Source organism: Bufo bufo, chromosome 6, assembly GCF_905171765.1.
Source record: "Bufo bufo chromosome 6, aBufBuf1.1, whole genome shotgun sequence".
NCBI lineage: Eukaryota > Metazoa > Chordata > Amphibia > Anura > Bufonidae > Bufo > Bufo bufo.
In genome coordinates, this window is record NC_053394.1 from 425133114 (window position 1) to 425353602 (window position 220489).

Below are 220489 nucleotides of genomic sequence, written 5' to 3' on the forward strand. Positions count from 1 at the left end.
CAGGTATTAAGGGCGGCAATCTGTCTGTCCTCGATCCTCACACACGTCTCCAGGTTGTCCGTACATGTGCGACATGACACCGTCTGGATCATTGAACGTGCTCAATATCCTCCATTACCTAAAAGGTTGTGAAAATATTTTCTTGTAAAGATTACTTTATAGGAAAACTAAGAAAAAAAGAAGAGCAGATTAATAATCCAGAAGGCTTCAGCTCGGGAAATGTCAGCCTCCCAAAATCTTAACCCTCTGGAAACCTTCTTCCAGGGGGTTAAGATTTTGGAAGGCTGACATTTCCCGAGCTGGGCAGCGGGTGCTAATATTGACATACATGATCTCAGCTGGCACGAGCGCCTCACGCAATGAAAACAAACATTTTTAAAAAGGCAGGTGTCCCGGTAGGATATCGGAAGTCTGGATTTAGGATCTAGGAGGGGTGGGAGAAGGAGCAGTTAGCTGGAAATGATGTTTGCTAAACGCCATTCACTTTATGAACAGAAGGACTGTAGACTGCAAGGCACGTGGATGGGTCATAGATGAAGCCAGAGGGGACAACTGTCCGAACTCACGTACCCATGTGTCCATTGTATGTGTTTGGAGCTGCTTTACAGAAAATATTGAGGAGCTGGCGCTGTTTTGGGGTGGGGGGAAAGGGCCAATATGCTTTACTGAACACTGTGGCCCCTTTGTCTAGCTGTGGCAAAACTACAACTCTCAAGATGCACACTTGCTTGGCTGTTCTCAGAACTCCATAGAAATGAATAGAGCATGCCGTAGTTTTACCACATGCCGGAGGTTAGCCATTACTGGTTTAGGCTTTGCAGGAGCTTCCAGCAGTGAGACCAGTGCTGGCCTATCTAATCAATACAATACAATCACATTATAGACAGCAGAAGAGCGCCACCCTGTGGTCACAGTATTGTGAAAATAAATAAGGAAAGGATCACACTGAAAAAAACACAGGTTTGGGGCCAATGGGCCGGATGTCAATGTAAGGACTTGTACTTGACTTTATGGTGACTTTTACTAGAACACAAAACCCCGGCTGAAGATTAATCAAGTGGTGAAATTCTGTTTTGAGAGAGAAAGTCTGCCCTAATCCTTTGTTACTTCAACAGCCTGGTTTATCAGGCGGAGTCTTGTGTTACAGGCTGATGTATAAGCGCTGAGAAATAACATTGGATTAAGGGAGATTTTCTCACTTGAGATAACATTACAGATCTTGCTAAATATAAGCTTGCACGTCACAACCGAGCGAATCAAGTCTCTGGAGTCAAATCTAATACATACAAGTATGATCTCAATACTGTACATCTTATTATCCCCCCAGCTAGGTAAGGACACGCAGTCGGCAGCAAAGCGGACTAGAAACGTCATATGGCGGTCACACGTGACGTGGGTTACATTGACATCCGTATGGTCTGGCTGAGTCTTCTAGAGCATAGATCTGGTGGCTTCCGGCAGTGGCAAAATGACAACACCCATCATACACTAACATCCGCAAGCCCGGTGGGAGTTGCTTTCATTCTACCCTTAGGGTACATTCAAATGACCTTATGTATTTTGCAAAACGCGGATATTGTAGCTAGGGACGAGCGAATCGACTTCGGATGAAACATCTAAAGTCGATTCGCATAAAAGTTTGTTTCAATACTGTACGGAGCGAGCGCTCTGTACAGTATTAGAATGTATTGGCTCCAATGAGCCAAAGTTATTACTTAGCAAGGTCTTGCGAGACTTCGGGTAATAACTTCAAAAAAAAAATTTCTACTGTTAAAAACCTTTTCCCGAACTCAGGTTCGGTTCCAAGGTACCACTAATTGTAACACTGCCTGTTCTTGTCCGCAAAACGGACAAGAATAGGACATGTTCTGTCTTTTTTGGGGGGCTACAGAACGGACGGCACACAGTGTGCTGTCCGTATTTTTCGCGGACCCATTGAAAGGAATGGATCCACATACTCTCCACAAAAAAATGCGGATCGGATGCGGGCCAAAGATATGGTTGTGTGAATGGGGCCTTATTGGTATAGCTGTTTGGTTTATGTTAGAAAGCCCCCCCCCCCCAAGAGAAAAATAGTTGTCCTGTAGCTGAGACCTTCAGTTGTAATGTGCAAGCAGAAGAAGTTTATGCAGCGCCTCCGCAGGGGAACTGAAGCATTAATTGGTGCAAATTAAAATCTGTGGGCTGTCCATGTAATGCATGGACTTGCTGGGTCCTCCAGATCAGGAAAATCCACCTTTAAGAGCAGCAATGTGGATGAGATTTTATGAAATTTCATCCATACCCTGTGAAAAACAAATCCACCAGTATCGGCACGTCAATTTATGTTGCAGACTTCAGCCTTTGCAATGCATAGAGTGAAATGTAAAGCAAATCCCTGTAAAACATGGATTCTGCTAAAAAATCTGCATGGGATATTTTCTGTGGCACCTTATGTCCCGTGTGTTGACGGGTCTTCGCTGTCATCGCTCCCAGTAGGTAAGTCTTCAGTGTTAGCATTAATGAGGACAAAACCAGGGTCAAGATGGGTGGAGGGAAAGACCACTCATGTTAATGGCTTCAGGAGCCGCATGAGAGTAGTGGGAACCAAGTGTTGAGTCCCCCTTCATTATGGGTGTGGGCGAGTTCCTAGACCAGGGAGCAGTAACCTCTGGCAACCCAGCTGTTGTGAAACTACAACTCCCAGCATGCTGCATTCACTTCTGTGAAAGTTCTAAGAAAAGCTGAGCAAGTGTCCATGCTGGGAGTTGTAGTTTCATAACACTTGGCGCTCTGAAGATTGCCAACCCCTGTCCTAGACCCTCGAACTTCTTCGTTAAAATGGACTGCCCAATGGACCAGGACCCCTATGGTGAGCCCCCCAATATACCCAGAAAATTCTTCATTATATTTCCTCTTTCCCACCAGACACCAATCCATCAATGATCTAAATGTCTGGCCTGTAATGTCACATTATACACAAATCTTTCTAGGGCCCGGAGGGGGGGGAATGTTCGGATTTGATGTTTTTTTGTGTTTTCATACTAATATATTGTGTTTATTATATATGAATATATTTAATGACACGTGAAAAAAGGTGTGGATTTTCCATGACGTATCGTGTAGCTGGAAACTTTGTAACTGAAACACCCACTTGTTAGGACTAAATCAGCAACTGGTTAATTAAACTTTTCTTTAAACTCATCAGCCGTGTCGGGTTATTTCCGGGGGAAGAGATATTAGGGGTGATCAGGTATCAATAATATGGCGGTTCCATCACTACCACTACACTCGTGGTAGAAGGACCCCTGTTCTCGTGACCTCTATGGGTCTGCCTGCTGTCTTCTGGATAAGTGTTCCATGAAAAAACATTTACCACCTATTCACAGGATAGGCGATCAATGTATGATCACTGGGAGTCTGGACCCCCACCAATCAATTGAAAGGGCCACAAGCCCCCATTCTTGAGTCTGAATGAAGCGATGTTCATACGTGTGCTCTTCTACTCCATTAAATGTCTATGGGAGTGATGGAGTACAGTGCTTGGCTATATCCATCAGTGCCATAGAATCTGAATGGAGCAGGGGTCACACATGACGTCAGGGGTCACACAGTTCTCATGCCAACTGCAGAGTGCCAAATAATGTGTAAGCTGGTGACTCCCACCATATGCCACAAGAAAATTTCTCTAATCCAATTTTCCCACAGAAAACTAAAAAAAAGTGGCAACACTGCGAAATATTGGTGAAAAAACCATATTAACCCAAATAATGATTCTTTTTTTCCCCCTAATATTACAGGAATGCTGCTTTTTTTTTTTGTTTCTATATTATTTGGGTCCTTCAGTTCCCTGTGGCATTTCACCCCATGGAGAACATTTACCAGACACCGGGGTATTTTACGCCAGTCTTCGAAATCTCCTTGGGCAGACTAGATGGGCCAAGTGGTTCTTATCCGCCGACACATTCTAGGTTTCCATGTTTCCTGGCCTGCCAGAGGATGCCACTAATTTATGATGAGGCGCAGGCCGTCTGTGTCCCAGAATAAAAACTATGGCAGCTTGGAGCATAAATGAAGATAAGTCATATAAAAAATCATCTAATCTATCCTATACGGTATGGACAACGTATTGGGACACCTCCACATCCCACCAACAGGAGCTGTTATCACATCCCATTATAAATCCATAGACATTAATATGGAGCTAGTCCTCCCTTTTCTCTTCTTGAAAGGCTTTCTATATGATTTTGGAGGTTGTCTGTGGGTATTTTTGCCCATTCGTCCAGAAGATCATTCGTGAGGTCAGACACTGATGTTGGAGAGGATCTGGCTCAAAATCTCCATTCGAGTTCATGGCAAAGGTGTTGGATGGGGTTGAGGCTGGGCAAGTTCTTCTACACCATACTTCCCCAATCATGCCGTTATGGCACAGTCATGCCACGACAGAAAAGGGTCTTCACCAAACTGTTCCCACAAAGTTGGAAGCATACAATTGTCCACAATGTCTTGCTATGCTGAAGCATTAAGATTTAAACTAAGGGGCCAATGGTGACTCCTGACAACACCTCATAGCATTATCCCAACTCTACAGGCAGGTAACGTTCTCCTGACATTCCCCAAACCCAGACTTGTCCATCAGACCGCCAGATAGAGAAGTGTGATTCATCACTGCTCCAGAGTCCAGTGGCGGCGTGCTTTACATGACCCCATCTGACGCTAGGCATTGTACTTTGTGATGCACGGCTTGCATGTAGATGCTCGGCCATGGAAACCCATGCCATGAAGCTTCCGGCACAGTACAGTTTTTGTGCCAATGAGATTTAGACTCTGTAGTTATGGAGTCAGCAGAGCATTGGTGACTTTTATGCACTATGCTCCTCAGCACTCAGGGACCTCGCTCTGTAACTTTACGTGGTATACACTTCGTGGCTGAGTTGCTGCGGTTCCTTCCACTTTACAACAATACCACTCACAGATGATGGTGGAATATCTAGGAAGGAAGACATTTCAGGAACTGACTTGTTACAATGCTGACATCCTATTACAGGACCACACTGGGATCCAGTGAGCTCTTTAGGCCCTTTTCACACGGGCGAGTATTCCACGCGGATGCGTTGCGTGAGTTGAACGCATTGCACCCGCACTGAATCCTGACCAATTTATTTCTATGGGGCTGTGCACATGAGCGGTGATTTTCATGCATCACTTGTGCGTTGCGTGAAAATCGCAGCATGCTCCTCTTTGTGCTTTTATTCACGTAACGCAGGCTCCATAGAAATGAATGGGGTTGCGTGAAAATCGCAAGCATCCGCAAGCAAGTGCGGATGCAGTGCGATTTTCACGCACGGTTGCTAGGAGACGATCGGGATAGAGACCCAATCATTATTATTTTCCCTTATAACATGGTTATAAGGGAAAATAATAGCATTCTGAATACAGAATGCATAGTACAATAGGGCTTGAGGGGTTAAAAAAAATATAAAAAAATTAAACTCACCTTAGTCCACTTGATCGCGCAGCCCGGCTTCTCTTCTGTCTCCTTCTTTGCTGATTGCAGGAAAAGGACCTGTGGTGACGTCACTCCGGTGCATCACATGATCTTTTACCATGGTGATGGATCATGTGATGGACCATGTGATGACCGGAGTGACTTCACCACAGGTCCTTTTCCTGCAATCAGCAAAGAAGGAGACAGAAGGAGATGCCGGCTGCACGATCAAGTGGACTAAGGTGAGTTAAATTTTTTATTTTATTTTTTTAACCCCTCCAGCCCTATTGTACTATGCATTCTGTATTCAGAATGCTATTATTTTCCCTTATAACCATGTTATAAGGGAAAATAATACAATCTACAGAACACCGATCCCAAGCCCGAACTTCTGTAAAGAAGTTCGGGTTTGGGTACCAAACATGCGCGATTTTTCTCACGCGAGTGCAAAACGCATTACAATGTTTTGCACTCGCGCGGAAAAATCGCGCATGTTCCCGAAACGCACCCGCACCTTTTCCCGCAATGCCCGTGTGAAAGAGGCCTTAGAATGAACCAGGCAGACTGCATGGTTAGTGGCTGGAATTTATACACCTGTGGCAATGGGACTGAGTGAAACACCTGAATTACAATGATTAAGAGGTGTGATCCAATACTAGAGATGAGCAATTCAGTTTGTAACGAACTGGGTTCATTACAAACGTCCCAAAAATTTGTCCACAAGACGAGCACAAAGATTGTCAGGTTTGCTTCGGATGATTACGGTAAAACAGTTCTGGCAAAAAACACAAGGGGGGGGGGGGGGAGAAGAATGCTCACATGACCTTGATAAAAAGGGGGGGGGGGGGGTTTGTCCTGATTGGCTCACAGGCTGACAGACAGCCTGGATAAGCCAATCAGTGCTGCAGCGGGAAGCGAGGTACCCTTGCAGAACCACTATAACATTATTCTGTGTTGGGCTGTGAATCAGGGGTGGATGGTTGTAGCAAACAATCTTAGGGACAGTCCAAACCAAGCTTCTATTCTAGTGTCAGGGACAGTGAAGGGAAAAGCTAGAAAGAAGAATTAGGCTCCATTCAGACATCCGTAGAATGGGTCCGCATCCGTTCTGCAATTATGCGGAACGGGTGCGGAACCATTCATTCTTTATAGGGCCGGAAGAGATGCGGACAGCACACAGTGTGCTGTCCGCATTCGCATTTCCGGAGCGCGGCCCCGATCTTCCGGTCCGCAGCTCCAGAAAAAAACAGAGCATGTCCTATTCTTTTCGGACAAGAATAGGCATTTATATGGAGGTGCCGGCCGGGTGTATTGCGGATCCGCAATGCACTACGGACATCTGAATGAAGCCTAATTGTGTAGAATACGGAAAGGCAGGGAAAGCTGTCAGATTGGGAGTGTTTTTGCCAGGGGCGGACACAGACAGCAGAGGGCCCCTGTGCAAAGAATGTGCCTGCCCCCCTTTTCCCCCAAGCCTAATTCGCAACCTAACCTATTCCATCCTAACATTACTTATAGCAATACAAAACATACAGGGTAAGGCCTCATGCACACGACCGTTGTGTGCATCCGTGGCCGTTGTGCCGTTTTCTTTCGCAGACCCATTGACTTTCAATGGGTCCGTGGAAAAATCGGAAAATGCACCGTTTTGCAGCCGCATCCGTGATCCGTGATTCCTGTCCATCAAAAAAATATGACCTGTCCTATTTTTTTGACGGACAACGGTTCACGGACGCATTCAAGTCAATGGGTCAGTGAAAAAAACACGGATGCACACAAGATTGGCATCCGCGTCCGTGGTCTGTGGCCGTAGGCTACTTTCACACAGACGGATCCGCAGATCCGTCTGCATAAAAGCTTTTTCAGAGCTGAGTTTTCACTTCGTGAAAACTCAGATCCGACAGTATATTCTAACACAGAGGCGTTCCCATGGGGATGAGGACGCTTCTAGTTAGAATATACTTTGAACTGTGTACATGACTGCCCCCTGCTGCCTGGCAGCACCCGATCTCTTACAGGAGGCTGTGATCCGCACAATTAACCCCTCAGGTGCTGAACCTGAGGGGTTAATTGTGCGTATCATAGCCCCCTGTAAGAGATCATGTGCTGCCAGGCAGGAGGGGGCACACCCCCCTCCCTCCCCAGTTTTAAATTCATTGGTGGCCAGTGGGCCCCCCTCCCTCCCTTGTATTTAACACATTGGTGGCCAGTGCGACCGGCCCCCCCTCCCCCCCCGTAGTTAGCACATTGGTGGCCAGTGAGGCCGGCCCCCCTTTCCTCCCTCCCCTGTAGTTAACACATTGGTGGCCAGTGCGGCCGGCCCCCCCTCCCTCCCCTGTAGTACTGTAGATTCATTGGTGGCCAGTGGGCCCCCCCTCCTAATTAAAATCTCCCCCCCATCATTTGTGGCAGCGGAAAGTACCGATCGGAGTCCCAGTTTAATCGCTGGGGCTCCGATCGGTAACCATGGCAACCAGGACGCTACTGCAGTCCTGGTTGCCATGGTTACTTAGCAATTTTTAGAAGCATTATACTTACCTGCGATGTCTGTGACCGGCCGGGCGCTCCTTGCGTCCTGGTTGCCATGGTTACCGATCGGAGCCCCAGCGATTAAACTGGGACTCCGATCGGTACTCTCCGCTGCCACCAATGATGGGGGGAAGATTTTAATTAGGAGGGGGAGGGAGGGGGGGCCCACTGGCCACCAATGAATCTACAGTGCTACGGAGGGGGGGGGGGGGCGGCCGCACTGGCCACCAATGTGTTAACTACAGGGGAGGGAGGGAGGGGGGGCCAGCCGCACTGGCCACCAATGTGTTAAATACAAGGGAGGGAGGGGGGGCCGCACTGGCCACCAATGAGTTAAATACAGGGGAGGGAGCCGCACTGGCCACCAATGAGTTAAATACAGGGGAGGGAGCCGCACTGGCCACCAATGAGTTAAATACAGGGGGGGGAGGGGGGTCTTCCCCCTGCTGCCTGGCAGCACCTGCCAGGCAGCAGGGGGCAGTCATGTACACAGTTACTTTAGTATATTCTAACCTGAAGCGTCCCCATCACCATGGGAACGCCTCTGTGTTAGAATATACTGTCGGATCTGAGTTTCACGATCTAACTCAAATCCGATGGTATATTCTAACATAGAGGCGTTCCCATGGTGATGGGGATGCTTCAAGTTAAAATATACCATCGGATTGGAGAAAACTCCGATCCGATGGTATAAAAGGGACTCCTGACTTTACATTGAAAGTCAATGGGGGACGGATCCGTTTGAAATTGCACCATATTGTGTCAACGTCAAACAGATCCGTCCCCATTGACTTGCATTGTAATTCAGGACGGATCCGTTTGGCTCCGCACGACCAGGCGGAGACCAAAACGACTTTTTTTTCATGTCCGTGGATCCTCCAAAAATCAAGGAAGACCCACGGACGAAAAAACTGTCACGGACACGGACCTACGGACCCCGTTTTTGCGGACCTTAAAAAAAGGCTACTTTCACACCTGCGGCACTACGCTCCAGGCACCCGATCTGGCAGAAAATGCAAGGAATCGGCCGGACAAAAACCGCAGCATGCAGCGTTTTGTGCCCCACTGATTCTCTGCATTTTCGCCGGATTGTGGCCAGATCTCTGCCGCACCCCATTATAGTCAATAGGGGCCAGCGGGCATTCTGTCTGCATCCAGCAGTGCTGGATCCAGTGAATTCCAGCAGGCTGTTCTTTGCTAGAAGAGCCTGCCAGAATCACTAACGCAGATGTGAAAGTAGCCTAATACAGGTCCACATACCTCGTACATCTAGTGACGTCTCCTTTGATGTAGATGTTCTCTGTCCTCATCTTCTCCTTTCAGACCAGACCGCAATGATGATTTCTTTCAGCCATCTCTTCTCTCTGCAGAGTTTGACAGACATCTTAGTTTCCTACTTTTCCATCATCCTGCCACCTTCTGAACATCCTATCCTGCCACCCCCAATACTGTGCCCACTGTGCTCCCTATATTAGTTACACACAGATAGTTCCCCTTCAATATTGGCACACAGTGTCCTAAAAAATAACTGTGCCCAGGAGACAGTGTCCCTGACACTAATAGTGTAAACATAATGTACCCCAAAAATAATTGCGCTAAGCTGATACCGTGCCAGGGTGCCCACCAAAGTAACAGTGCTACCCAAAGTCCCACCAATAGAAATAACTATCTACCAGACAACACGTAGTAGTAATAGTGCCCCTACAGTAATAATGACCCCACTGTGTCCCAGAAGTAATAATGCTCCCATAGTGCTCATACAAGTATTCTCTTTATAATGTGTTATAGTAAAAATAAAAATGCCCTGTTGTGTGGCAGTATAAAAAATACCTCCTCTTTGTGCCCCCTGTAGTGTCAATGTCCCCATGGTGCCCTCATAATGTGTGCCAATGCCCCCTACTGTGTGCCCAGAAAACCTCTTAGTGCCCCCAGCTGAGACAAGGTCCCCATAGTGCCCTATAATTTGCACCAGTATATAATACTCCTATATCGTGCCCCCCCTTATCCCCATGGTGCCTGACAATGTGCTAGTATAAAATTCCCCCATAATGTGTGCCAGTATAATTCCCCTATATAATGACCCCAATAGTGCTCCTCTCCCCCTTCTTCATAGTGCCCCCCATGTGTGCCAGTATATACAGTACAGACCAAAAGTTTGGACACACCTTCTCATTCAAAGATTTTTCTTTATTTTCATGACTATGAAAATTGTAGATTCACACTGAAGGCATCAAAACTATGAATTAACACATGTGGAATTATATACATAACAAACAAGTGTGAAACAACTGAAAATATGTCATATTCTAGGTTCTTCAAAGTAGCCACCTTTTGCTTTGATTACTGCTTTGCACACTCTTGGCATTCTCTTGATGAGCTTCAAGAGGTAGTCCCCTGAAATGGTTTTCACTTCACAGGTGTGCCCTGTCAGGTTTAATAAGTGCGATTTCTTGCCTTATAAATGGGGTTGGGACCATCAGTTGCGTTGAGGAGAAGTCAGGTGGATACACAGCTGATAGTCCTACTGAATAGACTGTTAGAATTGGTATTATGGCAAGAAAAAAGCAGCTAAGTAAAGAAAAACGAGTGGCCATCATTACTTTAAGAAATGAAGGTCAGTCAGTCAGCCGAAAAATTGGGAAAACTTTGAAAGTAAGGGCTATTTGACCATGAAGGAGAGTGATGGGGTGCTGCGCCAGATGACCTGGCCTCCACAGTCACCGGACCTGAACCCAATCGAGATGGTTTGGGGTGAGCTGGACCGCAGAGTGAAGGCAAAAGGGCCAACAAGTGCTAAGCATCTCTGGGAACTCCTTCAAGACTGTTGGAAGACCATTTCAGGGGACTACCTCTTGAAGCTCATCAAGAGAATGCCAAGAGTGTGCAAAGCAGTAATCAAAGCAAAAGGTGGCTACTTTGAAGAACCTAGAATATGACATATTTTTAGTTGTTTCACACTTGTTTGTTATGTATATAATTCCACATGTGTTAATTCATAGTTTTGATGCCTTCATAGTCATGAAAATAAAGAAAACTCTTTGAATGATAAGGTGTGTCCAAACTTTTGGTCTGTACTGTACGTTAGGGTCCCCAGTAGATGCCCCCATAGTGCCCCCCATGTGTGCTAGTATATAAGATAGGACCCTCAAAGTGCTCCCCCCATAGTGCACCCCATGTCTACCAGTATATAAGATAGGGCCCCAGAAGATTCCCCCATAGTGCTCCTTTCCCCCCTTCTCCATAGTGCCCCCCCATGTATGCCTAGATATATAAGATAGGGTCTCCATAGTGCTCCTCCCTCTCCATAGTGCCCCCCCATGTGTGCCAGTATATAAGATAGGGCCCCCATATTGCTCCCTCCCCTCCATAGTGCCCCCCATGTGTGCCAGTATACAAGATAGGGCCCCCATAGTGTTCCTCCCCCTCCATAGTGCCCCCATGTCGGCCAGTATATAAAATAGGCAGGCCCCCCATATGTCAATTGCTCAGGCCCCCCCATATGTCACTTGCTCAGATAGGCCCCCATATCTGTTGCTCAGGAGGACCCTCCTCCCATATCAGTTGCTTATTCAAGCCCCCCATACGTCAATTGCTCAGATAGGCCCCCATATCAGATGCCCATTCACGCCCCCATATCTGTTGCTCAGACCCCCCCCCATATCAGTTGCTCATTCAGGCCCCCCCATATGTCACTTGCTCAGGACCCCCACCCATATCAGTTGCTCAGGGGGACCCACCTCCCATATCAGTTGGTTATTTAGGCCCCCCCATATGTCAGTTGCCCAGGACCCCCCCCAATATCAGTTGTTTATTTATTCAGGCCCCCCCATATGTCAGTTGCTCAGGCCCCCCCCCCCGTATGCTCATTCAGGCCTCCGAAATGTGATGCACCCCCATATGCTCATTCAGGCCCCCCATATAGATGTGACAGACCCCCAGGGCCCCCATCAGACCTCAGAATAGACTAAAAATAAATAATTAAAACTCCTGCTCCACTGATCTCTGTGTCCTGATGTGAGTGCCTGCCCTGCTGGTCTCCAACAGCCCGCGACCTGACTGCGTACAGCGTCAGGTCATAGTGCGCGCTGTACGCAGTCAGGCTGGAGGAGACCAGGGAGGAAGCGGAGCCGGAGGGGTAAGTAAGCGCCGATCTCTTGCATACTAGTGAGCGCTTCTGGATGCGCTTACTAGTATGAATGGGCCCCCTCACACGCCGGGCCCCTGTGCAGCTGAACCGGCTTAGGTCCATCCCTGGTTTTTACAAAGAAGTGTGGGCAAATCTTGCCAAGTCAAAATGTGCCATGCTGATAGACTCATACCCAAAAAGACTGAGTGCTGTAATAAAATCAAAAGGTGCTTCAATAAAGTATTAGTTTGAGGGTGTGAACACTAATGCAACCACATTATTTTATTTTTATATTTTTTCTTCCTTCCACCTAAAAGATTTCAGTTTGTTTTTCAATTGAGTTGTACAGTTTATAGGTCACATTAAAGGTGGAAAAAGTTCTGAAATGATTTATCTTTGTCTCATTTTTTTTTTACATCACAGAAACCTGACATTTTAACAGGGGTGTGTAGACTTTTTGTATCCACTGTAGATAGATATGAGAGAGATAGCTATACGGATCTACGTGTATTTCATACAGAAGCAATCTGTGACTTGGCTTTCATTGTGCAGTAAAGATCCATTGCAGATGGGATGATGGGAGTCGCCCTATTAAATCTCCGGATCTCCCTCGTCCTGTGTGTTTACAGAACAGCGCACAAGTGGAGAACATCAGGTTTTCATGCGCTGTCTGAAGACGCTGCCAGGATTCTGTCTTACCTTTTACAAAACATCTCCAGAGCAGACAAAAGTGTCGGAGTTTAATTAACTTTTTACGGCGCCAAAATAATCATCTTTTGGCCGTTGTCCTCGTGTTGTGCTGGAGATATACAGCGAAACGATCAGACAAAGGGCGAGTTTTCTACGAGCACGGCGGTGAGACACTCCACCAGCCCCGGACACCACACTCCACTCTCATTAACATAGGCTGAGAACTCAATTAAGCGCCTTTTGTTTCTTATAATCTGTGCCGGGTTTAATTAGAACCTATGACTGTAGAAGGCTCTCGAGGCTGAGCCGCTGTGTGTGGGAAGATTCTGCTCCAGGGCGTCGCATGGGTGCTGGAATCACACCCCAGGTCCCCGTGTTCGGGGGCCCATAACCTTCCCTTACAGCATAAGATAACGGCCTGAGCCAAGACATGCGAGGCTGGCTATAAGACATCTACTTAATGATCCTACCTAATCAACAAAAAACACATCTCAGATATTATACTCCTGTCACATCCAGAGCTGCATTCACAAGTCTTCTTCTTGCCTTTAGAAACAGGCTGCAGTTTATAGTCAATGTCATGCAGGTCGCTCTTATGATGAGCTGCCTGCACTGCTTAGGAAACCAACAGAATTGTGAATGCAGCTCTGGGTGTAAGCAGTGCCGTCTTTAACGCGGGGCAAAAGGTGCAGCTGCCCTGGGCCCAGTTACTCCTGGGGAGCCCAAGGCAGCTGCCTCTTGAGCCCCGCTGCAGTGGCGTACCACCAATATAGGCAGACCACGCCGTTGCTATGGGCCCCGCGGGACAGGGGGGCCCGGAGCGCATGAAAGGCTATGGCTCCGAGTAACAAGTCAACCCGACTGCCTCCCCCCCCGGCCTGCCCACTTCTCCCTATGGCTCCGAGTAACAAGTCAACCCGACTTCCTAACCACCCACCCAGCCCCCCGCCCCGCTCCTTGGTTCACGCGTCCGCTCCCTGTCTGACCTCCAGCTGCGGGCGCACACCCGGCGTTGTACTTGTCCTCCGCTCTGCGCTTACGTGCTGCCCGCCATCTGACCATCAGCCAGTGAGTGCACCCCCCCGATACTGTCTTCTGAGAAAGGTATCTAAGCCTATCATGTGTGATACTTCTGAGAGGTGCATCCAGTACTATCATTTATGAAACAGTTTTCTAAGTCATCTAAGTTTTTTATGTGTGGTATTATCTGTGAAGCATCTGTATCTAAGCTTATCATCTGATACTGATTTCATATGTGATACTGTCTCTGGGCCGCCGTATCTAAGCCTATCATGTGTTATACCTTCTGCCCAGCTGCTGTATCTAAGTTTTTCATGTGTCTACCGAGATGTGTATCCAATTTTATCTTGTGTGATACTGTCATCTGAAAGGTGTATCCATGTCTATCACTGTCTGATAATTTCTTCCTTTCTTCTGTGAGGTGTATCTAAGCCTCTCATGTGCCCAGAATACTGTATAGCATTACATATGGCTATAATTGTATTTGATACTTTTGTGCTGATTCTTTTCTTCCCCTCTATATTAAGGGACACTATAGTCACCAGAACCACAACAGCTAAACGTCGTAGTTCTGGTGTCTGTAGCCGGTCTCTGCAAGCTTTGTAATGTAAAAAAGGCAGCATTTACATTACTGCCAAGGAACACCTCTAGTGGCCACTCATCATTATTAAAGTTTACTACTCTACCAGGTGTGTGGATTTAGTTTTTGTGTGTGTTGTGGTGGAGGGCGTGATGATTGCCTGCTAGGGTGTCGGGATCCAGGGGGCCCAAGTAAATTCTTGCCCAGGGTCCAATCAATATTAAAGATGCCCCTGGCTGTAAGGGAAGTATGAGACACGATGTAACACACGGCGAGGATGTGGAGCTTCCCTGTAAGATGGCACATCTCGGTGCGTCTCATTTTAGACTTCTCTAGCCTGATGGGGGCGTGGCCTAACAGGAAGGGGTACGGCTTAAGCTGCAGCACCAAAAATTTGGCACAAAATCCTTCATTGCAAATGAAGCCAATGAATAGGTGGTATAAAGTTACCCAATTCTGTCTGGCCGCGCAGCCACCGTGATAGATCTCATCCGTACAGGTAATGGAGCTGTGATTAGTAGTGAATTGTATGGTGCATTTAGATGCTGTGAGGAGCGTTCCTTCTGGAGAGTCGGCTGCTCGTTCAGTGGAGGTGACCGGGCATTTACATGAAGCGATCACCTCCATAGTATGAGGGCGAGCGATCGCTGCTGCTATCCCTCATCCCCCTACACAATCATTGCTCCTGCGCAGCAGATCGCCGTTTAGACACCGGGAACGATGAGTGAGGTGTCCGCACCAACGATCATTTCACCCGATGATCGAGTGTTTTGTTCCTTCATCAGGTGATCTGCGGCTTCTTTACATGGGCCAATTATAGATAGATATGTACAGTCAGGTCCATAAATATTGGGACATCGACACAATTCTAACATTTCTGGCTCTATACACCACCACAATGGATTTGAAATGAAACAAACAAGATGTGCTTTAACTGCAGACTGTCAGCTTTAATTTGAGGGTATTTACATCCAAATCAGGTGAACGGTGTAGGAATTACAACAGTTTGCATATGTGCCTCCCACTTGTTAAGGGACCAAAAGTAATGGGACAGAATAATAATTATAAATCAAACTTTCACTTTTTAATACTTGGTTGCAAATCCTTTGCAGTCAATTACAGCCTGAAGTCTGCAACGCATAGACATCACCAGACACTAGGTTTCATCCCTGGTGATGCTCTGCCAGGCCTCTACTGCAACTGTCTTCAGTTCCTGCTTGTTCTTGGGGCATTTTCCCTTCAGTTTTGTCTTCAGCAAGTGAAATGCATGCTCAATCGGATTCAGGTCAGGTGATTGACTTGGCCATTGCAGAACAATCCACTTCTTTCCCTTAAAAAACTCTTTGGTTGCTTTTGCAGTATGCTTTGGGTCATTGTCCATCTGCACTGTGAAGCGCCGTCCAATGAGTTCTGAAGCATTTGGCTGAATATGAGCAGATAATATTGCCCGAAACACTTCAGAATTCATCCTGCTGCTTTTGTCAGAAGTCACATCATCAATAAATACAAGAGAACCAGTTCCATTGACAGCAATACATGCCCACGCCATGAAACTACCACCACCATGCTTCACTGATGAGGTGGTATGCTTAGGATCATGAGCAGTTCCTTTCCTTCTCCATACTCTTCTCTTCCCATCACTCTGGTACAAGTTGATCTTGGTCTCATCTGTCCATAGGATGTTGTTCCAGAACTGTGAAGGCTTTTTTAGATGTCGTTTGGCAAACTCTAATCTTGCCTTCCTGTTTTTGAGGCTCACCAATGGTTTACATCCTGTGGTGAACCCTCTGTATTCACTCTGGTGAAGTCTTCTCTGGATTGTTGACTTTGACACACATGCACCTACCTCCTGGAGAGTGTTCTTGATCTGGCTAACTGTTGTGAAGGGTGTTTTCTTCACCAGGGAAAAAATTCTTCGGTCATCCACCACAGTTGTTTTCCGTGGTCTTCCGGGTCTTTTGGTGTTGCTGAGCTCACCGGTGCGTTCCTTCTTTTTAAGAATGTTCCAAACAGTTGTTTTGGCCAGGCCTAATGTTTTTGCTATCTCTCTGATGGGTTTGTTTTGTTTTTTCAGCCTAATGATGGCTTGCTTCACTGATAGTGACAGCTCTTTGGATCTCATCTTTAGAGTTGAAAGCAACAGATTCCAAATGCAAATAGCAGACTGGAAATGAACTCTGGACCTTTTATCTGCTCGTTGTAATTGGGATAATGAGGGAATAACACACACCGGGCCATGGAACAGCTGAGAAGCCAATTGTCACATTACTTTTGGTCCCTTAACAAGTGGGAGGCACATATGCAATCTGTTGTAATTCCTACACCGTTCACCTGATTTGGATGTAAATACCCTCAAATTAAAGCTGACAGTCGGCAGGTAAAGCACATCTTGTTCGTTTCATTCTAAATCCATTGTGGTGGTGTATAGAGGCAAAAATGTTACAATTGTGTCGATGTCCCAATATTTATGGACCTGACTGTAGATAATTGTATGGATGATAGACAGAAGGATACGGAGATAATTGTACAGATAGATAGATAGATAGATATAGAAATAAATAGATAGATAAGATGTAGTATAGATACATAATTAGATGGACAGAAAATAGATATAGATGGACGGATACATAGATAGATGTGTAGTTAAGGGTACATTCACACGACCGTGTGTAATCCTTTCTGATTTGCGGTCCGCAAATAACGTAACCGTGTGTCCACATTTTGCGGACAAATGACTTCCGTATGTCTTCAGTTTTTTACGGTCCGCAAAAAACGGAAGGAAAAAAAAAAAAGAAAAAAAATAAGAATTTTAAGGCCTTCAAAAATACGAAAACCATTCTGTATGTCACCTGCAATTTGCGGATCCATTGACTTGAATGGTGCTGCAGACCGATCTGTACGGACACTAGTAGGACATGCTTCATATTTTTACGGAATAGAAATGCGGACACACGGATGCGGACAACATACTGAATGTTGGTTACGAATAGTCGGGCGGCACTGCGTGAAGGTATGGGTGCGCGGTTAGTGGACGTCACTTCGAAAGGCACTTGCATGTGTCGAAACGTGCGTCACCTTTGCTATGAGTGGCGAATAAACCCGATATAATTGCAGTACCAAGGAGTGCCGGTCTCTTCCTTCATTTAAAAGTACTGAATGTTGTCCGCACATTTTATTCACCCATAGGAATGAATGGGTCCGCTTCTATTCCACAAAATGCGGAACGGATGCGGATCGGACACGGAAAAAATAATATGGTCGTGTGAATGTACCCTAATTGTATAGATATAGATATGAGATAGACAAATAGATATTAGATAGATAGATATACAGGGTGGGCCATTTATATGGATACACCTTAATAAAATGGGAATGGTTGGTGATATTAACTTCCTGTTTGTGGCACATTAGTATATGTGAGGGGGGAAACTTTTCAAGATGGGTGGTGACCATGGCGGCCATTTTGAAGTTGGCCATTTTGAATCCAACTTTTGTTTTTTCAATAGGAAGAGGGTCATGTGACACATCAAACGTATTGGGAATTTCACAAGAAAAACAATGGTGTGCTTGGTTTTAAGGTAACTTTATTCTTTCATGAGTTATTTACAAGTTTCTGACCACTTATAAAATGTGTTTAATGTGCTGCCCATTGTGTTGGATTGTCAATGCAACCCTCTTCTCCCACTCTTCACACACTGATAACAACACCGCAGGAGAAATGCTAGCACAGGCTTCCAGTATCCGTAATTTCAGGTGCTGCACATCTCGTATCTTCACAGCATAGACAATTGCCTTCAGATGACCCCAAAGATAAAAGTCTAAGGGGGTCAGATCGGGAGACCTTGGGGGCCATTCAACTGGCCCACGACGACCAATCCACTTTCCAGGAAACTGTTCATCTAGGAATGCTCGGACCTGACACCCATAATGTGGTGGTGCACCATCTTGCTGGAAAAACTCAGGGAACGTGCCAGCTTCAGTGCATAAAGAGGGAAACACATCATCATGTAGCAATTTCGCATATCCAGTGGCCTTGAGGTTTCCATTGATGAAGAATGGCCCCACTATCTTTGTACCCCATATACCACACCATACCATCAATTCTTTTCTTCCAACAGTCTTGGAGGGATCTATCCAATGTGGGTTAGTGTCAGACAATAGCGGTGGTTTTGTTTGTTAACTTCACCATTCACATAAAAGTTTGCCTCATCACTGAACAAAATCTTCTGCGTAAACTGAGGGTCCTGTTCCAATTTTTGTTTTGCCCATTCTGCAAATTCAGTGCGCCGATCTGGGTCATCCTCGTTGAGATGCTGCAGTAGCTGGAGATTGTAAGGGTGCCATTTGTGAGTAGCTAATATCCGCCGAAGGGATGTTCGACTAATGCCACTCTCCAGTGACATGCGGCGAGTGCTACGCTGTGGGCTCTTGCTGAATGAAGCTAGGACAACCACTGATGTTTCTTCATTAGAGACAGATTTCATGCGTCCACATTTTGGCAAATCCAACACTGAACCAGTTTCACGAAACTTAGCAAGCAGTTTGCTAACTGTAGCATGGGAGATGGGTGGTCTCGTAGGGTGTCTTGCATTGAAATCTGCTGCAATGACCCGGTTACTGCGTTCACCAGACATCAACACAATTTCTATCCGCTCCTCACGTGTTAACCTCGGCGACATGTCAATGGCTGTAAACAAAGAGAAACTTGTAGATAACTCATGAAAGAATAAAGTTATGTTAAAACCAAGCACACCATTGTTTTTTGTGTAAAATTCCCAATAAGTTTGATGTGTCACATGACCCTCTTCCTATTGAAAAAACAAAGTTGGATTCAAAATGGCTGACTTCAAAATGGCCGCCATGGTCACCACCCATCTTGAAAAGTTTCCCCCCTCACATATACTAATGTGCCACAAACAGGAAGTCAATATCACCAACCATTCCCATTTTATTAAGGTGTATCCATATAAATGGCCCACCCTCTAGATCTGGATACCATTACACTGCTCCGCTCGTTATATTAGGGTTGCACTGCTGCTTATAATTTTGTCTCCAGCCCCCTGTCTTCTGACCTCCCCTCCCCCGCCATCTTTCTTCTTCACCACAACAGGTTTTTCGTTTCACGGTGTTAGATTTGTCATCTGCAGATTGTTGAGAAATGTGTGTGGAGCTTATAAATTGCCTGCGATGTGCCGCCATATGGAAGCACTCACACAAGCGGAGCCTTTGGGAAAACCGCTATTCTACATCTTGTTTTCTCGGAGGTGAGGCTCTCGGAGCGGCCTTGTGTAACGCGCTGTGGACAATTCTAAGGGAAAATTATCAGTTCCTATTCGAAAGCCTCATCCACACGACCGTATGTATTTTGCGGAACGGAACAGCTGGCCCCTAATAGAACAGTCCTATCCTTGTCCGTAATGCGGACAATAATAGGACATGCTCTATTTTTTTGCGGAATGGAAATACGGACATTGGGAAACGGAATGCACATGGAGTACCTTACGTTTTTTTGGCGGACCCATTTAAATGAATGGTTCCGTATATGGTCCGCAAAAAAATGGAACGGACACGGAATTAAAATACGTTTATGTGTATGAGGCCTAAGGCTACGAGCACACGAACGTATTTTGTTTCCGTGTCCATTCCGTGTTTTTTTTGCATATAGGATGTGGACCCATTCATTTCAATGGGTCCGCAAAAAATGCGGACAGCACACAGTGTGCTGTCCGCACCAGTATGTCCGTTCCGTATCCCCGCAAAAAAAAATAGAACATGTCCTATTCTTGTCCGTTTTAGGCATTGTTACAATGGATCCGCAAAAAAACAAACGGATGGCATAATGGATGTCATGCCGGTTTTTTTGCGGATCCGCAATTTGCGGACCGCAAAACACATACGGTCATGTGCATGTAGCCTAAGAGAAATTAGGAAAACAGCAACAGGCGTATAAGTAAGAGCAGCAGCCATTGTTATTTCCCAGAATCCTCTCTGGGGTCTACTAAATGCTGGGATAAATATAGAAGACCACCAAACCAAGTCACAAACCTCCAGAGAATAATGAAAAGGTAAGTGCACAGGCCGCACACAGTTATACATCACCGATGCTACAGGGGGCGCAACCTGCTCACTCAACTGTCCACAACAGCCAATCAGGGTTTGCAAAAATATCGTAAGCCCAGGGGCGTAGATAGAACTATCCGCATACCACAGTAAATTTTGTACGGCCCCGCCCCCTCACTTAAAATAATACCTTTGAAAAAAAACTATTTGTCTTTGTATCGCCAGGTCAGAGAGGGCATTCTTTGTTATGAGGCAGGGGCCAGGGCACATACCCTCTCTGTGTCCCCTTCACAGTAGTAATGCCCTCTCTGTGTTCCCTTCACAGTAGTAATGCCCCGTATGTGCCCCTTCACAGTAGTAATCCCCCCTCTGTGCCCCCTTCACATTAGTAATACACCCTATGTACCCCTTCACAGTAGTAATTCCCCCCTCTGTGCCCCCTTCACAGTAGTAATGCCCTCTGTGTCCCCTTCACAGTATTAATGCCCTGTCTGTGCCCCCTTCACAGTAGTAACGCCCTCTCTGTGCCTCTTCACAGTAGTAATTTCCCCTATGTGCCCGTTCACAGTAGTAATGCCCTCTTTGTGCCCCCTTCACAGTAGTAATGTCCCCTATGTGCCCCTTCACAGAAGTAATGACCTCTCTGTGTCCCCTCAGTGTTAAGAAAATACAAATATAACAGTAACTACTCACCTTGTCCCATTCCTGATGATCTGATCCCCTCCAGTGCTGCGTGGGAGGACTGCACGGGCAGATTCCCAAGCTCCTCCTGCACAGTCCGGCAGCGCAATCTGTGCCTGCTGGGCTGAATGGTGAAGCAGCCAGCCAGGAGCAGTGACGCACTCATTGCGTCTGGCACCCGGGGCGGACTGCCCCCCCTTCCTTGTACCGGCAGGGCTGCACCTAGCCTTTCAGCTGCCTGAGGTGAAAAATGATCGGCGGGGGTGACAGGTAGAACTTATCTGATAGTGAAGACCTATCGTGAGGATCGGTCATCAATAGTAAAAAACGGACAACCCCGTTAAGTATGTTGCACAGGCGGCCGGAGGAGGCAAAAAAATTTATGAGAGGCCTGTCCTGTGCCTCAACATTAATGTGTTGCCTCGTCTGGCAGCACAGAGGGAATCAGGACCGGTGCGTAAAACGTCCATCGTGATAAATGTCCCCCATGTTGTTTATATATGAGCAGTACTACTCATATCTAGATATTTAGGACACTAATACCGAGATACAGTTACGGTACTTGTCATTTTATATATATATATATACGGTATATGTTATTTTAACAAGTATCTGTCTCAGTATCAGTGTCCTAAATATCTAGATAGGAGTAGTAGTGCTCTTATTCTTTATATACATACACGACTACTTCTATCCGATAATTAAGACACTGGTGCTATCGCCTATATACAGAATAAGCAGATATTGACACGCATACATACACACACACACACACACACATACAGACACACACACACACACTTGCTGCAGGTTCTCCGTTCTCCTCTGGTTTCTTTTGGAGGCTGAAGGACCTGCGATCATGTGACAAGATGAGATCATTAAAAGGTCCTTTAGCATACCATTACTAATTCTCAAAGGTTCTTCATACTCTAGTATGTACACCTATGACAGGCACAGACCCCCAATGTGACTGGGGGGGCCCGGCCTGGCCTGAATTGTACTAAAAAAAGACACTGCTCCCAGGCCCTGAAGCAGCGGCTTTCCCTGTAGTCATACCACTGTGTAAGCCCCTCCCCCACCGATAGCTCAGCTCCTAAAAAGTTGGGCACCGGGTCCCTCATAAAATTCCTGCACAGTTCCTGGTGTAACAACCACAAGCCCTAAAGCATACCTCCCAACCGTCCCGGATCCGGCGGGACAGTCCCGGAGTACAGTGTCTGTCCCACGGTCCTGGTATGGGGGAGCTATTTCCTGCTTTCTGGCAGCTGTCCCTATAGGAAGCAGAGACATTTGCCATAATGAAGCAGAGAGTCATCGCTGGCATCGGCTCCCTGCTTAATCATCCCCCGCCCCTGCTCTCCACACCTCTGGTCTGTGCGGGGGCGGGGCCAGCCAGCAGTTAGCCTCAGCTCCGTCTCCTTCACAGACCAGAGCAGCCGATGTCCTGCTGCTGCTTCTAGGAAGAAGGTAAGTATGTGGTGTTTATTGTTTTTACTTTCTGTGAGGGACACAATGTGGGCATATTACTGGGGGCACAATGTGGGCATATTACTGGGGGCTCAATGTGGGCATATTAAAGGGGGTTCACAGCTGGGCATATTATTGGGGGGCTCAATGTGGGCATATTACTGGGGGCCCAATGTGAACATATTACTGGGGCACATAACTAGGCATATTACTGGGGGCACAGCTGGGCATATTTCTGTGAAGCATAAATACTGTGCAGTGGCATGAAAGGGGAATAATTACTATGTGGGGGCATTAAGGGGACTGAGTGGGATTAGGTGTATAGTTATGTTTTGGGCGAAGTTAGAGGCGTGGTCTAGTGCAGAAAAAAATTTGCTTTGAACGCCGCACAATGTGTCCATCTTTGTTTGTTTACAAAGTTGGGAGTTGTGCCTAAAGTTAAAGAAGCACTCCGAGTAGTTTTTTCTTTTCTATGTAGTGCAGAATACGCCATTCTTAAAGAATAAGATGGAGGCCCTTGTGTTCACCTGTATTATTTTAGGTGTAATATGTGGGATGTCAGCCATCTTGATTCCTTCTCCCCTCAGGTATGGTTTTCCTAATGAATCCTACATTTCCCATCATGCCTGGCTTTGCAGAGACAGATGAGGGGGAGTCTCACCACACTGCACTGCGTCCATAAGGGCAGTGTGACGCTAGGTCTCATAGAACTACACTGAAGAGTCTGCACACACAGATAGTACAGGCAGTGCGAGTCAGGAGGTTTACTGCAGCTAATCACTGCTTACTCTCATCTACTATATATCTGCACTCCTGGCCCTTTAGATAGGGGAGAAATTATATCTTCCACAGAATACATAGATATACAGAGGAAGGGGAGGTGCCTGAGAGTTGTTGGGAGAGGGGGGGAAATTTGATTGGTGATGATGTCATCCTGTAGTTCACAGGAAGTCAGCCACAGGGGAGAGACCGAGCTCCTGTTTACACATTACAGCAAGTTCTGGGCTGCTGGTCAGACGTGAGATCACATGACCAGGTTCACCTAATAAAAAGGTTCAAAACGTATGGATGCAACTGAGTTAGGGTCCATTCACACGTCCGCAGTGTTCTGCGGATATAATGTAACGTGTGTACACAGTGACACCACCAGCAGAATAGTGAGTGCAGCTCTGCAGTATAATACAGAAGGTAACTCAGGATCAGTACAGGATAAATAATGTAATGTATGTACACAGTGACTGCACCAGCAGAATAGTGAGTGCAGCTCTGGAGTATAATACAGGATGTAACTCAGGATCAGTACAGGATAAGTAATGTCACGTATGTACAGTCGTGGCCAAAAGTTTTGAGAATGACACAAATATTAGTTTTCACAAAGTTTGCTGCTAAACTGCTTTTAGATCTTTGTTTCAGTTGTTTCTGTGATGTAGTGAAATATAATTACACGCACTTCATACGTTTCAAAGGCTTTTATCGACAATTACATGACATTTATGCAAAGAGTCAGTATTTGCAGTGTTGGCCCTTCTTTTTCAGGACCTCTGCAATCCGACTGGGCATGCTCTCAATCAACTTCTGGGCCAATTCCTGACTGATAGCAACCCATTCTTTCATAATCACTTCTTGGAGTTTGTCAGAATTAGTGGGTTTTTGTTTGTCCACCCGCCTCTTGAGGATTGACCACAAGTTCTCAATGGGATTAAGAGTTTCCAGGCCATGGACCCAAAATGTCAACGTTTTGGTCCCCGAGCCACTTAGTTATCACTTTTGCCTTATGGCACGGTGCTCCATCGTGCTGGAAAATGCATTGTTCTTCACCAAACTGTTGTTGGATTGTTGGAAGAAGTTGCTGTTGGAGGGTGTTTTGGTGCCATTCTTTATTCATGGCTGTGTTTTTGGGCAAAATTGTGAGTGAGCCCACTCCCTTGGATGAGAAGCAACCCCACACATGAATGGTCTCAGGATGCTTTACTGTTGGCATGGCACAGGACTGATGGTAGCGCTCACCTTTTCTTCTCTGGACAAGCCTTTTTCCAGATGCCCCAAACAATCGGAAAGAGGCTTCATCGGAGAATATGACTTTGCCCCAGTCCTCAGCAGTCCATTCACCATACTTTCTGCAGAAGATCAATCTGTCCCTGATGTTTTTTTGGAGAGAAGTGGCTTCTTTGCTGCACTTCTTGACACCAGGCCATCTTCCAAAAGTCTTCGCCTCACTGTGCGTGCAGATGCGCTCACACCGGCCTGCTGCCATTCCTGAGCAAGCTCTGCACTGGTGGCACTCCGATCCCGCAGCTGAATCCTCTTTAGGAGACGATCCTGGCGCTTGCTGGACTTTCTTGGAAGCCCTGAAGCCTTCTTAACAAGAATTGAACCTCTTTCCTTGAAGTTCTTGATGATCCTATAAATTGTTGATTGAGGTGCAATCTTAGTAGCCACAATATCCTTGCCTGTGAAGCCATTTTCATGCAACGCAATGATGGCTGCACGCGTTTCTTTGCAGGTCACCATGGTTAACAATGGAAGAACAATGATTTCAAGCATCACCCTCCTTTTAACATGTCAAGTCTGCCATTTTACCCCAATCAGCCTGACATAATGATCTCCAGCCTTGTGCTCGTCAACATTCTCACCTGAGTTAACAAGACGCGATTACTGAAATGATCTCAGCAGGTCCTTTAATGACAGCAATGAAATGCAGTGGAAAGTTTTTTTGGGATTAAGTTAATTTTCATGGCAAAGAAGGACTATGCAATTCATCTGTTCACTCTTCATAACATTCTGGAGTATATGCAAATTGTTATTATAAAAACTTAAGCAGCAACTTTTCCAATTTCCAATATTTATGTCATTCTCAAAACTTTTGGCCACGACTGTACACAGTGACTCCACCAGCAGAATAGTGAGTGCAGCTCTGGAGTTTAATACAGGATGTAACTCAGGATCAGTATAGGATAAGTAATGTAATGTATGTACACAGTGACTACACCAGCAGAATAGTGAGTGCAGCTCTGGAGTATAATGCAGGATGTAACTCAGGATCAGTATAGGATAAGTAATGTCACATATGTACACAGTGACTCCACCAGCAGAATAGTGATTGCAGCTCTGGAGTATAATACAGGATGTAACTCAGGATCAGTATAGGATAAGTAATGAAATGTATGTACACAGTGATTCCACCAGCAGAATAGTGAGTGCGGCTCTGGAGTATAATACAGGATGTAACTCAGGATCAGTATAGGATAAGTAATGTCACGTATGTACACAGTGACTCCAGCAGCAGAATAGTGATTTCAGCTCTGGAGTATATTACAGGCCGTCATTCAGAATAAGTACAACATATGTAATACGGAAGTGACTAACCTTCATCTGTAAATTATCTATAAATCTATATGTACCCTGGTGTTCATTGGCGGACATGCACTAAATATCCCCCTCTCCTCCAGAGTGCAGTGAGATCCGTTCGGTCTTTAGAGAACAGCTGTTTTCAGGTAACTTGGTGTCACGCAGGTCTGAATACGGCTGGGCGTCGGCTGCTGCGTCTGTGAATATTTATATGCACTTCGTATATATTACTCTGCAATGTACTATAGTTATTGCAGCACCGGGGAGACTTCGGACTGTAACCCAATCACTGCCAAATTCCTTCTGAACACAAACTAAGGCCGCACGATGCAAATATCAGAAAATCGGACACGGCCTCCTTTAACAGCTTGTGAAAAAAAACGTCTTTATTTTGCATTAATCATTGGAAGAGCGTAGAAAAGACTAATCGTGTGAGAGGGTTAGAATCATATATATTAGTCCGTCCGTTGCCGGAGTCGTCCGTTTCTGCAGCCTCTTACCGGACCGCCAGGACTCCAGACCAGGCGCCAATGTCTTCATTACCGGAGATGTCGGGTCCTGCCTTCCTGGTCATTTCGTTGGCCAAACTGCGACGACTACTATAGCGATGAGAAGTAGAACAATAACCACCATCATGGCTGTAAGAAGAGGAAAGAGAAGATCATTTTGTTTTGCATACCCCCATAAAACAGTCATCGCTTTGATGCAATTTTGGGAAAAATGGGCGCCAACTACTACAGCTGCCAACAGCGTGGTTGCCATCCAGCTTTCCAGACACTGTGAATGACATACATGCATGCATTATGTACCATTACAACCCTTTTATTTCCTCCTGCTGCTTGGTGTCAGTATTTACTGCAATTCTTGCATTCAATTCATCAACCCGAATAAACAGTGCTCAATATTATGATCTGGACCTTCACTGATAATTTATTACTTCCATTTGACATTCATGGTCATTTAAAAAGCACAGGGCCATAATGTGTAGACAACAGGTGGCAGAGGAGTATGGGGGGAGTAGTTTGGGATCAGTCCTATGAGCTATACATTCCTCCCGGCCTGGCCAGGTCCTGTTGTAATTACGCGCTCTATTACTACAATTCTACGGCTTCTGGGAAAGTCTGCAGGTCTTTATGGTCGGGGAGGGACGCAGTAACCTTCCAGTGCTGTCACAGGGCAGAGCTGGGGTCCGATGCCAGTCTGTGCCCACTATGGCCAAAAACCAGAGTCCTAAACTTTTATAAAATGGGCTCAACTTCAAATAATTCAAAATGCACCTCGTGGTCGCCTCTCAGCTCTGACCCTGGGGGGTAATCTCCGGTATGTACTCCCATATGTGACGGTGTGGATTCATTCATCTCGATTCTGCATATTAATTCTATGATGTTTTATCCTGTGTTCAGACAGAAAACTCCAAATTCTGCAGCATTCTTATTGCCACAAGTGCATAATGGGAGATCAGCTGAGATACAGATTCTGAGCTCGGCTTATAAAGCCGCACGATTGTCAGATCCCATACAAATTGCATAGAGATTTCAGCAAAGATTTTTAGGCATTCACTTTGGGCGTGAATGGAGAAGAAACAGTAAAGGAAAGGATATTTCAGTTATTTAAAGGGGTTAGTCGGGAAATAATATTGATGAACTATCCACAGGTCTAAACAGATGAGCGGCCTTGAGGTTGGCCCCATCTTTTACAATGGGCGGTGTGAGCCTACACTGGTCTCTGCTCTGATGGGAGGTCTGCCAGGGGTCCAACCACCCTTCTGTCCTATAAGAATCCAATTTGGTTTAATGGTGCTCAGGAGGACATGACCAGTCATAAGGTGGTGAACATCTCTTGCCTTGCCCATCATGTTCCATACTGTGCTGCTGCTACTATTACTACTACCCCTACACAGCGGCACATCTCCTGCCTCATACTGTGCTGCTGCTGTCACTACTACTACCCTTACACAGCTACATATCGCCTGCCTTGTCCATTCTGTTCGTGCTACTGCTGCAACTTCCCCTACACAGCGGCATATCTCCTTCCTTGTCCATCATGTTCCATACTGTGCTGCTGCTACTATTACCCCTACACAGCGGCACATCTCCTTCCTTGTCCATCATGTTCTATAATGTGCTGCTGCTGCTGCTACTATTACCCCTACACAGCGGCACATCTCCTTCCTTGTCCATCATGTTCTATAATGTGCTGCTGCTACTATTACCCCTACACAGCGGCATATCTCCTGCCTTCTAATTATGTTCCATACTGTGCTGCTGCTGCCACTACTACTACCCTTATACAGCCACATATCGCCTGCCTTGTCTATCCTGTTCGTGCTACTGCTGCTACTATCCCTACACAGCGGCACATCTCCTGCCTTCTCCATCATGTTCCATACTGTGCTGCTGCTACTATTACTACTACCCCTACACAGCCACACATTACACAGCCGCACATTACACAGCCGCACATATCCTGCCTTGGCTGTCATATTGTGCAGCTGCTGCTTCTACTACCCCCATCATGTTCTGTACTGTACTGCTGGTAACTCTACCCTCCACAGTCTAACAAACCTAAACCGGTCCCAAAAAAGGAATAATTTTTTGACAGCTTTTGTTATAAGCCATTGCTTCTTCACTTTCTAGCATGATAAACATTTTCTGTAAAATAACAACAAACCCGTTGCGACTCCCTAAAGAGGGATAATTTCGACCACTTCTTTAAAATAAGCCATTGCTTCTTCCACAGTGTGTGTATAAACACCGGCAGCCATCTGCCCCCAATAAGGGATAATTTTTAGACAGTTTTTTAAATTTTAAAAAGCATAACAAATCGGAGAGTGGATTGTCTTATTAAAGAGGCTACCACACATTTACCCATAGCCATATATGTCACCGTCACTTTGACTATGATATTGAAAGGGGTTAGGTACAGTCCTAGGAGACCACCGAGTCACATTCGGGTGAATTGGGGCACTTTGGACTAAAATTCATCTGCCGGTTGAACCAAAATAAATTTCAGGATATTAACTCATCTCTAATTAATATTTCTTTCATTACATAATTTCGCCCCTTTTCTCCTAGCTCAATCATCTCATCTGAACTTTTTTCCCATTTTAACATTTTTTCGCTTGTGTTCTCCACGTTCCATGGTAACATTAACCCTTGAGACGCCTGAGAGAACACCGGCAACAAAGGGCAATGGCCATAGATTATGGAATATATCAGGATAACGGCAGCACTAAATGTACAAGAGCTTTCTCATGTGCGCACAAAGGCGGCGATTGTGTCGTGTCACTGTGAGATTCAGGGCCCTGTCTCCCTGGCATGGTGGTATTTACACTGTCAGCTCCCCGGCTCGCTGTGCGGCTGAGAACCTGCTTGAGATCCTGGCACCCATTCAAGTAGTGTGTGAACAAAAAAGAGCATCATAAATATGTCTTGTTCTGACAGCCTCCCTTGTGTATTGGCCGCCTGGAAGCACAAGTCTGCAGCATTCAGCGCTGCGGCTCCGCTGATTTACCGTGAAGGAGCACTCCGAGGTGTCGCTCTCCCGAAGTGTGGAGAATATGGTATCAATTAAGGGGGACGCGGCTAATGGGTTTTTAATAAGAGGAAGGGGGTTTAATGGGGAAACAGGGATTCATCCCCCTTTTTACTCAATTCAAGTTATACAATGGTTTCTCGGTATGAGAAGAGTCAATGGACCATGCTGGAGGCCATTTATAAGAAGAGTTGAAGAAACATAGAAAAATATGGAAAAGGTCTTATTTTTGTCTTTCTAAAAGAACTCCTTCACCGCCCTGATATTCTGGGCAATGGGAAGTGGAAGCCCATCAGGGGAGCCAAATATGGAGCAGAGGTCAGCGGTCATCTAGGAAACCTGCCCTCATTTGCTAGGTGTGTGATCTTCCACATTAGCATGAATGGCTGCTTAAAGTACTAGATAAAGAACTCTCAAAAAGTCCAAGGGGTTAAAGGTCTTTTCCTGAGAGGAAGATTAAAGGGATTGTAGCGGGAAAGGGGTATAACTATTTTTTTTAAAAGGGCCAGAATGGGTTAAAAATAAAATAAAATAAGCTTTACTCACCTCACCAATCTCCTGATGCTCCTGTTCCGACACTGCTCCATTCCCTGCTGCTCGCTACTTCCTGGGAAAAGACTGATCAGCCAATCACTGGCAACAGAAGTGACCCACCTTACCCAGTGATTGGCCATTTTCAGCTATTTCCTGTGTCTCATACCGCAACCAAGAAATAGAGGCCCGCAGGGACCTGGGCAGAGTCTGAAAGGCAGTGACCAGGGGATCGGCGAGGTGACTAATGCCTATTATTTATTTTTAACCCATTCTGGGGTTTAAAAATAATAAAATTTAAAAATTATCTCCCCAAGACAACCGCTTTAAAGGGAACTTGTCACCTGGATTTTGTGTATAGAGCTGAGGACATGGGTTGCTAGATGGCCGCTAGCACATCTGCAATACCCAGTCCCCATAGCTCTGTGTGCTTTTGTGTAAAAAAACTGATTTGATACATATGCAAATTAACCTAAAAAGAGTCCTGTCCCTGACTCATCTCACATACAGGACTCATCTCAGGTTAATTTGCATATGTATCAAATTGTTTGTTTTACACAATAAGAGCACACAGAGCTATGGGGACTGGGTATTGCGGATGTGCTAGCGGCCATCTAGCAACCCATGTCCTCAGCTCTATACATCAAATCCTGGTGACAGGTTCCCTTTAAGGCAAAACCGACTACATAAGCAATAAAAGTCTGAAAAGTAGAGTTATGACCTTGGGACCTCTGCCGTTCCTAAAAGTGTGGGGTCCAGGCCATAATAGAGAAGTGATGGAAACTCTCCGTTAACAATCAGATAGGGGAAAGGTCACAGTGGCCACTTATTTGGGAACTGGGATGCAGAATCCCTTCATATAGGAAAAAAAATAACACTTCTAAAAAGGTAACGTGGTGCTGGTCAAAATACACTGTTCTTGCATTTGTTAGGTAAATGCAGCTCAATTGGCATTTTCTGCATATGTTCTACATCATTTCCACCTCTGTGCTTTGGCTTTTCATATAGACACTAGAATTTAGGCCTGGTTTTATTTAGGAAGCCCCTCCACTTGTTTTCACTGACCCAAAGACACTAGAATTTAGGCCTGGTTTTATTTAGGAAGCCCCTCCACTTGTTTTCACTGACCCAAAGACTATGCCGAGATGGAAGCACTTTTGGGGGGTGACCAGCATGGACCACCTGTAATTTCATCTCTCTATAAAAGGGGGTTTATATTGAATTTGTAGGCACTGTTTGCATTGGTCAGGAGAATGGGGTCCCATGGCCCGGTATAAGTGGGATGGCAGGTCGGCCATGCATGCTGCATCTCTATTTTCCATGAGGTCCTGTAAGCTGACGAGTGCTCTAGGTATTGGTGCTACAACTTGAAGCTCAGATAATGCAGCACAGAAGTAAGAGATACAGTACAGACCAAAAGTTTGGACACACCTTCTCATTCAAAGAGTTTTCTTTATTTTCATGACTATGAAGGCATCAAAACTATGAATTAACACATGTGGAATTATATACATAACAAACAAGTGTGAAACAACTGAAAATATGTCATATTCTAGGTTCTTCAAAGTAGCCACCTTTTGCTTTGATTACTGCTTTGCACACTCTTGGCATTCTCTTGATGAGCTTCAAGAGGTAGTCCCGTGAAATGGTCTTCCAACAGTCTTGAAGGAGTTCCCAGAGATGCTTAGCACTTGTTGGCCCTTTTGCCTTCACTCTGCGGTCCAGCTCACCCCAAACCATCTCGATTGGGTTCAGGTCCGGTGACTGTGGAGGCCAGGTCATCTGGCGCAGCACCCCATCACTCTCCCAATTTTTCGGCTGACTGACTGACCTTTATTTCTTGATGGCCACTCATTTTTCTTTACTTAGCTGCTTTTTTCTTGCCATAATACAAATTCTAACAGTCTATTCAGTAGGACTATCAGCTGTGTATCCACCTGACTTCTCCTCAACGCCACTGATGGTCGCAACCCCATTTATATGGCAAGAAATCCCACTTATTAAACCTGACAGGGCGCAACTGTGAAGTGAAAACAATTTCAGGGGACTACCTCTTGAAGCTCATCAAGAGAATGCCAAGAGTGTGCAAAGCACTAATGAAAGCAAAAGGTGGCTACTTTGAAGAACCTAGAATATAAAATATTTTCAGTTGTTTCACACTTGTTTGTTATGTATATAATTCCACATGTGTTAATTCATAGTTTTGATGCCTTTAGTGTGAATCTACAATTTTCATAGTCATGAAAATAAAGAAAACTCTTTGAATGAGAAGGTGTGTCCAAACTTTTGGTCTGTACTGTATATATATATATATATATATATATATATATATATGTACACACACACACACAGTCGAGTCCCATTATTCTGACCACTAGCTAATATCCAGAGTAACCGCCGTGTACAGCAGGTAAACGGGCTGGGGGGGGGGGGGGCTCAATAAGGTCCTGGTAGGTTGTCACAGGTATCTGGAGCCATGCTGCCTGCAGGGCATTACACAGCTGCTGGAGGGGCAAGGGGGAAGATCTATAGAAAAAAAACAACCATCGAGTTGGTCCCACAGATGCTCAATTAGGTTCAACTCTGGAGAATTAGGGACCAGGCTAGAACCTGGAAGTCTTGGTCAGGCTCTTCCAACCAATATCAGACATTTCTAGCCGTGTGAAATGTCGCATTGTGTTGTTGGAAGGTGTACGTGTATGGGTGTACGTGATCTGCAAGGATTGATTCATACCTAGATCGGCTGAGAGTGACTTCCCCATGGATACGTGGCCCAGAGAAGGCCACGAAAACCTTCCCCGGACCATAACGCTGCCCCCTACAGCTTGTGTTCTATCAGTAATGGTTGTAGGGTGTTTTTTCTCTGATGTTGCTCTAACAAGCCAACATCCATCTGTTCCATAATGCAGACGTGAAACATCGGAGAAGACAACCAATCAGTGGAGGTCCAATTCCGATACTGTTGCGAAAATTGAAGCCTTTTTTGCTGATGCAGCTTCGTTATTAGAGGTGCAGTGACCGTCCGTCTGCTTCGGAGCCCCATTCTCAGTAGGGTCATTGAACTGTTGTGTTAGACACACGTCTGGTAGTCCCCTGGTTTATTTTGGCAGTGAGCTGCTCGACTGTAGGGTGTCTGTCCTCCCTTGTGCACCTTCGTAGCCGACTTTCACCTTTCACATCAGTTGTACGTGGCGCTCCAGTTTCCAAGTTGCTTATTCACAATTATAGTTCAGTGAAATTGCCTTTTGGCAGGTTTGAGTTCAGGGTTAAAGTGAATTACGTAATGGATTTCATTCTCACAGAATCCATCACGTTATTCAATGCCGGCGTGCCGCACAATACAAGTGTATGGCTAGCTCCGTATAGTATTATGCGGCATGCCGGCATTGAATTAGGTTATGGATTCCGTAAGAACAGAATCCATTACGTAATTCACTTAAACCCCGAACTCGAGGAGCAGGTTCGTTCAACTCTATTCACACTGGTGCCATTTGTCTGCTCACCATACACCGCAGCAACAGAGAACAGTTTACACTGAGCAGTGTCAGAAATACCGCCACCTGGGGCCCGAAACCCAATAATCATCTCTTTTTGCATCTCTAATAAATCGCCTCTTTTACCCATGGCAGCGATGAGAGATATGTGTGCAGACAGCCTATGACACACCTTATATACCCACCGAGCCAGCTCAGCACACCTTATATACCCACCGATCCAGCTCAGCACATCTTATATACCCACAAGCCAGCTCAGCACACCTTATATACCCACCGAGCCAGCTCAGCACACCTTATATACCCACCGATCCAGCTCAGCACACCTTATATACCCACCGAGCCAGCTCAGCACACCTTATATACCCACAAGCCGGCTCAGCACATCTTATATACCCACAAGCCAGCTCAGCACACCTTATATACCCACCGAGCCAGCTCAGCACACCTTATATACCCACCGATCCAGCTCAGCACACCTTATATACTCACCGAGCCAGCTCAGCACACCTTATATACCCACCAATCCAGCTCAGCACACCTTATATACCCACCGAGCCAGCTCAGCACACCTTATATACCCACCGAGCCAGCTCAGCACACCTTATATACCCACCGATCCAGCTCAGCACATCTTATATACCCACAAGCCAGCTCAGCACACCTTATATACCCACTGAGCCAGCTCAGCACACCTTATATACCCACCGAGCCAGCTCAGCACACCTTATATACCCACCGATCCAGCTCAGCACACCTTATATACCCACCGATCCAGCTCAGCACACCTTATATACCCACCGATCCAGCTTAGCACACCTTATATACCCACCGAGCCAGCTCAGCACACCTTATATACCCACTGAGCCAGCTCAGCACACCTTATATACCCACCGATCCAGCTCAGCACACCTTATATACCCACAAGCCAGCTCAGCACATCTTATATACCCACAAGCCAGCTCAGCACACCTTATATACCCACCGAGCCAGCTCACCACACCTTATATACCCACCGATCCAGCTCAGCACACCTTATATACTCACCGAGCCAGCTCAGCACACCTTATATACCCACCGAGCCAGCTCAGCACACCTTATATACCCACTGAGCCAGCTCAGCACACCTTATATACCCACCGAGCCAGCTCAGCACACCTTATATACCCACTGATCCAGCTCAGCACACCTTATATACCCACCGAGCCAGGTCAGCAAACCTTATATACCCACTGAGCCAGCTCAGCACACCTTATATACCCACCGAGCCAGCTCAGCACACAAGACTTTCTACATTTTAGGTTACACTTTGATTCCAACAAACAGACACGGAGAAAGTCACTGCGTTCCCTGCTGCTCGTATAATGAACGCTCGGTGCACTTCCAAGAGGCCAAAAATGTAATCACAGAAGACTACTTTCCATACTTCTTTATTGTGGGGGGTGTCAAGTCAGTCAATCCCATCTGCCTGGTGAACAACCCAGGGACTGTGTGATACCCATTTCTACGTACGGATTGTCTCGTCACTCTGTTTATGAGCTAGTGACAAAATGACGACATTTTGTTGTGAATGGAAGGGTTAAAAGTGGCATCTGTTGGTGAAGAGGATGTGAGCTAAGTGTTACATCCAGCATTTTTCCCCAGTGCCCGTCCTGCTCCAGGCTCCGAGGTCACAAGCCTTCATTTAATAGCTACAAACCGCTCAGTTACTGGACTGCAGATCTGGCACCAGCTGCAACCAAGACAGGAATGAGCAAATGATCAGCATTATGTGCTGCTGGCATCACCATCAGGGGCCCGGGCCCTCGAAAAATAGTACTGCGACAACAACTGTTCCTCAACACAGATTATTTAGTTGTAACAGGCAGTATTATAGCAGTTATATTCTTAACCAAAACTCTTTTTATTGAGAGTGCAAAAGGTCTGTTCAAAAAATACGTATCAGTATATAGCCATGTGCAAATGGCAGCAGTAGAATGGATACAAATATTCTTACAGACCATATCATATCTACTAACATAGTGAGTATGAACAAATTTAGTTAACACAAAACAAAAGAAAAAGACACGGACAAGAGTGGGGAATTGGGAAGAGGGGTAGAGTGGGGTGGGTAGAGGAGGGGAGGAAGTTCTTCCAATTCACTCGGGGTTGCGATACTTCTCCCAAGGTCGCCACAGTTTGAGAAATTTGGAACGTGTGCGCGTTTCCCAGTGGGCTAACTCCTCAAATCTAAACAGTTGGTCTGTTTTCTCGGTCCACATCAACATTGAGGGTGGCGAATCATTCTTCCAGAGGAAGGGTATCAACATATGTGCTGCAGTAAGAAGCATGGTCGGGAGGTCAGCCTTAGCAGGAGTAAGGGAATCATTGGGACACCAGAGGAGAACTAGTTTTGCATCCAAACGCACCTCAGAGGCGCATATCTGGTTAATTTTGTTCTCTATTTGAGACCAGAAGGGGCGTATTTTACTGCAGGACCACCATATGTGTGACAAGGAGCCGACTTCTGTTCCACACCTCCAGCACTGCTCCGGAACATCCGGGTTGAGCCTATGTAGAAATTCTGGTGTTTTGTACCAGCGGGTCAATAGTTTGTAAGAATTCTCTTGTATTTTGATGCATCGGTTGAAGCCATGTGAATGAGCTAAGATAAAGGCCTTCTCCGGCTCAGTCAATTGGATTTTGAGTTCCTTTTCCCAGGCAGACACAAAGTGCAGTGCTGGAGGAGCAGAAGAGAGCAGCTCCCTGTAGAGTGTCGAGAAGGGCTTTTTCGGTAACTCGGGAACACAAAGCTTCTTCTCAAGCCAAGTAGGTGTATCATTAGTAAGGGGAGGTAGCTTAAGGGCTTTAATATCACGACCAAATGCCCCAATAGAAAGGAAGGAGAGGGCTTTAACCTTCGGCAGATCGTGGATCTTGTCCCATGCCAAGTCCCCAGATGTAGAAGCAATATCTTGTAAGGTGAGGTCAGAAAGTATGCTCCAGACTCCGGAGGGTCTGAGTATATCGGGGTGAATATAGTTCTGTAGTAGATGCAGGGGAAGGTGGATATTAGGGAACCTAAGGTCTTGGGATTTATATAGTTTGGCCCATTCCACCAACATGCCTTTCCAAATGGGAGAGGCATATGCGTTATTCGGGGTGCATGTGCGGATTCCCCATAGGATAAGTCCTTCTTTGTAGGTGATAAGAGCACGCTCAAGTTGTACGCAAAGATTCGGGGGTTGGCGGGAGAGGAGAGAAAAGCACCTGTTCAGGAGCGATGCTGTATAATAAGTTTGGATGTCGGGCATACCAAAGCCCCCAAATCTCTTTTTTCTTGTCAATATTGAGTAAGCTATCCTAGAGGATTTGCCCGCCCACATGAACAAAGAGAACATACGGCGTATCTCCACAAAAAAGGAGCGAGGGAGCCAAATTGGTAGTGTTTGTATTAAATATAGAAGCTTGGGTACAATGAAGGCTTTAAGGAAGTTCTTCCTGCCTATCCAAGAGATGAAGGGGAGTTTAAGGGACTGTAGATGTGTTCTAATATCTTTGAGTAGGGGGCCGTAGTTAAGATTAAATAGGTCATCTTGGTTAGCTGAGATTCGTATCCCTAAGAACGTAATATCACGGGGGGCCCAAGCAAAGGAGGTGGTGCGTTTGAGGTTCTTGACTATATAGGATTTGCATGAAACATTCAGGGCCATGGATTTGCTATAATTAATTTTGAAATTAGAGATCCATCCGAACTCTTCGAACAGAGAATGGAGCCGTGGGAAAGAAATCGTGGGGTTGGTGGTCATAATTAGCAGATCATCGGCAAATGCTGCGGTGGTATGTATACAAGAACCCATCTTGATACCCTCAATGTCAGGGTCTTGTCTGATCTTGCATAGCAGGGTTTCCATTACTATGACAAAAAGAGATGGGGAGAGGGGGCATCCCTGCCTAGTGCCATTGGATATGGCAAAGGCTGGTGAAAGAGTGCCGTTGACCTTGACTCTGGCAGAAGGGGACGAGTATAAAGAGAAAATAGCCGCGATAAACTGATCGGGGAAGCCGAATTTCGACAGTGCCGCAGACATATACTGCCAACTGACCCTGTCGAAGGCCTTTTCCGCGTCTGTGCTGAGCAAGGCTAGCGGAGTTGAAGTGCTCCGCGCCCAATTCATGAGGTGGAGGAGGCGGACGGTATTTTCGTTCCCCTGTCTGCCAGAGACAAACCCAACCTGCTCCCTATGGATGATATCGGGGAGAATCTGCTGGATCCGCTGAGCCAAGATCTTAGCCCACCATTTTACGTCCGTATTAAAGAGGGAGATTGGGCGATAACTACCACAATTTAGGGGATCTTTGTTCTCTTTATGAATAATCGTAATGTGGGCCGAAAGCGATTGGGGGGGAAGTTGACCTCCGTTCAGAAGGTGATTACACATGGAGCGGAAGTGGGGGACTAGGATATCTTGAAAATTTTTATAGTACGTAATGGAGAAGCTGTCAGGTCCAGGGCTCTTCCCTGAGGGAATAGAGGCCAGTACTTTCCGCGCTTCAGAATCTGTTATTGGGGCTACTAGCTGGGTTGCCTGGGACTGGGTGATATTAGGGAGATGTAGGGAGGAGAGGAATTTTTCCGTGGCGTCCGTGAGGGTATTAGACGACTGATTCGAGGGGGGTGGAAGATTATAGAGCTCCGTATAAAAGGTACTAAAGGCCTTCGCAATGTCAAGAGTGGACTTCAGGTGGGTTCCTTTAGCATCTTTGATAGCAGAGATAAAAGAGTCAGAGTGTTGTTTTTTAACTAGCGCTGCCATAAGTTTGTTCCCTTTATCGCCATGAGCGTACGATTTAAATCTGGAGCGTAGGAGCAGTTTGGCCGATGTTACATTTAGTAAGTTCTTAAGCTTAGTTCTTGCATCACTAAGTTCAGTGGCACAACTAAGTGCCTGTGATTGTTTGTGCGTAAGTTCGAGCGACTGAATTTGGGACATAAGGGATAGCAGTTATATTCTTGTACATAGGAGCAGTATTATAGTAGTTATATTCGTGTACATAGGAGCAGTATTATAGTAGTTATATTCTTGTACATAGGAGCAGTATTATAGTAGTTATATTCTTGTACATAGGAGCAGTATTATAGTAGTAATATTCTTGTACATAGGAGGCAGTATTATAGTAGTTATATTTTTGTACATAGGAGCAGTATTATAGTAGTTATATTCTTGTACATAGGAGGCAGTATTATAGCAGTTATATTCTTGTACATAGGAGCAGTATTATAGTAGGGATATTCTTGTACATAGGAGCAGTATTATAGTAGTTATATTCTTGTACATAGGAGGCAGTATTATAGTAGTTATATTCTTGTACATAGGAGCAGTATTATAGTAGTTATATTCTTGTACATAGGAGGCAGTATTATAGTAGTTATATTCTTGTACATAGGAGGCAGTATTATAGTAGTTATATTCTTGTACATAGGAGGTAGTATTATAGTAGTTATATTCTTGTACATAGGAGGTAGTATTATAGTAGTTAAATTCTTGTACATAGGAGGCAGTATTATAGTAGTTAAATTCTTGTACATAGGAGGCAGTATTATAGTAGTTATATTCTTGTATATAGGAGCAGTATTATAGTAGTTATATTCTTGTATATAGGAGCAGTATTATAGTAGTTATATTCTTGTACATAGGAGCAGTATTATAGTAGTTATATTCTTGTACATAGGAGCAGTATTATAGTAGTTATATTCTTGTACATAGGAGCAGTATTATAGTAGGGATATTCTTGTACATAGGAGCAGTATTATAGTAGTTATATTCTTGTACATAGGAGCAGTATTATAGTAGTTATATTCTTGTACATAGGAGCAGTATTATAGTAGTTATATTCTTGTACATAGGAGGCAGTATTATAGTAGTTATATTCTTGTACATAGGAGGCAGTATTATAGTAGTTATATTCTTGTACATAGGAGCAGTATTATAGTAGGGATATTCTTGTACATAGGAGCAGTATTATAGTAGTTATATTCTTGTACATAGGAGGCAGTATTATAGTAGTTATATTCTTGTACATAGGAGGCAGTATTATAGTAGTTATATTCTTGTACATAGGAGCAGTATTATAGTAGTTATATTCTTGTACATAGGAGCAGTATTATAGTAGTTATATTCTTGTACATAGGAGCAGTATTATAGTAGTTATATTCTTGTACATAGGAGCAGTATTATAGTAGTTATATTCTTGTACATAGGAGCAGTATTATAGTAGTTATATTCTTGTACATAGGAGCAGTATTATAGTAGTTATATTCTTGTACATAGGAGCAGTATTATAGTAGTTATATTCTTGTACATAGGAGCAGTATTATAGTAGTTATAATCTTGTACATAGGAGCAGTATTATAGCAGTTATAATCTTGTACATAGGAGCAGTATTATAGTAGTTATATTCCTGTACATAGGAGGCAGTATTATAGTAGTTATATTATTGTACATAGGAGGCAGTATTATAGTAGTTATATCCTTGTACATAGAAGCAGTATTATAGTAGTTATATTCTTGTACATAAAAGCAGTATTATAGTAGTTATATTCTTGTACATAGGAGCAGTATTATAGTAGTTATATTCTTGTACATAGGAGCAGTATTATAGTAGTTATATTCTTGTACATAGGAGCAGTATTATAGTAGTTATATTCCTGTACATAGGAGCAGTATTATAGTAATTATATTCTTGTACATAGGAGCAATATTATAGTAATTATATTTTTGCACATATTAGGCAGTAATATAATATTCTTGTACATCTTTGTTAGCCCGCTGCCGTCTCTCTGTGGTAGGGTAATAACACAAGATCACATGGTAGTCACTAGACTAAGCATCTGCCCACCTTGCAGAAATCAGGAACGAATGAACTTCCTCCCATGTGCACTATGCTATTCTCTGTCCTGTATGTGTCTGCATCATATCTCTGCCCTGAATGAAACAATATGCTATAGTTAATTCTGAGATGGGCCGTGTGCTCGGCGGTCTGCGCAGAGCCTGTGTTCCAACCGCAAGATGGACGGAAAAATGTCAACCTGATGCTCGGCGACTTGTTAGCACTGTGTTCAAATGTCAGCAAAACCACAAAGGTCTGGATTTCATTTCTTGCTTGGCCATAGAGATTTAAAGGAGGAACAGCGAGGACAAAGGGCAAGCTGGAGGGGTAGGGAGAGAATTACGGGCAGAAAAGAGTCGCTCTCGTGATTATACGCCGCCAATATTTCCACTGCTTTAACCTTAAGTGACCGAACCTCAGTTCTTTCTCCTGGCCGAGCCAGCGGCGTCTCTATATTTTTAATTAGAAAAAATATATAAAGTGTAAAATATTTCTAGCTCTGTGGCAAACAAATCAGACTAACTTTTCTTAAAGAACACCTGACAATTTCAACAGCAATTATTCCTTTCAACCAGAGCTGGGACTAATCAGAACAAGGATATGATTGGATGCCGTTTTTTCCCCCTAAATTTAGCGGCCATGTTGGAATTTTTTTCATGCAACATTTAGGTTGCGCAATGCAACTTCATCTATCCAGCAGGGGCAATTTCTGATTGATGGCGAAATTCCCTGTGTACGGGATTCTAGAGGACTCTCCGATTCATAGGGTACCCAGAGATAAATATAAATAATATCTGGGCGATCACGGTTAGAGATGACGGACTTGAAGTCTGTAGCCTACGTCTTCATGATAACACTTCTGCGCTGTGGCCTGTCAGCCTTGTCACAGGGACGTTATCTAGATTCAATTCAATATCTGCCGTCTTAATTGGCTGGAATAGTGGTCATGATGTGTAGACGTTAATATGGGTGGCAATTTGGATTTTATATCAAGACACGGAGGCTTCATATTGCTTAACTCTTTCTTTACTTGAAAATAGCAGCAAAGAAGATAATCTGAAAAAATCATTATTACAGAGGTAACATAAGCCCCTCCCCCTTAGTCCTCCATAAAGGGACCTCCTCCACATCTCCACTTCCTCTTTCTTTGCTGCTGCTATTCAGATAAGTACCTCACCATAGTCCTCTGGGCTATGGGGAAAAGATTTGTGTATATTTATTGATTTTGTTCATTGTACTGCCTGTATTTTCCTTAGGGATTGTATTAGCAATTGTTTATTCCTTAGGGTTCCTTTTAGGGGTCGCGTTTTCTCCCCTTTCTGATTCATTTGTATCTGGGCTGTTTTCCCCCCCCCCCCCCCCTTTTTTCATTGTTTCGCTCTGCGTTAGTTTTTTTTTTGCCATCTTTTTCTGTTCTGGAGGCTAATTCCCACCCTCCGGTGGTCTCCGGCCGCATCGCGGCCTTTGATTTTTTCTTACCGGCCTCTGAGGGGTCTCCTGTTTTCCTTCTGCGCCGCTTCGGCGCCATTTTCTCCTTCTTCTGACGCGCCTGCTGTATCGCGGGAGTTCGGCGGCCATTTTGGGTTGCGCCCGAGATCTCGCGATTGCGGGATTTCGGGCGCGCGCGCACTCTCCGGCCTCTTCTGGTCTCCCGGCTTCCGAGATCGCGCGAGATTTCGGAAGGAGTTCAGTGCAGCATCAACGGTCACCTCGGCTTACCGCTCCTGCCCGGTCGCTGTGTTAGTTACCTATTAGGTTTCTTTATTTAGGTTTGGTTTACCCATATCTGCCATCATGTCCCTGGTTCCAGTCCCCTCTCTGATCGCTAGCAGCCCTTTGCTAGATACTAATAATGTTGCTCCCCAGGCTGTGCCCACCTCTTCTGGAGCAGCTATTCCCTCCATGGCAGATGCCCAGGCTAGGGCCTTACAACAGTCCATTTCAGACGCTATTCTATCTGCTATTGGCTCTGTTTCCTCAGCCCTCACCAGCTCCCTGTCTCAGGTCCTCTGTGCCCAGACAGTTACCATGACACATGATACTACTGTGTCTTTGCCTAATACCTCCAGAAACTCATTGACCGATGGCTTAGTTCCATCATCTGACAGCGCGCTCCGGTCGCGCAAACGAGCCTATCCGCGCAAGGCAGAATGTGCACGGAACTGGAAAGCGGCTAGAGCCCAGCCGCAACCAGAGTCTGACTCTCAGGAGTCTGAGGAGGAGGTTGAGTTACTTTCCCCAGTTAACTCTGAGGGAGATGAGTTGGACTTGGATGAGGGGCAGCCTGATCCGGTCTCCCGGCCGTCTACGTCTAAGTCGGCTGCGACGACCGACGCACTGGCACCCCTTACGGATCCATCTGGTTCCCCATTGTTTGACCCGGACTCACTCCATCATCCCAGGTCATCCGAGTGGCTGCCGGCTCCTCATGTCGCTGCCTATATTGAGTCCATGGCCCGCAAGCCCCTTAGCAAGGAGGCTAGAAACAAACTGCGGGCGGAATGCCCCCGTCCAACTATACCAAACAGGGTATGTGAAACGCCCACAGTCGACCCTAAGGTCGTACAATTCTTGTCTAAGTCAGGGTTTAGTCCCCGTAGAGGCCTGGACTCAGCCCTTCGGGCATGCCAGGACAAGTTATTGGACATTATGGGGCCACTCGCCAAAATCTTTGACTTGGCGGAATCGGCTAAGTCTGAGGGCAGACTAGTAGACCTGGAGGAACTTAGAGGCTGGGTCCAACGGGCCATATGCCTGGCAGGCAACGCCAACACTTCTATTGCCATAGAACGCAGGAAGGCCATCTTAATCAAGATGGAACCTAAGTTGGCCAACATGGCTCTTACCGAGTCGGGCAAAGACGCCCAGGGACTCCTTTTTGGTGATCCCTTTATAAAGGAGCTGGGAAAGTTTGTGGGCACATTTACTGCCCTTGATAAGGCGCAAACCTCTATGCGCAAGGTTTTCAGTAACCGGGTTTCCTCCAGGGCCGGCAGTTCAAGGGGCCGTCTGGCCGGCCGTTCCTCCTTCCAGTCCCGTGGCTCGGGACGAGGTCCCTCTTCGTCATCCTTCCGGTACTCTGGTCAGGACCCCAGACAGCCTCCATCCTTCTTTCCAGCACGGGGTTCTTTTGGACGAGGCAGATCCTATCGGGGACAACCGAACCTTCGACGCCCTTTCGGTAAGTCAACAGTTTCTTCACCCTTTTTCGGATCTATGTATAGGGGGCAGACTCCGTTTCTTTTCCCATGTGTGGACCACTGTCACTTCAGATCCATGGATTCTATCCACAATACTAGGGTTCCACATAGAACTTGTGTCAAGCCCGTATCTTTTAAGGTCCCTTCCACACATTCAGGCGTCCTTGTCGGCCCAATCCCTCATAGACGAGGAGTTGAATCAGTTGCTCCTGAAAGGAGCCATAGAACCAGCCTCCCTGTCCCCTCAGGGAGTGATCAGCAATATCTTCCTCGTGGAGAAAAAAGGGGGTCAATTCCGACCAGTTCTAAACCTGAAGGCCCTAAATTCCTTTGTGAGATACCGGCATTTCAAGATGGAGGGCATCCACCTCCTTCGGGATATGCTACTTCCTCAGGACTGGCTAGTGAAACTAGACCTAAAGGACGCATACCTTACTGTACCAATTGCTCCATCCTCAAGGGATCTGTTGCAGTTCCGTTGGCGGAACGCCCTGTGGCGGTTCACGTGTCTTCCCTTCGGCCTGTCATCCGCCCCATGGTGCTTCACGAAGTTACTTCGCCCGGTCATGGCCTGGCTCCGCAGCCGAGGTGTGAGACTTATAGTATATCTGGACGATATCCTGATCATGGCCGGGGATTATTCCACCATCCTGAATCATCTACATCTGGCAATGTCCCTTCTCACCAGCTTAGGGTTCATTATCAACCGGGAGAAATCCTGTTTGGTCCCGTCCAGGACTTTGGAGTTCCTAGGTTTCCTGGTGGATTCAGAGGCTCTGTCTCTCAGTCTCCCCTCAGTAAAGGTCAGTTCCATACGCAAAGAATTGCGTCGCACGTTGGCTCTGCCTCAGGTATCTCTTCGCCAGTTGGCCAGAGTGATAGGTCTCCTATCGTCCTCTATCCAGGCGATCTTCCCAGCCCCACTGCATTATCGGGCCTTGCAACGCCTGAAGATTGCTCATCTGCAGGCGGGAGCCACCTATGCGGACCTCATCATTCTAGACTCAGACACTCGGGACGAGCTAGTTTGGATTGCCAATTTGTCCGCGTGGAACGGGAGGGCCATTTTTGGCCCTCGTCCGGACCTGGTTGTGGAGTCCGACGCCAGTCTCCTGGGCTGGGGTGCCCATTGCGAGGGAATGTCCACCGGAGGCCCTTGGGCATCCTCGGAGTCATCCCTGCACATCAATACCCTAGAGCTCCTTGCTGGATCCTTTGCGATCCGCAGTTTTGTCAACGGACGGGCCAGAGCGTGTGTACGCCTACGGATGGACAACGTCTCGGCGGTCCGGTATATCAACTCCATGGGTGGCACCCGTTCCAAGATGTTAACTCATCTGGCCAAGGAGTTTTGGGACTTTTGCCTCTCCAACAACGTCTCGGTGGTGGCGGAGTACTTACTGGGACTCCACAATACTCGGGCCGATTGGAACTCTCGTTTCATGTCCGACTCCAGCGATTGGAGATTGGACGAGGAAATCTTCGCTTCTGTGTTATCCCTCTGGGGTCCGTTTTCCATCGACCTCTTCGCATCTCGTTGGAACGCTCAGCTCCCCAGATACTTCAGTTGGAGGCCGGACCCATCTGCGGAGGCAGTAGATGCCTTCTTACAACGGTGGTCAGGGAGCCTGATGTATGCCTTTCCTCCTTTCTCCCTGATTCCACGGGTCCTGGCCATGGTGCGTTACCAAGAGGCGGAGTTGGTCTTAGTGATCCCGTTCTGGAACACTCAATCGTGGTTCCCTCAGCTCCTGGAGTTGTTGGTGGACTATCCTCTGTTGTTGCCCCACTCAGCAGCCCTATTGCGGGGGCCGTTGAATCAATCACACCCTCTTGTAGTTTCGGACTCCTTACGCCTGCTGGCTTGCAGGATTTCGGGAACTCCGATCCAACCACGGATGTTTCGGAGACGGCTAGGTTCCTATTGGAGAGCGCGTGGGCCCCCGGCACCAGACGGGCTTACAAGTCGGCATGGCAGTCTTGGTCTGGTTGGTGCCTGCTCAGGAATCTGGATCCCGTTACAACCTCGGTGAATAATATTATCTTGTTCCTGTCTTCTTTGTACAAGGATGGTAAGGCCTATCGTACCATTAATGTTTTTAGGTCGGCTATTTCATCTGGCCATAGGGGGTTCGAAGGCTACCCAGCTGGGCGTCATCCCCTGGTTTGTCGTTTGCTTAGGGGCTCTCGCCTTACACGTCCTCCCCGTCCTCGTTTTTCGAGTTCTTGGGACGTATCCATAGTTTTATCTTTTCTGTCGTCTTGGCCGGTCAATTCGGAACTCTCTTTGCGTCAGCTTTCGGCCAAGTTAGTTACTTTATTTTGTCTGGTCTCCTGTAAGAGGGTTTCGGACGTTCGGGCGTTGGACTACGATGCTCGTTCGTTTACCCCGGAAGGTGTGACTTTTAATATCTCACGTCGCACTAAGACCAGTATTAAGTCTGTGGATTATCCGGCTTTTCAGGAATCCTCTATCCTGTGTCCAGTTGCGTGTCTTAGGGAATACGAAGCGCGGACTTCGCATCTGCGGACTACTTCTCATTCGCAGCTGTTCATCTCTTTCCGTCGACCTCACCTTCCTGTCACTAGTGTCACTTTATCACGTTGGGTGAAATGGATTTTATCCCTATCTGGCATTGACACCTCCATCTTCACGGCGCATTCAGTTCGAGGTGCCGCGGCCACGTCCCTTACCCTATCGGGGGCAAAATTGGAGGATGTCATGAGGCTAGCAAGCTGGTCTCGAGTTTCTACCTTCAGGGATTTCTACTTCAGACCGGGCCCGCATGTGTTTTCATCCATTGTGAGTCGGCTTTAAACTAGCAATATGAAGCCTCCGTGTCTTGATATAAAATTGTAGGATTTTACTAATTTATGACGTAAAGTCATGATTTTATGAAAGACACGGAGGCGAGTATTGCCCCACCCTCTCTTTTCTCCCTCCCTGTATTAAATATTTTTGTACTATTTTTATATGCATAATTTGATGTTACTTTGCATTACCTGTGAGGTATCAGTACGACTATTTGGAGCTCCTCTTGGCTCCTCGCTATTTATTTTTATGTTTCTTTCCAGGTTGATTACAAGGTCCAGCAGTCTGTGGTTGGTGTTCCCCAGTGTTGTCACGTCCTACCAGGATTTCGTTTGGGGATCGTTCCGTTGTTAAGCATCGTTTGAAGTCACGCCGGTTGTTTGGATTCTCGGCGGTTTCCAGTTCGATTTGCAGATCCGTTACCAAAGAAAGAGGAAGTGGAGATGTGGAGGAGGTCCCTTTATGGAGGACTAAGGGGGAGGGGCTTATGTTACCTCTGTAATAATGATTTTTTCAGATTATCTTCTTTGCTGCTATTTTCAAGTAAAGAAAGAGTTAAGCAATACTCGCCTCCGTGTCTTTCATAAAATCATGACTTTACGTCATAAATTAGTAAAATCCTACAATTAATACAAGGTTCTGAGCACTGACCATGCTGGTCCTGCTCATGAGCGTATCCATTTTTGTGGTCTGCAAATCGCGGATATGTAAAACACGGATACCAGTCAAGAGCCTGCAGCCATTTTTTTTTTCACCCGCAGAAATGTCCTATCCTTGTCTGCAAAAAGAGGGGCCATGGAATGGACTTATGGATGCAGACAGCACATGGGTGTGTTGTCCGCAACTTTTGCGGCCCCATGGATATGAATGGGTTCGCATCTGATCCGCAAAAAATGCGGATCGGACACGGACTGAACACAAGGTCGTGTGCATGAGCCCTAAAGCAGTTGCAGATGGTGGACCTATAACTTCAAGCACAAGGATTTTACAGTAACGGGCGCAGTCCTGGGTGCTGTTATAATACATGATATTCGGGGCCCATCGCACTGGGGGTTAAGACAGACCTTGGGACCACACACAGCTCCCGGTTACTCGCCCGCCCCCTTATTGTCTGGAAAGGAGGGGAGGACAAGGGTATTCCCTTGTTAAACTTTCTCCTAGCACCAAAACACTAGACAATTCATTCACAACCCTGAAAAATGGAGGAGAAAGGAGGGGGCCGGGCAACCCCTGTCGTATAATACGGAGCAGAGCGCATGAAAACATGGGAAGGGGCTTGTGCACTTCTACAATGATTTGTCAGGACGTCAGGCATAACCCCCACCGTGCACACAGGGACAATTACCCTTTCAGGGATTTTAACCACAAATCAATGAGAAAGGAATGTAACGGCGGTTTATTTGAAGAGATATTAGTGTCATTAACTGTACATAGCTCCAGGTGGGACACAGCAGATGTACAGGCCCGCGGCCGCTGCGGGACAGGGGTGTCACATGAGGATGGAGATGAGAAGAGGACAATGTCGTGAGAACGGGGTGAAGGAGAATATGGACCAGAAGATTGAAATGAAAAAATACAGAACATATTCTGCCGTAATCACTGTAACTTCCTAATATTCTCTGTGCTTCAATTCCTCACCATTTACTAGATCTCTGCTTGGTGTCAGTGACTGAGAGCATTATTGCTTACATTCAATGCAGGACCAGTATTTTCCATTAGTTACAAATGTATCCAGTCTAGACAATGGTGTGAGGTGGAACAGCTGGGACTGCTGAACAATACAATTTAACTGCACTGGTACATTGTAACAAACTATTAGGGAAGAGGTCCTGCTGAGATGGGATCAGAGAAGATGGTCTAGAATAGATAATAATGAGAGAAATACAGGATGTATCAGTATCAAACCTAAACTGTATCTACACCTGCAGCTGATGAAAAATGCAGGAAAAACGGGATGAGATAGATAAAAAGATATAAGATAGATATTAGATAGATAGATAGGGATAACAGATAACCGATAGGGATAGATATGACATAAATAGATGACATAGATAGATAGATTTACAGCCAGGTGAGGTCAAATACTGGACTTTAAATGCCGGTCCGGGTTTTGGCAGCACCTGGCTGTCCTTAAATAGGCAGCTGGGCTCAGAAGCCAGGTCTCTGTATTGGGATCGGGAAGCCTTGTGTATGGATGAAGGCTTGCCGTGAAAACAGGTTGGTGCTGCTATCAGCAAGGACTCTTTGAGGCAGAATTGCCGCATGGTGTGAATTACCACCAACACCGCAAGGTGGCTTTTTGTTTGAATATGACTGCTTGTTTTGTCATTTGCCTAAAGTGTGAATAAAACACTGAACTGTTTCATCCAAAGAACTTGTTGTTGCCTTTATACTGCGTCTGTTAATCCTGTCTTCCAGAGCGAGTCCCCACAATTGGTGGAGGATGCGGGGAAGAGCAGTGAGGCTGGTGTGAACGCCGATATTTTTGGCTTCTGCATTTTTCAGGCACGGTCGTACATTAAACCAGCTGTATTACAAACAGTGCCCCACGACAAAATGGAGGCTGTTGTGAAGGCCCTCATGGAGGCTATTCTGCAGCAGCGAGAGACAAACCTGCAGCAATGCAGCAGGAGACCAATCAGTTGCTGCTACAACACGTGATGGCTTTGCAGACAGCAGGAGCAACCACGAGCGTCCACGATGCCCGGAAGATGACCCCCGCAGACGACATCAAAACCTACCTGGCGATGTACGAGAAGGGGATGATCTGTGTAATTTCCCAGACGGCTAGGAATAGCCTAATAAAATAAAATAAATCCCACCAGCAAAAACATTCGGGGCTCTGGAACGACACCCCTGATATGGAGGCAGCTCAGCGAGCCCAGAGTTGGGTATACAATCGACAGGCTCGGGTACGGATCTTTAACCCGGGTGATCGGGTTTTGCTTCTGGTGCCGACCGTGGACAGTAAGTTCCTGGCTAGGTGGCAGGGGCCCCACGAGGTACTCAAGAGATTGGAGATGTAAACTGAATTTACTCAAACCGTGGAAAGATAGGCAAACCTGTACAGAAGACAGCCCGCGGCCCGGTTTTCTAGGAGAAGAGGTACCGGCCCCTCTGTCTGATGCAAGAGAGGCGGCTGCCACAGTAAAAATTGCTGAAAGTCTCTCTCTAAACAGACTCAGGAGGCCAGGGAGTTCGTTAGTCAGAACACAGATGAGTTCTCGGACCTCCCTGGACGCACTTCCATAATCCAGCAGGATATTGTCACTGAGCCTCAGGCAAAAGTCCGATTAAAACCATACCGGGTGCCCGAGGCTCGGCGACCAGCCATATCGTAGGAGGTACAGCTAATGTTGCAGCTTGACGTCATTGAGGAGTCAAAAAGTGAGTGGGCCAGTCTTATAGTATTGATACCCAAGCCGGACGGGACGTTGCGGTTTTGTAACGACTTTCGAAAACTTAACGAGGTTTACAAATTCGATACGTATCCCCTGCCCCGGGTGGATGAGCTCATTGAGAGGTTAGGACAAGCCCGGTATTTTTCTGTTTTTGACCTCAGGAAAGGGTACTGGCAGGTGCCCTTAACGGAGGCTACCAAAGAGAAAACTGCCTTCATCACGCCTGAGGGGCTGTATCAATATAAGGTCTTACCCTTTGGTCTCCATGGCGTCCCCGCCACTTTTCAGCGGCTAATGGACATTGTGCTTCGTCCACATCGTCGGTACGCTTCGGCTTACCTGGACGATATTGTCATCCACAGTACCGACTGGGAAAGTCACCTACCCAAAGTGCAGACTGTAGTGGACTCCCTTCAGAAAGCTGGCCTAACCGCTAATCCCAAAAAATGTGCGATTGGGTTAGAAGAGACTAAGTGCCTGGGGTATGTCATTGAGCGCAGAGTCATCAAACCCCAAGTGAACAAAATGGAGGCAATAAGGAATTGGCCCCGACCTGTCACCACTAGGCAAATAAAGTCATTCCTGGGAATGGTGGGCTATTACATGAGGTTTGTTTCCCACTTTGCTACTCTAGCCGCGCCCTTGACAGGACTCTTGAAGGGACACAAGTCAATGATGGTTCACTGGGATGATCGGGCGGAAGAGGCTTTCTCCGCTTTGAAGTCGGCCCTGTGCCGGTCCCCGGTTTTCGGTGCTGCCCGACTTCAAAAGGGAGTTTGTAGTACAGACCGATGCCTCCGAAGTAGGCCTCGGTGCTGTACTGTCTCAGGAAGTCAACGGAGAGGAGCATCCCATTGTCTTCCTCAGCCGTAAGCTCACCCCAGCCGAGACCCGGTATAGTATAGTGGAGAGAGAGTGCCTGGCTATCAAGTGGGCATTAGAATCTCTCCGCTATTATTTATTGGGGAGAAAGTTCCACCTGGTGACTGACCACTGCCCTCTCAAGTGGATGAGCCAGGCCAAGGACAGGAATGCCCGGGTCACCCGATGGTTTCTATCCCTACAAAACTTTACATTTTTGGTGGAACACAGGGCAGGCCGGTTACAGGGAAACGCGGATGCCCTGTCCCGGGTACACTGTCTGGCGTGTGTTCACCCCCTCAGGGTTGAACAAAAGGGGGGGGGGGGGGTATGTGACACAGTGAGAGGTTTGGTCTGGGAAAACAGGTATTTTCCTCCCAGCATGTGCTGCTGGGCTGATTTACAGCCACGTGAGGTCAAATATCGGACCGGATTTTAAATGCTGGTCTGGGTTTTGGCAGCACCTGGCTGTCCTTAAATAGGCAGCTGGGCTCAGAAGCCAGGTCTCTGTGTTTGGATCTGGGAGCCTTGAGTCTGGATGAAGGCTTGCTACCTGTTTGGCGTGAAAACAGGTTGGTGCTGCTATCAGCAAGGACTCTCTGAGGCAGAATTGCTGCATTGTGGGAATTACCATCAACACCGCAAGGTGACATTTTGTTTGAATATGATTGCTTGTTTTGTTTTGTCATTTTCCTGTGAATAAAACACTGAACTGTTTGATCCAAAGAACTTGTTGTTGGCTCTATACTACGTCCACTAATCCTGTCTACCAGAGTCCACACAATAGATAGATAGGAGATAGATAGACTTGACTGCTCTCAGTCAGCCTAATGGACAGGGAATAGAGCAGCAGATAGATGGGTCACCACCACTTTATTCACATGAGGGCCTTGGGACCCCTCTGTAACTGACTGGTGAGGGTCCCAGTGATTACATATCTATCCTGTGGACAGGGGGTGCATGTACTTTGTGAGAAAACCGCTTTGAAATTAAAATACATGCAGAACAAAAGGATTCGTATCACATACACGCACACGCTCACATACATGGCCCACCACATACACACACACGCTCACATACATGGCCCGCCACATACACGCACACACATACACGGCCCGCACATAAACACAAACGCTCACATACATGGCCCGCCACATACACGCACACACATACACGGCCCGCCACATACACGCACACACATACATGGCCCGCCACATACACGCACACACATACATGGCCGCCACATACACGCACACACATACATGGTCCGCCACATACACGCACACACATACATGGCCCGCCACATAGACGCACACACATACATGGAACGCCATATACATGCACACACTCACATACATAGCCTGCCACATACACGCACACGCTCACATACATAGCCCGCCACATACACGCACACACATACATGGCCCACCACATACATGCACACGCTCACATACATGCACACGCTCACATACATAGCCTGCCACATACACGCACACATACATGGCCCGCAACACATACACGCACACACATACATGGCCCGCCACATACATGCACACACTCACATACATAGCCTGCCACATACACGCACACGCTCACATACATAGCCTGCCACATACATGCACACGCTCACATACATAGCCTGCCACATACACGCACACACTCACATACATAGCCTGCCACATACACGCACACACTCACATACATAGCCTGCCACATACACGCACACGCTCACATACATAGCCTGCCACATACATGCACACGCTCACATACATAGCCTGCCACATACACGCACACACTCACATACATAGCCTGCCACATACACGCACACACTCACATACATAGCCTGCCACATACACGCACACACTCACATACATGGCCCGCCACATACTTGCACACGCTCTCTCTTTCTCTCTGGTTCTTCCCTTAGGAAATTGCCTTCATTTTCCAAATCGCACACATCACTGTCACTCCTGCAGCAATTAACAAATTCCAGCCAAATATTACTGCAAAAAATTTTTTCAATTGGATTTCTAAACGGGGTCAGCACTACGGCGAATTCCGAGAGCCGCAAAGACTGGCAGGCGGCGAGCACGGACTTGTGGGGGCATCGGAATTGAAGTGCAATTATATACACATGCATATTTTATCCATTACATAGAAAGGCTAACGTGTGCGTGTGCTGGAACATAGGGAGCCACACGGGACCAGGGATGGGGTGAAGATTTATGGCACCAGTCATGGCGGAGGTTTTATCATTTCACAACTAGAAGCCGTGTGTCACCATTATCTGCACGGAAATGTTAATTAGCCAGGAAAAAAAGGATCGGCTGAAAGTACAAGCGTACGGCGCGGTCAGTTTCCACTTGGTGCGAGCCTTAAGGAGTCAGTTTTTTTGTTTTTTTACTAACTGCATCATGGGTAAGTTTAGTCTGATCAGCCGCATTGAGCCGATCAACCCCTTAAAGGGGCATTCCAGTCTGAGACACTGATGGCACATCACTAGAATATGCCATCAAAGTCAGGTAGGTGCAGGTCCCACCTTTGGGACCCGCTCCTATCTAGAGAATGTGGCCCTGAAGTGAAGGAGAGCACACAGCACACGCGCAGCATGCTCTCCATTGATTGCTATGGCAGTTCCAAAAACTGCAAAATGAGAGCGCATGGCTATTTTCAGAACTCCCATGGTGGCGGACGGAGGGCGCTGCTCTTGCTCTTCTGTGTTCACTTTAAGGGTTCCATTCTGGAGATAGGAGCAGGTCCCAGAGGCAGGACTCGAACCTTTGTGACATTGATAGCATATCCTAGCGATGTCCCAGAGGGGCCAACCACTGTAAAGGGCATCTGTCAGCAGTTTTGTACCTGTTACATGTGCTCTTGTCAGCTAAATGACATTTGGGTTGGTCCCATGTTCATATGTGTCCAGATTGCTGAGAAAAATAATGTTTTATTATATGCAAATGAGCCTCTAGGAGCAACGGGGGCGTTACCATTACACCTAGAGGCTCTGCTCTCTCTGCAACTGCCGCGCCCTCTGCCCTTTGATTAACAGGGTGAGACATGATGTTCTGTTTACTGCCTGGCCCTGTCATCGAAGGGAAGAAGGCGCAGCAGTTACAAAGAGAGCAGAGCCTTTAGGTGTAATGGTAACGCCCCCGTTGCTCCTAGAGGCTCATTTACATATAATAAAACATCATTTTTCTCAGCAATGCGGACACATAAGAACATGGGACCAACACAGATGTCATTTAGCTGACAAGAGCAACCCCTATAGCTACGCCACTGCTGCTGACAGATGCCCTTTAAGTGCCCAGCCAATACTTGTTTTTCTGATTTTGTTTGTTTTCTCCCCACCTTCAAAGAACCATAATTTATGAATTTTTTTTCACTTTTCTGGTTGCATAGCCAGTGAAAGGCTTGTTTTTTTCCAGAATAAGGGTCCATTCACACGTCCGTAGTGTATTGTGGATCCGCAATACACCCGGCCGGCACCCCCATAGAACTGCCTATTCTTGTCCGCAATTGCGGAGAAAAATAGGACATGTTCTATTTTTTTGCTGAGCCGCAGGCCGGAAGATCGGGGCCAAAGGCCGGAAGTTCGGGCCTGCTCCCGAAATGCGGATAGCACATAGTGGTCTCCGCATCTCTACGGGCCCCTAGAGAATTAATGAGTCTGTCAGCACCTGTTCCCAATATTGCGGAACGGATGCGGACCCGTGAATGGACCCTAAGCTGCCTTTTTTTTTAATTTATGTTATTTAGTTTATTATATTAGGTTTTGAAAAACAGGAAAAAAATATATTTGTAGGAAGAAACTGAAAAAAAAAAATTCACAAGTTCACCATGTTTTTCAGGTTTGTTTCTTCCACGTTCACAGAGCATTGAAATGACCTGAAAACCTTATTCTGTGGGTGGTACGATTACAGCGATAACAAATCTATACAGTTTTCTCATTTTTATTTTTGACATATTCTGACCGTCGTAACTTTTTCTGTCTACTAAACTGTGTGAGAGCTTCTTATTTTGCGGAGAGAACTGCAGTTTGTATAAGGACCATTATGGAGTACAGATGACATTTTTTATATCATATTTCATTCAGAAGACAAAGTGATAAAAAAAAACTGCTAATTTTTCCCCCCTCCATTACAGCGTTCAACAAGCATGATAGTTTATACAATATTCCATACATTTTTAGACACCAATAAATTAATTTTTTTTAAATGTATACTAGTTATATCCTTGCACATAGGAGCAGTAATATAGTAGTTATATTCTTGTTTATAGGAGCAGTATTATAGTAGTTATATTCTTGTACATAGGAGCAGTATTATAGTAGTTATATTCTTGTACATAGGAGGCAGTATTATAGTAGTTATATCCTTGTACATATGAGCAGTATTATAGTAGTTATATTCTTGTACATATGAGCAGTATTATAGTAGTTATAATCTTGTACATAGGAGCAGTATTATAGTAGTTATATTCTTGTACATAGGTGCAGTATTATAGTATTTATATTCTTGTACATAGGAGCAGTATTATAGTAGTTATATTCTTGTACATAGGAGCAGTATTATAGTAGTTATATTCTTGTACATAGGAGGCAGTATTATAGTATTTATATTCTTGTACATAGGAGCAGTAATATAGTAGTTATATTCTTGTACATAGGAGCAGTATTATAGTAGTTATATTCTTGTACATAGGAGGCAGTATTATAGTAGTTATATTCTTGTACATAGGAGCAGTATTATAGTAGTTATATTCTTGTACATAGGAGGCAGTATTATAGTAGTTATATTCTTGTACATAGGAGCAGTATTATAGTAGTTATATTCTTGTACATAGGAGGTAGTATTATAGTAGTTATATTCTTGTACATAGGAGCAGTATTATAGTAGTTATATTCTTGTACATAGGAGGCAGTATTATAGTATTTATATTCTTGTACATAGGAGCAGTAATATAGTAGTTATATTCTTGTACATAGGAGCAGTATTATAGTAGTTATATTCTTGTACATAGGAGGCAGTATTATAGTAGTTATATTCTTGTACATAGGAGCAGTATTATAGTAGTTATATTCTTGTACATAGGAGGCAGTATTATAGTAGTTATATTCTTGTACATAGGAGCAGTATTATAGTAGTTATATTCTTGTACATAGGAGCAGTAATATAGTAGTTATATTTTTGTACATAGGAGCAGTAATATAGTATTTATATTCTTGTACATAGGAGCAGTAATATAGTAGTTATATTCTTGTACATAGTAGGCAGTATTATAGTACAGGGAGTGCAGAATTATTAGGCAAGTTGTATTTTTGAGGATTAATTTTATTATTGAACAACAACCATGTACTCAATGAACCCAAAAAACTCATTAATATCAAAGCTGAATATTTTTGGAAGTAGTTTTTAGTTTGTTTTTAGTTTTAGCTATTTTAGGGGGATATCTGTGTGTGCAGGTGACTATTACTGTGCATAATTATTAGGCAACTTAACAAAAAACAAATATATACCCATTTCAATTATTTATTTTTACCAGTGAAACCAATATAACATCTCAACATTCACAAATATACATTTCTGACATTCAAAAACAAAACAAAAACAAATCAGTGACCAATATAGCCACCTTTCTTTGCAAGGACACTCAAAAGCCTGCATCCATGGATTCTGTCAGTGTTTTGATCTGTTCACCATCAACATTGCGTGTAGAAGCAGCAACCACAGCCTCCCAGACACTGTTCAGAGAGGTGTACTGTTTTCCCTCCTTGTAAATCTCACATTTGATGATGGACCACAGGTTCTCAATGGGGTCCAGATCAGGTGAACAAGGAGGCCATGTCATTAGATTTTCTTCTTTTATACCCTTTCTTGCCAGCCACGCTGTGGAGTACTTGAACGCGTGTGATGGAGCATTGTCCTGCATGAAAATCATGTTTTTCTTGAAGGATGCAGACTTCTTCCTGTACCACTGCTTGAAGAAGGTGTCTTCCAGAAACTGGCAGTAGGACTGGGAGTTGAGCTTGACTCCATCCTCAACCCGAAAAGGCCCCACAAGCTCATCTTTGATGATACCAGCCCAAACCAGTACTCCACCTCCACCTTGCTGGCTTCTGAGTCGGACTGGAGCTCTCTGCCCTTTACCAATCCAGCCACGGGCCCATCCATCTGGCCCATCAAGACTCACTCTCATTTCATCAGTCCATAAAACCTTAGAAAAATCAGTCTTGAGATATTTCTTGGCCCAGTCTTGACGTTTCAGCTTGTGTGTCTTGTTCAGTGGTGGTCGTCTTTCAGCCTTTCTTACCTTGGCCATGTCTCTGAGTATTGCACACCTTGTGCTTTTGGGCACTCCAGTGATGTTGCAGCTCTGAAATATGGCCAAACTGGTGGCAAGTGGCATCTTGGCAGCTGCACGCTTGACTTTTCTCAGTTCATGGGCAGTTATTTTGCGCCTTGGTTTTTCCACACGCTTCTTGCAACCCTGTTGACTATTTTGAATGAAACGCTTGATTGTTCGATGATCACGCTTCAGAAGCTTTGCAATTTTAAGAGTGCTGCATCCCTCTGCAAGATATCTCACTATTTTTGACTTTTCTGAGCCTGTCAAGTCCTTCTTTTGACCCATTTTGCCAAAGGAAAGGAAGTTGCCTAATAATTATGCACACCTGATATAGGGTGTTGATGTCATTAGACCACACCCCTTCTCATTACAGAGATGCACATCACCTAATATGCTTAATTGGTAGTAGGCTTTCGAGCCTATACAGCTTGGAGTAAGACAACATGCATAAAGAGGATGATGTGGTCAAAATACTCATTTGCCTAATAATTCTGCACGCAGTGTAGTTATATCCTTGTACATAGAAGCAGTATTATAGTAGTTATATCCTTGTACATAGGAGCAGTATTATAGTAGTTATATCCTTGTACATAGGAGCAGTAATATAGTAGTTATATTCTTGTACATAGGAGCAGTATTATAGTAGTTATATTCTTATACACAGAAGCAGTATTATAGTAGTTATATCCTTGTACACAGGAGCAGTATTATAGTAGTTATATTCTTGTACATAGGAGCAGTATTATAGTAGTTATATTCTTGTACATAGGAGCAGTGTTATAGTAGATATATTCTTGTACATAGGAGCAGTATTATAGTAGTTATATTCTTGTACATAGGAGGCAGTATTATAGTAGTTATATCCTTGTACATAGGAGCAGTATTATAGTAGTTATATTCTTGTACATAGGAGCAGTATTATAGTAGTTATATTCTTGTACATAGGAGCAGTATTATAGTAGTTATATTCTCGTACATAGGGGCAGTATTATAGTAGTTATATTCTCGTACATAGGGGCAGTATTATAGTAGTTATATTCTTGTATATAGGAGCAGTATTATAGTAGTTATATTCTTGTACATAGGGGCAGTATTATAGTAGTTATATCCTTGTACATAGGGGCAGTATTATAGTAGTTATATTCTTGTACGTAGGAGACAGTATTATAGTAGTTATATTCTTGTACAAAAGAGGTAGTTTTATAGTAGATATATTCTTGTACATAGGGGCAGTATTATAGTAGGTATATTCTTGTACATAGGAGCAGTATTATAGTAGTTATATTCTTGTACATAGGAGGCAGTATTATAGTAGTTATATTCTTGTACATAGGAGCAGTATTATAGTAGTTATATTCTTGTACATAGGAGCAGTATTATAGTAGTTATATTCTTGTACATAGGAGCAGTATTATAGTAGTTATATTCTTGTACATAGGAGGCAGTATTATAGTAGTTATATTCTTGTACATAGGAGGCAGTATTATAGTAGTTATATTCTTGTACATAGGATCAGTATTATAGTAGGTATATTCTTGTACATAGGAGGCAGTATTATAGTAGTTGTATTCTTGTACATAGGAGCAGTATTATAGTAGATATATTCTTGTACATAGGAGCTGTATTATAGTAGTTATATTCTTGTACATAGGAGGCAGTATTATAGTAGTTATATTCTTGTACGTAGGAACAGTAATATAGTAGTTATATTCTTGTACATAGGAGGAGTATTATAGTAGTTATATTCTTGTACATAGGAGCAGTATTATAGTAGTTATATTCTTGTACATAGGAGCAGTATTATAGTAGTTATATTCTTGTACATAGGAGCAGTATTATAGTAGTTATATTCTTGTACATAGGAGCAGTATTATAGTAGTTATATTCTTGTACATAGGAGCAGTATTATAGTAGATATATTCTTGTACATAGGAGCAGTATTATAGTAGTTATATTATTGTACATCGGAGTACTAATATAGTAGTTATATTATTGTACATAGGAGCAGTATTATAGTAGTTATATTCTTGTACATAGGAGCAGTATTATAGTAGTTATTTTCTTGTACATAGGAGCATTATTATAGTAGTTATATTCTTGTACATGGGAGGCAGTATTATAGTAGTTATTTTCTTGTACATAGGAGGCAGTATTATAGTAGTTATATTCTTGTACATCGGAGTACTATTATAGTAGTTATAATCTTGTACATAGGATTATAGTAGTTATATTCTTGTACATAGGAGCAGTATTATAGTAGTAATATTCTTGTACATAGGAAGCAGTATTATAGTATTTATTTTCTTGTACATAGGAGTAGTATTATAGTAGTTATAGTCTTGTACATAGGGGGAGTATTATAGTAGTTATATTCTTGTACATAGGAGTAGTATTATAGTAGTTATATTCTTGTACATAGGGGGAGTATTATAGTAGTTATATTCTTGTACATAGGAGTAGTATTATAGTAGTTATAGTCTTGTACATAGGGGGAGTATTATAGTAGTTATATCCTTTGTTTTGTCTAATTGAAGAACTTATTCTGCTAAGATGTAGGAATACATTTACTAGTTGCATTACTGTGGATTAGAATTCTTATAAGTCTATGTTTAAGGATGTATTTTTCTGGGGTTGAAGCATGAATGGATTCTAATGCAGACGTCACCTGATACATCTAATTACTTTCACAGTGAAAATTCATAGCAAGGTTTTCCACAATACCAATCACTAATAATTAACACCCATTCTATTTCTAGTTACAGCTGCCAAAAATACCAATAATAATGAAAAAAAAAATCTGTTCTTTCCATCTATTTTACAACAGACTATGAATTAAAAACAGAAGATGGAATGCAAAAATTGCTTTAAAATTCAGCTTGAAATCATATTTGATTGAGCGTATGGACCGGCCAGATGTGGAAGACTGTGAAGTGAGTCTGTGATTGTAGCAAGATATATGAAACTGACTGCGCTGTATCATACGCCAGCTGTGTGTAATAATATCATAGCCTCATGTATGAAGACTGGTGCCGATGAAGAAGAGGAGTTGGCTATAGACTTTCATCTGCATGGACTGCACTCACTCCAGATAAATCATATGTATTGGGTTTCGTACTATTGCTACAATCAGAGCAGATGCTATGGTTCCCATTTAGATGCAAGATGGGTACTTCTTGGGGTAAGCAGCCCATAATTAAATAGCATTTTGTAAAATTCTAACTACCTGCAACCACCACTAGGAGGAGCTTATTCCAAGTTATGGACAACATAGTGAACAAAATACAATAACTCCACATAACATGAGCTCCCCCTGGAGGTGGCTGCAAGCAACCTGAACTTTATCATTTAAAGTGCATCGGTCACAATTAATTAGCTGTGCTTATGGTACAACAGTTGAGGTTACTCGAAATAACTTGGGTAACCAATCCTAGCTTTGCAGTGGGACCACATGCATTTTGTAATAATACTACAGCCATTTTTTTTATTTTCATGTTGACGCATTGCTTTCCGAGAGCTATAATTTATTTATTTTTTTCATTTACATGAGGACTTGCTTTCTGAGGGACAGGTTTTACTCTCTGATGACACCGCTCAAAATTCCATATGAAAAATTATTTAATGGTTTGTTTTATTTTACTTTAATGACACATGACCCTTAGGGCTCATGCACACGACCGTTGTTTTGCGGTGCGTTTTTCACGTATCAGTTGTTTCGTATCTACGTTTTTTTTCCTCTGATTTAAGTCCTCTTCTGTTCCGTTATTCCACAAAACATATCAGTATGGTTTCCGTATGTGATCCGTTTTTTGCGGATCGGAAATGGAAACAGTAACTTATTAATCACCAAACACATGAGCAATATAGGCTGGGCATAGCATTTCTACAGTATGGATCCGCAAAATACGGGTGAAATACAGATGACATACGGATCGCAAACGGAAACGGAAGCATACAATAATGTAAACGGAATGGATATGAAAGACATAAGGATGCATTCCGTATGCATTCCGTTTTTTTTTTGCGGGAACCATTGATTTGAATGGAGCCATGGAATGTGATTTGCGGGCAATAATAGGACATGTCTAACTTTGAATGGAACAGAAATACGGAAACGGAATGCACACGCAGTACCTTCCGTTGTTTTTGCGGACCCATTGAAGTGAATGGTTCCGCATACGGACCGCAAACGGAATCGGAACGGAAAAAATAAACGTTCACGTGCAAGAGGCCTTAGTTCTCTTGCACACGACCGTATGGCTTTTTCAGTATTTTGCGGTCCACAAAAAATGGATCCGCAAAAAATACGTGTGCATTCCGTTTTTTGTGGAACGGAACAGCTGGCCCCTGATAGAACAGTACTATCTTTGTCCGTTATGCGGACAATAATAGGATATGTTCTATCTTTGAACGGAACGAAAAAACGGAAATACAGAAACGGAAGGCATATGGAGTACCTTCTGTTTTTTTTGCGGATCCATTGAAATTAATGGTTCCGTATACAGTGCGTATACAGAACGCAAAAAACGGAACGTAAACGAACGTGTGCTTCCCGTTGCCGTATTGTGGACCGCATTTGCGGATCCGCAATACACGGGCACCATTCCGTGTGCATTCTGCATCACGGATGCGGACCCATTCACTTCAATGGGTCCGCAAATCCAGAGATGCGAAATTGGTGCGGAACAGAAGCACGGAACGGAACCCTACAGGAGCACTACGGAGTGCTTCCGTGGGGTTTCGTCCCGTACTTCCGTTCTGCAAAAAGATAGAACATGTCCTATCTTTTTGCGGAACGGCCGGGTCGCTGACCCATTAAAGTGAATGGGTCTGCGATCCGCTGCGGCTGCCCCACGGACGGTATTCGTGCCTTGCGGCCCGCAGCACGACCACGGGGCGCACATGTTTGTGTGCAGGAGGCCTTATTCTGTAGTTCAGTATGATGACAGTGATAACATTTAGATAGTTTTTTTCAAGTATTAAAACATAACAAAAAGTATGAAAAAAAAAGATTGTTTTCTTGCATCGCCATATTCTGACACACACAACGTTTTATATTTCTATCTCTGGAGATGTGTAACGGCTCATTTTTGCGGGTCAATCTGTGGGTTTATTGATACCATTTTGAGGTATGTATGCCATTTTTGGCATTCGGGATAAACAGCATTTTCATATGTGCCAAAACCAATGATGCTTTTTTATTTCTAGTTTTTATTTGCATACATAATTTGGGAAAGGGGAGGACTTTAACGTTTCATTTTTTACTTTATTTTTCACTTCTACCATAGACTGCATTGGTTTACCATTGCAGTCTATGGGAGAATGGCTGTGATCCTATTACATCCATTTATTGCTATAATTACACTGCAGGATTCATTTCAAGCTGGCAGTTAAGGAGATGTGTACTTGCCGCAGCAACTCAAAAGGGCTTGTCCTTTGTGATGCAGCTTAAGGATTGTGTCCTATCTCAGGGAGTGTGTCCTTTCTGATTCAGCTCAAGGCGCATGCCCTTGCACTGGGGTGTCTCCTTTCTGCTGCAGCGCTTTTCCTGTAACTTCCACAACTTCTAACATTAGATACAGCTGGTGGCAGCCGAAGAGGGAGAGGAGCATGTGCGTCCACTTCACAGATGTAATTGAGGTAGACAGAGAAAGAACAGACAGCAGGTGGCGCTATGGAAATACATTTTATTGAATAACTCTATACTAAATGTTAATTATATGCAGTTACAAAAGTTTTCAGATCCAGTTGCGGGTTTAAAATAGAGAGAATATTTTTTATGGGACGCCCCATTTTAAATCTATGCACTGTTAAATAGGATTATTGCTAATTTGAAGATACTATTAAAGATCTTCTGCTGCTTTTTTACAAACTGAAAACAGCAAGTGAATGCCGCAGCAAATCCCGGTAAAGCGCTAAAGACAGTGAATGGCTGCAGTAGTTTATACTGCCATGGAGCCACTGCAGTATGGATACAAGCAGCGGCGAGAGAACGGCGCTGGAGAAAACATAGATTTTTATTTTATTTCAAACCATTCGGGAACTGGTACAAGATTTGTAATTATCTCGGACAACCACTTTAAGGGGTATATATCACTGGGATGCCCTGGATAGATGTCCTAATCCAGCTGTAGTAGTAGACACAACCAGTACCTTCTCTCTACCAGTAGGCTTACATGTCCTGCCCGGTTGGCAGAGGACAATGGTCCCCACAAGCTCTGTGTTAACAGAAGTCTTATTCTACTGGACCTGTCAGTGAGAACCCTACTAGTATTTCTGATACTGGTGTGCACAATGTACTCTTCCTTTCTCATAAACGGAGGCCACACAGGACCTACATTCCATCATTCAGGAAGGAACAGCGATTATATCCAGCACGGCTTCCTAATGCTGCCTAAAAAGAAACAAATGGCCCCAACAAGCTTCAGGCTTTCTCCGTAGAAGGAACAATAGGGACTGAGAGCCTTTATCGACAAGCACCCCGCTTTTTGTCACTGAGCATCCTCGAGGAGAAAGAGCTGAGCCCGAGTCTGAAAAATGATGGTTCCAGTACCCAAGTATTACGAAGAGAAAGGAGTCTGAAGGGCCCTCTCAATTTCTAGGCCAAGGTAGAGGGGAACAATGAGGTTCCTTGTCTGCTTTTTACCGTTCAATAGTCTGCATCCCCTCGTGAGGCCAAACCCTTGAGCAAAATCCTAGTCATTAGAAGGTGCCTGACCACGGTGAAAACATTACCCGCATGTTTAGTGAAAGGTCTCCGGAGCGAATCACTTCCGATCTAATGTACTTTATCGGGATAAATAGCATCTGGAGGGGCATTCTGATGCAGGATGCAGTAGGTCTGTTGTACCAAAATTACATCAGGAGCCAACTAAAAATTACTCCTAAATGGTTCCAAGATTGTCCTGTTGCCCTGACAACGGGCAATGATCCTTCTCTTCCATATCCATTCTTATATGTTCGGGAAGTGACAATATGTCTGCCCGTAGCAGTTGCCAACTTTCTGGGTCCGAGGCCTGGATGCTGAACGGAAGGAATTTAGTACCAGTTCCAAATGATCTGCAAGCTTCTCATGAGCGCATCCAAGATGAACATCTAACCACCTTCAGACAAGATTACGTTACATTCCTGTTGACATGGGAAGATATGTAGGGGGCAACCAATGATTTGTGTGCGATCAGATATTTTCTCGTTTTTTGGCGTCAAAAGTGCAATCATTCATCTGATCATCAGTCCATATGGATGGACCTTGCGGCACATTTAGCTGAAAGAAGGATGGCGGCACTCACCAAGCTTAATACTATAACATCTAGAGAAATGAAAGCCTTCAGTATTTGACTTGTAAGATTTTTTTGAAAGTGAAAAATTATTCCTATAAAATGGAAAACCTATGGGAAAAACTGGACATGAATCTTAATGATCAAAAAGACAGACAGATGGACCTGATTACAACGCAGAGATTTCCAATCTGTATATGTGATCTATATTACATAGAAATATGGTCGACTTTTGTATCAAGTGCCCAACTGGTTAGAAAAATAAGGTCATCAATGGTAAAGGCAAAGAGTATGCAGATAGTCTAACATCACATCCATAACGCACTTATTAAATATGGCCAGTGATTGACCTTCTGTCCCCCTTTAGTGCTATAGGAGTCTCTTCCCAGAACATTTTAGGACATTGATGCAGAAATTTGCATCCCTTCAGCCATGAGAGTATTAGTGAGGTCCGGTATTGATGTCGGGTAGTATGGCTGGGCCCAACGCTGGCATTCCAAACTGATCTCAATGGTGTTGACCAGGTTCCTTGGTTTGGACAATTCCTAATTGTTATAAGGGTCCCATAAAGATAAATTCATCACAAAACATCCCTCTGCTAGGACCTCGGGTAATCAGCTCTTAGGTGTAGGGAAACCTGGCAGTAAGTGTTTAATTTCCCTGCAGCGCCACCGCAGGGGAAATAAAGTATTAAACATTCACATCAATGTGTTGTTTATGTAAGGCAGGACAGGACAGGTCCTCCAGTGCGAAGGATGCTCTTTACATCTGTTCTTCAGGAATCTGACAAAGATTCAATCGAAAGATGAAAGCCACTGAGATCCATGTCAGTTGTGTCTATTTATTCCTCATGTCATACATCGGTAAGCAACGAGTCAGGCCAAAATGGCAAAACCCACAATAGGGGAGAGGGGTCCACGTACCTTTGACCACATAAACTAGATGCCATTGGTAATTATATTGCTTTGTATTGTGTCCACCCAATCACATCATGATATTTAGTAACTTGCCGCTCATCAGATCATTGGACATTTTACCAAATGACCTCAATGACCTTGTTTGGGCTGAAAATAGATTGCAAGCTCTTGTATCCAGGCCTGCAAGTCTGTAGGCTAGACACCAGAGCTCCCACGCTGCTGACCTCTTCCAGCACAGCAAGGGTCTACAAGGAACCTTTTGAGGCTTCTATACATGAAACCAATCGGGTATAAAGTCCTTGGAATGGATAGAGCTTGTTCCCGGTCGCCTGGGTGATTTATCTCTCTCGCCCTCACCAGCCCCCCCATCCCTTGTGCCCAGCATTCATTATACACTAACTCTCAGACACCCCCTCGTCCTCTCCTCTGCAAATAAAGTGGATGAAAAGGGAGAGAGGGGTGAGATGAACCAGGCTTGCAGGGGAAACAAATAGCTGATCTCTGGAATACATTAATTTCCTTTCGCTGGAAGCTCTCGGAGGGGATAACAATAGGGCAGTGACTCTAGGGTCTGGGATCTTCAAATAAAGACTCCCTGCTGTCATGGGTAGCAGGACGTGGAATGAAGGGTGATATCCCGTGGTCCTTCGTCTTGTTGTTCCTTTGGCGCAGGCTGGAGGCTATCTGTTTGGCCGTTACTAGGCGTCTTTGGCAGAAAAATTGAGGCATTTCCTAGGCTATTGAAAACTTGGTTTATTAGGCAAATAAAGCTGGTGTGAGACACTCTAGTTGGGGCTGCAGAGGGGGTGACGGGGAGAACTGGGACCCTTTATTTATGTTTTGTCTTTTTCCACCATCATGCAAGCACCAGCCTGGTTGGAAAACATGAGAATAGAAGGCTCACATCCTACGCTCTGCGATGGCCCCGAAACAAGAGTCTGACACAACGTAAAACTTTACACTTGCGCATTAACACCTCTTATCCCCATATAACAACGCGTTTCTTCCTCAATACCGTGCACATCCTATTTCCATCTGCTAAGCACAATGACACCTTGCCCCTTGCATAACTTCTTTAAGGGTGAGATCAGCCATCGGCTTCCTTCCCATTGTAAAATTTTGAGAAACCAAGGCGGATGACAGACTGAAAAAGCTTTCCGTTGCCCGTGTACATGTATGTACAGGAAAGCATGGACACTCCCTGGCTCTCCAGTATGAACATCACCTGGTCATCTAGGGGTTCTGCATTATGAGGGATCCATGTTGGTTGTCTATCACATGCATCTAAAAAGTCGACTGCACGAAAATAGAACATAAACCTGGAAATACGCCTACTGCCCTGCAGTAGAGATAGTATGCAATGGACTTGAAGAATACCAACCTACACTGCCCCTCCCAAACTCCTCACGGCAACTTGAAAGTGCAGATAGAGCATTCAGCTGACAGCTACTCTTTCCGACTCCATACACATGCATGCTCGTGTGTTTTCAATGGCAACAGAGGAGAAGGCCACTGGTAGACACAACAGGTGGTGTCTTATCTCTCTCCAGAACAAAAGGATGGGCTGTTGAAATTCAACTTGCTCGATATGTTTTCCCCTTCAGTATCATAGGTCAAGGGAGTGTTGGAAGGCTCCTATACACATTAGTTGGCTGGCCCCGCCACACTAAAATTGGTGGCTTTAACCAACGCTAACCTAATGTTACTCAGAGAAGCAGTGTCCAAAATGTTCTCGTTATTTCAGGGTAAGAAGTTATAGACCAGCCATAGTCAATGGGGTCCAACCACTGATCATTAGAACAGGGGCCTCACACCCCAAAAATAGTCGAGGCGGCTGATCGCACATGCACCATGCTGCTCTACTCATTCTCTATGGGACTGCTGGAAATAGCCGAGTGCTGCACTCACTTATCTTTGGCGGTTCCCTAGAGAATGGAGCAGCATGGCACACGGTTGACCAGCTGCCCCATTCTTTTCAGGGTACTCATTATGGTGATTGCGAGGGTTCAGTCGGTTGGTCCCCAAGGTCTAATAATTATCCCCTATCCTGTGGACAGTTCATAAGGTCTTATATCCGGAACACCCCTTGAAAACTAAATCCAGGAGCTAAGAACGTAACTAGGTCAAGACGATAAAACTATCATCATTTACAAATCAAATTATCTGTCACAGAAGCCTCGGCCTGCAGGAAAGCGGACCTCTTTCGCAGAAAGACTCCTAGGCATGAGTGAGAACATTGTGCAAGATGGCGATATCCAGTGAATGTAGATTTATTGCTCCCAGTGCAGTAAAAAGAGGATGCTGGAATTAGTTACGGATGCCAGAGATGAACCTTTGTACCGCCAGCGAGGCCTGTTCAGCATTTGTTGCTGGCCCCAAATGTTCCATACCTTACATGTTAGCAATCGGCATTAGCCAGAACACAATCACTACAAGGAGAACCTGTCATTTCCAATACAATTTACCCATCGAATCACTGAAAAGTTGTGTCTAAATGTGGCATCTCATTATCATTTGGAAAAGGATGCCAGGAACGCTGTCTGCAAAAGTCTGGCTTTTTTCGCACTGGAAACTTACAGGAGAATTTGTTTTAGTGTCTGCAATGGATGAACTGACTTTGGGCTAAAAATAATTTTTTCAATTGGTCTTTATTAAAATTATTTTCAGCAGTTTTTGTTATACAGGGTTAAGTTTCAGCCTATCTGCTTCTAGTTTCATACTGAATCATCAGGTTGCTGCTCTGATGGCTGGATGTATAGCCCTTATCTCTTAGCATGCTCTGCCTCTGATGCCTCCAGTATAAGGCCTCGAGACATGACTTGGATAATAAATAAGCCAGCATCTCATCTGCAGACAGATGTTTCGGGGTGATTGACCCTCACCAGTGCAGAACAGAGAGTACTGGCTTAACTGGGTGAGAGTCCAAGGTGAGAATTTGGGGGTTACTATATCTCCTTATGGATAGTGCTTTAATCGGCGTTAGGAGGCTTATAAGCCATACATGATCCTCTGGAATTCACACAGACTAAGACGCTCTCCAAAAAGAGATACAATAGCCCCCTAATCCTGACCTAGGCCTCTGGCATAGTTAAGCCAGTACACTCTGCTCTGCACTGATGAGGGGAAAGTTATGTTTGCATGTCACCCTGAAACAGCTGTCTGCAGATGAGATGCTGGCTTATTTATTATCCAAGTCATGTCTCAAGGCCTATTTAAAGGATTGAACAACTTACAGGATATTTGCCTTACATCGGGTGGCATCAAAAGCAGAGCTTGCTAACAGCTCATTTGCATACTTTCTTCCCATAATTCCAGAGTAGCATGTATGGCTTATAAGGCTACTTTCACACTTGCGGCAGAGGATTCCGGCAGGCAGTTCCGTCGCTGGCAATCTGGACGCAAACGGATACATTTGTGAGACGGATCCGGATCCGTCTAACAAATGCATTGCAATACCAGATCCATCTTTCCGGTTGTCATCCGGAAAAAAACGGATCTGGTATTTATTTTTTTCACAGATTTAATGGTCTGCGCATGCGCGGACGGAAAGAACAGATCCGTTTTGTCGGAACACTTGGGGCTGGATCCGGCATTAATACATTTCAATGGAAATTAATGCCGGATTCGGCATTCTGGCAAGTGTTCAGGATTTTGGGCCAAAGAGAAAACTGCAGCATGCTGCAGTATTTTCTCCGGCCAAAAAACTTAAGAGGGACTGAACTGATGCATCCTGAACGGATTGCTCTCCATTCAGAAGGCATTAGGATAAAACGATTTTTTTTTTTTTTTCCAGTATTGAGCCCCTAGGACGGAACTCAATACCGGAAAACAAAAACGCTAGTGTGAAAGTACCCTAAGCCTCCTCACGCCGATTAATGCACACTCCATAAGGAGATAAAATACCCCCAAGCTCTTATTTCTGAACTCCTGACAGCTCATACAAACTCATTTAAGCCATATTCTTATTAGATAAGAGGTTAGCTATAATAATTGTTTATGAACTGTCAGGAGTTCTGAGATAAGGGCTATACTTCCTGCTGTCAGAGCAGCAACAAAACAGAAAGTGACAATCTGCAGACAGACTGAAACTTAACCCTGTACAACAAAAACAGCTGAAAAGTTTTTATAAAGAACAACTGAAAAATATATATTTAGCCTAAAAGAAGTAAAATGTAATCATAAAAACTGCCTTTGAAGGTGTTCACAGCTGTTAATAAATCTATAGCTCCACAAACTCTGATGAAGACGGGAGACAAAGTCTGAATGCTGACCTCTTCAGATCAGCAGTCTGAAGGTGGAGTTCTCCAGGCAGGACATTTATGCTGCGGATTTTCCATTTTGAAAAATCTGCAGTGTATGTTCCCAAGTTTTGCAAGTTGTGTGGATTTTGCTGTATAAACGTTTACGGATTTGCTACAGATTTCAGGCTACATGCTGTGAAATCTGCAGTAGATATGCCATACTCGCCAACTCTCCTGAAATGTCCGGGAGGCTCCAGGATCATTGAAGAACCTAAAGATTTCCAAAACGGTTGTCACTTCCTAGAGATTGGCCTGGTTCTTCCTAGTTTTGTTTGGTGCTGGGGCTGCATCATCATAGACAGCCCTGGCAGACAAATACAGGGGGTGATGCCAAAGCACATAAAGGATCGTGACCCAAAGAAAAGGGTATTGTTTGAAAAAAATAAGGGTGTTGCTAGCCCCCCCAAAAAATGTTTTTGCCAATATGTGTAGTACACCTCACACCATAATCTCCAGGGAAAATCAGCAATAAGTTTAGCAAGTATGGGACAACCTGTGTACCTAGCCATTCTCCTTCCTGAAACAAAAGGTGAAATGATCTATTCCATTAATATGATATGTAATGGCGGACAACCTCTTTTAAATGTACCTGAGTTTTCAGACAAAAAAGTTTGTACACTGCTCAAAAAAATAAAGGGAACACAAAAATAACACATCCTAGATCTGAGTTAATTAAATATTCTTCTGAAATACTTTGTTCTTTACATAGTTGAATGTGCTGACAACAAAATCACACAAAAAAAAAAAAATGGAAATCAAATTTTTCAACCCATGGAGGTCTGGATTTGAAGTCACACTCAAAATTAAAGTAGAAAAACACACTACAGGCTGATCCAACTTTGATATAATGTCCTTAAAACAAGTCAAAATGAGGCTCAGTAGTGTGTGTGGCCTCCACGTGCCTGTATGACCTCCCTACAATGCCTGTGCATGCTACTGATGAGGTGGCGGACGGTCTCCTGAGGGATCTCCTCCCAGACCTGGACTAAAGCATCTGCCAACTCCTGGACAGTCTGTGGTGCAACGTGACGTTGGTGGATAGAGGGAGACATGATGTCCCAGATGTGCTCAATTGGATTCAGGTCTGGGGAATGGGCGGGCCAGTCCATAGCATCAATGCCTTCGTCTTGCAGGAACTGCTGACACACTCCAGCCACATGAGGTCTAGCATTGTCTTGCATTAGGAGGAACCCAGGGCCAACCGCACCAGCATATGGTCTCACAAGGGGTCTGAGGATCTCATCTCGGTACCTAATGGCAGTCAGGCTACCTCTGGCGAGCACATGGAGGGCTGTGCGGCCCTCCAAAGAAATGCCACCCCACACCATTACTGACCCAATGCCAAACCGGTCATGCTGGAGGATGTTGCAGGCAGCAGAACGTTCTCCACGGCGTCTCCAGACTCTGTCACATGTGCTCAGTGTGAACGTGCTTTCATCTGTGAAGAGCACAGGGCGCCAGTGGCGAATTTGCCAATCTTGGTGTTCTCTGGCAAATGCCAAACGTCCTGCACGGTGTTGGGCTGTAAGCACAACCCCCACCTGTGGACGTCGGGCCCTCATACTACGCTGACAGACACAGCAAACCTTCTTGCCACAGCTCGCATTGATGTGCCATCCTGGATAAGCTGCACTACCTGAGCCACTTGTGTGGGTTGTAGACTCCGTCTCATGCTACCACTAGAGTGAAAGCACCGCCAGCATTCAAAAGTGACCAAAACATCAGCCAGAAAGCATAGGAACTGAGAAGTGGTCTGTGGTCACCACCTGCAGAACCACTCCTTTATTGGGGGTGTCTTGCTAATTGCCTATAATTTCCACCTGTTGTCTATCCCATTTGCACAACAGCATGTGAAATTGATTGTCACTCAGTGTTGCTTCCTAAGTGGACAGTTTGATTTCACAGAAGTGTGATTGACTTGGAGTTACATTGTGTTGTTTAAGTGTTCCCTTTATTTTTTTGAGCAGTGTATAATGGCTGTGCTTCTTTGTAAAATCATAACTGTGAAAGAATAGTTACGTTTGTAATCTTCCCTAATGTTTTTTTAGCCATATTAACCTCTGTTTCAGCTGCACAGCTAGATGCATTTTGCTCAGAAGCAACAGAATAGATAAGGAGAGATAAATAAAACTGACAGAAAAGCAGGAGCAGTGTATTAGCATTTTTTTTTTAAATCAGGCTGACGATGTCAGGTAGCTCTGACCTCCCTGACTTCCTCTCAGCCATCTTCTGTGTCTCTGTTACCAGGGAGGGATCTTGCCTGACAGCAGGCAGTGGACTGCAACTTAGGTGCAAGTGAGACCCCTGATGGCCATGATTTTACAGCTTTTTTTTTTTTCCGGGTGGATGCAGGCAGATTTTTTAAATTAAGTGATTTAGAAATTTGCTATTTACATCATTCTCTATTAGAAGAAATGTAAGTGTGTGAAAGTACAAATTTTACAGCAAATTTTACTAATTGATATCAATACTCAACAGAGGTGGAGAACTTCTTTGCTGAAATTCCTAATAATATATTTGTAACATTTTTTTCAAATGCCAAGGTACCAATGACAGTAAACTTGAGGTAGGTTGCTATAAATTGCAACAGCAAACTTCAAAGTTCTACGTGTCATTAAAGGGGTGGTTTGATGGCAATTTTTTTTTATAATAGAATGGCATAAAAAAACAAAAGAAGTGGAACTCGCCTCACAGATCCCCCACTGCTCCCGTTCCAGTGTTTGAGGTCTCCACTGCCTCTACTTCCTGTCCCTCCTGACACACAGGAAATGACCATTCAGCCAATCACCATCATCATCTAACTGATATGCTCAGACAGAAAGTCATATCTTCTGACAAAATTTGAGAGGAACCCCTGTGAATGGACCACACTGTCCCTGCCCACCGCTGCTTGAAAATTATGGGGAAATATGGTCCACTCTGTATGACCGTCCTCAATAGCCTAAATTTATCCTTTACATGTTTTACATTTAAGTTACACAGGCTGGCGTCAATCTGGCAGCACAGCACTTACAGTATCCACTGGCAGCAAGCATTATCCTCAATGCAGCTTTGGATGTGACTAGAGTACACGTTGTGATTTAACTCCACGTCAACTCCAGTCTAGACTTAAACTGTAGGAGCTACACTTTAAACTACACAGTGTAACCCTACCCTTGCATAACACACTTTCTTACCCTGGTATTGTGCTAGTGACTTAACACTTCCCCGAGCAGGAAATATCCAGATTCAAGTGTTTTCTGCTACATCATCAGGGCATTTACATTTCTCGTCTCTTACTTTGAGTGGATTGGTCAAGATATCCTAAAATTAGGTGCTAATGCCTGCAAGCTTCTGGCTACGCACAGGACCGGATTATGTGATGTGTTCTGCACAAGCCTCCTACCCCAATGTACTAGCGCGATCCAAGCCAGAAAGGGCTTAATATCATGAAGTCACTTTTTAGGCAAAATATTGTATTATTAAATGAAAAGCAAAATCCATGTCACTGACAAACATCAGAGTCTTCACCAGACTTTCCACTGAAGGATATTACAGCAAAAGATCATTAGATACAGTATCTCACAAAAGTCAGTCCACCCCTCACATTTTTGTAAATATTTTTTTTATATCTTTTCATGGGACAACCCTGAAGATCTGACACTTTGATACAATGTAAAGTAGTCAGTGTACAGCTTGTATAACGGTGTACATTTGGTGTGCCCTCAAAGTAACTCACCACACAGCCATTATGTCCAAACCACTGGCAACAAAAGTGAGTACACCCCCCAAAAAAAGCAAAAATGGCCAAATTGTCCCCAATTAGCCATTTTCCCTCTCCGATGTCATGTGACTCGCTAGTGTTACAAGGTCTCGGGTGTGAATGGGGAGCAGGTTTGTTACATTTGGTGTTATCGCTCTCACACTCTCTCATACTGGTCACTGGAAGTTCAACATGGTTCCTCATGGCAAAGAACTCTCTGAGGATTTGAAAAAAAGAATTGTTGCTCTACATAAAGATGGCCGAGGCTATAAGAAGACCGCCAACACCCTGAAACTGAGCTGCAGCACGGTGGCCAAGACCATACAGTGGTTTAACATGACAGATTCCACTCAGAACAGGCCTGGACATGGTCGACCAAAGAAGTTGAGTGCACGTGCTCAAAGTCATATCCAGAAGTTGTCTTTTCAAAATAGTCATATGAGTGCTGCCAGCATTGCTGCAGAGGTTAAAGGAGTGAGGTGTCAGTGCTCAGACCATACGCAGCACAGTGCATCAAATTGGTCTGAATGGCTGTTGTCCCAGAAGGAAGCCTCTTCTAAAGATGATGCACAAGAAAGCCTTCAAACAGTTTGCTGAAGACAAGCCGACTGGGGACATAGATTACTGGAACCATGTCCTGTGGTCTGATGAGACCAAGATAAACTTATTTGGTTCAGATGGTGTCAAGTGTGTGTGGCGGCAATCAGGTGAGAAACAAAGACAAGTGTGTCTTGCCTACAGTCAAGCATGGTGGTGGGAGAGTCATGGTTTAGGGCTGCATGAGTGTTGCCGGTTGTGGGGGAGCTACAGTTCATTGAGAAAACCATGAATGCCAACATGTACTGTGACATACTGAAGCAGAGCATGATCCCCTCCCTTCAGAAACTGGGCCGCAGGGCAGTATCCAAACATGATAACGACCCCAAACACAACTCCAAGACGACCACTGCCTGGCTAAAGAAACTGAGGGTAAAGGTGCTGGACTGGCCAAGCATGTCTCCAGACCTAAACCATATTAAGCATCTGTGGGGCATCTTCAAACGGAAGGTGGAGGAGTGCAAGGTCTCTAAAATCCACCAGCTACGTGATGTCGTCATGGAGGAGGAGTGGAAGAGGAGTCTAGTGGCAACCTGTGAAGCTCTAGAGTCAACTCCATGCCCAAGAGAGTTAAGGCAGTGCTGGAAAAAAAAAAACGTTGCCACACAAAATATTGACACTTTGGGCACAATTTGGCCATTTTTGCTTATGGGGTGTACTCAGTTTTGTTGCCAGCGATTTAGACATTAATGGCTGTGTGTTATTTTGAGAGCACACCAAATTTACACTTTTATACAAACTGTACACTGGCTACTTTACATTGTATCAAAGTGTCAGATCTTCTGTGTTGTCCCATGAAATTATATAATAAAATATTTACAAAAATGTGAGGGGTGTAGTCACTTTTGTGAGATATTGTATATGGTTTAAAAACCATTCAAAATGAGAATTCTGTCCCTATTCCAGATACTTATTCTTGTACATAGGAGGCAGTATTATGGTAGTTATATTCTTGTACATAGGAGGCAGTATTATAGTAGTTATATTCTTGTACATAGGAGGCAGTATTATAGTAGTTATATTCTTGTACATAGGAGGCAGTATTATAGTAGTTATAATCTTGTACATAGGAGGCAGTATTATAGTAGTTATATTCTTCTACATAGGATCAGTATTATAGTAGTTATATTCTTGTACATAGGAGCAGTATTATAGTAGTTATATTCTTGTACATAGGAGGCAGTATTATAGTAGTTATATTCTTGTACATAGGAGGCAGTATTATGGTAGTTATATTCTTGTATATAGGAGCAGTATTATAGTAGTTATATTCTTGTACATAGGAGCAGTATTATAGTAGTTATATTCTTGTACATAGGAGCAGTATTATAGTAGTTATATTCCTGTATATAGGAGGCAGTATTATAGTAGTTATATTCTTGTACATAGGAGCAGTATTATAGTAGTTATATTCTTGTACATAGGGAGCAGTATTATAGTAGTTATATTCTTGTACATAGGAGGCAGTATTATGGTAGTTATATTCTTGTACACATGAGGCAATATTATAGTAGTTATATTCTTGTACATAGGAGCAGTATTATGGTAGTTATATTCTTGTACATAGGAGCAGTATTATAGTAGTTATATTCTTGTACATAGGAGGCAGTATTATAGTAGTTATATTCTTGTACATAGGAGCAGTATTATAGTAGTTATATTCTTGTACATAGGAGGCAGTATTATAGTAGTTATATTCTTGTACATAGGAGCAGTATTATGGTAGTTATATTCTTGTACATAGGAGCAGTATTATAGTAGTTATATTCTTGTACATAGGAGGCAGTATTATAGTAGTTATATTCTTTTACACATGAGGCAATATTATAGTAGTTATATTCTTGTACATAGGAGCAGTATTATAGTAGTTATATTCTTGTACATAGGAGCAGTATTATAGTAGTTATATTCTTGTACATAGGAGGCAATATTATAGTAGTTATATTCTTGTACATAGGAGCAGTATTATGGTAGTTATATTCTTGTACATAGGAGCAGTATTATAGTAGTTATATTCTTGTACATAGGAGGCAATATTATAGTAGTTATATTCTTGTACATAGGAGCAGTATTATGGTAGTTATATTCTTGTACATAGGAGCAGTATTATAGTAGTTATATTCTTGTACATAGGATCAGTATTATGGTAGTTATATTCTTGTACATAGGAGCAGTATTATAGTAGTTATATTCTTGTACATAGGAGCAGTATTATAGTAGTTATATTCTTGTACATAGGAGGCAGTATTATAGTAGTTATATTCTTGTACATAGGAGGCAGTATTATAGTAGTTATATTCTTGTACATAGGAGGCAGTATTATAGTAGATACATTCTTGTACATAGGATCAGTATTATGGTAGGTATATTCTTGTACATATGAGCAGTATTATAGTAGTTATATTCTTGTACATAGGATCAGTATTATGGTAGTTATATTCTTGTACATAGGAGCAGTATTATAGTAGTTATATTCTTGTACATAGGAGCAGTATTATAGTAGTTATATTCTTGTACATAGGAGGCAGTATTATAGTAGTTATATTCTTGTACATAGGAGGCAGTATTATAGTAGTTATATTCTTGTACATAGGAGGCAGTATTATGGTAGGTATATTCTTGTACATAGGAGGCAGTATTATAGTAGTTATATTCTTGTACATAGGAGGCACTATTATAGTAGTTATATCCTTGTACATAGGATCAGTATTATAGTAGTTATATCCTTGTACATAGGAGCCATATTATAGAAGCTATATTCTTGTACATAGGAGGCAGTATTATAGTAGTTATATTCTTGTACATAGGAGGCAGTATTATAGTAGTTATATTCTTGTACACAGGAGCAGTATTATAGTAGTTATATTCTTGTACACAGGAGCAGTATTATAGTAGTTATATTCCTGTACATAGGAGGCAGTATTATAGTAGTTATATTCTTGTACATAGGAGCCGTATTATAGTAGCTATATTCTTGTACATATCAGGCAGTATTATAGTAGCTATATTCTTGTACATAGGAGGCAGTAGTATAGTAGTTATATTCTTGTTCATATCAGGCAGTATTATAGTAGTTATATTCTTATACATAGGAGGCAGTATTATAGTAGTTATATTCTAGTACATAGGAGCAGTATTATAGTAGTTATATTCTTGAACATAAGAGCAGTATTATAGCAGTTATATTCTTGCACATAGGAGGCAGTATTATAGTTGTTATATTCTTGTACATAGAATGCAGTTTTATAGTAGTTATATTCTTGTACATACAGGCAGTATTATGGTTAGGGATGAGCGAATCGACTTCGGATGAAACATCTGAAGTCGATTCGCATAAAACTTATTTTTAATACTTGTGACACAGTGAGAGGTTTGGTCTAGGAAAACTGGTATTTTCCTCCCAGCATGTGCTGCTGGGCTGATTTACAACCAGGTAATACCGGACTGTATTTTAAGTGCCGGTCCGGGTTTTGTCAGCACCTGGCGGTCCTTAAATAGGCAGCTGGGCTCAGAAGCAATGTCTGTGTGCTGGGATCTGAGGCCTGTGCTGGGCTGGGGGGCTGAGACCTGTGTGTCAGGGGAACAGGCCGCCTAAAGCCTGTATTTGGACTTACTGAGGCAGAACTTCCACCAAGGTGACTTTCTGTTATTAACTTGCCATTGGGTGTGAAGTAACACCAACACTACAAAAGTGACATTTTGTTTTTGGCATCATGTGTGAGTAAACACTGAAGTTTGAACTACGAACTTGTATTTGCCTCTGTACTGCGCCCGCTTATCCTAACTACCAGAGCCAATCCCCACATACTGTACGGAGCAGAATGTATTGGCTCTGGTGAGCCAAAGTTATTGCTTCGCAAAGTCGTGGGAGCCTTCGCGCAATGACTTCATAAATTAATTTGTACTGTAAAAAAAACATTTCACAAACTCGGGTTCGGTTCCAAGGTACCACTTGGAACCGAACCCGAATTGGGAAACTTCGGCCAAATTAAATAGCTGATATTCTCCTTGCTGATCCTCTGCAGCCGCCATTCCGACGGTGCCCGGTTCCTTCCTGTACTTCACTCCCTGCTGCTTGTCCGGTATGGCAGGAAACGCCATTCAGCTTTGACCCGCCAATGACTGACTGAGCGGTTTACCCAGCCATTTCCTGGTGTGTCGTAATGTCAGCAAGATGTGATACATAGCGGGAATCTGGGCAGCACAGGGGATTAGAGAGGTGAGTATAAACTCATTTAATTTTTTTAAGCATTTGATGGACATGGCAAATATGTTTTTTGTATATACTGTATATACCTATTTAATAACCTTTTCACTTAAAGGAAGATAAGGTTGATCTTCAACAAATATTTCAGGGAAAAAGCTACTACAATATTTCATTTGTCATTAATATTATCAGGAAAAACAAGCACAGAAAAAAAGACACATCCATGGCTCATCACCATATCCTTGACAAGACGCAACAAACATCAATTGTCCTTCAAATTATTTGTCAAGTTCCTCCCTGTTGGAATTTACATAATGAATACTATGTCTTGCATATTTTAGGTTTCAGAAAATGAGTAGCTTTGAGTGACCTTCTCAAAACATTCTTGAGCAAGCAGATAATTCAACGGCTGAAGAAAGACTTCTTCATTGATTATCCAATGTTTGAGGGTAACAAAGACACAAGTGTTTGGCTAAGTCGTCCATGAAAACCGCTTAGGCGTCTTAACTGTGGAATTAAGGAAAAAAAATATAGAGGTTTGAAGTTCCCGTGATCAAACTAGTCTTAAGGAGAACTTCCTGACCTGTTTGGTTATGCTTCCTTGGTTGGCTTGTCTCCCGTTAGCCATCTATTTTGGTCTGGTTCCCAGTGGTTCCCTCAGAAACATATTGTTAGCCTTTTGAATCCTAATATCCTAATGTCTCCAAGTCCAGGGCCACCCAGGGAGGGCAATAACAATGCCATTGTGGGATGCTTGGTTTGTCTTGGCATTTGAAAGCCACCACCCTTGTTCCCTGACCTTGATCTCCAACTGGGATAAGTGACCTTGATCTCTCTTGAATCAAAAGGAACTTAACAAATTGGTGCCTTAATCCACTTAGCCCTCTGTCACCCTGTCCACTCTAGGGTTGTAAGGAGCTGGACTCTCTCTCTTGAAATGGAGGGTCTTCCGCGCTAATCCTTCAGTGACCAGCAGGAACACGTATTACTTGGCTTAAAGATTCCTCAACGCTTGCTCCTAGTGTGCTCGGCTTACAAAAGAACTCACCCATGTGAAGCTAAGTGTGTAAAATCAGGGTGAGAATGGTTAACGGAAAATAAAAAAGTTTGTTGGTTCGTGTGAAATCAACAAAATCACTTCAAACTAAAATAAACCCATCTGCCTTTGAGGAGGAAAAAAATTGCATGTCAGTTTCACAGGGAACTGATGTAATAGAGATGTCTACCGTGACTTTACAGGAAGATGGAGGAACAGTCCAAAACATGTTTGGGTGGTCTAAGTGTATCTTATCTCCCATGAAATTCCATTTACACATGCTTGTGGTGATAAATGGTGAGTCTATCTATGGGGCTCGGTGGTTCTGCCCGTAAGAATTTCTTGGAAATGGCTCAATGTTTTTACATTTAAGACTAGATGTCCTTGGAATGTGCAAGTCATGTCTGTAGGTAGGATTTTCAATGTAATCATTTCCAAAGGAGGATTTGTGTCGTCAAAGTTTTAAGGTGGACCATAAGTGTAAAGACTGTGTCAATCTGACCCTGGACTGGCAACAGAGAATTCACAATTATGAAGTGTTCAGAGCTAAAATATCCCGGCTTTCCCTTCAATGTCCAGAGCCAGTTTGCTGTTGATTCACATTCTATAAAAGGCAAAAACGTCAAAAATGGATTACAATAATCAAAATAACTATCCCACGTAAACTTAATAATTGATCAGCCATAACATTAGATCCACTGATCTAATAGTCTATTGGTTCCCCTTCTGCTGCCAAAACAGCTCTGATCCATTGAGGCATGAACTCAACACGACCTCTGAAGGTGTCCTATAGTATCTGGCACTAAAGGTGGATTTAGACGGGGCAAGTAGAACCAGATTGTCAGGAAGGAAGCATTCTTTCCCAACAGTTGGCTGCTCCTTAAATGGAGGTGAAGTGCGCCATTTACATGCAGCGATCACCTCCACAGTATGAGGATGAGAGATCACTATTGAAATCGCTCGTCCTGATACAGGTGCATTGTTTCTGGGCAGAAGATCGCTGTTTAGACAGCACAATCTGATGCCCAAAACGATAATTTACTTGCCTGCAAAAACAGAAGTTTCGCTCTTTCATTGGTTCATCGGCCGCACCTTTAGACGGGCAGATTGTCGGAAACAGGGAATTTCGTTCCTGATAATCTGCCCGAATATCACCCTGTCTAAATCTACCTTAAGACATTAGCAGCAGATCCTGTAAGTTGCTTAGATTGGACTTTTTTCTGCAGATCTGGGTAATTTGGAGGCCAAGTTGTCACCTTGATCACTTCATGTTCTTCAAAGTTTTGCAGTGTGTCCCGCGGCTTTATCCTGCAGAAACAGACCAATACCCACCAGCGGGCAGATCTACCATGAAGAGGGGTACTTATCCACACAATGTTTAGGTAGGTGGTACATGTCACATCCCCGTCAATGGCAGAACTCAAGATTTCCCTGCAGACCATTGCCCCGAACATCACACTGTCTCCTGCTAGCTTGTCTCCTTCCAGCAGTTCATCCTGGTGCCATCTCCTCCCCAGGGATCAGATGTACATGCACCTGACCATTCACATGATAAAATAGAAAAAGCGATTCATTAGGCCAGACCGCCTTCTTCCATGATGCTCACAAGCCTTTTGTAAGTGCCTTTGGCTGTGATGCCCTGCGTGATCTGACACCTTGGTATCGGCGTCAGCTTGAACTTTTCACCAATCGGGATTGGACCAGATGGGTAGGCTAGCCTTCACTCCCCAAGCAGATCAGTGAGCCCTGAGCACCCATGACCCACTAACTGGTTCACTGGTTGTCCGTCACTGGACCACGTTTGGTAGGTACTAACCACAGCGTATTGGAGGCACCCCACAAAGTCTTCTGTTTTGGAGATGCTCTGTCTCAGTTGTCTAGTCATCTCAATTTGGTCTTCACACACCCATTTTTCCTGCTTACAACACTGTTCATTTGCTGCCTATTATATCCCACCACTAACAGGAGCCGTCGTAATAAGAGATACACTACTGCTCATTTCCCCTATCATTGGTTTTAATGCATTGAAGTTATCCACAGGATAGGGAATAAATAACTGATCAATGGGGGTTTGACTGACGGGACCCCTACTGATCCCAAGAACAGGAGTCCCATTCCCCCGATCTGATGGAGCGGTATGTCAGACATGCTCCCTGACGCTCTATTCATTCTCTATGGAACTGCCGGAGATAGCCGAGTACAGCGATTGGCAATTTCCAGCGGTTCCACAGAGACCTGAGAGGTTCCTGTCGCTCCATCAGATCTGGCGAACGGACCACCTGTTCTCGGGATCGGTTGTGGTCCTAGAGGTCAGACCCCCCAATCAGTTAGTTAATCCCTATCCTGTGGATAGGAGGCAACTTCAAAACAACCCCTTTAAAGGAAGCTGAAGCTCCACGGATAAGGACCTACGCCCCAGAACCAGCCGGTTTTCCTTACAAATTGATGGTCTATGTGGTTTATTAATGGGCCGGGCCTGTTAAATGCTGCTATCAATCACGACAAGCAACTGAGAAAAACTCTGTAACACCTTCGATGAATTATCCGACAAATATCTCGCATGGGACAAGGTATCTCTCTAAAATCTGGAAGTCATCAGATTTTTCTTTGGAATGGGACCTGCTTGTGATTTTCCAAACCCTTTCATATAGACGCTCCCATGATGAATTTGCTATAATGAAATACAGTATGGCCAGGCTTCACGTATACGCAGGCGGCTAATATCTTTGCCTAGTTTTTCCCCACTTTCATGTTCATATATTGAGAAAGACGGTCATTATTTTTTCACCTGTATTTATGGCCGGTCTATTTTTAATGGTGAAAAAAATCAAGTCGACGTCCATAGGGATGAAAAGACCAAGGGCTTCTTAAAGGAAAAGTGTCAGCAGAAAAGGACCCAATAGGCCTAAAACGGTCTTAAAGGGCCACTGAGCTTTCACAAACCTTTTGATATATCATAGAGACCTATCAAAGAGAGAGAAATGCTCACATATCACGTTCTCTCTCCTCGTAGCTGGAGACGGACTGAGTAGAAGGTCTATGGGCCCATCCAGCTTCTATCTCCAGCAGCGAGAAAAGAGAGTGCAATATGCGAGCACTTCTCTCTCCTCGTTCTAGTGATCAGTGGAGGTCCCAGCACTCAAAACTCTGGATGTGTCCCTTTAACATGTCACATTTTTCTGAAAACTCAGTGACCCTTTAATAACCAGCATAACCAGTCAAAAATTCTGCAGAACCTCATAACCCATGCTCCAGCCAGCGCAAAATTCACCATCAACGACCCAGGAAGGGTTAACAAGAGCCAATATTGCACGATTGTGTTTTCATATTGAAACTATGAGAAAAATGGTTCTTAAAGAATTCAAAGCAGAATGGTGGGGGAGGGGTGGTGAACTATGGAGTGAGGTGGAGGAAGGAGGGGGGCGTCCCGCTGATTCCTGGCAGGTTTTCAAACACCTGGCAACCTGATTCTAAAAAAAAACTAAACAAAAAGACTAAGCCCAAATTCACACACCCCTTGTAAAATACACCATATACTGCTATGCGCAAACTCAACCTTATTGTACGCAGCCATGATTTCATGTGAATTTCAGGGTGTCAGACAAACGCTTGGTATCGGACATGTGGCTGAACTGGTAGACCTGCGGCTAGCATGGGTCACCACCGAGATGTCCTCTCACTTTATCTAATGGGAATGTGGTTGATTTGAGTAGCGGTAGAGCAGGATATTGCCACGTGGCTAGGATAACGCTGCAATGCCTTGCACCGCTGCTACTACATAGATGGTCCGACAGCTCCATGTAAACAATGTAGGGGCAGCTTCCCTCGAATGAGCACTACAGCTAACTGGGAGGGGTACCGAGAGTCAGAGCCCCATATTAATGGCCTATGCTGAGGATCATTGCTCCAGTCCCCTTTAAGTAATAATATTCAGCCTGCCTGCAGCCACCACTAGGGGGAGCTCATTGCAAAAATATGTATAAAGCTTACCTAATAAGTCCATCTTGCATTTTGAGCCTCGTACATGGGTGGAGTTAAATTTTACAGGTATGCCATAAATGGCCGATAGGTGTGGGTCTTACCTATGCAACCAGTACCTAGCTCAGATATAGGGGCCCCCAGACCACCCCCTCTCTTCATTCACTGCTAAAAGTGAATGGAGACATCTGTGCATGCACATCCACCTCTCCACTTGCAATCATGGCACAAGGTCTCATAGTAGCCCTATTCTTGAGATGGTGCGGGTCTCAGACAACCCCCGACACTGATGACTTACCACATGATCCAGATTTCTTGTCCACAAGCTTCACATGTCTCGTCTGATTGCGGACCTTGGAGTCAGTGTTTTCGACGAGGTTTGCCAGGTCATCAATTATCTCTGGAAAACATAAAAGTTGGAGAACCTTTACATGAAGTTGTTAGCAACCGTTTTTTTACAATGGTGCCGTTTTTACAATGGTTGTCACAGTCCAACTCCTGTCTCCATCACTGATGAGGAACAAGGGCATAAGTACCATAGAGGAAGGCACTATGGCTGCTACCGGGCTCTTGGAGAGAGGGGGCCAGCTCTGGCTGGTCCTATCTACTTTTGAAATTGGTGACAAGAGTTTGTGCAGGACTCCTTCTATAACAGCACTGCTAATAAACAACGGGTCGGGAATGGCCCAAAGGTCCTTTTGGGCAAAGGTGGGCATCATAATGAGGGAGCCTCTGCCATAATATACGCCACCGACAAAGAACCAACAGAAAAGAGGATCGAGATGGAGAAAGAATTTTTATCAGTTGGGGTCCATGGACTGTGACCCCCACCAATCACTAGAATTAGAGGGAAACATGGCCGCCGGTCACCAGTTTGTAAATCATTTGTGGTGCAACCTTCAGCCCCCCACCCCCCAGGTTCCCATAGGTTTTCTCTCGTCCCACCAATTTTCTCCTGCGCTCCTCATATGTGAATTGGAAATTCTCATCAGTATGAAGAGCGATTTCCAAATAATAAAACCCCACGGAAATTTTAGAGGCCAAATAAGGAGAGGTTAACATTCAGCTCTGAAATGTATTGCTTTCAATAATAAGAGGATTAGTTCAATGCAATCCAAATAAATCACGGCAAAAATTCTGTATATTCTGTAGAGAGAGCCGACTTGGGAAAGCGGAGGGGGCGGCCGTGTAGTGTGCTTAACCTTTGTGATGCCAGGCGGACCCACAATGCAACGCACAACAATAGCGCGTCCAAGCGGATTAAGTGGCCGCTGTTACGTTCCATTACACAAATGCAGGATTTCTTTCTTCGCTAATACAGTATTTAGACTTGTCAGGGCGAAAACAATTTGTTATTCGTTTCTGAATAATATCTTTATCCCGGAAAGCTGGGTGATGGCCAATAAGACTTCCACTACAGCTGCTGGAGAGGTGTAACCCAGCGTCTTCAGACTGCAGACAGCAGAGGCCATATTGGTCGCCTCACAACTTTCCAGAAGCAGAGGGAATGTTCTTGTCTCCCAATATCCAAGACTCCTTTTACAAGGGCAGATAAACTGTCCAAAACACGCGACAACCGACAATATAGCAAGTAGCTCGTTTAACGGGGTATACCAACCAAATTAAAAACGCTTGCAGTGGGGTCCTACCGTTGAATAAAAAGAGTAGGCTTCTACTTACCTCACCAATTTGGCGATGCCCAGTTCCCCGCTGCACTCCACTTTCTGCTGATGCCCCGATGTGGCAGGAATTGCCTGCGAATGGTGCCAATCACAGTCTGAGGCGGGTCATCACTGTGGCCAGCGATTGGCTGATCTGCCATGATTTCATGGCGTGTTGGAAATCAGGAAGTGGAGCACAGCAGGAACCCGGGCACCACTGGAACGGCAGAAAATTAGTAAATTATGCATAAGCTTGATTATTTTTTTCACAAAAATAGGTTCCCACTGCTGGCCTCAATTATCTGGCTGGAATACCCCATTTAGGATGTCTGCACACCATGCATCCCCACCATGGGTTCTGCAGGTGGATTACCACTATGTGCCATCACAGTGTGGCCAGGCCGCAGGTTTCTCATGAGGATTACTGCCAATTGCCGGGCTGCACTTGCACGTGCCATCACAATGTGTCCAGACATATGGGTTCTGCATGCAGATTACTACTAATTTCTGGGCCACACCTGTACGTACCATCATGGTGTGGCCAGTTTCCTCATGGGGATTACTGCCATCTGCTGGGCTCCACCTGTACATGCCATCATGGTTTGGCCAGGCTGCGAGTTCTCCTGGGGATTGCTGCTCTCTGCTGTGCTGCACCTATACGTACCATCATGGTTTGGCCAGGCCATGTGCAGATTACTGCTATATGCCGGACTGCACCTGTACTTGACACGGTTTCAAATGTCAAGCCCCGATGCAGGCCACCAGGCCATGATTTAAACATGCAGGGTACTGCTACATGCTGGGCTGCCCTGCATGTGCCATCATGGTGTGGCCAGGTTGCGAGTTTCTCCTGGTGATTGCTGCTCTTTGCTGGACTGCACCTGTACATACCACCATGGTGTGGCCAAGCCATGGGATGAACATGCAGATTACTGCTACATGCCGGGCTGCACGTGTACTTGCCACTATTTCAAGTTCAGATGCAGGCCACTAATTCGCAGAAATCCACACGCAGATCCGGCGGCTGGGCCATACCATGTTTCTTTCTAATCCGTTTCTTTGAATTGCAAGTGTCAGTACTACTGGTTTACACGAGGAATTGTGCTGATGACAAAGGATAATTTTGATGTCTTCATAAAATGGACTATCAAGGACAAACAATTAAATCATCATACGTCATTCGATTGCTTGACGTGTTTATACTGGCCAATTATCGAGATCGATTGTTCAGGTGAAGAGACCCTTAAGCGAAGAGCAGATAAAAGGATTTGCTATCATCGGACAAGTATGCGTGTAGCCATCCGGCCCGCCCAGGTCGCTTGTCTCGGTTTCTGCGTTGGGCTCTGAGTGTTTTCCAATTTATGTCTTTGGATGTGCAAAAGGCCCTTCAGGCTGAAAACTTCTCATCACCTAAGTATTCCACTGTTCACAGCGCTAACCATACCAGCGACCTGGGAGATTAATCCTCTGAGTAAACCCAAAGGCTGGATTTCATTTGTGAAAATTAACGAGTTTCGATTCCCTTTTTCTTAATGAAGAAACACATCTGTTCGAGAAGCAGCAAATTATAGTTTCAGAATATTGTTACCAGAAATCACGTGGAGATCTTCAGAGATCTAAATGTCAAATTGTTTTTTTAAGATTTTTATAAAAATTTTCGGTAATGTAATACAAACTGAAAATGAAATAATATGAAAACAATCAATTGGAAAAACTCCCCAACGCCTCCGACATTAGCAGCTTGGGTTAAAGCCACCAGTGCCCTAATATGAAGAATATGTAATTATTCTTATGGAGAGTCTTGCAAGCAAAGCTTCCTGGGAGAAGATATGTAAATTAACAAGGGGACTAATGTACATAATTTTCTCCCTAAGGACGAAAACTCTTGCGAGTGCCACTTATAGGTAGCTATCCTGTAAGCCAAAGTCCAGTCCATTAAAGAGCCTTGAAGCATAGCTAGGGATATCCTCACAACCATCTGTAGACAGTCCAGTTCTGCAGTTTCTGCTTCTCAACAGTATACAGTAGAGTTCTGGTTGGCTGGGTGAGATGCATTAGATGCAGTTTTTGGAAGGTACTGTTTATCCTAGTTTCTCCTCCAGATAAAGTCCTACAGGCAATGCTCTGGTTTCGCTGATTTCCCTAGTCATGTTTTAAGGATCTTTGATGGGTTGGACGCTGGCCTACAGGATAGCTACCTATCGGTGGCACTAGAAAGAGTTTTCTTCCTTAGGGAGAAAGCTATGTCTATTAGCCTCCTTCCTAATTTACATATCATTTCCCAGAAAGCATTGCCTGCAAAAATCACCATAAGAAGATCCAGTACCTTCCAAGATCTACAAATACTGGATTCTTTCTGCTTGAGGAGAACTTATTTGCAAATTTTCCCTACGAGCAAAGCCTGTAAGACTTCCTATACCAGTTGGATCTCCACAAGGAGAACCAGTACCATCTTCAACCTATTCATCACTGATGAGAAGCAAAAACCCCAAAACAGTGCTCTCTACAGATAAGAGTCTCTGGCTGGGCTGACATCTCTAGTTAGGTTTAAATGCTCTTTCATGGGTCTGACATTGACTCAAAGGATAGATAGCTATAGGTGGCACTAGGGACAGCTTTTTCCTTCCAATGTTCTAGACCTGGTTAAGCCTCCATCAGGGCACATGCCTCAATATACAGTTAGGTCCATATATATTTGGACACTGAACCAAATGTTGTTCTTTTTACCCGTTTACTAAAACATATTCAAGTTATAGTTATATAATGGACATGGACATAAAGTCCAGACTTTTAGCTTTCATTTGAGGGTAAGCACATTAAAATTGGATGATGGGTTTAGGCGTTTCAGCTCCTTTACATGTGGCACCCTGTTTTTAAAGGGTCCAAAATTAACTGGACAATAGACTCAAAGGCTGTTTCATGGGCAGGTGTGGGCAATTCCTTCATTATTTCATTCTCAATTAAGCACATAAAAGGCCTGGAGTTGATTTAAGGTGTGGTGCTTGCATTTTGAAGATTTTGCTGAGAAGTAAACATTTGGTCAAAGGAACTCTCCATGCAAGTGAAACAAGCCATCCTTCATCTGCAAAAACAGGAAAACCCATCCGAGAAATTGCTACACTATTAGGAGTGGCAAAATCTACAGTTTGGTACATCCTGAGAAAGAAAGAAAGCACTGGTGGTGACCTTGACCATGCAAAAAGACCTGGACGCCCAAGGAAGACAACAGTGGTGGATGATAACAGAATAATTACCATGGTGAAGAGAAACCCCTTCACAACAGCCACCCAAGTGAACAACACTCTCCAGGATATAGGCGTATCAATATCCAAATCTACCATAAAGAGAAGACTGCATGAAAGTAAATACAGAGGGTTCACTGCACGATGCAAGCCACTCATAAGCCTCAAGAATAAGAAGGCTAGATTGGACTTTGCTAAAACCGATGAAACCAAGATCAACCTCTACCAGAATGATGGAAATAAAAAAGTATGGCGAAGGCATGGTACAGCTCATGATCCAAAGCATACCACCTCCTCTGTAAAACATGGCGGAGGCAGTGTGATGGCTTGGGCATGCAGGGCTGCCAGTGGCCCCGGGGCCCTAGTGTTTATTGATGATGTGACACAGGACAGAAGCAGCCGGATCAATTCTGGGGTTTTCAGCCAAACTGATTGGTCGGCGTTTCATAATACAGATGGACAATGACCCAAAACATAAAAGCCAAAGCAACCCAGGAGTTTATTAAAGCAAAGAAGTGGAATATTCTTGAATGGCCGAGTCAGTCACCGGATCTGAACCTAATAGAGCATTTCCCTTGTTAAAGAGGACCTTTCACTGATTCTTACCCTATGAACTAAGTATACAAACATGTGGAGCGGCGCCCGGGGATCTCTCTGCACTTACTATTATCCCCGGGCGCCGCTCCGTTCTCCTGCTATGTCCTCCGGTATCTCCGTTCCCTAAGTTATGGTAGGCGGAGTCTGCCCTAGCGCTGGCCAATCGCAGCGCAGAGCTCACAGCCTGGGAGGTTATTTTCTCCCAGGCTGTGAGCTCTGCAATGCGATTGGCCAGCGCTAGGGCAGACTCCGCCTACCATAACTTAGTGACTGGAATCTCCGCCTACTATAACTTAGTGAGCGGAGATACCGGAGGGCATAGCAGGAGAACGGAGCGGCGCCTGGGGATAATAGTAAGTGCAGTGAGATCCCCGGGCGCCGCTCTACACGTCTGTATAGTTAGTTCATAGGGTAAGAATCGGTGAAAGGTCCTCTTTAAAGACTAAACTTCAGACAAAAAAGCCACAAACAACAACAGAAAACTGCTGCGGTAAAGGCCTGGCCGAGCATTAAAAGGAGGAAAGGCAGCGTCTGGTGATGTCCATGAGTTCAACACTTCAGGCAGTCATTGTCAACAAAGGGTTTTCAACCAAGTATTAGAATATAACATTTTATTTACAATTATTTAATTTGTACAATTACTTTTCCAATTACTAGTTCCTCACATTTTTATGCAACCATTTTTATCAACTCACTGAATTAAAGCTGAAAGTCTGAACTTCAACTGCATCTGAATTGTTTTGTTCAAAATCTATTGTGGTAATGTACAGAAGAAAGATTAGAAAAATGTTGTCTCTGTCCAAATATATACAAACCTAACTGTATGTTAAAAAGCACAAACGAGCCCCCTAAATGTCCAACCACAGCTGGTGATTAGTAAGACACGAGAGACGTACCAAGAAGAGAGAAGGTGGTCTGGTCGTCAGATATCTTAATGGGGGGGGGGGGCTATATTATTATTTTTATTAAAATTGACTCCCATGTAGGCTAATGGTTTTTTCTTAGCTACATAATGACATCTAAGTCACTATGAAACAAACATCTTAAAAGCATCTGTCAGCAGTTTTGTACCTATGACACTGGCTGACCTGTTACATGTGCACTCGGCAGCTGAAGGCATCTGTGTTGATCCCATGTTCATATGTGCCCGCATTGCTGAGAAAAATGATGTTTTAATATATGCAAATGGACGCTGGCTTACAGGATAGCTACCTATCGGTGGCACTAGAAAGAGTTTTCTTCCTTAGGGAGAAAGCTATGTCTATTAGCCTCCTTCCTAATTTGCATATCATTTCCCAGAAAGCATTAGCTGCAAGAATCACCGTAAGAAGATCCAGTACCTTCCAAGATTTACAAATACTGGATTATTTCTGCTTGAGGAGAATTGATTTGCAAATTTTCCCTACGAGCAATGCCTGTAAGACTTCCTATACCAGTTGGATCTCCATAAAGAGAACCAGTACCATCTGATAGCTTCTTCAACCTATTCATCACTGATAAGGAGCAAAAACTCCAAAAAAGTGCTCTCTACAGATAAGAGTCTCTGGCTGGGCTGACATCTCTAGTTATGTTTCATGGGTCTGACATTGACTCACAGGATATATAGCTATTGGTGGCACTAGGGACAGCTTTTTCCTTCCAATATTCTTGACCTGGTTAAGCCTCCATCAGAGCTTTGGACAACTTGAGTGACAACCGCGATACTGTAGCTATTAGTAGGAGAGAGTCCTGAAAACTTCTCTAGTGCCAAGGCAAATGATGCCACGTGCAGCAAGTAACAAAAGAAGAGACGTGGATCAGGATGTGATTGACATGGATCCGGATCATAGAAATAAAAAGAGGAGAAAGCAGGGTTTATGCTTTTCTGTGAAGTTTGAGTGACAAAACAATGGCTCCGTAACTGCTTAAAAATGGATGCGGTAAGTTGGCAATGTCCCACAGAGGAAGAAGAGGTCAGGAATTTAGTTGGCTTGCATAGGTAAAACACAGGACAAGAGGAGCTCTGAAAGAAGCTAAGTTTTCATTTTTGCGTCTTGATTTTGTTCTTGCTAAATCGTGCACCACAAAGCCAAACATTAAACAGTGACACTGTCTCTTTAAGTATCTTACTTTGTGGAAGTAGCAATCATAAAGATGCATTTTGTCTTACAAAATGTGGCCGCAGGACAAGCTTCAAATCGACAATCTCAGCTCTAAATGCTCTTGAAGAAAAGCTACAAGGTTTGCATAGTGTTCCTGTTATCATCTCTACAAAATCTTCTGCCTGTCCCCTAAGGGAATTATGGAAGCTTCCTTCTTGGCAGTCGGACCCTGCAGTGATTTACCCTGTCATACTTGAAGATTGTGATACAGAATAGAAAACAAAGATCTGCTGAAAAAATGCATGTTACAAAAGTAGTTACAGAAGTTAGAGGTAGATGTTAGGAGTTTACCCCACATAAAATACAAAATGAGAATTTATAGACCACATCAACTTTTCGATATTGAAAAAACAAAAAGGATCCATTGACCAAATCCCACAAGGAAACATTCATACAACAGAACTGCTGGTGGATCCACTGACAAGACTTCATGTCCCATCTAAAAACCAAAAGGATCCATTGATCCCATGAAGAACCATCCATAAAACAGAACTGCTGGAGGATCCATTGACAAAACCTCATGTTTACCGACCAAATCCCACCTAGAAACATCCACACAACAGAACGGCATGAGGATCCATCGCCCAGACCTCATATCCCAACTAAAAACCAAAAGGATCCATCGACCATATCCCATGAAGAACCATTTATAAAAAAGAACTGCTGGAGGATCCATTGACAAAAAACTTTATGTCCCATCTAAAAACCAAGAGGGTGCATCAACCAAATCCCACCTAGAAACATCCATACAACAGAATTGCTTGAGGATCCATCGAACTGACCTCATGTCCCATCTAAAAACAAAGATGATCCACAGACCAAATCCCACCTAGAAACATCCATACAACAGAATTGCTTGAGGATCCATTGACCAGACCTCATGTCCCATCTAAAAACCAAGAGGGTCCATAGACCAAATCCCACCTAGAAACATCCACACAACAGAACTGCTTGAGGATCCATCGAACTGAGCTCATGTCCCATCTAAAAACAAAGATGATCCACAGACCAAATCCCACCTAGAAACATCCATACAACAGAATTGCTTAAGGATCCATCTAAAAACCAAGAGGGTCCATAGACCAAATACCACCTAGAAACATCCACACAACAGAACTGCTTGAGAATCCATCGCCCAGACTTCATGTCCCAACTAAAAAACAAAAGGATCCTGCACCTCAAATCCTACAATGGCCATTAGATGTATCGTGGCCAAACCCTCCAATTTTAGCTGGACCAGTTGACCATCTAATGTACATGGGGGTGTCCCTACTGTTACCTGATGGCATGTTGGATTTCAGGAGGCATAGCTGTTGGCCAAATGAGCATCCAACCAACAACTATGTAAGGTGTATGGGCACTTTTAGTAAAAACTTTGGCTGCATGGCTCGGTAGCTCAGTGGTTAGCAATAGTACGCTGGGGTCCTCGGTTTAAAATCAACCAAGGACAACACCTGCATGGGGTTTGTATGTTCTGGTTTCTTCAGGTTCTTTGTTTTCCTTCTGCACACGATAAACATACCAATAATTTACCTCCAAGGAAATCTCTCCTAGTGTTCTATATTGTATTGTGAATGATGAGAACAATGACCGTCTCTATACAGCACTGTGGAATATGTTGGTGCTTTATGAGCAACAGGAAATAAAACTATAATTTGCTGCTGACAATAATATGCATTGGCCAATATGGACCTAGTTTCCATCAACTGTGGCCCCCCTCCACCACCATCCCTAATCTGGGTGCAGATGGATCAATTTCCATGTAGCAGTTAATTCCGGATGATTGGCAAATCCCAAGGATTGGAGAGCTCTGGATTTACTGATGGACGGGAGCATGTGAATGTGACGTGATTGACTGGCAGGTCTTGGGTAAATTGTATTCCATCTCTCACCGCCATGCCAAATATTCCCATTCCAATACATGGATGTTTTATGTTGTTCTCGGTGCTCGGATTACACAATTCCCTCTGTTCTGACTGCCACAATCCGCTGGAACGTGCTGCATATGTCTGTCACGGCAGCTGTGCTTTTCTTAGAAAAAATAATAAAATAAAAAATGATTTTGACGGCTTCAGCTTAAAACCCCAAGGCAGGCTGTTGTTTTTCAGACAGATATTTTAGAGGAGATCTGTGTGTCTGTGAGCCTAGATCACTTCATTACTGGACACCAATGGTACCGTAATCACTAGAGCCAAGATCCAATTTTAAAATAATATTTTGAACTATATTTTAAAAAATACATCTGTATACTAAGGTCACCACAATGCAAGCTGAGTGCCCGAACAACCTCGGTTTCTCCTTAAGAGAACTGGACACCATGTACCGGACTGGCGCTGGACAAACCAGGGTGCAAAGTCTAATGGACCCTCTGGTCTACACCCTGTAAAATGCCTAAGTTCTTACTGGAAATTCCCAGATCCCAGACCTCAGATTGGAAGCAGGAAATTGGAGCATGCTGAACTTGTAGTCAGGACGAAGCAAATGGTCCAGGAGAGCAATAAGGAACAGAACCAGAGGATCATATGGTTGTTGCAGCCCTTACACCAAGCCAAGATGTCAAATTGGGATTTAACGGTGCATACAAATTAGCCAAGAGCATAAACCAGAAACAGAGCCAAAGAAAGGACTGGAAGCAGTAACAGTAGGACAATAACAGGCAGAAACAAGCTGAGGGCAGTATATACAGGCTTTGATGAGGTCTTCTATAGGAGTCAAATTCGCATGGTGCCGAGAGATAAGAATTCAAAGGTGTGGCAAGAGACGAGGAGGTCGTCGCTGGAAAGGGGTGAGGTGCCGCTTCTTCGACCTACATCTATCCCCCCGGCTCCTCCGTATAAATGCACAGCTGAGCGTGCATGTGAACAGAATGTGGAGAAGGTGTATGCCACTGCTGGACACCTCTGGCTTATCTCCCCGAGAACAAAGGGATGGTGATCAAAACCAATGCCCGATCCTTATGTCCCATGACATTTGTAGTCAGACTATTCAGAAGGCCCCCGTACACAATATATGGTCAACTGGCCCCACCGAATATGGTGGGTTTTGCCGTGATAGATCTAATGTATATGGCCAGCTCAAGGCACATGCCTCAATATATGTTAGAGAGCACAAACGAGCCCCCTAAATGACCAACCACAGCTGGTAATTAGTATGACACATGAGAGACGTACCAGGAAGAGAGAAGGGGGGCTGGTTGTCAGATATCTTCATGGGGGGGGGGCTATATTATTATTTTTATTAACATTGACTCCCATGTAAGCTAATGGCTTTTTCTTAGCTACATAATGACATCTAAGTCACTATGAAACAAACATCTTAAAAGCATCTGTCAGCAGTTTTGTACCTATGACACTGGCTGACCTGTTACATGTGCACTCGGCAGCTGAAGGCATCTGTGTTGGTTCCAAGTTCACATGTGCCCGCATTGCTGAGAAAAATTATGTTTTACCATATGCAAATGAGCCTCTAGGAGCAACGGGGGCGTTACCATTACACCTAGAGGCTCCGCTCTCTCTGCAACTGCCGCATCATTTGAACTGTGATTGACAGGGCCAGGTGTGATGATGTTTACACTACCTGGCCCGGTCAATGAAAAGAGGGCACGGCAGTTGCAGAGAGAGCAGAGCCTCTATGGGTAACAGCAACGCCCCTGTTGCTCCTAGAGGCTCATTTGCATATAGTAAAACATAATTTTTCTCAGCAATGCAGGCACATATGAACATGGGACCAACACAGATGTCTTCAGCTGCCAAGTGCACATGTAACAGGTCAGCCAGTGTCATAGGTACAAAACTGCTGACAGATGCCCTTTAACTCAATAGTGGCTCTGGCTGCTGCACCATGCTTTAGACTGCAGCTCCTCTCCTCTCACCCAGACTTTATGTTACATGAAAGCACAGACGTTCAGAAGGAACTCTGTGCACGAAGAATAATTATAAACTACAAGAAACTAAACAACCAATGACTAACTAAGGCTACTTTCACACTGGCGTTTTGGCTTTCCGCTTGTGAGATCCGTCATGGTCTCTCACACGTGGTCCAAAACGGATCAGTTTTGCCCTAATGCATTCTGAATGGAAAAGGATCCGCTCAGAATGCATCAGTTTGCCTCCGATCAGTCTCCATTGCGCTCTGGAGACGGACACCAAAACGTTGCCTGCGGCGTTTTGCTGTCCGCTTGACGAAACTGAGCCAAACGTTTTCTCTAACACAATCGAAAACGGATGCGTCTCCCATTGACTTTTAATGGAGTTCATGACAGATCCGTCTTGGCTATGTTACAGATAATACAAATGGATCCGTTCATGACAGATCCGTTTTTGCAGATCCATGATGGATGCGCCCAAAACGCGAGTGTGAAAGTAGCCCAACATCATGGAGACCAGCTGGGAGGTGGGAAGAGCGGTAGGTTTGATCCACAATATGGTTGACCCCTGAAAGCTGAAACTCCACAAAATGATTCCTGAAAGACGGGTGACTTCTATAAGAAAATAAAAGCGGTAATGAGCCACATGCTCATATAATATGGCGGGAGAAGGCTATGCAGAGCATGGCTTCCAATACTAATATGCTGTATGCTAAGTGTATTGTATGGAGCTGGGCCAAGACCACCATATTAACACTCCCAGGGCACGGCACAGCACCACTCCACATACTGGCTCATTATCCCAGTGCCAACATATGCAATAAATTAGACACACAATGTTAGATACATATTATTTTAACTGTTTTCCTTTCAGGACTGGGAATTAATTATTATTCATCAGCAAGTTCAGGATACATCAAGTGAAAATATTTGGTTGTACGACTGCAGCTCGATAATTATTCATCCTCGTGAAAGTTTTCAGTGCTCGTCCCGGCTGCTTTGTGTCGCGTGCCAAAATGGTTTCAGCTCGGAGACTATGAAGTATATATATGCGGCGCTGATAACTCTATCATTTGTTAGAATGTTTTTACTAGACGTTTTATAGCTCCGGGCTGTAAGAGGAGAATTTATGAAAAATTGTAGAACGAAGCCAGAGGCACAAGAACCAAAACTGCCCACAGTCGTTCATCGGGACGTGGTTGACATCACACAATGGGCAGAAAAGACTTTTAGGTGGTAAAAGTTCTTATAAATCCACATTGATTTATGATGCTTTAGGTGTTCTTGTACATATTTTATTATTTTACATCTGCTTTTCGAATGCAAAATTACGCAGTCTCCATTACAAATTTCCTACCATTTTGCTATTGCATAGTGTGTATAAATCCTTCACCTAGCTGCCGAAGCTGCTAAATCAGATAGAAATCTGTCAGAACTCTGCTCTTGTTTCTGTCAACTCTATGTACTCTCTCCCTCCCTTCTCTTAGTGTTAGAGATAGCAGCAGGGAGGGGGAGGAGGTTGTACATGCAGATCGGAGTGTTGAGAGGGGGAAACAATATGAGAAGGACAGATCACACAGGCTGTAGACAGGGAAGAAATCACATGTCATTCAGATCGCGGGGGAAGATTGCAGCATGCCAGACACACAGATCAAGCATGTATTACTGGGAAGGATACGTCCACGTGTGAAAAGTCTGAAACTAGCAGGCATCAAACTGTATATCAGGAGTTCTGAAAATGAAAGGAGGAGTGATTACAGCTTATGTAGTGGAGCAGGGGTACTTTGACGTTTGGACATTTTCCCCCGTTTACCCTATGCAAAGTTATAAACTTCTTACTTTATTTGACTTGAAAGGGTTAACTTGCACTGTTTAATACTGTTTAACTGCATTTTACATGTATGTTGTGATATATATCCTGTTCATTTGCACTGTATTTGTGAGGCTTTGTGGAAAGGGTTAATGAATACTAGGAGACTTTTAGGACTTTGAATGAGAAGCTGGTAATTTTCCACAGCTGGGTTTAAAGTAGAGCATGTTTTGGAGGGGAAAAGCCAGACTTGTTTACCACCAACACCAGGCAGACGGACCTTGTGATTGTCTAGTTTAGCTCTGTTGTTATGTCTGGAAACTTGTCTGGAGAAACTGCTGTGTCATTGCCATTTGGTAAAATTGAAGCTCTATACAAGTCTATGACAGACGGAAAGTGTAACAATGTATCTGTTTGTGCAGAGATTCTCCAATCCACCACTCCCACTAGAAGGTTCTAGTTTAGCCAGAAACTGTATATAAGGAGAGCAGTCAGAGCCCCTAGTGTTCGGCAGTTAGGGACCAGTGCTTGGAGGTGAAGACTCTGCCCAACTATGTAGTGACCAGAAGAAGACACTGAGATGGGGATGCTGAGCCACAGACCATGGGTCACCAGCCCTGTGACTAAGGAGCCATCCAGACTACTGAGCTACAGACTGTGGGCCTCCAGCCTTTGACCGGGGTCCCTGCCTTCTGAGACAGAGAGAGCGCAACAGCTAGGCAAGTCCTTTCTTTAGCAATGAACCCTTCTTCTGCCAGGGAGGAGACTGGAGAAGCCAGATCTATGCCTCACCTGTATTGTTTTGTACCTGAATTCCTCCAGTAAAGATGCACACTGCAGACCCTGACTCTCTATCTAGACTGATTTCTCATTGGGGTGCACCACGCCTTACCATCCCTTCCAGAGAGTAGCAACACGTGGTGACACCTTGATGGTGTCCGGGGGACCCAGTGTAGCGTTGGTGCCAACCCAAACCTGGCCACTGCGCTTAGTGCAACTTTTTGTTTACCATTACCACAGAAGGTAATATAACCACAGGTCTGGAGAGGAGAAAAATACTCACAGGTTCCCTTTAACATTCCAAGTAGTAGCATATCTCACCAAACCATAAAATATTCCCAGATATCTCAAGTTTTTTCCGAGAAAACAATACTGAAATGAAATATTTTTTAAGCCAATACCAATGGATCTGAAAATGGGGCCGACCTGCTGAGTTACGATAACACAACACAATCTGATGCATCCCAGTGGCGGGGGAGTCTGTGATGCGCCTCAATGGTTGCAAGCAGTTGGCACGTGGTTTATTTACTCCGATTGTCTTCCTGCAAGTTTTTGTTGTCTTACTCACAAATAAATAAGCTACCATGGTAGGACGAGACCTCACACAACCTGGTGCTATAAAACAAAAGGGAGGAGGAGGGCAGCTGCTGAAGCAGAGACATTGGCATATTTATGGTTTTAGGATTTTAGTTTATTTGTGATGATGAGTCAATTTTAGATGATATATTAAAGGCTTCCTGTGCTGTGCCTGGATGGATTATCGTCTGCGAAACAGTAAATGAACATGTTCAGCGCAAGCGCAGAACAGCGTCTGTCCAGGGATGGCATAGAAGGCGGTGAAGAGGAGAAAAAAAAAAAAGGAGGGGGGGTTAATCTCTGTTCTTCCCAAAGGAAGTTTTGAGAGTTTCCAGCAGGGCGCCAGAGGAAGGTTTTGAAAAATGTATTTGTATTTGCCAAGGTAAAGAAGTGTTATATATTTCGGTATTTTTGGTATTGGAGGGATATTAGGCTGCCAGGGGTAAACAAACCATCAGGGGGGGTCCCCTAATGGAGGAGATATAGGCACAGAAAGTAGAGCAAACAAACGTTTTTCACCCCTTTTCACGGCGCCACCGTCCCTTAGATCAGCAATATATAAAGAAAATAAAAGTGATTTGCTTTTTTAGATAAATTATTAAAATTCAAATTTTTTCAAATTACTAGCATATATACTAGCATATATATTCTCACTGGTTCAGGTAGTGGCTATGATGTCATATTATAAAAAGTATATTATATATACTGTATATATTAAAAACAATTTACACTCACTTCACCCAGGAGGTACATTGGTATATATTGCTGATCTAAGGGACGGTGGCGCCGTGAAAAGGGGTGAAAAACGTTTGTTTGCTCTACTTTCTGTGCCTATAGAAGGCGGTGTCAGGAAGCAGGGGGTGTTACCCCTACTCGGGGACCGCGGGCACGGCGCAGGGCACAGGTTCCCCTTCAGCTTGGTAGAACACCTGGTGCCCGGGGTGCGCGGCGGGTGCGCATGCGCAGTACGCAGGCTGCGCGCGCATTCCCGGGTGCATAGCGTTCCTGCATTATCCGGCTGTCAGGTGTGAGCCTTGCTGGGGGAGGTTCCCAGAACACACCTTCCACCTTCCTCGCCTGCCATTGGTTCCCGGGGAGGGAGAACTCCTGGTTGCCTTGGGGACCAGGGGGTGGTTCCTACCTTCCCTGGCTATAAAGACCTGGCCTGAACTCTGGCTCATTGCTGAGTTATTCCACCTTATGGTGAACACCTAGCCTCCCTGCGGATCCTCCGATTTGCCTGTTGTTTCTTTGTATCCTTCCCAGTTACTGACCCCTGGACTGTCTTCCTCCTTGAACCTTCGCTGCCTGCCTCGACCCGGGTTGGACATTGACTACCCCTCTTGGATTATCCCTAAACTTGTACCACGTTTCTGGGCTGTCAGCTGCTTACTGCCAGTGGGTTCCTCACCCCACTACTGGCTCCCTGGGACGTCTGACAGGCGGTGACATGGATGAATCAAGTCACTACCGCCATCTTGCTCCCTAAGGACGCAGCAGCTGCTCTATGTACTGTTACAGCCTACTGATGGGCCCTGTTTGTCATCTGGCTGTATCTTTCATGCATGCCTAAAACTGCTCGCTGGACAGTGCCACATCTCCCCATCTAAACAGTAAAAGTGCTGACATTTGTGGGAGATGGTCGATTGTGGTTACGACTGTGCACCCTGATGCAGTATCTATCAGTCGTTGTGACGCCTCTTTGAATGAGTGCCGATAAATTTGCAGTATCGCCGATCAGCACTCGATTCTGTTCTTAACCCCTTAAAGAGGCTCTTTCACCAGGATCAACCCTACCCTACCAGGTATATAGCCTGGTAGGTTTAATCCAGCTGAGTAAAACACTACTCATATCCGTCAGTACTACGTTTCCAGGAAAAAAATAAAATCTTTATATTATGCAAATGAGCCATTCGAGCACCAGGAGGTGGGCTTATGCGGTTGAAGTACTGTTCCAGCGACATCCCTGGCGCTCAACTATGACTGATGCCCCTTTGCTTTTAATCACGCCCCTCTTTCCATTAGATTGACAGCGCTAGATCTCTGTGGCCTTGCGCTGAATCCCGCGCCTGTGCACTCCCTCTGTAGAGTACGTTGTCACGTCACTGCATCGAGAAGTGGCAGCACGGGCTACTTCAGACCGATCTGCGCCGCCACTTTCCGGGGGCAGTGCCGTGACGACGTGTTGGGATGAAGACAATGATGTGCGCACACGTTTCTACAAAGGGAGTGTGCAGGCGAGGGATACAGTGCTAAACCAGAGAGGTTTCGCACTGTCAATCTAATAGAGGGCGCGATTAAAAGCAGAGGGACATCATAGACGAGCACAAGGGGGGATCGTCGCTGTATATGCCCGCCACATGGTGCTCGAATGGCTCATTTGCGTTAAAAGTTTATATTTCTCTGGAACCGTAGTATTGACGGACATAAGAAAGGCATGGTTTTACTCTCAGCTGGATCAACCCTACCAGACTTTATGCTTGGTAGGGTGGGGTTGATCCGGATGACCAGGAAATTTTCCGTTCTTTAATTTTTTTGTTTTTTACTAAAGACTTGTCCCAAAACCATAACTTTTTTATTTTTCCATTGACATAGCTGTATGAGGATTTGTTTTTTGCAGGACAAGTTGTAGTTTCTAATGGCACCATATACAGTTGCATAGAATATAGTAGGAAGCGGGGGGAAAAAATTACAAATGGGGTGGAATTATTTTATTTATTTATTTTAAACACAATTCCTCCTCAGTTTTATATATTTTGTTTTCTTTGGCGTTTCCTATGTGGTAAAAAGGACCTGTTGAATTTTTATATTTTTTTATATTTCTAAGAGCTTTTTTCTTTTTTCACTTTTTATAGTTCCCCTAGAGAACTATAGCAAGTAATCATTAAATTGCTTTTCTGAAAGACTCGAATGCAGGCAGGCTCTCCTCAATGTCCGGCAGCCTCCTGTCACACAGGATGACAGGGACTGCTGCACACACACTCCGGCTCCGAGAACACACCCAGGAGAGCACACTTCCAGGTTTTTGTGGCTCCAGATGCCGGCATCTGAAGGGTTAAAAGTCTGCGATCGGCGTTACCGCCGGTCACAGACATAAGCCCCTGGTGCCTGCTGTTTGAAACAGCAGGCATCTGGTGGCTATTGCGCCACCTGCACGCGTGAGTGGGCGCCATATTTAAAGTCCCGACACACATATATATATAAGGCGGTCGGAAATAGGTTAAAGGGGTTTTTCCAGTGTGCGTCAACACCAGATGGTACGATCCCCTAACATTGGAATCAAGACAAAGTACAGATGGATCACCTGAGGAGGAGTGGAATCCATTATTCAAAGAAACATCAAGTCATTTAGCATTTGCCATATAGAGGAAATCCTCATCCATTGTGGGGCCACGTGTACAAGCAGCGTTGGCGCAGATTTCCTGACGACTGGTAGCCCTTGAGACCGGAACCTACAACTATAGGTATACCGTGTCGAGGGCGAAAAGAATCCACGCAAGTCCTCCCGGTAAGACTGTTACAGTTTGTCTAAATAAGCGATCGCATTATTTGGGAGATACAGCGGGACGCCGCTGTTGTAGACAAGTGAGCGGGACGCCGCGCTGTTCAGTGTCAGCGCTTGATTGCGCTTAAGATTGGAGACTGCCTGGTATAGGGATTCGGATTTTAGAGGACAATTGGCGATTATCTATCGAATTTGATACGATTTTTATTGTGAACATTTATATCACTGCAGGTTTGGTTGACCACCATCCCACCAGTTTTCTTTGGATTCTTTTGATGGACTATGTATGAGATTTACAATCACCAATATACATTATTATTGTTGTTGTCATAATACTGTATAAGCTACCCCTCGGATTTTACCTATTTCTTTTATGCATTATTATTAAATTCTACTGGTTGCATTACTACAGAGAGTGCCCCACTATATTTTATTTCTATGACCATGTCCATGCAGTTCTTTCCTACTTCCTGCTTTTGTCCATACATGGGCAGGGATAAGGGAGTGTCTATGTAATTAGTTGGGTGGGAGGAGCTATAAACTAGTTGGGTGTTGTTAGGGGCGGTGCTGGAGGTGTGGCAGAGGTAGGAGAAGTGCATCATGGGTTTGGTTGGATACAGTAACAGGAAGTGCTACATATAGGGAGTAGTTTACATGGCAAAAATGGGTCATTAGAGTCTAAATAGGAAAACAAAGCGTGGTGAAGATATGGTAAGCAACTACATGAGCTTATCTGCTAAAAACTATAGTATTCCAAGAAAACCCCTTTAAAGTGTCACTACAGGTGTCTCTACTGGGCTCATGTTCCTCTTCTGGTGGTGTAATACCATGTTATTACAAAGTATAGATTTATGATTTGGCCAGTGAGTGGCGCTGTTCTCTGTATTCTTCAGGAGAGTGCATAATCGCAGCTTCCATTCTGTGATATTACAACTATTAGTATTTCCCTGTGAACCCAACATAACAGAGCTCCGGTTTTGGAGGCACGACAGAGCTCCACATTCTATAGCCCCCTCCTATATTTTCCGGGTGGCATCCATTTCATCTCCCCCTGCTGAGTACAGTCTATGAAAACAGCACAATTGGGCTCCTTTGTGCACTACTGTTTTCGGGGGCACTAATGAGTTGTGGCTGGTAGAAGTCATCATGGTGGTCTGCGCCGGATAGAAAAGCGTTAACCACTCCAATCAGAGGAGAAATGGAGAGTTGCTTGGCCGTGTTTCCACTCAACTATGCATGAAAATATAGGAACTGGGGTGCAGAAAAATGGCAGGTGCTCTGGACTGATCTGGAGTCAAACTCTGCGATATTTGGCTGTAACAGAAGGCAGTTCGTGTCACAGAGTGTCTGCAGGCAAGAGTGAAGAGCGGTGGAGCTTCCTTGCAAGTCTGGGGCTGCATTTCAGCAAACGGAGTTGGGGATTTGGTCAGGATTAATGCTGTTCTCAATACTGAGAAATACAGGCAGATACTTATCCATCAGAGAGGCATCTGATTGGCACCAAATGTATTCTGCAGCAGGACAACTACCCCAAACATCCAGCCAATTATCTTCAGCCCTAAAGAAGAACGAGGAGCCCTGGAAGTGATGATATGGCCTCCACAGAGCCCTGATCTCAACATCATCCAGTCTGTCTGGGATTACATGACAAGACAAAGGATTTAAGCAAGCCTGCATCCAGAAAAGATCTGCGGTTAGTTCTCCAAGATGTTTGGAACAACCTCCCTGCCGAGTTCCTTCGAAAACTGTGCACAAGTGTACCTAGAAAAACGGATTCGCTTAGCATTTTATTAATTGATTAACACTTCTTCTTTTGCAGCATTTTTCACTGTTGCACAGCACTGTATGTACAGTATAATCATTTTTTTAAATATGAGGTCACTCCAGAAGCGGCGCTCTGTCGTGCCTCCAGAATGTCTCTAGAACCGGAGCTCTGTCCTGTCTCTAGAACCGGAGCTCTGTCCTGTCTCTAGAACCGGAGCTCTGTCCTGTCTCTAGAACCGGAGCTCTGTCCTGTCTCTAGAACCGGAGCTCTGTCCTGTCTCTAGAACCGGAGCTCTGTCCTGTCTCTAGAACCGGAGCTCTGTCCTGTCTCTAGAACCGGAGCTCTGTCCTGTCTCTAGAACCGGAGCTCTGTCCTGTCTCTAGAACCGGAGCTCTGTCCTGTCTCTAGAACCGGAGCTCTGTCCTGTCTCTAGAACCGGAGCTCTGTCCTGTCTCTAGAACCGGAGCTCTGTCCTGTCTCTAGAACCGGAGCTCTGTCCTGTCTCTAGAACCGGAGCTCTGTCCTGTCTCTAGAACCGGAGCTCTGTTATGTTGGGTTTCACAGGGAAATACTAATAGTTGTAATATCACCGAATGGAAGCTGCTATTATGCACTCTCCTGAAGAATACAGAGAACAGCGCCACTCACTGGCCAAATCATAAATCCATACTTTGTAATAACATGGTATTACACCAGCAGAAGAGGAACATGAGCCCAGTAACAGACAGCGAATGTTAGAACTGCAACACAGCAAGGATACCATTCAGAATGGCATATGCAGCACAGAGTATTTCAGAACAGAAGTGTGCTGGTCCTGTAGTGACCTGTCAGCACAGGGCTTGATGTGACAGGGGCAGTGTCAAGATTTATGGAGGGGAATGGAGACAAGTGGGAGGTCACAGCATGAGGGTTACATAGTGGTAGGTCCCTCCTAGCAGCACAGAGTACTTCAGGAGATGAGTGTGCTGAATGTGAGAGAGGGAAAGTGACCTGTCTACACAAGTGATGATGTTAGGGGACACAGCTGCATGTGACAAGGGCAGGGCCATGATGTGTGGATGGGAATGGAGACAAGTGGGAGGTCACAGCATGAAGGTTACACAATGAAAGGTCCCTCCCAGCAGCACAGAGTATTTCAGGAGACGAGTGCTCTGACCTTGTGAGGGGCAGTGACCTGTCTACAAAACTGATTAGGTTAGAAGGACAGGGCTACATGTGACAGGGGCATGATGTGCGGAGGGGAATGGAGGCAAGTGGGAGGTTATAGCATGAGGGATACATAGTGGAAGGTCCCTCCCAGCTGCACAGAGTATTTCAGGAGAGGAGTATACTGGAGGGGCAGTGACCTGTCCCCCTGGCCATTAATCTACAAGCCCAGCATATAACTTGCCTGGACAGAAGACCCTGCTTCTAATACAGAACAGGCCATAGGTATAAAGTGCATGCTGGGACTTGCAGTTCTACGCTCACTTTACAGCTAAGGCCTCATGCACACGACCGTATGTGTTTTGCGGTCTGCAAATTGCAGATCCGCAAAAAAAAAAAACGGATGACGTTCCGTATGGCATCCGTTTTTTTGCGGATCCATTGTAATAATGCCTATCCTTGTCCGCAAACTAGAAAAAAATGGGACATGCACTATTTTTTTTGCGGAGCAATGGAACGGACATACTGATGCGGTCGTGTGCATGAGGCCTAACGGTTGCTCATTTTTCGGCTCTTATGTAATCCTGAGGATAAACAGTGTGTGCTTCATTCAGCACAACCCCAGTAAACCTGCCCCGGTGTTTCTGCACTCCTCGCCAGTATAACAAGGACTTTATTTTTCGCTCTTAGGAGCCAGTGCTTTTTTTTTTTTTTCGGTGATGCTGACGACTCCTGACAAAATGCTGAAATACAAATGACGAGCGGGACCCCACCGCCGCTGCTCCAAGGACCGGCCGAGGCGGTAATCCTTGTCAACAGCGCTTTCCGGCTGCAGCTTTTTGGGGGTTAAAATTTTGGCCAGGTTTAATTGAATGATTTCTTATGGGAATAGTTCACGGAGGATTTAAGGGCGTCCAAGAGCTATTACCAATTGGCATATACCGTGGGCGCCATGTGCCAACTTAAATACTACTCCTTAATGTTACTGGAACGCGTTCTCTTCCAGATGTGGTCAACAGTCCCAGCTACACGGCGCAGGCGAGGGCTATATTTACAGGGAGAAGTATTTGGACTATCCCCTCGCAGTTATCTGGCGGTGGATAACAGGTCTTGTAATTAAAAGCATGTGCTGCACGGAGGAGATAAGAAGCTGTGGGGAGGCAGGAATAGCTTGTAGTACATGCAGACCCGGGCACCGCGCTGTCAGACGCCACTTCTGCTATCTCACACGGGTATTTACAGTCTGACAGGCCTGGATTCTTCTACCCGTCCCCGGTGGGCGAGGGGACAGGGCAGATGTTCCATTCTTTATACCGTCACACAAAACACTAAGCTGTTGGCAGGACAGGTGCGGTAGAACTACAAGTCCCAGGAGGGATCAACAATAGGGCTTTCCCGCATATAGTCGGTGCAGCAATTATGTTTGCATGTGAATATGTTTCCATGCGAGGTTATCTGTAGAGAATTCTTGGAAAGCAATGCTTAAATACTCTGTGCTGTTGGGAGAACCGGATATAAAATACAATGCACTTACACAAGCTGCAGGATGTCAGCATTCAGACATGGAGTCATTCCCATACTTCTACAACAGCTCTGAGCTATTCTGACAGACTCCCCTGTGCACTTGCATACTGAGACTGACCAAGCATGCATGTCTTCTTATTGGGAAGAAGGGAGGAAACCACTGCCAGTCACGGCTTACCTCCAATGGGAACAATGGGGACATTTTAAATACTTCTTTCCGCAGACATCTGCCATCGGGCACAAGCCAGCAGGCTCTGCGGCTATGTGTACGGTTACCCTTAGGTTGCTTTCTATTGTACAGTATTTTATCATATTATTTATCGCAATTATTTTCTGTTGTATTTTATTCACATCCACATCCCCTGGAGGAACTGAAGGAAAACATCGCAACTTCACAGGCAGCATCCGCCACTATAATCCGACGGCCCAAAGGTGTCTGGTGACCTTGTGACTTGGTTGTTCATCTCGTCATACTATTGCTGGGGGCAGGTAACTTTTTCGTGGGCCACCCTGTATTATTTATCAAATGTATTTTTATTGTATTTTTTTTATTGTATTTTATTATTGTATCTATTTGTACTGGATTTTATGATATTTAATTGTATTTATTTTTCATTGTATTTTATTCTTCTTATTACTTATTGTATTTATTTTTTTATTGTATTATATCGTATTTATTTTTTAGTGGATTTATTATAATTCAAATTTTTGTATTTATTTGTAATGTACCTCATTATATCATTTATAGGTTTTATTTTTGTGCGGTTTTATTATCATTTTATTTGTTTTTATTGGATTTATCACATTATTTATTGCATTTATTTTTTATTGGAATTTATTATGATTTTAGTCGTTGTATTTATTTGTATTGGGTTTTATTATTGTTTTATTTATTGTATTTATTTGTATTGGGTTTTATTATTGTTTTATTTGTATTGGGTTTTATTACCGTTTTAATTATTTCTATTGGGTTTTGTTATCGTTTTATTTATGGTTTTTATTTCTATTGGATTTTATTGGCCTCTTGCCCAATAGAACACATATGTTTATGCAACTGAACTGAACTAGTGTCTTGAAAACCCACATACCCTGCATCACAACAATCAGTTTTATCACAATGCAATGTCATGAGTCCATGTCCTAATCATAGGCCTACCATGACCACCTAAAACCAGACGGTGGTCCTGGTGAGATGTGACTGCCCTACTTAGTTTCTCACCAGAGAGGAGATGGATGTAAAATACAAATGAACAAAGGGAAACAAGCTTTACATATCAATCAAAGGGCTATTACAGGAGGCGTCAGACTGCAGCACCAGATGGAGCTCTGTTTGCGGATGAAAACTCCATGGTTAAAAAAAAATACAAAAAAAAAAAAAAAGATTTAGAAAAATTTCAAAATTCACTTTTTCCGTGATCTCCCACACAAGCTTCCTCTGTGGGTGGGGCCTAAATATCTTTGCATCCTGACAATCTGGGTCGTGAGTAGAACGGCAGAGCTTTACAGTAGTTTAGTCTGACACGAACACCGGCACAGGTGTAGGACAGCAGAGAATGTATAGGGCATTCACGGTCGGTGACAACCGCTATGGGCACTGTATCGGCAGCCTTTATTGGTGGTCACCCAGCACAGGTTAGCCTGTAGGATACCGGTACAAACAGATGTGAAGATGTATGGCGCCAGGTCAGGTCTCTTTCTCCCCCAGGGTGGCAGGTGTCCTGAGAAGTTGTGTATCCGCCGGTTGTGCTGGTCACCGGTTAAGTATGCCGTAATGACGGATAATGTGCGGGGCGAGATGTGCCTGTAAAGCTCTGTTTTTCTGCTTATTGCTGGCCGTCCTCAGGAACACAGATGGAAGTTTGCTTTGACTCACTGCAAACTTTGCTGGTGTGTCAGATGTGCCTCGATGGAGTTGTTGCGTTTGACCGTTAACCAAGGAAGTTACACAATCCAAAGTTTTGGCATGAGAAGAAAGGGAAGAAAATCCCAAGGAGGAGGGAAGGAGGACTGCTGGTCCATTCTACGCTGTATCATACACCTCCTCCCCAGCACTGACATGACTCCAGCTCCAGCTAAACACAAGGATATACCTTGCTGCAAGCAGACCACAAATCCTACGAGCGCAACAGGATTCTGGGAATGGGCAACACACGCATCATCTTTCCCATCTCGCAGCAGGAACCGAGGTCACCAGCGTGCATATTCATGGCAGCGCCGGTCCTTGAACTGTTGCCGTTTCCCGGTCTTTGCACCAACTCAACGAGGAAATGTAGGGTTTAATGACAGACAGGAAACGCGTGGGCCACCCAGACTGAAAAACACAGCCTCATAGTCATATTTCCACCGAGGGGGCGGCTCGCTATGTAGGCACCTGATCCACACTCAAGTCTATGCAATGGTTTCCGGACATGTGCCGAACTAAGAGATAAATTCCCTATGTCAGAGCAAACGCAACACTAAGCAATTGCATTATGAGCAATTTCCCATTATTATATTAGCACTGGAGGATCATTGAGGTGACTTTCGAGCGATTTGATTGCCATAACGAGGAGACAACTAAGAACAATCCGCTGTTGACAAAGCAGCTTCCCTGATGAAGAGATGACAGCCGGAGCTAGGTGACTAGGGCCAAAACGTGATGGGCGCCTACACATTTACCAAAATATACTACATGTTCACCAGTAAAGTCAGTAGGTGATCGAGAAATGGGGGGGGCTGAGTATACAAAGGGATCCGCTTTTGATAAAGCAGCTTCCCCGATAAAGAGATGGCAACTAGGGACAAAACGTGATGAGCGCCTACACATTTAACAAAATATACTGCATGGTGATCAGTAAAGTCAGTAGGTGATCGTAAAATGGGGGGGCTGAGTATACAAACAAATACAAAGGCATCAAAGGGAAACTGTTGGCAGGCAATTCACTGATGCACAAAGCACAGTGCCTTGTAGGGCTAGCTCAGCTGATGTAATGATGCCTTTACTGCAAGCATGTCAAACTCAAAGGCTAACATGGGCCAAAAAAACAAAATTTAAGTTTGTGGGCCGCATCAAAAAAAAAAAAAAAATCGTACATTTTCATAGAACAACATTGTTGTTTCATGACTGCTGACCCCCAACATCCCGTTGCCCAATAACACAAGTGAGACCTATATATATATACAAATATTAAACTTCACTATAAGACGCACCTAGGTTTTTGAGGAGGAAAATAAGAAAAAAATATTTTTAACCAAAAGTTGTGCTTTTGGTGGGTTTTGAATTAATGGTGGTCTGTGCATGACACTATTATGGGGGATCTGTGGATGACGCACTGTCATGTGGGGGATCTGTGGATGGCACTGTTATGGGGGACCTGTGGATGGCACTGTTATGGGGGATCTGTGGATGGCACTGTTATGGGGGATCTGTGGATGGCGCTGTTATGGGGGATCTGTGGATGGCACTGTTATGGGGATCTGTGGATGGCACTGTTATGGGGGATCTGTGGATGGCACTGTTATGGGGGATCTGTGGATGGCACTGTTATGGGGGATCTGTGGATGGCACTGTTATGGGGGATCTGTGGATGGCACTGTTATGGGGGATCTGTGGATGGCACTGTTATGGGGGATCTGTGGATGGCACTGTTATGGGGATCTGTGGATGGCGCTGTTATGGGGGATCTGTGGATGGCACTGTTATGGGGGATCTGTGGATGGCACTGTTATGGGGGACCTGTGGATGGCACTGTTATGGGGGACCTGTGGATGGCACTGTTATGGGGGACCTGTGGATGGCACTGTTATGGGGGACCTGTGGATGGCACTGTTATGGGGGATCTGTGGATGGCACTGTTATGGGGGATCTGTGGATGGCACTGTTATGGGGATCTGTGGATGGCACTGTTATGGGGGATCTGTGGATGGCACTGTTATGGGGGATCTGTGGATGGCACTGTTATGGGGGATCTGTGGATGGCACTGTTATGGGGGATCTGTGGATGGCGCTGTTATGTGGGATCTGTGGATGGTGCTGTTATGGGGGATCTGTGGATGGTGCTGTTATGGGGATCTGTGGATGGCACTGTTATGGGGATCTGTGGATGGTACTGCTATGGGGTGGGATATCTGTGGATGGCATTGTTATGGGGTGGGGGGATCTGAGGATGGCATTGTTATGGGGTGGGGGATCTGTGGATGGTGCTGTTATGGGAGATCTGTGGATGGCATTGTTATGAGGTGGGGGATCTGTGGATGGTACTGCTATGGGGTGGGATATCTGTGGATGGCATTGTTATGAGGTGGGGGGGATCTGTGGATGGCACTGTTATGGGGGATCTGTGGATGGCACTGTTATGGGGGATCTGTGGATGGCACTGTTATGGGGGATCTGTGGATGGCACTGTTATGGGGGATCTGTGGATGGCACTGTTATGGGGGATCTGTGGATGGCACTGTTATGGGGGATCTGTGGATGGCGCTGTTATGGGGGATCTGTGGATGGCGCTGTTATGGGGGATCTGTGGATGGCACTGTTATGGGGGATCTGTGAATGGCACTGTTATGGGGGATCTGTGGATGGCACTGTTATGGGGGATCTGTGGATGGCACTGTTATGGGGATCTGTGGATGGCACTGTTATGGGGGATCTGTGGATGGCACTGTTATGGGGATCTGTGGATGGCACTGTTATGGGGATCTGTGGATGGTACTGCTATGGGGTGGGATATCTGTGGATGGCATTGTTATGGGGTGGGATATCTGTGGATGGTACTGCTATGGGGTGGGATATCTGTGGATGGCATTGTTATGTGGTGGGGGGATCTGTGGATGGAACTGTTATGCGGGGGGATCTGTGGATGACACTGTTATGGGGATCTGTGGATGGCACTGTTATGGGGGATCTGTGGATGGCACTGTTATGGGGATCTGTGGATGGCACTGTTATGGGGATCTGTGGATGGTACTGCTATGGGGTGGGATATCTGTGGATGGCATTGTTATGGGGTGGGGGGATCTGAGGATGGCATTGTTATGGGGTGGGATATCTGTGGATGGTACTGCTATGGGGTGGGATATCTGTGGATGGCATTGTTATGTGGTGGGGGGATCTGTGGATGGAACTGTTATGGGGGGGGATCTGTGGATGACACTGCTATATGTCATCCACAGATCCCCCTCATAACAGTGTCCCCCAATACACCGGGCCCCGCCGCTCACCGAAGTATTTATAAACGTGAATCCTTATCCTGTTATTAAGTTGAACTAACGCTGCCCTCTCCCATGTTCCCCTGTATCCCCACAGCACTTACGAACACGCTTCCATAGCAGGCAGAGCGGACGGCACCAGTAACGTCACTCACTGACGTCGCGCGTCTGCTCCGCCTGCTTCATTCACAAAGTGGGCGGATCAGGCGCTCGACGTCAGTGAGTGATGTTACTGCTGCCGTCCGCTCTGCCTGCTATGGAAGCTTAAGTAAGTGCTATGGGGATACAGGGGAACATGGGAGAGGGCAACGTTAGTTCAACTTAATAACAGGATAAGGATTCACGTTTATAAATACTTTGGTGAGCGGCGGGGCCCGGTGTAAGAGTACAGTGACTGCACCGGGCCCCGCCCCTAGTTACGGACTCCAGCCCCTCCTCTCTCCCGGCTCATACATAGCAGTGCATCTTTGCCGGGCCGCATGTTTGACACCCATGCTTTACTGATTCTTCGCTTCATTCGGAGAAACAGTGCCATTAATTTATATAAAAATGCGCAGTTAAGTGCACCGAGGGCAGGCCCAAGCCATTCTGTGCACCCTTACTTCCTGCTTCCTCTGACAGCCCTGCCCTCTCCTTGATTGAATGGGTCAGGCGGGATGACTATGCAGGAACCTGACCCTCTCGATCAAGGAGAGGGAGGGGCTGGCAGAGGAAGCAGGAGGAGCAAGGGTGCACATAGTGGTTTGGGCCTGCCCTCAGTGCACTTAACTGTTCATTTGCATATTAAAAATGCTTTATCTCCAGAATGAAGCAACAGATCGCTAGGTGAAAGGTATCTTTACATTCAGCTGAGTTAGGACTACAGGACATTGTGCCTTGTTTTATCAGTGATCTTTATGATAACCGACTCCCTTTAAGGCTACATTCACATAACCGTGGGAAGGCCATGCAAACCACGCATCCACGAAACACGGGTAACAGCCACGTGCACACCGCATCTGCTAGATGCTGCAAAAGATAGGATATATCTCAGATATGGACCTGAAAACACAGGTCCATATCTGTGCCTCCAGGTCTGTGCCTCCGCACCGCGAAAGACAGAACATGTCCTATCTTTTGCTGCATCTGGCGGATTGCGGACCCACTGAAGTCAATGGGCCAGATTTATCATTCCTCTGACAGCTCACTCCACTTTCACATATGGCTAAAGTCAGTTTTAGCCAAGTCAGATTTATGATTGGCCCTTTAAGACTGTAATAAATGTGGTTTGACGGTAGCAGTTCATCCGTCAGTAAGCAGCTTTACAAAAGTCGCACGTCTTTACGAAAAAGTCGCATGTTCTATTAAAAAGTCTCATAAGATAAGCATGGTCCTCACTGGAGTGAAATTGCGCATTTTTTTGCGACTTTTCTGCGACTTTTTAAATAGTCCCAATAGTAAATCTGTCTAGAGATTCATTTACATAAGAAAACACGCCCACTTTTAGAAAACTGGCGAGCATAGTGCAGAGCAGAAAAAAGTAGCAAATTTGTGCGCCGTTTTAGCGTTTGCGCATTTTTTTGTGACTTTTTTACTCCATTATTCTGACTTGAGCTAATGATAAATCTGGTCCAATGTGTCTGCACCGCGATGTGGGGTGCACACAGCCAGTGCCCGTGTTTTGTGGTTCCGCCGTTTGCAACATGGGCATGGCCGTCCCACGTTTGTGTGAATGCACCCTAAAGAAGTTGTCCAAGATTAGAAAAACATGGCCGCTTTTTTCCAGAAACAGCGCCACATCTGTCCAAAGACTAGGATAAGTATGAAGCTGAACCGAAATTCCAGACACAAACCATGGCCATGTTTTTTTTTTAACCCTAGACAAACCCTTTAAAAAGGGAAAACATTTATCAAAAACATCACCGAGTCATATTATGCCCGGTAGTCCGGCTGCTGTGAAACTACAACTCCCAGCATGCACACTTACTCGACTGTTCATGTAACTCATATAGAAGTGAAAGGAGGATTCTGGGAGTTGTAGTTTCAGAACAGCTGGAGTGCCAGCGGTCGCTGGCCCCTGTGCTTTAAAATTGCTGGTACCAATGGGGCATCACATGCAGGTGGCCCAAGAACCACGTCTGGCACCTGAGCCACTGGCTGGAGTGCACAACCCTATGGGTGATAGCTAGAGGGTCCTGTTGCAATTCTTTGCCCTAGGGTAGGGAGTAAGAAGGGCAGTGCCATCCCGGCTGGGGATGATGGGATGTAAGGTCATACAGCAGCAGGGGCCCTATTTTGGTTTTTGCTAGGAAGCCCTCACATACTCCACTGGTGTTACTTTCACTGCTCACCACATTTACATTCATATTTTGGGTTCTGGTAGGAAAACCCAGTGAACATTTTATATGACTGTAGAAATGTGCTTTATAACCGGAAAACCACCATCTGTAAACACCATACTTCTGGAACCAAACCTTACACAAATAAACCGCTGCGGCCAATTGCAAATTGCTTTTTATGGCCTTTATGCCTTGAAGTTCGGGGGGATGAACATTATTCGTTTCCGTTGTGATTTTTTTTTTTTAGTTGCTTAGAAATACATGAATGGAGTAATATCTGCTGGGGCAAGAAGAAATATTGGTGAGGTTATGAAATGATGCCTTGCTTCATCTGAAAACAATCCAAGATGATGGATGAAAAATGGCGGTGACTTCAGTCGTGTTGCAAAGAGTGGATCTCACTCGGGTGGACTCGACTCAACCAACCCATGGCCACCCATTCATTTCAATGCGTACAGTGGCCGTGTGATCGGCAGAGGGTAGAGAGGCGCGCTCATGGGCGATCAGCATCAACCATGCATAAAAATGTTGCCAACTGGTCTCAGTGCTCGGGCTACAGGGGTACTGAGCAAATATGAACGTTCCTAGCATTTACAAATAATTGCCAGGGGACGGGAAGATTTGGGCTGGGTATAGAAATCGATTTATAAGGCTACCCCTGAAAGGAAACCATCATGTTGAACAAGCAATCTGCAAGCAGATAGTTACAGAGCAGGAGAAGTTGAGAAGTTTGATATATTTTTTTTTATGGGTAAAGATTCAGTAAAACCTCTCATTCATTGACCTAAATCCGGCCCATGCTCAATCTGGGCTTAGGAGTCCGGTGGGCGGTATGACCACCCACTGGACTCCTAAGCCCAGGGAGTGGAGCTCTAGATCAATAAATGAGAAGCTCTACTGAATCTTTACCCATAAAACCATATATCAATCTTCCCTGCGTCTCCCGCTCTATATACATGCTGCCTGCAGATTGGATATTCTGGGTCAAGCAGACCATACACATAAGATATTAACCACTGACATAAGTTACATGCAATGGTTAAAGATGGCCAGGGCATACAATTACCTGCCAAAAATGAGATCTGTAGGGATGAGAGATGAGCGAATCCATTCTAAATAGGATTTGACGTGAATTTTGTAAAAGAATTAAAATAAATTTGAGGTGGATCAGATTTAAAAAATTTTGTGATTCAATTGGGGGGGGGGCGGAGTTTCGGTAGAGAGCGAGCGAAAGGATTAGGGGGAAAAAAAATGAATAATAAAAATTAAAAAAAACGAGAGAAAGGAGAGGTCTTAGGAGATGGCAGAGTGTTCTACACAAATGTTCAGGCCAGTTGGAGACCCTAATGGAAATAATTCTAACCCCAGTTGGATTTTGAGTGATTTGCTCATCTCTAGCAGGGATGAGGTTTTTTTTGCTCTGTGGTTAGGCTTCTTTCACACTAGCATTAGGCTTGTCCGGCAGCCTGTCCCCCTGCCGTAACAGCCTGCCGGACAAGCCTAACGCTAGTGTGAAAGAAGCCTTAGCCAAAAATATAAGAGCGTGGCTTTTGATGGGATCATAGAAAAAAGCATGTCCTGATAAGACAACCTAAGATATTTAAACTACCCCTGCCCTCCGCAGATGCCCTTCTAGGCTCAGGCAGTGGCTTCTACCACAGTCCACATTTTGACTGGCACCAGAGGTGATCACTTCAGACCTATCTATAGAAAAAGGGGCAGAAAATGTTCATTTCTATATTATATTAAAACATCTCACATGACAAAAAGGTAAAAAAAAATTTTTTTTTTTTAAAAGTCTGCAAATAATACCATAAAGTGCCACGGCTTGTAGCAAAGGCTTCATTTCCCAGAACCCCCCTGCGCCCAAGCTGGCAGGCAGGCTGGCCTCGCTTTCTGAGAAGGGGTCACAGCTCGTTTCTCTAATCAGATGACATACACCCTGTAAGAATCCCATGCGGGCGTTTAGAAACACTTACACACTGAATGAAAATATTTGTAGACCGGGAATACAGGTGCCTAACGAAGGCAATTAAAAAAGAACGAAAGAAAGAAGGAGAACCTTCACTTACAATAACACCATCTGTTCTGCCGCTGCGGCCGCCTACCCACAATCCTTTGCTAAATGAAACAACACACATCTGTAATATATAGGTATAAACTTTAATGACAAACACGTTGCGGCCGTGATATAATAGAGCATGACACACGCCTGGTCGTGGAGGGGCGTCCAATCTGGAAACTACATACCCTCTATGTAGGTCTGTAGAAATTGCACTAAAAGCATCCCTATTAGCGCCCACCGGGCTTGTCAGAGACCCCCGAATGGCATATGATTTTGGGCTGTCATGGTCCAACACTAGCACCGGTAGAGCTGTAGGATGGGGGCGTCACGTGACAGAATTATATGCCATTGGGCTTCAGTTATGGCTGTGCTCGCATCAATTATGATAAGGAACTCCTAACCCAACGGGCACTTTGGAAGCCTGTTTTTGGATAAAGAGGGTCTGTACAGGTGACGAGCCCCCTCTAAAATGGGCAGAAGTTTCTTTGAGGGGCGTTACAAAATACACCAAGAATCAGCAATTCCCGGTACTCCAGCTGCTGTGAAACTACAATTCCTAGCGTGCTCCATTTACATTTTTGAGAACTACTGAGCAAGTGTGCAAGCTGGAAGTAGTCCTACCAACGACTTCGAAAACATACTACTTTAACCCAATGGCAGCCATCACTATTTGTCACCCACTATCCATTTTCTCTGTATGGAACCAAGAAAACACTGACTAAACTATTGTAAGGCTGAATTTACATCACGTTGTGATGTACGTGTAGCATGTGAAGCCCTTAGCATACAGGCTAAACGTGTTCATAGGGTTACAACAGCCAGATGGAGGCCAAAAGAGTGTCCTTCTGCCCTCCGGGTGGGCAGTACATGTCACTATACCACAATAAACAGTATGGAATAGTGTAGTAGACTATAGAGTAAAATATGTACACTAGGGGAGAATGCTATGGGTGATGGAAGACATTGTATGCAATCACCGGTATCCGTCTACTGCACATGTATACATTCCAGTGTGGACATTAAATGGAGGCCATGAACATGGTATGAACTGAACCTTAAAGGCTATGGACACCTTTCGTGGACATTTTTTACGATTGCATTTTACTCATTTTAGGGTTAAAAAAACCTTTTTCAATTGGTCTTTATAAAAAAAAAAATCTGCAATTTTTGTAATACAGGGGTGAAAAATTAGTCTACCTGCAGAGTATCACTGTTAGCTGCAGAGTCCTGTTAGCTGACGGCTCATGTGAAGCCTTCATTTGATCGCCTGACCTTAAACACCCGTTATGGATAAACTTATCAAACTGGCAAGAATATGGTTTAAAGGCTATGCATAGCTTCGAGGACAATTTTTATTTTATGATTGCATTTTAGGGGTGGGCGATATGGCCTAAAATCTATATTGCAATATTATTTTAAGCATGTGCGATATGTGATATATTGTTTTCTATATTTGGGGGGGGGGGGGTGTTTAAACTTTTTTTTTTTTTTTAAATAACTATTAGCCTCCTTAAGGGCTAGAACCCTTGTCATATTCACCCTAATAGAGCTCTATTAGGGTGAATAGGACTTTACACTCTCCCTGCTGCCCTGTGCTTTGTGCACACAACAGCAGGGAGCTGACCATGCCCCCCAACCTCTCATGTGCCCCCCAGCCTCTCATGTGCCCCCCCGTCTCTGATCTGGCCCCCCCCCAGCCTCTGATCTGGCCCCCCCTCCCTCCCCAGTATTAATCATTGGTGGCAGTGGCCACAGGGTCCCCCTCCTCCCCCCCATCATTGGTGGCAGTGGGCAGTTCCGATCGGAGTCCCAGCAGTGTAATGCTGGGGCTCCGATCGGTTACCATGGCAGCCAGGACGCTACTGAAGTCCTGGCTGCGATGGTATGTTAGTGAGCAGCATTATACTCACGTGCGCCATGGCCACCGGTCGCTCCTTCTTCTCATAGGTCTGTGCGGCGCATTGCTAATGCTATAAGCATTAGCAATCCGCCGCAAAGACAGAAGAAGGAGTGCCCGGCGGCCACGGCGCACGTGAGTATAATGCTGCTCACTAACATACCATCGCAGCCAGGACTTCAGTAGCGTGACTCCTGCCTGCCATGGTAACCGATCGGAGCCCCAGCATTACACTGCTGGGACTCCGATCGGAACTGCCCACTGCCACCAATGATGGGGGGGGGGAGGGGGACCCTGTGGGCACATTCATTGGTGGCACAGTGACCAGAGTCCCTCTCCTCCTCCTCCTTCTCCACTGTGCCGGCTCAGGAGAAAATGGTGCGCGCAGAGAGCGCGATCATATCGCGGTCCGGCGATATAGGCGATATGGTGAAAATCCATATCGTGGCCCAAATTTATATCGCATATCGCCCACCCCTATTGCATTTTACTCATTTGGGGATAAATATAATTTTTTCTTCAATTGGTCTTTATTAAAAATATTGAGCCGTTCTGTCACAAAGGGTTAACTGTTTTTCTAGCCTATAACTCTTATCTCTAAATTAGAGGTCATAAACACTTACTGAAGCCACATTCTTATAAGTAAGATAAGGATTGATCTTTGATGAGTGTTTATAAGGTCTGACAGCAGAAATAAGGAGCCAGTCAGCTCCCTGCCTGATGGAGAAGAGAGAATGTAGATCCTGCCAGTAAAGCATCTCAGCTCTGTACAGAGAAAAGGGCTTCATAATTTAAAAAAAGACTAATTAAAAAAAGAAAGATTTTTAGTTCATAATGAGTACAATGCACTAATAAAAGAAAAATGCCCCCAAAGGTGTACATAGCCTTTAATCTGTTGGAGACACATGACGTACCGGTACGTCATGATGCCCTGGTACTTAAGGACACATGACGTAACGGTACGTCATGTGAATTTATGATCACCGCCGCGCGGTGCGGGGTGATCGGAACAGAGTGCCTGCTGAAATCAATCAGCAGGAACTCTGTCACAATGCCGAGGGGGGTCCTGTGACCCCCCCCCCCCCGAATCGGCGATCGCAGCAAACTGGAGGTCAATTCAGACCTGCGGTTTGCTGCGTTTCCGGGTTATTCGGGTCTCTGGTGACTCGATAACCCGGAATGGGATGGTGATCGCTGGAGTGATAATACATCACCAATCACCATCCTGCACTGTTAGCGCATCGCCAACCCCACCGCTGATCACTTTCGGATGGCTGATCAGCGAGTTTGAATCTTTAGGTTTAGGGCAAAGTCTGCGAACACCCACACACACTAAATAAAGTTTTGCACGCACACACACACTCGCCTATGGCCCACCAGATGTTCTAGGCCGAGGAGGCATACGCCCAGCTTGCCTCCGACTCAGAGAGCCCCAGTGAGGACGAGGATGACCCCATTTTCCTCTGGTCATCCGCGTCCTCATCATCTAGCGATGATGATGAGCCCCCAAGGCGGCGGAGACGCCGCCAGGCGGAGCAAGGGGGCCGCCATGCCAGGGATCCTGTGGCCCACACTAGTACGAGCAGCTCCGGGGCTCGTACTAGTTTTCCGGTCCACCAGATAAGTCCACCTGAGCCCCCTACCGGTGAACTTGCATGGTGTACCCCAGAGGATTTTGAGCCTGTGATGTTGGCCAACCAGGAATCCAGATTCCTACAGAGGGCTTCACTGAATATGACTATTTTAGTCTTTTTTTCAGTGACCACTTTGTGAATCTGATGGTGGAGCAAACAAACTTGTACACCCAATAGTTCATTACTCAACACCCGGGCTCCTTTTTTGCTAGGGCCGGGGGCTGGACTCCGGTCAGTGCAGCCGAGATGAGGACATTTTGGGGCCTCGTGCTGCACATGGGCCTAGTCTAGTTTTAGGCCCAATTTTTGGAGGCCTATGTACCTGGAAGGGAGGTCGCAGTTAATGAGTCTCTCATTGCTTTCAAGGGGAGACTCATTTTCCGCCAGTATGTTCCCTCTAAGCGGGCGAGGTATGGCGTGAAGCTGTACAAACTTTGTCAGAGTACCTCAGGGTACACTTACAAGTTTCTTGTGTATGAGGGGCGAGATGCCCGTATTCAACCCCCAGAATGTCCCCCCACTCTGGGTGTTAGCGGGAAACTTGTGTGGGACCTTATGCACCCACTGCTAGATAAGGGTTACCACCTGTACGTGGATAACTTTTATACTAGTATCCCCTTTGTTCCAGCCCCTCGCCGCCAGATCCATGTCCGCTTGTGGGACCGCGCTGAAAAATCAACGCGGCCTCCCTACCCTCCCCTTCCAAATACCTATCCCCAGGGATGAGACCCATGCCCTTACCAGTGGAAACCTGTTGCTGGTCAGATATAAGGACAAGAAGGATTAGCTTGTACTATTCACAATTCACGGTAACGGCATCACACCTGTCCCTGTGTGAGGTACCGCGGCAACGGTCCTCAAGTCCAATTGTATCGTCGACTACAATCGGTATATGGGAGGATTGATCTCTCTGATCAAGTCCTCAAGCCATATAACGGTATGCACAAAACCTGGGCATTGTACAAAAAAGTTGCAGTCTACTTGGTACAGGTTGCCTTGTAAAACTCTTTTGTGCTGTCCCAGAGAGCTGGCAACACAGGGAAATTCCTCCAGTTCTATGAGGCAGTCCTCAAGGCCCTGATCTTTTCTGACCAGGAAAGAGCAGGCCAGAGTACCTCGGGAACTGGAGGCGCCCGGATCGTCCCTGGCCAACACTTTCCAGATGTGGTCCCCCATACTGGAAAGAAGGGATGGACCCAAAAAAGGTGCAGAGTGTGTCACAGAAGGGGGATACGGAAGGACACCACCACTCAGTGTGACACGTGCCCCAATCATCCGGGCCCCTGCATTATTGGTTGCCTAAGGGAGTACCACACTTTTATGGAGTACTAAATTTATAATCCCCTTCCTCAATTTTAATTCCATTTAGCCACTGACAATCGGAAAAAAACTATGGTTCTCAGACACCAAAAAATTATATTTTGTAAAACTAAAATAAAATAAAAAGTAGACATATTAGGTATCGCCGCGTCCGTAAGAATCTTGTCTACAAAAATACCCCATGACCTAACCCCTCAGATGAACATGGTCCAAAAAAAAAAAAAAAAGGTGCAAAAAAAGTATTTTTTTGTCACCTTACATTACAAAAGGTGTAATAGCAAGCGATCAAAAATTCATATGCCCCCCAAAATGGTGCCAATAAAACCGTCCTCTCATCCCGCAAAAAATGAGCCCCTACCTAAGACAATCCGCTAAAAGCCCCCAAAAAAATTACTCAGACTATGGAGATACTAAAATTATTATTTTTTGTTCAAAAAAGGATAATATAGTGAAAAACCTAAATACATTTTTTTTTAAAGTAGACATATTAGGTATCGACGTGTCCATGAGAATCTGCTCTATAAAAATACCCCATGACCTAACCCCTCAGATGAACACGGTCAAAAAAGTTTAATAAAAATGGTTCCAAAATAGCAATTTTTTGGCAAATTTTCCATTCCAATCCATTTTTTTCAGTAACAAAGCAAGGTTTAAACAGCCATACAAAACTTTATATTTATTACCCTAATTCTGAAGTTTACAGAAACACCCCATATGTGGTCGTAAACTGCTGCATGACCAAACGGCAGGGCGCAGAAGGAAAGGAACGCCATATAGTTTCTGGAAGGCAGATTTTGATGGCCTTTTTTTTTGGCACCATGTCCCATTTGAAGCCCCCCCCTGATGCACCCCTAGAGTAGAAACTCCACAAAAGTGACCCCATCTAAGAAACTACACCCCTCAAGGTATTCAAAACTGATTTTACAAACTTTATTAACCCTTTAGGTGTTTCTCAACAGTTTATGGCAAATGCAGATGAAATTTCAGAATTTCTATTTTTGGTAACCTTGCCTAACAAAAATGTAATATAGAGCAACCAAAAATCATATGTACCCTAAAAATAGTCCCAAAAAAACTGCAACCTTATCCCGTAGTTTCCAAAATGGGGTCACTTTTATGGAGTTTCTACTCTAGGGGTGCATCAGGGGGGCTTCAAATGGGACATGGTGTAAATAAACCAATCCAGCAAAATCTGCCTTCCAAAAACCACACGGCGCTCCTTTCCCTCTACGCCCTGCCGTGTGCCCGTACAGTAGTTTACGACCACATATGGGGTGTTTTTGAAAACTACAGAATCAGGGCAATAAATATTGAGTTTTGCTTAGTTAACCCTTGCTTTGTTACTGGAAAAAATGGATTAAAGTGGAAAATTTGCCCAAAAATTTTAATTCTTAAATTTCATCTCCATTTGCCAATAACTCTTGTGGAACACCTAAAGGGTTAACAAAGTTTGTAAAATCAGTTTTGAAAACCTTGAGGGGTGTAGTTTCTTAGATGGGGTCACTTTTATGGAGTTTCTACTGTAGGGGTGCATCAGGGGGCCTTCAAATGGGACATGGTGTAAATAAACCAGTCCAGCAAAATCTGCCTTCCAAAAACCACATGGCGCTCCTTTCCTTCAACGCCCTGCCATGTGCCCGTAGAGTATTTTACGACCACATAATCGGGTGTTTGTTAGGCCTCATGCACACAACCGTGCCGTTTTTTGCGGTCCACAAACCGCGGATACACAAAAAACGGAAGCCTCCCATGTGCCTTCCGCAATTTGCGGAACGGAACGGGCGGCCCATTGTAGAAATGCCTATTCTTTTCCGCAAAATGGACAAGAATAGGACATGCTATATTTTTTGGGCGGGGCCACTGAACGGTGCAACGCATGCGTACAGCACACGGAGTGCTGTCCGCATCTTTTGCGGCCCCATTGAAGTGAATGGGTCCGCACCCGAGCCGCAAAAATGCGGCTCAGATGCGGACCACAAGAACGGTCGTGTGCATGAGGCCTAAACTACAGAATCACGGCAATAAATATTGAGTTTCGTTTGGCTGTTAACCCTTGCTTTGTTACTTGAAAAAATTGATTAAAATTCTAAATTTGCCCAAAAAAAATAAATAATAATTGAAATTCAGAAATTTTAAAGGATTAACAAAGTTTGTAAAATCAGTTTTGAATACCTTGATACCCTAATTTTTGGGTGGTTTCTATTATGTAAGCCTCACAAAGTAACTTCAAAATTTCAAAATTTGCTTCTAAACTTTTAAGCCTTGTAACGTCCCCAAAAAAATAAAATGGCATTCCCAAAATGATCCAAACATGAAGTAGACATATGGGGAATGTAAAGTAATGCATTTTTTGGGAGGTATTACTATGTATTATAGAAGTAGAGAAATTGAAACTTGGAAATTTGCTAATTTTTCAATTTCTTTTGTAAATTAAATGATAAAAATGATTTTTTTTTTACTCCATTTTACCAGTGTCATGAAGTACAATATGTGACGAAAAAACAATCTCAGAATGGCCTGGATAAGTAAAAGCGTTTTAAAGTTATTCACATATAAAGTGACACTGGTCAGATTTGCAAAAAATGGCCTGGTCCTTAAGGTGAAATATAGCCGTGTCCTTAAGGGGTTAAATATCCACTTTTTTTATATTGAGGACGGGAGGGGGGGAACGAGACTACTCCCAGCACTCTCGCCGATAAGCTATTTGCAGAGAAATCAGCACTTGTACGAGTGCTGCTTATTTTTCACCGTTTACCTGCTCGCCGTCCCAACTGCAGGTCACAAGGTGTCCATAGCCTTTAAAGCAAGAGATTAAAAGCAATTACTTTCAAGACTGAATTCACATAATATTTTGGATGCAATTTTACTGTGTGCATCGAGAAGCTCCCAAGATACATCCTAGGTGTGTCCATAGGCGTCCATTAGTTGGCCATACACATCAGTCGAATCCGCCATTTTAAGCTGGAGCGGTTAAGGTATGGGGGCCTTGCAACTCTACCTCGATGGCAGAGGCCATCCAACTGCCTGATCCTTTTGAGAAGCCTGGCAGCAACTTCTTTCCCCCCTTCCTACTGAGAATCTTCTGAGAATAGTGCCCTTTTGGCCTCTAACTGGCTAGTAAGGTAAGAATACTGCATCCACATCCCATACACATTTTTTTGCAAATCACTTGGACCAGTATGCCCGTTCTGCAAATCATAGAACATGTCCTATTCTTGTCCATCAATAAAGACGAGAGCGGCCATTTCTATTTGTGGGAGAGAGAAAAATGCGGAAAGCACACAGAGGGCATCTGTATTTTGTGGATCCCTGATTTGCGGACCGAAATACGGACTGAACAGAAGGCCATAAACATGATGTAAACGGAGACGAACTTTTTGATTTTAGGTGAAAACGAGTTTTGAAAATGAATTCCTTCGCAAAAGGGTTCGGCAACCAGTAAAAGACTATTCGATCTTGGTTACAAAGATACTGGTAGGAGCAACGGCTTCCCATCCTGGAAGAACGTCATGACGTTACAATGAAGAGGCCAATCCAGACCGCACCTTTACATCAGAAGTAAATAATGAAAACAAGTTGTTAAAGACTATTAGTAAAAAAACAAGTCATAAAACAAATCCCGGCCGGGCGAGGGGAGGATTCTGCAGGCAGAAACAAAAGCCACAAAAGCCTCGCAGACACGTGCCAAGAGATTAGTGTTACAGATCGGAGGAGAAATAAGTCACCGGGGTAGGGTTTTATGGGAGATTTTTATAGCTCCATTTCCAGTAGAGACCTAAAGCCAGACAAGAGGCAGATAAGAGTCTAAATCTCTCTTTACTTCTTTTAACGAGAGTAAGCAGCCCTCAGCTTTTTAATGGCAGATCAGGCCGGTTACATTATTAGGAGACGTTTACAAGGAGCGAGGAGATTAATCTCTTTGGAGAATCAGTTTTGGCGGCTGCGTATCGGATTTACAGGGTTATTAAGGATTGTTGAGTAGTAAAACAAGGTGCATTTAACTCAAGACTTGAAAAGGGACAAGGTGAGGCCATTCGTTTTCATTAGCCATTACCTGAAAGGTCAAGTGTTATTGCAGCAGAGGCAAGACCCACGCTAATTCCTGAGGTTTGTAAAACATCCAATCAAATTATAGTAATGGGCGCCAGGTCAAGTCATGCAGCATGGGTGATCCTACAGAAAAACACTGAGCCTAAACACCAGTAACCTATAACCTAATCAAGTTCAATCAACGATCCTGGATGGAGAAGAATCAGCTGGAAATCACCAGTCACCTGAGAAACCACCAGTAATAATCCAGTGCTTGCACAGACCATCAAGAATAATCCAGTGCTGGAAGAAACCATCAAGAATAATCCAGTGCTAGCACAGACCATCAACCATAATCCAGTGCTGGCATAGACTATTAACTATAATCCAGTGGTGAAAGAAAGCATTAACTATAATCCAGTGGTGAAAGAAACCATTAACTATAATCCAGTGGTGAAAGAAACCATCAACTATAATCCAGTGCTGGAAGAAACCATCAACTATAATCCAGTGCTGGAAGAAACCATCAACTATAATCCAGTGCTGGAAGAAACCATCAACTATAATCCAGTGCTGGAAGAAACCATCAACTATAATCCAGTGCTGGAAGAAACCATCAACTATAATCCAGTGCTGGAAGAAACCATCAACTATAATCCAGTGCTGGAAGAAACCATCAACTATAATCCAGTGCTGGAAGAAACCATCAACTATAATCCAGTGCTGGAAGAAACCATCAACTATAATCCAGTGCTGGAAGAAACCACCAACCATATTCCAGTGCTGGAAGAAACCATCAACCATAATCCAGTGCTAGCACAGACCATCAACCATAATCCAGTGCTGGCATAGACTATTAACTATAATCCAGTGGTGAAAGAAACCATCAACAATAATCCACTGCTGGAAGAAACCATCAACAATAATCCACTGCTGGAAAAAACCATCAACTATAATCCAGTGCTGGAAGAAACCATCAACTATAATCCAGTGCTGGAAGAAACCATCAACTATAATCCAGTGCTGGAAGAAACCATCAACTATAATCCAGTGCTGGAAGAAACCATCAACTATAATCCACTGTTGGAAGAAACCATCAACTATAATCCACTGTTGGAAGAAACCATCAACTATAATCCAGTGCAGGCACAGACCATAAATTATAATCCAGTGCTAGAACAGACCATCAACCATAATCCAGTGCATGAAGGAAATTTAAACTTTAATTCAGTGCTGGCACAGACAATCAACCATAATCCAGTGCTGATAGAAACTATCAACTATAATCCAGTGCTGGCCAGACCATCAACCATAATCCAGTGCTGGTACAGACCATCAACTACAATCCAGTGCTGGAAGAAACCATCAACTATAATCCAGTGCTGGAAGAAACCATCAACTATAATCCAGTCCTGGCAGGTGAGAGATCGTTGACTGCTGGAAATACTCTATGACACACTCATAGACATTTTGCCCAGTTGACAGACTGGGAGGGCGCGCTTCACTGGACTGAGAGAAGCAGGATGTTTTTTTCTTCCATGAACTACGTGCCATCTAGGCCGTTCTGACCTAGCTATAAGGAGGTGTTGGGAGTAGTGGTTATGTGAGGGCATGTACACACGGAGAAAAGCCTCCAGACGGCCCAGACAGACCACCAGTAGAGAGGATCGTTTTATTCACTGACAATCAAGAGCAGCTCCCATAGTTTCGTTGTCCACCCTCCAGACACAGGTGGCTCCTTCATTACACACCTATGTCTCTGCCAGGACAATTTCCAGGTGCTTAGTAGAAAAAAAATTGTGTCACAGCGCCCATTATGTATCCAGCTGTTGACAACCAACCTCTGTCGCCTTTGTGTGCAGTGGAGTCATGAACAAGAAACCTAGTCACCTCTGGATGGGAATCTTATTGTATTAGCGATAAATCAAGTTTCTGTTTTAGATCCCACAATGGTCGGGTTAAAGCATGGAAGCCTGGTGGTGAGCTCTTTAATCCTGCCTTTGCTGTGGAGCAACACACTGCCCCAAGTGCTGGTGATCTGGGGAAACCATCGCATACGACAGTTGGTCACCCCTAGTAATGATCTGAGAGACACTAAAAGCTCAGTGATATGTGCAGGACATCCAATGGCCACATGTGTTGTCTCATGGCAGGGCTTCCAACTGGCATTTTCAGCAGAATAATGTTCACCAGCACACTCAGAAGATTTCAACACTTCCTTTGCTGCTCAATCGTCAGATTTATCGCCAATTCAGCATTTATGTGACCAGCTGGGACACCAGCATCGTGCAACTTACAAGTGTGCAGGATCTACAGGCCCAGCTGTAACATCTGTGGGCAAATGTGCTGCAGGATACCATACAGAACCTGTTTGCCTCCATGCCCAACCGTAAATAATTTTGTATCCAGGCCAGAAGCCGTATCTCATCTTGTATCCAGGATAGAGGCTGTATGTCATCTTGTATCCAGGATAGAGGCTGTATGTCATCTTGTATCCAGGATAGAGGCTGTATGTCATATTGTATCTGGTATCCAGGCTAGAGGCCGTATCTCATCTTGTATCCAGGCTAGAGGCGTATCTCAACTTGTATCCAGGCTAGAGGCCATATCTCAACTTGTATCCAGGCTAGAGGCCGTATCTCATCTTGTATCCAGGCTAGAGGCCGTATCTCATCTTGTATCCAGGCTAGAGGCCGTATCTCATCTTGTATCCAGGCTAGAGGCCGTATCTCATCTTGTATCCAGGCTTGAGGCGTATCTCATCTTGTATCCAGGCTTGAGGCGTATCTCAACTTGTATCCAGGCTAGAGGCCGTATCTTATCTTGTATCCAGGCTAGAGGCCATATCTCTACTTGTATCCAGGCTAGAGGCCGTATCTCAATTTGTATCCAGGCTAAAGGCCGTATCTCATCTTGTATCCAGGCTAGAGGCCATATCTCATCTTGTATCCAGGCTAGAGGCCGTATCTCATCTTGTATCCAAGGCTAGAGGCCGTATCTCATCTTGTATCCAGGCTAGAGGCCGTATCTCATCTTGTATCCAGGATAGAGGCCGTATCTCATCATGTATCCAAGGCTAGAGGCCGTATCTCATCTTGTATCCAGGCTAGAGGCCGTATCTCATCTTGTATCCAGGCTAGAGGCCGTATCTCATCTTGTATCCAGGCTAGAGGCTGTATCTCTTCTTGTATCCAGGCTAGAGGCAGCCCAACAGAGCCCTAGAACTTCCTTGCTATTGTACAGTTTTCCCCAATAAACTTCTTCTTTCCTCTAATAGTGCAATCACATCCATTTATCATCATTACAGTCACACATAGAAAGCTCTATCCAACAACTCCTTCTTGGTGCCGGATTTTTTCTCGTCAATGAGTGTATCAAATTTTTACATTGAAGCCGTACTCTTCTACCGACTCAAAAAAATTAATTACAACTCCACAGCCCCATTTGATTCATCATTTGTAAAGTATCTACAAGAAGGTCATGTCCGTCTGACAAGTTCGTGAGCAAAACCTTCCCTTTAGGTCAAGGACGCATCTTACAATTAAATATACATGTTTACCTCTAATTGCCAAAATAGAAACCCAAAAAATGAAAGCATAACACTGGCAATGAAAAGGTCAATCCAAGAAACTAAAACTGGCAACTTAAACAATAACAACCAAACTTAAATTGGCTCTTCCAAGTCGCTGGCTGGGACGAGAAGGAAAAAAAGAAGAAGAAACACCCCGCTACTAAATCTGAGCCAACGGAAAGCACGCAGGACGCTCTTCTACTCATCATCTCTTCTTTTCAACCCAAAAGTGAAGAGATTTATAGGACTGACTCAGTCACCTTCCAGTGAACCCTTTAAGTCGTACTTTCCACCTCTCCAGGATGCAGGACTGCATTAATCTTTCTAACCATCTCCCAAATATTCATACTCGCCATTTCTGAGCAGCCGATCAGGACACATGGCATGATATGGATCCAAAACCTTCTCAGCAGTAAACGTTTGGACAAAATGATTACATAGAATAGTTATGGTCCATAAAATGTGGAATCACTGTGCAGGTTATGTGTTTTATTGGCTCTATTGCGTCTTACTCTCCAGTCACCTCCATATTGGCACTCGAGATTCTGACCCAATCCCTAGACCTTCCTGATGAACGTGACTATAGGCTCTGGATCTCTAGAACTCTGAGGAGCATCATCTGCCAGCCACAGCCTCTGTCTCCATTAGCCGCCGTCTCTTCGGCAGCTGCACCCTGCACCACTGAGGTTCCAAGTTTTTATATGGTGCTTGGTATGGCTCAGCTAATATCTGGCTGTCAGATGGAAATGACTGGAGAGGCAGTCAGGGCCCATGCTCAACTGCCAGTCTATTCCTATGGGGTTCTCTTGACTAGAGTGGGTCCCAGTGGTTGGGCCCCAACTGGTCAAACAATCATCCTTTATCCACAATTTAAATATTGGCACAAACGCTTTAAAGTTTACTACAATATGAGATTGGTCCGACTCCCGGCATCCCTACTGATCAACTGACTGAAGGTGCTCGTTGACTATACCTCTGGTAGAGATTGGGCCTGGTATTGCAGATTAGTCCAATTTACTTGAAGAGAAAAAAACAGCGGTGAACTGCAATACCAGGGACAGACGCTACCAAATGTACGGAGACGTTAAACACTGAAGGGGTTGCAGTACCACAGCCCCTTCACACACCTGTTTGTCAGGGGTGCTGGTCTAGGATAGGCCATCAATATTACATCATATCTCTATTTTCGCCAATTTCATTGGAAATAGTTGTGATTAAATATGTCCTACTGTTTTGTGTATGTAGCTCTTCTGCAGACCAATTTGTCTCGATGCTTACACGTTCACACGCAAACCCTGTGTGCTCTGATGCTGCAGTAATACTCCCGTGCAAATTTCCCAATTTCTTGCCAACCTACAGAATGTATGTTAGAAAGTATGGGAATAAGTCTGCAGGATGATTTGTTTTATAACCATGGAGACACATAAGCAAGCAGAAGAGATGCGTATGCACTGGAGCAATAAGGACAGGGGAGGACTGGCCATAGACCCTACAGGGTCATTTCCCGGTGGGCTGATGCCCAGGGGGCCACCTGAGCCCTCTTCATGGCCACCATCCAGTTACATAGCAATCTAATGTTCTCAGCATTAATTAATGCCAGGAGCATCAGGTACTTAAGCACCTGGCCAGCCGCTCCAGTGCCTTCCGAATTCAACTGTATCGCCATCCTTAGGAAGGTAGTATAGTTCAATACTGAGACGAAGGCAGCAGTATTATGTGCTGCATTGCGATACTTGATTCAGCTGAGGCAGTTTATTGTGCTGCACTGCGGTATTAGATTCTGCGGAGGCAGTATATTGTGCTGTACTGCGGTATTTGGTTCTGCTGAGGCAGCATATTGTGCTGCACTATGATATTTGATTATGCTGAGGCAGTATATTGTGCTGCACTGTGATATTCGATTCTGCTGGAGCAGTATTTTGTGCTGCACTGTGGTATTTGGTTCTGCTGAAGTGGTATATTGTGCTGCACTATGATATTTGATTATGCTGGGGCAGTATACTGTGCTGTACTGCGGTATTTGGTTCTGCTGAGGCGGTATACTGTGCTGCACTGTGATATCTAATTCAGCTGAGGCGGTATATTGTGCTGCACTGTGGTATTTGGTTCTGCTGGGGCGGTATATTGTGCTGCACTGTGGTATTTGGTTCTGCTGAAGTGGTATATTGTGCTGCATTGTGGTATTTGGTTCTGCTGGGGCAGTATACTGTGCTACACTGTGGTATTTGGTTCTGCTGGGGCAGTATACTGTGCTACACTGTGGTATTTGGTTCTGCTGGGGCGGTATATTGTGCTGCACTGTGGTATTAGATTCTGCGGAGGCAGTATATTGTGCTGTACTGCGGTATTTGGTTCTGCTGAGGCGGTATATTGTGCTGCACTGTGATATCTAATTCAGCTGAGGCGGTATATTGTGCTGCACTGTGGTATTTGGTTCTGCTGAGGCGGTATATTGTGCTGCACTGTGATATCTAATTCAGCTGAGGCGGTATATTGTGCTGCACTGTGGTATTTGGTTCTGCTGGGGCGGTATATTGTGCTGCACTGTGGTATTAGATTCTGCGGAGGCAGTATATTGTGCTGTACTGCGGTATTTGGTTCTGCTGAGGCGGTATATTGTGCTGCACTGTGATATCTAATTCAGCTGAGGCGGTATATTGTGCTGCATTGTGGTATTTGGTTCTGCTGGGGCAGTATACTGTGCTGCACTGTGGTATTTGGTTCTGCTGGGGCAGTATATTGTGCTACACTGTGGTATTTGGTTCTGCTGGGGCGGTATATTGTGCTGCACTGTGGTATTTGGTTCTGCTGGGGCAGTATACTGTGCTGCACTGTGGTATTTTGTTCTGCTGGGGCAGTATACTGTGCTGCACTGTGGTATTTGGTTCTGCTGGGGCAGTATATTGTGCTGCCCTGTGGTATTTGGTTCTGCTGGGGCAGTATATTGTGCTGCCCTGTGGTATTTGGTTCTGCTGGGGCAGTATACTGTGCTGCACTGTGGTATTTGGTTCTGCTGGGGCAGTATATTGTGCTACACTGTGGTATTTGGTTCTGCTGGGGCAGTATATTGTGCTGCCCTGTGGTATTTGGTTCTGCTGGGGCAGTATACTGTGCTGCACTGTGGTATTTGGTGCTGCTGGGGCAGTATACTGTGCTGCACTGTGGTATTTGGTGCTGCTGGGGCAGTATATTGTGCTACACTGTGGTATTTGGTTCTGCTGGGGCAGTATATTGTGCTGCACTGTGGTATTTGGTTCTGCAGGGGCGGTCTCTTCTGCTGCACTGTGGTATTTGGTTCTGCTGGGGCGGTCTCTTCTGCTGCACTGTGGTATTTGGTTCTGCAGGGGGCGGTCTCTTCTGCTGCACTGTGGTATTTGGTTCTGCAGGGGGCGGTCTCTTCTGCTGCACTTTGGTATTTGGTTCTGCTGGGGCGGTCTCTTCTGCTGCACTGTGGTATTTGGTTCTGCAGGGGGCGGTCTCTTCTGCTGCACTTTGGTATTTGGTTCTGCTAGGGCGGTCTCTTCTGCTGCACTGTGGTATTTGGTTCTGCAGGGGGCGGTCTCTTCTGCTGCACTTTGGTATTTGGTTCTGCTAGGGCGGTCTCTTCTGCTGCACTGTGGTATTTGGTTCTGCAGGGGGCGGTCTCTTCTGCTGCACTGTGGTATTTGGTTCTGCAGGGGCGGTCTCTTCTGCTGCACTTTGGTATTTGGTTCTGCTAGGGCGGTCTCTTCTGCTGCACTGTGGTATTTGGTTCTGCAGGGGGCGGTCTCTTCTGCTGCACTTTGGTATTTGGTTCTGCTGGGGCGGTCTCTTCTGCTGCACTGTGGTATTTGGTTCTGCTGGGGCGGTCTCTTCTGCTGCACTGTGGTATTTGGTTCTTCTGGGGCGGTCTCTTCTGCTGCACTTTGGTATTGCTGTCCCTTCTACTTCTGTTTTCTCTGCTTACTTGTGTTGGCCCTGCCTTCTGTCAATTTGAACCTGCCTACAATATAGGGCCACTTTAAAACTCCCAGTCTGCCCCTGAATAAGAATTGTAAAGGTGAACCAAGCCTCTAACAGTCCGCCACACCGCTCAACAAATCCTGTGCGTGCATGCTTCCTCGCCCGTAATCTGCGGCAGCGTTTTGCTAATTCCACAGAACTTCATTTGAGAAACGGCTTGTTACATTTAAAAGCCCGGCAAACTCTAGACCGGCGCAGTGTAACGAGCTGCAGCCCTATGTACGCCGTGAGCGAGGTGGAAAAAACCTGCAGCCCGCCCTTCAAGAATCCATCGGCACATCTGTCCTGTCCAGCTCAAACACTTCTGCAATACATTGTAAAGCGGTAAAAGAAGAAAAAACATGAAGATATTTATGTTCCTCATTTGGAGCAGATGATCACAAGTCCTCCGTGTGGAAAAATCTGTCAATTCCTGTATCGTAACACTACACAATGTTAGAGGAAAAACAGGGAGTCATTTCTCCCTCCAAATCTATTTGTCTTGTCAATGGTCTGTGGTTACCAATATATTTTTGGACTAATTTCCACCGTTTGAGGATCTGAGATTGACCTCCCACAGCTCTCCGATTCTCAGATTTTCCCCTCAGCAGAAGAGAAGTACATATAAAAATAAAAAGGGGGAGAGAAATTAAGTGCGTCGGACATGAAGCACCTAACAATGATCTAGAAATGTAAACGGTCGATTCTCCTTCACTTTCCATCGAGAGCTTTTTTCCAGCGCAGGTGTGAAAGTAAACTACACGCGCGCGAGTCCTTATGGTCGGCTTAACTCCTCCACTTCCAAAGTCAGAGGTGTAATCGGAAGTAGTTAATAGGAATATATCTGTTTCTCGGAAGGCTGGGTAACAACCAACAAGCATGGGTGTCCAGCTTTCCAAGGCTCCTCGTAGGGCGATATAAGCAGAGCATATTGTAAATCCAACACATTTCCGCAGATGAAATCCGAGGCTTTCTGCTATGAATGTGCCATGGATCAGCCTTATTCAATCTGCGTTGGAGTTACGCGTTTTTTCCAGCACGCTGTTTATTCTCACAGATTTCTTTTCCATGCAGAAGTTTTCTGGAGAGTGTGAACAAGTTTGCGGAAACACAACCTGTCAAGTGCATGAGGTGCGGATTGTCGTTGGATATGATGCCGATTTCGCTGCATTGGATGCCAGTTCCTTACATGTGAAGAGCTGGGAGTACCCTAAAATACTCTACCCAGCGCCACCGCCACTCTGACCCCCGTTGGCTTCCAGCAAGCGATCACAAGCTTCTAAGCACATGATCTCTGAGGTCAATCGCTGGTCTCAAGGGTGTCACCAATGAGACCAGGGATTGGCCTCAAAAGTCCCTATGGACCCTACGTTGCTGTCAGTCATGTGATGGATCCATCCCTCTGTTTCTTTTGCTTTCTGCTCCTACGATGGAATAAAAAAAACACAGAAGGGCACAGAACCCGAGGGGTTATCAGGACTTTAAAAAGGGTGGTCCAACCAAGGGAAAATTTTGGAAGCCACTTAGAGAATGAAATAAAACAATGATGGGAGTCATTCATCACCTTACTGATCCCTTGGCGTCCTTGTTCTGATGTTTCTTGGTTCCCCACTGACCTCTGGACTTCCTACTCCAGTGATGATGATGTCCTGATGTCCACTGCAGCCAATCACTGGCCTTAATTGACCTCAATGGTGTTAAACAGGTCACCACTATGGGCAGTGACTGGCTGCGGCAGTCAAATGTCCATGTTCGGACGTCATCATTGGAATAGGAAGTACAGAGACAGGCACACAATTAGAAAGTCATGGGAAGAATCGGTGATCAGGTATGGGGGGTATTAATTCATTAAAATAGCGCTAATAGAGCAGTGGAAGGATATCCCTGGTTTGTGACAACATGCCGCCAAGATGGCTGCGAGGGCTGTGCCCTGGAGCCTGACGCCTTGAGAAGAGGCCTGAGGAGCGGAACGTCGCCCATTGCTGCAAAACCTTTTCTGGTTATTCCATCTTGGTGCCTAGGGAACCCGAATCCTCGGTCTGGGGGTGGGGGGACCTTCTGGTTTATGGCTGGAGCTCTAACCCCGTGCTGCTATTGGGGAGACACTTAGTCCCTGGGCAATGGGAAGCGATAACCTGGCACTCTAGGGTGTACAGGATCAGACAAAATTAGCCCAAGGCAAGGGAATGAGGTAAAATAATAAAAGAAGTAGGTAGTCATCTTATAAATCCCCTGCTGTTACGGCGCTACTGATCCACAGCAATGATGGCATCACACCAACACATGGACTCAGTGGTGTACTGCTGAGGCCGGTGACTGATCCCTGCAATCGGCAACAGGGATCATATGCTCTCCTGGAAAAACCCTTTAAGCACCAAGCATTATTTCCCATTATTTTATCTTCCTTGGGCTCAAACATTACCCCCATGAAGCTACTGATGTCATGTGTACCCCACATGGCTCCTGAAAGGTGGGCTTCAATTCCTATAGATGTTATAATGACAGTGGTATTAATGGTCACTGACCCCAAGAGCATTTTCACATGGGCTGAGCTGCAATACCAACCTTAGCCTTTGCCCAATAGTGGTGCTGTTTTCAGAAGAAAACAATCAATTCAAGCCCTCATGAGCTTGCTTTAAATCAAACAATATGACGGCCCTTCAAATCACACCCCACAGTGTCATCTCCGTGCCATACTCCTGCCACCCGCCAACAAATGCTGCTCTTTCCACCTGAGGTGACGGGGAGTTAAACACACCCCCAGACATGATTTAGGGCTCCTTCAAAAAACCCAGCCCTGCATGGAATCTCTGTTCTTAGTCATCGAGTCTTTGATGCGAGCTAGTCGGAAAAGGGCACAGGTTCTGGCAGGCGTGATCTCCTGGCAGGCGCGATCTCCTGGCATGTTCAGAATATGGAAAGCCCTCCCACACAAGCTGCCATGGACACGGAGACTGGCTTCCACTTCAAGTGTCATCCAACCTTAGCAGCTGAAGAGCTGGTGGGAGGTAAAGACTGAGGAAACTCTACAAACCTAAGGAAACGGGCGACCTACTGACAAGGATGGCAACTTACCGGACGGTGCCCCTACCTGTGGCTAGTGATGGACGAACAAATAGTCCCACAACATGGACAGTGACATACCAGATGGATTATTCGAATTTGCGATCTCCATTCATTATTTTTTTCAATGCGAAATATCTGCAATATAATTTTCGCGTACGCGCATGCGCAAATGCACTATAAAGAAAGTATATTGGTATATAACACCCCGCTTCAATCAGTTTTTTGGGAGGTGACTGGTATATCACACCAGTAGAAATTATTTGTTCCAATAACGCTTGTCCCTCTATATACCTGCAGTATCGCAGCAGAACCGCACACAACTGCCGCACAATACAAATGCACTATAATATACTGTCTAACATAGAAAGTATATTATAACATTGTACAAGGAAGGCAATCCATTAGAATATACATGAAGATAAAACGTAACCTTTAATAATGTTACTATGAGGGTCCATTCACACGTCCGTAAGTATTTTGCAAAACACAGACACCAGCAATGTGCATTCCGCAATTTGTGGACATCGCCGGCACTATAATAGAAAATGCCTAATCTTGTCTGCAATTTGCGGAAACTGAAGCACGGATGCGGAAGTGCGTCACCGCAAATGCGGATAGCCCATTCCGGCTCCATTGAAAATAAATGGGTCTAACCCATCTCGGATGAAATACGGCACACATTGACACCTTAATGCAACGAATGGTGATTACTTTCCGTCTTATCCACTTGATACTTTTTCAGTGAATTGCCTTATTGATAAAGCTGTAATACTTATATAATATGTGACAGACCTGTACCCTGTATTCTGTTTATAATCTATGTAAGAGTAGTGGAGACTTGTCTTCCCTCCACTATTCTAATATTGTACTTTATTGATTTGCTCAATAAAAATTGTTTTAAAACAAAATAAATAAATAAAATAAATAAAATGGGTCTGCACCCGTTCCGAAAAATTGCAGAACGGATGCGGACCCGTTTTGCGGACGTGTGAATGGAAAAGATATCCCTCAAAATTAAAATAAATTTAATTATTAAAGTTAAGCAAAAAGCATAGATGTGGTCGGCAATAACAAGTGCTCGGCGGCACCAAATCAGAAACCATATGTCCTACCACAATCCGGGGGGTTCCAGTGCACATCCATGAATCCCGGAGGGAAAGCAAAAAACATCTATCCCTGGGCTAAATGATGTGGTATTGAAGGACAGGGTGGGCAAAGAATTGTCCCTGATATTGCCCTACAGGGGGGTGCTATTCTGGCCCTGATAGCCTAAGCACAGACCACCCGCCCTGATAAGAGCGACCCCGTCCGGAACCTTACCCTATATAAAAATTGCCCTAGTAAGCCCCCAGCCCCTAGGCCCCTGACTTCCAGGTGATCACTATATAGATCTATGTGTTTTTGACTCATTATAAAAGTATATTATAAGTATATCGCACCCCTCTGTGTATCACACATATCGATAGCACACCTATACCAGTCCTTAAAAGGACTTTTGTGGCCCTATTAGCTAGCGTTTGGTGTCCCTAACAGCCTGTCCCTGCTCCACACAGCAACCTCTCCCTACACTGGCAAAACACTGAATGTAAAATGGCGGCCAGATCAGGTTTATTTATAAGGTAGGGGGTGTGCCCATGTGCTGAAACGTCTCAATTGGCTGTCCTGTACCACCTGATGGATGTGTCATGGGTAAAAGTTTTTCACAATGTAAAAGAATATGGCGGGCGCAAATATCTCCATATGTTCGGCGAATCGCGAACAGGCAAAGTTTGCCGCGAAACGACCGCCGGGCGAACTGCAAGGCCATCTCTACCTGTGACAGCATACAGAATAGTCAGCGTCACAGGAGCAACAGGTGACGATTTCTGCGGCTCATACAAGTATGTTAGTTTTAAAAGGCTATGTACACCTTCAGGGAATTTTTTATTTTTTTTTAATGGTTGCACTTTACTCATTTTGGGCTAAAATTCATCTTTTCAACTGGTCATTATTAAAAAATATTGAGCCGTTCTGCCACAAAGGGTAAACAGTTTTTCTAGCTGTGAATCGGTCAATAAAACTTCTCTAAATTACAAAATAAAAAGGTCAGAAACACTCATTTAAGCCACATTTTTATCAGTAAGATAAGAATTGAGCTATAATAAGAGTTTAGGAGGTCTGAGATCAGAGATAAGGAGCCGTCAGTTGAGCTGCCTGAAGGAACAGAATGAAAATTCAGATCCTGCCACTGGAGAAACTCAAGACTGCACAAAGGCAGGGGTTCAACTTTTTATTTAACAAAGACCAATTGAATTTTTTTTTACCTCCAAATGAGTACAATGCATTAATATATTTTTTTTTTTTATCCCCAACAGAGTACATAGCCTTTATGTCAAAGTGAGGTGTGTGCCTCACCACACTGCAAGGCTGCTGGTTTTCAATTTTAGGCAATTTGCTTTGAAAACGTGAAAATGAAGCGACAACTCGGGTGCACCGAAATGTTTTCCTGAATACACCAAAAAAATTAAAAAAAAATACCATTCCACATAGTCTCAATTAAAACAATTCCTACTGTTTTGTGTGTACAACTCATATGCCAACCTATGTGTCACCATAGCAACAGACTTCAAACAAGCCCTTTCTGTAGTCTGATCATGCAACTTCTCTTCTGCTGCTCCTTCTTCCACTGTCTAAGGCCGAATGCACACGGCCGTGTTCCGCGGCAGTGAGTGGTCCGTGGTATGCCGGCCTGGATTCCTGCTGACAGCAGGAGCGCACGGCGTCATTGGTTGCTATGACGCCGTGCGCTTCATGCCGTCGCTGCACTACAGTAATACACTCATATAGATCATACGATTGTATTACTGTAGTGCAGCGGCGGCATGAAGCGCACTTCTTATTCTTGTACATAGGAGCAGTATTATAGTAGTTATATTCTAGTACATAGGAGCAGTATTATAGTAGTTATATTCTTGTACATAGGAGCAGTATTATAGTAGTTATATTCTTGTACATAGGAGCAGTATTATAGTAGTTATATTCTTGTACATAGGAGCAGTATTATAGTAGTTATATTCTTGTACATAGGAGCAGTATTATAGTAGTTATATTCTTGTACATAGGAGCAGTATTATAGTAGTTATATTCTTGTACATAAGAGCAGTATTATAGTAGTTATATTCTTGTACATAGGAGGCAGTATTATAGTAGTTATATTCTTGTACATAGGAGGCAGTATTATAGTAGTTATACTCTTATACATAGGAGGCAGTATTATAGTAGTTATATTCTTGTACATAGGAGCAGTATTATAGTAGTTATATTCTTGTACATAGGAGCAGTATTATAGTAGTTATATTCTTGTACATAGGAGGCAGTATTATAGTAGTTATATTTTTGTACAAAGGAGGCAGTATTATAGTAGTTATATTCTCTCACATAGGAGGCAGTATTATAGTAGTTATATTCTTGTACATAGGAGGCAGTATTACAGCAGTTATATTCTTGTACATAGGATCAGTATTATAGTAGTTATATTCTTGTACATAGGAGCAGTATTATAGTAGTTATATTCCTGTATATAGGAGCAGTATTATAGTAGTTATATTCTTGTACATAGGAGCAGTATTATAGTAGGTATATTCTTGTACATAGGAGCAGTATTATAATAGTTATAGTCTTGTACATAGGAGAAGTATTATAGTAGTTATATTCTTGTACATAGGAGGCAGTATTATAGTAGTTATATTCTCTCACATAGGAGGCAGCATTATAGTAGTTATATTCTCTCACATAGGAGGCAGTACTATGGTAGTTTTACACTTGTGTATGATTGTTTATGGAATGCTTTTTTTTTTATATATATATATTTATGTTTAAAATTATCTGACTATTCCAGAGCGTGTGTGTGTATATATTTTTTTGTAGGACAATACCTTTGACTTTATTGTCATGAATGGTCACATTTGGTGAAGACTGGAGGAATCATGCAGGCGATCCATTTATATGCCATCAAACTATTATTTATGCTGAGATACCACCATTGGTTTTCTTTAAATAGTGACAATCCCTGCCTGTGATTTGGTGCCACTCCAGCCCCATCTGGGACTTGAGTGACACTGACTCCTGACGGGAGACTTGTCTATTTGTTATATTTCAAGCTTGAAAAAGGATCTAGTTTGGAGCCGAAACGTTGCACCGCATGGGTGAATAAAGGAATCACTTGTTCTTAATCTACCGGAGTGCCGCTCGTTTTCTGGATTTATATATATATATATATATATATATATATATATATATATATATATATATATATATATATATATATTTTTTTTTTTTTTTTTATTTTTTTTTTTTATTTATATATAGTTTTCCTTGTAAATCTGTAAATCTAATTTCCCAGCGACATACCTAAGTTATGACAGGAGTCCTTTAGTAAATGCCTATAATACGCATTGGTCTGGCAATCAGCAGCTGATATCAATCTCCTCTGCTTCACACCATTTTGTCAGCGATTTGCAAAATCAAGCCATGAGACAATATACACGTGTAATCTGTGCAGTCACATTCTCCTCTGTGTGAAGAGCAATTTCCCCTTCCCTCGCTTGCTTCCCCCCCCCCCCACTTTTTTCTGCAGATTCTTTAAATCAGAAACATCTTGAGGGGTTGTCAGGGCCGGCATTTTTCACCTATGAATATTCCATAGCAAATGTCTTGCTTTCAGAGCGAGGAGAGGGGAGAGCACATGTTATTCATTGGAAAATAATGAGCGCAGTGCCTGCTAGTCATAAAACTGTCACCCGGCCGCTCTGATCTCTGTGTTAATGCCGAATAAAAACCTTCTGGGATGGGACGGCTAGGCGAGCTGACAGATTTTCACCTTTGTGAAGCCGGTGGGGAAAATGGAATGGAGGGTTGCAGATCGAGCACTGTAAAAATACATACACTACCCGTTCTGGCTGATTATAGTGTGAATAATATGATTTGGGGCCACTTAAAGGAGAACTCCATAAATCGGGCACATTCTTGAATCATAATTTTCCCAGTGGCCCCAAAATTGTATAGGTTGGCTAGTAATAGTCACAGCTGGGCATGGGTGATGTATTTAGGGTCTAGAATATATTTTGGTGCAAAAAAATATTTGCAGAAGGTTCCACTCTTTTATTCACTTACGGAAAATTTCTGCAAGTTTATTTATCATCTCATCCCCTTAGCGGAATTGCATGCAGAAAACCTGCGGCATGTACAATAGCAGCAGTGGATTTGCATGCACACATGGCCGTACCCTGATGGCGGCACGCGATGAGATCAATGTGGAATCCACAGGATAATCTAGAATCCCAGTAGTTCAAGTCAATCGAATCCTTTAGGAGGCATCACCCCCCCCCCCCCCCTAGACCTTTAACAAATGGTAAAATTATGGGTGCTCGACCCCTATTTCAAAACACGGTCAAGCTCTTGCGAAATCCTGCAAGGTTAATCATGTCAGCCTCCGAGCCCCATTTGTTTAGCTTGAGAAACATCTGGCAGGCAGTAGGTGCCTAGCAGAAGGGGACGGGGTTCTGCAGGAAAGGTAAGAAACCTTGTGGGACTGCCAATTAATTCCAGGAGGATAAGCTCAGCAGATCTGCCCAGGAATATGTGTTCACACAGTGGCGGTGCGGGGTGAAGGGAGGGGGGGGGGGGTGAACGCGTGTGTGTTTGGGAACGCTAGCCCTATAATTCTTACCACCATGTGGAAGCGGCGAGGCCGGGGGCAGTGAGGTAATGCAGACCACTGACGGAGATCTGTAAATACCACAAAATGTCTGGTTGCCAAATTCTGGAGCGTGTCACCCACCCATCGGCAAGAAAGATACTTCCAGTATTACAGGCATTGGTTAGGCGAGCGCGTGCGACGCCCGGCCGTGCCAAGCGCCCTTCTGAACTGCAACTTCTGAAATGAATATGGAACACAGATATTTACAGCACAATTCCATTAATCGGGAGCATAAATTATCTGATATTCTGGCGTATCGGATAAAGGGCATCTGTCAGCAGTTTTGTATGACGCTGGTTGACCTGTTACATGTGCTCTTGGCAGCTGAAGGCATCTGTGTTGGTCCCATGTTCCTATGTGCCCGCATTGCTGAGAAAAGTGATGTTTTAATATATGCAAATGATCCTCTAGGTGCAACAGGGGCGTTACCGTTACACCTAGAGGCTCTGCTCTCTCTGCAACTGCTGCGTTCTCTCCACTTCAAAATGACAGGGCCAGGTGTGATGACCTGGTCCTCTCAGTTAAAGTGCAGAGGGCGCGGTGGTTGCAGAGAGAGCAGAGCCTCTAGGTGAATGAGCTGCGTGAGGGCTTATTTTGTGCGAGACGAGCTGTAGTTTTATTGGCACCATTTTGGGGTACATATGGCTTTTTATCTCATTTTTGGGAGGTGAAGTAAAAAAAAAAAAGCAGTTTGGTGTCATTTTTCAAATTTTTATTTTACACCGTTCACTTGAGGTGGATCATGTGATATTTTTTATAGATCCGGTCATTATGGACGCAACAATACCAAATGTTACGGTTGCGGCGATACCAAAAAGGTTTATGTTTTATTTTTTTTTAAATTTACATTTTACACAATAAGAGCATTTTTAGAAAAAAAAAAATCATGTTTTTGTATTGCAATTTTCATAGAGCTATATATATATATATTTTTTTTTCTGGCTATGGTCTTGTGTGGGGGCTCATTTTTTGCGGGATGAGGTGACTTTTTTGCTACCATTTTGGGGTACATACAACTTTTTGATTAATTAACATTATGTTTTTGGGAGGTGAGCTCGGTAAAAAAAAAAAATCTGTTTTGGCGCAATGTTTATTTATTTATATTTTTTACGGTGTTCACCTGATAGGGTCGATCATATGATATTATAGATTTTTAAAATAACGTATTTGAAGGGGGGGAAATTTTTTTTAAAATGTGAAACATTATTATTTTTTATTTTACATTTTTTTTATTTTACACTTCTTGTCCCCGATACGGTCATACAAGTCCTCTGGGGGACATTTAACTTTTTTCTTTTTCTTTTCACTATTGATTTCTCCTGTAACTGGGGCTGACATAGTAGCCCCAGTTACAGTGGAAATACACCCCCCAGAGAGGCTGTACAGCAGTATACTGCGCTGTACAGCCTCAGTGTAGGGCTGATCGTGGTCTATGGAAGACCCAACAGCTCCTGCACTCCCCCGACTGTCACATGACCACCGGGCTGTGACAGGAAGCGGCTGTCACGGACGTTCCAGCGACAGGTGGCAGGAGATCGGTGAGACTGGCAACACGTGGCTTGATCTGACATGTTTTCCGTTTGGATCAATCAAATGACGTGTGTGTTGTTTCTGGTGCTTGCCCCACCTTCTTTTCCCAGGTGTGGTTATTATGGTTATTTAAACTTCTCTATTTATAGTTCCTTCTCCCACCGTGCTGTGCGGTTTATAGCTTTTGTTTGGACCTTTGGATAGATTGTGGTTGGATTTCGGCTGAGTTCCTGGTGCTTCCATTGCTCCTTTGAAGTTAAGTCCTTCCTTTCCCTTTTGTATTTTGTAGGGGTTCTGTGTGTTGCATTTCCCCATTGTTTGCATTAGGCCTGAAGGAGACTCCTGTTCGTCCTTCCTTTTGGAGGAACAGGTAGTCTCGTCCCTGCCATTAGTACCAGGGTCCTATAAGGCTAGATAGGACTCTAGGTATTCCTGCGTATGAACTCACCTACCTCTGGGGTCTGTTCATACTGGTAGTCAGCCAGGATTTTGGTTAGGGTTTTCACTAGGAGGTGTCCCATTTTCCTTGTCTACTTCTCAGGCCTGATTCCCTGCTCCCCCTTCCCTCCTATGCTCGGAGTGGTGTTTCCCTCGTTGAGCGCTGTGTATACAGCGATCTAGAAGGCAGGGACACCCAGGAACGGTCCCTGCCTTCTCTCTGGAGTGTCCTGCTGTCACTGACAGCGGGCCACACGCTCGGCAGCTGTACGATTAGCGTGCAGCTGCGATCTCTGAATGGACGTTCCAGAACGTCCATTCAGAGATAAACCGACCGCCCAAGGACGTTTATTGTCAATGGGTGGTCGGGAAGTGGTTAAGCCACGTTCTTATCAGTATGGTTTTTCAGCTTGTAGGGGGAGGTATCTATATCTAATTAAGGTGGAGCTAAGTTTGACCAATTGTTGGGATCTGGAGATTATATATGTGTTCACTATTGGTATGTATTTATGAGCTTGATAAAGACCTAACAGCTCGAAACGTCGCCGATTTCGGTGTAATAAAAGGTGAAGTTTTCTATGACATTGGAGTGCCGCAGTTTTCTATAACATTGCAAAATGTTTATAATGTCAGAGAGCAGAGCTAAGGAGCCATCAGCACCCAACTGACGGAAAAGAGAGAAAATCCAAAGGCTGCTACCAGAGCATCTCAACTCTGTACAGAAAAAAGGAAGCTATATTTTTAATAAAAAACAATTGAAAAAATTATTTGTGAATAGCAGCCGTCAAAAACGGACCACACTGAATTAAAATGAGCCCCTGTCTAAGGGCTATTAAAAACGGGTACATGAGGAATCTACGGGGAGTTAAAAAAAAATCTCACCCGTGCCACTCGTGGGGACACTGGAGGCATCAGGACCAGACGCTCACAGCGTGGCGACATCACATGATCACGCTGGCAGTGTCAGGTCCTGCTGCCTCCAATACGGAGCAAGTGTTCCTGCGTGTGCCATAGGTTAGGTACGTTTTTTTTCCCTGATTTGTTGGTTGATAAGGAGGGGTTTATTGGGTAAGGCTTCACTATATATACACCGAGGGCAAGACATGAGCGAGGGCACTGGGGACCATTATATATACTGAAGGCACTGTGTGGGGGCAATGTTTTATACTGAGGGCACTGTAGGGAGCATTAATATATACCAAGGGCAAAATGGGTGACCATTATATATACTGAAGGCATTATATCTACAGCGAGCACTGTGTGAGTTCATTATGAGGGCCATTATGGGGTGCATTAATATATCCTGAGGACACTGCGGAGGCATTAAAATATCCTGAACGCAAAACGGAGGACCATTATATCTACAGCGGGCACTGTGTGGGGGGAATCATTTATACTGAGGGCACTGTGTGGGGGGAATCATTTATACTGAGGGCACTGTGTGGGGGCATTATTTATACTGCACTATGAGGGGCCTTTATATATCCTGAGGGCATTGCAGGGATTGGCGTTTAAAAAAAGCCCATGAAATTCTTCCATTTTTCACAACTGTGTGAATGTATCCTTAGGCCCCTTTACACGAGCGACTTTTCCACACGGGTGCAATGCGTGACGTGAACGCATATCACTCGCACTGAATCCTGACCCATTCATTTCAATGGGTTTGTGTACATGAGCATTTTCTTTTAGGCATCAGTTCTGCGTTGCGTGAAAACCGCTGCATGTTCTATATTCTGCGTTTTTCACGCAGCCCCGGCCCCATAGAAGTGAATGGGGCTTCAGTGAAAAACGCATTGCATCCGCAAGCAAGTGCGGATGCAATGCGTTTTTCACTGATGGCTGCTAAGAAATGTTTTTTTTTTATCACGCGCGGGAAAAAAATCCATCACGCTTGTGTGAAAGAGGCCTCAGACTTCCCGCAGATCACCGTCTTGAATGAACCAACTTCTTCACCTGCGGTCAGTGAATGAGGACCCCAGCGACTCATAAGGAGGGGCTCAAGGCACACATCCAGTGTCAAAGTATGTAAACTTCTTATGAAGCATGTGAGGCGAGATGTAAGATTTGGATTAGATTGCAAGCTCTTGTACATTTCGGTCACAATGTCAGGTACAGAACAAGAAAGGAATGAATTTTTGGGGCGGGGGTGATGCCGACCGGTGCAGCAACAAGTCTGTGAACAATTCTGGGGGACATGTGAAAAGAGTTAGGGAGGGTATTAACCTGGACTCCCCGGGGATCATATGCAAATAAGCCGGGAGAGGGGGCTCCTAGGTAATGATGTATACAAATTAGGATTCCTAGCTTAGGTAGGCAGGAATGCTCAGGAACTATGGGGTCTCCTGCAGACCGGCAGCACTGTTCTAGCAGGGAGAGGATGACGGATTAGGTGGTGTCAGGCATGATGAATCCTCTGTAATGGTTTCCTGCTGTGGGCTCAGGACTGTCCATCAGTGTCTTACTGGGAAAAAGGGAAGATGGAGGGCTGCGGAGCAGATGGCGCTTGTCAGTCCGCCCTATGAATCCAGACATTTCTGCTTAGAAAAGGAGTTTAATGCTACAGCCACAATTGCTCATAAAATTGATACAAAAATGCGGCTTCACTTTAAGGCCTCGTCGCGTTTTGTGGTCCGCAAAACACAGATTCTGTCCATGTTCCGTCTAAGACTTCTTTCACAGTCCTTTGGCTTGCACCACCACGGAACCAGCCGGCCAAAATGTATCTTACAAAATTTTTTGGCCACGGTATCAGTGTAAGGCTCCATTCACACGTCTGCAAGTGTTGTCCGCACCCGTTCTGCAATTGTGCAGAACGGGTGCGGACCTATTTATTCTCTATGGGGCCGGAAGAGATGCGGAGAGCACACTATCTGCTCTCGGCATCCGCAATACCGGAGCACACCCCCGATCTTCCGGTCCACAGCTCCGTAAGAAAATAGAGCATGTCCTATTCTTGTCCGCAATCGGGGGTGCCGGCCGGGTGTATTGAGGATCCGCAATACACTACGGACGTGTGAATGGACCCTAAAGTGGTTGCTGTGATGTTTTGGCCACTAAGATCTTGGGAAAGGACTAAAAAAAAGTCACAAAAGCTGCAAGGATTTATAGTAAAGCTCCTGAAGTCAAGGAATGAACGCACATAAAATAGAGAAAAAATGGTCAAGAGCGAGAGTATGTCTTTTTGGATAAATGTTGCACCCACTACATTTCTACCAACGCTATGTGTGAAGGGCTCCGGAACATCTTTTCAAGATTCCAGGCCTCATAAAGGGTTAACAAAATATGGAGATGGTAGGGAAGTGGTCATACGCTCTGCAGGCACGTGTTTATTTTTGCTTTTCTAGGTCTCATTTTTTGGTTTGTTTCAGTGATGGAGACCACCTGGTACAGTTTACTAACTGACAAAATCCCAATAAACAACCTTCGCTGCTTTTATGCCGTTCCACACCGGCGAGGATATTAATTCATATTTTCATAACACAGATATTGCTGGAGGGGAAGTGCAAGAAAAACAATTTAAGAAGATGAAATTCACTGTGTGGTGAGCGGAAAGAGAAGCAACTGCATTTTTCATTAAATGAATATGGTCCAGGCTGACCCCAAATAGCACCCAGGAAATATGAACAGCATTTTACAGATTACATAAAGAGTTAAAATAGGGTCACTTTATAAAATACAATACATTACTTATCCTGTACTGATCCTCAGTTACATCCTGTATTATACTCCGGAGCTGAACTCACTATTCTGCTGGTGCAGTCACTGTGTACATACATTACATATCCTGTACTGATCCTGAGTTATATCCTGTATTATACTCCAGAGCTGCACTCACTATTCTGCTGGTGCAGTCACTGTGTACATACATTACATTACTTATCCTGTACTGATCCTGAGTTACATCCTGTATTATACTCCAGAGCTGCACTCACTATTCTGCTGGTGCAGTCACTGTGTACATACATTACTTATCCTGTACTGATCCTGAGTTACATCCTGTATTATACTCCAGAGCTGCACTCACTATTCTGCTGGTGCAGTCACTGTGTGCATACATACATTACTTATCCTGTACTAATCCTGAGTTACATCCTGTATTACACTCCAGAGCTGCACTCACTATTCTGCTGGTGGAGTCACTGTGTACATACATTACAGTACTTATCCTGTACTGATCCTGAGTTACATCCTGTATTATACTCCAGAGCTGCACTCACTATTCTGCTGGTGCAGTCACTGTGTACATACATTACTTATCCTGTACTGATCCTCAGTTACATCCTGTATTATACTCCAGAGCTGCACTCACTATTCTGCTGGTGGAGTCACTGTGTACATACATTACATTACTTATCCTGTACTGATCCTGAGTTACATCCTGTATTATACTCCAGAGCTGCACTCACTATTCTGCTGGTGCAGTCACTGTGTACATACATTACTTATCCAGTACTGATCCTGAGTTACATCCAGGATTATACTCCAGAGCTGCACTCACTATTCTGCTGGTGCAGTCACTGTGTACATACATTACATTACTTATCCTGCACTGATCCTGAGTTACATCCTGTATTATACTCCAGAGCTGCACTCACTATTCTGCTGGTGGAGTCACTGTGTATATACATTACATTACTTATCCTGTACTGATCCTGAGTTACATCCTGTATTATACTCCAGAGCTGCACTCACTATTCTGCAGATGGAGTCACTGTGTACATACATTACTTATCCTGTACTGATCCTGAGTTACATCCTGTATTATACTCCAGAGCTGCACTCACTATTCTGCTGGTGCAGTCACTGTGTACATACATTACTTATCCTGTACTGATCCTGAGTTACATCCTGTATTATACTCCAGAGCTGCACTCACTATTCTGCTGGTGGAGTCACTGTATACATACATTACATTACTTATCCTGTACTGATCCTGAGTTACATCCTGTATTATACTCCAGAGCTGCACTCACTATTCTGCTGGTGCAGTCACTGTGTACATACATTACTTATCCTGTACTGATCCTGAGTTACATCCTGTATTATACTCCAGAGCTGCACTCACTATTCTGCTGGTGCAGTCACTGTGTACATACATTACATTACTTATCCTGTACTGATCCTGAGTTACATCCTATATTATACTGCAGAGCTGCACTCACTATTCTGCTGGTGCAGTCACTGTGTACATACATTACATTACTTATCCTGCACTGATCCTGAGTTACATCCTGTATTATACTCCAGAGCTGCACTCACTATTCTGCTGGTGCAGTCACTGTGTACATACATTACATTACTTATCCTGTACTGATCCTGAGTTACATCCTGTATTATACTCCAGAGCTGCACTCACTATTCTGCTGGTGCAGTCACTGTGTACATACATTACATTACTTATCCTGTACTGATCCTGAGTTACATCCTGTATTATACTCCAGAGCTGCACTCACTATTCTGCTGGTGCAGTCACTGCGTACATACATTACATTATTATCCTGTACTGATCCTGAGTTATATCCTGTATTATACTCCAGAGCTGCACTCACTATTCTGCTGGTGGAGTCACTGTGTACATACATTACTTATCCTGTACCGATCCTGATATATATCCTGTATTATACTCCAGAGCTGCACTCACTATTTTGCTGGTGCAGAACAGGTTCTGTGGGGCAGATACAATGTCACTCTTGATTTGTGCTGCACCAAATATATCAAGTCTAAGTGTCATGTTTTTTAAACAACTTTTGCGCCAAATTTTTGCCTAGTCCTGTTTTGCTGCCGTCTTAGACAGTTTTTGTTTCATGTTTTAGACGAGGACTACACCAGCTTCAAGGCGGTATAACATGTGGTGTAATGTCCTGATCGCATAAAGCCCTAGGGCGCATCTTCCCTTACAGATGTAGACACATTTTTAACAATCCAAATCATAAATTTGGCGCAAAATGAAAATGGGGAAAAATAAAAAAAAACAGCATTTATACAGTACCAACATACTCCACAGCGCTTTACAAGTCACGGGACAGACACGGAGCGTCGTTTCACCTTAAAGGGTTTTTCTGAGACTTTAATACTGATGACCTATCCATCAGTATCCGATCGGTGGGGGTCCGACACCCAGGACCCCCGCCGATCAGCTGTTTGAGAAGGCAGTGGCGCTGGTGTGAGCCCCGCGGCATTCTTTGTGCTTGCCAAGCACAGCGCCATACATTGCATAGTGGCTGTGCTTGGTATTGCACTCCGCCCCATTCACTTCTATGGGGCCGAGCTGCTCCTAGGCCACGTGACCTATATACGTGATGTCACAGGTCTAGGGAATGCTGAGAGAAGGTAGCGGTGCTCCTCAAAGAGCTGATCAGCGGGGGTCCCCGGGTGTCACACCCCCACTGATCAGATACCGATACCGAAAGTCTCAGAAAAGCCCTTTAACCTCACACGGCGGTCATACAGGTTAGCGAGGTAAGAGGTTAAATCCACGTCAGCGGCATAAAACAATAAAGACTAATGTGTACAACCTCTATATAAAAAACGGTCCCGGTAATTACACCGGCAGGAAACCAGGACCGTATCACCTCATAAAATACTGTACGAACAAGGAAAAAATGAGAATATCATGGACAAAATAATCAGGAAAGAAAGTTATTGCTTATTTCCATAATTATACACCTCGGGGTCAGTTCACCGAACAGACAAAACAGGAGAACATCTGTGGGCTGGAAAAAAAAACTACGAAATCCATCCAAAAAGTCAGGTCCCTCTGCAACCGATGGGATGTTTGCAGAGGGCAGCGCGGAGACATGGGGGGCACAGAACGGCCTGTCTACCCCTCCCCCCGATGGACAAGGCGAACACGGGCCGGGGTACAGTTCTAGTAAAGAAGTGGGGGGTGGTAAAGGCCCAAAGGGCATGATGCCTCTCCATTTTATAAAGGGGCAGGGAGGGGGAACCTGTTCCAGGATGGAGAGGTAGGTTTGCGTTAGAAAAGACCCCCCCATGTTCTGCATACAACCCTACAGACACCGGAATTTGATCACACATGCGAGACCGCCCTCCATTCATTTCTATCTTCGGCAGTCCCATAGAGTTGAAGAGAGTGGAGTCTGCGCTTGCGCAGTGGATTTTCCATTCATTTCTATGGGACATTTTCCCCCCAAAAATGAATAGAGAGCACGTAGCGCATGAGAGACCACCCTCCATTAATTTCTATCGGACCGCTACTGTATCTTTGGCAGTCCCATAGAGGCGAACAGAGTGGGGTCTGCGCTTGCGCGGTGGACTTCCCACTCATTTCTATGGGACATTTCCCAAAAAAGTGAATGGAGAACACGTAGCACATGAACGGTGCACTCTCCTTTACTTTCAGGGGCCCGTTCTGGAGATATCCTATCTGTCGGGGGAAAGTCAGGAGGCCCCTATATACATAAGGCTACTTTCACACTAGCGTCACGGACCTCCGGCAGGCTGTTCCGTCGGGTGAACAGCCTGTCGGATCCGTCCTGCCGCTAGTGACCGTGTGCCCCCGGACTGCCGCTCCCTCCCGATTTACTATAATGGGGGAGGGGGCGGAATTCCGGCAGTGTACGGCGAGAGGCTGCCGGAATAAAACTACGACATGTCCGACATTTATTCCGCTGCCCCCCCACTTGTCCCTACCAGGTGCTGCCTGAGGCAATCGCCTCACCTCGCCTCATTGGCGGTGCGCCCCTGTATGTGGTCCCTTTCTCAGTCACTTGGCCACATGCATTTACATCCATCATCCACGGACTCCCAATGTAAAAAGAATAATACCGCCCTGTATACCGGCAGAGAACGTCCAAGAGGTGAATGAGGAAAGGGGAGAAAGCCACAGCCACTACCTTTGCTCCTGAGAACATAAGGATCAGGCATATGAAATCCAGCATGACTGATCTTTATCTCCCCTGAGGCCAATACGCATAAGATGCTCGCCAAAATCAGTGTCAGTCTTTACTATAGTTCTAGCATTCTATTCATAAAACTAAATGCCTCCCAAAAACTAAAATTTATGGAATTAAGGAAGAGCAGAGGAAAGGGTTGATTTAAAGGAGGTTTTCCAGGCTCCTGAAATTGATGATCTATCCTCAGGATAGGTCATTAATACTTCACACCACCACCGATCAGCTGTTCCCTGCAGCCTCTGACTGTGAATGGAACAGGAAGCACAGCGCCGTTCAGCTGTAGTGGCCGCGCCAGGTTACTGCAGCTCAACCCCCATTCACTTCAGTAAAAGCTTACCTGCAGTACCCCAGCATGGCCACTACATTTTGAACAGCGCTGTGCTTCCTGCTCCAGCACCAGAGACTGCAATAAACAGCTGATCGATGGGATGCAGGGTGTCAGACCCTCACATATCGGATATTAATGACCTATCAATATCAGGAGCCCTTTAAGTGGTAAGATGACGCACGTGAACGCCATCGGGCAGTAATGCTGGGCCTGTAACTGCAATCTTTGGGGCCTCCTGGGCCAGGTGGAAAAAAATAATAATAAATGGGCTCCTGAGCGGCCAAACGATCTTGAAAAATGGCAGTACTGCTAAAAAGTGGCCACATAGATTTTAAAACAAAAAGCCCCACAAAGTGAAGGCTGTTCTCTAGGACACGCTCCATCAACATCAGAACGCAGGCGGACAAAATGGCCACGACGGGCGGCTTTTTTCCAGGCATTCGTCAGGAAGGTAAAGCATGCGGCAGACAGGGCATCCTTCTAGGTGACAGGCAGGTGGTTCTATTTCTAGGCAGTCCTGCTGATAAATGGCCGCAGCTCATAGGCAGGGCACAGCCTCGCACACATTTTCCTATTATAAAGCTATGATCTATGGCGACGCTCGCCGCTCTGCCGCCCCCCCATTCTGGATGTGCTTATTCTACACGCAGGGGTTTCCCGTGAACAGGGCCATTTATCTTCAGAAGCCGGCTTGCAGATCCGTGCCAGGTCTACAGGTGAGACTGGGGGGGGGATGTCAGCCGCAAGCTACAAGTAAAGGCTGAGCAGAAATACAGACTCATTTTTAGGTTTTTATTTCTAGAACCAGATTCAGGCAAATTCCGAACCTTCTTAAAGGAAAGCTCTGAGATTAGCAAAAAGGTTTGGGCGGGCCTGAGCGTCAATACCAGACACAGACCTGCCCTGATTAAAGGGGTTTTCAGGTAAAACATATTGATGACCTATCCTCAGGTTAGGTCATCAACACGAGATTGGAGGGGATCGGTGTATGAAGAAGCGCCTGCGCTTTGACCTCTTCCTAGGCCATGTGACGTCACATTCATCGGTCAGCCCTATTTAAGTGAATGAGCTGAGCTGCAATACCAATCACAGCCGCTATCAAATGGATGGCGCTGTGCTTGGCAAGTTGCAAGGAAGCCAAGGCGCTTGGGTATTCTCAAACAGCTGATCAGTGGGGGTTCCAGGAGTTGGACCTGCGCCAATTTCATATTGATGAGCTATCCTGAGGATAATAATCCCAGAAAAGGCCGTTCTGCATACTGTAGTAAAAGGGCACATACACGTTGTTTCACTCATCTGCACAATGCGCATGCACCCCATTCCACTGGAGATAGATCCTAGACGATTTCTTCTCCTATACAATGCATTAAAGGCTAGGTACAACTTTTTAAGGTAAAAATGTATTAGAAATGTGAGTTTATCTAGTAGCAGGATCTGAATTTTTTACTCTGTTCCTTCAGGCAGCTCAGCTGACGGCTCCTTATCTCTGCTCTCAGACCTCCTAAACTCTTATTATTGCTCAATTCTTATCTCACCGATAAAAACGTGGCTTAAACACGTGTTTAGGACCTTTTTTAGTAATTTAAATGATACTTTTTTTAGATGACCGGCAGAAAGTGAAAGTAGGATTCACACAGACAGTTAACCCTTTGTAACAAAACGGCTGAATATTTTTAATAAAGACCGATTGAAAAAAAGATTTTCTTTTTTTAGCCCAAAATGAGTAAAATGCAATCATATAATAAATTCCCCCCCAAAGGTGTAGATGGCCTTTAAAGCCCGGTTGTAATAGGGTCAGGTTTGGAAAGCTAAACCCAAGCTGCACAAATGACAAGCTGGTGGTTTAGTGACCCCCAAATTAAGCGATAGTTTCCTTTAAGGTGACAAAGGCAAGATTGTAATAAAGGGGTCGTCTCATTTGGACACTTATGGCGTATGGATAGGATATGCCATACATTTTCAATAGCAGAGGGAACCTGTTCTTGTCTCAAGAATAGGGCCGTACCACTGGATCAGTTTTTTTCGGAACTCCCATACCAGTGAATGGAGGGATGGCTGCAGATGTCCTCTACAATCACTGCTATGGGAATTCCAAAAATAGCCAAGTGTGCTCACTTCAGGGCCCCATTCTTGAAATAGGAGCAGGTTCCAGAGGTAGGACCCGTATCAGCCAGTTATCTTATCGGTAAGCCATAAACGTCCAGATGGACGTCCTACCTCCGATTTTGAGTTGGCCGCTGTTTTATGCCAGGACGTGTACTACAGATATTAAAGCGCTTCCTTGTATGAACAGTATATTTTTGGGGCATGTTGTTTCAGCCACTGTATGTAAAACAAGACTGTTTCCATTCACTGACAGCAAGCAGCGATATATACATTGCAGAGGAAGCCATACATCAAGTATATTGAAACCTTTCAGGTTTTTCAATCTTCTGAACTAGAGATGAGGGAATCGATTCATCTCATCAAGCAGAGTTTTGCACCTGTGATGGGGTGTCCCAAAGATGAGGATGCTCCCGCTGCCACTTGATTGACAGGGAAGGACACCTCGACTGGCCCTGACAATCTTGAGTCTGCGCTGCTGCTCCGAATAGCAGCGCAAGAGCATAGGCTCTGCTTCTGCTACTGTATCAGGGTCTGCGCCTGTGTCACTTCAGCAGCAGATGCAGAGTCTCTGCGCTTGCATAGCCACCTGGAGCGAGATGTCCAGGCCTGTCAATCAGCCGCCGGGGGCTGGAGTCGTCAGCTTCAGGGACACCCCGTGGCAGAAGCAGAACTCTGCATGATGTGATAAATTGATTCTTACATCACTAATCCGAACCATTGACACAACTTCTCTATAACGAAGGCTGCATTTACCTGCATTTTTAGAGGATAGGTTTTCCTCTGCCATACAGTGGCAATGTCACGGACGTACCGGCGACAGTGAGTGGCAGGAGATCTGTGAGACTGGCAACACGTGGTTTGATCTGACAGGTTTTCCTTGTGGATCAATTGGTGTCTGTGTTGTTTCTGGTAATGGCCACACCCCTTGCCGTCAGGTGTTGCTTATGTGGTCATTTAACCTTCCTTATTTATAGTTGCTTATCCCACTATACTGTGCGGTTTATAGCTTCTGTTGGACCTGTGGACTGTTTGTGCTTGGATCTCAGCTGAGTTCCTGGTGCTTCCATAGCCTCTTTGAAGTTAAGTCTTTCCTTTCCCTTTTTGTATTTTGTTTGGGTTCTGTGTGTTGCATTTTCCTATTGTTTGTATTAGGCCTGTAGAAGACTCCTGTGCGTCCTTCCTTTTGGAGGAAAGGTAATCTCGTCCCTGCCATTAGTACCAGGGTCCTATAGGGCTAGATAGGACTCTAGGTATTCCTGTGTGTGAACTCACCTACCTCTGGGGTCTGTTCATACTGGTAGACAGTCAGGACTTTGGTTAGGGTTTTCACTAGGAGGTGTCCATCTTCCTTCCCTAGTTCTCAGGCCTGATTCCCTGTTCCCCACTTCCCTCCTATGTTCGGTGTGGTGTTTTCCTCCCACACCGAAGCGTGACAGGCAACCATCGCCTATAGGTGTCCATGTCAGTAAAGATGCTTGCAGTATACTTTTTTTTTATTTGATGTCTCCGTATGGAGACTGTGCTATTCAACAGAGCCTAAACAAAGATACACTGACATACCATCCTGATGAAGGCCACCAGGGCACTGACTCTGGGCCTAAGGATTTGACATATGCACAAGGAGCTTTTTCAGAAACGCTGCAAAACGCAACGTGAAAGCGGCCAAAGCTTCAGTGCAAAATTAAATCCGAACCTTCTCATCAAGGACCTTGGTCCGGATTTCAGGACACGGAAGAAGCTATATGTGCTGATCAAGCTTCTGTCAGCAGTCCCCGTCTACTCAAGTAGGAAGACGCAGGGGAACAACCACTGACTGACGGGACGTGGGGCTGATGTCCGAAGCGTCGAACAATCTACGGCTGAAGAACGCGTATGTGTAGCCGTTATCTTTTTGGCCCTGACATATAGCATCCTGATAAAGGCCACCAGGGCACTGACTCGGGGCCTAAGGATCTGTTTGACATAGGCACCAGGAGCTTTCCCAGAAACGCTGCAAAATGCAACGTGAAAGTGGCCAAAGCTTCAGTGCAAAATGAAATCCAAACGTTCTCATCAAGGACCTCCGGATTTCAGGACACATAAGAAGCCATATGTGCTCATCAAGCTTCTGTTAGCAGTCCCTGTTTAGGTAAGTGGGAAGGCGCAGGGGAACAACCACTGACTGATTGGACACGTGGCTGATGTCTGGAGCATTGAACCATCTATGACTGAAGAACACGTATGTGCATCCATCATCTTTTTGCGTCGCCTCACTGTACAGAGCACTGTCAGTTTTTATCTCTACAGTCCTCATCCTCCGTCTCAGGGGAGAAGCCATTCCAATCTCGGACTGAATTTACGAGCAACTATTGTGGCCACAATGAAGCACGCTAGTTTTATGCCACTATAATAACTTGCCAAAAAGATATAGCTTCGGCAGAAACGAGGCAGTCACGTCTCTGACAGCACAATAAATTTGCTCCCCTAGTGAGCACAGGGATGAAGAATTCAGTTCAATGACCTTGGATGCTTCCGTAAAAGTTTTGGGCATGTGGGACTAAACAGGATGACATCTGGACCAGACCGGGTGGGTTCCTTGTGTTCCTAAGCATGGTGGGAACACGGGGATTTATGTTTTAATAGACTGCAAGGACAAGCCAAGAAATGAAGACATGTGAAAAATTTGACAAAAATCATGATTAATCACCTATTAAAACTCATAAAGACGCTCATAGCTTTGCAGGTGCCATGAACAACAGACCCATGTCTGCTTCCTCCCCCCCCCCACCCTATCCAAAATCTCTTCCCAACTGCTTAGAGAGGTTGTCAGGAAAAATGTTATTTATTCTGGGGGTCGGTTTGGAAGTTCTCAAACTCCTAACACAGTCTCAGAGGGAAATGAGGAATTGGTCCTCCTTTTCTTGTTTGCCAGGAGAGCGTAAAAAAGTCCTTCAGAGATGCCTATAGGTGGGGGTGCCTGCCGCGATGACGGCATGCTCCTCAATGAAAACAGCCTGGTGACTACTTTGGTTGCAAACATTTCTATGTACTTTCTAAAACCCTTTAGAGGACCTTTAAGATGGTGCCCGAACTGTCAGCTCCAAGTGTGCTGCGTAGTGTCTGTAAAATGGGAGACTTTGGTGGTTCACTACTTTAAGGGGGTGTCTCATGGACAACCTCTGTCCATATGAGGGCATATGGAGGTCACAGAGGGGATTCCCTTGGGATCAGCCTCCACAAATGGCTGCCATGTATCGATATGCATTCCAAGGATCTGACTGCCTACAGCTCCAGTCAGAAGGGAGTTGTTTCATCGGAGCTTTAAGGGGTTGTGCCACATTTTTCAAACCAGCACCTGGATCTCAATACTTTTGTAATTGCATGTAATTAAAAATTTCTATAGCCACTGAGCTATTCGATAAAATGTATCTGTATAGCGCAAGCTGCTGTTCGTTTCTTTCCTTATTTCTTGTCCACCACACTGAGGTGGTCGCACACGCTAAGTTCAAATCCTCAACTGTCACCAGTCATATGTTCTGTTAGAAGCTGTGAGAGTTACAGGGAATGAGCTACAGCATCATGAGCATCCTGAGAAAGTGCCGGCCTGAAGAGAATCTAGCAGAACAACAGGAGCAATGAATGGGGGCATCTCGGGATCCATGTGAGGTACAGGGCTGGTTCTAGATTTGTTAGAAAGAGATTGTCATGTCCTATATGATTTTTTTTTTTTTTTTTTTATATCAACCATGGCAAGTTGGCCTATCTGGGACATCTTGTCCGGCCCTCACACGGGACGCCCGTGTGAAAGATGCCTTACTGTCTTGGTAGGACGTATTCCATGACTTTCTCTCTTACTGTCTTGGTAGGCTGTATTTCATGCCTTTCTCTCTTACAGTCTTGGTAGGACGTATTCCATGCCTTTCTCTCTTACCGTCTTGGTAGGACGTATTCCATGCCTTTCTCTTTTACCGTCTTGGTAGGACGTATTCCATGCCTTTCTCTCTTACCGTCTTGGTAGGACGTATTCCATGCCTTTCTCTCTTACCGTCTTGGTAGGACGTATTCCATGCCTTTCTCTCTTACCGTCTTGGTAGGACGTATTCCATGCCTTTCTGTCTTACCGTCTTGGTAGGACGTATTCCATGCCTTTCTGTCTTACCGTCTTGGTAGGACGTATTCCATGCCTTTCTGTCTTACCGTCTTGGTAGGACGTATTCCATGCCTTTCTGTCTTACCGTCTTGGTAGGATGTATTCCATGCCTTTCTCTCTTACCGTCTTGGTAGGATGTATTCCATGCCTTTCTCTTTTACCGTCTTGGTAGGACGTATTCCATGCCTTTCTCTTTTACCGTCTTGGTAGGACGTATTCCATGCCTTTCTCTCTTTCTGTCTTGGTAGGACGTATTCCATGCCTTTCTCTCTTACTGTCTTGGTAGGACGTATTCCATGCCTTTCTCTATCTCTTAACATTTTGGTAGGACTTATACCAAGCATTTATATATGTTTTACCAACTTGGCAGGATTTATATCATTCCTCTCTCTATCTTTCATCATTTTGGTGGAGTGATAGATGTAGTAGAGGCATAAATTACAAACACAATGACATCCATATTTCTCTCAACCATTTATGAAAGCAGGATTATAAGAATTATAAATTGAGCATAAGATTATAAGTGGTGCAATGAAGTCTTTGGATCCTTATACAAATAATATATATTCTTAATGTATATAAATCCTGTTGTATGATGACTTGGCCAACAACAGTAATCCATCTGAATGCTGAAACTCACCTGTCTTCTCTTCCAAGTTCCCCAGAGGCAAATGAGTAAAGCTCCTACACTGACAAGAGCCTCTGGGTTAAGAACCACATTGATAAACATTACCACCATGAGAGTCAATGACTCAGTGTTGAAATATCAGCCAAAAACAACAGTAACGACCTAGAGGGATCCCCAGAATGACTAGGATTAACACTCTATTCATATAACCCCCAAAATATTTAGACTATGTCTAATTGTCCTGTTCGGATCTCTGAGTCATTCAGGAATGGAACAGTTTTACTGTAACTTTTTTTTCCCCCTTCCTAAATGCTTTTAGGTGACGCTCCCTGCACACACCCTCCCTCTTTAATAACAAGTCTTTTATTAACATTCTCACGACTTTGGCCTAAAACGGGACCGAATTATATTGTTTTCAACAAGGCAAAGCCCAGAAGGGACATCTGAGGTGTTAATGTGTGTGAACCACAGATGAGTGAAAGGCTGAAAGATAGGACCTGACAGAAGGCGAAATGTACACAGCCGCAAGTTCTCTGAATTTCCATGATGTATTAATGAATAGAGAACATATGGGATAGCAAAACGGACATATAGATATGGGAGAGATGACTGACTTGCTGTACATGTATCAGCTTAGTGCTTATTTTTATCTTCATTTTTTCTTATTTTTTAAGGCTTCGGAAGAAATTTCTAGTTTTCTGTCTTATGGTTTCAACTTGGAAGAACGTTTCTTGATCTGGTGGACCCATCAGCTTCATTTCCCCTGTGGTGGTACAGCAGTGAATATGGAGGCTCTAGCAACACAAGAGGCTGTGATCAGTTTCATCTTTATTAGTGGATCCATCTAACAAAAAGGAATTGTCCAAAGCAGTCAACCCCAAATGCCATTGGAAGAGTCAAGATGGTTTACAGTCAACATACATCTAGGCATCATATAACCATTATACCTCCATTCATCTTCCATCAGAATTAGGTGAAGAATTAAGTCAACCCTTCAAGCCTTGTACTGTCTCTTTTAAGATGGCCACACACCTTCAACATCTCTCATTACGCCGACGGTTATCTCTTCCGACTATCCCATTGGCATACATGCTTGGCTGAGCATGTATGCGTTTTCAATGGAGAAATAGGAAAAGGATGCTGCCAGACAACTCTGGTGGTGTCTTATCTCCACAGAGGGAAAAAAAGATTGGGTGTAGAAATTCAACAGGCCTGATCCATCTCTCCTCCAACATCATCTGTCGGCTGAGGGTCGAAAGCTTCCTATACACATTAGATTGGCAGCCGCTCTGTAAGAAAACAGTGGGTTGACTGACAATACTCCACAGTGTATGGAAACCTTTAAGCTGGTCATACACATCAGATATGTATCGGCCAAACCCGCATGGGGGCCTCCCGACTCTCTCTTGACGGCAGATGACAGAAGAATGGGCTTCTGGATTCTTCCAATCCTTTACGTCTTCAAAAAGATAAACCACCACCAGAGGATCCAATCTCCTTATTGAGGATCGGCTAAGCGTGCATGTGTATGGAGATCGGAACAGATAGTTGACCGAATGAGCATTTAGCCAACAGCAATACAATATGTACAGCCCCCCCCAAGGAAACAATCACCTGTTGGCGTTTGACCTTACGATTCATCTAGATTCAAACCCAAAATGAAAGACTTTGCATTGAAGCCTTGCAATCAGCCTTGGTATTTGAATTGTTAACATTTCTATTTTTTTTCAGTTTCTTACATTTCTATAACGCACCCAATAAAAGGACGGATAATTGAGCTGCATTTCCAGAACATCTGTGGACACTTAATTTTCACCCTCGTCCTACACAGCCTGACCTGTTAAATACAGGAGGGTCTTCGCTGAAAAATTATGACTTTTCATTTACAGCAATGGCACCGGCTTATGTTTTCCTAACCGAAGGAATGTTTGACGGCTTTTGATTTAAAGAGCCCTGGTGTTGGGGCTGCCGCGAAGCGCGCAATGACGTGTAATTATTAATCATACAGCCCTTTCTTCCGCTGGGAACGGCTGAGACCACGGGCCAGGAACGTAAATGGGATGTGCGTCGTGTTCGAAGGTCGCAGATATCAGTACGATACAAACAGAAAACACCATATCACTGATCTAGGCATAAGCAACCACCCTTACAGGTGTCAATTGTACCACCACAACTACGGAAGACCAACAGAGGCCACCATCTAAGCTTTGAGGATGTTCAGTATGGCAATGATGAAGACACGCACCTGCTTTAGGAACCAAATTTCATTGCTTGTACTATTTGCTACGATCGCCAGTGACCAAAGGTTCCTACAAAGTAATTATTTTATGGCAATTTCAGCAATGCTACTAAGAAAAATCACAAGTCTAGATTACGGTGGCCAAACACCTAAGACAGCTACCTACCACAGCTATTCCTCCAGATCCCTCCTAAACACACGCATGCTCTACTCAACCAAATGTGCATATGTTCTCAATGGGGAGGGAATTAAGTTGCTGCCAGACTCCTCTGGCGGCTGATCTCCCTTGAGAACAAAGTATCAGGCATGTTGAAATCCAACAGACCCAGTTCTTCTCTTCCTTCCCACACATCTGCTGTTCGTAGAGAAGGGACACCTCCAAACACATCAGATGATTATCAAATGTTGCTGAAAACGGTGGGTTTGGTGAACGGGCATCTAATGTGTATGGTCAATATTAGACCTCCAGCCAGTTACTTAAAAAAAATGTTTGACCTTCCGATTAAGCCATCAGGGGGCAATTTTTTTTTAAACAAAATCTCCTTAAGCCTACATCTGACTATTGCCTCGTGGACAGTGTATCGGCCAAGGTGGATGTTCTCAACCATCTGTTAATATTGGCTGCTCGTGTTTTGTTTACCAATGATAAATGAATGCTGATGAAAATAAGAACGAAGCGCTTTTCAATGGGAGTTTGCTTCTCAAATGACTCATGTGTAGAGGCCAAAAGCAAACGCCAGAAGTTCGACAGAATGCAACGGAGAGGGGGTGGGTGCAATCTTGGCTACCGCTCTACCGAACAGAATAGAGCAGGGATGCTCAACCTGCGGACCTCCAGCTGTTGTAAAACTACAACTCCCACCATGCCCTGCTGTAGGCTTTCTGGGAAAGCTGGGAGTTATAGTTTTGCAACAGCTGGAGGGCCGCAGTTTGGGCATCCCTGGAATAGAGCATACAGCAACCAGGAATAAGTAAACAGGGGTTACCCATTCTTCTGTTAGGTTTAGGTTTCACCTCTGGGACCTAAAATCTTTAGCAGGCATGTTCAGCATATCCAGAAGAAATATTGAAGATGGAAATATCCCTTTAAGAATCTTCTATAGAAAATATTGTCATCAATTGCATGGGTCCAAAGAATAATGAGGTGAATAAAGATGGTTCCTTTTTGCAAAACAGCCTCTGGTATCTACAATTAAAGTGTAAATTTCCTTTCAGTTCATTTTTAATATAGTGTTGGGACAGGGATGTTAAACATTTTTGTAATATACTTCATTAGGGGAATACTGTGTAATATCCCTCAAAAAGGCGTACAAAAACAGCAAAGCTAATCAAAAGAGTTTGTTTCTTTGCTCTAGAAAACAGTGGTGTTAAGAGTCTTCTTAGCAAAACCCTGAGTGTTGCTAAGGAGAGTGTCTTCAGTCTCCAGTGCTACTGAGCGCTGAAGACGTCTGTGTCTAACATACATAGGTAATTTGAGTCCCCACAATGAACTTCTTGCTAGTAACCAGCGGAATTCTGAATTTTGCTTTACATGTGAATGGAGAAGAAAACATCCCGGAACGTGAAATCAATACAAATTTGCAAATTTTTAATTATGGAAGTTTGTAAATTGCTGTTTGAAAATTACTACAATAAAAACGTGTCCATTTTAACTTATCATTTTGAAAGATAACGACTCCCGGAACTTCTGCATGGAACAGAAGTGACTTGGAAGATTTCCCTGAATTTACTACTGAACGAATCTTTCATAGACGTAGCGCCAATGTCTCTTAATGTAAGCAAACAACTGATGTTAATCAGACATAATGGAGCTCGAAACGTGTCAGAAACGTTAAAATATTTAGGCCTCGGGGAGCCATTTAGCCAAACTTAATCACTGGGGTCTCGAATGGCACAACCTGTGGAAAAATCTCCAGCAGTAGCGCTCAGTAAAACACAAGTTAATTAGTCTGACCCGCTCAGAAATAGCAGATCTTTGGATAAAGCTCGGATCACGTGGTGTCGTCATAAGTACTCGGCTAAGTAGTTTTCCAGAAGATGCGTGCGGCAGCCTCAAGGAATGAGGTCTCTGGTGGTTCTCTCATTTAGCTTGATATAATACAGAGGGTATGCACGTAGATCAGGCTGGCCAAGGTGCTTCTGAAAGCGTCCACATCTACCCCAACACGCCAATACAAGTGCATGCTCGCTTGGCTGAGTGTGCGTGTGTTCTAAATAGGGATAGTGGAGTAGTGGTCCCGTCACACAGCTCATTGTCCCATAACAAAGGCCATTAGGGTCCATTCACACGTCCGCAAAATGGGTCCGCATCCGTTCTGCAATTTTGTGGAACAGGTGCGGACCCATTCATATTCAATGGGGACGGAATGTGCTGTCCGCATCCGCATTTGCGGATCCGCAAAAAAATAGAACATGTCCTATTCTTGTCCGCAATTGCGGACAAGAAAAGGCATTTTCTATGAGTGCCGGCGATGTGCGGAACGCACAGTCGGTGTCCGTGTTTTGCGGATCTGCAATACACATACAGATGTGAATGGACCCTTACGTGGACTCATGGAAACTGTAAGGGGAACAAGCAATCATCGCTTTAATAGATCTTCCCCTGACGCTATACTGGCAGCACATCTCCTGTTTACACAGGGCGACGTGCGGCCGAAAAGTAAGCATTTTTTTGCCCGCATAATGCTGGTTTGTTGGAGGATCTCTGCCTTTTATTTTTAGACTGGGTAGTAACCAAGAAAGAACGTCCTTACGGATGCTCGTTGGACTGGTCAACAAACCATATAAAAGGTTTCCCGGACCCCTCTAACAACAAAAGGATCAGGCATGTTGAAATTCAATATCACTGATTCTTCTTTCTGCCATTGGGCTAGCGCAGTGAGTCTTGCATGCTACATAGTACTCCTCGGGGTAAGGCATATGCAGATTAGCTCTCTTCCAAGAGAAAGAAGTCTGTCTCTGAGGTGCCAGCTCTGGCGAATCAAGAAACAGTACCCCTGATACCTACAACAAAGGCCGCTCACCGGGCCAACCAAGCAACCTGATCTGCACTGACGAGGGGTAAAACCCCCAAAACAGCAGTAAGATGATGTGCTTCCCATTCCTTTTTAGAAGGCCCTTGGTTTGGCTGATACCTTAGTGACCGTTGCTTGTTTAAAGGGGTTATCCCATTAAAATGAAGGATAATTACAGTACATGTGTCATAAAAATATTTTTAATTTTTTTATTACATTACATTTCCCTCTCCGGTAACGCCCCTTGCTGTTTATCCTTCTGGTCCGCCTTCTCATGCAGTCAGATATGGACGCACATGCTCAGTAGCTCCCCTCAGTGCTGGCATTGTGATCTCATACTGAAGCAGCCCAGATACCTTTCATTCATTCCTCTCTACTTCTAACCTATAGAAATATATACCTATATCTCTCTATAGACAGTGGAAAATAAAAAATGTGGGGGCATTACATACCCCAGTGTTTCCAAACCAGCGTGCCTCCAGCTGTTGCAAAACTATACCTCCCAGCATGCCCGCACAGCCAAAGGCTGTCCGGGCATGCTGGGAGTTGTAGTTTTGCAACAGCTGGAGGCACGCTGGGTGGGAAACACTGACATACCCTATGTATCTCTGGGGCTATATGTGGAGAACATTTTCTAATGCAGGGGAGGAAGGGTTTAACAATTGCTAACTGCAACACATGCTGGGAGATGCAGGTGCTTGATTGTCTCATGTGAGCTGCTGCCACTCCGCAGAAAGGGAAGAAAGTCCTCCAGATTAAAAGGAGTTTTTCCAGGATTTTTATATTGATGGCCTATCCTTAGAAAAGGTTATAATTTTAAAGTCACCGGGGGTCTCGAAGAGACCGCAGTGCTATGTGATGTCATGTTCATCGGTGAAGTGAATGGGGCTGAGCTGCGATACCAAGTACAGCCACTATCAAATGTATGGCTCTGTGCTTGGTGAGCAGCAAGGAGGTTGTGGCACTTATCGAACTCTGGTGATTCCTCAAACAGCTGATCTGCAGGGGGGCCAAGGGTTGGACCCCTCATATCGATGACCTATCCTGAGGATAGGCCATGACTACGAAACTCCCGGAAAACCCTTTTAACTTTAGGGTAGCAACCTCCACTAGATGGCACTATGGAGAATGCTGTCCCTTGGTAGTGAGCTAATCTGCACATGCAGGGAACGTGGCATGACTCCGAACACTTGTACTGTCCACAAGGTGTAGCAGTAGCCCCCTTAATTCCTGCAAGAGACCAGTCTTCTATCCCTGTTGCTGAACATGTCTGTTGATGGTGGAGTCAACAGAAATTTGGCCAAATGAGTATTCCAGCGAAAGGTATGTTACATGTACGGTATCTGTAGAGGGCAATAACTGACCACGTGTCCGTCTAATCTGCTTCTTTGAAAGGTTTTGACCAGTTTCGATCCATTAACTAGATGATTGCTATAAACAAACCAGATCCCACTAGACTTGCTCTGTCCATCATCGTGGATTAATTAAACAGTTTTAACACAAAACTGACAAAAGTCTAAACAATGCCAATCTTAAGAGCTTTGGATCGACCAAGTTTGCATGTGAATGATGGAACGAGGAAGGAAGCTCCAGCAAGGTCTTCAGCTTGGCAAAAAAACCAACCCAATTAATATCTGCTACCACGAAACGGATCCCTCAAGAGTGTTTGGTGCCCCCTACAGATTGTACTTTGACCATACTAGTCAAGGTCTGTCGCAAGAGAATTCCTGACATGCAGGTTGAACATCACTGGCATGGGTTAAAGGACTTGGGAATTGGGAGTCACGGCTGGAGGATCGTAAATGGGGAACTTGCCAAGGTCAAGAAAAGCTGGAGGAACACCAGGAATGATAGCGTGGTGAAGGAACAAAGGCAGGAGGGTTTAAAAATAGAGTTTAACAGTTTTGTGACGGCAACTGAAATAAACATGTGGTGCCACTTTAGAGAAAACACGGACTCCATGCTTGTGAATGAGACGCCCGAAGAGAAGACGTCTGCTTAAAATACAGCAAAGTAGGAACCAACTCCGATAGTAAATTCTAGTCTTAAAAGGAAAGTCAACCAAAAAAAGGGTCATAGAGAATGTGAGGACACCATTGTAAATAAAAAGTAAGATGGGGAACAATTCCAAAATCAGTCGACAGCTTCCTCACTTTCTCCCAGAGAGACCCACACACAGAACGTCATGAGCTCAGGGCTGTCAGGTGAGGTTTTACGAGCCACCGCTGGAGAGAAAATATGATGGCCGCAAATCCAAGCTTTCATTAAAGGCAGCAAGGTGTCTGCAAGCGGAGGATACAGAGGATTTGCTTCAGCCGACACTGAACTTCTGAGAAAACTTGTAGAATATGAAAAGTTCTGAGCGACTAATAAAGTAGCGTAAATCCCAGAACTATTCTCCTTCCTGAGGAAACGTCTTTGCGGTTAGAGTACGACTGACCTCCTATCTACAAGTGGGATTTATAATAGACCGGTGATTTATTCTATATTTATGGGTCTAATAAAAACTTTTTAATTAAAATCTCATTAAACGATCTGTGTACTGTGTCATAAGGAGCGGGCCAAAAAAATGTTGTATTGCGCAGGACTAGTTCGTGTAGATTAATGTTCAGACAGGACCCCCATAAAACACAGCGAGAAATTTTGAATTGTTCCCAGAAATTTAGTCTGTGGGAGAAATAACTGGTAAGAAGAGGAGCTCGACAGATTTCAGGATCCTGACCAAAAGGGACAGAGAAGGGGGTCAATATGGGGACCTCTCAGACAGTCAGCGTGTCACTATCCTGTACCCCAAGTGTCAGCGTCACTATCCTGTACCCCAAGTGTCAGCGTCACTATCCTGTACCCCAAGTGTCAGCGTCACTATCCTGTACCCCAAGTGTCAGCGTCATTATCCTGTACCCCAAGTGTCAGCGTCACTATCCTGTACCCCAAGTGTCAGCGTCACTATCCTGTACCCCAAGTGTCAGCGTCACTATCCTGTACCCCAAGTGTCAGCGTCACTATCCTGTACCCCAAGTGTCAGCGTCACTATCCTGTACCCCAAGTGTCAGCGTCACTATCCTGTACCCCAAGTGTCAGCGTCACTATCCTGTACCCCAAGTGTCAGCGTCACTATCCTGTACCCCAAGTGTCAATGTGTCATTATCCTGTACCCCAAGTGTCAGTGTCATTATCCTGTACCCCAAGTGTCAGTTTGTTATTATCCTGCACCCCAAGTGTCAGTGTCATTATCCTGTACCCCAAGTGTCAGCGTCATTATCCTGTACCCCAAGTGTCAGCGTCATTATCCTGTACCCCAAGTGTCAGCGTCATTATCCTGTGCCCCAAGTGTCAGTGTCATTATCCTGTACCCCAAGTGTCAGCGTCATTATCCTGTGCCCCAAGTGTCAGTGTGTCATTTCCCTGTACCCCAAGTGTCAGTGTCATTATCCTGTACCCCAAGTGTCAGTGTCATTATCCTGTACCCCAAGTGTCAGCGTCATTATCCTGTACCCCAAGTGTCAGCGTCATTATCCTGTGCCCCAAGTGTCAGTGTCATTATCCTGTACCCCAAGTGTCAGCGTCATTATCCTGTACCCCAAGTGTCAGTGTCATTATCCTGTACCCCAAGTGTCAGCGTCATTATCCTGTGCCCCAAGTGTCAGTGTCATTATCCTGTACCCCAAGTGTCAGCGTCATTATCCTGTGCCCCAAGTGTCAGTGTGTCATTTCCCTGTAACCCAAGTGTCAGTGTCACTATCCTGTACCCCAAAGGTCAGTGGCCCCTCTACCTCCACATCCCGTGGCCCAGCTTCTTTTATATCAGAATAAGATATTCACTTGGTGTAGTTACAGATTCCTTTGTGGCCGCTCGCCTAGTAAATACCCCCAGACGTCACACACAGATGAATGCCATTAAGCTTGAGAAATCTCATTAAAGAAGGTAAAGAGCATAAATAGCAACCTCGGGCCCTTTCCCTCCCACTCATCCTGCTAGGTGTCTTTTTAAGCACGGCGGACGACCATACATCATCTGCCGTTATACAGTTTGCCTACTTTTCCATCTGGTCCAGCTTTAGGGTCAAACATCCATAAAATCTATGACCTTGCATACATTCCAGACAGGGAAGAGTAATGGATGATGTCATAATCAGGGCAGTCACGGGGCTGTGACATCACTACTTTATCTTCCTATTCTACCAGAAAGCGTCCCTGGAATTTTACACATCTTCGTCTTAATCCTCTCCCCGAAGCTTGTTCAATTAGTGCTGGTAATTATTATTGGCAAGCATCTGTGATCTCTACATATATAATCCAATTGCCATCAAACCACACAGAGAGGGAAAAACAAGAGGCCCGGAAGGACTCCTTCAAGTTCAGAAAGGCAACCTGTGGGTCTATTAAAAATGCATCAGTTGGAGCCTAATCCTCAATACGAAAGCTGTCAACGGAACAAAATCTGCTCGTTTCAGCCACATTAAATGGAGCCGGCTATTGTCCCCGCAGCTTTCTAACTTGTATGTTGTATTATAAAAATTAAAAAAGGTCGGGTCTCCTTTCTCCGCGTCTTATTCGAGCTCCTTGTCGCGCGCTCGTCTCCTGGGATTCTGCCGTGCCAGGTAATAAGGAGCCGCAACAAGCTGATGCCAAGGAAAGGATCGTATCACGATGTCATTGTATTGTTCTCCGAGTGTTCTCAGAAAAAGGGCACTTAACGGGTGATGCCAGAGATTGGGGGAAAAAAAAGAAATGAGCAGAAGGATGCCAAGTCGCCGTCCTGGATGATACAGCGGCTCAGAAAACAATGACTGTTCTCTCGGAGAAGCTGAATAGTGGAGCAAATCAGCACGAAAAAGACTCCATTATTACCGGAGGGTTAAACCATGCCAGGATAAATGTGCAAAGACGGACAGTAACAAGGCAAGAACTGCCACCATGACAGCCGCAGTGATCGCTCCCGAGCCTGCTGCCGTCCACTCTCCATTGGATATTGGGTTGTCCCACATGGGGCAATGCAAGTTACATAAGACTGTCGTGGTACGATGTCACCGCAAGTCACAGGTGACACTGTGTCCCAAGGCCAAGACTGTCAGGGTAGGATCACACTTGCGTTAAATGGTTCTGGCCGGAGTTCACCGTATGCAGTCTAGCCAGATACGACCGTTCACCGCTAGACTCCATTGACTATAATGGGATCCGGGGAGGATTTGGCCGCTTACGGACACAAGTGCCAAACAAAAACAGTTGCATGGAATGGTTTCTGTCTGTCCGAAAGCCAGAAAGCAGCTGGATCCCATTACAATCAAAGGGGTCTGGCGGTATCTGGCTAGGCTGCATCCGGTGAACTGTTAGGCGGTTCTCTGCCAGATCCGTTTAACACAAGTGTGAACGTTCCCTTACACTGAAAACTGTAAAGGTGCCCATACACTTTCAATAGGTAATGGTCGAACACTCATTCAACTAACATCTTCACTCGGGGGCAGTCATGTTGAAATTCAGCCCCTCTTTTTGTTCTCCTGCCGATGGGGACAGAAGAGAAAACCCTTCTATCGGCAGGAGAACAAAAGAAAGAGGCGCTGAATTTCAACATGCCCACTCCTTCTCTCCCCTGACATCATCTGTCCAGGGAGATTCAAGAGGCCTCCATACACATTACATGGTTGGCAGGTTCAGTCAACATACATCTAGATTGTATGGGCAGTTTAAAGGGATTTTGCAGGCCCCTGACACTGATGACCTATCCTCAGGAGATTGGGGAGGGTCCGACACTGGTCGGCTGCAGCCTCCGCACTGGAACTAGCTCTTGAATGAAGAAGGGAGCGCAGCTCCACTTGTAGTGTAGTGGCCGTGCTGGGTTACTGCAGCTCAGTTACCTATGACATGAATCAGTACCCCAGCGCGGCCACTACACTTTGAACGGCGCTGTGCTTCCTGTTACATTCACAGGATGCAATAAACAACTGATCAGGGCGGCTGTGGGTTGTCGGACCCCCACCAATCGGATATTAATGACCTATTCTAAGGATAGGTCATAGATGTCAGCAGCCTGGAAAACCCCTTTAAGATGATGTTCCGTCTATCTAAGCAGAGAGCCCCCTATACCAGATATATATGCAAACAGGTCGCAAGACAGAATTGCATGAGGTGTTAAATGAAATTTCCCCCATACAGGGGAGTTGTTTTTTTTAAATGCAGGTTACATTAACCCCTTAGTGACCAGCCTGTGTTGGGCCTTACTGACCAAGTGTTTTTCTTCCTTTTTTCATCGTCGCGTTCCAAGAGCTATAACTTTTTTATTTTTCCGTCAATATAGCTTTATTAGGGCTTGTTTTTTACGGGACAAGTTGTAGTTTTTAATGGCGCCATTTTGGGGTACACATCACTTTCTGATTAACTGTTATTAACTCTTTCTGGGAGGGAGCTGGGAAAAACAGCAATACTGCCACTGAGTTTTTACGTTATAAATTTTACAGCGTTCATTTTACGGTATAAATAACATAATATCTTTATTCTCTGGGCCAGTATGATTACAGTGATACCGAATACATATAGTTAATTTTTTTTACATTTTACAACTTTTTTTGCAATAAAACTTTTTTTTTGTAAAGAATTTTTTGTTTTTAAATTGCCGCTTCCCAAGACCCATAACTTTTTTATTTTTCTTTCTATGGAGTTGTGTGAGGGCTTGATTTTGCGGAACGACTTGTATTTTTCATTGGTATCGTTTTGGAGTAAATTGCGCTTTTTGATCGCTTATTACGTTTTTTCAGTCGCAACTAAGAATAAATTAGAAATTCTGTCTTTTTTTTATTTTTTTACGGCATTCACCGTAGAGGATAATTTACATGATATTTATATAGTCCGGGTCGCAATACCAAACATATTTAAGATTTTTTTTTGTTGCAATTTTTTTCATTGAAAAAAAATGGGAAAAAAAGGGCTGACTATAACAGACAGCTTTTTTTATTGCTTTTAAAATGCAATGCACCATCCCAATAGTACATTGCATTTTAATGGCAATGCTATTCTGACATTGACCAGCAGGCTGCGCCAGAGAGTCGCAGCCTGCTGGAAATTACTGAAGGCTGGTCTAGGGCCTACATCAGACCCCAGGCAGCCTTCACACACATCGGCACCCCACGATCGCATTTGCGGGGTGCCGATGGGAGACAGAGGGAGTCCGCTCCCTCTGTCAGCACTTTACATGCGGCGGGCGCGATTGCCCTCAGCATGTAAAGTGTTAAACAGCCCGGATCGGCACTCCTGCCGAGCAGGGCTGCGGCTCTCATGTGAGAGCCGGGTCCTCGCTCCCCGCTGCACGGGGGACCCATGCAGCTCTTAGTCTGATCCGCCGTAAAAAAGCGGTGGCCCAGCCCAAGCTCCCTTAGTGACTGCTGTAAAAACACGTATTGGTGGTCACTAAGGAGTTAAATTAGGATTTATGTCTTACCTATAAAATCCTTTTCTTGCCGAGTTCATTGGGGGACACAGAAGACCAAGGGTATAGCTGCTGCTACTAGGAGGCGACACTAAGAAAACAGTGTTATCTCCTCCTCTCAGCTATACCCCTCCTTCAGACACGGAGCTAATCAGTTTGTACGAAAGCAGTAGAAGCAGCGAAGAGGAGCCAACAGAAAACAATAAAAAATAAGAAAGGCGAAGATGGGTCAGAATCAAGAACCGGAGGGACCCATCAAGGAGAGCCAGCAATGTACTTACTGGGTGGGAGCTGTGTCCCCCAATGAACTCAGCGAGAAAAGGATTTTACAGGTAAGACAAAAATCCTACTACTTTCTCACTCGTATCGTTGGGGGACACAGAAGACCATGGGACGTTAAAGAGCAGTACCATGGGGAAGGAACAAGACCAGAACGAATCCAAGTCTTGTCATAAGGCCCTGCACAGAATTGCAGGGGGAGGACACACCCGGACCCCTGAAAAAGGACAGGAAGAACCATTCCCAGGAAGGCCAGCCAGAGAGAGTCTGAATACCCAGATGACCAGGCTGGGCAGAAGAACAGCCCCGTAATATACCGGAGAGAGAAAACATAGCCTGGGCCCAGAAGACTTCTAAGTAAGGTGATACTCAAGGACCAGCACCCCAGGAAAATACCCCCCCTAGAGTGATCAACAGACACGACATGGCATAGGAAGAAAACAAACTGAAAATGGCACGAAATGCCAGGGTCAACACCGCCCATGGAGGAAGAGGATGCGGCACGAACCTCCGGTGCCGCACCCACTGACAATGTGTCCTATAAGCCAGAACCAGTGACTGTCGGCATTTGAAGGAAGAACACAAAAACTCCCCCTGGGAAGGGGTCACACAGTAGTAGCCACGGAACAGGAGTAGCGCAAAAATCTACGGCCAGCGCAAAGACTGCCTTATAGGGGGAGGCCATACCAGCACCCATGGCCTCTACAGAGGGGAGACTCCACCTGAAAATGAGGTCAAACAGCAGTAGCCAACATGAACTGTTGGTAGCGCAATACTCCACCGGGGAAGGAAGAAAACTGGCAGGAGTGTGGACGCCGAGCGTGCCAAGGAAAAGCAACAAAATTAGAATGCTCCGCATGGGGACTTCAGGCACGAGGAGAGGCATGTCGTGGGTCAACACCCTGGAAAGACAGAGGCTGCCACGTAGCGCCCGACCGCAATCCGTACAACGACTACCTGAGGAAAAGAATAGTGTGAAAGTAGTCACAGTATCCCGTGGTAGTGCCAAAATACCACCTATGACAGGGGGTAAGGCGATTGTCTGTGTCTAGCAAGGAGACCACCCTTGGAACGGGATGGAATGCGACAAGGGTAAAATGAGATAGGGCGGAAGATTCCAGAGGTAGTGGGAATACTCTGCCTATGGAAAGAGGGGAGTCCGACAAGATGTACAGTATCCACTGGTGGAACAAGTACCACTGGTTGTGGAACTACCCTGCCGATGAAAGGAGGGTAATGCTACAGGATCTTACAGTATGCCGGTGTGGTACCCATCTCCACCTAAGAAAGACGGATAATGTAACAGGATAAACAGTTTCCAGTGGTAGTGGAGTTACTCCGCTGACGGACAGAGGGAAACCCGATAGATGTACAGGGTCCACTGGTAGTGCCTCCGTCAATAGAAGGAGGGTAATGCAACAGGATCTACAGTATGCCAATGTGGTGCAACTAGTCCTATAGCAGGTGGAAATCCAACCAGGATTAGTGCAATTACTCCGCCTATGGAAGGAGGGTAATGTGACAGACTGTACAGTATCCAGTGGTGAAGCAAATACCCTGCCTATGGAAAGAGGACATGCTATCGGATGTATAGGGTCTCATGTGCAAATACCCTGCCTATGGAAAAAGAGCAAAGATACAGAATGAATAGGATCCAGTGGTAGTGCAAGTACTACGCCTATGAAGGAGGGTAAATTTGAAAATAGGGGGCACACCAATAAATATAAAGAGTCCTGAGAGTGCAAAAGGGTGGTGAAAAATGGTACAAAATACCACTCTAGATGGCCCTAATATTAATTTATTTACTTATGCAAGCCGCACTCCATGGCGGCTATTTGTGCTGGTGGAACGCACATTGCGTTCCATTTTCGCTCCCTACTTCCGGTCATGTGATCCCTCCATTTCCGGTCTTCGCCTTGTTGCTCTGCACCTCCACATCTCCATCGCACAGGTGAATTGTATGAGGCTTCATTTCCTGTATATATGTGACACACGGACATTGGGCTCATCACCCTTGAGGAAGCCGGACTGCGCCGGCGATACGCGTTAGGCGTTACTCATCTACTCAGGTCCACTGCACCAGCTGCTTATACAGGTTTTGGCTCTTGCTACTCGACCTTATTGTGGTCTGCTTTTATTCATTAGTGGCCTTACCTTATCTGACATTTTCTTTATGTTGTTTATAGGTGTACATTTTGTGTAGCTGGGTTATATTGCATGTCCCTATTCAGTGGACTCTATGTGTCGGTGACACCTATTTTTACACCGACACGCTGTTCAGATTGTATACAATTTTTAAATGTGTGTTTGTTGGTGTGTTTAATAAACTTTATATATATTCTATTACTTGGCTATTGTCGGATGTGCATGTATAGGGTGGTTCTTGTGACTCTCTCTTGGGTCAGGCGTATTATGAAGGAGGGTAAAGCTACAGGTCGGACAGTATCCAGAGGTAGTGCAAGTACTCCACCTATAAAGGAGGGTAATGCTACAGGCTGTACAGTATACCATGGTAGTGCAAGTACTCCACCTATAGTAGAGGGTAATGCTACAGGCTGTACAGTATGCCATGGTAGTGCAAGTACTCCACCTATAGTAGGGGGTAATGCTACAGGCTGTACAGTATGCCATGGTAGTGCAAGTACTCCACCTATAGTAGGGGGTAATGCTACAGGCTGTACAGTATGCCATGGTAGTGCAAGTACTCCACCTATGGAAGGGGGTAATGCTACAGGCTGTACAGTATGCCATGGTAGTGCAAGTACTCCACCTATAGTAGGGGGTAATGCTACAGGCTGTACAGTATCCAGTGATAGTGCAAGTACTCCACCTATAGTAGGGGGTAATGCTACAGGCTGTACAGTATCCAGTGATAGTGCAAGTACTCCACCTATGGAAGGGGGTAATTCTACAGGCTGTACAGTATACCATGGTAGTGCAGGTACTGCACCTATGGAAGGGGGTAATTCTACAGGCTGTACAGTATGCCATGGTAGTGCAAGTACTGCACCTATAAAGGAGGGTCATGCTACAGGCTGTACAGTATCCTAGTCGTAAGCAGCTAGCGGTAGGGCGAGCACGCCGCCTATCCATTGCTCCACTGTAGCTGTAGAGAGGACACAGTGTAAGCCTGAACGTGGGGCACTACAAGCACTAAGATGACAAGCTGTTCATACACTGCTATAGGGCGATGGGAACCAAGCCCAAAATAGGAGCGGAGCTCCAAGGGTTAATAATAATAGCTGTGGGAATTACATGCAGCCCCAATCCCATCAACATTTTTAAGAGTGATTGGCTGGGGGAAAAATAATTGCCTAAGAAGCATAGGCAAGGAAGGGGTTAAGTAGGTTGGGAGGGCGGAAGGTATGAGCGCGAAAGTTTTGCGCCCTGAAGGTACAGTCCCCGCCCCCAAACACTCTGGGAGAACGTGGCATAGTAGGCCGCAGAGTCGGGGCCTCTCGTACAGGTGGGGCCGACCTAAAGAACTGCCGGCTGGGAGAGCAGGCGTGGAGGAAGGCGAGGGGGGCTGGGGACCGAAGCCGGACCGACGGCCAGTGAGAGGCCAAGGTTTTGAGAAAAAAAAAAAACAACAACATTTTACTGTGTTCACTTTAGAGAACACAGGAGAGGGGACCCAGCAGAAGGTTAACCCCTAGAACCCAGTACGGGGGGCAAGAAAACATGTCTGCCTCCTATGTAACTCTTAAACTATGCTTTATGGCTTATATTAAAAAGGGTATGTACAAGTTTGGGGGCAATTTTTTTATTTTTTTATTATTGCATTGTACTTATTTTGAGCTAAAATTATCATTTTATCCTATTGGTCTTTATTAAAAATGCTCTAGTAGCACCCTTTGGCTTTTCCGTCAGACCAGAAGCTGACAGACTCCTCATCTCTGCTCTCTGACCTTGGGGCATTAATTTTGGGACATATAAACTTTTAAATGATCTGAGGAGAAAGCTCATCATTCCTTGTGCGCCTCTTGCGGCGGTGAAGTCAGGCCAAGACCCCTGGTTACTAGTAAAACTAAAAGCAGAAACAAGGGTTGGATGATAAGAGCTTCAGAAAAAAGTCTCCCGACTCTTCCCTGAAGACAGATGTCTGGAAGAAGGGCATGTTGGATCTCAAGGTGTCCCATCCTTTTGTTCTGAGGTGCCTGGCTTTCTCCTCTCTCCCATTCACAACACACGCATGCTCGGCCTGTGTGTGGAGGGATCGGAAGAGCGAGTGTTCGGCCTACTGTGACCTCGCATATGTCTGGCATTACGTCGTGGAGGGGGGAACGGTCTCCAACAGCACAGAGTATTTTAGAGACAGAGAGCTACATAGTGGAAGCAGATGATACTGAAGCATTTTTAAAAAAAAATTTTTACTTTTATGTACCTACGCACCTTTGTGTTTCAGTTATTCACAAGATCTCCGCTTGCCGTTACTTACTGGAAAAAAGTCTTATTCATATCGAAATGCTAAAAAATCATGCACAGCCCTAAAGCTTCAGACCACGGAGGGTCAGGATGGGTCTTCACCCTCTCCATGTGTTTGGACAGGGTCAGAGTCAGACCCTGTAGCAGATATGGCTGCTCACTTACTCCTTCTCCGCTACGGCGCTGAGTTTTTTTTATTTAATTTTTTTTTTTTTAATATTCCCCTCCCAATGACATCCAGACTTTCTCAGGGGGGAACCTCAGCAAATAATGAGAGACGCAGAACCAGGCCTGTCTGATAGAAACCTTTAAAGACCCTCCCCGTCCAGATGTGAGACTTTGACAGTCTGGATCTGGTCTGGTAATGCCGAGCCAGGTGGCAAGTGTAGCTGGCGGATTCCTCCCTCTAATGCTGAGCCAAGTGGCAACCTTATTAGTGCCGGGGGCATGCAAGGCCTGTGAATGAAGTACGTACAACACGCGTGTACCGTTCCACCCAAACAATTCACAAAGCATCGCTGTGACCTCGCATGACAAGCCATCGAGACGTCATGGTGAAGGCTCTCATCGCTGCGCCTATAAACCGCATCCCAATCTGAAAATAATCCCTTCTTCCTTCGCGTGGCTGCAGATCCTCAGGACCCAGAGCCAAACATTCTTCTTTGACTATGCCATTTTCTCCGTAGCCTGAACCTTCGCTGCCCCCGTCGTTATACGAGACGATTCCCGCACGCCTTGGGCGCGTCTACTACAACCTTTCCCGCTGGTTGACTTGTTTTTGGTCCCAAAGATCCATAAACACGTTCTGCCAAGTGTGAAGTTGTGCTACAGACAGACGCTCGCTAGGGCAAGGAGGTAGCGTGGCGCCTGGGCCCCAAGTTTACAAAAAGCATGAACGTCAAACTGCGAGAGTGACATAAGCGGAGTCTATAGACTGCTGACATACAGGCAGGAAAGCAGTGGTGAATGTGCGGTAGACACGGGACACTCTACGCCGATCAGAGCCAATCAGTTCAATTAATTAGGGTTAGTCTGCTTTGGAAATCTCTAAAAATTAACTGATCGCAAGGTGTGCCACGATCAAGAACCTGAAAGCAAGTGTTCAATTACCCTGCAGCGCCACCACAGGGGAAATAAAGCATTACACTGCTTTCACTGAAATCAATGGGCTTGGTGTCCTCCAGAGCAGGAGGCCCTCCAGAAGTGGTCATCACCTGTCGTTCTTGGACCCTTGGATGACAGAACTATCTGATTTCAATATAATTAAGTGCCCTGGGAAGATAGGCAAAGTCCTCCCGATTCCTTTTAAAGAGAATGGATCACCAATATTCTTTAATTAAAACCAGACAGACATTCTTTTTTCTAATAAGTTTTTATTTTCTGATGTTCTATTTTCTGTACAGGATTACGGGGGCAGCCATCTTGTCCGAGCTGCTGTCTGACATGGACATAGGAGCTGGAGACGACCCACTGACTTCTTCAGGAGAGTGCGGTGGGCATGCTCTTTGCAGCCAGTACATATTAATAAATATTTGAATGGCCGGGGGTCGGACTCTCTGCATTCCCACCGGTCAACTGTTTCAACAAGATTACACTATGCGTCGTCTCAGGGGCGCCGTGTAATTACAAGTGCTTGTTCCACCCACTTGAATGTTACGAGCATTTATAATTACGCAATCTTAAGACGAAAAGAAGGGCTCACACGAGCGTCGCCTCAACTTCAAACAGCTGATCGTTGGGGGTGCGGGGAGTCAGACTCTCACCAATCAGAAATTGATGACTTATCCTGAGGACAGGTCATCGATATGTACCGACTTCACAACCCCTATAACCAGTTCTCGGGTCATTGCACAGGGAGGGGGAGGAGGTAAGTTGTGATATCATCATTGTGAATGGTGGATCTATTTATCTAAAATAGCAAAAAGGCAGCACTCCAAAAGCAGTAAAAATACTTTTATTCACCCATGTGGATACAGGTATGCACATGGGTGAATAAAAGTATTTTACCATTTTTACTGATTTTTGCTATTTTTATACAGGGCAATAGTCAGGCATGCACCCTTTTTGTTTAAATTTTGGATTTAGTGCTGCCAGATTTTTGCTTTATATTCATCTAGCTATATATTACCTGTCATTGTAATCCTTCCTGTAAGGATAATGAGATGACTGCTGAGAAGTAGTGATCGCTACAGAACAGGAAGTGTCAGCCGATTATTAGGCTCAGAGAGAAAACTGCATGATTCTATTTTTTTGAAATATAGAAAGTGATTATGAAAATTTTTAAAATTATTCAAAAATATGTTTAAAAATAAAAACAATATGTCATTTTCTGAACACACATTCCCTTTAAGGGCTGTAAGCTTTCAGTGAAGCCTTTGCTCGTGTTTCTCTTGACCTATTTAGAGTTTATTTCGGCTGCAGCTTCTGTCCCATCCAAACTGCTCCCTGGACGGCGAGGAGCGATGCTGGAACGTCTCGAGCCTTCGATGCCCAATCATCGTATAAACATTTACAAGTGACCGTAAAATTGTGGGATGTCAATAACGAGCCGAGCAACAAAAGGAAAGCGGTTGTGTTTGCAATTATGGGGAGAGGAAATTATATCAAGGTAACGAGGGGCCGACGTCTCCCCTATTAATGTGGAGAAGGTCGGTTTATGGGCAGCGGTTAGTCACAAAGCCCAGAAAGGCTGACTCACAGAGGAGGACCGAGGACAAGATGGAGGTCGGCTGACTCAACGCCCGACGTCTCATCTGAATCTACTGCATGTGAGCAGAAACAAAATGTATAAGATTTTCTGAAAAGAAGGATATAAATGAATATTCAAATTTTACTTTTTGAAGGGTATTTCCATCTCACAAAGTGATGGTTTATCGCTAGGATATGCAATCCCTTCATGATCGGGGGGGGATCTGACCTTTGAGACGCCCCACCGATCCTGGGAATGAAGAGGCTCTGCTCTCTCTGCAGCTGCAGCGCCCTCTGCACTGTGATTGACAGGGCCAGGTGTCATGAGGTTTTCACTGCCTGGCCCTGTCAATCCAAGTGGAGAGGACGTGGCAGCTGCAGAAAAACCTGAGCCTCTTGGTGCAATGGCAACGCCCCCATTGCTCCTAGAGCCTCATTTGCATATATTAAAACATCGTTTTTCTCAGCAATGCAGACACATATGAACATGGGACCAACACAGATGCCTTCAGCTCCCAAGCGCACATGTAACCGGTCAGCCAGTCTCATATGTACAAAACTGCTGACAGATGCCCTTTAAAGCACATCTCCAGTCATTGCTATAAATCATCATATCCCTCCCTGAAAGCACTATGGGGGGATGGGAGGAGAATACAGCAAAGACCGCGTGCAGATTTCTGGTATATAAAAATTGTATTTTGTGTAAAAACGGAGATGGCGGGGGCTTAGGAGGAGGGACTCTGGACTCCTATGGCTTAAGATTTTTACGACAATTTCTGCCAAAAAAGGTTGACTATTATAGCGCCTAGCTGCCAATTGGGGTAGATTTGTTTTTCTGGCACCAGGAGGCCTAAATTTGGCGCATGTGTTACCGCATCGCACTTCTGATTAAGGCTGGCGGCTGAAATGCCAGTCTTTTCCCGGGCAGTCATAGTGGAGACAGTAGGGACTGTGCATTTCTATGAAGCATGGGTGACCGGGTGACTACATGATGATCGTTCCATTGCTGATTAAAAATGGCTGCTGTAAGTACCCAAAATGGAATCCTATGTAGAACTGTCTGACATTGAAGATAAAGCACAGGAGATCATGGACTCGCCCGTATTACGGTTCTATAACCTGGCTCCCATCGCGGCCCCGCACTGATCCACACTCCTCTTGCCTGTATACGGCCACAGCTTAGTAACCTCACCCCGCCGGCATCTTTATAGCGTCTGTCAGTCGGAGGGCGACAGCTGACTGCATAATTCTCGCCCTCTTTCGGCGTTTGTTTTGTCAGAGCGCGGTTCTCACAAGAGACAAATATTTACAGGCAGAGATGTGTTGCTTTTGGCAAGGGAACGAGAAGAGAGGGGATAAAAAAAAATAAAAAAAAAGGGAAAAACCTTTGCCGCGGCGAGGAAAGGATTTGTTTTCTTGTCTGCTTGACCCAGCGCAGGACAAAGCACCTTGCAAATATCAGCCACTTGACAAGAAAAGAGCGGCGAGCAAGACGGGATTCAGGGAAGCGGCTGAGAAGCTCTCTTATGTGAGCCAGGGGTGACATCATGGCGATGACATCATAGCAGTCACCACATAAGGGTAACCCTTAGGCTTCCACGTTGATGCTAACCCCTTAATGACCGGTAAAAAAATGTTGCCTCTCTGCATTTGAGCAGATACAAGGTTTTCTGATTTCTTCAGCACTGGTGTCACAGTATGTGGCCTCGTTTTCTTTCTGGCGCTGTTTGGGTAATTTACTGTATAAAAAAAATTGGGATTTTAATTTTTTATACCATTCAGGTTTAATACTGAATAACCTGTGAAATCAATCATTCAGGTTATTACAGTCCCGAATAAGTGCAGGTTTTCGAGTTCTAATAAAAGCACAAAAGATCTAATTTTTTGCAGACATTTTTTACATTTTTGTTATTTTTATTTTTTTTATTACTACATCATCCTTATTTTAGCATAGAGACACAGAGCACTCCCCAGGGGGTCCTTTCTAGGTCCCCAGGGTTGACTATATAGGGGGTCCTTCATTACCCCAAGCATACCATTGGGAAACCCAGTGACTCAAACGAACGAAGGGTGGACCCCCCCCCCCCCCCCCGCTCCTTGATGATTATGCATTAGTCAGTCTTGACCGTGGTGATCAAAGGGATTAACTTCGGAATTGGGGGCTCCTCTAATCCTTAAGCACAACGGCCCCTTAACTAAAAAGTGCATTACAGGGGCGTTATAGAGTAAAAGCATAAAAATATAGAAATCAGGCCTTTAGTCTGGGAACAAGTTCTTGTGTGCTCACTGTCGCCCCCTACCATGTAGGAGAGGTGGGAGAAAGTGACAACATGCCTCATCCATGCAGAGTACACCAGTGCCGGCTGACAATCTGGGCGCTGTACAATGCACTCTGAAGCTCAAATTCGGCTTCGTGAGCAGTGACTGTGCATGAGCAGCTACCCGGAAGAACTCTTGCTCATCCCTAAATACTGTTCATACTCTGCTCGGCGTCTGGGGTGTGTGGAGTACAGATCCATAGAAAGTATGTGATTCAAAAACGTGTTAAAAAAAACGAAAAATAAAAAGCAGCATGACTTACCTGTTTATTCCCTTGCCATTCCGGCACCACTGCTCCCACCCTCCCCGCTTGGCTGCAGTGGTAATGTGTTCATATACCCACATGACTGCTGCAACCAATCACTGGCTACAGCAGTATATGCCATGAGACCTCTGAGATTGGCTGCAGCGGTCATTAGGGTCCACGTGACCGCTGCAGGCAAGTACGGAGATACAGAGATAGTCGGCGAGGAATGGAACGGTGGTACTGGAATGGCAGGAGAATAAATGGTTAAAATGTTTTTTTTTGTTTTTTTATAGTTTTAATCACATTTCCCCCTTTTGAACATTTTTGTTGCTCAGCTGGAACAACCTTTTAGTCTGATTGGGTTAGTGGGAACTCTCATATAGGAGGCTCCGGTCAGTGCATATATTACAGTCCGCACCCACTTACCACCTGCTGTGATACATAAGTCTATGGGGCCAGGCTTTGCCACTCACCGTTTTGCTCCTCCAGTTCATTCCCAATATCGTACCCCATCTGCTTCTGACGGGCGATGACAGATGAGAGGGCGTCCAGGCCGGCGTCCTGCACTGCAGAGAGAATAACGGTAAATTCACTACACGAGAACATCGTGGAACCGTAGCCACTCGTGTACAATGGGGGTATACTATTGTGTTAAAGGGGTATGCTGCTTTTGGCACCCCATCTTCTCAGCTGTCCGAATAGGCTGCAGCGTAGCACCGCAGCCACTTCCTAGGCCAGTGCCCTTGCGTTCATCGGTCACATGGCCTCTGTGACCAGTCTCTTAAAGGACAATCCCGGATGATTGAAGTTATCCCCTATCCATAAGCAAAGGGGATAACTATTAGATCACAATCATCAAAACAGTCCCCCCCCCCCCCCCACCACCGAAAAAAACTGGAGCGGCCAGTTGCTCATGCGGGCTGCCACCCGATTCTTTTCTATGGGAGTTCCAGAGATGGCACTCGGCTATCTCCGTAATGCCCATAGAAATAAATGTAGCGGCGCACGCATGCCCTATTGGCCACCCATTCATTTCAGAGGGTTGCAGGGGGTATGAGGTCCCTATTCTCGTGATCAGTGGAGGTCCCAGCGGTAGGACTCCCATAGATCTAAAAGTTATCCCCTATCCTGCGAATAGGGGATAACTTCAAACAACCGGAATACCCCTTTTAAGTGAATAGGCCTGGGCTGCAATACCAAGCACAGCCACTATACAATGCTCGGCGCTGTGCTCGGTATGCTGTGAGGATGCCGCAGTGATCACCGAACAGCAGATCGGTGGGGGTGCCAGAAGTCAGACCCCCATCAGATACTGATGACATTGCATTAGAGTGTTATGTTAAGCCTATACCCAGCACAAAGGGTGGGAATTTATCATTAGATAAGATGCCATTTTTTGTAAAAAAATAAAGAAATTTTTGAACACACAAAAAAAAAAAAAGAAAAAAAAAAAAGGAGGATAGGTCATCAATATGTACCGGCTGCACAGCCCCTTTAATCTGCACAGTGAAAGCCATCAGAACTCTGAATGCAGCTCTGGAGGTGACTGGAGTACGTGCAGTGTATTGTGCATATTTAACACATTATCTGCAGGTTGCAGCTTTACAGTAGTGTTTATATCAGACCAGGGGCAGACTGGGAACTTAAAGCGGCCCTGGAAAAAAATACCCCGTTTTGAAGTCTGGTCCAAACTGATGGAAGGCAGGGCCAGCAATACCATATTGCGGCACATTATACCGCCCCAACAGAGCCAAATACCACAGTCCATTCAGCAGCACAAAATACATCCCCAAAAACTTCCACTGGCCGGCCGTAAGGAGGGCTCGGGTGGCCCCCCCCTGGGCATCGGCCCACCGGGAAATTTCCCTGTAAAGGTATGGCTAATCCACCCGTCATAAGTCAGAAACTCTGCGAGAAGTTCTCGAAAACCTCTTCTTGTTGGAGCAGCAGGTTTATAATGGATTGAGCAGACAGTGAATCCTATAGTCTTAATCTGCAACATCTCCCCGGCTTCCAGACACCACAAAGAGATGGCGGTGTCTGGTACAGAGGCCCAGACGTGCGCCAATTGCATTTTCTCTGTATTAGAAAACTCTGGGGTCTGATTTTTCCCTCCTTTTCTTACGGTTCCAGTGCCACGCTGCATGAAGGCGGGGGCTGCTGCGGGGGCTCAGGAATCCTGAGGCACAAAAACACAGGGGGGGGGGGGGATTTATCATCGTCGGTGTATTTACGATTCAGATTGGAGTTGCTATGCGCTCCCCCGCCAAATGTATTAAAATGGAGCACCGTAGAAAATTTGGCACCAATGCAATGTGCTTGTGCCTATTTCAGTAAAAGTATGCCAAATTTGTCACTCCAAATCTTTAAACATGTATGCCTAACGGGGTTGTCATCTTGGACATTGGGGGCACATTGCTAGGATATGCTCCCAATGTCTGCACCTATCCTTAGAACAGAGCCTGCATGCGCGGCCGCCCTCCATTCATCTCTAAGGGAATGCCGAAAATAGCAGAGCGCAAGTTTGGTACTCGTCCTAGAGCTGGCCGCCCCACCAAAGTAAGTAATCGGGGTGAAGGGCCTTCATAAGAGGTGACCAGGAACCCAATGGTCACCCTGGCTGAGCTCCACAGATCCTGTGTGCTGATGGCAGAAACTTCCAGAAGGTCAACCATCACTGCAGCCTCCATCAATCTGGACTTTATGACAGAGTGACCAAAAAGAAGTCTTTCCTCAGTAAAAAAGACTCATGGAAGCTACCTCAGTGAGAAACAGGATTCATTGGTCTGAATATACAGTATGTATACCCCCATAGTGCCCCCTACACAGTATGTATACCCCCATAGTGCCCCCATACACAGTATGTATACCCCATAGTGGCCCCTACACAGTATGTATACCCCATAGTGCCCCCTACACAGCATGTATACCCCCATAGTGCCCCCTACACAGTATGTATACCCCCATAGTGCCCCCTACACAGCATGTATACCCCCATAGTGCCCCCTACACAGTATGTATACCCCCATAGTGCCCCCTACACAGTATGTATACCCCCATAGTGCCCCCTACACAGTATGTATACCCCCATAGTGCCCCCTACACAGTATGTATACCCCCATAGTGCCCCCTACACAGTATGTATACCCCATAGTGCCCCCTACACAGTATGTATACCCCATAGTGCCCCCTACACATTATGTATACAGCATAGTGCCCCCTACACATTATGTATACAGCATAGTGCCCCCTACACATTATGTATACAGCATAGTGCCCCCTACACATTATGTATACAGCATAGTGCCCCCTACACATTATGTATACAGCATAGTGCCCCCTACACATTATGTATACAGCTTAGTGCCCCCTACACATTATGTATACAGCTTAGTGCCCCCTACACATTATGTATACAGCTTAGTGCCCCCTACACATTATGTATACAGCTTAGTGCCCCCTACATATTATGTATACCCCCATAGTGCCCCCTACACATTATGTATACAGCATAGTGCCCCCTACACATTATGTATACAGCATAGTGCCCCCTACACATTATGTATACAGCATAGTGCCCCCTACACATTATGTATACAGCTTAGTGCCCCCTACATATTATGTATACCCCCATAGTGCCCCCACAAAGTATTTGTGCCCCCACCTAGCCCCATTCCCCCAATGATCAGAGCCCATTCTGCGCCCCCCAGCATGCGTGATGCGGTGACACACATCATGCCGGCTGGGCTGGGTAGGAGAAGCACCGAGGCAGATTCCCCAGCCTGTGCACTCATCCTACACAGCAGAGCAGACATGATGTGTGAGCGCTTCGCACCTGAGGCTGGGGAATGATGAAGCAGCACGCTAGCGGCTCCCTGCTTTACTATTGCATTCAAATTGCCAAATACCTCAGCCGTCCCGGGACAGCCACGGAAATCCAGGACTGTCCTGCCGGATCTGGGACAATGGGGAGCTTTGTAGTAAAATAAAAGTTGTGCTGTGATTGGTTGACACGGGCAAAATGCAAATGGATACTCCCAAAAGTTGCCTCCGTAAATGAGTAACTGGGGCGGTAGCAGGTTTTTTAAAGTAATGGCGGCCATACACATTGAATGATCAGCTCTCTCTCCTGACTTCCTCCCAGGTCCCCCATACACATCTCGGCCAAACGTATATATGTGTATTTAATGGTGAGAGGGGACAAAGCTGCTGCCACAGACTTCTGGCGGCGGATTATCTCCCGGGAGAACATCAAGATCAGGCGAAAATAGTCAAAAATTGTGGATATTTCCTTTACCTCTAATTGGGCCAAAGTCAACAATGAGTCTAAGTAAGAAACGGCATCAGAAAATATTTCTATAGATGGATGCACGCCCGGGCAGGTATATACGCCGGTATACTACTATATGTTCTCACCCCCAGTGGAGCCTACAAGCTCAGGACCCCCAGCAACGAGCGACAATTGGTACAGTAATTTAACTGGACGACTGGGGGTTTTGCTGATTTCTAGGAACGTTTTCGCGCTGCCAGAACATGGAATCTCGTCGATCTGACAGCTTTGTTCTTTGAAATTAGACCCAGAAAAACGTTTGCTACAAATTAGGTCTAATTTTCTGTAATGGTGCAGCATGAACGTTCTTCCACAGAACAAATCGACTGATAATTGATGCAGACAACTCTGAAAACAGGGCGTTGGCGATCGCCACTTTCCTTGCTGAGGTCTATGGAGACTGAGAAACGAAAGAGTACGGCATCGGCCGGCATTCCTAACTGGTTAAAAAGCAATTCCTCGGGGAGAGCGGGACACATGGATACAATCTGCACCCACGTACCATAGGAGGGGGAACGCTCAATTCAACCTCTCTTAGGGCTTAGGCATACAACCGTATGTGTTTTGCGGTCTGCAAAATACGGATGCGCAAAAAATACGGATGACGTCCGTGTGCATTACGTATTTTGCGGAACGGAACAGCTGCCCCTGATAGAACAGTCCTATCCTTGTCCGTAATGAGGAGTAACTGGCGCCGCAAAGAAGTAACTGGCGCCGCAAAGAAGTAACTGGTGCCAATATGGTATCTAGCGCCGCAAAGTAGTATCTGGCGCCGCAAAGTATTAGCTGGGGCCAAAAAAATAGTACCTGGCGCCACAAAGCAGTACCTAACACAATTGTCATTTTATTCTTTACTCGCCTGTGTCGCTTTCTGCCTGCAACACAACGGGGAACATATACTAAGCCAAATGTACCGGCACGTAAAAACTGGTATGCGTCACCCGCACCAGATGTCTTTTCCACACCTCACTAGAGAGTTTGGAAAAGCGTGGCAAAGTGAATACAGAGTAGGTGAAAGGAAAAGTGCCTCACATGTCTAGTGCCGTGCGCCAGATTTAGGATACAGATGATAAATACGGGACGGCTTCTGTTTCGAAGCTAATTTTCAGTGTCGATAAATTTTCACCCGCTGTTTTCCAGTAAAATGGCAGCACGTGACTTTCGAACCTTCTCGTTCCGGCAGCTTTTCTCCTTATGTTCCTCGTCTAGTTATCCTAAAGCTTCACGATTCCCGTACAATCTTCTTGTGCGCTGCCGTCTTGAAGGAAGGGACCTAAAACTGTGGTTTACCGCACAGAACTGTACAGAGTGGTTTACGTACAGCAGCGAAGAGAAGGGGCGACATCGGCCCATGCACTCTAGTGGGGGGCACTCTTGGCTCCATAGATACATTAGATATGGGGGGGGGAATTCTGACATGTCCTTTGTTTCCCCAGGAAATGAGTGATTTCAGAGCTGATGATGTCATCTCTCCCAATGCCGTGCAGGCCTAGATCAGCAGAATGTCATGATACCTTTAATTTAGCAATATTCTGTAGAAAAAGCAGTTAAGTGCACTGAGGGCGGTCCCAAGACACTCTGTGCACTCCAGCTTCCAACGCCAGCCCCTCCCTCTTTTTCCTGATTGACAAGGAAGGTGGACACAGGGTGCACAGAGTGGCTTAGGCCCACCCTCAGTGCACTTTATTGCGCATTTGCATATGGATTAAATGAAGCAAGGGATGGCTGAGTGAAAGGACATACGGATGTGGATAGCACATGGTGTGCGGTCGGCATTTTTTGTGGAACCATTGAAATGAATGGCTCCGCATCCTATCCGCAACAAATGTGGATTGGATGTGGACCAAAAATACGGTGGTGTGAATGCGGCCTAAGCACAAGTGATGCCACCAGATGACAGGTTACCTGCTATCATCCGCTGCTGTTGTTGTCTCAGCTCGCCAACCCCGAAACCTCGCGTCTCCTCTGGTTCCTCCATCACCCATGGGTTGTATCCTGCAGATCCGCCACTCATCAGACTCGACCTAGTAAATGAAAGCATTGGTAAATTACAAACTCCAACCCAATGGTGAGTCAACCTTACAGTCCGGCACTCGGCTGGTCAGTGGTGGGTGAAGACTACGGAGAAGTCCACCCACATAGTTGCCGTTCTAGATACGTTTGCCTCATGCTTAAAGGAGGACAATGAAGCACCGTTATGTTGTCTCCAGACAACGGGCAAGTGCGTCACAATACATAATCATCTTCATGCACTGGAGGCTTCTTCAATGTCTTCAGGAGCCATCCCACCAGAGCAGGGGTGCACCTAGCCTTTCTGCTGCCCGAGGCAAAAACTGAAGCGCCCCCTCCACAATGCTAATTTCTTAACCTAACCCCTTCCCTTCCGCCCATGGCCCTTTGGCTGCCGCTCTCTTGCCCCTACCTGGTGCTGCCAGAGGCGATCGCCTCACCTGGCCTCATTGATGGTGCGCCCCTGCACCAGAGAAGTACAAATATACTCACTGACCAAAAAATAACGCACCCAGATGGAATGTCCTCTCATGGCAGGGCTTCCAGCTGGCATTGTTCAGCAGGATAATGCTCGCCCGCACACAGCAAGGGTTTCCCAGGAATGTCTCCTCCAGATTACAACACTTCCCAGGCTGCCGGTCACCGGATTTATCACCAATCCAGCATTTATGTGACCAACTGGGACGTCATCTTCACCAACCTACAAGTGTGCAGGATCTACAGGCCCAGCTGTAACATCTGTGGGCAAATGTGTCGCAGGATACCATACAGAACCTGTATGCCTCCATGCAGATCAGATTTTCATATGACAGCCCTTCAATATTAGAGCTCATGCACACAAAAGTAATTTTTTCAGTATCCGTTCGTTTGTTTTTTTGCGGCCCATATGTGGACCCTTTCACTTCAATGGGGCAGCAACAAAAAAAACGGAAATTACTCCATGTACAATCTCTGTGTCTGTATGTCCGCATGGCTGCTCCGCAAAAAAATACAACGTGCCCTATTATTGTCCGCGTTACGGACTGTTCTATTAGGGTCCAGCCACAAAATACAGAAAGCAGGCGGCCGGTAGTCACGTTTGGTGGGTCCTAAATTTGCGTCCAACGGTCGTGTGCATGCGCCCTTATACTGGTGGGAGATGACGGCGGCCTTTTTGTTAGTCATACAAAAGGTTCTTTGTATCGCCATATTCTGACCCCCATAACAACTTTTTTATATTTATGTCTACGATGCTGTGTGAATGCTTTTTTTTTGGGGGGGGGGGGGGGGGGGGGGGGGGGCGAACTGTACTTTTTATTCATACCATTTTGGAGTGTGTATGCCGTTGGGATTACTTTTCATAGAATTTTTTGGGGAGGTGAATTAACGGGGGGGGGGGGGGGGGGGGGAATAAATAAAAAATAAATAGTTGGCCATTTTGATTTTTCCCAGTTACGGCGTTCACGGAGCAGGATAAATCCCTCTATATTCTAATAGTACAGGCGTTTTGGGATGCAGGGGTAAAGTGATCTTTACATTTTTTTATTATTTATATTTATTATGGAGAAAGTGGGGTGACGAGTGCAGTGCAGTGAATTGCATTATAAGCCACTTGTGCCATTTTCCAATAGAGCACTGCCCCCTGCAAGGACCAATAGGAACTACAGCTCTATTAGCCTGTAACGCCACAAGCTTTTCCCTGAAAGCCGCCTCAGGTGGAGCGGAGGGGTTAAATGTCTACGATCGGCATTATCGCTGATCACAGACATTAGCACCTGGTATCTGCTGTTTTAAACCCGGAGGCTATGACGCCCGCGAGCAGCCGCCATTTTTAAGGACAGGACTTCCGTCGTAAATGTATGGCAGCGGTCCAGAAAGGGTTAAACATAAAATTGTCCGTATGCAAAATATCCATTTACATTTAAAGAGGAGCTGTCCCCTCTCCACACTTGTGTAACTACCATAAATGAAATTCCTGACATATGTGATGCTGAAGGGAAGATATTCATGAAGCTTTATTTTTCAGCCAAGCAAGTTTACATCTTGGGAGTTGTAGTTTTACTACAGCTGGAGTGTCGGAGGATAGCCATCACAGCTCTAGGCTTACAGGTCATTGGGTGGTGTATGGCACCATCTAGTGGACAGTTTGGGGAAAAGCACTTACTCATGAACCCCCTATACAACAGGGAGCTAAAGATTATTTGTAACATAAAAAGGTTTTTAGGAAGGAGGCACCTGTTTTTCTGTCTAAAAAAACAAATCTTAGACGGAAATGGCTAAAAACGGATGCAAAATGTGCTTAACGGATGCTTAAAATACAGGATCCCTTTTTTCATGTTCCGCTAACGGACCAGAAGAACAGAAAATGAAATGGTGATGTGAACCCAGCCTTAAGGGTCCATTCACTCGTCCGCAAGTGTTTTGCAGTCTGCAAATTGCGGATCCGCGAAACATGGACACCGGCCACGTGCGTTCCGCATTTTGCGGACCGCACATAAACGGCACTATAATAGAAATGCCTTTTTCTTGTCCGTGTCTGCGGACAAGAATAGGACATGTTCTATTTTTTGGCGGGGTCGCGGAACGGAAGTGCGGATGCAGACACCACACAGTGTGCTATCCGCATCTTTTCCGGCCACATTGAAAATGAATGGGTCCGCACCCATTCCGCAAAATTGCGGTACGAATGCGGATCCATTTTGCAGACATGTGAATGGACCCAAGGGGTTTTCCACCCCCGTGACATACGGCATGTCACTATGTGATGGCCGGGGGCCTGCGCCGAATTTCTCTGCACATCGTCCGTCCTGCGTAACGGAAACCAGACGGATCCGTTATGCTGCCCATAGACTTCTATTCTGACGGATCAGAACGAAAGGCCTCTAAAGGTTTCCGTTTTGATTTCCGTCTCACGAATTCCGTTATTTTCCGTTCTAATGGAAAACATTAACAGAATGCAAAACGGTGATGTGAACTCGCCCTAAGCCAAAATTTGTGTGGAGCAGCGATACTCTTGACGGACGCTTAGCCAAGCTTGACGAAACATACATCGGGGTATCACTGCTAGCATGTAGTGCCTACATTAATGGGTATTTTACCTATAATATACCTGGTTAGTGCACTGAAGGGTGGACCAGGTGCAATCGATGAGTTATTTCTGCATACACAGACATGGGGGAGGGGGAGGGCATTTATGACCAAATATATGCCACTTTTTGGCGTATATTTGGTGCAGATGTGATTTGCGTAAAATCAGCAACTTCTTCCCCTTGGGAAGAAAACGAGCCGGCAGTCTAAGTTAACATTTTTGACTCCGGTTTTTGGCATAAATTTTTTTATCTAAGGCCTAGTTCACACGAACGTTTTTTTTTGCGGGTGTACGGGCCGTTTTACAGTCCGTATACGGAACCATTCATTTCAATGGTTCCGCAAAAAAAAAACGGAATGTGTTCCGTAAGCATTCCGTTTCCGTATTTCCGTTTTTCCGTTCCCTTGAAAGATAGAACATGTCCTATATTTAAACATGTCTCATCCAGCATGGAGGGCAGAGTGCTGGATGTAGTGTGCGATCACATTTGCATTTTCCGTTTGTATATGTATTTCGCCATAGTGATGTGCACCTGCAGCAGGTTGTGCTGACCCAACCCCTTATTTTTTTCCATGTCCTATATTTGGCCGCAAATCACGTTCCGTGGCTCCATTGAAGTCAATGGGTCCGCAAAAAAAACGGAACACATACGGAAATGCATCCGTATGTCTTCCGTATCTGTTCCGTTTTTGCTGAACCATCTATTGAAAATGTGATGCTATTCTATGTAATTACTGTATACTGTATATGCCATACGGAAAAACGGAACAGAAACGGAAACACAACGGAACTCAAAAAACGGAACAACGGATCCGTGAAAAAAGGACAGCAAAAAACTATAAAAGCCATACGTTCGTGTGAACTAGGCCTAAGTCTACACCAGCAAGGGAGCTGGCATAGATTTAAGGCTGTTGTACGCCGGCGGTGATGCGCCTAAGTTATGTGGAGGCCTGCGCCAATACATAACTTAGGCGCATCAAGCGTCAGCACAGGGGTAAATCAGACTGGAGTCTAAAACACCGATCCTTATAAATGGCCCCAATAGTTCTTTGACATGTGCAATCTTTATAGCGGTTCTTTGACGTGTGAACAGAAGCATATTCAGGTCTAATTTTCAATGATTATGCAGATGTTGCCATGTTACATGATATAGTATATAATCTACACTACTCACAAAAAGTTAGGGATATTTGGCTTGTGGGTGAAAATTCAGGATAAACCTAAAATGCCCTCTGACCTTTACAGGTGAAATTACGGTAATGTGACCTTCTCTATAATTCTGAAAGCCACATGTCCAACTGTTCAATGATTTAGTACTTTCCGCACAACTTGCTGTTCTCCAACAAGGAGCTTAATGGCAAAATTCACAACAGGTGTTTGATCCATGAATCGCCCAATAAATTTCCTGGTTCAATTAGAATTGGTAATTAACCCCTTCGGAGCAAACATGGCGCCCGCTCACACGTGCAGCGGGTGTCATTGCCGGTGGGTCTCCACTGTTTCAAACAGCAGAGACCCGCGGCTAATTACTGCGACCGGCAATAATGCCGATCGTAGTAACTAAAGCCTTCAGATGCTGTGATCGAGTGAGATCACGGCATCTAAAAGGGTGAAATACCCGGAAACTTGCATTTCCAGGCTTCTTACCAGCATCTTCTGCGGCCAGTGAGGATGCCGGTAATTGATTTTAATAAGTTGAGTCTCGCTGGCATTAAAGCTGCAATTCTTATTTTGGCCACCAGCTGGTAGGCCAACATAAAAAATTCTGAGTAATACAGGAACTTTTAAAATCCATAATTGTTCAGATTAAAAATAAAAAAATAAAAATAAAAATTTACTGACAAATACAAGCTTCAAAATCATAACCTAAAAGTAAAAAAAAAAAAAAAAAACACCACATAAAAAATACATAAATAACAAAAAATATAAACATCATGAGTATCACCGCAACCGAAAATGCCCATACTATTAAAAATATAAAAATATTTTTCCAATACGGTGAATGGCGTAACAAAAAAAAAAAAAAAAAAAGGGTCAAAATGGCCAATTTGACATTTTTTCATTGCTTCTCTTACCCAAAAAAAAAAAAAAAAAGTCATAAAATGTGATCAAAAAGTCACACTCCTAGATGGCATCAATAAAAACTGCAGATTGTCCCACAAAAAAAAAAATGAGCCCCCACACAGCTCAGTAGATACAACTATGAAAAAAAGTTATGGGGGGGTCAGAATATGGCGATGTAAAAAATATTTTATACTATTTAAACATACAATACCTATACATATGTGGCATCGTTGCAATCGTACTGGCCCAGAGAATGAAGGGCACAGGTCCATTCAAATGGAACGCAGTGGGAACAAAACCCGTAAAACGGTGGAGGAATTGCATTTGTTTTCCAATTCCATCCCAGTTGGAATTTTTTTCCCCCCACTTCCTACTACATTGTATGCCACATAAAATGGAGGCATTAGAAAGTACAACTTGTCCCGCAAAAAATAAGCCTTCATACAGATATGTGAACAGGAAAAAAAAAAAAAAGGTATGGCTCAAGGAAGATAGGGAAGAAAAATGAAAACGCAAAAAAGAAAAAACCTCCGGTATACTAAGGGTTAAACAGTCCTCCTCATCATGCGGTTCACATTTTGACATCATGAGACCAAGACGACACCTATCAATTGATCTACAGTACCTCACCATGGCTTCAAGCAGGATGTTCTCAGACGGAAGTGGCCACTGAGCTTAGAGAGTCAGAGTGTCATCAGCAGGTTGTATCAGAGATACAGAGAGACTGGAAGAGTCACAGAAAGGCATAGAAGTGGACGTCCTTTGGTCACATCCCACACTGATGACCGCTTCATTGTGAACAATGCTCTGCGGAACCGGATGATGAATGGCACACAACACATTTAAGGGAGGTGAGAGGCACCCAAGTGTCATGTTCGAAACCATTTACATCAACGTGGTCTGCATGCTAGACGACCTGCGAGGGTACCTGACCACAGGCGTCATTGTCATACATAAGCCAGGGAGCATCTACGCTGGACGAGGGACCAGTGGGCCGCAGTGCTGTTCACTGATGAAAGTCGATTCACGCTGAGCAGAAATGATGGCCGCCAACGATGTTGGAGACAATAAGGAGAGTGCTATGCATCAGCCACTGTCACCAGACGAGCCTCTGGTGGTGGTGGTGGTGTTACAGTGCGGGCAGGTGTGTCTCGTCAGTACAGAACTGCCCTTTGTGAATGGTACAGTGACAAGCCCATACTACTTGAAGAACATCATTATTCCAGTCATTGTGTCTCTGCATGAACAACACAGGCCTAATTTCATCTTCATGGAGGACAATGCTCATCGAGGTCACATCATTAGGGAACGGCTGCTGGAGACTGAGGGACCTCAAATGGAGTGGTTTGCACTTTCTCCAGACCATTGAAAACCTATGGGATCAGCCGAGTCGCTGTGTAGAGGCTTGTAACCCCACAACCTCAATAACCTGAGGGCCGCCCTTCAAGAAGAGTGGGATGCCATGTCTCAGCAGACAATAAGACGACTTGTGAACGGCATGAGACATCGTTGTCAAGATGTAATTGATGCTCAAGGCCACATGACAAGTTATTGAGACTGACATTTTTGTGGCGGTATACCCAGCACTGGTGTTGGCTTTTGTTTCAATAAATTGTTTAAGATGAGGAAATCACCATTGCTGCTTCTACTTAAAATGCCCGACTTTCAGGATATAATAATCACTGGAGCGGGAACTTTTAGGTTTCCCATAAATTTCACCTGAAAGCGATTAATATCTGCATACACTACTCTCAAAAAGTTAGGGATATTTGGCTATGTAGTGCACCATACAACGGCAGCAGAGCAATGTTTCCAATAGCACTTATAAAAATTCCCACAGCATGGGACAGTTACATTATTTTATAATGGGCTAATAAAATTTTGTATTACACTCGATTATGTGTGGTCTTTTTTCTTTTTGGGGTAATTTAGTGTTATGCCGCACAGTGCTTGATTGGGGTTTTTGTAGGTTTAATAACCAATCTGGTCTCCTGTCTCCTTTGCTAGCTTACAACCTTAAAGGGGTTGTCTCACTTGGCATTTATCATGTAGACAAAGATGCCTGGGATGGGAGCTGCTGTGCATATGTGCCCGTGATCCCGGCCACCAGAGAGGCCAACTCTTTTTCCTACAGTGTGCATGCACGACCACCTCTGCCCCACAAAAAAAGCAGGTAGACAAACAAAACACAGAAATTGTGATCAACTCCAAGCATTAATTATGCAAGAACGGGTCGCTATCAGTCAGGATTTGGGCCAGTAGCTGATATCCAGCATGCCAGGGCGAATTGCAAAAATCTTGAAACAGAAGGACCAACACTGGAAAGATTCAGTCTTTGCAGAAACCTGATGGATTTTTCAAGAAAAGTTGAAAAACTTCTGAAATGCTCCTAATTGTCCTTCAATATACATCTGACAAAAAGATCCAAAAATACCTAAGCAGCAAACTTTGTGAAAAGCAAAATTTGTTTCAGCCTCAAAACTTTGGGCTACCACTGTTTGAGCCCAGTGGTTAGTACTGGTGCCTAGCAGCTCTGGGGTCGAATGCAACCAAGGACAACCCTGGCACAGAGTTTGTATGGCTTTCCTCCGGGTACCCGGGTTTTCTCCCACATCCTGATGAGGTTAATTTGGAATTTAGATCCAATGAGAACATGGACGAGTGAAGACAATTTCTGTACGGGGCCACACAGGGTGGAAATTCCACTGCAGATGGTGCTGCGATTCCGCAGGGTGACTATTTGCGGCATAAACCGACATGCCATGGATTTAAAATCCGCAAAGTGGGTCAATTTACACAAAAAATGGCCTGACCCAAGTAACCTAGGAAAAACTGACTTTACAATGTCTTCGGAAACCAGTAAATCTAACAGCATGGAACACAGCAATACCAGCCCAGTTCAGAGCGGTTGACTGCAGTTTGTACTTTTTGGGGCCATAGGCTGATATTTTGAGTGTGCGCCATAGAATGAATAGGGTATTCCCATCTTGTAAAGTGTTGGCATAAGCGCTAGGAGATGCCATCACTTCATGACCTCCGGTACCTCCGTAGGACTGGTGCAGCATTGTGTCCCGTCTACATCTACTCCTGGTCACGGGGCTGTGAAAGGAACTATAGGCAGCCATATGCAATTGACTAGCTCGGGCGGCGTAGTGGACTGGCCAGGACAGCCGCCCTGTAAAAGGACACACCCAGAGCTCAATAGTAGTGAGGGTCCAAGATATCAACCTCTATAAAAGGGGTGGCATAGAACTATTGGAGAACTTTTTAGGACCTGCAGCAAAGTTCATCTGGTCCCAGAATCCACAACCGATAGTAGAAAAACTTCCCCACATCTATGGCTGTAACATGGGGCATCTACCAGAACATATGGATGCCTAGACCTTAGGCAGCTGTCCTTACATTGGATGAGGTATTCTTCTTTCTTCTGGACTGAATCACTTTAAGCGGCAACTCATTAAAAAAAATGAGTACCCCCTCCCGCCCGTTCTTTATCACCTCTTTTATATTGATGCAGAGACATAGCCCGATTATCTCTGCAGGAAAGTGTAATCTCCCTGACATGTTTGGTAAGCGCTTACTGGCAGGACGAGGCATAACTTCCTCCACGTCCTGTGATCGGCCCGGCTCAGCTTTCGTGCTGGTGTGAAGATTAAAGATTATCCAATTAGCCACCCACCGCCTGTGCTCACTTAATCGCCTAAACCCCTGAAATCATGGCTGTGCGCTGGACTGTGCAGATCGCTTCTGATTACACCAGCAGATTTAACTAATTATCACACTTGTTAAGAAGGACACATGAAGAGAAAGCAGGACGAGGGGGGTTACATCGCTGGTCGGGGCAGATAAAGGACCCTTGTTTTACCCCAAAACTGTACGCTGCCCACTCAATACAACGAGCAAGCAAGATGAACACCAGACCATTGTAAACCAGTACAAAGACTGCACCGGGGAGCATAGTTCATACACAGAAAAATACACCAATCCGACATATGGTGACAATGGCACCCATCAAGGGTTGGACAGCAAGAGAACAGTCAGGTCTTGAAGATGATGTGGTGGCAGGAGGAAAAAATGAAGAAGCGTAAAGGTCTAAGCGACTAAAACACAGCCAAACTGTGATGTTTAGACGACTGGGTCAGATCGTCTCCAAAATGGCAGGTCTTGTGGGGTGTTCCAGTGGTTGGTAGAACAACTGATGAACTAGAGCGAGGGTCATGGACACTCGAGGTTCATGCATGGGACGTGAAGGCTAGACAGCGATTCTGAGAGATGCCGAGGCACAAGCTACTGAAAAACGTCCTTCTGCCTATGATAGGAACGCGTCAGAAGAACAGGACATTGCGGCTTGCTCTGTATCAGATTTTTTAGCCCAGGGATTGCCAACCTGAGGCTCTCCAGCTGTTGCAAAACTACAACTCCAAGCATGCCCAGACTGCCTACATCTATCAGTTTACAGCAGGGCATGGTGGGAGTTGTAGTTTTACAACAGCTGGAGAGCCACAGGTTGGAGATGACTGGTTTAGCCTCTGACCGTTCAGAGTGCCCATGCCGATACCTGTCCACTCCCTCATTGGGGATGTGAGCATCAGAACTGGACCATGGAGCAACGGAAGAAGGCGGACTGGTCTGATGAACCCTATTACATCATGTGGTGCGAGGACATGACCTACCTGGGGAAGAGATGGCACCAGGATGCACTATGGGAAGAAGACGAGCTGGTGGAGGCAGTGTGATTCTGTGGTTAATGTTCTGCTGGAAACCTGGCATCATGTGGATGTTACTTTGACTCATGCCGCCAAGACAGCTCTGACTAATTGAGACATGGCCGGTCTAAGGTGTCCTGTGGTATCTGGTACTAAGAAGTTAGCATCGCATCCTGTAAACGGCTTGGTGCAGCCTCCACGGATTGCACTCGTTTTTCCAGCACATGCCACAGATGACGATTGGATTGAGATCTCAGGAATTTAGAGGCCAAGTCATCACCTTGATCTCTTTGTCATGTTCCTCAAACCATTCCACAACATTGGTTTTTCAGAGTGGCTGGAGTATTATTTTGATGCAAGAGGGCACTGCCCACTAGGGAGCACCGCCGCCGCCATGAAGCGGGATATTTGTCAGTCCGTGTATAGCCAAGTTCTACATGATTCCAGGACCCAATGATAGGAGACTGGAAACCAGGATAAAATCAATAAAGGGGTTATCATCATACAGCACATGGCAATACCTTTCTAGAACCAGCCCTGGACCTCACATGGATCCAGAGATCTCCCCATTCATTGCTCCAACTGCTCTGCTAGATTCTCTTCAGCCTGGCACCTCAGGGGCGTGTCCTTTCTCATGGGGCGTGGTGTCATTTCTGCTGCAGCTCTATCCTTGTACCTATCACAGCTTCTAACAGTATATATAGGGCTGGTGGCAGTTAAAGGGTGAAATTGAGCATGTGCAACCACCTCAGCGATGTTACTGGGGTGGCCAAGGAAATAAGGAAAAGAACAAGCAGCAGGTACTATACAGACACATTTTATCAAATAACTCAAGGGTTAAACTAAATTTGTAATCGCATGCAATGACAAAAGTATTCAGATCCAGGTGCTGGTTTGTAAAATGTAGAATTTTTCAATGGGACATTTATCAAAAAAAATGTATAAATAAATGATAATACAGCAACTGAGCAGCCATTTTGAACAATTTGTAAGAACTGTAGAAAAATAAATAGTTCCCGTTGACAGATTTACGTCCCATATATTTTTTGTCATGTTGCTTTTTGCAATGCTCTATCCGGCTGATTGTGACATTTCCATCAGAAAAGCGAGGACCGGGAGAAACGTCCACTGTCTGACCGAGAGCCGGTGAGTTATGACCAAATATAAACTCTGATTAATTTCCCTAATTTCTTAAGAAAAGAAGATGTGGGTACGGGGACGGGGACCTTCATATGATCAGCAGAGCAGCAAGTGGAACGTAGAGCGTCACAAAGGGGAAGGGGGGCGGAAACTGTCAGCTCAAGGAGCAAGGAATGATGGACACGGAGTGAAGGGCCGGAACAGGAGTCAAAACTTTCCAGCTCTTAAGTAAGAAGAAAGGGCGGATTCATCGCTCTGGTACCTCTGCCCCTGTGCCCTATTCAAACTGGCAGTCGTAATGGTTTAAATTAGACTGTCAACTGGTCGTTCCATGCTGTGCGAGTCCGAACGGCGTGGAAATATACTCAATAGGAACAAGGGGTTATAATTTAAGGAATAAAAATACATAGACATACACAGGCAGCAACCAGCCGATGTACACTTATGTACATTATACATTTCATTTCGGGGGGGAATTTGCGCCCAGCACATTGTCAGTGCAGACTTTGCAATGGAAATTCACTGCAATTCAGACCACAATACGTGTGGCACCAAAGCCACTTTTAGCCTTTTTTGTTGTCTCAGCCCTGCCTTCCAAAAGCCATAACTTCTATTTTTCTGCCGACACGGACATATGTAGAAGAGCTTGTTTTTTGAGGAGCGAGTTGTATTTTTTCAAATGGCATCATTTATTGTACATGCAACATCCTGGAAAATCTTTGGCAATTCTGCCACGGTTTTTTGGTTTTATTTTTACGCTTGTGTTCACGGTGGCTTTACTCTCGGGGGCAGTACAATTACAGTGATACCAAATTTAAAAACTTTCTTTATAGTTTTTATTCTGTTTCATTACTTAAAAGAAAATTCTGGTTACATTAAGTTATCACCTATCCCATTTGATCAGTGGTGGTTCCTACCGCTGAGACCCTCATCGATCACAAGAAAGCGTGTTGCCGCTCCATCCATTTCTATGGGACTTACGGGGATAGCAGAGGGCTGTATCGTTTCAGCGGGCTGCAGGGTTACAGGGCCCCAGTTCTTGTGATCAGTGGGGGTCCCAGTGGTAGGACTAAGGCTGAAAAGATTACTCTAATCAATCGAGTAACTCAACACAAAAAAATTTGCAGCGAGTATTCGTTTGTACCATGTGACCACGGAGCGTGAGTGAAGTGCTTGCTATTACTCACTGCTCCGTGGTCTCCTGTCGGCCGGCACTGCGCTGCGCTGCACTGTCCTTCTGACGTACACACATTGTCAGGATGTAATGCACATAAGTGCACACTACGACCCGACGCTGTGTAACGTCAGGTCCCAGTGCATTGCATGAAGAGGATGGAAGAGCTGTGGAGTGACGGTGGCGCCCCTAGCAGAAAGGGTACGCATTTTTCCCCGCCCCAGCCTCTGCATATGCCCGCCCTCCTAAAGTCTGGCCGAGATCCCGCGACTGCACTGCCTCGCCGAACCGGAGCATGCGCACTGCGATGCCCATTGTTGGCAAGGCATTGCTTTAACTACTGCGCATGCTCCGGCGAACAGCGCAAAACCAGCCGTTCGCCGGAGCTTGCGCAGTAGTTAAAGCGATGCCGTGCCAACAATGGGCATCGCAGTGCACATGCTCCGGCCCGGCGAGGCAGTGCACAGTCGCGGGATCTCGGCCGGACTTTAAAATGACGCAAGGGAATAGGAGGGCGGGTATATGCAGAGGCTGGGGCGGGGGAACAATGAAAAAGGCAGGGCAGCCTGGGCACCCGCAGTGAACGCCGCCCCTGGGCACCAACACAGTGAACGCCACCCCTGGGCACTTGCGAGTGCTCATTTGCATATCAATCAAAGTTCTTTTCGAGCTTCTGCAAGTGTAAAGACAAAGACAAAGGTACCATAACATTCATGTATAGGTGTGCTATATGGCAATGTAAGCACTGTATATGGCCATATGGAGGTGACAGACTCCCTTTAAAGGTGTTGTCCGGGTTCAGAGCTGAACACGGACATACCCTTATTTTCACCCAAGCAGCATCCCTGAGCCTAGCATCAGAGCATCTCATGCTCCGATGCGCTCCCGTGCCCTGCGCTAAATCGTGCAGGGCACGGGCTCTTTTGTTTACAATAACACACTGCCGGGCGGTAACTTCCGGCAGTGTGTTTGGTGACGTCACCGGCTCTGAGGGGCGAACTTTAGCTCTGCCCTAGCCATTTTACTGGCTAGGGCAGCGCTAAATCCCGCCCCATCAGTGCCGGTGTCGTCACCGGGGTTCCTGGCAGCCCCATGGAGAGCCCCGGTACGTCACTGGAACTCCTAAAAATGCCTTTGCCCTGTGCAATTTAGCGCAGGCCAAAGGAGAGCATCGGAGCATGAACTGCTCCAATGCTCATGTCAGGGGGGCTGCCGGGGTGAAAATGGAGGGATGTCCAGGTTCAGCTCTGTAGCCGGACAACCCCTTTAAGTTTTGTTCGGCTGTTAACCCTTGCTTTGTTACTGGAAAAAATTGAAAATTTGCCAAAAAATAGCTGTTTTGGCACGGTTTTTATATTTTTTTTTTGACCGTGTTTATCTGAGGGGTTAGCTCATGGGGTATTTTTATAGAGCAGATTCTTACGGACGCGGCGATACCTAATATGTCAACTTTTTTCTTTATTTTAGTTTTACAAAATATCTTTTTTTATTTTTTTGGTGTCTCAAGTCTGAGAACCATAGTTTTTTTTCGATTGTCAGTGGCTAAATGGAATTAAAATTGGGGAAGGGGATTATAAATTTAGTACTCCATGGAAGCGTGGTACTCCCTGAAGCAACAGTCAATGCAGAGGCCCGGATGATCGGGGCACGTGTCGCACTGAGTGGTGGTGTCCTTCCGTATCCCCCTCCTGTGACACACTCTGCACTTTTTGGGGTCCGTCCCTTCTTTCCAGTATGGGGGACCACATCTGGAAAGTGTTGGCCAGGGACGATCCGGGCGCCTCCAGTTCCCGAGGTACTCCGGGCTGCTCTTTCCCGGTCCGAAAAGATCAGGGCCTTGAGGACTGCCTCATAGAACTGAAGGAATGTATCTGTGTTGCCAGTGCTCCAGGACAGCACAAAAGAGTTGTACAAGGCAACCTTTACCAAGTAGACCGCAACTTTTTTGTACCATGCCGGGGTTTTGCGCATGGCATTATGTGGCTTAAGGACTTGATCAGAGAGATCAACTCCTCCCATATACCGATTGTAGTCGACGATACAATCGGGCTTGAGGACCGTTGCCGCGGTACCTCGCACAGGGACAGGGGTGATGCCTTTACCGTTAATTGTGGACAGTACAAGGACATCCCTCTTGTCCTTATATCTGACCAGCAACAGGTTTCCACTGGTAAGGGCATGGGTCTCACCCCTGGGGATAGGTACCTGGAGGGGAAGGGTAGGGAGGCCGCGTTTAATTTTCCGCACGGTCCCACAAGCGGACATGGATCTGGCGGCGAGGGACTGGAACAAGGGGATACTAGTATAAAAGTTATCCCCGTACAGGTGGTAACCCTTATCTAGCAGTGGGTGCATAAGGTCCCAGACTAGTTTCCCGCTAACACCCAGAGTGGGGGGACATTCTGGGGGTTGAATACGGGAATCTCGCCCCTCCTTCACACGAAACTTTTAAGTGTACCCTGAGGTACTCTCAAAGTTTGTATAGCTTCACGCCATACCTCGCCCTCTTAGAGGGAACATACTGGCGGAAAATGAGTCTCCCCTTAAAAAAAATGAGTCTCCCCTGATTTTGTACAGGCGGTCATAGGTAGGATTACTTTGGGGGGACATGCTGCATTATCTGCATAATGCAGGCATTTCCGGATGACCTCAAACTGGGTACGTGTCATGGCCGTACTGCAAAGTGGAGTCTGGTAGAGGACGTCCCCACTCCAGTAATGCCTGACACTAGGTTTCTTGACTAGGCCCATGTGCAGCACGAGCCCCCAAAACGTCCTCATCTCTGCTGCACTGACCGGAGTCCAGCCACCGGGTCTAGCCAAAAAGGAGCCCGGGTGTTGAGCAATGAACTGTTGGGCGTACAGGTTTGTTTGCTCCACCATTAGATTTACAAAGTGGTCACTGAAAAAAAAAAGACTAAAATAGTCGTATTCAGTGAAGCCCACTGTGGAAATCTGGATTCCTGCTTGGCCTACAAAATCAGGAATCACGGGCTCAATATCATCTCGGGTACACGATGCAAGTTATGATATTGATACTTTGGAGAGAGTTCAGAGAAGAGCTACTAAACTAGTACATGGATTGCAGGATAAAACTTACCAGGAAAGATTAAAGGACCTTAACATGTATAGCTTGGAAGAAAGACGAGACAGAGGGGATATGATAGAAACTTCTAAATACATAAAGGGAATCAACAAGGTAAAAGAGGAGAGAATATTTAAAAGAAGAAAAACTGCTACAAGAGGACATGGTTTTAAATTAGAGGGGCAAAGGTTTAAAAGTAATATCAGGAAGTATTACTTTACTGAGAGAGTAGTGGATGCATGGAATAGCCTTCCTGCAGAAGTGGTAGCTGCAAATACAGTGAAGGAGTTTAAGCATGCATGGGATAGGCATAAGGCCATCCTTCATATAAGATAGGGCCAGGGGCTAGTCATAGTATTCAGTATATTACTGTGGAGGGTCAGAGGGGGGTGCTGGCTCTGGAGATCCGACGCAGGCTGCTCGCTCTCCTCGCTTCCGGAGGAGGAGAGCTGAGGGGAGTTAATCCCCGCCCGCCCTTGCAGCCAATAGGAAGCGATCCTGTGAGGTGATGTCACCATTACCTCTCAGGATCGCAGGATGGTGATTGGTGGTGTATTATCACACCACCGATCGCCATCCTATTCCGGGTTATCGGGTCACCAGAGACCCGAATAACCCGGAAACGCAGGTCTGAATTGACCTGCGGTTTGCTGCGATCGTCGATACGGGGGAAGGGGGGGGGGTCACAAGACCCCCCTCGGCATTGTCACAGAGTGCCTGCCGAATGATTTCATCAGACACTCTGTTCCGATCACTGCACGCCGGTGATTGTAAATACACATGACGTACCGGTACATCATCTGTCCCCAACAGGTTAAAGAGAAACTAAGCTTTTGTAAAACCTGTATTTTGAAATGTTCTAAATTTTCCAGAAATTATTTTGGTAATATGCTTTATTAATTGATTATACCATTGTCCTACTCAAACAGGCACCCAAAGTCCTGGGTGCGGTCGCGCCTTAGAATCATTATTCTAGTACAGAGCTGTACTGGTGTACGGATTTCACTGGGGGTCATCGCATAAATTGCTGCTCCTGCCGGTGCTCCCCTTGAGCTTGGCTAAATCCTGGATTAGCACATGTGTACTGGGTACAGGGGCCCAATGGGCTGTGCCAGAATTTGGCCAAGCTTGAGGGGAGCACAGGAATTTAGCCCCCAGTGAAATCCGTACACCGCTGACATGTCAGCGCTGTACTAGGATAATGATTTTAAGGAGCGATAGCACCCAAAACATTGGGTGCCTAGTTGAGTAGGAAAACAGTATATAAATAAAGTAAAGGCTACTTAACAATTTTAAAGAAAGTTTTACAAAAGTTTAGTTAGTTACTCTTTAACCGCCTCACGTCCGCCCATAGGATATAAACGTCCTATGGGTGGACGTCTATTTCTGACAGCACGTTTTAAAACGTCCTGTCAGAAATAGCAGCTGCACGCTAATCGTGCAGCTGCTGATCGGGTTGCCCGCTGTCAGTGACAGCAGGGCAACCCTAAGACAAGGCAGGGACAGTGCCCAGGTGTCCCTGCCTTCACGATCACGCTTCCTGTTCCGGCCCGGTGGTCATGTGACCGCCGTGACCGGAGTGTGCAGGAGCTGTGTGAGGTCTCCCTCGATCAGCCCTGCTGTGAGGCTGTACAGCGCTGGATTGCTGCTGTACAGCCTCTCTAGGGGTGTATTTGTCCTGTAACTGGGGCTACTATGTCAGCCCCAGTTACAGGAGACATCAACTGTGAAAAAAAAAAAAAGTGAAGTAAATGTCCCCCAGAGGTCTTGTATGACCTTATGGGGGACGAAAAGTGTAAAATAAAATAAAAAAAATAAAAAAAAGTGTAAAATAAAATAAAGTTTCACATGTAAAAAAATCCCAAGAAGGAATAAAAAAAAAATAATTAAAAATAGATAAAATAAAACATATTTAGTATTGCCGCGTCCGTAAAAACCAGCTCTATAAAAATATCACATGAGCTAACCCCTCGGGTGAACACCGTAAAAAAAAAAATTAAAAAAACTGTCAAAACAAGCAATTTTTGTCACCTTGCATCACAAAAGGTGCAACACCAAGTGATCAAAAATGCGTATGTCCCACAAAATGGTACCAATAAAACCGTCACCTCATCCCGCAAAAAATGAGCCCCTACATAAGAAAATCTCTCAAAAAATAAAAAAACTATAGCTCTCAGAACATGGACACATTAAAACATAATTTTTTGGTTTCAAAAATGCTATTATTGTGTAAAACTTTAATAAATGAGAAAAAGTATACATATTAGGTATCGCCACGTCCGTAACGATCTGCTCTATAAAAATGTCACTTGACTGAACCCCTCAGGTGAACGCTGTAAAAATAAATAAATAAAAACTGTGCTAAAACAACCAATTTTTTGGTCACCTTGCCCCATAAAGTGTTATAATGAATGATCAAAAAATCATATGTACCCAAAAATAGTACTAATAAAACTGGCACCTTATCCCCTAGTTTCCAAAATGGGGTCACTTCTTGGGAGTTTCTACTGTAAGGGTGCATCAGGGGGATTCAAATGGGACATGGCATCTAAAAACCATGTGGAGTTCCTTTCCTTCTGCGCCCTGCCGTGTGCCCATACAGCAGTTTATGACCACATGTGGGGTGTTTCTGTAAACCGCAGAATCTGGGTAATAAATATTGAGTTTTGTTTGGCTGTTAACCATCGATGTGTTAAAGAAAAAAATTGATTAAAATGGAAAATCTGCCAAAAAAGTGAAATTTAAAAATTTGATCTCCATTTTCCTTTAATTCTTGTGGAACGCCTAAAGGGTTAACAAAGTTTGTAAAATCGGTTTTGAATACCTTGAGGGGTGTAGTTTCTACAATGGGGTCATTTATGGGGGTATCCACTATGTAGGCCCCACAAAGTGACTTCAGACCTGAACTGGTCCTTATAAAGTGGGTTTTGGCAATTTTCTTAAAAATTTGAAGAATTGCTTCTAAACTTCTAAGCCTTCTAACGTCCTAAAAAAATAAAATGACATTTCCAAAATGATGCCAACATAAAGTAGACATATGGGGAATGTTAAATAATAAATATTTTATGAGGTATCACTTTCTGTTTTAAAAGCAGAGAAATTGAAATTTAGAAAATTGCGAATTTTTCAAATTTTTGGGTAAATTTGGGATTTTTTCATAAATAAAGGTGAAATATTTTGACTCAAATTTATGACTATCATGAAGTACAATGTGTCACGAGAAAACAATCTCTGAATGACTTGGATAAATAAAGGCGTTCCAAAGTTATTACCACATAAAGTGAGATATGTCAGTTTTGCAAAATTTGGCCTGGTCAGGAAGGGGGCAAAGGGCCCAGATGGGAAGTGGTTAAAAAAAAATTTAAAATTGTGCCGCCATATTCTGACACCTATAACTTTTTTATTTCTCTGTTGATGGAGCTGTGTGAGGGCTTGTGCTTTGCAGGGTCAGCTGTAGATTTTATTGGTACCATTTTGGGGTACATGGACTTACAAATCACTTTTTATTACTAATTCTGGCACTCACTGTGCAGGAGAGACGATTAGATATTTTAACAGAAATTCCAAATAAATAGGATATAAATATATAAATGTTTTTAGGGGCAAAGAAGGACAGAGGGAGCGCTCCTTCTTTGTCTAACCCCACTGAGAACAGAGGGGGGGGGGGGGAATCAGCTCAGAATTGAGGGCGTGCGGTGGGTCTTATAATTAGGGTTGTCACGATACCAACATTTTGATTTGATTTCGATACCATAAAAAAGTATTGTGATACTCTATAACATGCGAAAAAAATAAACCACCAAAAAAGCCACGTGCAATCCACATTTTATGGACCGTCCGGCCCATAATAGAACAGTCCGATCCTAATTTTGGAGGGGGACAAGGTGACTAAAAATGGCGAATTAGGAGATATTATTTAATATTTTAATAGTTTGGACTTTTCAGATGTGGCGCTACCCAATATGTTTATTTATCTATTGTTTATATATAAATTTAGGAAAGGGGGTGATTTAAACTTAATATTTTGGTGTTTGTTTGTTTTGTTTTTTTACTTTTTATTTAATAACCATTTCCCCCTTAGGCTGGTTTCACACGGGCGTTGCAGAAAAAGATGCAGGTGCGTTGTGGGAACATGTGCGATTTTTCCGCGCGAGTGCAAAACATTGTAATGCACGCGGTTTGGTACCCAAACCGAACTTATTCACAGAAGTTCGGGTTTGGGTTCGGTGTTGTGTAGACTGTATTATTTTCCCTTATAACATGGTTATAAGGGGAAATAATAGCATTCCTAATATAGAATGCATAGTACAATAGGGCTGGAGGGGTTAAAAAAAAAATGTAAAAAAAAAAATTTAACTCACCTTAGTCCACTTGCTCGCACAGCCGGCTTCTCTCCTGTCTTCTTTGAGCAATAGGACCTTTGATGACGTCACTGCACTCATCGCATGATCATGATGATGGACCAGGTGATGAGAGCAGTGACGTCACCACAGGTCCTTTTCCTGTGCACAGCAAAGATGAAGACAGAAGAGAAGCCGGGCTGCGCGAACAAGTGGATTAAGGCGAGTTAAATTATTTTATTTTAACCCCTCCAGCACTATTTTACTATACATTCTGTATGAAGAATGCTATTATTTTACCTTTTAACCATGTTATAAGGGAAAATAATAATGATTGGGTCCCCATCCCGATCGTCTCCTAGCAACCGTGCGTGAAAAGCGCACTGCATCCGAACATGCTGCGATTTTCACGCAACGCACAAGTGATGCGTGAAAACTAACACTCATGTGCACAGCCCCATAGAAATGAATGGGTCCGGATTCAGTGCGGGTGCAATGCGTTCACCTCACTCATTGCACCCGCGCGGAAATCTCGCCCGTGTGAAAGGGGCCTTAGGGGCTAGAACCTGGGATCTTTTAATCCCTTGTCCTATTCACCCTAATAGAGCTCTGTGAGGGTGAATAGGACTTCACACCCTCCCTGCTGTCCTGTGGGCTTCAGTAGTGTCCTGGCTGCCATGGTAACCGATCGGAGTCCTGCGATCGGAACTGCCACTGCACTAATGGGGAGGGAGGGGGGGGGGGGCCCTGGGGCCACTGCTACCAATGAGAAGGTGGGGGGGGGGGGAACCCTGTAGCCAAGACTTTAATACTGGGGTGGTTGGTGTGCGGCATCTGAGGAGTTAATTGCGGCAAATTGCAGCTCCCTGTCATAGAGGTCGGGTGCTGGGTGTGCGATTCTGCAGTCGGCACCCGCCACCTATATTTGTATTAAAAGGTTAGTTATCTTCATTGGTGGCGCGGTGGCCACAGCCCCTCCCCTCTCTCCTCCCATTGGTGGCAGCAGCACAGTGGGGAGGGACTCATAGTTGCCGACAGTTCAAAAAGTTCCACATTTTCAGAGTCAATCTCGGTAAATTAGACTAATCCCTGGCCAAAAATGGGCAGGCTTTGCGGAAACCTTAACCCCTCAGTGACCGGCCTGTTCTGGGACTTCATGACCAAGCAATTTTTTTTCAATTTTTCATTGTCGCGTTCCAAGAGCTGCACATTTTTTTTATTTTTCCGTCGGTGCAGACATATGAGGGATTGTTTTTTTGCGGGACAAGTTGAGTCTTTAAGGGCACCATTTTGGGGGACACACAACTTACTGATTATCTTTTATTAACTCTTTCTGGGGAGGAGGGGGATGGGAAAAAACAGCAAAACTGCAACTGAGATTTTTACATCATGAATTTTGCTGCATTCATTTTTATTTTTTTAAGGAATTTACGGATGTGGCGCTACCAAATATGTGGAGGGGATTTACAATTTTTTCTTTCAATGGAAAAATTGTATTTTTTTCATTTCATAAAACTTTAACTTTTATTTTTACAATTTTTTAGTCCCACAAAAGGGACTGTGACATGTGATCTTCTAATCGCTTCTATAATAAACTGTACTGCTCATGCAGTACAGTGTATTATACTGTCAGTACTATACTGACAAGCACCATCAGGGCTGCGCCTCTGCCCGTGCAGCGCTTAGACTAGACCGCCGTAAAAAGGCAACATCCTAGCGAAACGACTGTTAGTGACCCCTGTAAAAACGGTGTATTGGCGGTTACTAAGGGTAAAATAAGCGTGCATAAAACCCATGCTCTGGATGTATGGAGAAGATTTTCAGTTACAGAAATTTCTAAAGCAACTCTGCTGTGCGTGCAAATACCCAAAATCATCAGCCAAAAGACTGTCTCAGGATCTGACAGCAAAATGGTCTCATGTCCATAGCAGTAATCCATAACCTGTGAAGGTCCAGCTATTGTAGAAGTATAACTCCCAACATGCCCTGACGGCCACGGGTTGGGCTGTTGCAGGTCTACAGGAAGGCGATACCTGCCTCACAAGTTGAAAGTCCTGCAAGACGACCCCAAGGGTCCCAGGATGAGCAGAGAGCAGGTAAATATCAGGGTTTGGTGGGCACCTCCACTCCTGTGACAGGGGTGGACTCGGACTCTCACCTTATGACATCGGGTTCTGCGCCTTCACATTGAAAGGATATCTGCAGCTGTCGCTGTTTGGTGAGGAGCTCGTCCATGAGGTTCTGCCTCCGATCTCCTTCTAGTTGCGTGCTACATGGGTTCCAGGTTAAGACCATAATATAGTAATGGCGTATACTTAGGAGACTGCGGACCTATAGAAAAGCATCGCTGTGCTTCTATCACTTTCCATAAAATGCCGGACCATGGTGCTTTGCTATAGTAGCATTGTGTTAACGCATTTTGCGTCACCGAAGGCTACATTGCATGGCATAGGGAGCATCACTGTGTTCCGCCCCCACAGACCAAAACTAGGTACAACCCTGTCTTAAGCGGTCTTCCGCCATTTATTTATTTTTACTCGCTTCCCTCTAAATGTTAAAAGGCATCTGTCAGCAGTTTTGTCCCTATGACACTGGCTGACCTGTTACATGTGCACTTGACAGCTGAAGACGTCTGTCCCATGTACATATGTGTCCGCATTGCTGAGAAAAATGCTGTTTTAATATATGCAAATGAGCCTCTAGGAGCAACGGGGGCGTTACCATTACACCTAGAGGCTCTGCTCTCTCTGCAACTGCCGCGCCCTCTCCACTTTGATTGACAGGACAAGGTGTGATGACATTTACACTGTCTGGTCCTGTAAATCAAAGTGCAGGGGGCTCGGCAGTAGCAGAGAGAGCGGAGCCTCTAGGTGTAATGGTAACGCCCCCGTTGCTCCTAGAGGCTCATTTGCATATAGTAGAACATAATTTTCCTCAGTAATGCGGGCACATGTGAACATGGGAACAGCACCTTCAGCTGCCAAGTGCACATGTAACAGGTCAGCCAGTGTCCTATAGGTACAAAACTGCTGACAGATGCTCTTTAAGTTTCTTAAATATTTTCCCCATTAAGATATTCTGGGTGGTTAGAGGGGGTGGCCTCGATTAACCAGGAGCGCAGGCAAGAACAGTCTCTGTTGGTGTGCACAAGATGGGCCTTGTACAATACTGTGGGAAGAAAATCAGTATTAGGCGACCATTACCATTTATCCCCCGTCATCAGGCCCCCACCTTCTGCTGGACAGGAGACCCCTAGGCTGCCCCCCCATAGAGTTGCATATGGTGGTGGTGCACATCCCAGACAGGCTACCTACTACTACTACCCACCACGGACATGCTAGTCTCGTATGGCTTCCTTGTCAGAAGGAGAACAAGATGGCGGACTCCTGCAGTCACAGGGATTAGACGGTAAAGGATACATCTGATGTGTGGAGACCGATGTTAGCAGGGAGTCCCTCAGATGTCCGATGCTCACGTGTAACCGCTTCATAAGAGCGCGCACCGTCACATTTATCTGCAGAGACAGAAGAGTCACATACACAGGGGAGTATAATGTGCGATACTGCCTGCTGAGCTGTGTATCTAATCCTACCGTGTGTGATACTGTCAGCTGAGCTGTGTATCTAATCCTACTCTGTGTGATACTGTCTACTGAGCTGTGTATCTAATCCTATCGTGTGTGATACTGTCTGCTGAGCTATGTATCTAATCCTATCCTGTGTGATACTGTCTGCTGAGCTGTGTATCTAATCCTATCCTGTGTGATACTGTCTGCTGAGCTGTGTATCTAATCCTATCCTGTGTGATACTGTCTGCTGAGCTGTGTATCTAATCCTACCATGTGTGATACTGCCTGCTGAGCTGTGTATCTAATCCTACCATGTGTGATACTGCCTGCTGAGCTGTGTATCTAATCCTACCGTGTGTGATACTGTCTACTGAGCAGTGTATCTAATCCTACCATGTGTGATACTGTCTGCTGAGCTGTGTATCTAATCCTATCATGTGTGATACTGTCTGCTGAGCTATGTATCTAATCCTATCCTGTGTGATACTGTCTACTGAGCAGTGTATCTAATCCTATCCTGTGTGATACTGTCTGCTGAGCTGTGTATCTAATCCTATCATGTGTGATACTGCCTGCTGAGCTGTGTATCAAATCCTACCATGTGTGATACTGCCTGCTGAGCCGTGTATCTAATCCTATCATGTGTGATACTGTCTGCTGAGCTGTGTATCTAATCCTACCATGTGTGATACTGTCTGCTGAGCTGTGTATCTAATCCCGTCATGTACATCAGTAGTGTGGTGCGGGGGAAGCAGTAGTGTCAGGCAGGCATTACCCGGTACCTTACAAGCTGTGGAAAATTTTCAGCTGAAAAACAAACTTGCAATAAACCCATCAGTTTCCACTCAGTAACGCGGTGATCTGCGGCGGCGGGGTCAGCCACCATTGTTGTCAACACAAACACACAGGCCGGCGCCTCTCAAAGGACAGCTGTTTACAGTACAAGCAGATAGGAGCCGTGCGCCTGTCAGCAAAGTCAAGCCGCTCATCCAGAGAGAACAGCGGTCAGACGTCCTCATGACAACACTTCCTGTCATCACAGGGATACGGAAATGCCAATTATGTACTTACCTGTGCAAGGAAAATGGCTGGCCATACGTTATACACACACGTTTGTCTGACTATAGATACGCACACTCACTGCTGAGCTGAAATTATATATATATATATTATTTATTTATTTTTTTCTTTGCATCCCCATATTTTGACCCCCATAACTTTTCTATGATTGTATCAACAGAGCTGTCTGCATCTAATTTTTTATTTTTTTTGCAGGACGATCTGTAGTTTTTATTGATACCATTTTGAAGTGCTGGACTTTTTGATCACTTTTTATTCAATTCTTTTGGGATATAAAGACACCGGCGCCATAATAACCTCACCGACCTGTATATTATACACTGCTCAAAAAAATAAAGGGAACTCAAAAATAACACATCCTAGATCTGAATTAATTAAATATTCTTCAGAAATACTTTGTTCTTTACATAGTTGAATGTGCTGACAACAAAATCACACAAAAATAAAAAAATGGAAATCAAATTTTTCAACCCATGGAGGTCTGGATTTGGAGTCACCCTCAAAATTAAAGTGGAAAAACACACTACAGGCTGATCCAACTTTGATGTAATGTCCTTAAAACAAGTCAAAATGAGGCTCAGTAGTGTGTGTGGCCTCCACGTGCCTGTATGACCTCCCTACAACGCCTGTGCATGCTCCTGATGAGGTGGCGGACGGTCTCCTGAGGGATCCCCTCCCAGACCTGGACTAAAGCATCTGCCAACTCCTGGACAGTCTGTGGTGCAACGTGACGTTGGTGGATAGAGCGAGACATGATGTCCCAGATGTGCTCAATTGGATTCAGGTCTGGGGAACGGGCGGGCCAGTCCATAGCATCAATGCCTTCGTCTTGCAGGAACTGCTGACACACTCCAGCCTCATGAGGTCTAGCATTGTCTTGCATTAGGAGTAACCCAGGGCCAACCGCACCAGCATATGGTCTCACAAGGGGTCTGAGGATCTCATCTTGGTACCTAATGGCAGTCAGGCTACCTCTGGCGAGCACATGGAGGGCTGTGCGACCCTCCAAAGAAATGCCACCCCACCCCATTACTGACCTAATGCCAAACCGGTCATGCTGGAGGATGTTGCAGGCAGCAGAACGTTCTCCACGGCGTCTCCAGACTCTGTCACGTCTGTCACATGTGCTCAGTGTGAACCTCCTTTCATCTGTGAAGAGCACAGGGCGCCAGTGGCGAATTTGCCAATCTTGGTGTTCTCTGGCAAATGCCAAACGTCCTGCACGGTGTTGGGCTGTAAGCACAACCCCCACCTGTGGACGTCGGGCCCTCTTATCACCCTCATGGAGTCTGTTTCTGACCGTTTGAGCAGACACATGCACATTTGTGGCCTGATGGAGGTCATTTTGCAGGGCTCCTCCTGTTCCTCCTTGCACAAAGGCGGAGGTAGCGGTCCTGCTGCTGGGTTGTTGCCCTCCTACGGCCTCCTCCACGTCTCCTGATGTACTGGCCTGCCTCCTGGTAGCGCCTCCATGCTCTGGACACTACGCTGACAGACACAGCAAACCTTCTTGCCACAGCTCGCATTGATGTGCCATCCTGGATAAGCTGCACTACCTGAGCCACTTGTGTGGGTTGTAGACTCGGTCTCATGCTACCACTAGAGTGAAAGCACCGCCAGCATTCAAAAGTGACCAAAACATCAGCCAGGAAGCATAGGAACTGAGAAGTGGTCTGTGGTCACCACCTGCAGAACCACTCCTTTATTGGGGGTGTCTTGCTAATTGCCTATAATTTCCACCTGTTTTCTATCCCATTTGCACAACAGCATGTGAAATTGATTGTCACTCAGTGTTGCTTCCTAAGTGGACAGTTTGATTTCACAGAAGTGTGATTGACTTGGAGTTACATTGTGTTGTTTAAGTGTTCCCTTTATTTTTTTGAGCAGTGTATATGAATGTGGTATTGCTGTAATCACACTGACCCTGAGAATAAAGGGCACATAGGGAATGCTGTAAAAACAAGCCTTTATATGGCTGTGTGAACAGAAAAAAATAAAAATAAAAATAATGGCTCAGGGGAAGTGAAAAATAAAAAACACAAAAACGGAAAATGGCCTGGGGCTGAAAGGGTTAAGTAACAGGTCTCCGGGACCGTGTGCTGTTTCCCATACAAAGGTAACAGCAGTAATGATAGATGTGTGTTTCCTTTTTAACTAATTATAGAAGGGAGAGGGGGGGGGGGTGAAGATAACAGACAATTGGGGGGGGGGGGGGGGTCATTCATTAAAAAAAAAAAAAAAAATTTCCATGCTTTTTTTACAATAGGGCTTCATTAAAGACTTTTTATTGTTCCTATAGCTCCTATGCAGACTACGTGTCGCCATGGTAACAGACAACAAATAAGCCTTGTGTAGTCGGATCATGTCCAGTAGTTCTACTTTCTGCAGTCTCTTCTCACCTTCCTGATGACATAGGTTAGGAAGAAGTGGGGGACAGAATGTATGACTGCAGGATCAGACTACACAGGGTTTGTTTGTTGTCTGTTACCATGGAGACGCATAGGTCAGCACTGAAGCTGTAGAACAATAGAAAACTTTTATTACGCTCTATTTTAACAGTTGCTTCATTTTCATTGTAGATGCACTGAGAAAATAAATAAAATGGCGATATATATATATCATTTAAAGGGGTTGTCCAGGAGCTCACTATTGACGGCCTATCCTCAGGATTGTTGGGGGTCCGACACCCCGCTCCGATCAGCTGTTCTGCAGTAACTCTGCAGCAGGAAGTTGGTGCCAGAATTGCACAGCTCTGTCCAATGGGTATTGAAGTGAATGGGAGCAGTAGTAACCAGATCCATCCACTATACAATGGATGGCGCTGTGTAGTTCTAGCACCAAAGCTACTTCTAAACAGCTGATTGGCTGGGGTGCAGGGAGTCGGACCCCCTCCGATTAGATATTGACAGTCTGTCCCAAGTATAGGCCATCAATAGGAACATTTTTGACAACCCCTTTAGGACTATGACAACCCAGGGGCGTTCTGTATGTCATAAGGTGCATGACCCAAGAGCAAAATGTTGCGACACTCATATGCTCCATATGGAAAAACTGCCATTTCTGCTTGTTGTCAGTGAATAGAAACAATCTTGCTTACATCCTGAGGCTCGAAACCTGCACAGACCTAATACTTCTTACGTCTGATGGTTTGTTACAATGTACCTAGACATTCCTCTGTAAGCTAAATCCCTCAGCAGCCCAAACCTTGTCCTGATTTTTGCTACAATGTATCAGTGCAGGTAAAATTTATCACGCCTACGGTGTACACTGGATAGAACTGTAACAAGCCAAGTATTAGGCCAGTACAAGTACTGAACCCACTGGAGCAATTCCCATTTACTGACAGCAAAATAGTGAGGATTTTATCCAACTACAGCCTGATCATTATTGTTAAGATCTCTGCTTGCAGTGAACAGAATTGTTCTTGCTTATATCCAGAGGGTGAAAACCTCTGCAGACGTCAGGTCCACCAAAGCAGACACCGCTCTTGTTAAGATTCTGATCACATGCAGCCGCCACTAGGGGGAGCTCATGTGTTTACAGCATATTGCTGAGCGCAGTGTACAGAAAGCATGCCGTGAGCTCCCCCTAGTGGAGGCTGCAAGCAGAAAAGTCCTCATTTCATTCTATAGATAGGCAGAGGGTTTGGAGCTCTGTAACAGAAAACGGAGCTGTGACCGCTATATAGATCTGTTAAGAACTTAATCAGCTCGTCATGATGGGGCTAAAAAAGTACCGAACAAACCAAATCACAAATTCATCTTACCTCCTGCTCTTCGCTATTGTAAAATTTAATTTCAGGCAGTTTACAGAACACGGAGATAATGACCGTAATTAGTGCTAATGATCGCGTGTCTCATGACAGATTGGAAAAATGAAAACAAACAGAACCTGAAGAGCAATAACAACTCTGCAGCATCGTCATATAACTCCATGTTGTTCCGTTCCTCAGTTATTCCTACTAGAAGTTTTATTAATGAATATGAAACTAGGTGTCACAGTTCGGGGGGTGTCCTTGCACAGTCTGATACTGTCCAATAAGGGCTGTCAGTGTCAGATTGTGCAGAGACTCCCCCCCCCCCCCCCCCCCCCCCAAATGTTGTAAATTAATAAAAAAAAAACCAAAAAAAAAAACCAACATTTTTAGTGGGAATACCTGAGGAACGAAACAACAGAGTTATATGAATGGGAAATGCAAGTGGTTACTAAAACAGGGGAGGTGATAGGTCCTCTTGAAGGGGGTATTTCAGTAAGAAGCGCTCTCTATCCCACTGGATAGGGGATATAACTTAGTCAGTGGGGTCCCCCACCAATCACAAGAATAGGGGGCCGCAGTCGAGCATGTGCACCGCCATTCCATTTATCTCTATTGGGCTGGCGGAGAGAGCGGATTACAGCGATATCGCACAGGCTCGACCGCGTTCTCGCGAATGGTGGGCACCCCAGTGGTTGGACCCCTGTTGATCTAACAGTTATCCTCTATCTAGTAACCAGAATAACACCTTAAAGGGGTTGTCCTATCTTGGACATCACTAGGATATGTCCTCAATGTCTTATAGGTGCGGGGGCCTACCTCTGGGATCCGCACCTCTCCGCAAAGTGACGGAGGGTGCACCGCGCTGGCTCGGCTATTTTCGTAAGCCTCATAAAAGTGAATGGAGCGGCAGCTGCACTTGCGCGGTGCAGTTCCCATTCATTTATATGGGTCTCCCGAAAATAGCCGAGCCTGGCGCTCGGCTGTCCCATAGAAGCCAATGGAGGGCGGCTGGGCATGCGCAGTGCAGCCTCACTTTGCGGTGTCCGTTCTAAGGATAGGTGCCTAGTGATATGCCCCCAATGTCCAAGATGGGACTACCCCTTTAACTGCCATGAAGCAGAGACCAGTGGGGACCCGGGAAGTGTTGATGCAGGAGTGGGGAGGGGTTTTCCAAAGGCGGCCTCATAACTTGGGGTCTTGCCATAGCATTGAGGGGGTTAGAGCTCCACTGTAGAGAGGAAGCCATTGGTCCTATACCAGGGACATGAAGGGCAACTCTCCGTGACAACAGCACATCACCAAGGATGATGGAGATCCGCAGTGGTCACCCGCTGCATGGACCGTGTGTTGCTAGGCAACATCCCATGATAATTCCTTCAGGCAGAAGGAACAGCACTGGTTTCAGACACAGGAAGTTCACTGGAGTTCCCCTTTAAACCTTTTTTTTTTTTGTTTTTACCTTAACTGGGTTCTCTCTATTAAGTAGGTAGACGTGCCGCCTGATGACTTTCTCCATAATCTCTTCTGCGAGTTGATGGGTGGAATCATACATGGACAACCTGCAACGAAAATATAATCTTCATCAGTCCTTTAATAAATTCACATACCCCGAGCCTTCACCAGTTAAAGGCACAGTACCCCCAATATATGGACCAGCGCCTGCTGAAAAAACGGAGCCCCCTATCTACCGGATGCAGCGTGTGCCCTAAAGGGTTTGTCCCAGGACGACAATTCATCACTGACCCAACCGGATAGAAGATTAGTGTTTGATCGGGAAGGGGGGGGGGGGGGGGTCTCCCATGGGGGTCCTAACGCGCTGCCGCTCCATATATCTCTATGGGAAGTGCGTATGCTCAACCGCTGGTGGGGGACATGGTCTTCACGCTGAAGAGCTGCTGCGTCTCTGCACAAACAGCGTCGGATATTGGGGTGACCGGAGCTCACCCCTTAGTATTCAGGTTATACAACCGGGCGGCACATCAGTGGCATGACCCGATTTATAATAACCTGCATCCGCCATGACAAATTATGGAAAACACGCGTGTGCGTCGGAGCCCTGCCTCCATGTGTACACAATAAATAGTGAATAAGAGCAGTGGAAAAAGGACAAGATAGCACACAGCAACACGCTATTAAAGGGACTGTCCAGAGCCATAGAAAATAAGCTTAAAGGGATTGTCCCAAGACAGGAGATAAGTATCTGATCAGTGGGGGTCCGACTGCTGGGACCGCCAACCAACGCAGTGATGTGCGTGTGCTGGCGCTCCATTCATCTCTATGCGACTGCCAGAGAGAAGCCGAGTACAGAGATCAGCTAGAGATGAATGGAAAAGCAGCATGCGTGTTCGTCCGCCGCTCCGTGCACATAGGGGGGCACAGGACCCTGTTCTCGGAGCGGACACTGTGGATAAGTGTGTCTGTTAAAAGGGGTTTTCCAAGACTTTAACTGATAACCTATTCTCTGGGACAGCGCCACACACTGCATAGTGGCCATGCTTGGTATTGCAGCTCAGCCCTATTAACTTGAATGGGACTGAGCCGCTCCTAGGTCATGTGACCGATGAACGTGATGTCACTGTGCTTACAGGAGCGCTGATCGGCGGGGGTCTGACATCCTGCGGATAGGTCATCAGTTAAAACGTCTGGGAAAACCCCTTTAAATGCTGGTACAATCCCTTTAATCACTGTATAAGGGAACACTGTAGCAGGTTTCTAATATACTTTTAGTACAGAACAGTCGCCATTTTCAAAACCTATGCTTGCGATCAGTGAACGGCAACCTTATTTTCTTCTAACCCGCGGTAAAGGTGAACCCAAACCATCTCACAGCTGAGGGTTTGTAACAATTGTGAGCTAAACACATCAGTGGCACAAATCTCTCTGTGGAGCGGAGTTTGTTACAATGTATCAGCGAAGGTGAATTGCATCAAGCTGCTCACAGAGAACAGTCTACAATGGGCAGAACTGTAACTAGTCTTCATCTGTGAGGGACAGAAGGTTTGTGCCGCTTCCCACTTACAGCAAGCAGAGATTTTGAAAACGAGGAGGCGCTGAAGCTTAGAGCCTGTTGGAAAGCTGCAGATGATTCCATCATACAAGTCACCCCATGACATAACTTATCTGCCACCCACAGGATAAGTGCCTGATAGGGGGGGGGGGGGATGGGTAAAACTGCTGGGGCCCCGGCCGATCACAAGAACGGGGTCCATGTTCCTCCATTTGAATGAAGTCGCTGACATGAGTGTGTGTCCACTGCTCCATACACTGCAGATAGCAGCTCCATTCAAAGGAACACGGGCCCCGTTCTCATGACTGGCGGGGGCCCCAGAGGTTGAACATAAGACACATCCCCTATCCTGTGGGAAGCAGACAGGTTGTTGTTATGGGACAACCCCATAAAGTTGGCCATAGAGTTGGGATTTTTGATGGTGTCTTCTGGAGATAGATAGATATGAGATAGATATAAATTAATAGAAGATAGACAGATATATGATAGATAGATAGATAGATAGATACAGACTTGTCCTTCACTGATGAGATGCAGATCTGTTACCATCAGTCAGACCAAGGTCCCAAGAAAATGGTGCACAATCTCCAGTGTATGGCCAGAGAACAATGACACCGGGGTACAGGAGAATGAGGTGACGATAGATATCACCAGCAGCACGCTTGCACGCATTGCTGGGACTTGTAGTGCACCAGGCGGAGAAGCAGAATACATGACATGTACAGACAAGGCTCCGGGATGACACTACTGCACCCACCAAGGATCCATAGCTGCTGCAGGGAAGAGCGACACTTCCTGTTTGTATCACGTGACAGACGGGTCCTCCAGCGGGTCAGAATGAGTGAGCGCGGATCGCTCCTGGTCTGTGAGGACGCGGCTCTATATACCGCACAGCCAGGGCAGTCTGTACAGGGGCAGGTGACATACATCTTGCTGTATGGATTTACCTTTGGTGACCGCCCAGTGGCCCTGGTTTAATGTGAATGGTCTCCAAGCAGTGACCTCTCAGACACTGTAGAACTACAAGCCCCATGCTGTGTTGCAGTTTACCGAGGGCTGGGGGGCACTGCGGTAATAATCCTGTATGAGGGGCTGGATTATTAACCCCTTAATTGCTGGGACATTTTTTTCTGTGTGCATTTTAATATAGTTTAAGCCGCACAGACATAGGGGGCAGCAACTCCCCACGAAGACGTCGCTGTAGAATGATGTTATCACCAGGGGGTGAAGGGGATATTTGTCATAATATTTGAACTTACATAGAAACATAGAATGTGTCGGCAGATAAGACCCATTTGGCCCATCTAGTCTGCCCAATATACTGAGTACTATGGATAGCCCCCGGCCCTATCTTATATGAAGGATGGCCTTATGCCTATCCCATACATGCTTAAACTCCTTCACTGTATTTGCAGCTACCACTTCTGCAGGAAGGCTATTCCATGCATCCACTATCAAATCACATGCCAAAAAAATGTGTGATCTGTGGGGGGAAGAGGGGGTCCGACCAATGGAAACTCCACCAATCCGATACTCAGAGGCTTCCCTAATTTTAGTGGAGAGGTGGCTGGCATGTGCTAAGTGTCTGATCTGGGGTGTAATATCATGTAATAATTGGTCTGGTCTGATATTAATGTAGCGGTCTGGTCTGTGGTCGGATATTAATGTAGCGGGCTGGTCTGATACTAATGTAGCGGGCTGGTCTGATACTAATGTAGCGGGCTGGTCTGATTCTAATGTAGCGGGCTGGTCTGATACTAATGTAGCGGGCTGGTCTGATTCTAATGTAGCGGGCTGGTCTGATATTAATGTAGCGGTCTGGTCTGATATTAATGTAGCGGTCTGGTCTGTGGTCTGATATTAATGTAGCGGGCTGGTCTGATACTAATGTAGCGGGCTGGTCTGATACTAATGTAGCGGGCTGGTCTGATTCTAATGTAGCGGGCTGGTCTGATATTAATGTAGCGGTCTGGTCTGATATTAATGTAGCGGTCTGGTCTGTGGTCTGATATTAATGTAGCGGGCTGGTCTGATACTAATGTAGCGGGCTGGTCTGATACTAATGTAGCGGGCTGGTCTGATTCTAATGTAGCGGGCTGGTCTGATATTAATGTAGCGGGCTGGTCTGATTCTAATGTAGCGGGCTGGTCTGATATTAATGTAGCGGGCAGGTCTGATATTAATGTAGCGGGCAGGTCTGATATTAATGTAGCGGGCTGGTCTGATATTAATGTAGCGGGCAGGTCTGATACTAATGTAGCGGGCTGGTCTGATACTAATGTAGCGGGCTGGTCTGATACTAATGTAGCGGGCTGGTCTGATTCTAATGTAGCGGGCTGGTCTGATATTAATGTAGCGGGCAGGTCTGATATTAATGTAGAGGTCTGATCTGATATTAATGTAGTGGTCTGATCTGATAATAATGTAGCGGGCTGGTCTGATACTAATGTAGCATTATAGTCTAGGGTCTAATATTAATGTAGCAGTCTGGTCTCATATTACAGGGTTTGTCCAGTCATTGATATTCATGACCTATCGTCAGGATACGTCATCAATATCTGATTGGTGGGAGTCCCACACCCGGGACCCCCGCCAAACAGCTGTGAGACGAGGAGGCGGAGCTGCTTCCTCATCAATACACTACATCTCGTCTCCAGCGGAGCTGTGGCGTAGTGTAGTTACAGGCACCCACTCCATTAACTTGATTGGTATAAGTACTTGTATGACATTGTACTTCAGAGATGAAGTGCAGTGTAATGAAGAGGAAGCAGCGGCTTGCATGGAGCGCCGCCTCCTCTACAAACAGCAGATCAGCGGGGGCCCCGGGTGTCAGACCCCCTATCAGATATTGATGACCTATCCTGACAATAGTTCATCAATATTAACGGCTGGACAACCCCTTTAATGTGTCAGTCTAGTCTAGGATCTGATATTAATATAAGGGTCTGGTGTGGGACTGATAATAATA

General features: G+C 45.0%; 1 protein-coding gene across 1 annotated transcript; it reads right to left on the minus strand.

Moving 5' to 3' along the window:
- Positions 1 to 26338: 26338 nt before the first annotated feature.
- On the minus strand, positions 26339 to 218353 carry STX8 (syntaxin 8). Its single transcript, XM_040437525.1, has 8 exons — positions 218279 to 218353; positions 215974 to 216073; positions 209529 to 209623; positions 208268 to 208378; positions 186430 to 186548; positions 180668 to 180760; positions 83370 to 83471; positions 26339 to 26606 (listed from the first exon to the last, which is right to left on the minus strand). Exons 1-8 carry the CDS (start codon positions 218287 to 218289, stop codon positions 26539 to 26541), a joined length of 699 nt encoding a protein of 232 aa, XP_040293459.1. The 5' UTR covers positions 218290 to 218353; the 3' UTR covers positions 26339 to 26538.
- Between the last annotated feature and the right edge of the window lie 2136 nt (positions 218354 to 220489).

Excerpts from the sequence above, each read along its gene's own strand:
- STX8 (XM_040437525.1), bottom strand. Across the intron at positions 186,549-208,267 it reads GCAGAACCCGATGTCATAAG|GTCGAGTCTGATGAGTGGCG; the intron begins GTGAGAGTCCGA and ends TTCATTTACTAG. Across the intron at positions 180,761-186,429 it reads ACAGCAGCGGATGATAGCAG|TGCAGGACGCCGGCCTGGAC; the intron begins GTAACCTGTCAT and ends TTCTCTCTGCAG.